Source organism: Aulostomus chinensis, chromosome 2, assembly GCF_037954235.1.
Source record: "Aulostomus chinensis isolate RoL2024-O1b breed Wild chromosome 2, RoL_Achi_v1.0, whole genome shotgun sequence".
In the NCBI taxonomy this organism is placed as follows: domain Eukaryota; kingdom Metazoa; phylum Chordata; class Actinopteri; order Syngnathiformes; family Aulostomidae; genus Aulostomus; species Aulostomus chinensis.
The window spans coordinates 16,527,498-16,777,618 of NC_141321.1; the positions used below are offsets into that span (position 1 = coordinate 16,527,498).

The 250,121-nt window shown below is 39.7% G+C and overlaps 1 protein-coding gene across 2 annotated transcripts; it reads right to left on the reverse strand.

The window, feature by feature from the left end:
- Positions 1 to 11,991: 11,991 nt before the first annotated feature.
- Positions 11,992 to 157,428, reverse strand: gpc6a (glypican 6a). 2 transcript variants are annotated; one of them, XM_086181303.1, is made up of 10 exons: positions 156,822 to 157,428; positions 124,412 to 124,570; positions 84,144 to 84,535; positions 68,025 to 68,190; positions 43,712 to 43,842; positions 41,481 to 41,624; positions 39,322 to 39,351; positions 18,765 to 18,895; positions 16,962 to 17,137; positions 11,992 to 16,017 (listed from the first exon to the last, which is right to left on the reverse strand). In XM_086181303.1, exons 1-10 carry the CDS (start codon positions 156,979 to 156,981, stop codon positions 15,800 to 15,802), a joined length of 1,707 nt encoding a protein of 568 aa, XP_086037429.1. In that variant the 5' UTR covers positions 156,982 to 157,428; the 3' UTR covers positions 11,992 to 15,799. The 2 variants fall into 2 exon arrangements, with proteins under 2 accessions (XP_086037429.1, XP_086037436.1); XM_086181310.1 differs by lacking the exon at positions 39,322 to 39,351.
- Positions 157,429 to 250,121: the final 92,693 nt, after the last annotated feature.

The following is a 250,121-nucleotide window of genomic DNA, read 5'->3' on the forward strand; positions in this document are numbered from 1 at the left end:
CACACACACACACACACACACACACACACACACACACACACACACACACACACACACACACACACACCTCCTAGAGAATGCAGCCTGTGACTTCTCATTCTCTCAATTCTGTGTTCAAGCACATCTTTCCCCTCAGAGGAAGAGGTAAACAGTCCCATCAATATAGTGTTTTCCTTCTGTATATCCACCACCAACTGCTCTCAGATTATCAGGCAAGAGTACTGCACAGGTTTCACAATAAATCCTCTCATCCCTTCCCACTGTGGCTTTCCTCCTTGCTCATCTCCTGTTTTCATCACCCTGACTTGCCTCCTCTCTCTCTTGCATCCTCCTACTATGCTGAAATTCAGCCTCACAATACATTGCTTTATCATTTTTTTGGGGCTTTTTTATGGGTCGCTGACTTTTGTTTTTTAGAAGATTACAGACGCACCAAAAAATGCCCCCAAGTGAGAAAAGACCACAGGTGATTTTTATTTTATTTATCTGCCAACTTGACTTAAAAGGCATTTGACAGATTTGTTGGTATATGAGTCATGAGTGCTGGTTTTATTGGCCATGGGTTGAAAACTGGGATCAGCTGTGAGGATAAGTAACCATAAATAAAAGACATGTGTGCAGGAGTCAACACATTTATGAAAATATTATTTGATGTACTGCAATGGTGTCACATGGACCTGCTGCCTGCAAAAGAAAACCTAGGACAGTTAAATGGGAGCCGAGAAACACCAGCGAGGGATATGAAATAAAAACATTGACGAGGTGAAAAAATAAGATATGTATCTCCAGACTGGTGACAACTCAAAGGGAAAAACAACATAGAGTATCTTTGTAAGTTGTTGGGCCACCACAAACCATCAAAACATCTTCAATATGCCTTGACATATATTCTGCATGTCTCTGGAACTCAACTGGAAGGATGATTGCCAAAAAAGATTCCCTCATTTAGTGTTTGATGATGGTAAAGAGCGCTGAGAACACGCCGGCCCCAAATCTCCCTCAGGTGTTGAGTTGAGTCTGATCACTCTGAAGGTCAAAACACAGTTTCACTCTTATCACAGTAGGAATGTTTCATTAAAAAGGTTGATAATGTTTCATAAAGGTTATCGCTCACAATAACTCCGGGCAAGCAAAATACTCTGCAAAGCTTAACAGCACCAGCACAATCACTGCTGAGGTCAGACACTGAGGACTCAACCCTAAACCGTGATCTAAAGGCAAAGGCAAACTTATTTGTACAGCACCATTCATACACAGGGCAATTCATAGTGCTTTACAGAGGGAAAGAGAGAAAGGAAAGTTAAAAACAGTTTAAAATTGATTAAGTGAATTAAAATATTCAAAAGTCATTTAAAAATCAATAAAACAGTTTAAGATCAATTTGACAGCAGACAAATCAATATTAAATCAATCCATCAATCCCAAATCAATACTATAAGAAGGCTGCAGTAAACAGCAGTGTTTTCAGCCCTGATTTAAATGAGCTGACAGTTTGTGCCCCCCTCAGAGGTTCAGGGAGTTTGTTCCACAGGTGTGGACCACAGAAGCTGAAAGCAGCTTCACCCTGCTTGGTTCTGACCCCGGGGACGCTGAGTAGACCCGTCCCTGATGACCTGAGGGGTCTGGATGCTTCATACCCAGCCAGCAGCTCTGACATGTATTGAGGCCCAAGCCCGTTCAGTGACTTATAGACCAGTAACAGGATTTTGAACTCAGTCCTTTGACACACAGGGAGCCAGTGCAGTGATTTAAGGACAGGTGTAATGTGGTCCATGGTTCTTACTGCTGGTCAGGACTCTGGCAGCAGCATTTTGGTTGAGCTGCAGGTGCTTGATTGATTTTTTACTGAGACCTGGAAAGACACCATTACAATAATCGAGCCTACTAAGAATAAATGCAGGGACGAGTTTTTCCATGTCTTGTTTAGTGAGAAATCCTTTGATTCGTGCAATGTTTTTGAGATGATAATAGGCTGATTTAGTGATCTACTCCACTCATGCACTCAAATCTCAAATTCACCTAACCTTGAGGAAGGAAGCTGGCGGATGTGGAGGGAACACTCAGACTCCACACAGAAGGCCTTACCTGGCCAGAACCTTCTCACTGTGCTAACCACAACACCAACACATAGAGACAGACAACCATTCACACTCATAGACACACCTACAGTCAATTTAGAGTATCAATCAGCCTCGTCCTCTTTATGTCTTTGGACTGTGGAAGGAAGCTCCCATGCTGGAGCCGGGGCTTGAACCCAGAACCTTCTTGCTGTGAGGCGACAGTGCTAACCACTGCACCACTGTGCCGCCATGCAAGTAGTTCATTAACTCCCTAAATCCAGTGCTGAAGGTCACTTAGCTCTTTGCGTAGTGGTTATGTACCCATGCTTTGCCTCTGCACCGCCCCACTCTACAGCTGACCTTGCAGCAATGAAAGTGTTAAAATCTCTTATCATCTGAAGGCAGCTTTACTGGAACAAGAACAGGTTGAACATCTTTATGACTTTAAAATCTTTTGTTTTTGCCATCTTGAAGTCAGAGCTCAACCAGGTATGATGTGTCTATTTATGAACGCCACTCAGTGTTGTTAATCCGTTAATTTTAGCATGCAGCACATGTGTATAAGCATCTGCATTTGCTGTGTTTCGCGACTCATTTATTCAGGTTTTCATTTAAATTTGTTATTTGCATGTAAATATTTTATTTATCCATCCATTGAAAATCTGAGATATATGTAAATGGCACAGTGAGTTATTTGCCATTTTCAAAGAACTGAAAAACAGGACATTAACACATTCTGTATATCACTAAATATTCCTTCTTTGACTGCATTCCAGTAACATCAGGAAGCGGTCGTTTCTCCCTGATGAACATGTCTGCTGATGCAAGGTCAGCTGGCATTTGGCCACGCAAGGCAATATTGTGGAATGTCTCACACAACAGAAGGCTAATTTGGCACAGACAATCCGACATGCTGTTGCTTATTCTTGAAAAATCAAGAGAGCATAAAATGCTTTGTGGTGTTTGGTGGTGAGGGATTTAAATAATCTCCTCTTTGCTTATACCTTTCTGTGAAAATCTAAGTATTAGTGCCTTAATAGCTCATAATTAATAATAAAAGGTTCATGGCATAATAGTTTGGTCTTTCTTTGAGCCAAAGCCCATGTTTCTTTTCCTGCTACAGTCTTAGCAGCACCACCTATCAATGATGTTTCGGGGGAAGACTTCCATTTTATTTACTGACCTACTTATCACAGCTCACATACATGGCTGCCACTGTACCACACCATCCCCATGGCCACTGACCCATTTGCTCGACAAGCCAAGCTTATGCTTCCACATTTTAAATTTCCTGATCACATAAGTCATGCCTAAATCTCCTCTATTATATTCCTGCACTACCTACCATCCCACCCAAACCCCCATCCCCTAAAATCAGCATCCATTTTTTTCCCCATACTTCTCGAGTGCAAGGTGGGTGTCCCGTTTAACATCAGTTCCTGAGTGAGGTCTGACACATCCTCGCGTACTGCCAGTTCCATTTATGACACGAACGGATACATTATTCATGCTTCTTAATTAGGCAGTGAAGCAGCAGCTTATGTGAATGAGACTCTCAGTAGATCAGGATTTAGGATGGCACGTTCGACATGACTTTGCCACTGCATTCAACACCAAAAATGATCAAACTGATGTGAGAGGATAGAGAGGATGTGGTATTTTTAGCTTCAAGCATTGATATTGTGATTATTTTAAAGGCACAAATGAGCACGGAGTTCTCATAAAACTGACTTATGAATATAGGGATTTTTGAATACTGCACAGACTTTTTGTACAAGCATGACAAGAGTGATTTGAGATGATTTAAAACATGACTGGAAACTTTCACACATTTAAGAGCAGATGATTTTGTTTTGTTCAAGACTGTACATGTGGAAGATATTATGAACAGTATATAGTTAAAGTTACCAGTTTCACAAGTCTTGAATGAACCCATTTACTCGACAAAATACAATTTATAAAGCAAGCACTGAACCAAATATGGCCTGTAAGAAATGTAGGACTTAGCTGCAAATAAAAACAGAGCTTTAAAGAGCTTTGGACTGAGGTTGAAGCATTTCACCACTATGATGATGTTACAGTCCCCTCCTGACCACGTGAATATGTAGTAATATTATTTATGAACATTTAGTTTTGAACTCCTTAGTTTGTGTTATTGACTATTTCCTGTTTTAGTTCTGATCTTGGTGGTGTTTCTTTATTTTACTTAGTGTGTGTGTAGTGTGTGGGCGGCACGGTGCTACCGTGGTCAGCACTGTCGCCGCAAGAAGGTTCTGTGTTTGAATCCCGGCTCCAGCACAGGATCTCTCTGTGTGGAGTTTTCATGTTCTCCTTGTGCCTGCGTGGGTGTCTTGTCACTTCCTGTTTTATTTTGAAATCATTTCCCCTCTTGTGTCCTCACTTGGTTAATAATTCTATCTTTGTTTCATGCATCTTCTTTGTCTTGTCAGTGCTTTAGTCTTCCTCAGTCACAGCCCTGTTCCTTGAGTCTCTTTGTCACCCTCCTGTTCTATTACCTGTTTCTTGTTGTGTCATTAGTTGAGCTGATTTTAGTTTGGATGTCTGCATCAGCTCTTGATGTTTCTTGCATCGTCCCATTTTGCATCCATACTTGCTTTTTTTTCTTCTTAACCTGCTTTGTTTTAGTTTTATTTAGATCAATAAAGAACTTCAGTTTCTTGTATCCTGCCTCCTCACAGTTCTCCCTCTTCACCCTAAACTGACGGTTTTATATTAGCATATGGAACTGTGGGTGTTTTTCCTGTCTGTCTACCTGGCATTCATTGCTCATTATGGTACTTGTGTGTCTCATCAGCTCGTTAAACTTTGCTAACAATCACTTCTAAAGGTCTGGGATTTTCACACTACTACTCCATCCAGGAACATATCCAACTAAAGGCTGAACACCAGTGGAGCATTCAGAGCCAACAAATCTGGGCTGCATTTGTTGGCTAAGGCTTTGTATTTTTCTCTTGTCAGTTGAAAAAGAGGGATCACGCTGTACCTGTTGGAACAGAAAGCAAATGCTTTTGACATGGCAATATGCGCAGCCCTTGTTGCTGTTTTTTTTTTTCTTCTCCATGGCACTGATGGTGTTGTGACAGCCCGAACATCCGCTGCATGGGTTCAGTTGCTTCCTCTGTCAAGTGGTGGGTCAAAAGGGATAAATCCGTGTTTTTTTCTCTCCTCTGATGCATGCTAATGTGCAGTCTGTCAGTATGGAGTTGGTGAGGCCCTCAGGAAGGGTTTTGCACTGAACTATTTTTTTGTCTGTAGAAAGATCAGGGAGGGTAATCTCTGTCTCCGCTATCGAGGACTGTTCTGCTGTGTAATTCAGTCTTTATCCTAAATCCAGAGAGAGAGAGAGGCAGTAGAGTGAGACAGGGAGAGGAATATAGCGGGAGAATTTGTTTTAAAGCCTCTAAAGCACCAAAGAGTACAAAAAAAGCGTCTTCGCATGAATAATTTGATTGTAAAAGGCTTAAAACCTTGACAAGAGTACACTTTTACTCTTGGGATTCAGATGAAAATAACACAGGATTATTTTTCATTTTGGCAAAACTACAAAGAAATGTAGTGTTTTAAAAAGACACTTTTATTTAATGCCTCCATCATCAGTGCACTATCTCAGGAATGACTTGAGATACTTTAATTTTGCACAAAGGTCCACTGGGACTGAAGGATGTAAGATTTTTATGGTCATAGGTCAACGTCACTGTCACCTCACTTGAAAGCAAAATCTCAGGAATGCTGTGACGAAATGTCCTTAAATTTTGGCACACACAGTATGATCAGACTTAAGGATGAAGTGAGAACACATGGGTGGTCAAAGGTCAAAGATCAAGGTGACAGCACAAATCACATTTCTGGTGTTTAATAGAAGTGTTGATATTTCATTGCTGAAAGATCAGAGGTCTAATTTATTGTGACAAAATATTCAGAAAATAAAAAAAAAAAAACTTTTCTGGCCATATTCAATGTCCTTTAAATAATTAGGGCCTGAGCCTGAAGGTACTTCAGGCGAAGACCCTATTATGCCTTAGCCATTAGCAGCACTAAAAACAGTAAAAACACACACTAAACAGTGACCCAGCCCCCCCAACACCCATGAGGCAGCTCGTTCTGTTTTCTTTTTCAAAGTCTGCATGACTGTATATTATGTGTCTGGAAAAACATGACTGTTAACAGCAACTGGAGTGGCAGAGACATACAACACATAGTTTGTGTTTATTTTAAGTTAAATTCAATGTCAAATAAACGCTGCTGACCAAGGTCACATCAATATCACAGCAACCAGAACCCAAGCTGATGTGCTCTGTGCTGGGTTTTTTTTTTATAGTTTAGTAGGAGAAAATGCAAAGTAGAACATAAAGAAGAATAAACTTTATTCAGACAGAAAATATGATACTTGGGACTCACTTTGAAACTTATTTATGTCTTATTACACAGTACGAGGTTAAATCCATTTAATTGCTTAACTCATGTGGGAGTGTAAATTGAAAACCAAGGTTTAATTTCATCGGTCTCTATTTTCAGGGGATTTTTTTTTTTTCTTCAAGGTCTCTAAAGCCCTCACACTATTACTTGTCATGTAAAAAGCAATTACAATCAGTGCCAAGATGAAATGTGTCATCAGAGAATCCATTAACAATGTCCTCAGACCTTCATATTTACAGTCAGCACCCTACTTTCAGAAGCAACATTCAGTTCCATGACTTGTGAAGGACAATTAAAAGGCATTTGTTCTCATCGGTTCCTGTGGTGTTTGATGAGGAAGTTCTTGTAATGCTACTGTATGTATATAACCACTGCTTGTGCCTGTCATGAAGACAAAACTCGAGCTCTCACACACCCTTCTTGATTATTCCCTCTGTCATGTTGTAATTCTCCAGACATAATAAAGATATCTTTAAAAATGAGTACAACTTTATATTATGAATGAATACAATTATGAATACAATTAACATATTTTATTGCCTGGAAACATTTAAGCGGCAATCCTTGTCTGCTGTTTTTGCCTGCTGTCAGTCTTCATCCAAGGACAAGCTGGTTGACCTCTGGCTTCCTATGTATTGTGCAGAAATGAACCCTTTCTTCCGTTTCTTTTATGTGACTTATTACTGCAGCCTGTCTCGAAACATGAATGTCCCATTTTACCAACAAATACAGGTGCAAACAAAGGAAAGACTCAAGTTTGAGTTGTTAACTGTACATTACTACAAAATGGTGCTTGGACTCAAAATGCAGGGCAAATTTTCTGCATTCCCTTGCTGATTGGTCATCTAAATTTGCCAAGAAAGTCATTAGGAATAAGTTCCAAAGGTCAACAAGTACATGCAGGACCTTTGTTTTGAAATTCCACGTAAGGAAGCTCATTACTGAAATCAAACTACACTAAAATTAAAACTAAAACTGTGGACCAAAGTCCATAATCCCTTTGTGCATCTGCAATCCTGAGAAAATTTGCATTCAAAAGGAAACTTTCCTGCCTCACATTTACATCAACATTCACATTCTGCTTCACCTCCAAGTTTGTTTCAAAATCTTGCTACTGTAAATACACATGAAGTTATTATTTGTGTGTTTTCAGTACAATTGTAAAATAAAAAGTAAAAAAAACCCAGTTAATCTTACAGTAATTATTTGGAACACAAACACATCATGTGTTTGGACTTGACAATTTTGCTTTGAAAGCAAAAATCATATCAGTCTTCCAAAGTTGCGAGTCAAGAGGCTTTGTTTATACATTTGTGAGTTCAACAGCATCATCTCCCGATTTCTTCTGTGTGCTTATTTACTTTATTTGATGGATATTTGAGCAAATAAGTGATTAAATCTAAAGCACCGACCACTTCTGAAGCAGCCAATCAGCGGTTGTGCTGCTTAAATATCAGCAGCTTGTTATTTCATGATAACAATGTCCGTAGTTCAGGCTGTTCCCCCCTTTTGTCTCAGATGTAACTTTAGCTGAAGAAGCTGAGCCATGCTAGCTTGCTCCCATTAGCAGGGAGCTGCCTCCCAAACCGTTGTTGTTCAGCAGCTTGATTGTGTTGAGAAAAATGCAGAGAGGCATCTCATAGATCAATATTAGGACCTTTATGCTTTAGCAGCTATTAGCTGAAACAGAATATACACATCTCAATGGTGGCATTCTTAACTGCTTAGTTGTGAGAAAGTTATTCAAATCCTAAGATTGCAAAAATAAACAGTCGAACAAATGAGTTCATTCAACTTTTCTGCAACTGTGCCAGCTGATCAGATGGTACAGCTGCAGTTCTCAGGCTTAATTTCAACAGCACTACAGCCAAGCAGAATTATTTCTTTTTACTGTCATGGGGGCTTTGCCAGGAGCAATCCAACATTATCAAGTCGATCCCATAGAAAAGCTCAGCTCTGTCTTTTTAACTTTTTGTATTTCATCTGGAGTTTGGCCCTTTCACACTACTTTATCCATTATTGAAGCACATAAATAATTGTACAGACAGAAAGAGAGATTATAATGAATAATTCTAGTTTAGATGTGAAGCAGTTTCGTGTTGTCCCCATTGATGTTGTCATGTGAAAATGAATAAATTGATGTTTGGGGGAGCTACTGAGATGTAATGGATGTGGCAATGCAATAAGATTTTTGTCTCTGCCTGCCAGGGATTCTGCTGCATCGCAGAATGTGATGGAGTTAAAAAACTGACAGGCAAGACAAGGTAAATGTGTTTATATAGCAGCTCAATCTGAACTGGGAAATCCAGAGTCTTTCATCGAAATCTAATTAAACAAGACAAGGATAAACATACCGCCGAAAAACAAGAAAACCAACGGGACCACAGACTCAGCTATAGGTTCTTTGTTCTAAGAATATTACATACAATATTGGTTTTAAAACCGCTTTACTTAGAAAACATTTCACCTTATAGGAACATTATTTGAAATGATTTAACTTCCCTAAACAATCTTTTAACTGTTAAACACATAAAATAAAATTTTTTGGATGAATTGTGGCCTATGTCAGCCGATATTGGGGAAACGCTGCTCACTAACGGGTGAACAGCTAAAGATTTTAAAACTGTATGGAAGCAATGAAGAAATAATGACTTAGAAAACTAGTTTATGTTTAAAAATGAATATTTCAAACCAAATTATTATTTGATACAGAAATCAACTGCAAATATGTGATCAGTTGATACGAAACGCAGGTCCTACCCAGTTAAGTTGATCATTGTCTACATTGTTGCCGCCAAATATTGAGCATCCACTGCAGCTACAAGCTGAACATTTACATCTGCAGCAACATGGTGAAAAGAACCAGCTGCTAAAGTTTCATCCTGATGCTGCTTTTCAGAGAATTTAATCAAACCCATTCATGTGTCTATACTGATGCATCTGGAGATGGTAGTATGCGCAGACAGGTGTGTATACTTATGAAGGCTTTGTATGAGATGTGGAAGGAAGTGTGTAAAGGAAGTGAATGTGAATTTTACACAGTGGAGTCTGTCTCAAAATGCACTGCAGCCCAAAAAGATGTATGGTCCCTAAACTGTGTTTCAGTAAAGGGATTTTGATGTTTGTTTTGCCCTTTTGTTTTCGTTTTTGCATTTTGTGGAGAAAAACAAAACAAAAACAAAAAAAACGTAATGCACTTAACAACCTAAAATTTTCAAAACAAGTTTTTACTCTCTTGAGGTGGTTTTTGCATTTTTAACCCATTAAAAGGAAACACCTAGTTCACATGAACTCCGACAAATCTTTTACTTGGGTGACTCACCACTTGTTTCTGTCTGTTTTCTACTTTCTGTTGTTGGAAATACAGAAAATGTAGCCTGCTTTAACTACTTCAGACCACTTAAATGAAAGCCGTAATTCATGAAATTTGTACAAATTTGCTTAAAATCCATTAAAAATGTATGGAAACATGACTACAAACTTATACTGTTAAAGAAGCAGCTGTAAAAAGGTGTTGTTTGTGGTCCACGTAGCAAACACAACTGGTGCATTCTTCCTGCACTGAAGCCTAACTGTTCAGCGTCATCAGAGAAATATTCATGATATTGAATGAGCTAGGCCCCGCCTCCAACGCTGGATCCACTTCTTTATACACGACAGCGATTGTACCGGGCACTGTTGTGTGTATAGGGCTCCATTTTCAGTTGTGTGACAGCTTTGCAACCTAGCTTGTTGTATAAGCTGGCAGACTTGTAGAGGAAAGCAATTAAATCGTGTTAAGATAATGCAGCTTTAACTGTAGGGTGCAAATGTTGATGCTGAACACAGATCAAATACAGAAATGTCCATCTGCTTCATTACTTGGGTTTTGCTGCACAGGGTGTTGGATACCTTTAAGAAACAGACTTTGGGGGTTTGATCACTTCTGATGTGACTGAGTTTCAGCGTCATTGAAAGAAAATTAACTGGTTTTATCTAATCTAACCTGAACCTTTTGTGTTTGTGTATTTGTCTGTTTTCCAGACACTTTGGTCCCACAGGTGGAGAACATGATGGACAATGAAAGAGATGCAGCTGGCAGAGGAGCTGTGAATGTTGATTTAATTCACTTGCAGTCAAATGATTGCACCTTCTATCACACTGAAAGACTCGCAGCTCTGCCCAGGATACAAGTGTTGTAACAAAAACAGACATCTACTGAGGGGGTATTATAATGACACCCCCATTGTGCACTCCCACTTCATGTTTGTATCGTTAGTGACAAGCTTGGAGTCGAGAAGAGTGGATTGCCACTGCGATTTGTTCAAGTCTGTGATGGCTGATGATGCCATCCCTTTGTAACAGCTGCCAATGGAGTCTTGGGATAGAAACACCTGCAGTCAGGCTGCTGACTGTTTGACCTCTTTTCACTTCTTAAGGTATAAATGTGTAAAAGTGGAGATGGTGAGAGAGTTATTGTGAAAGGCAATTTAAATGAAACCTCTTGAGTTTATTATGACAGAAAACTCAACTCAACTCAACTCAACTCAAGGACTCGTCGTCGTCGTAAAAAGCTAAAGTTAACGGTTTTATGTAAATTAGTTACATTTTTTAGCAGAGTTCAAACAGTGTCAAGTCACCTTAAACTCTGAATAATAATAATAATATCTTCCCATGTCCATTTTGCAGGACAATGCTACTATGACCGTACTTCAGAAGCTGAGAGCACCTGTGCTTGTAATTCTGTCGTTTTCTTAAAACGAATAAGTTAATTGTCACATAGATCTGAGATGTATAATTAAATTCATGGTGAGTGTCCTCAGGATATTTTAATTAATATAATCTCACAGTGAGCTGGCCTTCAGCACTTACAAGGTAAAATCATTTAGTCTTAAACACTTAGTACTGAAGTACTAAATATTCATACAGAAATACTGAAATTCAGAATTTCTTAAATGTCAAATGTATCTTTTTGGAAAAATACAATTTTAAAACACAGAACATTCCAACTGTTAAGGAATTTGATAAAAATGTAGAATTTTAACACAGAAGAGTGAAGTGCAGCACAAAGTGTTAAAATTCAGTTACCTCAGTGTCTTGGAGTGATATCATATTAGTACATAGTCCAAAAGTGTTTAAGACCTAAAAATAAAGTCAAATAACTTTTAAAAATATATATATACGTGAACACAAACCACTCATTCATTGCGTATAAATGATCCAAACATAAAAATGATAAATAACGTGATTTATTGGTGAAAACAAAGTATCTCCAAGTTTGATATTTGTCATGTAATAAAAAAAGTTGAATGTACTGAGAAACTTTTAGCTTACGGACATCTAATTAGCCCAGTGAATTATCTCACTATTGCATAAAGTAAATTCTGTCCTTATTTTCTGAAAAATTTGCATCTTGGAGGTAAACAGTTTTCACATGACAGTATTTAGAAATAAAGAGCATAAAACCAAGTCATGTTTTTTTTTTTATAATAAAATGTTTATTATTACCTTTGTATCCTTTTCTGTATACAAGAATGTGTAACAAAAGCCAAATGAGCAATCCATTTTAGTCTTTTAAAAAATGGTAAGGCATGTCTGCTTGTATAACCATCAACTTCAGTTCCCCCAAAACACTTAAAACAGCGTGCACTGGCAGCTCTAAAAATCTTAATGTGCTCCTTGGTCATCTGATTATGCAAATCACAACAGTACCACACTCACAGCATGTTTTAGCCACAGTGCAGCAAACAATTAACATCATAATGGAGAAGACCTTGCATAACACAGTTTGTTCTAAACATTCTGTAAAAACCCCACAAACCTCAAGCTAATCATGAATTTAGTCTTTTTTTTTTCTTTCACTTTTTTAATGCCAAAGAGAATGTACAACAAAAACATCAAATATGGCTCACGGGCAAATGAAGTTAAGCACTGAAGCGTCTCAGACAGTGATACGTTTTGTCTGACCACGGGACGATAAACTGTCAGTAGAGAGAGAAAAATACATGAGGCAGTCGGAAATGGCTAACAGCCCTCGAGAAGTTTGTACCGATACAAACTCTTTGGAAAAACTGGACCAACTTTGTCTAATTTCACCCTCCTGTATAGATCTTCCTTCCTCACTCATCTAAAACTCTCATTGCTTCAGCCACATCTCACTTTATGAGAGCATCAGACCTTCACATGCTAACGAAGCTCTTTGCTTTAAAACACAGTTATGAGGCCTCATGAGGTGGCAGCGGTGCCAGCGTCTTCCTGCCTTATGATCAAATAGACATTGTACTGATCAAAACTCAGAAAATGCCAGCCTTTACTGTGTTTGTCCAACACTTGACAGCTTTCTAACTCCCTTTATATTCTCTTTTGTTTTTTTACAGTATTTGCTAAATTTATTTCATTTTCAGTTGCTGACCTACCAAAGCACAAAGATCAACTGTTACTGCCCCAAATCCCACACTGCCCATCAATTCATAACAAGAGAGCTGAGCCATTAATGTCTTTTATTTGTTTATTATTATTTTTTTTATGAATGTCATAGTGCTCTGTACCAAGAGCCTTTCTGGAAAGCGTAACCAAGGCTTACATTGGATTATCAGAGCGAGCAGTATCTGTCATGGCTCCTCGTAACAGACAAGGATTTTTAAATCACACCACTTCCGATACGGTAGACTGGACTCCTGGGTGGCCAGACATCAGGCCTGATAGCGTGTTACTTTAGTCATTTATTCAATATTCAGAGGATTATAAATAGTTACTGCTGGATGTCTGCAGCCTATCTGACTCATTGGTCTGACCTGCTGAAGCAGCATGAGCTCCCCTAATGAAGTCAGTTTTACTTGAGGTTTTTGTTCATATTCACCTCTTGTACCAGTCCATGCTCTTGTGAACATACAATGATGGGCTGGAGGGAGGAGTTCTTTCAAATGTTTAAAGCTAAAAAATCAAAATCAAATCGATGGCTGAGTGAAGACTGTGATTTGTCTCCTCTGCATCATTGGGCGGATCTCAGAAAGGCTTTTTAGCCAACCAGGGTCGAGTCACTGAGCCTGATTAGCACAGGTCAATATACAAGAATCTTGTTTCGTAACCCAGCATCCACCACGCAAGTGATGATGTAATCACATGCAGTCAGACAAGCCCTTGCTCGCATCCTGCTCCGCAACCTTGGGGTGAAAAGTAAGTGGTCTCTGAGTTGGTCACTGATAGATGTTTTATGTGTTCTCCTCCCATTTCTCAGAACTTCTATTTAATATGAAGTAACTGGAAGTGTACAATGCAATATTACAATTCCATAATAAGATTTGTCATGTTTAACTTGTACTAGACCTTCTTAGTCTGTCCTCATAGCAGCCCATTGCACTGGACAGTTGGGGGAGGATCTCATATTGATCCTTTGAGTCTTGTTAGTTGTTTTGGGGGGAAGCTGCAACACACCTTCTATTGCAGCCTTGACAGGGAATGAGAAGACAGGGTTTAGCTGCTTCTTATGATGCTTGGTACGCTCACTCAGAAGCCATACAGAGCTTTTCCATGAGCTGTAAGTCTTTGCAATATAAATTTGATATATAGACACTTGATGTCAATTTCCCCTGTCATTGCTATAAAACAATGTATTTTTTCAGGTTGGGTACGGTGCAGTACAAGGGTTTTCCTCACTCCCTCATGCTGCGTACAGAGGTCCCATGCTGGCTTTATTATGCTACATGGAACATGCAATCTCTTTGAGATGCACACAGTAGCTGGTAATTATAGCAGTGCGCTGTGGGGAAAGCTCCGGTGGAGACAAGACTCTCTTTCAGGTGCTTATGAATTGAAACGTTTGGATCCTCCAGAGAACCCTCCGCAAAATGACCGCACGCTTTCTGGGAAGCGTGAACATTCGCCCCTTTAGTATTTTTGTACAATATCCCTGCAACGTTGTTATTTGTTGTGACCCAAAGCCACAGAAATCATGAGGTGTTGGTGGAGTACAAGCATCAGTTCGACCGCAGAGTCTCTGTATCCCATTAGAGGTCAAAGCCTGTATGCACCAGGCCAAGGTTTATGAGTCTATGTCAACACAGTCGCCTCCTTCCAACGTTTGTACCCTGATTTCTTTTCCCAGTCATTGACATGGTAAACGTTTAGCAAGACAGCACTACTACTTATGTGTTTGGAAGGTGTGACAAAAGGGCCCAACAAATAAAAGCATACATATCTATGATTAAACAGTGAATTTACAATGTTAAAGAATAATCAACACACATAAATAATGAATGCATGTGAGTAAAAAACAAAACATATACCTAATATCATCAATATGTTGTGTCCTCTGAGAAATAAAAATTTAATCTGAGTTGATTAAGTGCATATTAAGTATCCAAACAAAAAAAAACCCAAACTGAACATTGATAGCAGGCAATTGTAGTAAAATGGCTTACTGTTGTCCAGAAAAATTGATTTTTTTTTTTCTAATTTTTAAAGTGATCAAATAATCTGTAAAGGAATAATACATACATAAAAAAATAGCCATTAACTAAACCAATAAGATTACATTACAGTTCCTCCCAGAAAAATACACAACTGTTGACAGGTATATTACAATCTCTTGAATGAGCTGAAAATATAGCTATTCTGTCTATGTGGGGCCGATGTTTCCTGTTGCTTTATAAATTCATGAAGCCAACAAAAATAATCTGTGCAAAGTAGTTCTCTTTAGTGCAGTACATTAACACTTTCCTCAAGATAATCAAATGTGCAGCTATAAGGTGGCTGAGGGAACGTTACTTCCTGAAGCCACACTGATATGAACAGAAGGGAAACCAGGTGAACTGCTAACACTGTACAATCCTGCACCTGTCAATCCAAAACTGTGTAGCCTGCATTTGAAAAGAAGTAAAAATAAAACAATGTTTTGTCAGTTAACATTTCCTTGCATGCACACAGTAAGACTTTCTCCTTTTTGTCTGAGAGGGAGAAGACGAACAGGATAAAATGGTTGCTTCCTTTTCACAAATTTGTCATACAAAGGGAAAGAAAAATCAATTCCTTTTATTTGTAGAATCCTTAACACGACCAACTTTTTAAAAACCAACTCTTAGATAATGAGACAACATCACCATGTTTTGTTCAAAGATGTGAAAGCTGGTTCAATGACGGCACCGAGCATTCTTTGGGGGACGAGCAGGATGCAGCACTGCACTCACTTCCAGTCCTACCAAAACAGTAAGCCATCTCAACAGGTTTCCAGAAGGTTCTACATGTCCAGTGAGGGAACAGCAGTATAACGTGCTGTTAAACATACTGTACGCATACAAAGTCAGTGACCAGGCCACACTTGTGTATTATCTCCATCTAGGGTGCGTTGCCCAGAGTGACACTGTGAGGGCAGCCATCACCAGCAGTAGGGATGGTCCATGGGAAAGTGACTTGCCTGCTGCTGCAGCACGTTCATCGCTTCTGTCAGCTCCGATCACAGGAGCTTCAGATCCAACAAAAACAAACTCAGTTGTGCAGCCGTCGGAGCAGCCGCTGCCACTGCCAGAACTGCTGCCTTCATCACCTGCAGGTGGCGAAACCACACAAATCAAATGTTCATGAATGAAAAGAGACAGGTTTTACCTGTGGTGACGGTTTATGGAGAAGTGAGAAACCAAGGCCCTTCTGCTTTGTTGGACGACACAGTTAATAAGCTTTGAAAGGTTCCTTTATTTTCTGCTTTTCGGACCAAAAGGTCAGAACAACAGTTAACTATTGATTAGTGGAGCAAATTGCTGCAATTCAACGAAGATAACAGGGTTCCTTGAAAAGTGTCATCAATATACATGTTGGTGTAACGAAAATGGTGCGAATGAAACTCAGTCAGTCCAAAATGTGGTGCACCGATAACCAAGAATATAGTAGTTTTAATTGCCTTGCGTACTTGGGGACAAACAAATTAAATTGCTTCTGGACTTCTGGACTTTCTGAGGTTAAAGAAAGGACAAGGAAAGTAACCAAGCCAAACTAAAGTGCATATGTGAGCCCGAAAATTGAGTTGAGCCTCAAAATCTTGTGGCAGTAGACATATTTTATTTGCAGCAGAGAGGATCTACTATCTTGACAGCTCAAAAGAATCAAGAAGAAAGAATGATTTCTGTCACAGCAGAATTTGAGATGCACATCTTGCAGAACATAGGCCTGTCTGTTTATCATACTCCATGTAACCATAACAAATGTTGTCCTAATAATGTCAGTCTCGCCTCGGTGTGACACGGATGAGTCTGTGGAGCTGCATGATGAGCTGTTACATGAGCAACACCTGAGAACTTATTTTAAGTAATTACAGTTTATACTGTATATCTGCTGTAGTATTCCTGTGTGTATGTGTATGTGACCAAAAAACCCCCCGAAAAACCCCAACACATTTCCGACTCTTTTCTCTCTCTCGGTAGTTTCCTAAAATATCAATAATTATCTTGTCTTCACTTGCACCCAGAGGAACATGAGAGAAATTGAAAAACCTACTGGAGTCCTGGAAGTAGATATCATTTCCATTGTAGGCATTCTTCAGCTTGTTGGTCATGACACGCAGAGCCATGATTTGCTGTCGAATCAATGTGTCAGGCCGAGTGATATCAACATCCACCTCTGGGTTGTTCACCTGGTTGGTTAGACCCTCCCTCACCACCTCTGGAAAATATCTGGACAGGATAGCATAAAAAAAATTAGTCGCTTTAAGTCCTTATGTACTAATACTGCATAAAAACATTCGATTGAACATGCCCTTTTTTTGTTTTTGTGATATTTTCAAGATTTAACTTAATGTCTTGTTAGTTTTAAAATACTAAGATGTATTGTAGTTAGAAAAAAGAAGAAATAAAAGAAAAAAACAAAAAATATACAAAGAAATTGCAGGAATTTTTTTGGTTGGGCATATAAATTTGATTAGGGGAGTTAAAAAGACTTTTTTTTTCATTCCAGCACATCTTTAAGCCATGAGAGAGAGAGAGAGAGAGAGAGAGAGAGAGAGAGAGAGAGAGAGAGAGAGAGAGAGCTCAAAACACCGGAGGAAATCCAGACAAATAGTCAAAACACTGCAGACTTCCTCAACGTCTTCACTGCTTTGAACAAAGAGCTTCAAATAAACAAATAAAGGCTTCTTTATCTTTGGTTCACTCAACCTACCAGACATGCTGGCGGGTAAAAAGAAAACAAAGTAGCACATATGCTAATGGTACCAGAGGAAACTGTGACGTTCCACAATCCTGAATCACTCTTCTGCCTTGTTTAACAGCAATACTCTAATGAGAGGATGCGGGAGGTTACCGTGGCAACTTGAGCATAGAATTCCAGCTAGCTGACAACAGTTAAAAAGAATAATCCTCAGGTAGAAGAGCCTCCCCTCTCTCACTACTGTGTGTGTGTGTGTGTGTGTGTGTGTGTGTGTGTGTGTGTGTGTGTGTGTGTGTGTTAAATACGTCCCTCGGTTTGCTTTTGATTCAATTATCTATTTCAATGCAGCTTTGTGTAAGTGGTGAGACGTTGGCTTCAATGTTGTCATGGGGAGCTGTGTGTTGTCATCTAGTTTCTGAGTAGCTGCACCTCCTTACAGTTAAAGGTTAACATGTCTGAGGCCCAAAATACACTTAAATCATCAAAAAAAACCTGTGTTCATCATATAATGTATGAGACACAATAGGCTCAGCAAGAGCACCATTTATTGCCTAAGTTGTTATTTATGTTTTTGAATATGTTCTGCATGTGCGTTTATTAGTTGTGCATTGGTTAAATCTGATTTGTATTGCTGGTTTGTGCTTAAGTAACAGGAGACTCAGATGACCTGATAACATGCTCCTCACACATGACAAGACTCTTGATGATTTTTTAATATCTCAGGGCAATCAATTTAGCCACCAGATTTAAAGTGATGCTTGAAAAGCAGTGCTGGCACAAACAAGAGAATTAACATGTCTTTTATTGCACCATCTGTGATTTTGTTACACAGAGAGGGCCACAGTGATGGGGTGATATATTTTCCCTGCCAGTGTCTCTGGTTTGCTGTCAGAGAAAACAACTCACTGTCCAATCTACTGTACAGCTCGCTGATACGCTGCAGCGGGTGATAAGAGGTGCCAGGAACTCTTCAGTCCTCTGGGTATTAGAGCCTCAGCGCTTATAGGAGCTCCCCATATAAGCTTGAACCATTATACTTACAGACAGAGCGCTAATCTGGGAACACAGTGTGGTTATTATAATCCCTAGCAGGCAAAAATATGATAACCAGACAGCTGGCTGACTTAGCGGTGGTTATATTTTAAGAGTCCTTACCTGCCCTTGGTGTGGCTGTTCCAGCACTGGTCCTCATCAGGCTCTGTGAGCTTGCCCTCGGCACAGATGTCGTCTGGCAGGTTGGACCAGAACCTCTTGGACTCCTTCAGCTTCTCTTTGATCTCAATCACCTGCCACAGGCCAAAACAGAGGACAGAAATATATCAGGCTGATAATTTAATATTTTAAAAAGCTTAAGGGTGAGAAGTGAATAGATTGCCGAGGTGTCATGCAGAATAGTAACACTGTCGTGCACACAATTTATGTAGGAAAATACTCAGACAGGAAAGGTCTTAGAAAGGACATAGTATATTTGCTATAACAAAATAATATATATGAAAATAGATTTCATATAAATTGAATAAAAACATACACATCTACAGTACTGGTCCATGTGCTCTAGAAACTCGTAGTGAAATGAAACAAAGACGTAGCTCCATCTGTGTAACTCATTTAGTTGTGGAGTCACGTTCTTTCCATGTATCTTCTCGTCTGTGTCCCTCCATATTGTGCTCATCTCTGATTCACACAAGACAGACTCGGGGTTGGGTGTTTGATATTTGGCATGTGTGGTCATCCCCGACTGAGTCCATCTGGACTCAGTGAGAAGTTTGAGTGGGTGACCGGTGAACAGGAAAAAACAAAACATGAGGACTCATGAACAGAAGTACCTCGCATTGTAGTTTTGATGTTGCTGCTAACAATCATGCTGAGAGAACACATGTACAGTCACGTCGAGCTCTGGTGATATATGTATGAAGGTATTTATTTTTATGTCCGCAACTCTGCACATTATTTAGATTTGTCATTTGGATTTAATCATATTTGTATTGAGTTTCCATGTTATTGTTACAGCAGATACACAGCAGAAGTTGCCTGTTGTACTCAAAATTCCTATTTCCCAGAAGCCTGAATGCACAATTATTCCCCCGCAGGTTGTAAAATCCTTTTCAGTTTAATAGTTAAAGGAATTACAAGTCATTTCAAGAAGAACAGTTACTCATTTACTTGTTAGAAGTTAGAAAGCTTCAATTAAAATTGCTACCTGCCTTTTGTACTCCTGTTTTTAAGAAGATTAAATAAACAAGAAATCAAACAAAATTAGTTGACTTTAAAGGGGCATTAAAGGTCCTGGGAGGCCAAATTTGTATCACAACGTATGCAAGTGAACCATTCCAGAGTGTTGTTTTTAAATGTATTGCATATCAGAAATAGAGAACAGGAATCCATCCATCCATCCATCCATCCATTTTCTTCCGCTTGTTCCTATTAAGGGTCGCGGGGGGGCTGGAGCCTATCCCAGCGGTCTTCAGGTGAGAGGCAGCGTTCACCCTGGACAGGTCACCAGTCCATCACAGGACCAACACATAGAGACAGACAACCATTCACACTCACAGTCACACCTACAGTCAATTTAGAGTATCAATCAGCCTCGTCCCCTCTTGATGTCTTTGGACTGTGGGAGGAAGCTGGAGTACCAGAGAGAACCCACACAGGAACAGGGAGAACATGCAAACTCCACACAGAAAGATCCCGTGCCCGAGTCGGGACTCGAACCCAGAACCTTCTTGCTGTGAGGCGACAGTGCTGACCACTGCACCACCGTGCCACTGAGAACAGGAATATAATATTAAATTCAATTCAAAATATAACGTTAGCAAAATGTTATCGCCCCAAAAACACTTTTTTTTTCTTGGATTGTGGTCATGATTTACTGTATATGTGGCAAAATTTTGTCAGGCTTTTTACTGCTCCAGAAGGAGTTGTGTAAAATTTGATACATATCCTCAAGTGATATTTATTAATGACAAGTTTGAAAATGAAAAACATCAAACTTGGTGGAGTTGTATTGTGGGTAATTTACCCAGCAGATTTTGATGAGGAAGAAGAATGTTGATAAATCTGGCTTTGTCCGTTTGGAATCTGTTTTGGAAGTGAAAAGCTAAATCAGTGTAGAATTTTCTGAAGGACACATGCCTCCATTGGCTGAGAAACATTTCTACACTTTTCAGTGACGGTTGAGGTATTATTGTTTGCAGCAAACTCTTGGAAGTTTATTCCATCTGCCTGAATTACTTACAGGTAGATCTGTTAGGTCGCTCATAATGAAACACAAGTGCGATAATGTATAAACGTCAAATTCCTAGAGGCTGTTATGAACCTCTATTTTTTTCACCATTGATGAGAAGTACAAAAAGTGATGGAATCAAACAAACAGCTATTGAGTTTGAAGGTTAAGAGATACACCTCGAAGAAAAATAATCAAAATGACAATTAGTCCAGAACAACAAGCTATTTACTGTACCCTGGCTGTTATTTCAAGGGTCAAGGATGAACTATGAGGCTGAAAACTTACAATGTAATGTGTAATTCTTCCCAAAGACAAGTCTTGAAGCACACTTTAATGTTGTTATGTGTGTGTGTGTTGGTTTCTGAGGACTGTAAAAATGCAGCTGCTTTGCTAACCCGCTTTCTCGGCACATCCTGTAGAGATTGTTCAACACTGTCCCGTTGATCCAGTAACACATTTTTGCTCTACATTTGGTACATGGTGCCAGATGTATATTTCAAACAGTCCATGGATTAATAATTGTCATCATCCAGACACAGCGTTGGCACAGCTGGTTCAACCATTTTTCACCAGCAGAGACTGAGCATCTGTTTTATCCTTCTTTTAAATCAATGAGGTTGATATCTACCTATAATATCGTTGCAAAAACATTTTGAACTGCTGTGTTATTCCATGAACTATGTTAATTATTAAGATTTCTCATTTAAATTTGACCCTTTGCTAAATCCCCCTTAGCTGCTTTTGCTCTGCCTAATTTTCATTTCTTGCACAATTAAAGATGCATGTCCTGAGTCAGTCATAGACCAAATGGAAGACGCAAGTAAGCAGCATTATTCTGCACAATAACTGGTTCACCTAAGAATTATAGCACATTCATTTAAATAACATGATGAACACAAGTGTTATTTTGTTCAAAACCATTTTAGAATGCAAATGGAAAAGCAGGAAAGAAGCTATTTATCTTTAACCAATGTGTTGTAGAAATGGGGGCTGAAATAGCTCCCTCTCAGGTGGCTGCTGCTGTTTAACAAAGCAAACCTAATGCCAGGACAGAGCTGCTATCTTGAGCTCAATTACGGCTGCAAAGCTACGACTGATCAGACCTTGTTTGAGAGAGGGGTTTGATAAAACGTCACTTATGTTCTTTAAAAGGTAGTAAGACTTGACTGTTACATATCAGTTACTGGGTTCAAGAATTTATTTGACACAGAGTCGGAAGGGGTTGAATTGGTCATGTCAGTAGTCAATCATGGGTGCTCTATATGGCTGTTGGAGGCAGCTCGACTGCTGGTTAGCAAAAAGTGGAACAGACTGTTTCATTATTTGTGTCTGGCAGAAAGACAATAGAGAGAGAGAGAGAGAGAGAGAGAGAGAGAGAGAGAGAGAGAGAGAGGACAAGAACAGGAACCATCAGCATATAATCCAGTGAGCAGTAACATTTCTTAATCTTGGTTTTAGCCCACAGTTCATTCAGCAAAGCTCTTGCTGGGAAGAGACCCACCTCCTAAAGTATAAATTAATGATGCTATTCATGGGGAGGCTTCATTTTGACAACTTATTTAACCAACTCTCATTATGCTTAATATTTAACAGTGTTCCACATCTGCATGCACCAGCTGTTGTTTTGAGGATTATCCCTCTCTAAGATTAACATCTTTTATTTAGTACAGTAAAAGTTAGAAATTAAGAGTGGCGTGATCAAGTGGTTATGTTGTGAAAACGCTTGCATGGTGATAGAGGAGCATTCATCCTTTCACCAAACTATGTGAGAACCTGCACCCTCAATGAATCATTGTATTCTATTTGGACACATTTCATTGGATTTATTTCTCTGCACCAATTTCTTGCACTTAATACATTGGACTAAGACTGGATTTACAACATTAGACTTGTAACCGTTATAATCCTATTGTAGATTTATAATCCCAATGCTTTTATATTTCTAATAAGTGTTACAAGTTTTTGTTTGTGTTTTATAATTCTCCTGTTTACATGAACAGGTCCTATTACACACTGAGTCATCTGGGGAGGAGAAATCTTCCTTTGAATTACCTATGCAGAGTTCTAATTTTTCCCGCATGTGCTGAGGTTTTTATTTTCATAGCAACCTGAAACTGGAAGCTGTTACTGTTACAGGTCACGACAGTTTTTTTTGCAAAGTTATGTTATAATGATGTAAAGAAAACAGGACGCGACTGCAAATACACTGAGGTGTTTTTATTCTGTATCGTAGAGACAAAAAGGTATGTTGATAATTTTGTTTGTGTATGTGCAAGCTGGTGTCCTCTCCATCGCCAGTGATGACACTTCAGTGGTACCCTCTCAAACTGCCAGGAGCCTCAGGGTCACCCTGGACAACCAGCTGCTTACAATACAGCAACAAACCACTCTCTCCCCCCTTGACAACAATCACAATAGTCAGCCACACTTCCGTAACTTCTCCTCCCGGCACTTGTGATCTCCTGCCTGGATTACTGTAACTTTCCTTCGCAACACATCCTGAGCGAGTCCAACCATCACACAACCTAAATACTCTCATATTACTCCCCTCTTCTGATCCATCACAGGCTTCCCATCTCCATGCAACTCAAATTCAAGAAACAGTTGGTATTACATCTGACTGCCCCTCCCTACCTGCAACGGATGCTCAGACTCCAAACCTTTCACTCTTGCTGTCCGCCTTACCCCTCCATCACCATGGGGGGTGCAAATATGGCTCATCCTGGTTATGACTCTTCACATCTTTTTTGGACGGAGGTTCTTGAGTCTGTCAGACGTCAACTATTTGTCAGCTATCTTTAACTACTCACATATATGCTATTGTAAGTGGCTTTGGACAAAAGCGTCTGATAAATGACAAAATGTGATTGAATGATAGCTGGTTTCTTGATATGTAGCCCCCTTCATCACAAGTACAACAGATCCCTGCTTATAGAGCAGCTTTGTCTGTCTTTCTTTCAAAGTCTGGTTTTTAGACTGCAGCATCAGTTACCCTGACAGCTTAATGTAAGTCATTTGATAAGAACCCTTTGCCTCTCATTATGGAAGACACACTGACACCCGAACAGACCTTCTGTGCCTCCATCATACAATTTTAACATACTTCCTTGTTTTTGGACACATTATGTGCATTCTTAGTTAAATTCACTACTGTGTTGTTGTTGAGGAAATAAAATGAAATAAAATAACTAACTAATAACTCACAGTTGATATAAACACTTCAAAACGTTCTCATCCAAATGATGTATTCTTGACAGCCCCTTGTTTCAGAAAATTGTTTAAGTCCTCAACACAAACGCGCTCTTTATTTTGAGACCACTGGTGCTCATGAGCACCAACACACTGCCCTTATCGTGTCCTAGGGATTTGTGCAGTGCATTCAGGGAGGCCGTGGGTCTTAGTCGGACATGAAAGGCCGTGTACCGTCAGGATGCCACTGCAGGAGATGCCCCTCACATTTGATGTGGTAATCCTGTCATGGAGACACCAAAGCTGGTTAGGTTGAGCTCACGCTGGGATGGCTCTCATCCCCCCCTTAGAGCTGATGACCCTCGGCAAAAATATTAATAGCCACAGCTTTGTTGTGCATGTGAATTAGGAACTCAAATGGTATTATTACGAGGGTTATGAATTATTACTATCCATGAATCAAATAAGATGTAATCCATCCTCTTTAGAGAAGAGAAGAGAAGTAAGTAGTGACGATTACAATAAATAGACATTTTTCAAAGGGTTTATGTATCTGTGATTACGTTACATGACTGAAATGCATAAACAACCCACAAAAGGTTTTAATTACACAGTCATTTTAGTAGGGGTATTTCTAAAACCTCATGCATCGCAATACATGGTCCTTTTTGTACCTCATCTACTGCTGCCCATTACAGTTATGTAACCTACAAGACATACATGTATCTTTATAATATAATACAACAATTTATTCTTCTAATAGCTAATAACGGACAATTCATGAATGCAGCAAGGTTTACTCAGGTTCATGTTGATTTCTTTGTAGGGTTTCTTCCAGATTCTAACGTAGTTGTTCTCTGATTAAGAGACTGGAGTCTGGGTGGTTTGGAAGCAGGAGATGTGCTCGACCCCCCCATGCTTCAGTCATTTCCTTTATTTTTCTTCCCTGCAGCAGCAGCGGCAGCAGCCCTGGTTTATATCTCAGAGTTTTCTGTCTGCCTTCCAAGGAGAAGCATTCAACCCAATCAAAGAAAATGCAGAATTCCGGGCTTTTAATGCACAAATATAATGGAAATTGATACTGTTGTAATGATCCATTCATGTTTTATACAGCTTGTTAGGGTCGTGGGGGGTGGGGTGGGGGGGCTGGAGCCTATCCCAGCTGACATTGCGTGAGAGGCGGGGTTCACCCTGGATGGGTCGTCTAATGATCCAATGATTCATAATTCTGAAGTTTGACAGGTAGCATCAGAATTTTCAGACTGAACCCAGCAAATGATCATGGTGACATCAAAGATGGTGTTCCTGCTGCACTGGCTTCATGATTAGCACATACAAGGAAAATAAATAAGAGATAGATAATACGATAGACCCTGACACACAGGACTATCTTCAAGACACAACCATCCAGAATAGAACTACATTTAGTTTATAGTTTGCTTTTTCATTGTCTAACTTGGTCTTTGTCTGACTGCGGCTGGTCAGCCACACACACACACACACACACACACACACACACACACACACACACACACACAGGCATATATTATTGGATTGAATTACTTTTTTCTCTAACCCTAACCCTATATGTTAAACTGTGAATATAATGACAGCAATGTGATATTGATATTTTGTGACAATCAGATGTCTGTTAAGAGGAACATCCTGTGCGTCCAAAGAGACAAGAGTCAATACTCTTGACCAGTGGTTTTTGTGTAATCCTGCAAACAGACAGACAGACAGACAGACAGACAGACATCACAGAAAACAACCTCCTTCCTGGAGCAAATAAATCCATTTATGATTCAAATGAAAATGGATGCCCATGAAAATATAATGCAATGTTTTCCATCTGGACTGGCAACCTGTCCAGGGTGAACACCGCCTCTCGCCCGTAATCGCTGGGATAGGCTCCAGCCCCACCGCAACCCTGAACAGGAATAAGCGGAAGAAAATGGATGGATGGATAACATGATGCAGAGTCCACATGCTGTAAACAGTGTCAGTAGTTCAGAACCACTAACAGTATTAAGCTGCAGGACTGAACAACACTTTGAATAAATAAATACAAACACACACTGAGGGCAAAGTGCTGAGGGCAGTGAGTCTGACTCTAGCTAGAACAGTTGCAGTCTTCACTCCATTAGTGTTGCTGCTACAGCCGCAGGACAACATGCAGCATAACCCTCAGTGTCCCCTCCTGTCTGACCACTAACCAAGTGATCATTGCTGCATAGCATTACACAAACTTCTGAATAATGGAAACACAATAGGGTTAATGGTAAGATAGAAAAGTGCTATTATTCGGATAGTTATTCCAGTTTGAATCCTGTAAACTTGATATTAAGTATGAACTCAAACTATATATTCACCCTTTACTGTCAATGAAAGGGAAATGCGACTTATCACAGGACTACAACTAATGTTGAATGACCTGCATTAGTCGGTGTCAAATAATGGTTCAAGGCTACATGATCTGACACTGAAATACCATAACACATTATTTGCACACGTAACTAGAACGATATGCACTGGTGCTTTAGTGGCACATTTTATTATTAGGCACCAAAGCAAGTTGACCTATACAGGCACTTGTGTCTTTTGTTGTAGCTGACCTCAATATCTGAAGATGAAGCTCATGGTAACCTATGTAATAGTACGGGCTGTTCTCATTCACTTTTTATGTTCATACCAACAAGAACTAATGGTCTATGATTCCTATATATTCCACACACACATAAATGAGGAGGAGTTGGGAGCATATTCTTGCAATGAGCTCCGGTGTTTTTATTTGTAAGTGTATTTTGCATGTAAAATATCAGTGTATTTGTCACTGTTTATATATGCATTTGTTTTTTTGGGTTTTTTTTTTGTATCAGAGCCCAAACGCAGGAGGTCTTTGCACCTAAACTGAACCAGACCTCAACCACAGAGTAATCATAACTATCATTAAATACTGCATTATCATTAAGTACTGCATTATCCACCAGCAATGACAGAATTGTCCAGCATTTTGGTTGAGGCTCTCACTGCACAGGTGCACTGACTGAAGTCAGTCTTTGAAGATTTCATAGAAATGTTTCTGTGATGGGCTGACACAGTTGTGTTTAAAAGTTTTAAGAGCTAACAGTTAACACTGACATACAGAAAGTAACCTAAAAAAAAAAAACCCAACCAGTATACTCCTAAAAATCTCCCTTTCCATATCCATAACAGCGAAAAATTCACTGTCTCTTCTAATGTATTCCACTCTTTCATAATGCCTGAATAAACCAGCTCCTCCTGGGTTGGCTGAGTCTAGCAAGTGGTGTCAAGTGCTTGTTGATCTATCAGAGAATAAGCAGCACCCTTCACAAATTCAGGTTAATGTAGGTCCACTAATATTAATTAGGAGTTTTGCAGGTTATATCTACCTGCTTTCATTTCAGCAGTGCACAGTCCAGTTCTCATCTGAATTCATTAGCTCCACTACAGAGACATCAATCAGCCACTTTCTGGCCCTTTTCTCATTAAAATAAGCACATATTTTGTTAAGTTGGTGTTGCTTTCTTAAAATTGCAGATGAAGGCTTTCTGTATATCTTTAAGCTGCCTGGCTGTCTGAGGTGTAAACAGAGTGAGAGCACAGCCATACAGTATAGCTCGCTGGAGCGTGGATTAAATACTGGGATTGGCCCCTGCGTACATCTCTTTTAAGCCCCTAAACACACACGGGCTGTAAAAGAAGCATAACTTAATCAATTGCACAAAAACAATGCCATCCACAAGGAGTTGCTATGATTCAATACAACGCATTACCTGTAACCAACAGCATGTCAGCTGTGTCAAATTACTCGGGGGGGGGGGGGGGGGGTGAATAATAAGCAGGAAGAATACATTTTCTTTTACAGAAAAAAAAATGTTGGTGTAATAGAGGATATTGGGGAGCAAGTCTATGAATCCTGATAGATTAAGCCCATGATCCCCGATTGAGCTGCGTCAGTGGATGAACCACATTGGCCCTGCCAGATCTCTGGGAGTATTTACATTCATGTTGGTTTTAAAGCCCAGAATGCAGTTTGAATACCATCAATAGACATCGATAGAGATTTTCTTCGCCGGTGTCTGAGAGCCCAATGAAGATAAGATTTCCTCACGCAAGACCCGGCTGCATTTCCTGGACTCCAACTCCAGGCTAAAAATACTCCACCAGCTCAGAGCTATATAATAATCGAGATGGGGCAGTATGGGCGTGTCTGTACTTTCCTGATTGTTTGAAGGTACAAAAGGACAACTGCATCTTAATAAAAACTAAATTGACAAGCGTCTTAACTCAATGCAGTCTATGAGTCTATAGAACTACAGCTGGCTGTCAGTATTCCTGTCAGCGAGAAAGGTCGCGTGGCTGCTCTCTGCAGAATCTGCTGGAACAACGAAGAAAACAGCCTTCCATCAGATGAATTCCTTTTCACTGACTGTGTGACTGCAGTGATTAAATATGACTATTATACTTTTCTATTCCTATTCTGAGGCGTTATTAATGTTTGAAGGGTATGGGGCAGAAAATATCTTATTATATATGACAGCTATTTTAACCACCTCAATATTCATCAAAGATTTGTAGAGAACAAATTAACGTGCGGTGTAATTTGACCCACTGCTCGTGGCGACTCGGACAGTGCGTTTTTTTGAAACATCTATTTTAATTGTACGCATCTGCATCGTTATGTTTTGGATTTCATGATTGCTGGCAAATGACTGGAAACACACACTGATTGTTAAAGTTCCTAAATATTTTCAGGCTACATGATCTGACACTGAAAACATATCTGTGCTCTGGGAACAGATCTGCTTGTAAGGGTGCTGTAAGGACACTGCACATAAACAAATGATATATAAGAGCGATATAATGTTTATTATTCTAGAGTGTTTGATGACAGGAGCTGGTAGGTGTAAGAGAGGATTTTTATACCACTATGCTTAGAGGCAGTTTCCTAATTGGCTCATGCTATGACTAGCACAGGCTATCTTTTAGGGTCACACTAATATCTGAACAGAGAGCTCAGGAGCCAGCAAATCTCTTGACATTACAGTGAAAATATTAAATTTGTTCAAAAGTTGGACCCTAAAAGGAGAAAAGAGAAATACCAAGACAGTAAAACCCAGTTCTGCTGCATAGTGATGTACTATAGCCGAAGTCCAGAGGAAAAGCGATCCGTCAGTCTTTCTGTCAAAGTATTTCACGTTTTCCTATAAGCTAACATCAGCAACTAACTCGTCCTTTGAAGTATCTGTAACATGATATTTTTGCTCTAGCGCAAAGATAGTTAGAGTTGTGGGAAATCTAAAATGTATCTTTTTAGCCGATGTGATGCAAAAACAGTGTAATAGAATAAATAGAATATATGTATAAAAATAAAATCCTGAGTTAAAAAGTCCATATATATATTTCTAAGTAACTGTTCCTTTAAGAGCTGGTTTGGGAAGGTGTTGTTGCTTCGGCACTCCAAATCGGTCAGTGATTTATTATTCAGGCAGGAAATCGAAGATGGATAAAAGATGGGTCAACCCTGTGATAACCACTCGATTAAGTCCAAGGATGAAGGACAGGCAAATGAAATATGTAACATTATTTTGTAAAAGTCTTATGTCCTGATGACTTACACACACGCCAGGCATTAAAGACTTATATTTCTAAAACTTTTATGGGGAAGTCCCACTACAGAGACAAGAACCTCGACTGAAAAGTCGTTTCATTTCAGTTCTCTCTCCAGTGCACTGATGGGAAGTGACAGCTGTGAATTTACACTCCCAGCATAAAAAATACAAGTTTGTGGTTGAGAATACAGGCATGTTCAACTACTGAATATGCTCATATCAAAGAGACTTGTTTTATGAGTCATCTGCAAACCATGACAAGACAAATCAACTTGCAAAGAAGTTGCATTTGGAATAATGAACTCGTGTTCATATTTTGCAGGAAGAAGGAGGAACCTCAAATGGGGATACTGAGCAGTTTTAGCACAGCACATTCATGCTAAACAAACCGTGACCTGACTAATATAAGCACAGATGGAAGTTTCAAACACAACTGGTTTCATGTCCCATCCCAAGGGTAAACATACCATTTGGGGAAAGGGCTTTGCAAACAGATGCTTCCCAATAAGGTAAAGTTACGAAAGCAACTTGAGAACTTAGTTGGATGCAGTCTCTAATTTAATGGGGACACATGCATTACCATCTGGATTTACAGGTGAGAGGACTTAAAACAGTATATTTATTTAGTTGTTTTCGGCAAATGACTGCGGTATATGTACAGATCACTTTCAATATTGCACCAAGACATCAAGATAAAAATATTATATTCTACACTTCAATATTTTATGAGATAAAATATTAGGATTTCATTGGGTTCAGGGAGATAATGATAACCGAGCATCCACACTGATGAACGTTCTGTTTACGGTGATGCTGCTTCCCTTGTAGCTCAGCAAAATGAGGATGTGTATGCATGATGCCATATACTTGAACATGAATGAGAGTGAGTTCTCCAAATTTACAGTTGGATTTGAGTTTGCTACCGTTGTTTTCAGCAAATCACACTGAAAAATGATGCAGTGATATCATTTGCCACCATTGAATTCAAACAGTTTTAAAACAACATTTTTATAGTTATTGATCTTTGTGTGGACTGAATGTAAATGTAGTATTTTATTGCACTCAAAACATGTTAAATATATTTTTTTTTAGGTTATCAGTGAGAAGTAAACTGCATGGTGTAGTTTTATGTGAAGATGATAATCTCTTATGACTGTCAGTTTCTTTACTCTTGCCCAACCAAATCTTTACTAAGTCACACAGCACAAGACTCAAATCCTCTTAAATCTCTACCGAACTTGAAAACAGTTTCAGAGAGTAAATTTGGTCATCTAGAAACAGACTTAATGGAAAAACAATAAAAATTAAGAAAAAAAATTAGGCATGATATAAATATACCTTGATCAAAATGGGAGGATATACTGCCAGATCCCCAAAAATATTCCAGTTTCTGAGTCACGTGGGGCCCAAAAGGGACAAGTAAATGGTATCTTGGATTGAACCAGGCACAGGGTGATTGAAAGGTAAATGGTTTTGACATATTTTTAAAAAAGTAAGAAAATCCCAACATGAATGCTACTGAAAATGGTCAGTTGTTGTTCTGCTCAGAGCAACCGGGTTAGCTTACTTCACACACAATGGTCCTGCATTATGTGACTGAACGCTTTGAATAATGCGCTAAACAGGATTTCCTTGGACACACTGGTTTATTTCAGCTTGCCTGGCTACCTCTTCAGATGAGTTAAGCTCCATTGACAAGCTCCACAGGGGTAAAGTGGCCAGGTTTGACAGATCACTGGTTTGGGCTCCAATGGCTTGAATGGGAAATTACTCTCATTTACATGGAAACTGGTGATAATGTGATGATACGATTGCAGCAGCAGGCACAGACTAGCGTGATTTGGGTTTTGTGTTGTGGGGATAAAGTGAGTGGACTGTCTAGGAGTGAAGAGGCCTCTTTGTTTACTTCATGGACACACACTATAGCACAGGTTATTAATAATGGCACAGAATTTAATTGGGTCCCATCTGTTGGTGGTTTTTAAAATTTCATTTGTTGCTACATGACAGTGCAAAGATTTTTATTTTTTTGGCTGTTTCACTGACAGCACACTGGAAAATCGGATGTTTTCAGTCCTCATAATGCACACTGTCGGCGCTGTTTGTGCAGTGGTATGCTGATGACTGCTTTCCTCCAAAACTACATTTACCTGAGGTGCAGGGGAAAGATACATTGTGAAATTTATTGACTGTCACAAAACTAAACCCTGGTGGTCCATAAGAAATGAGACATCTCCATTATACCACAGTTTATTACTTGTCATTAAATTTATTTAGGAACACAGTTCTAGCACTGCCTTCTATTTCTGATGAAGTGTAAACAACACACACCTAAACTCTGTTATGCTCATAATAAATCTGTTGTCTTGTGGCAACAAATATGGACGTGATCAGAGTACATTCTGTCAATCGGACTGTCACTGATTCACATCAAATAAGGCTCCTCTGAGTAGTATATACTTTGTACACAGACAAGACAGTCTGAACAATAAAACAGCGTAAAATTATTTTCCCCGTCTCACTCAGTACATGAATATATAAAGCGTGTATGTCTCTGTGCAATAAAACTATCATCATTGTAGTAATTCAGCCAGTGAGATCAGCAGGATCTACTGCTTCTGATCGAAGTTCATAAACTACACAGATTCAGTGAAAAATGAAAAAAAAGCTACTTGGATTTTCCTGTTTGTGTTGCAGAACAGTGATGCAGATACACACTTCAACTATTCAAGCTTTTTATCCCAGGCAGGCTTTTGAAACCTGAGATAAAATCCACACATTTTAAATAACTTCAGCGGGTGTGAAAAACTGTCATTGACGGTCATTACGCATGAGCGGGTGAGACAGGGAATCTGTCAGGATGCGCCATTTCAGACTTTTTCAAACATCATTGATTTTTTTCTGTATAAAATCCTGCTGAGCTTTTGAGACATTAAACTGTAAAGATAGAAACAGCCTCATGACGGGAAACAAGGAGGAGGGAGAAGAAACCAGCAAACAACAAAAAAAAAACCTTTGTTTTTTTTGCCTTAACCTTTGTGTCTTTGTGCAGAACAAATGAGTAATATTGTGCTGATTTTCTGAGTAAACTGTGCACTACAATAGGTGTCTAGCTCTTTTTTTTTTTTTACTTTAACCAGGAAACACGCACAGTGATACTGTGAGCTGTTGCTCCGTTGAAGCTATGAAAGCCATTTTGTTCAATAGTGTGAGAGCGGAGCATTAAAATCTCAAACAACCACATAAATGTTTAACACACTGTGGTGCTCTAGTTGGTGAAAGCATAGCTGATTTACAAGACTCAAAACTATTGAAGAAAAGACTGATGGGAAAGGTAAAAACATCTCAGGGTGAGCGTGCAGACCGAGATCAAGATCAGCATTTAAATAGGAGCACAGGAAGGTCAACCTGCAAAGGATGCCCAAGAGTAAAGTACCTGAAATTAACTGTAAGTAATTTAATCAAGGGAAAAGTAAAGTGGTGAATCTGCCTTTCAACTTTGAGAAGTTAGAAGTCTGCCACATGGATTGCTGCTGTCTGTCCATGTACATTAATCCTAATTTATTTTCAAAGACAGGTCTCTGAGCAGTGCTGTCTGTCAGCCTGTCAGATTTCCTTCAGGTTTGGCTGACAGAATTATCCCTGATTTGACTGATTAATCCCCATCTGTAAAAGCATGGAGATGATACATGAGACAACAAAATCATCAACTTCCTATTATTTGAAACTCATCATTTGTAGGTCGTAGGTCCTGCTGTACTTTCAGTTTTCCCATTCTTGAACTATTTTAATGTCTTGGTCCACACCAAAGGGAGTTTTCTCTCTCTTGTAAAAAACAATGAATCTGAACTGCCTGAAAAAGATCTCATTTATCCTCTATCAATCCCGCGACAAAACTGTGATTCAGCAATAGACGGATGCAAAATCAATCAAATTTGACAGAATATGCGAAGGCTTGCAAATTTTCTGATGTCCAAAATTTTTCGTATCAAAGTCACTGGTTTCATGGCAAAAAGATAGAAAATGTTAGCGCAGGAGGTCTTGAAAAGAATAAATGTCCATGCATATAGTACCGCTAACGTGGGACGGTGACGTTTTGGGTTCAAAGATGATTACTGCGGTGATATTCATACTAAAAGTGCAGGAGAGCTGTGAACTTTGGATGTTACTTCCAATGAACTGACTAATCGGGACAGTTTTCAGAAAATTAAAGCACATCAACCTGTCCTAATAGACACCAAACAAAAGTATGAACCTGAGGCCAGCATTATATGGCCTGCTAAACTGGTGTGATTATTGCTCAGAATGTTTCATTGGAGCACATAATGAACACAGTAACAGACTTTACGGACATTTGGCCAGTTTGGGGAGGAAAGTGTGATTTTTCTTTTCCACAAGAAGGTTGACTTCTGATGGCAGAATACCAATCTATGGTTCTGAGTGCAAAGTGCTTCGGTTCAGTTTTATTGAAACAGTTCAAAAGGGTCTCAGTTTATAATAATAATAATGTCTGAAGTACACCCACACTGAGAATGTCTCACAGAGCTAAAATAGAGCATTAACCAGGAGAGCAGTGTTCCTCAGCACAATACGTGTTACATGTCTCTTACATCAACATCTCTTATTATCTTTTATGCCCAACTTTTCAAGTGGAATATCTTGTCTACCATCCTCCACCACCCAAAAGTGATTTTATTTAAATGTTGCAGTCACCATAAAGTGTTTCTTAATATAAGTCAGCAGAATGTTGAATTTAAAAAGCCCAACAGCTCTCACGCCCTGGGGTTGTTACGACTGCTTAAACATTATCTCAGCATGCCCAGTATACTGAATTAGCATGCGAGTGTGATGAAGTGGTCTTAGCACTTGTTCTGTTTTGCCTGCTGATCCACACACAAAGAAATGTGGCTATCAAGAGAGAAACGTGCAGCAGAGCGGATCTGCAGAACATGCCAGAATTTCATTAGAGATGAAGCTGGATCATTGAATGGCATGACTTGTGGTTTTAACCAATTAAGCCATGATTCCCTTTTTCACCTTTGGTCGTTTTGTCAACAGTTGGGATGAACAGGATGATTTCTCAATAACTAACAAAGAAGTAAGCTTTCATGTAACGATTTTGACTCCCATTCAGAGGCCACAGAAGTTGAAAGATGTTCCTCTCTGGGTTCCTTTCATGCAATTACAATCCCAGAATTTTCCCTTAAATCTTCATGAAATCCTTAAGCCCTCTCAATAATAAATAAAAAGAGCCGATGTACCATAAAGTACACATAGGCTGCCTATCAACACTGGTTTACCATGTTTAATTGAAGAAATATAATCATTTATTTCTCTGTATTTGCCTTGCTGAGAAAAATGGTCATTGCCAGATCGTTTCCTGGTCTTGGCACCTTGCTAAATCAATGTGAAATGGAGCGTGGAGAAAGACCTGCGGCCAGAGGCATAAAACTCTGTAGATTCACAACTGTGTGCAAAGCAGAAATGTGCACGTGTATTCTTTTCTTTAGATTTATAAGGCTGTGAGAACACACGGTTCACTGTCATAAATCTCAATCATTGTGAAATTGCATGCATGCACAAACTTGATTTACACACCCAAAATAACAATTTACATAGAAACACACACACAGTTGCTTTATTGGTCTCTGTCGTCCCAAACAGAGCAAAAACTACAGAAAGGAAAAAGTAATGGAGGTTATCAACTCCAGGTTCAGCTGTTTGAAGCCTACAGCAACGGACAAGCCAAATATCAAATGGAGCTAGAAAATCAGAACAATCTGTAAATACTTGTTCTTTCATGGTTGAATTTGCAAGGTCCTTAAAGAATGCTAGAATACATCTGCTGGGGTCACTAATAATGACTAGTTTACTTCCTTTCCCTGCAAACCCATTTCCACAAATGCCCCATTGAAAATATTTAGAAACTGGTCCAATAAATCAAATCTGACATTCCCTCAGGACATCCATCTCATGTTTTCTGCTTGCGCTTGCAGAGCGGTGAGAATGACGGTGACACGCTGTACATCAAACTGTCTGAGAACAAACTCATACCTGTCAGAATTGTCGAATCAGACATCTGCTAATGATTGGTAAAATGAATAAAGAAGATAAATAGAGTTGCACAGCATATAGTGGATTGATAACCAGTGCAACGCCCTAGAACAGAACCTTACCATGAATTCAAAGAGGAACTGAATACTGAATTATTATTGTTGTTGGCATGTTATTTTTGGTGGATTTGTTTTTGCCCAGAAAACATATTTCAAAGAATTACCTTTTTTTCACTCTAATGAGGGTAAATTTACCTTCCTTCACTTTAGCTTCATTTACTTTCACTGTCACTCTTCTGTGGTTGGATTTGTTTGGCCAGATCTAAGAGTTCAGAGACGGTGTAATAGTGCTTTCTCCCTATGACACCATTTACATTACTCCCACTCTTCCGGAAGTTCTTTTTGGCTGAGAAAAAAATATACATACATACACACACACAAACATATATATATATATATATATATATATATATATATATATATATATATATATATATATATATATATATATATATATATATGTGTGTGTGTATGTGTGTGTGTATATATATATGTATATATATGTATATATATATATATATATATATATATATATATAAATATATATTTGTGATATATATATATATATATATATATAGAGAGAGAGAGAGAGAGAGAGAGAGAGAGAGAGAGAGAGAGAGAGAGAGAGAGAGAGAGAGAGAGAACCCACACAGGAACAGGGAGAACATGCAGACTCCACACAGAAAGCTCCTGTGCTGGAGCCGGGACTCAACCCCAGAACCAACCACTGTGCCGCCAGCCATATATACTGTGTATATATATATATATATATATATATATATATATATATATATATATATATATATATATGAGTGTGTGTGTGTGTGTGTGTCTTTTCTTGGCCAAAAAAGAACTTCTGGAAGAGTGGGAGGACTGTGACAAGACTTAGTGTTCAGGAAAAAATGGTAGAAGATAAATAAATGAATCTGACTCAAGCACCAGTACAAGTTCAATTGTTCCAAAAGATTAGATTTAGAAGTATGAGTGGGTTGGTAATGAAAATGTTGTTGTTGTTGTTTTTTTTCAAATATTAAGTTACAGCCTGTGTGGGATTAGCTCCATTTTATGATTTAAAGGAACAAAACCAAAACAATTATGTATACAGGTGAACATTATATTGCAAAACTGAGTATCTGAAATCACAAATACTATTTAAATCAAATTGGAGAAAAGGAAAACATCTATAAACAAAGACTTAATTTTTAATTTGCTGAAAAAGGCTTGGTTTTAAGTGCAATCACTATTCATTACCTCAGGGAACGCTAACAAAAGGGAGTATTTTGTATAAATCAGCCAGCACTGTCTTTTAGTAAACCAAGCAATCCAAGAGAGACCAGCTTTTAACAGCTTTAAATCAGTCGGAGCAGTGAGCTGAGCACAAGTGCTTCACTGTTTTTTATCTAGCTCATGTAGTAGGTACTCTCAGGTGCAGTTGACAGGAACTTGAGAGAATCTTTGTTAATCACAAATAAAAATGTATCCCGTTTTTGTAAATTTCAATTGTAACAAACATAATAGAGCCCTAATAATATCCAAGTGTTATAGTCATTATTCGACCTGTATGTATGATTTGAGGTGTGACACCTGCAGCTGTTGACTTGTTTGTCACTGACTCTACTGCACAGGCTTGGAAACCCTCAGTGATTATGTGACTACTGGTTGTTTTGGACAATAATCCTAATTACAAGCAGATTTGCAAACACAAACTGAACCAAAGCCACACTGCTTTGATTTCATTTCCATCACTAAGGTGTGAAACAGTGGGAAGCTGTAAATTAAAATGAATATAATCACAAGAAGCACATCACATATGGGCTGCATGGAAAATCTGGAACTCTCAACATGTGTGATTGCAGCGACAAGCATCTTAATCCAGCACAATGCAAACAATTTACTTTAATCTGTGTTTGCAATCATTTAAAAAAAAAAGACTTAACTGATTAAATTGTTCAGAAGGTCTGCTCAACAACATCTCATGAATCATAATCAGTGAGGCAGAATTTTCTTTAGTCCATGTAAAACCATGTGTGGAATTCCAAACACACTCCTTGGACACACCTTCTGGGACTGTGATAGACACACCGGAGAGGATAGAAGCCTTAACATCCAAGTGTTCTGAAACCCCATGCTCACGGATCAATATTGCTGTTCTGCTCTCACTACCTACTAGAGCACCAGCTTGAGGTCATCAGAACCCTAAACTGCCAGGCCGAGAACGTACCCACGCAGACCGAGCAGAAGGAAAAAGATGAGAAACACATCAGGGAAACACTTAAAACCTGCTGGGCCTTTGTCAAGATCAAGAAGTGATCCAGAGCAGACAAAAGAAAAGAAACAAAAGAACATCATTGTCATTCCTCATGTAGCAGGAGTGTTCTTCTCAGGGGGTTCTTCAACAAACACCACGTTCACGTTCACTTCAAAAAGTGTCCACCCTATAGACAAAATACCTAGACACGAACTAAGCAACATAGTTCATGCTGCCCAATGCAACCAGGATTTTATGAATGTATAGATCAGGGGAACAAAACAACCTCTACACCAATGGATGGCACAACACAGGAGAGCCACCACCTCAGGTCAAGACTCTGCTGTCCACCTGAAGGAGAAGGGACATCCCTGTGAGGACAGTGAGGTATGCAACTTAGTTGGGGAAGACAAATGGTTTGAAAAACGAGCCATCTACATCAAACTGGAGTGAGTTTGAAGTAGATGAATTGAGGAGGGGGCCTTTACACTTGGACCCTCCTGGCCCTATGGACCCCTCTGAAACTCACAGCTCATATGTGACACATGAAATGACTTGGAAAAGACTCCCACACTCACAGAGATAAAAGCCTGCAACCACCCACTAGTTAGTCAGAGCTGAGGAAGCCTCTTGGATAAGAGGGCAAATATCTTCAAGAAAACTGAAAAAAAAAATAAAAAAATCCAGCGTCCATCAGCAATGCACTCAAGACTTCTTCGAAATTGATACATAACCTCAGTTATTATTTTCCTGAAGAGTTTATGGTCCCATTTAGAGTAAAATGAAAGATAAAGAAAGGTGTGTTTTCGAGTGGGGCTATCGCTTGTTTGATCTATCTATCATTCTAAATCAGGTTAAAAAAATAAGGAAATCTCTGCTTTCAAACCAATGCAAACATTTGAGATCTCAAAATAAACGATCCATGAAGTCCTGGGTAGTAAGATTGATAATCACATAGTCAAAATGTACTCATCACTATGCATGTCTGGGATTAAGAAAAACTTGAAGAAACCCAAACAGAACATCCAGAATTTATAACATGCACAACCTTCCAGCTGTGACAAATAAATAAGAAAGTCAGAGCGAAGGAAAGAACGATAGCTTGAAAGATTGACATCATGTTCATAGGTCACTTCTAAGAAAAAGCACCCAAATAATTCAACCAATGTAATTAAATAGCCGTGTCACAAACAAGCAATCAATATCAACTCAGACTAATGTGAGGAATTGGAATAGGTTGATTAAAACTCGACAAGACAGATGACTTAGTGAAAGTAAGAAGGAGGAATGGAAGGCTTACACTGTGTTGCATTGTCCGCCAGACAACCCTCTGGAGGCAGCAGAGAAATGAAGAAGACAGAGATTTAATTGGACATCGGAGAAATGGAGAAACTAAGAGAGACAGAACAGGAGCAAAAGAAAGTCTGTTTGTTAGTGAAGCAAAACGTTGAATGATAAATGGTGCTCCTGAAATATTCTGGCCTCATCTCACTTTTGAGATTCACCTAGCAACTCTAAACATTTTCAAGGTTATTATTTTTTTTTTTTTTAATTTTTATTGGGAAATCAGTTTCTGCTAACACCAAATGATCATTGCTTAGATAAATAGCTGCAGCTTTGTGTGAATGCCATTTTGGATGAAGCAAAAATATATTTTAGTATTCAAACATACTTTTCTCACAAAGGAAATGCAGAAACTAAAAAGTTTCAGTTGAAAAGACTAAAACAACTTGAAATACTTGTCACACACAAACAAACTAACTTTTCTGAGCGGATTTTTTTTCTTTTCTATTTATTTTTTTTTTTACAAGAGGTTTGACAGAAAGCATAAAAAATGTATTATTAAAGAGACAGAAATCTGTAAGTTTCTCCTTACCTTGGTTTCGCCTTACAGCACAACTTATTTTTTTAACTTTCACAGTCCCTTTTGTTGTGAGGCGAAGAGTGAGGTTTGGTACGTTCAGTTTTTCAAACTGAAAGAATCAGATTAAAGGATGTACACGGTGTAGGTATAAGGACATCCTCAATACCATCTTTAATCTGATTCTTTGCTTGTAACTTTCCATTGTAATCCCTTCAAACAATGTGTTAAGAGTGTGATTAATCAACCCTCTCTTTTATTGAAATGAACAGCACTGCATTTAGATAATTCCTCAATGGCAAAGGGAATTACACAAATAAACATTTGTTTAATAGTTGGCCACATGACAAACGGCTGATACAAAGATAGACGTTGTAGTTTTTATTCCACTGAAATCTATTAAAAGCTGTACAAGCTGTTAAGAGGATAATTCCCTATGTGGCTGCACAATTACAGTATGTATTATAATTAGAAGTAGTAGGATACATTCTATCATAAGTTGTTGTACTGTGATCATCTCCTCTCTCAATCTATGTGAAATTCCAGTCCCTCTTTTAACAAATTATAATGTGTGACAGTGCAGAAACACACATAAATAACACTGCTTATGGTATCACATGATACGGATGACACAATTTAATACAGTTAGAGGAGATCCTGAGATGTCAGTTACCTATGGGAAGATTTGAATTTGGGGTTCTGAGGCTATTAGCTGGATCCCACAACAGAAAACACACACACACACACACACACACACACACACACACACACACACACACACACACACACACACACACACACACACAGTGTGTTTCAGTGGCATGTGGGTGGTATAGTGGATGATTTACTCTTTTTTTTTAATCCAAGACTGATTTTTCTGTTTCGTATCAAATTTGGAAAATATGTTGGTTGAATTTTATGGTAACAATTTTAGAGCAAGAGGTCAAACTTTTGCACACCTGACAGAGAGAACTGCAGACGGGCTGCAAAAGAGAAGAAGCCCCCTCTTCTCAATGAAAGCTTTCTAATCGGGGTATACAGCCTTAATAATATGCGTAATACGGAATATGAGTGTATTGTGAATATCCCTGTGCCAGTGCAGGACACAAACCTGGGGTCTATAAGGACAACCTCCACGGGAACTATTTCTAACAACTCTTTGCAAGTTTTTTTTTCCTTGCCTTTGGACTTGAGCCCTGGTAAATCGGCCCGAAGCTCAGCATATCTTCATCGAGTCTGCCTCTGCCAAAAATATGTCAACGCTTCTGTTCTGTTCAGAAAATCTGTTGAGCTGTTAAAGTATTTAACACCGCTAGAATTTCCTTTTTCGATAAAGACATCATGTATTGACTGTTTCTGTCTTGTTTTGGCTTCAATGTGAAAGGAAACCCAACAATTAGAGATTTATTTTAGGGAAGTATTGACTGTTCAGTCACCTCTCCATGAGCTTTTCTTTTGATGTCTCTATAATGTCAATTATGGTTCATCTTTCACCACAGTTAATGCAAATCAGTCATAGTTTATTATAAATATGACTATGTATGTCTACGTGTCTCCTTACATGTATGTCCAATACGTCTACTACTCTCACTACATACCAGTCTGTCCAGGCTTGTCCCCGCTGCTGTGGTGGGCCTTTGCTCAGGGGTGTAGGGTCTGAAACGAGCACTGAACACATCTGAAATGCCACGAGTAGACCTGCCTATCCCTGAAGGTTTTGGTTGGCCACACCCTTGAAAAACCTAAAATGAGGGGAAGACGGAGAAAAAATGATGACAGAGAAGAGGAGACAGTGATTACAGCAGCGAATAAATAAAACAGCCCGGTCAATTTAAATGAAATTATCTTGAGGAAATTTCACTGGTTTGCACTATAAACACACAATTTCCTCATAATTGTAAGCTGGTAGATCTTTATTGCAGTGCTGAAGTGCTAAAACCAGCCTTGAAATCTGCACTAAATGGGCTTGCATCTATTACACTGTCAAATACACATTTATTTCGATCCCCAAAAATCCCCCTCGACAACTAACATTTTTCCCTTGAAAAGTCTCAGTCAATTTGTTCACGGCATCATTCAGCCTGGAACCAATGCTGAGAGTCAGGGCCTAAGTCACACTGATGGTTCATATAGGAGGCAAACAAAAAGAAGGAGCCCTGATATGCTGTACTGTGTGTGCAATTTAAAACAATTTTTGAAAACTGTCTGATTTCAAAAGGAAAATAACTTATTCTTTGAGCAGATTACAGGGCCAAAGCCTTTTTCTTTTTTTTGAAGGCTAAAACAAATTTGTCACAACACCATATTACAAATGAGCTTTTCACTAGAAAAGGAAATAGGATATTTATAACCACCAATATACTGTACATCTAATAGGTATGTGTTGCTCAATTAGAACTTGAGGATTATGGCATAAAAGACATCAAACTTTTGTAAGTGATGAGAAATATAAACTGGATCTTGCAAAGAGAAAGTTTTCAGCGCTAAACTATTACTGTTTGAACCTGGCATTAATCAGTTTGTAATTCGTGGAGCTTCATTGTGAGAATAGATTGTTTTCAGATGGCTTTGTCTCCACAGGCTATTAGGGTCCAAACAACACACCTCCAAACACCAGAGCTCATTAGCATTCCTCTCTGGTCGGCCCGCTAGCCCTCAGCCCAGTGTGTGATGGAGCACTCTAATGTGTTTCATGGCTATCGTGACAAGGGACTGTCTTTTGTCTAATATTTGTCAATCTGTCATCATGATTACAATTCTTATATCCTGTGCTTCACACAAGCAAACTGATTTTCAACAGGTCACTGCAGCTGCAAAGGATGTACAATGAAACGTGAATGTTTGGAAAGATTGTAATCTTGCAGCAATCTTTCAGCCAAGCACATAATTTCAGGGATGGAGCCTCAAGTGCATAGACTATTGGAAAAGTTGTAAATTGCAGCACACTGGCGATAAGAAAGAATGTGACATCTTATTCTCATGCTGACCTTTGTAACTCTAGCAGGGAGATACAACAAAGGAGCAAAATATGATAGATCAAATGTAACTAGATTTTTAAGAGCAGGATGTTGCATAAACAGGTTTATATAATCAAAAGAATGCTCAGTAATTTTAGAGTTCACTAAAGGGGCTAAAGAAGAAAGAAGAAGAAATTAGTTGTTTTGTTCTATTTTGCAATGAGTGGGTGTTTTCACAGTGTTCTTTTTAAAAAAAAAATCACGTCAGCTTATTTGCTTTGTTCGTATGAAAACATGATTGTGAATTAGAATTTGTGTTTGGCCTGCTCTTACTAGTCATTCCACCTTTTACATTTGAATATACGGTCCTGGACTAAAAATGGTTGATAAACTTGGTTGTAAAACCAAAACAAAACCAAAATCAATAAGATTTGATTTTGTAAAAATCAATAAACACAACGGCAATAGACTTCAGATCTGGCATTCCTCAAATGAAGCACTCTGTCATGTTGAACAATCATCTGAAGTATGAAGCAAATCCATTGAGATTTACAAGAGCTATTTAATGTAAACCATCAATTATCCAACGTGGCTGCAACAGGACAACCTCCAGCTTCTGTTTGTGTCTAGAATTGAATAATTCTTGATGTATTTTACACAAATGGCTTATTATTCAAAGGCTAAAGGATACATTCGCCCCCATCCCCAAAAAACTAACCTCACCAAAAGTCAGCTTACACCATACTGAAAAAAAAAAAAAATGCTTGTTCAGTTACAGTGCAAATGAAAAAAATGTATCCGCTCGATCGGACGTCACTCTCAAACAAAGCACTGATGAACAACTAAAGAAGAAAACAAATGATCAAATGTACCTTGGCAGACAACTGCATGCTGTTGTCCTGCAGCGTCATGATCGCCTCAGAGATCTTGATGTCGATTGGTTCAATAACGGTTTCAATGTTGAAGGGTCCCTCCAGTCTGTCTGCCACCAGCAACATAGCATCTGTCGTAACACAGAGGACACACGTGAGCTCCCAGCCTGACTCAAATGTTCCAACTTCTTCAATATGTTCTGATTATAATTGAATATTAGAAGCACATTTTCTATATGATATGGCATTAGCACGAATGGAGCGAGGAAGTCTCCACATGTGACGACAACCAAGTGTTGCGAAAGGAACATGCCTGAACTTTCATCTCAAACGCACAAAGAGGGGGAAAAGAGAGAGATATGGAGCTGGAGGAACTCCAAAGAAGGATGTGTGACACTGAGCAATTTCTTCTATATCTGCTAAACATAAAAATACTACCTACTAACTTATACTGTAATATTAATCTAACATTCTACTGTAATATTTATCTATAATTCAACAATTCATGTTTAATGCAAGTAACTACTTTCACATTACATCTCAGACATTCAGCACTTAAATCTTAGTTTCAACCACAAACCCATGAGACACCAAAAGCACACACAGACTTGTGACACTGTGAATTACCTGAAGAAATCCTTCCAAGTTTAAATCAGACACACGCTGAATTTGCTTTTCAAATACTATATTTAAGTGCATCCTCCGTGCTGAGCAAACAGCCTGTCATTCTCAGAAAATATGATCCAATCTTGGCATGAATCAATATTTAAAAAAACAGATCACCCAACCAACAACCATTTCATATTTTCATCAAAGCAATGTGAAATTAATCTGTTCATAGAGAGAGCGTGTGCTATTGATTGTGTCGGACGGGAAGATGCCAACTACAGAGACAGAGCATTGTACTTTAATTCAAAAATGGTCACATAAAAATGTCATTAATTAATGGTCTTATTTGATGGGTGAAGCCTGGTTAAGAGGGAGGACAGATAGCTGTTATAACAAGGCATCTTCCTTCTGAGGGGGGCTGCTCCCTCTAACAGCAGCAGTTACAATTCTACTCATCCACTGAGCCATCAGCAGTGGCACAATAGCAGTGTAAATTGCAGGTGATCATAACTAGCATCTTGAGGCATCACCCATTCCATTTCCACTCTATTTTCTTCCGCTTAAGGGTAACAGGGGGTGGAGCCTATCCCAGCAGCTTTTGGGCGAGGGGCGGGGTTCACCCCGGACAGGTCACCAGTCCATCACAGGACCAACACATAGAGACAGACAACCATTCACACTCACAGTCACACCTACGGTCAATTTAGAGTATCAATCAGCCTCGTCCCCTCTTGATGTCTTTGGACTGTGGGAGGAAGCTGGAGAACCAGAGAGAACCCACACAGGAACAGGGAGAACATGGAGACTCCACACAGAAAGATCCTGTGATGGAGCCAGGACTCGACCCCAGAACCTTCTGGCTGTGAGGAAAAAGAGCTAACCACTGCACCACTGTGCCACCATTGATGCATCACCATCCCGGGGAAAAACTTGATGATTGCACTTCCTGCTGGTACAAATACACAACTTCCACCACCCCCCACAAGCTTCAACAGATTCAAACTTTGGAAAAGAGAGTGCATTGAATATAAACTACCAGAAACATACTCATTTTCAGCAGGAGTCTTTCCCATGTTGATTAGTTTAACATGTTGGCCTGAGTTGGTTGGACAGCTAAAGCTACTGGTACTGGGACTACTTGTGCTGGTATTTGAACTTTGAAGTAATGGAGAAATTGACATTTTAACTGGATAGTAGAACTTGATGAAAGGCAAAGGTATCAAAGTCTTAATGCATCCTCTGTAGAGCATGAACCTTTACTCCAAACATCAAATCCACCCAAAAGTTACTGAGATAAAAATGTCAACCTCATGGTGGCACTAGTGTCAAACCGTCATAGCATCAGGGAACAATGAATATTTCTAGAAAATTCTGTGCCAATCCAGCCACTAAATACTGAGAGGCACACTGGAAAGGTAAGGGGACCACCAGAGTCTGAGAATTTATGCTCCAGCGACCCTGAGCTGTAGCAAATTTCATGTCAATCCATTTAATAGGTGTCAAGATATTTCACTCTGAACCACAGCTGTCAAACCCATGGCAGCAGAGGTCAAATCTGGGAGTCACTGGAGTCAGTAGCATTATGCTTGGTTCACAAGAGCATTTTGAAATCTCATCTAACAACAGCAGGACCCCACAATAAGAAACTCCAGTTTGCCCAAGGCAAGTAAAATGCCACATCACGCTGGAAGAGTTAGCAAGTCACTGCCAGATAAAAATGAAGTGAGATACAGCAGATAAAATGCTAAGTATTTCATGAATTTCTCAGTTTGGAGATTTTCTGCGAGTTTGCTTCCTTAACAGAATCTTCCTGGCCCGTTGTATGAGGGAACCAGGAAAACAATCTTTGGTCTTACTGTTTGGATTGATTAAACAAAACAAAACACTAGACTGTGTGTTTTTTCAGATGAAGGCTTTGTAAACAGTCTGGATAGGGAATCATATTTATGTTTCCATAGGCCAAAGATCTGTTTCTTTCATATGTTAGACAGACAGCTGATTGTAAATGAGTCGTGTTTGCGTCCATCCCTGGAACAGAGTGAACTTTTAAAATGAAACACAGAGTGGATCAGCAGCACTGTTCAGAAGGAGAGGAAACGTGTTAACAGAAAGCCAGGATGGAGAAGGAAGGATTAAAGGCGTAGAAATATTTTATCAAAAGAGACAAGACTGGATGTATTTGTTGTTTTTCAGATTTATGTTCTAGAAATGTAGGAAAATTGTACCTATTTAATTTGATAACACACAATTCACATCATGAAGCTTCACGGCGCCGACTGACTGACTCGCTACGAAATTCCTCTTCTCATCTTTGACGCGTTCCTTATTTTTGATTCAGTCACTATGAACTGAAAATATAGACAACTTTACAGTAACTCCTTTTATTCGATAACAGCTTAGAACAGAACTTACATGAGGGCCAGTAGTTTTCTGATCTCCTTCTCCTTGGTCAGCTCATTCATTGACTGTTGCATGTTTCTGTTCAATATTCCATGGTTGTTCCTTTCACACTTTTTTCATATTTCATATCAAACAACCTTGAGACTGAAACATGTGGGCCAGCACGATTCCCCCAGGCACTGCCTGCGCAACATCTTATACCAGTCCATACAGCAATTGCTATTATTCTGAGATATTTCTGTCTCGACCAAAGTGCACGGGGGCAGATGTTCCAACGCCTAATATTATAATTCCCATATTGAAATGTAAATGTGTTATTTGCTCAAAAAGGCTCTATAATCCAAATACTGACAATTATATTTTGGCCCATCTTCATTATTATAATCAATATAATTTGTTGAATTTAAGCACAATCTGTCATCTTCATTCTGATAAATACTGAGGCTTTAAGCCAGAAGAACCAACCAGTTAACACAAGCTGAACGTTCATAGTAGCTGCTTCAACACTGTGTATTAGAGGCTTGACTTCTTTAGTAAGAAAAGCTGGGGAGCCATGTAAAATTGACAAATAAGATCACGGGGGTAGGTCAGGTTTAGCTCTCAGAATTAGAGTGTAACAGCAGGCACTGAGGAAAGCCAATATCAGTCAAAGCTCTCCTGACTAGCCCTTGCAGAATGAGCTTGAGCTCGTGCCCTGCGGCAGGTATTTCAGGGAGCCTGTCATGAGACCTAAGGAACATAAAGTCTCCCTCCCTCTCAGTGGCTATTGACAGGGCAGGATATTAAGCTCACCCGTTAGACCGAAGGGAGTGATTTAGAGGACGTGTGAGTACAGACCAGACAGTGCTAGCCTGTTTGTAGAGTAGTGAATTAAGAGCATAAAGATTAATACTCAAAGCGGGTATAGCCAATTAATATTGAATTAAGCTTTCCAAGAGTTCTGTCTCAGCCTTGCAGAAGTGTGCAGCAGCTGCACTACAGCCAAACCTCGTCTGACAAGTAGAGCACATAGAGTAAAGTGAGACATCGATGACAACTCTCTGGTCATTGTGCTGATAATAACTGATGGACAGGCGATCATGAGTTGATAAGACTCCAGTGGATCTGGGATTGGAGCAGTCATCCATCCATCCATCCATCCATCCATCCATCCATCCATCCATCCATCCATCCATCCATCCATCCATTCATCCATTCATTTTCTATATCTTATCCTGTTGAGGGTTGGGGAGGGGGTGGAGCCTATCCCAGCAGCCTTCAGGTGAGAGGCAGGGTTCACCCTGGACAGGTCACCAGTCCATCACAGGACCAACACATAGAGACAGACAACCATTCACACTCACAGTCACACCTACAGTCAATTTAGAGTATTAATCAGCCTCGTCCCCTCTTGATGTCTCTTGACTGTGGAAGGATTCATGTGTGCAGTATTTACATATAGAATATCTCAAGCTAGTGTGATCCACAGACCTTGAGGCTTTGAGAAGAGGGAACCAGCGTTTAGGAGTGCTAACTTATTTCCAGGTTTTCTGGCCAGGCTGGGTATTACACACCATCTTATTATAATGGAAGTCTATGGGGCATTAAGTGACACTCAGAAGACAAAGAATGCATGTAATCCCATTAGATCAGGTTGTTCTGACCTATTCCTGCATCCTTCTGTTTGGCCAGTACAAAAATAAATAACCCCAATTGCTAGAAAGAGATGAAGATGACATGCTACAATGCCAGAATGGCTTTTGTGGTCAGTATGCTACATCTTGTTCTGAATTCTTGACAGAATACTCACTCCTCTCCCCAATCTTCAAAAATCAGTTCATTTTGCCAGATAATAGGGGCCAAATCAAGAGCAGAGTTCAGCTTAGTCAGCTTTCTTTGAATTACTGGGGCTCCGTCAACCCTGAATAACAGTGCGTTATTTCCTTTGTCACCAGTGATGAAAGAGGTGTGGTGGAAACAAAGAGCTAATCACATGCATCATCAGATCAGTGTCTTCTTATTGACGATGAGATAAGATGAAGCAGTTGATGAGGAAATAACTTTGATTAATCGTGGTGAAGGCAAACATTCAGCGATGTAAAAGATGCACAGATAGTATAATAGCATTACTCAAGTGACAGTTCTCAGTTTGTGGTCTGCACCGTGTGTGTTTGTGCAGAAATAAACTTCAGACTTAAATGCATTTAAGCCTCAATTCTGCTTGGGTTGTTATATTTATGTTTGACTTCATTTCACACATCTTCATTGCATGGTTAAGTGTTGAGTTAGAGATTATTGAGTTTAGGGTTGATCACCTCTGAAAATAGCCTAACATGTATATTAATATGCCATATTTTTGAAAAAAAATGACCTATGACTGAGGGGCAGCGCAGTGGTCAGCACTGTCGCCCCACAGCAAGAAGGTTCTGGGTTCGAGCCCTGGCTGGAGCATGGGATCTTTCTGTGTGAGTCTCCATGTTCTCCCTGTGCCTGTGTGGGTTCTCTCTGGTACTCCAACTTCTATGGCTGCTATGTGGGCTTGACTGAGCCCCTACCTGCATCATTTTAAAATGGGTCCCAAAGAAAGGATCTTTATAACATAGCAGGACAATGATTACTAAATACCATAGGAAACTTAAAAAAACAAAACATTAGAGAGGAGAGTATGCATTTCTAAAAAATGATAAAGGAAAACAAGGAATACACAACATCAAAGCTCAACAGTTCATGCAAACTGAAAGAATCCAATATTAAAATTCCATAACTAAAATACCCTGGCCTTTCTGTGAGGAGTGCATGTTCTCCCTGTGTCTGTGTGGGTTTGCTCCAGGTTCTCCAGCTTCCTCCCACACCAACACCATGGTCCTTAGATTAACTGGAGACTTGAAATTGCTTGTAGGTGTGAATGTGAGTGGTTGTCTGTCTCCATGTCCGGCACAGATTGTACCCCACCTCTTGCAATGACAGCTGGGATAGACGCAAGCCCCCCCCCCCCCCCCGCTCTAAAGCAGGATAATCCATTGACCATTGATGATGGATGGATGGAACAACAAAATCAATATGGTCCTGACTGAATGGTGACATAAAGGGATTGTTGGGGACATTACTTCATCATGCCAAACACATGAAGAGGGAAAGTTTCCGAAAGTTTAGTTGAGTTTATGTTGAGGTCATGTGCCTGTGGTGAGATTCCTTCATGGCCTAATGTACGCATTGTGTTTAAAAAAAAAGTATAAATCTTACTGGAAAAAAAAAATGTGTTCCTTAATTTTATATGCCACTGAGCTCATTTCAGGCAGTGACCCAAAATCAAATGTCAACATCCCATTGACTTTTTGTCGAGAAACCCATGGCGATGCTGACTTCCAGTCATCAAAAACACATTACACTAGTGATGCAACACACTTAATTACAACATCTCCTCTTCATCAAACCACAGTACATAGTACATCTTGCATATTCTCTTTGGATTGTCAGTCTTCTACCTCCTTTCATCTTACTTTAAGAAAGAAATAAGCACTTGCAGACAGAAAAGCTTATTCTTTGTGTATATTGAGAGCTAGGCCTGAGCTTTTAGTTGACAGACTGAAGAGAACTGCAGACAGGCTCTTCTCTTCTGCCTGTTAGTGGCTCTGTCTTTGAAGAGCACTCGTGTTTGTTTACTCTGGAGTCTCAAATTGGGCGTGATGCTTGGTTAGATTTCCATCAGGAGCTGGCTGGAGGTCATTGCACGGGGCAAACCTGAGTCCTGTGAAGTCTTCAGCTGCCTATGTTTAGCAGAGTGCTGCTCTAATGCTGCCGCCAAAAAAAAAGCCCAAGTAGGATTCAGACTCAGACCAGGCAATATCGGTAGCAATTCTGTTATTCATTCAATAAAAGACCTGAATGATATCCTCAGTTGAATTCCGACAACCTATTTTCCATATAACTTAATGAATATTTGATGGAGAGTGAAAAAGAGAGGCCATATGAATTGCTAAGAGGAAGGTTACCTCTACATGCTCAAATAACTTCCAAAATTATGTCACATTTGGATACACTTTTAAAGATGATGGGCTGCTGCTGCTTCTTTAAAAATGAAAAATGACCGAACATATCCTCTTTTTTTGTGTCACACATTTAAATTGTAATAAACATTGTCTTTTGTAAAATAAAAAAGTAACACATAAATAAAAATATATAGAGTCCCATAATTTTAAAGAGCTTTTTTATCACCGTCTTAAAATTCAAAATAGGAGCCAAAACGAAAAGTCTTTTCAGATGATGCACTGTGGCTTTCGGCTATTTGGTTTTAAAATGCCGCGAACTTCTGAGAGGTTTCTAATAGTTGTGACACTTTGTGTTTTTCTGTCTATATTAATATAATATAAATATATTAATATATATATATATAAATATTTCTATATATCCAATCAGGGAAATCAAATAAACTGAAATGATTTGAAGGAGAGTGGACAGAAAAACACAAAGTCTCACAACGGCATTCGGCTATTTGGTTTTAAAATGCCATGAACTTCTGAGAGGTTTCTAATAGTTGTGAGATGAATAGATGTGTGATAGATGTGTGATATATAGAAATATTTTTGGTATTTGGTGCTGCCTACTTAACCTCAAAATGCCTAAGAAAATATTCTAGATATAGGTGAATTAGGGAATGTTCTAGAAGACAAGTTAATTATAAGGGATTATGAATCTACTTTTTCTGTCCTTGGTTCCAATTATCCCAGTACCCTCTTGATGTCTTTGGACTGTGGGAGGAAGCCGGAGTACCAGAGAGAACCCACACAGGAACAGGGAGAACATGGAGACTCCACACAGAAAGATCCTGTGCTGGAGCCGGGACTCGACCCCAGAACCTTCTTGCTGTGAGGCAACAGTGCTGACCACTGCACCACCGTGCAGCCCTCAAATTTTCATTGTCTTTTTTAAAATTTAAGTTCCATTTAGTGCAACATTATTAATTGCTGTAGTAGCACACATTGCTCTCCCTCTTAATTAGGTTGACTATACATTGGTTCAGGGAATTTGCTACCATTTATTTATATTTGCCACCTAAATGCTATACAGTAAATACTTTCACCAGTTAACCCTGCTATTGATGTCATATGGCTCTCTTCAAAGCCTTATTCCCCTTTTACATAACAGTGATTTTTACCTCACAGATTACGGGAGGTGCTCTCCTCCCTCTGCTACTTGGTTGGTTAGTTTGGCTTATTTTTCTGACTCCACCTGTGTTCTGCAGCTTAAGCTCTCTGTTTTGTTGAAGGATTTAAGTAGAAGCTGACAAAGTCTCTCTTCTTTCTTGCTTTCTGCATAATCCAGCAATCCCTTGTCTAATTAAATCATTTGTCACTTTGTTCAGGTTTCTGGTCAAAGAATGTGGTATATATGACACCTTTATACTTTTTTTTACACAGCACCTCCATAATGGGATGTGGGGGAGTTTGGTGTCAGATGCTCAGTGCATCTTGGTACATGTAAATGCACATGGCTCCGCAAGGAATGGAGCAGGAGATGTTTCTCAGTCAATACAGCACACACTGAGGAATTTAGCACTTCTGTCAACTAAATTTACCATCAACACTGAGTAGTCAGACACTAACGTGCAGTGAAATGTCCCCGTACAGTATCACGTAACAAGAAATGAATTGCAAATTGAGATTTTTTTTTTGTTTAAAACTGGACAACACATGGTAATATTAACATGACATGCATTTTCTTAAATATGTTATGGTCATTACAAAGTCTTTTTATTTTTAAGGAGAGCGACCAGTGGCATCTTAACGCCCTGTAGGGGGCCACGGCCCACACTTTGGGAATCACTGCACTAAACAAACATAACGGGGACCCACTTTAAAAAAGAACACTTTAGAAGGATTTTGGCATCTAAAGGAGGTGAATGCAAGAACAAGATAGTTTGGCAGCACGGTGTGGGATATTTTTTGTTCCTTTTCTCCTCAGGCAGCATCCTTGTTATTTTCTAATGAAAAACTTTCCTTTTCCACCCAAAGGGATTTGGATCGACTCCAAAAAACTACCTGCAGAGTCTCTGGGAGAACAGCAGTCACTCGTGTGAATCTGTGACAAATCAACATTTTTTTATGTGAACACGTTGAGAAAGAAATGAAAAGTATTTCTAATTATCAGGAGCACATTCTTTACCCTCATAGTTTTAATTCCATTAGTGTTTTATTAACTTGATTCCCTGTGGCAAATCAAATTGGCTCCTCGTACTGTTGGCCACTGCGTAGTCAATGTAATTTTGTGTGGTGAGCGATGCTGGAGTATTCAATAAAAACAATTTTTACAGGATCATTTTCAGTCACACATTATAATATTCATCCTCAGCTATTGTACACGTTATCTGGTTCTGAGGGACAACAAATTATTTCAGGCGGGGCTTAGTAAATGTAAAAAAAGAATATTCTATTTGTTATCAAAAGGCCATTACATGGAATGGCCTAAATATGTATGATTTAGTCACAATCATAACATTGACAAATGTGGTCATATGTCAACACTGCATGTCTAATTGTACTCTATTTAATAATTCACCCACATGGTAGACACATACAACACCCAAAATGTGACTTTGTGTTTCTAGAGCTCACAAATAAGTTGCCCAGAGTTCACAAACATTGAAAAGGAATTTCATCTGGTATACTTTTTTTCAACTTTCTTGGTCTTATCCTCATAATTCATCTGTAAAGATAAGAGCTGATCTGACCCCAGGCCTTGACCTCGGGCTGGGATTGAACCTGTGGCATCTTCCATAAGTTCTTTTATAATCATAAATTCGTTGTCAGAGCACTTACTGACAGTAAAGCTGGTACTTACGACGCCAGTGCTATCCTGACGCATATCTGTGTTCAGACTGCGTGAAGGTCACATTGTGCCAGATGCTCACTATGAGGGATGCAAGATGTTTTGGGGGAGCTGACTCAACCTCATCTCACAGCGAACCTTGTACATCTGTTGTGGATCAAGTGTCCAGTGCGGCATGGCTCAGGGGTAGAGTGGCCGTCTAGCAACCGAAGGGTCGCTGGTTCGATCCTCGACCCCATGACCACGTAGAAGTGTCCTTGAGCAAGATACTGGACCCGTAATTGCTCCTGATAAGTAGGTTGGTGCCTTGCATGGCAGCCTCCACCATCAGTGTGTGTGTGAATGGGTGAATGACATGACACTGTAAAGTGCTTTGAGTGCCCCTAAGGTGGAAAAGCGCTATATAAAATTAAGTCCATTTACCAGTGTAAGGCATGTCTGAGTCTGTCAATTAATCAGACACAAAAAACAGTCCAGCCTGTCTGATTAATTCCTTCATTACACAAAATCCCTCTGCAAACATGATTTTTGACTGCTGCATCACCTCTTTGTGACTTAAATCCAGGGAGAGCCAGCCTGATATACTTAGCTTGAAGCTAATGGCAGCCAATGGATAACAACAGCAAAACAGTTCACAATACCCATTTACAAACTCTCAATTGCATCATCCACTCTTCTGTGTCCAGCCATAAGCTGAGCAGTCCACACATGCCTTGTTTAAACATTAGGACTGTTTGAAACCAATGTTTTTGGTCAGTTTTTCTGTTGCTAGCCGTTGCTTGCTATTAGCTTCAAGCTAAGCTACATGTTGGTGCCTCTCCTTGCAACAAAGACCCACAAAGAAAAAACATGTTTGTGAGTTCAAGACACCAATTTGTGAGAACTTGAAAGACAAAATGCGCAATGTCAAATGAATTATTACTGTTATCATGCCAAACTGTAATTGACCCAATTTTATGTCAGATGTTTTATGTGCCTTTAATTACTCTTTTTTCTTTTCATATATAATAAGTTAGCATGATGCTGCATAAATCCCTATCGTCATAGCTTTAGAAAGAATTAAAAAAGGAGAATCATCCATGTGCCCAGACACTGTCAGCTGTAAGAATTTTTCCTTTTTTCTACAGGCTGACATCCCATCACTTTCCTACTCCCAGAGTAGAAAATTGCACAGATAATTAAAATGATATATTTCTCACTATGAGAGTGGCTCAATTGAAATGAATCACATCAGAAAGAACATTTTTGGGTCCGCATGGCTACTCAAGAGTCAATGAGAGAACTTGATTGTTGAGTCCTGTGTAAATTGAAGACTTTGGAAATGGTGCAGTCAGGCTTTAAATGTGCTAATGCTCACCCCCCTTCCCCCCCCACCACCACACACACCTTCCCATTTAATCTAAACTAGTAGACTCATTGTCACATATTCTGTCATTCCCTTCTACAAAAAAGATGCCAGAGAAAAGAAGTAATACTGTTTTCAAAGGGTTAACATTTGCCTCCTTAAATTGAAGCAACAATTAGGTGTTAAACACTTTTTTTTCTTTTTGCCTCTGATGTACTCCAACTTCCTTGGCTTTATCAAAAAAAAAAACCAAACAAACAAAAAAACAAAACCTGCCTCAGCTGTCCTGCGGAACAAGCATCAGCAACTGTTTGTAATGGAAGATGTTACACGCCCAGAGTTGAGATGAAATAATTTCCAGATAATTCTGTTGTGTTGGAAATGACGAACGTAATGCAATAAACACTGACACAGAGTGCACACAAATAAAAGCCTGCAAAGTGATTCAGAGTTGCAGCAATGAAATCAGAAAGAATAATGTTCTTCATTTGCCAGGAAAGAAAATCTCTGCATGTGTATACACACACACACACACACACACACACACACACACACACACACACACACACACACACACACACACACACACACACAGCATCTGGAAACACAGAGTTTAAATGTTAATAGATGTTGTGTGAGATAAATTATTAGTTCCTTGGCTCGTGTTTCTCCACATGGTGACTTATACAATAGCTTATAGTTTACAGTGCATAAATTACATTAGTTTCTATTACATCTTTCTAAAATATCAGCTTAGTGAACAAAGCACCCAGGATATAACTTTAGATACGTTTAACAACAACCATCCTCCTCACCCAAAAAAACAGAGGAGAGTATTTATGAATAAAATATTATTAAACCTTAGAAAATGTGATACGGAGACTACTGGGTGGCATAATGGACATGGCCAGTGCAGTTTAATCTGGGGCTTTTTTACAACGTCCTTCTTCCTTGGCAGCCCTTGCTACACATGCAGGGACACGGTCTTTTGTCTCCATGCTTTGTTGGTTTGTCAAGCTGAGATGGAAACTACACTTGATTTGTTCTGAGAAAAATGTTATTTCTGGGTTCTGCTCCCAGAGCAAATTTAAAGGTGGTTCTTTTATCTGTACTTGAGGACCTGAGAGAGTGACATTAACAGATCTGAAAATGGGTTTTGTAATTTATGGTCAGACATGCTGCAGCTCCTCTGATCGCTATGTTTGTGTTTGACTAAGGGGCTGTGGAGACACACACACACACACACACACACGTACACACACATACACACACACGCACACACAGATCAGATACGCGGTGAAGAGAAGGATATGATTTCACTGAAGTAATACCACCTTGTTATCATACATGCAATAAACTTTATGCAGAAAATGCTCAGTTACAGTAATTCATTCACGTGTACCCATTTATAAAAGTTAAAGGCACTATTTCCAACTGTCAGTCTCCCATTCATAGCAAGTACTTTTAAGCTATTGCATGCTGATAACAGCATCATTAAACAGTTGGCTGACTACAATTTGCTGATCGCAATTAGCAAACTATCTTAAAAGTAGTCAAATTCTTCCTGACTTACAGACTTCTGTCTTTCTGCAGAGTAGTAAAAATTACCAGTAGGTGTATTAATAAAGTACCAGTATCATTATAGGCAGCAGTATCACTAAAATTCAGATGATATCCATTACACTCATCTGTGCTGATTGCCTTCATTGTTTCAAAAAGAAAAGGTTATTGAATTGAAGCATATTTTTTAGTAAATGAATTAACTGAACCAGTTATTTTTTCTGTTTAACAAAAACATGGAGGCATTTAGCCTCCATAAACCATGAAATGACCAATTCCGAAGTGGAATTACCTGCTTCATGTCTCTCAAAAGCAATATGGTTTGAGCTCCTACTGTAGATACTATTGACACAAGTGGATCACATGATATCAGAAAGTGTGTCATGTGATTATGTAAATGAAAAAGTCCAACTCTTTTTAAAGTAAATCAGTACAGATATACAGTGATAGTTTATCACCATGTTGCTGCAACATCAACTTTTAGTGCACTGATTGCTTTGCAACTTCCCTCCACTCGCTGAACCGCTAAAGTTAAAATCAGTTGATTGGGAGGATGGCTGAGTGAAACATGCTAGTCAAATAAAATGGGAAGCAAAATGTTTAGGAACTTCAGCTGTAGTTGTGGGACCATCCTTTCCCATTAGGCGACAGCAAAGCAACGTAGCCCCCCACAACAATCCCTCACCTCTGTCTGTGGTCCGCTTCCTGCCTTCCTCAGCACCACGGGAGATCATTATTCACTTGCTTCTCTTTATTTCTTAGAAGTTAGCTTAGTCAAGTCAACGAACTCGACCATCTCCCTGACATCACGGTTGTTGATGGGAACAACACCAAACAATCACTTCACGAGATGCGTTGTTTATACCAGATTATCTAAATCATTTCATTTTGATGTTTAAGTTTTCATTCATCGCTCCCAATTCTATATCATTTTTTAATTCTTCAAATTAACTCAACCACTTCTGATGACCAATAAAGAAACGGATCGTTGAGTCATCTTGAAAATGGTAACAGTGTTGATTAGTGATTACAATTCCCTCCCTTAAATACCAGTTATGTACTGCATTTGACAGGTCTCACTGAGGAAAGTAATATTTGCCTTATTGTATCGAAATAACTAAGCTGGTTTATCGATAAACTGAGCCGGGTCACCCATCAATCTTTGGAATGAGTCTTTGCACGTAAAGAGTTTTCATTTCTTTGCAGGAGCCTTAAAGGTCAAAAACTGAAACCAATGCAAAGCGCTATGATGGCGAAAACAGCTAGCAGTGGTGAAATGGCATAAACACATTAATAAAGCCACTGTTGACAAGGATCATGTAATGTATATTCCTATTAGCCTGGACAGAACCCATATCCTCTCAGACATGGTAACAAACAACTGCGTCTGGGTCAGACGTAACTTATGTGTGTATGTAAATGTGAATGAGATATTATATCCCTTATAAATGACCTTTTTCGAGTCTTTTTATACTGTAAGTACACATTAAGCATATAATTGGAATTTAAATTGAACCAATCCTTCCCTACATTCCTTTTCCGGTACATATTGTTGATGGATTGTTAAGAATGGAGATACACACCTCCAGAGGACTGCAATATGTATGTGTATGTGTGTGTGTGTGTTTGTGCGTGCGCGTGTGTCATTTTAAATAGGCGAATCGTACTTCAAACCTTAGTGTGTGTCAAGTTCAGTTTCAGTTTTATCTTTATCATCTGTTTCATGAACATTTTGAATTTCCAACTCAAGAGATTTCAGAAAGAGTTGCTCCGTAAAACAAAGACGTGATATGTTTCCATTTCCAGTGAAGACAGTTGGCAGTCATCTAATACTGGTGGACTTCCAGTGGTGGATGCTGAAAGAATGCCCTGCAGAGACTAACTGTGGTAAAGACATGGATTAAATGTTGTCCCCACAGTCCAGGAAGCTCTCTGACGACCTTTCTTTGAAGGGCTAAGAGGATGAACACACAACTGTGCAATAAGAGATTACAAACACACGCGCACACACTTTAGATGGTTGATATTTTAGATCTACTAAACAGTCTATGGGTCAAGACAAGGCCTTGTTTTTGTCATTTATCTTAATGTTAGACACTGACTGTTGGGATCTGCATTTTAGTACATCTAAGACTGTTTAATCCAAAATAAAATCCTCCATATTATAGACCGCTACTGAAGATTCCTCAGTCCAAAATGAAAACAGGGGTGACCAGGCTTTTGGTAATGGCGACTCCATCACTCTGGACAGACCACATCCCAGCACACATTAAAATCTCTTTGTTTCTTAACTGTAACAAAGTTCTCTTCCTGCATGAAACACACCAGTCTGAACAAAAAGAGCCTCAACTGCTCTGCTAAGATGTCAGATTCGGTTCACTGGAAAACGTTTTTACAGTTTGCAGCTGTGGGAGTTGAGTCAACTGGGAAAGAATTACTTGACAACATATCTGTCTGCCTTTGGGGAGTCACCAAATTTATTCTACCATGCAGCTGGATACTGGCAAATAAACATTTCTTTTTCGTGTAATGACTTTCTGTAGGGTTAAGAATCTTTTAGCACATACGAAATCTAAACCAGCACATGTGTTGTTCCTGATATTTTATGACATTTAAGTTGTTTACGTTCTGGGTTTCTGCAATGCTGAAATCTATTTTCCTGCCTTGCTGTTCTGGTTACTGTTAGACCATCAATATGCCTGGTATAAAACAATCAGAAATACAATAAGTCTTACATTTGAAATGTATAAAAGATTTTCACAATAAATCTAGGACTCCAGACGTCACCTCAGATGACTCCAGTGCTCTCATTCTCCACCTGCCTGTCAAGCTGCTGCCTCTGGGATTTTCCAGAAAAATGATAAACAACTTCATATTTAATGAATAAACTTGGGTGATTGTCTCACCTGTTTTTCACATTGTTTATTTTGTTTTTATGTATAGTATATAAAACATACATAAATATATAAAACATCAGTGCTCAACATACTAACAACATATAAATGCGTGCTCCTAGAGGCAACAATACTACAAAAATTAACTGTGCTACAACATGTTATTTGTATCATGTGGCTACAATTCTATTTATGCCAGACATACTGGCACCATCAGTGGAAGCATGAGAGAGAGAGAGCGGCAGAGCGAGAGAGCGAGCGAGAGAGAGAGAGATACTGGTTTCTTGTTTATGCTGAGGATCCTTCTCAAATCTGAGTGAGTCATCCAGTCAGCTCTCTGACAGGCAGGACCCCACCAGCATGCTTATTCTCCACATCTGTTATGAGACCACTAACCTCCATCGCCTGTGTGTGTTTTAAAATTAAAGATGCAACAATATTATGGCATTTTTGAGTACTAATACACGTGATACGAGGACTTGATGTGTTTTTTTAATCAACAATTAGTTGAGTTTTTTCTTCTGTTTATGTATTTGTACTTGTGAATTTGTACTCAGATTTCTTTAAAAAGATCAAAATCTCAGTAAGATTAGCAAGCAAAATAATAATAATGATAATTTTAAAAAGTGGGAGCTTGGTTTCTGCCTGGATATCCCATTTAAAATAAAGTGCTGGCAGGAAGTTGGTCCTCATAATTTCACATCTCCGTCACAGAGAGCTTTTTGGCAGGGGGAGGGGGGCGGGATTGGCTTGGATTTTCATGAACGAGGGGCTTGTGGGGAGGTCCAGTTACACTGGGACATAATCCATGCAATTAAAAAGAAATGAGCAAATGAAATCAATGAGGATCATTTACACTGTGGTGTCAAAGGACTCAACAGAGGACAACAGCAGCCTATATCTTAATCCGGCGAAAGAAAGCATACAGCATTGTGTGTGCTATAGGGGAATGAGATAGCATTAACAAATTACTTCTCATTTCTAACTGGAGAAGTTAATTAATTCTATCCATTCACACCTGAATTATTATATTAAAATGATTACATTTGCCTGTCAAAACTAGCACTTACGGTGGCGGGAGCAGTAGAGAGTGAATAACAGCGTGAGTCCTCTCTCCTTCTCTCTCTCTGAGGACATTTAAACAAGGTGCTGACAAGAAGAATGATAATGATGTGTCCGTCATGATGCAGAGCGCTCTAAATTTGTCATGATGGCAGATGACGGATGGTCTTGTATAATCCATTGGCCAAACCATGAATTCTTTTCAAGCAAACACACACACACATACACACAAATATAAGGAAGCAGGTACAGGTACAGGGAGGCAAATCACAGTCCTTCTCTCGTCCATGCTCATCGTTCATTGACAACCCACACCTTCTTTTTACACCCAGGATACATAGCGTTACTATGGTAACTGTAAACATCTGGACTGTGACTACAACATTAGAATGTGCGGCACAAACAGCTGTAATCACTCTTCTGCATGGTGATACGCTACGGTATGTAGGCCGCATCAAAGGTCACACAACCAAGGTGATTCTTGTCTCAGGTCCCAGTGCTGACATGTTGGTTTTCATCTCCCTGCAGCAACAGTGTTGGAATACATGCAGAAGGGGTTAACATGGCGCAGACTTTACTTGTAATCTCAATTTCTTTGTGTTCTTGATTTGTTTGATGCCTCATGAAAATTCTGCTTCTGTGCTGTACGTGTTCAGAGTTAAATGACATTTTAATGGATTAGTGCAACATTTAAGGAAATCTCATTTGTTATTTAAATGCACTTGAAAAACATTTTAACTTCACTGCCTTGATGCAAAGTAAACATTTTTATTACTATTGTTTTTTATTTCTACAGTGACACTTAAACTGTGGCACTTTTACTTATGATTACACAATTATCTGGCACTTAGTTCATCTAATATTTTGCATTGTATTGTAGAGGTTGTACTAAGGGAGACTATATTTTTCACATTACTGTATATCTGATTTGTATTTTGAGTATCTAAATTTGGTGCACAATTTTCATGCAGTGGGTGGCGCGGTGGTGCAGTGGTCAGCACTGTCACCTCACAGCAAGAAGGTTCCAGGTTCAAGTCCCAGCTCCATCACAGGATCTTTCTGTGTGAGTCTCCATGTTCTCCCTGTACCTGTGTGGGTTCTCTCTGGTACTCCAGCTTCCTCCTACAGTCCAAAGACATCAAGAGGGGACGAGGCTGATTGATACACCCTGTGTTTCCTGAAGTCGATGACAAGCTCCTTTGTCTTGCTGGTATTGAGGAGCAGGTCATTTTTCCAACACCAGAATGTGAGGGGCTGGACCTCCTCTCTGTAGGCTGCTTCATTGCTGTTGGTGATCACCCCCACTATGGGTGTGTCGTCTGCAAATTTGAATGTGTGTTTTGTTGAGTGAAGTCGTGGGTGAAGAGTGAATAGAGGAGGGGGCTAAGAGGCTGTGTGCCTTGGGGGTGCCAGTGTTGAGGATGGTGGTGGACGTGACGTCTCCCAATTTCACGTGCTGAGGTCTGTGGAAGAGGAAGTCCTTAATCCAACTACAGAGGTGGTAAACCAGGCCGAGTGATAGCAGCTTGTCGACAAGTTTGCTTGGGTTGATAGTGTTGAAAACAGAGCTGAAGTCAACAAACAGCATCCTCACGTAGGTGTTGGGGATCTCCAGGTGCGTGAGGGCGGTGTGGAGCAGGAGTGAGACGGCGTCGTCAGTGCACCTGTTGATCTTGTAGGCGAACTGGTACTGGTCCAGGTCAGCAGGGATGAAGGCCTTGATGCATCTCATCACCAGTCTCTTAAAGCATTTCATGATTATTGGTGTTAGAGCAACAGGCCAATAATCATTTAAGCATGTGACTGCTGAGCGCTTTGGGACAGGGATGATGGTCGTGGCTTTCAGGCAGGTGCAGACTGTGGCTTCCGTCAGTGACCTGTTGAAAATGTCAGTGAAGACTGCCGCAAGCTGGTGGGCGCATGCCTTTAGGACCTGACCTGAGACCCCATCCGGAATGGTCGCTCTCCTGCCTTTGATGTTAAGCAGTGCCTGCTTAACCTGGAACTGATGCAGGGTCATCAGCTGCCCCTCCTCCTGCTGGGGGGTTATGTGTGGGCGTTGGTGGCTGTAGATGGGGGGATTCGGAGGTGTCAGACTCCCACTGCAGGAATTGGTGTCAAAATACACTGAACTATTCATTTTCATCCTCTGTTCTCATCCAACTACTTCCTACAATAAAATTCAAAAACCTGTATGTGATATTGATAAGGATTTAAATTAATATTTAATTGTATACACTCATCTATTGTAGCCACGAATGCAACAATTTATCTATTTACGGGGAGTGGGATTAGAGCGATTTTCATGTACATATGAAAGAAACTGGTTGTTTTGCTACTGTGAAGATATTCAGTGCTTTTTTAAAACAAGACAAAATGTTGCAAACTGGGTTCCTTGTTTCACAGCTTCAACAGACACGTGCTGTCTTCTGTTTCATTTTATCAGATGGTTTTCTGTGGCAAAATGATGACAGACACACCCTGATCTTCAGTTTTACAGCAAAAAAGAATGTGACTTTCATGAATTGATGTGCTGTGAGTTTGTGTTTGAGTGTGTGTGTGCGTGTGTGTGTGTGTGTGTGTGAGAGAGAGAGAGAGAGAGAGAGAGAGAGAGAGAGAGACTAGAGAGAGAAGCATGCTCCATTTATTGTTTCACACTTGCCAAAAACTGTTGTCTTCAGACATGTCAACAGAGGTAGTTGATGTCATCATGTGTTTTGTGGTTTGGGAGCAAGTGAACATGCAGAATATTTCTATAAATATTTAAGAGAAGGCAGGAAAAGAAGTGCAGCTCACACAGAATTGTAATTATCAGTACACTGAAGTAAAGAGGAGTGATGTTACAGTCAGATCATCTTCTGTGATCAACACAGTCTCTCTCCCATCAGCAACCCTGATTTCTCTGACTCATGCCTCAACTTTCAACGCAGCAGGGATTATTTGTCATGACAGTCTCATGGCATCCATTTCAGACTCTGAGGGAGTTCTACAGAAGTCTATTGGACAACCCTGCATGTTGAAAGCTGATGCTGAAAGAGCCCCCAGAGTTAAGAAGGGACAGTAAGACATCCTGTCTAAGCATCCATATATTGAAGCAATGGTGGTATGAACCCCAGGGGGGCTGTGACGAAGAGACTCAGCACCAAGGAGCATGTGATGGAGATTTGAACTAATCAAACCTTTAATATGTCTTGAAATGAAAGTAACTTGATAAGAATATTTTAAAAAGAATGAAATACAGCAATTCTCCCATTTTCATATCTGTAACTGGCTCTTTAAATGGACAACATTAAATATTGAGCTAAAAGCTACAGGTTGTTGTGTTCAGTGATGGGAACATGATTAGATTATCAACTAAAGTTATCGTGAGTCTCACTGTGGATTTGCCTGTCTGTGCTGCAGCTTGATTGGCTGCAGTGATGTGAGTCATACCACAACCTTGATATGCAATGTCCCTGCATGCTTTGTACAGAGAATTAGTCACCTCCCATATAATGAGCGCTAATCACCAGTCAGTTAGTGCTCGGCGGAGCAGCACTGTTACAACTTAAAGGCAGCTGTGTCAGTGGTGTTCAGTTGTGTGTATTACATGTAAAATTGGCCCATGTGTCTTTGCTGGAGAAATACATCATCATATTTTCTGTGCTTTCCTTAATTCATATTGGGGTTCCGGCTCAGCATCAGCTAGGACAGAAACAGCTGTCAGCTATCACGGTGACGGCTGCTACATAGTCCTGTCATCTACATGGAAGCATTATACAACATTTGGAGGACAATATGTTTTCACTCATCTGTTTAGATGTCATTTATCACAGTGTTCCTGGAAGGAAAAAAAAACATTTTGCATAGCGATTTCATTAAAAAGATGGCAGATATTTAAATGTAATTTTTATTGAACTTGTAATTAAGCCAACTGCTGCATATGTGCACACGTCATCACCCGGGATGGGCTTCATGCTTGTCCCATTCAATATGAAGGAAATTTTTTTTTTTTTTTTAAAGGTAAGAGTACATTTGTTTTGCTCACAACAAGCAACTCTTGTTTGTGCACAGGCTGAAGTGGCCAGAAGTCCGATTACACCACATGGTGAATGTTAAGATCTTTTCATATGCTGAACATCACAGTGGGAGGAAGGAAGATTGGCTAATGATTGTAACATTCACTGAAAATGAATTTAATAGTTTTTAAAAAGTTGCACAGTGTGTTCAATGTTCTTAGCAGCTCATAACAAAAACTGGAAACAAGAGGACCGTAGGTTTGCTCTTGAAGGTACAGTAATGGATGCCCACACACTGGTAAAATTTGATCTCATTCTGGTCCCTCTGTGCTCTTAGAGAAATTCCTGTAATGCTAAAATAAGTAATGCGCGGTGGTGCGGTGGTTAGCATTGTTGCCTCACAGCAAGAAGGTTTCCGGGCACGGGATCTTTCTGTGTGGAGTCTGCATGTTCTCCCTGTGTGGGTTCTCTCCAGGTTCTCCAGCTTCCTCCCACAGTCCAAAGACATCAAGAGGGGACGAGGCTGATTGATACTCTAAATTGACCGTCGGTGTGACTGTGAGTGTGAATGGTTGTCTGTCTCTATGTGTTGGTCCAGTGATGGACTGGTGACCTGTCCAGGGTGAACTCCGCCTCTCGCCTGAAGGCTGCTGGGATAGGCTCCAGCCCCCCCGCGACCCTCAACAGAATAAGCCGTAGAAAATGGATGGATGGATGGAGTCTAATCTGACTGCTACATGCAAATCACTAGATTATTATCCCCATAGACACAAGCTCGAGACAGAAGCTTCCACTTCCTCTCATATTTCTGTCCGTCTCCAGAAATCTCTGTCCGTCATTGGTCATTGATGTCACCATTCAGTCAAAGTGATCTACTCATGCCAGTGAGTCAGTGTGCACGATAGCAGACACCTAGAACAGGCTGCCCTCAATTTATTGCAGCAAATATTCATGTTTTAAATACACATCCATTTTACTACTCTTGGGTTTACGTATGATTTTTTTTGGTTGTTTTTTTGTTTTTAATAATGCATTTCAGTAATCACTAATTGGAGAACATTAATAGTGTCAGAAACTTCTGGTTAAATATTTAAAGCCAAGAAAATTTTTAAAACCTGACTGTAAACTCTATAATTGATTTATAAAAACTTTTCAATTAACTCACTTTTGTTTAGTTCATTTACTGTAGTTTACTTACATATAAAACTATATTTACAATTACTTAAATTTGACATATTCCCCAATATGTTCAGTGTTCATCATGCTCAAAAGATCTGTTCAAAAGGAAATGCTGCAACAAAAGCATTAATAATTTATTGTCTCAAAAATGAGAATGGCATAAACACATCAATTTTAAAAGTTTAAGAATGATTCTGTAAAGCTTCTTGTTTTCTTTTTTTAAATTTTCAGTTTTTTTAAATTTAAAATTTCACAAATGTCTGTTATTATAGAGGATTCGATCGGAACCTCAACCGGTCACCAAGTGACAAAAATGTGAGAATAGACCAGAGAAAGAGACAGAGTACAGCCGACGGGTTTTATTCTCAATAGTCTCACAAGCTCTACAACACAGAGAAACAGAAGTTGCCCATGTTGAGAAAAGCCCCCCCTCTCACATCGCATCGACCCATCTTTATAGTCAAAGAGGCGTGTATTTTGATTACAGATGTGTGTGTGTGTGTGTGTGTGTGTGTGTGTGTGTGTGTGTGTGTGTGAGTGTGTGTGTTTGGATATGCATGTACAGTAGATGTGTGAGTGTGTGTCTGAGTCATTCCGACCAGTGCATTCCAAGATGCTCTTCCAACTCCAGAGAGCTGGACTGTCCAGGACTGATGTGTGTATGGTATGTGTGTGTGTTTGCGTGCGTGTCTTGGCTACTGACATTGTTGTGGTGCAACGAACTTCTCGGAACATTAACAACTTCTTGGTGACATTAACATCCTCTTGGTAACATTTCCAAACATGGGAGTAATTCCCGGGACATCAATATCTTCTCAATAACAACAAACAGGGAGATGATGATGTGTAATATTCCTTGATGTTTGCCAAAACCTGACCTTTCCCTTAGTGTTCTTCAACCTAACACAGAGAATCATAAATTTTGGATATATGGCCATACATTGCGCTACTACATTATTCATCTGGATCATAAGAATATAACACCATTTTCTTAATGCATCTCATATTCCTCTTTCATGTTGAGGGAGTTCGAAAATAAATGTTAAAGGTGCGAATGTCTTTTTCTCCTGTGGTCTTACTGATCAATGCTATTGATAGTGACATTTAAGCATGAACAAAGTCCACAGATGAATGTCATTGAGCGTTCTTAAAAAAAAAAAAAAGAAGTCTGTGCCTCTAATCTAACCTTCTCTAATAAGTGATGATTTGAACGGATGACAATGACAGACTGTGTCAGGGCTCAATCCATAAAATTCTATAACACAAAGTTGTGCTCCACTGGTGAGGACTGACCTGTGATACATTTAGAAGTTGTCTCTGAAAGGAAAATCAATATTTCTGGCAAGCTGCATGGTAAGCAAATCGAAGTTCTTTAGCAACAGATAATGAATACAAAATGTCAGAAGACATCACAAAGTGAGGCTTTCATGGTGAAAATAAACATCTCTTGGGTTTTACGTGTCAAATTATTAAACCCTCAGCAGCACTGGCTTTCCACAGCTAAGAAACATCTGCACAAAAAGTGGTTAAAATTAAAAATCCACATTTCCAACACCCCAAGGATGTTTTCCTCTTCTCAGATTCAACATTCTGTTCCAACAACAACTTTTTACATTACTGTCAAGAACAACGTCCCTTTGCGGCAATAGATTTGCTTCTTCCCAACCTGAACACGACACTAACTTTTTAACGGATGTCATAAAGCTGTGAGACATCTCATTCAGTACATATGGGACTCGTGCTGATGTAAGACTTTGGAGAGAAGAAGTGCCGCGTCATACGATGCTTTCTCAAAAAATGGGCCCATCACAAAACTGCCAATAGTTTAGAAGCGCACTGTAGTTCACTTGACACCCAGTCTTCAGGCATGTCACTCAAACAATAAAATGAATGTCGCTTCATTAAAGAAAAAGGGTAGCAGTTGTGGGAGGGTGGGATTGGGGTACATAACAAATAAAGCATTGTCCTACAAAAGATCCAGAGGGAGCACTCCATGTGCCTCCTTTGTATCCATTTAACAGGAGGTCTTTCAGCAGCCATCTACTTACAGCCTAACTGAAGTGCTACATTACTCAGCAAGCTCAGCTGGAAACTATAGAAAATGTGTTTGCCAAGGATCTGCGCTCCTTTATCAATCCCAAACAGCAGGGACCCAGAGCTTTAAGCACTATAAGCTCGGGTTCCAGCAATAGAAAGTAACATTTCAGACAGAAAAGTGGAAATGGTTGCAGAAATAAGATTTCATTTTTTTTTCTCTGTAAATCCTTTAGAGCTGCTCCAAACACAGCACATCCCGCTGAATTCCCGTGGAGACTATTCCAAGACACTGCCTTGAAAAGGTACAGTAACATGCAGACTAAAAAGTACAAGTGTGCACACTGACACATTAACAAAGAGAAACTGAGAAACAGGTGTGAGGGCAGCAGATTGGAATTAGAGTGTGGGATTTTTGCTTGTCCTACCAATGAATAGGTTCCATTCAGCATCTAGGTCGGCCTGGTTGGCGAGACAGCCCCTCATCACGTTGTGACAGTAGTTGTGGCAGGGTTTGAGCCCAGGCATGCTGCGGCAGTACGGACAGTACAGCATCTTGGTCAGAGCTCTGACACATGCAGGAACAACATTCACCTGCAGAGCAAAGACAGATGTAGTTATGATGAGTCTGTTCAAGCTCATTAAAGCTCAGTAACTGTTTTAAGACACGCTGTTTGATTCTAAACGAGAGCAAAGGGAAGTGATAAAACACAGCGACACAGGTGATGTATTTTACATAACATCATGAGGCTTCCTCGGGAAACACTGCATACCCCTGGCTGTGACGTGAAGGAATGCAATTCCTAATCGACATTTGTGCAGGGAATGTCATTTCACGCATTTTAACTTTTGACAAGACATCTATGCACTACATCACACCCACTGAACCCTGAAATGTGAAAGTGCAGCAGATAAAACCGTATGACAAGACGAGGTTTACAACTCTGTCCATCATGATTTTTTGTGAGGGCTGTGCCTTTTGTTGTTGGGCCATGTCACCGCAGCAGCTTGAGTGAAAGCGACAGGATTCTCACATCTGCTTCCCTTCAGAAGTGGGGATGCAGAACGAAGAGTACATCTGATAATTGACCTGTCAACTTCTGTATTCATGCTTGGCTTTAGATTTTGTCCAGCACAGTCTCCAGAGATTGCCGTGTGCATTTGCGTGTTTGGATTGGTCACCATCCAACGATGACCTGCATTTAAAGGGTTCTGCTTTTCCAGAGAAACTCAATTAAACTAAAAAAAAACACAGAAAATTAATGTTTGTTTGAGGGGGCGATAAATAAATGAATGTGCCCTTTGAAAATAACACCATTAGTTCAAGATGATGTTTTTAAATTTGACATATTTCTTCTCCCGCTTCAATTTCTTTCAAACCGAGTTGTCACAAGTTTTATTTATGACACAAATCTTTGTTCTAGCTATCTACTTATTAGTGCAAAATAACACAGGCAACCTAAGAAGAAAGCAGATGAAACATAAGAAAAGAAATAGAAAACAGAGATAGAGATAGAGAGAGAGAGAGAGAGAGAGAGAGATGAAATTGTAACCTCAGGCAAATCATGCTGAAACCATCAACAAGGGTGAGTTTTATTCTCAAGAAAACGAATTTCTAAGCACTCAAAGGTTTGAGGTAGACCAACCATAAAGTGAGCATGAATAAATAAGCAAAAATGCCAATTCTTCTACTTCTTTTCTCTGTTCGAAGTGAGCCTTCAATCGCTCCAAGATGTCAATCATCCATTAACAGACCAGAAGGGAACACACCCCTTTGGGAATGTAAGCAATACCATTTAAGGTAGATAATTTAATTAATTCAGCACTTCTGTAAAGACTATGCTTTCTACTGTCTATGTGTCTATGTGGTTTACTGTATCTTCGTAAAATGACTAAAAATAAAGTCAGTCGGGTCAATTAGGACCCTGTTGACATTCCTCTTCTTTGTCACATTGTAGATGGGTTAAAAAGATTTGTTTTAAAAATCCACAGACGTACCGGGGCCAAATAAAAACAAAGAACAACTTTATTTTAAAAAGTGCAGATGTAGGAAATAATGAGAGATGTGAATAAATATCAAGATATGGTAAAACTTTATTAGTCCCAACACTGGGAAAATAATGGTGTGTGTGTGTGTGTGTGTGTGAGAGAGAGAGAGAGAGAGAGAGAGAGAGAGAGAGAGAGAGAGAGAGAGAGAGAGAGAGAGAGAGAAGTGGGCGTGCCTCTTTTTTTTTGCGTAATCATCAATCACACAGCCTAACATGACACTAATGGTTTGTATTTTTGGCTTCTGCAATGCTGCTTTTAAACTGTCAGGTCAAAGTGCTCGATGAAAGAAAAAGAGACTGTAGGTAAACAGGCATCCAAAGTTAAATAATTACAGCGGAGGACAAAAGTGAGAAGAAGCTAGAAGAAAATAAGGCACACACACACACACACACACACACACACACACACACATATACACACACACACGCACACACACGCACACACACACACACACGCACACACACGCACACACACACACACCATCAGAGCACATCTGTAACACCATGGCAACTTTTGAGGCTTTGCTGTGACATGTCGTCCAGCTGCAGTCTTGCATCCAGTCTGACTTTATCGCAGCAGAAGGCCTTTGATTTTGGTACAATGACCAGACTACCTGCGTGTGTGTGTGTGTGTGTGTGGGGAAGTGTGAGAGAAAATAAGGGAGAGAAAGAGAGGCAAAGAGAGGCATGTAGGCTATTAGTGCATTTGCCTCCACGGCTGCCTGGCAGCTGGTAACAAGGATCAAATGAACCATCTTTGACATTTGCAATCTGCCGCTGACATCACGCGATGTCTTGTAAGAAGGCCATTAAATGAGGCTGCTCGCTGTCAGTTCCACTGCTCCATGTCATCAGCGGGTATGTGTTCTTGTAAATTGTTTATATCACTTTGGGAATGTAGTTAACATGGTGGATTTTTTTCACAAACAAGCTCCATCCGATTGAACACTTTTCACAGCTGCCACACTTGGAAACCATCATGTTAGTTGTCTGGGAATATGGCAGTTACAGGTAAAATAACCCTGATGAACTGAAGCCAGATTTCATTGTGGGATTCAATTTGCTTACCAGCCGTATTTTTCAACTGCCTGAATAAAAGAGTATTGCATTTTTAAACAGCAACAATAATTCCATCAAATCCAAACCATCTGGAAGAAAAAAACTAAACGATGAAAAAAGTTTATTTACTTTCACCTCATGTAGGTGTCTACTGTCAGCTTGATGGAACTTTTACAGCCCAGAGCAGTTACACAGCACAGAAACTTTTACATTTTCTGATTAGCAGTAACTTCTGGAGAAAAAACAAAAATCCATAAATAAATAAATAAAATAAAGCAAGAAAAAGAAGAGGAAACAGAGACAGAACAGGCTGTGGAGAAAGCCAAAGACGCTGCCAAACACACACACAAACAAACACCAAAGAAGACAGATACAGATGAAACAGACGGCAAGAAAACCTGACAAGACACGAACACAGAAGGGACAGGCAGGCGCTGTCATCGCATTTGGACAACACATCCAAGAACATGACAGTCAGTCAGTCACTTATTTCCAAAAAGTGGTGTTTGTAAAGCAAGTATCTGCTTAATGATTTGTAAAATTTTGCACTACATAATTTTTGTAAACTGTTTATAAAAAGAGCCAACAACGCTGGTGGTCCAGTATTTAGCAGTTCTCCAGTGGCCACCCACACATAGGTACAACGTTTAGATCACATTCTGGTCTTTTAGTACTTCCTGTAATGACAAAATAATGAATTAACCTCTAAAAAATCGGACTACTACATGCAGTTCACCAGCTTATTGTCTCTACAGAGATGAGGAGGAGATTAGACTTCCACTTCCACCCACATTTCAGTTCATCTCCAGCAATCTGTCGCCCTCTCCCTCCTCACAGCACGCAGATTAAATACAACATTTTCATATTAAGGTATTGGAATCGTTTTAATTCGCAAGCTAATTTGCATTTAAATATATTTGCAATAGCGAAAGAAGAAGAGATAGTCTCCAATTTATACCAGATATACAGTATAAAGCACACCTTGTTCACAGAAAGTATATAATACATTCTCGGTTTCACGTTGTAACACAAATACCTGCATCTTGGGTTGAACATCTTCATACAGAATACAATCTGTGTGATTTTATTCCTCATCAAACGCCTCATCATACGTTTTCATCCAGCTCTTACAGTAAAATATGTTCTTTTCATGGGAATATTAAATAATAAAAAGCTGAGGGATTAATCTGTTCCCATCATTTCAATTAAACTTGGCCCAGTTTCTTGACAGCCTATTTAAATGGAGAAAACACAGGGAGAATTTTATATAGTAAGTTTAATAAGTGGAGAGCAGTTTCAACTGATCTTTATACTTGCAGTTAATAAGTAATATTACATTTTTCATATTGAAAATTGTCTAAATATTTCCAGCTGCCCCTGAGCTTTCTGAGCCTTTGGGAGAAGTTGCATTAAAATGGTGCCTTCCAACTCAATTATTGCACCAAGGGTTTTGCATCATTGCAGTTTTGTGCCCAGCAGTTGCTGGGTGCCCTGGATGAAGGCTAATCTGATAATCTTGTTAGCACTTATTTACAGTCGAGTGAATGGAATATTTCACAGCAGGCTAAGGGTAGGACTAGGAGGAGAGATGAGTAAGATCCAGGGTGAGATTAACACATTAATCTACTCATCTGATGTTTAAGTGCTATAACACTGAATGGAGAGAGAGAGAGAGAGAGATAGAGAGAGAGAGAGTGTGTTCCGTGGAGAAATACTCAAACAAGAGTGGGTGTTAGGGCATAAACAGAGGGCCTACTGATTAGCCTGCTGCTTTAATAGAGCAGTCTGATATGCAAGCCTCCTGTAGAGAGCATTAATTTTGTTAAGGATTACAAATGTAATGCAAGATTATGCATGCGCTGAGTTTGAGCAACAATAAAAGAAGACAAGTTGAATTTAATTCCATAAATGCCACAGTCAGGGGGCTTTTACTCTCATGCGAATTCAGTATCAGTTGAGATAAAGGCCAACTGTTGTGATGAGCAATAACTCTGAAAGACTCTTAGAAGACATCACCTTGTCTACCCGACAGGGTGTTGTCATGCACATATGGTGTTAACTCCCATTAGCGGTAACAGAGTGAGGAGAGCACAGACGATGGAAATTGCTTCATGCCACCAACTAATGAAGTTGTGAGAAATGACAATGTCTTTGCAATCTACGATGGCCAATCAAGGGGAACACAAGTGGGACAGTGAGACCGTTGCCAAAATTGTCTCCATAGTTCTGTCATAATTTTTCTGACAGGGTACGTTGCTTCACAGTGATTGGACATGGATGTAAGACTGCATTGCTGCCCTGTGTCCCCACTCAATTACACAGCCATTAGTGTCAATGGCACTATGAGTGATCTGTCACTGTGCAAATCAGACTACCATCTGCTACCAAGAGAAACATGTGCCTGGATCCACCAAACATCTCTGAGAAAAAATCCACTTCAGGGTTTCATTTTATAAATGAAGCGTTTACACATTTAAAGATTCAGCAATAAAAATCTGAAATCTTAGATTAGAGAATTTACTGCCAAGTATCAAAAATCAGCAGGAATATGCTCACAGAAGGTAACAGTAAATCCTCAAATCCTCTTCAAATATTCGCCTTCTGCTGCATTGACAAGCGAGCGAATGCTTCTTTAATCTTACTGTCAGGTTTTTTTAAGGCAAAGTGGAGAAGTTGAGTTGTTAATTCTGCCTGAGAGAAATAATCCCAGTTCCCCCTTACATTTAAAGACCTTCCTACATCAGAAACACAGGTGTAGGATTTCACTCTTCTTTTGTTACACAAATGTAATTGTACATAGTTGGCAACTATGAATGATGGGACTGCTTTGTGTAGTGTTGTATGTTTGATAGAAATTACTCATAAAAGACACCTACCTGACCATTTATCAAAAAGTTTAAGTTAGTGTTTTCTTTTGTTTGACTAATCATCAGCGTTGCAGCCGTAATAATGTATCTGTTATCTGGTTCGTTTCATGCCAGCGGCAGTTATCTTTAGATTCATTCCTGCATGCAATAAACTCATCATATGCGATTGGTTGTTTAGAGTAGACGTGTACTTAGACCTGAAACATTCATGTGTTTATCTCTGGCCGGTTTTGCACACAGCTTAGCCGTGTTACATAACTCCTGGGTAAGTGTGGCGATTAGGAGTGTGACAGGCTGAAATCAACTTTAAACCAGCTCAACGTTTCTGGTAGGTGTTGTGTTTATGTGATGGACCAATAGTATGTGGCGTTATCATTTATGTCCCTGATTTGGGATGCTGATGGCATGATTGAGATTGTTCTCTCCATAAAAGTAAATATATATATATATAAATAAATAATAATTAGCTTTGCTTCCCTTAACCATGAAGGTGATCTTGCTTTAACCAAATAGTTCAAGCAGCCTAAACATAGCTGCACCTTCATCACAGAGGTGCCAGAGCAGAAAATGTTCTCATGCGTCCTTGTGGAAGGAACTAACAAACACCCTGTTTTGAAAATTCAACAGCAGAAATTTAAATACAACATATTCACACCTCCCACTGAGATGGAAGTTTTTATTAAAAAGATAAATTACTATGTAAACACTGTATTTGCGGGATCACATGTTTGTGTCAGACTGCTGTTATATCTCAAATACATGTGCAAGCATTTATTTTAAGAAAAAAAAGTATCTCTCTACGTCTTTGGTTCTACAAAAAAGAAATAAAGTATACAGTATAGGCTGTGCAGAAGAAAAATGATGACATAGATTTCATTGTGTGTTTTAAAACAGCTTCTGCAATACACTTGAGCAGTTCTTAGTAGCACAGTTGGTACAAGAGCAGTACAAATAGATGAGATTTGCAAATATATTTGCTTTTGTAAGCCAAAAATATACATTTAGACTAAATGGCAGATGTACTAACACAATTCATGTGTCTAAAAAAACAGTATGGCTTGTACAAACTAGCCACAGATTCTGCCTGCTGCTGCACAGATTAGCCTGCTGTCTCATGGGAGTTTGCTGGGGAATGTCAGTTTAACAGTGAAAGTTCTCCACCTACTAAAAGCAGGTGCAGATTGTTTCCTTTACATGTCAGTCAGAAGTTCCATGGCTCTATTCAAATATGTCCCTTAATGAATTATTCCGTTCAGTTGTAGGTGCCCCGCATTACAGTTAGGGGGTGCTGACATGTGCTGAAAGCAATCAGCCTCAGATTGAGCAGATCCAGTGAAAAGGTGCAGTCTTGCAGGATGTCCAAGTTGCTGTTGACACTGCACTCTCTCTATACCGCTCACCGGCCCCTATAAGAACTTAGCTAAGATGAGCAAACGGGTGACCTTGAGATGCGCACGCTGTAAGTCACACAGCCGCAGGTTACGTGGGCAGAATGGGACGATACGTGTGACATCAAACACTTTGAGTATACTTTTACTTTCACTTCTCATCATGTTTCTTGTTTCTCTGTGAACTTTAGGGTCTCACATTGCATTTTAGATGTACGATGGAGTCAAAGACAACTCCACTGATGCTGCAGTCAAATCTGCTGCTGCCACATCATGAGATGTCTGCAGCTGTCAGAGTAATCCACATGTGAGTTGCTACGAAACAACACAATGGTACTTGGTGAGCCCTTGTGACCAACACCAGTCAGCTCAAGTACGTGTTGTTGGTGAGGCGTTGGCTCACCCCTTAATTTACCCTGACATGTACCATGTTATATGGCATGTCTAGGGCAGCAGTTGGGACAGTCTCTTTAATTCACTAAGACAAGTGCAAACATGTTAAAAGCCTGCCCAATGCTCAGAGGCGACCAGGAATACAGCACCATGAGCTGTTCACCATCTCTTGCGGGTACATGACATGCACACACTATATTGTTGTCCATCTGCCTCAGTGCTTCATGGATTAAGGAGCAGCCTCGGTCCATCTGAAAGTGTGCAGCCTAGCCTGAATGTCAGAGGCAAAGAGGTGTGTTATAGCTGCCAAAAACCCCGGGACAAATGTTACGACATTGGGGCTGACAACCTTTTCTAAGTGCATGTAAAATAAAGATGTGGTGCCATACACTTTCAATCAAGGTGCAAAAATGCAGTCACAAGACGTGATCGAGACGAGGCTGATACAGTCACTCCATGTCATATACTGTCACTAGCAGTTGGATCAGACAGATGAAGAAAGGTTTTTTTCCTTAGACACATCAGCATTTGATGGATATTCCTGTAAATTTTTTTTTGTTAATTTACAATCCGATTGTGTTTTTAAATTGTCCACCCACTCAGTTAACAGCCTGGCCGAATTTATCTTTCAGATTTTTCAGAATACAAAGCAAAAGAGCGTATACCGTAGACAAGACTGTGACGTACATTTCTTTATATCCTCTGATATCATTTCCTTGTATTTCAGACCACATGCTGCGTGCCATTTTTTCCCCCTAACATTCTGCAGTTCACCACAGATCAAAATCTTTTAATTAAAAAGGACATCTTTGGTGCAGCACATTTCCCGATGATGTGCCAACCTTATGAGCCAGTTGCCATCTGCCGCTACAGCACTGTGTCTGAGGCCTTATCCCTAGCAAGCTGTGTGAGCTGTGGGCCAGCAAGGGAAGAGACAGACAGACAGCGCGGGAGGGTGAAAGGCATGTCTGTCAGGTACGTTTGTAGAAGTGGTCTTGAGTGGAGGCAACAACTAAGTGATAGGATGCTGGTGCATAATATTCTATGATATCTGAATAGCCAAGGTATTTGTAACAGAAGAGAAATGTTTTTCCAAAGGTTGGTGTCGCTAGCTTTTTGTCATTCGTAGACATGAGTCATTGAAGTGACCATCAGATCAGACTGGTACTGTGTTTTCCCAGACATTGATATCACTGTTTCAGTGCAAGGCCTTGTCAGGGTTAGGAACAAAATCACTTGGTTAAGTTGAGGGGAAATCAGTGGTCCGGGTCACCCGCACATGTACAACAATTCTCTCATGTGATTGTACTGCTAGATCAGGCATTCTTGCAGAGTTGGTGTGACAAAGTCACCATTCTCCCTGTTACAAATCACAAAGCATCAAAATGATTGTGAATCTGTTTTTTTTTTTTTTTAAAGCAATATTATTCACATTTTTAGCTCATACAAACAGTTTAAATATTTCATTGGCACACTGAGTTGTGAATAGGGGAACAGTGCCTCTTTCATTCCTCCTGCGAGCTTCCAGGGCCTCTCCAGCACTGCATAACTTGAGCTGACTGGGCAGGAATCTCCTTCCGCATATAGTTAGAGGATCCAAGTGCTGCTCTCAGGTACCAGAATTTGGCTCAGAATTTGTCCGTGGGGGCAACTAAAGAGAGAGGCGAAAACAAAACCTGTAGCTAAAGCGAGTCAGTCAGTGTAATGCTGCCTGTTACAACAGTATTTTTACAGGAACATTTTTAGCCAGGCAGATCTAGTGTACATTTTTAAGAACGGGCCCTGCTGTGATGTCAATATGCAGAATCAAAGGCGATTCCTCAGTTATAATATTGATGCTCTGATGGAATCTGGTCAAGCAGTTTTGGACATGAACATCAAGTAACTTTCTTTCTTATAAACAGTCTAAAGTTAATATGTGCTTACAGTTGAGAACTAGCATCTTGGTTCTATCTTCCCTCGCTAGCTAGTCCTGAAGAGAACAGGACATGTGATGTCTGTGACCCAAATTTTACTTTTTATTTTATCGTACATTATATAAGGATCCCTGGATTTCCCTATGTAATGAAATGCAAAAGCAAAAAATCTGAGTTATTCTCTGCAATTTAATTTCTAAGGCTCGGAGGACAAGGCAGTCTTAGATTCTTAAGAAGGACATGATGTGACATATAATTAGAATTCACCGGTGATACAAGCACTAAATTACTGAATTGATGTTAAGTAAATGTCATGTATATTGAATGCATGGATTTTAGAACGTGATTGGGTAGTGGGAGTGGTGTTGTATTTAGCACTGAGGATACCTTGTGCATGCTCTTACTGTATTTCTGTTGTTTCCCAACTTATATTTGTTTTGCTGCAGCTTATTAGGTTTGTTTACATTTCATGTAATTGTAAGATAAGTGTTGTGTAAGCCCATATGGACTTACGCTGGAAGAATGACACTTAAAATCAGTATTCATTCTCTCTGTACACAAAGGCAGTCACAGTTTAAAAAAAAATCAACCATGGGCTGGTGCGATGTCCTGGCCCCCCACATCAGCTACAGCCAGCTACGCACAGCATCCAAGACAAACCGTAGCACACACACATACACATACACATACACATACACATACACATACACACGCGTATACACACATACACGCATGGAGCGCACAACTGACCCATAAACACACACTCTGACATTTATCTTAAAATTATATTAAACCAAATGGTAAGCCTGCACCGGAAATTCTGCAACCAATGTTTTTTCTTTCTTTTTCTTTTGTTGTTGTTACTTTTTGTTTGTTTGTTTATTTGGTTTTTGTTTGTTTGTTTTTGTGTGTGTTTTTTATTGTTGTTGTTGTTTTTTCTGCTATTGCTGTTGTTGTTTTTGTCTCCCCCCTCCCCCTTGTCTTCGCTATCCTGTCCTTGTTCTCTCTTCCTGTCCACTCCTGAGCCTCAGTCCGGTCGCTTCATCAATGAACCAATACCATTCCTAATAAAATTAAACATAAATGGCTATAGGAGTTTATCAGATTCCTCCTATGCAGAATAAAACTGCTTCAGTACAACAAGGCACCAGGAACATATATGCTGCTTGCCCCAGCTACTGAACAGGACAGGTTTATAAAAAAAAAAAAAAATCAACCATATGGTGTTGAAACATGTTTCTGTCACAGTGTTGTTGCCTCAACTAACAGTTTCACTTCATTGCATATTGTAATAGTGCAGTTATCTGCCAGTTCACAAATTTAAATAATGTTGCTTTAGGTAAACTAATAACATGATGTTACTTAATATCCTGTTGGTGTGAAAGAGTAAATATTTGGTAAATGGTGCATTGATTTTGTTTAATTGTAACATGGTTTAGCAATCAGTATATAGGACAAAATGTGTATTTACAGTGCAAGATTGTGTCAGAGGTCGGCACTCAAACAGTCATGATTTCAGTATATTGCTCTGTGGAAAAAAATATTCTGATTAAAGACATACATTTCTGAAAAGAAATAATTTTGAACAAGAGCTGGCTGTTATTCACTCATGTCATGGTAAAGTCCAATTTACAGTACTTGTACATTTCAAGTAGTGACTATGTATGACTTGAATAAGACTGTTGCCTAAGCCTGGAATATTGGATGCTGAAAGCATAATTTTGTTTTGCTTTGACAATGAGAGATAAAATTGGAGTTGGCAGCAAGTATAAACACCAGAAAAGGAAGAAATGAACAAGAAAATTCATCTTGAACTGATTACACTGTTTCTCACATGTCGGTAAAGGCTCAGTAAACTGGAAGAGCATTAATCTAAGATACATGTTGTGTGTAAAGATTAGAAACTGCCTTGGAGCTTAATGTTAAATTATCTGACAGTTCGTGGTAGACCATGAGTGTGTAATGAGATCAACATGACAGTATAAGCCATCAGGAAAAACAAATCCCTCGGTACAAAATACCCTACTTCCTTCCATCATCACGGTTAAATATGCACCATGCATCAGGCCAGCTTCCCATGCTTGTGCCGAGTGAGTGATAAGTGCTCTAAATGCCTAAACTTTAAACCATTCAGAAGGTTCAAATCCCTGCAATCTTCTCTGAGCAGGTCTTAGTGTGGTTGGACTGTGTTTTAAGCACCCCGCAGGATAAAACTCTTAATGGTCATCATAAACTGTAATCCAAAGAGATTCTGCTCTAATCCAGAAACGAGGTCTGGGAGGATGTTCAGTGCAAGTCAAGTGCAATCCCATTTTATGGAGCGATATCTCTCCTGTTCTGACTCCATTGCATAAAGAGCTGTCTGTTAGCTGTAATTATGTATGGCTCATCATTGTCAGCATATCAGCCTTTGCCTAAAAGTAACATGGAAAATTAAACAGGCAGACGGTTGAAAGCAGCCATTTCATTTAAAAGGCATTTTTTTTAAAATTGTAAACCCCTCTCATTGGAGTTAAAACCACAGTGGCTCGTTGGAATCTCCAGAGGACATGTGCTAATTTTACATTTTACAAAAACCATTTGTTCAAAAGGCCTGTGGTGAAGACTCAATCAATATTTTTATACAAAGTCTAATTTTGAGATAGTAATTCTCTCATTCTAACACTGCTACGACGTGTCACGTGTCCTGGAATATAAAACCTACCTTCCACCATCTTGAGGCAAGAGCTATATTTATACTCCTTATATTTATTTACTACATGTAGAACGCATATTTTAAATACCGCAGACCTGATAATATCTCCCTGCTACTGATGGTTTTGAACACCATGTATACCACCAGAAGTGTTTACTGCACTGCAGCACCCACAAACTCATTTTCAGAACACTTCTTTCAAGCATTTATAGTTGCTAGGTTACAAAAAAAAAAAAAAGTCTAACACTTCAACATTCGTCTGTGATGACTGTCAGGTCTCATCAAGGTTTCTACTCTGATATGGTTGATATCATAAGTTCCACCCCCTTTTTTGACTGATTCAGGAGAGACAGAAGGGCACTGATGAGTTTGATGATGTTCTAAACCTGGAACTATTTTCAACTGACAGTGTTGTGCAGGTGGCACCAAGACATGCCAACTCTAACCTTAATGGAATTTCCACTGAAAATAGACTTTGCTAGCACATGAAACAGTCCCTTAATCTACTGAGTGCTCACCTTTGTTAGGCTCCTCCCACTCCTCTCTAAAGACCAACGCTGCTGTTTTATAACACATAAATTCGTGACAGTAGACATGTCCTCTTTTGTCTGTTAAAGAAGGAGATGGAAATCAATTCGTTCTCAGCCGTTATTCTAAGGTGCTACGCTGTAGTGATTATTTCAAAATCCTGCATAAAACACAAACCACATGTAGAGTTTAATGACAATTGCCTTGCTGTGTATCCACACGTGCTGACATTAAAGAAGGATACTGAACCCCAGTGTGCTCCTGATGGCCCTGCGACGGACTGGCGACCCATCCAGGGTGAACCCCGCCTCTCTTCCAATGTCGGCTGGGATAGGCACCGGCCCCCTGCCCCCCCGACCCTTGACAGATAAACAGTATAGAAAATGGATGGACGGATAAACCTGCAATACTTCAGCACAGGCTCAATTTCACTGAAACACCAAACCAGTATATTTTTATGTTTACACTCTGGAGTCTGTATTGGAAAGGAAATTGCAGTATTTTAGACTGGACAGAAGGTGCAAACAGATAACTAAAATGTGTTTACACGCTCTAGGACCTACGTTGAGTTTAATCACAATAAATGTGCATCCACAAAAGCCAACCTCTGAACAGGAGTACAAATGATCCATGCAAAATAGGTTCTGACTAATTTTTCATATGCATAATTTCATCCAAAGCATATGATTATGTCTTCATACTACACCAAAGTAAACAAAGTATATGCAAGAGGTGGAGAGACAGGAGAATCAGCCACCTGGTCAAAGGTTAAAAAAAAACAAGAACAAAAGAAAACCTGTCATTCTCAATTTTGAAGCAAATACTGATAAGAAGCTCAGAGAAAAATGAATTAATCCATCAGCCAGCATTTTTTCAGAACTGATGTCCTTGTATAACATGTACTGCTGGATAAGCAAACACAGAGATTAATTTCTGAAGATCTAACTAGCCACAGAAGCCCTTTACCACGGTTCTCAACACCTATTGATATGATACGCATCCTTGTGCAACCATAAGTTAAAGGCTCTGTGTTCTTCAAGACTGCGAGGGAATGCAAGTGGCTCTTTGTCACTGGAAGCAGCAAACACTGAGGGTGAGTCTGAGGTCAAGGTGATTTGTCATGTCGAGCAACTTTTCACCTCCAGTTTTATGGTTGTTCACCAGCCTGACAGCCTTCAGCAACGCCACACAGTGTTTCCTGCCTTCACTTCATAATTGATGAGGAAGTGGGGAATATGGGACTTGATCCAGACTGAGGGTGCCTTTTATGCCCCGGACAGATGTATTGCTCATTTTAACTCTTCATCTATGCCACTGTGGACAGGTGGGAGGGTAGCTATGTGGCATGCTAAAAGACAAATGGGAGATGATTGACTCTTCAGAGCTGGCTCATGGCAGCAGGGTAAGGCAGGGATGACACCACTCTTTTACAAATCACTGTGATTCAAAATACAGCATTTGCCATTAATTATGTGAGCAAATCCTATACCTTTTTTCACTTCAGCTATTGTTCTCATTTTAGCACGTGGGAATTAATAAAACTGATGGCTCATACCAGAGAGATAGAGAGACAGCAGGCAGATATCAGGGTTAGGCCACGTTTTTGTGTCATAAATCATAAAATATTAGCAGATCATTCTCTTGTGTGTGTATGAGCAGTAAGGGTGGATTGCCTTTTTGTTTTAACCAGTTTTCTCCTGTTTTTTTTTTTTTTGGTTAGTTTGAGAAAGGTAAGAAGATTGTATTTTTGTTCGAGTTCACGGGTAGGTAAGATATTTAAGACTTGTTTTGTTTGTTGTTTTCAGCCTCGGTCCAACCCGAAGCCCTAGTGCTCGCTTTTCGTTATTACCCTTATATATAATGTAAATAGACAATTTGTAAATAAATCACATTCATTATTTGTGTTCACCAAAAAAAAATCGTTAGCTGTGGCTACTTGGGACACGGGGAAGATGGGTCAAATTCACGTTGCGCTCCAGAACCCCGAGACTGGGGCATAACATAACCACTTCTTTTTATGAGGTTATCAAAAAGTATAATTTCTAAAAGTACAGACACGGTGTTCCCAATGTCACAACTCCTATGTTTGGCCTGCGGCGTTCAGGGAGTTGTGTTAAGCCTCCAACACAAGAATTATGAAAGTTCTTTCTCAAACGGAGCATGTGTCCTTTATTTCTGCCCCTGTCCCTGCTCCTTTTCGTCTTCTTATTCATCTTTCTGCATTTGTGCCTCTTGTTCCACTGAAGGTGACACAATACTACAAGATAAAAAAAAAATAGATAAAAGTGAATTGTGTCACGCACAATAGCCTTTCAAGACGTATTTCAAGAAATGTTTGTTGATGTTTTGTGTGAAAAAGTTTACGAGTACATCATATTTGCCTAATTCCATTTAGGTTGGGTCACCAACTGTCATTTTTCATCTGTAACTCAGTGACATGACTGGTTGAATAAAGGCTGCAGAATATTTGTTACAGTTTCTATTTTTATCACAGCTAATGACAACACTTTCCCTGGAGTCGCTATGCTCAATGTTTCTCAGCAAAATTCCTAAAAATGGGTTAAATGTAAACTATTGTACTGAATCAAACTATGATAGTTAAACGCTGATATTAGAATGTTTTAAGTGTGTATAAATGCCTGGTTTATATAGCTCATGATTATTTTAAACTACCAACATTTTCTTTCACTATATCATTTAACGGAGTCCATAGGAGTTCACTACATATCATACATCACATTACATAACATAACATACATGACATTTTAAAGTGAATACAATATATAAGTAGTAAAACAGATAAGGCTATACTGTACACAACAGTTAAGGTATTTAAAAAAAAAAAAACATTGAATGACTTCCGATGTTTAACAAGGAATTCGAAAACACTAAGGCTTCAGTGACATTTCTTATCTATCGTGTTTTATAATATCCAAAAAGCTTTTTAATATATTGAATCTAATCAACCGAATTCCCAAATCCAACCATACACAACCAGGACATCAGCAGGAAAATCAACTTTATTAATGTCCCAAAATTAGCTGTCAAGACAGAAAATGCCACGAATTAATATCTAAAAAGGAGCAAAATGAGAATTGCAAAGTCCAATCAGACATCTCTGGGGAAATTCTCTTTAATCTTTTCTGTTTTGCAAAGCTTTGCTCTCTGCAGGTGAGCAACTGAAATGTGGGACATTCAGCGATGTGTGTTCTTCTCCAGTCGGATGAAATGACCCCTACACGCACACACACACGCACACACACGCACACACACACACACACACACACACACACACACACACACACATATACATGCACACACAAAGCTGCACAGCAGTTACATTGTTAAAAAAAAAGAAGCCAAATGGAGTGCACCAGTTCATCACACACAGACAGACCTGCTGTATCAAATCAAACATATTTCGTCAGTCATATTTTGCTTGTGTATAAAAATAACCACAATCAGAATAATCACAATATATGGCCTGGAATAATTAATGATCCCATGAGAACAACAGGATCCTCCTTATCAATCGCGATATATTCCTTTATATCTAAGCTCCACCTCTCGACAGTGCAGGGTTCCGCAATAACCCCCCAACATACACCCCCCTGCCCCAGTGAAAATAGCAAAAGACAGAAAATTAAACTCACCTTTGCAACCCTGTTGGCAACTTCCCGGCCCACCATTAGCCCCTGGACAAATGTTCTTGCAGCAATGAATGCTCTGGTGACCTGCGCCTTCAGTTTCCTGGGCACGTCCCCAAAGGGCTTTAGTTGATCTGTGTATTTACTGACACACTCCAGGTAATCGTCTGAGAAGTGGTACTGGGAGTTGAGTAACTGGAACATACGCTCCAGGAGCCTGGCCCAGAAGTCATTCAGCATCTCCTCCAGATTGACGTTGCCTCCAGTGTAGTAGCGCTTTAACTCTGTGAACAGGTCCTGGAACACCTCTGAGTTCTGCATATACAGCTTCCCATATGTCCGCGTGAACATACTGTTGAGAGACTTCTCAGAATTGTCCAGCAGCTCCAAGAAAAACTCTAAATGGATAGATGTGAGAGAAGATGACAAAGAGTTAATAAAGACAAAGGGCTGCTGCATCATTATGCAGTTACTGACAGTACTGAAGTCTTTACAAGACTTCAAAAGCAAGGTAATCTAGTCAAGACTACCGATGTTGTCAAATTGTGTCTCAAATGTAGGCTCTGTCTGCATTTACAGGACCACGAATAACAGTCAACAAAAGGTACTTGATTATGTGAAGAAAGTCAGTCCAAAGCATTAATAATTTAATAGCAGAAATAATGGGCCACAAGACCTCTGAATGATTCATGTAAGGGTTCTGATTGCATACTGTAACAAAATATTCATAAGTTTTAGACACAGACACTCGTATACATTATCGTCCTGAGCACCCCCATCATTCCCAGACGCATTTGTTTCTCCCTGAAACTATTTATTTGTCCACTGAGTCAGCTGCTGGCCTATGAGACCATAATTGAATATTGTGTTACTGCACACTGACAGAGACTTGATTCACTTCAAATTATTTGAAAAGAATGTATAATGTGAGAAGTACATTTATTTTCTTGCAGTTATTTTTCCTTGCCTACCTGACATTGTTGCACAATGTCAGGTAGGCAAGGTAGCCTTGTGTCCAGGGAATACATGATCCTCATTGGATTTTAGAGAGGATATTATAGCAAATTATTTAAAGGTTAAAGGGTATTTAAGGGCCCATGCTCCAGGAGCTGGGGCGGTAAAACTGGTGACACCCTCATGTCATTGGTCCTGGAGGGATCATACGGTAGTGCATGAAGCAAGGAAATCAGTGTCATCTTAAATGCAAACAATACGTTGATGTATGATGCCAAAGCTACCTTTTTTCTGCTACACAGGAAATCTGGCCTCATACCATCTCAACATAATTTGTTGCTAGCTTAAACTAGAGTGTGTAACACTTTTCCACGTTGTAGAACTTAATATTTCCTCTTCTGTGGTTATTTTTTTAAGCAATCTGTGATGCAAGAATAGAACTAGAGTCAACTAAGGACATCTTCGACTTGATTGTCATATATGCATGCGGTACAAATTTTTAAAAAATTGTAAATTTCCCTTGAAGATTGTCTCTTGATTCTCAATTAATATGCATAAAGAGCCAGCATTTAATCTTTGAGCGCTGTTGACAAAATGTAGTTTTTCCTCCAAATTTAATTTTTTTCTTTTTCTTTGTGCCATGATTTGTTATGACATATCAAAAAAGGTTTGTTAGCTTTAGGAACAAACCCCCCCCCCCCCACAACATCCTGAGTGAAAGTTGTGGAACAGATGAACTTTTTTGTATGCAGGATTCATTTGGTTGACTCAGATCAGGTTGTGACAGTTTTATATCATCCATCATTCAAGAGACATTATTCGAATCACAAATGAGAAAAGCATTTAAGAGATCCTTGACTGACTGCGTGGCCACGAAAGCAGCAACTGCTAAGATTCAGGTTGTGGTGACTCCAGGCAGCACTCACATCAGGCACATGCTCTTCTTTTGGATGTGGCGAATAAAACAAGTAATGTAGTTGTTTTTTTCTGGATGAGGAGAATAGTGTTGATGCAAAGTATATGACTTGTGACTTGTAAAGATAAATTAATAACATGATGATAGTGTAACGTACAATCTTGCAGCTAGGAAACTGTAAAAATCACTAAGTACAATCTAGGATTGCGAGGAGGATGACAGCTGAGCTGTTGTTCATGAATAATAATGTTGATTTTGAAAAGAATCTAACTATAACAAGGGCTTATAGCAGCAGTAAAAAGAAAAGGTGAATGTGCCAGATGATTACCTTTCGAGGTCATATAGAGGAACTGGAATGAAACTGGCATAGTGTCACAAACAGAGAAGTTCTACTAGCTGCTTCAAAATGAACTTGCGCAAATTAAATCATTAACAATATAAACTGGAGCCCAAATTTCACATTCTCCTGAGGACAATAATACAGATGGCAATTTCACTGAAGAAAAATAGAACACAGACATTACATCAAATAATAATTGATGTTTACGTAATTATGAACAGTTATAGTTTGTTATTATATATTTGTATATTCTAATTACTTCAAAAAGGATCTAAATCCAAAAGAGCAAACGTATTTATAAATGTAATATTTTCAGCTAATGTATTAAAGTATTGTGATTTCTTTCTCATCTGCTCAAGTGTCTTCATCTTGAACATCAACACAGACAAAGGAAAGACAGAGAGAAGTAGAGAGAGAGAGACAGAGATTGAGAGAAAAGCATAATTAGCAGGGGAGTCCCACTGAAGCCTGGCTAATAGGATCCCATGTTCCCGAATGCACAAGCGGAAATGTTGGGAAGATCATAATACATTCACTCCAAGCACAAATGTCAAATACTCCTCCTCCCTTCTTTGTAAACAAACAAGTGACACGTGAAACTACATCTCACGTGTCAAGTTGCTAATAAACCAACCGTGGCTTGACTCCCAGTTAGCAGGTTTTGGCTGGTGGGATGAAATGCAAACAAATATACGGAGGCCATCATAACACACTTCCCTTCCTGAGATTAGTAACTAAAGCAATAAGCACAATGCATCAGGAAACATGTTGTTAAACTCATGTAAGTATTGAAAAACAGAAACCTAGCAAATCTGGACTAAAACCATCCTCTTACAACCACATTCCAAGGACAAAATCTCAGCCCACAGGAGCTAAAATTCATGAGAAGACTTTAATCTAAGATCTAATTTTGATTGAAATAATTTAGAAGCTGAACAATGTGAGTTATTTAATAGTATATAAATTTAAAAAAAAACATTCATGGAAATCAAGTTTATTGGATATAATGACACACAATGAAAGTTATCTGGAATTAAATGAGTCAGTGCAACATAAATCTGGGTGCAGTTGTGAAGGAATGAAAGCTGTACAATCAACCTTCAACATGTACAGTAAATGGTTCCACAGGTTTGATTACCCACCACTTAAGTGTACCACTCCGCACCTATGACTTTGCGAGCATCGGTATTCACAGCTCACATCTTTAGAACTCTTTGGGCAGCCTTGTTTTTTATCACACTTTATCACTGCACTCTTTATGCAGGAAGAGAACCCAGTCCCAAGTCACTTATTCTATTTCTTTCAGCTGAATGACCTGCCATTACACCTACATTTGTTTAAATATTGAAAGCCTGCAGGGTCTTTTTCAAATAAGACCCAAATCAAGGACATGTAACCCCCCTGTGTATTGAGCATGAAATGTAGTGTCTGTACAACACTTTAAACTCCTCTAAAGACGGGAATATATGAAATCACTATGGAGACGCTTCATTTATGTAACTGAAGTCAATTGTATACTGCTGATTATTTTGGCAGCGATCATGAAGCATATGATTTAATCCAAGTATATCTACTTGTATATATGAAGATCAGTGTGTTTCTGATGATCTGTGCATATAATAATAATAATAATAATAATAATAATAATAATGATGATAATAAAACTTTATAAAGCCCTTTTCATACAATTAAAATGTAGCACTATGTGCTTAACAAGTTTAAAAGAAACTCCACCCCACCCTACCCAAACAACCCACCCATATGCATACACACACATGCACGCACATACACACACACACACACACACACACACACACACACACACACACATAAACATGCACACACACACACACACAAACATGCAAGCACACATGCACATGAGATCTAAGAAATGTGAAACGTGTGGCTGAATACAGAGGAGCCAGGTCAGGAAACACCATCACAGGAAGCCAACTGCACTGGGTGCTGCTCACATCCCAAGGCCAGGATGCCTCCCCCCGGGTGCCCACCTAACTACAGGCCAGCAAGGGGCCCACAGCAGTGAAGCACTGGCATGGACCTCCACCGGGCCAAGCAGATGTTCAACATGAGTCAGAGACATCCCAGCCAGGGCCGATAACAGCCCCCAGCTCAGACGGCCCCGCTGAGGAAACACTGGAGACATTGAATAAAATCATTAAACTGCTAGAGATATGGAATAAAGACATAAAACTACAGAGATTAAGAACATACAAATAAATAAATAAAATAAAATACTACTCATGAAATTAGCTTAGGTGAACTCTGTCATAAAGGGAAATTAAAAAAAATAAAAAGGCTTAAATATAAATTGATAAAGAAAGTAAGACATAAGTTAAAAGCTAAATTAAATAGGTGGGTCTTGAACCTGCTTTTAAAAATTTTAACATTCTCTGCGGCCCTCAGGTCCTCCGGCAGGCTATTCCACAGACAGGAGCTATAGTGCCGGAAAGATGCCTCACTGTAAGTTTATGTTCTTCTAGCTTTTGGGGTTATCAAAAGGCCAGTGCCAGAGGATCTCAAGGTCATAGAGTTCATAGGGTAAAAGTAATTCTGAATAATAAGAAGGTCCAAGACCCCTAAGACATCTTAAAATCAGTCCTTAAACTGACAGGGAGCCAATGCAGTGATTTTAAAACAGTGTTATATGTGCCCACCCTCTGGTCTTCATCAGCACACGTGCTGCTGAGTTCCATAAGTGTTGTAAACCTGAGATGTTTCTTTTTGGAAAACCAGACAGCAGGGTATTATAGTAGTCAATACAATTGGAGATAAAAGCATGCATTACCATCTCTGTGTTAGCACGACAGAGAAAGGGGCGGACTCTGGCTATGGTCTTTAAGTGAAAAAATTCTGTTTTTGTTATGTGTTTCATGTGTGGACTGAAATTGAGGTCGGAAGCAAAGACGATGCCCAGATCCTTTACTTTATTAGATGGATTTAAAAACAGTTTTTGCATTTGATGTCTTAAATACATTTAAGAAGGGTGTCCGGAGACATGGATATATATCATCTGCTTAGTTGTGGAAATTGACACCATGCCTCCTGATTACATTTCCCAGTGGGAGCATGTATAAGTTAAAAAGTACAGGGCCTAAAATTGAACCTTGGGGCACACCCCATTTGATTTCATGGATCCTTAGGGAGTATGTGTCCAAACTTATGAGAAATGTTCTATCCATGAGATGAGAACTAAATCATTGAAGGGCAGTACCAGAGAGGCCAACCAGGTATTTTAGTCAGTTCAAAAGTATTGGGGGATCGACTGTACCAAAACAAGCGCTTAGATCCGAAAGCACAAGAACTGCAAGCTTGTTTAAGTCCAAGTTGCACTGAAGATCATTAGCAATTTTCAATAGCACAGTCTCTGTACTTTGCTTTGTCCTAAATCCAGATTGAAATTTCTCAAAAATATATATATATTTTTTTAAATCATTCAAGTGAATAAGAACGAGTTTTTTCTAAAATTTTGCTTAAAAATGGTAAGTTGGACACTGGTCTGTAGTTATTAAGAACATTAGGATCCAAATTGTTCTTCTGCTGAAGGGGTCTTACCACTGCCATTTTAAGGGCAGCAGGGAACGCATGCGTCTGAAGAGAACAATTCACAATATTCAAGAGCTCACTTTCAAAGAATCCATAAAACGTCTCAATTAGTGATGTTGGAATTGGGTCTAAAAGGTAAATTGTTGGTTTTACTTGGGAGAAAACTCTACAAAGCATCTAAGCATCAACCGGGGCAAAAATGTCCAGTGTTTCCTCAGGTAAAAACAAGCTTTCTAATCTATTAAGAACAGTATTTTGATTACATTACATAGAAGATTTTATAAAATCAATTTTACCCCTGAAGTGGTCTGCAGGAGTGTTTTGATATCTGTTAAAAACAGGGTTGACTAAAAGATCAATAGTATCAAAGATAAGTACTATTTTTGGATTACTTTTATGATCAGTGATTATGTTGATAAAATAGATATTTCTTGCGTGCCTGAGAGCATTATTGTAAGCTTTTAATTGCTCATAGTATATTTGATGATTAACACTTATCCAAACAAACTTACACATCCATCGTCATCACATTGTTTTCATATTTATAAATTTCAAGGGTACAATTACAGAACTCACATATTAAAAATCTACACATTCCCATGAAGAACCCGAAAGCTGTCCATTATTATAAAACGCTTTATTTCATGTTCAGTGAATTGCTGTTGAGTAGGTGGAAAAAGAGATTTGGCCAGCTTTTCATGCCACGTGTAGTTACTGTAAAAAAAAAAAAAAAAGAAGAAAAAGAAGAAGAAGAAGAAGATCATTTCCTAAACCCTCTGAAATGGATGAACTGGACCCCCTGAGTAACTGATAATGTTTCCTTCAGGAAAATTAAGCCCAGTTCTTTCTGACTGTGGATTTTATGAACCTAACTGAATAAAACAACACTTTGAGTTTCCATCCAAATGACTTGAATTGAAAGCAATCAGTTGTCATGTGTTATTTAGGCCTTTATGGACTTCTAAAAAGGTGAAGAGTGGCAGGATATAGACAAGAGTGACAATGATTGTTTAATATTGACTGTGTCTGAGCTCTAACCAGGAAATTGTCCCTGATGGATTTGAGGAGTAAAACTTCTAGGGGCCACTTGGAGGACTTTCTTTTTTGCACCAGTGACTGTGTCCAATTAAATGTTTACAGTTCTGTGTGTGTTTAAAAAAACAGCACAGTTTTGACTTGAGCATTTTGATACCATTTTCAGCAGACTTTATACTTTTACAAGAGATTCTGCTTTAAGAAGAAAAACAGTTGCCTAAAATCTCAAATCCTATTTTCAAATTAGCAAAACATATCAGTTTATTCAATCTACAGATTTAAAGAGCGCTTGACCTAACGAGTTGGTATTTTTGAACTGAATTTGAAATAAACATTACTGCTGTCAAAGTAAGTTTTTATGTGATTGCAGGGCCTGTTTGGAATTTCCTGATAGCCCCTACAGCCTACAAACTCAGGGCAGTGATTACGTTCACTGGGAGTAATTCCCTCTCTACTGGACAATATTCAGACCTGGCCATGGAATTGGGAATTGCTGACCTTGAATAACATTCAGTTATCCAGCTAAGTGCTTGGATATGCCCACCATCACTAATTTAATGAATATATCTATGTGTATAATCTCAGCTATACCATTTCCGTATTCAGACATTCATACAGAAGAATTTTAGAATTTCCGGTTCTGGTTAATCCCATGTTGGCGTTACATCACTCCCACTCGAGAAGACAGCCTGTGAAAGGTAAATCAAAAACATCTCTGTGTCCCATAGTTTCCAACCTTCATAGAAAAATTGAATACACACATGGAGTTATTTCTTTCAGTGCGTGTTGTCTGCATTGTGACAGGAAACAGCCTCCAAGAGCTGAGTGGGATCACCCAGAGCTCCACTGACTCCCTTCTACATGGTCTACTTTTAAAAGTTTTCTTTCTACATATTTCTGTTTATTTAAACAGCTCACAGCTTCAAACCCACATTGCATTTTCTACAGGAGATGCTTGTGTAGATCCATTTGTGTGTTTCAGTTGAATTTTCATCAAATCAACAGTTAAAGGTTCACTTTGTCGCCACCTCCTTAACATGCAACGATGTGATTTGTGGAGAGCACTTTGGATTATGATGAAACAGCACAGCGTGTCATCAGAGGAAAGAGGTGACTAAAGCACAGGACAATCCAGGCTGTCATGTCACTGACATTGTTATGTAATCATAACAATATCATGACATTGTAATACAGTTAGCAAATCAAACATGTTGAATCCAGAGAAATCAAATTAAAGAAAAATGTGTTGTAGAGGAGACATATTCAGTGATGGTAAAGTTTAAGCTTATATTAACGTTGTAATAGAATAATTCAGCACTAGTATACTTATTAGATATCTCCCAAACTTAATGTTGTATAATGCATGGTGGAGATTGACTTTGTGCTAAAACAAAATGGCCATGTCAAAAAAAAAAAAAATCATTTAGAACTGAATATGCTGTGATTGGACATGCAGTTTCTCATCTTTTACTCTGTGTTCATTAAATTCAAAAGGTAAGTGGACTGAATTTATATAGCATCTTTCTACCTCAGCAGTGCTCAAAGCACTTTAAAATTGTTGTCAAACTCACACTCACACACACACACACACACACACACACACACACACACACACACACACACACACAGATGATGGAAACTGCTGTTCATGCCAATCTGCCGACTTTCTCATCAGAAGCAGTTAAGGATACATTATCTTGCTTAAAGACAGTTGTGATTGACAATCTCAGTTATGGTCAGACTTGAAATTACATGTCTAACCTGCAAACAGATATTCACAGCAAAGAGCTTGACAGAAGCAGCCCATTTAACAAGCCTGACTGACCATAAGAGCTACGGACACACAAAGTGGCATATACAGTACGAGCCCAGGTGAAAATCTATCTGGGTGTTTTCTTAAATGCAATTTACTTGTTTTTTTTTCTTTCTTGGAATCGTGTTCCTGTTTGGAAACAGTTGGACTAAAGACTGGAGGAAACTGTGTATAAACAATAATCATTTTCTAGATTACATCAGAAGACAATGGAACACTGATACTGGACATCGTAGAGATGGTGGTCAATCAGTCTTAAGGAACACGATTCTTAGCGGTAAATTTGATAAAGAGTCACAGCTATTACACCCACGCTGAACCCCCTTGACCTCTCACACCACATGACTGGACAGCCGAAGGAAGCAGCAGCCATATGAAGGAGAGCCAGTTCATATTCTGTTCCAGGGCGAGGACGGCTCAGGCTCTGCAGCAATTGTTTTTGCGTCTGCTCTGTTTTTCAGTGAGTAAACGTCTCATTTCATGCAGGAAGTCAGATGTAGGAATGAAGCAGAGCCTGGGGTCAATTATCAAAATAAGAATCACTGTGATTGATGATGCCGTTAGCTGTCCAGTACATTTACATGCATATTTGTCAGTTTTGGTGAAATAGAGTGTGAGAGAGATGTGCAGGCAGACACACAAACAGAGAGAGTGGTGGGAGTTAGTTAAATGTGCGAGGAGGAGGTTGGGTGGCCAAACACACTGGGAGAGTGGAGAGGAGCAGAATTGCTTGTCGACCACAGAAAAATCAGGATAAATGTTCTTTGTTGTGTCCCCTGCTGTCAAGCCACAATCTGAGTCAACGCAAAAAAATGTCTGGATGCGGTGGAGGAGGTGTGCTGTCTTCAACAACCTCCCCTCAGCCTCCACTGGAATTCCTCACAGCTATAAAACAAAACTGAACATGATGATGTGCATGGAGGGAGGAGTGACAGCACAACTGTTGTCTAAACCTGCATTGGTGTTATCCAGGTGCTCCTCTAGATCACTTGTGCTGTGATCAGACATTAACTTGCTGCCACATGGAACATCTGTTCTATTCACATGAAACGACACTTTATAATCTATGACAGGCTACTGGACGACTTGATTTAGACAGGGTGGGGGAGTGAGGGAATGACTTCCCACAGAGGCAGACCCTCTCTTGGGCATTCAGACTCATGCATTAATTAAGTCAGTCATTAAGTCAGATTTGTAAGGTAATACCCAGTGTTATGATGGGGTGTGGTGTTTTAAAATTAAAATCCAACACCATGGAATCAATGCGAGTGGAGAAATATTGAAGGGATTTTTGTATTCATTTGGTGGGGGACCCAGATTCTTTTTTTTTTATCATGGTATAGAAACACAAAATTCCCAAATTAACAATGGCGGGGTGTTTTTACTTGAGAAACTTCAACACATTGCATCCACCAACTCTTACTCTGGTGGTTAGAGGTTGATTTTCTGTATAAACAACATGGTTGAGCACCAATCTGTGTGTAAAGCCTCTACAAAGTATCAACCACGAACATGTAGGACTTTTTCATTCTGACAGATTAAGTCGCCACATGGGTTTCATCTTGTCTGAGGCAGCCAAAGTGTAGAGGGGAGAAATATATTATATACTTCTTATACTTAATTTAAGACAATCTTAAATGTTTGTATCGGTTTTGTAAATGACGTCATGCTCATTGTCATCAAGTCATTGTCACAATTTGGGGGTCCTCGTCAGCTCAGGCCACACTCTCCTAAATCCTCTCCTTCCCCATTTTCATTTACAGCTGCCAAGGTCACATCTCCTCCTTCCATGTCAAAACCCTTGACGCTATTCTGGTGAGTGAACATTTCACTGATACACCATTTCAAGACTGCACTCCTCCACAACACAGCACTCAAGTCTTCATTCACGCCCTGGTCACATCCAGTCTTAACTACTGCAGCACCACCCAAACCTGTTTACCCAGTAAACTACTACAACATCAAAGGTTTCAAAACGCTCCTGCTCAGATCATCACCCACTTCAAACCCTCCGAGCACATCACACCACTCCTCATGCAGCACCACTGGCTTCTGGTTCAGCACAGGATCCAACATAAGAATGTCCCTCTCATCTTTGAAGCTGAACACAACCTGACTCCCACACACCCATCAGACCTCCCCCATCCCTGCACTCCATCTCGTGCCCTTCATTCCTCTCTAGCTCCTCTACTGTCCATGTACGAACCTCACATCTGCCAGCTCAACTATCACGCCGTTCATCCCAGCTGAAGACACGTCTGTTTTGATCAGTTTAGCCACCATGATCACACTTTATTCTGTCAGTTTCTTCCCTCGACTTGAACCTTTCATTCTTTATTCTACTTTTATCCTCGGATTTTTATATTTGTGATGTAAGGTAATCTTGATGCTTTGGGTGCCTATAATCAAATTATTACATCCCTCTTGATAATAATTTTACACAAGTATTTTGTTTTTGGTTGACTTCACTTCTAAAAAATGGAAAATATGTAGCGTAGGAAAACATCTCCAGTTTGTTTTATTTTTTTCGTGATATAATTTGTTGTCGTTTGACTTAATTGTGATAGGTAAACCTCTTACCAAACAAAATTGTGATCTCTTCCTGAGTTTAAGAAAATTTCATTCAGCACAGGGAATGAATTTATAATAGTTTTTCGTCATAAAGGCTTACAAAGAGTAAAGCTTCTTAAAAGTCATTTACTGTAAGGATTATCCTTGTTTTATGATCAATTGCTGTATGCTTTTCTTATTTAATATATTCTTCTAATCTAACAGTAGTGTTAAGCTCTAAAGGTTTGTTGCATAAAGTATGCCATAAAAAATATTTATTTATCTATCATTTTCTACCCCTTTGTCATAGGGAAAAAAAAGTACCATTTCACAGATATACAAAAATTAAGGTGAACCACCACAACAATTATACTGAAGGTTGAGCTTCGTAAAATCCATACAAATATATTTTACATTATGTAAGAACCCTTTAAGTCATTGTGAGTGTGAAGAATCCATTTTCTCTGAGAACAGCGAGTCTTCCTTGGATATCTGGCCTAATGACTGTAAATAATTGTGAGGATTAATAAAGGTGACCTTACTGTTGCTGTGTAATACCACTTGATTCACAGGGAAATGCATCGTCCCAGTATCTTTACTTCACACAGTTGGAAAATGACTCCTTTTTCCAGCTCAAACAATGAAATCTGAAATGTTAAGTATCATTCATTAAAACCAAATTTCAATTCATGGCTGCACAGGCTTAAATGACCAAAGGGTAGTAATATTGAAATGGTTGACATAGTTGTTGTTGTTTTTGCCTTGGAGTGTAACCAAATTACATGGAGGAACTGTCTAATGAGCAGAAAAAGCTCAATATTTGACTGTTCCTCTGTAAAAGAAACACGATTATGCAAATATGTGGAATAAGAACTAATTGATTAAACTTCTTTAGATTCATTCACACTTTGAATATTGTCAAAGTACATGAGTAAACACAAGGTCACAATAAATGATGAAAGGCTAAGAACTTTGAGAGGACTCTTTATCGTTGTTGCCGTTCATCAACTATGATGTGATTTTGACCACAACTTGTCAATCACTGCTAATTGACAGCAGCAGACAAAATTACATGACTGTAGGGGGTTAGGGTAAATTCTTCTACCAGCATCAAGTGAGCCACTTCCGTTACGAGGTAACAGCGTAAAGTATCTGTGCTGCCTCTTACCACTTGAGTACTTATAGGCTGTCAGAAAATGGTGTAAATGCAGAAGTTGCAGCAGTATCCTGTGATAAAACTGGATTTTCACAATCCAGGAACACAAAAAAATGCTGAAAATATATTTTTTTAAAAAGTTTAAAAGAAGTTAAAGAGCAACAGTAACCAGATGCAGACTTGGACTATTCACACAATAGACAGCGATGACCCACTCCCAGTCACTGGTATCTGACCTTTTCCTTCAGAGCCATAAGGTGTAAAACTTAAAAAAAATTGTATGTATGTAAGCATGCTGTTGTTAGCATTTCGCTAAAATCACCACTGTAACTCAATACAGCACCAAAATGCTGTCAATGTAGCCGAGTTGTAAGTAAATCTTATTAATTTATAGCAAAAAAACCTCTCCTTACTCTTGTTTCTGTTCCGTATTTGATCCGATAAGACAGCAACACTGATGCTGGGAGTTTACTGGTCACCCTCAGTGCCCAGCAGTAAATTGTCCTGGACTACCATTCGACCACATCTGTGACCTTGTCAGCCCCTGTGATCTAGATCATCTTACAGACCTGGTTCATGTTCCAGAGTCCAGGTTTATGGCAAAGGTTCATATTTCATTGACTGTTGCATTCAGTGTGTTTCTGTCCTTGAGAGAATAATTCAACAAAGTTATTTTAACGCTGTAAATTGGTTCATCTTTGTTCTTGAAAATACGATACTGTATGTTAAACTAGATTGGCTTTATACATAGGAATTTGATTTATGTTTGTTTTTCAATAAATTCTGAACTGAAAGTTAAGTGAGGTTAGAGTCAAGTCATTGTGACACTACATCGTGGGATTGAATGGGTTTATCTGATATCACTATGTTAGTATTTTTCCTGTATAATTATAATGGTTGTGACATCTAGAGGTGATGGTCAGGGATTCATTCTGAAATTGTTCACACTGACACTGACACTGTTTTATCAGATCACGCACGCTGCATCACAGTCAACAACAAGCACTTTCCTTTTGAACTGTGAGAGGCTGACACCGATGTTTATCACAACAAATATCATGTCAAATGCAATATGTAATGCATCAATATAGCAATATAAGAGATTTTCATAATATCTTATATTTATCATAATAATGATAAAAATGGGCGGCACGGTGGTGCAGTGGTCAGCACTGTCGCCTCACAGCAAGAAGGTTCTGGGTTCAAGTCCCGGCTCCATCACAGGATCTTTCTGTGTGGAGTCTGCATGTTCTCCCTGTTCCTGTGTGGGTTCTCTCTGGTACTCCAGCTTCCTCCCACAGTCCAAAGACATCAAGAGAGGACGAGGCTGATTGATACTCTAAATTGACTGTAGGTGTGACTGTGAGTGTGAATGGTTGTCTGTCTCTATGTGTTGGTCCTGTGATGGACTGGTGACCTGTCCAGGGTGAACCCTGCCTCTCACCTGAAGGCTGCTGGGATAGGCTCCACCCCCCCATGACCCTTAACAGGATAAGATGAAGAAGATGGATGGATGGATGGATAATAAAAATAATAATAATAATAATGGTCTCTATATTTCCAATACTTAGACATTCATTTTGATTCATTGTATACCCATATTCCACCAGAACATGACGTGCACTGTGTTCTTAGTGGGCTGACAAACAGACCAATTATTTTCATCTCATTGTAATTCACAATTTTAAGCCAGCTCTGTGGCTGCATGGTTTACTTTAGTACCAATATGCATTACCTGAAAACACACACACACACACACACACTCTCTCACACACACACACATCAGAGGGAGAGTCTTCAGGCAATATGCAGATATTGTTTTAATTCTGTTTGTTTCAGAGAACACAAACAACCCTTAAGTATGCTTTGTTTTGTCTGCCCTGACAACGAAAGCTAATCAAGTATTTGGCAAACTAAACAATAATCAACATTCTCGATGTGTACTACTACATAAGGATACAGAAGTGTCTTTTTCCTTGTCTTTTTCTCCAAAGGGAGCGACTGATCAGAGAGACTGATCACTGTTGTCTGGTTTGGAGGTTATGCTGCAAAACACTGATGGTCACATGAGAACACGATATCTGCAGCTCGACAGCAATTTACCGTTAAGTTTCTACAGAATTTGAGGCTATAATTCCTTTTGCAAAATAAATATCAGTCCCACCGATTAAATCTAATAATTACATTCTTTTCAAGTTTTGTATGTTTTTTTTTTTTTCTTTTTCCCAGACAGCAACAGTGCTGCAAGGGTAAGGACAATGGTAGGACAATGGCTGTGATGCTCTTATTATATGATGGAATGATATATAATGATATGAAATGGAAAAAGATTCTCCGGTCAAAAAGATAAAACGTGATTGAGCTGTCTGGAAACAATTTGGTTTGCTGTGACAAAGAAGAACATTTACATTCTGGCTGTTATCAAGCAGTCCTAATATACAGCATGTAAGAAGTGTGTCTATACAGCCTTCAGCCAAAAACAAGGACTTCACAATATTTGCAAGAGCAACACATACGGGCAGAATAGATGTCAATTACATGGCAGATCACTTCATGTGTGACTATTCATCAATCATAATCAAATTCCTTTTAAATAAGAGTGAGGGTAAATAGATGAGTGAATACATGAATACCTAAGGCCCTGATCCAAGGGTTGTATTCACCCCACTTTGATGACAAAGCATTTTAAACAGATGACAGTTGTGTGCAGTGATATAAAATGGGCGACCAGGTGGTAAAATCCATTCTCCTCACATACTTGCTGCATATCACAGTGGAGCTGACAACATCAATACGGGGTCTCGTAATTAAAGGCCCCTGTTGGAGGATATAGGGGAACTGGAGGCCAGTTTCTCACAGCCCATCAATCACAGCATGGCAGCTCATTTAAAACATCTTTAAAATTAAAGTTGCACCAGCCTCTGCCTTTTACAGAGAGCAATTGTTTTTTGACAACTCAGTGAATCTCTGCTGAAATCCCTGGGAGAAAGGTTGAGTGTACCAGACTTGTATGCAGAGAGCTGACAGACTGAATTGAGAAGGAGCCTGTTTTCTGATCTCAAAGAAATAACTTTGGCTCTACTTGATGCTTTCTGATAGCAGCCGAGAGGGGGGTCACATATTTGCCTTGAATAATGGCCTTTTAGACACAGTGGCGTTTGGCCAACCAGCCAAAACTGAGAAATTTCGCAATATAGCATCTGTTACATTAAAAGAAGCTCAGTGGTGTCCAAACACACCATCTGGCACTGTAAATAAAGAATGAGAGAATTTTTATTGCAGTTTCTATTACAGATTTGTACATTTGTTGCAAAATAGTACATGTTTCATATCATACAAATATTTCATATTCATTATTTTTTCCCCAAAAAATACACCTGGGTTATAGAACTGTAATTCAGTTCATTCATTCATTCACTTAGTGCACTTTTACAGTTACAGGATAGCTCTGGTTTACGATCATACAAAGTCACAGGAAAAATGGATAAAAACCAGGTCACATGAAGTAAATGGTCAGCTGTATCCAACATATTTAGGGACATTGATTCGTGTGTGAAGATGAGTAAATCTGCTCATATTAAACTGATTTCTATAGCCAGAGTAGAAGTGCATATGAAGATTTATACTCTAGTTTAATCATTGAGGATGCAGGCAACACTGTCATTTCTCTCTGCTGTCATTTAAATCCAAGAGCTTGTACACTGATTTTGTATTCTGGGGTGCAGCTGTAATATACCCACACTGGAGCAGAAGAAGAAATAACTGCAGTGTGCATCAGTGACAGGAGAAATCCTTGAGAGGAATTAATAGGGCTCCGTTTGCTTTACTGCATCCGTATGTTACGAGCGATGCAGAGAAGCACTGCTGGATTTGCTCGACATTATAATCTGCTCTCTGCTTGTGGGCTGTAGTTGATGTCCTGCACCGGTCATAGCACAGGTGTCACTGCTATTTTATTTAGAACCTGTGTTTTATCTTTCCCTGCGCCCATGTTTTTTTGACTAGTAACTACAAATGTGACTAACAACTAAACGTCTCCTTGGACATGTTGGGTCAGTTTTGTTTTCATCTTTTTCCTCATTTTTTTCCCCCTCCCAAGTTGTGTTATTTCACTCAAGCTACCATTGCTCCACGCGCCGCTGGTCTGGGCAGCTGATTTCTACCAAAACTGATCTGATGTATTTCTTCCATTCCTTTTTTTTTTTGGACACAAATCAAAACAAACTTATGTTGGGAGACACATACAAGTTTCTTTGACGTAAACTATTGTATGACAACATGTGTTTGGTGGATATTAAGATTAAAAAAAAGCTGTGCTCTGGCACACAACAATGTTTTGACTTTTGACAGCTGGACTGCTGTCTTGCATGAAATTGTTTTCACTGGGTTATACCATTCTTTTACAATGCTGCCGTCTGATGCATGTGTAACCAGTGATGAAGATGGAAGCTCCATACTTTCAAACCTCCCTTTCATATAATGACTGGCAGATCCAAGAAGCATATTTCTAAAACATTTAGCTCTGGCAGCTTCTTTTACCGAACCGATGGGGCAGTAGGCAGGATGATAAAAGAGCAATTAAATCAATTCAAGAGAGCGCTGGTTTGTGATTATTGCTTCCAGCATGAAAACGATGGAGTAATAATAGTTAAAGATGTGCAGAATGACAGGTGGAAGTTGCCTTTTGAATTAAACGTGGTAATAAATTATGGGAGGACTGCGGTCATATAATGACATAAAATATGAGGGAAGAGTGAAACAAAAAAAAAACAAGATACTCCTGATAGATTTTTTTTCCTATCACCTCTTATCTTAAGAAATCCAGAAAAAAATAAAACTCATTGAAAATGATAATAGTAATAACTTTGTTTATGGGGCACTTTTCTAACAACATCTCCAAAAATAGTCAATTTTTTGCCTGTGGCAGCATGATCATGAGAACCGTTGCTGAGAACATTAAACCAGTGTAACATGGATAAGGAAAAAGCTGCAGTCTAATCTTGGCAAATTTATCCAAGTCAATGTGTTTCCTCCTCTGCACATGATTGCATCATTACTAAAGCCAACACCCAAACAGACGCATTTACTGAAATCAGCAGTACACCAGATTAGCGATAATAATGTTAGCCTGACATTATTAGGAGAAACAAGAGCGCAGGAAGAATGACACAGGGTGTAATGAATGTGAGTGGTTTGGATGGATGCAAGCGGGCTTGTCTGCTAGTTTCAATCTTTCCCTGATTTGATTCAAAGCTAACAAGTAAAGTCAGACTAATCTTTTCCTCCAGTGTGACAGATACGCAGGGAGAAGAGTGCATTTGGGACTGAACCTCACAAATGCTTGGATCTTAAGACAAGATGACCAGCAGTGTCATCAATTACTCATTTTACACACAGAATGATGTTTCTTTATTATTTATATTCCGTTGACTTCAATGCAGCCTGACTGAAACATATTCCAACATTGTTAGTTTGTAATTGCAAAAAAAAAAAGGAAATATAAAACAAAACTCTGTCTGTCTCTACGTGTTGGTCCTGTGATGGACTGGTGACCTGTCCAGGGTGAACCCCGCCTCTCGCCAGAAGGCTGCTGGGATAGGATCCAGCCCCCCCAGGACCCTTAACAGGATAAGAAGAAGAAAATGGATGGATGGATGGATGGAAACAAAACTCCAAACGAATATATAAAACATTATATTGCCTGCTAACCATATGCTCACCATATCAAATTTCAAGGTCAGGGTTCAGTAATACCTCTCCTCTTCCAGCATAATGGAAATGTAACTTTTTCATGTTTGAGCTAATTTGAGTTTTTGGTACTGATCAATTTAAGTTCTGTTTATGTAATATATGCAAACGTGCATTTAACAACCTCATGACAGCTTCCTGCCATATGAGGAACGTTATAGAGAACACACAGTGTTGATTCAAAGTATCCAAATCCCCTCACGTCCTCACACACTTTTTCAAAACTGTAATATCTTTTGGTGCCTTTAAGAAGAGAAATTATCAGTATAGCAGATGAGAGGTTGCTTGTTTTTTAATAAAAACATAAAACAAATCATTTGAGACTTCTGAAAAAAAAAACCTAATTGTTGTGATCCACTGCTGCATCCTTTCATTCTGACATCGCATTAATAGTATTTCAGGAAAGTGAATTCACCTAAAATGGGACATAGCCTGCCCTTGGCGGTGAATTTGAGGTGCCATATAGAGTATTTATGCCTCGAAATGCTGAGCCTCCCAGGCAAGGACATCTGTTTTCTCTTGAGAAAAGCCAGGATTACCTCTACTCTCCCTTTCAAAAGTGATGGCACCGTGTGGAGTAGTCGGGGTCCTGCGAGAGCAGACGAATTGATTTGATGAATTATGATCAATTCGATATTGCAGCACATTAAGAATGAATTCTATAACATCCAGCACACTCACTGTGAGATGTCCGCATAAGAGCAATCTAAAGAAATCATGAAATATACGTATATACATGTGTACCTCTCAATGCAATACAGTAAAAAATGATTATTAAAACAAATCAAAAAGGTTCTATAAAAAATGTCTATCAGATGAAATACAATCATAATTCTACAAAATATAATCCTGATGAGGGAGGGATGGCTAAGCTTGGTTGAAACTAACCGTATCTGATAAACTGGCAAGTCAGAGAATATTTACCCAGTCAGTACAATCATGATCAATTATTATAAGTGAGTAGTCCATTTCAAATTATCACAAGACACAGGAAGTAGTTTGGAGCATCTCAATGGGCAACTAAAACTTAACAAGCATTTTGTCCAACTAGTTCCCTTTGAAACTCTCGCCGGGAGCATTGTGTGTTCCTGAAGAGTTATTGTGTTGTAATGTACATTAAGAATATAAATTGCTCTTCCAATTGTGTTTTTCTACACTGCCCAAATAGAGCAGGGTTAGAGTATTTCATCACCAGGGGATATCACAATTCCAACTCCGAATGGAGTCCTGTGTATTATTTCCTAAGGAACTAACTATAACATCTTCTAAGATTGAACTTCCAGGAGTTCTCGGCATTATCGCCCAGAGCTAGGATAATTGTCCTTGAGGAAATGAATTACCTTTTTGCATTGCCGCGCTCTGTGAGGATGGCGATGTTGAGTTACTGAAAGCAGAAAAACTGTCTGCTCTTCCATTGTCCCTAATTTTCCACTTGAGTTGTTGGGCAGCTGAGTTTCTCAAAGTGCACCGTGTTTGTGCGCATTAAACTTGAGCAGATTTAGCAGATGTGTGGGCTATTTGCAAAACAAGCAGCAGTTTCACTGTGCTGCAACCTACAGTAATTTGAAAAGATGAATGTGTGATTTCTTCCAAGATTAAGATAAAATCATGAGGAATGTGAAAATTCAAAGCTATTTTTTCCTGAGGTAACTGTCAAAGCAATTAAAAACTTGTGTTCTTATCATGTTTCGAGGCTTCTATTGAACTCTGAGAACTCCGTCAGCGTAAACAGGCTGATTAGAGTTAAGACCATTTGATGTTGAAATCAGCGTGAGACATTTTTTGGCTGATAAGATTATCATTCAGCTTATTCTAAAATATCTGCACTGACTCTCATTAACTTAAATCAGTAACCTGATATAATCGTAGTGTAAGTGTCCATCAACTGAGACAATTATCGGGACACTTCAGATATACCAAAAGAGGTGAAAATAAACATCTGCTATTTTTGACGCACTGAAACTCAACTGCTTCGAGAAATTCTACTCAACCTGAGAGATAACAGGCTTATAGACACTGTCCCTTTCCCCTCTAATGCACTGAGTGACAGCACTGCACCGCACCTATTGCACGTTGATCCTCTTCTCTGCTGAGAATAGGGCCCATCAGCCTGAGGCTCAAGCATGCAGGGATGAAATCCTCCACTTTCACTGGCTGTTGTGTCTGGTATCTGAGCGGAAATGAAGGCGAGGCAGCCAAGGAGGCTGCAGGCTGGGGTGGACCGGCAGGCATAAACTATTTAGTATGGGCTGTGTTGGCGCAGACAACATAAATGCATTTGAAGTTAGCAACAGCTACAGTGGCAACTGTGGCAAGAGGACTGAACCGTGTGTTTGGCTCCAAATATGGTGATTATTGGGTCTACCCTGTGCATGTATTTTCAAAAAAGCATGTAGTTAATATTTGCTTTTAAACAAAATGATTTTTCATCAACCAAAGCCTGTAAAGCACAGAACTTAAACTAATAAAAATGGAATAATATCGGTTCCCAAATGAATTCGGTTTCTGTCAGTTTGTTTTCTGTCAAACATTAATTATGAATTTTTCTGTACAAAACACTTCTAATAGTACCAGTAATTGCTTATTCTGTTCTAAAATGCCAGTCCCTACAGAATATAAAGAAGAATAGAAAACAAGAGCTGGCAAGAGAGCGGGCAGCAGCATAATCCCATGAACATTCAATTGAACTGTCATTTGACTGCCTCTCAGTTGCCTGGATGCAAGGGGCAAGCTCTCTCCGGTAGCACCTCTTATGTAGTGTTTTAGTTATCATTACGATATAGATAACCTTGAAGATTGCTTGTCCAGGTAACACCCCTCCCAGTGCACACACTTTAAAGTCTGGCTTCTCATGCTGAGACAGATCTTGATCACCCTTTAAGAAGGTAACGCTGCATTTGGACTCATACTGAAGCCACGTTGCTGACATAAAGTCTGATGTGATGAAAGAATCCAAAAGGCCAAATCATTTTTAAGTGGCATTTGGATGACATTTCTTTGGCCTGTTTAACCTTTGCTGGATTTAATTTTTCTTGTGCATGCAGCCCTGTTTTTCATTCCCCACACCACAAACGTTATATTCATGAGCTCTCACCAATCTCTCAACAGAAGTGAATAATAGTGCCAGCAATCGCAAATGCATCAATCCTGCTGCACAGAAACCAAATCCTGCATGTGAAGTGAATTGCCAGTCGTGATTTTTTAAACGTTTAGGGGGTTTGAGAAAAAGAACATCGACTGTGTTGGAATTATATGCATTTCAGCGTCTCAAACGATGGAAACATCCTTAAATACGTTCTACTGCGATGCATGAGAAACGGGGATGACAATTCTGGCATTGTTAGATCTTAAGATATCAGAAAGTTGTTTTTTTTCCAAACTTTATTTTAAATACGTAGTTTTAGTATTTTATAAAGAACATAACATAGAAATCAAACAATAAGGAACATTCAGGACATCAGAAAGTTTGAATGTTTAAATCTGTTTTCCAGTGATCATCACTGAGATATCCTGCTTTCAGCATTAACAGATAAGCGGAATAGGAAATGGACGGATGGATGACAATCATTGCTCTGTATTTCTTCACTTCTAAAAGCCTGACAAGACTGCTCCAACTGCTTCCAAACTGACAGCAAAAAGAAGACTCATAATGCAGAACTCTAAATAAATATTCCCCAAAAAATAGATTAAAGAAAATATATTCTACATCACAATATCATATAAAAGCATGTCCCTTAAGGTGCAGCATCTAGATATCACACAGTGCTTGTTTTATTTGTTTATGAGGGGCTGATTTGATTGACTACAGCTGAAAAGACAGAAGTTCGTGAGAGGTTGAATTCTTTTAAAAGGTGTTCTCGTCAACCAAGTACAGCTGCATGTTCATTAAATCCATACTTTTTGCCTGGTGAGAATTCTTTACAAGAGTTCTCAGATGTTCACTCAATTTTTGAATCCATAAAATGTGGGAGATGTGTTGCGAAATAACTGCTGGTTTGTCTCAAAACATGAACATGCCTGACATTTGTCTGTTCCATCAGGAATTGTCGTTCATCACTGATGTTATCAGCGCTCCAGAGCAGCAGACTTTAATGATAATAGATCTTCAAGCTCTGATTTATCTCGGTTTGCGGATGCTTAGCGGGGTGGCGGAACCACAACCCTTTCTTAGTTACAAAGAACCACTGATACCTGGTGGGGTAGTCTGCTGAGGTAAAGATTTGATGAGCTTGGTGTGTGCATGCGTACGAAATTAGCAGGGCACAATTCTTATTCATAAATATCATACATTTTCAGGAGTCAGGACCAAAGTTCTGAAATCGAGGCATGATGTAGCCTACAGATGAAAAAAGTGCCTAATATATTAGGGGTGGTACGAAATTTGACGCTGATGATTTTTGACCCTCTCGCCTACTGTATACATATATTACAAGAAGAAGAAGAAGAACACTGTAGCAACTATGGTAGCAACGCTGAAGAAGAAGAAGTTGCGAAACAACTGTTTCAAAATGTAGGAAGATGAGGTCGAACAAGTAGCGGACGCTCCTTCATCAAACAAATCGGTTGTGTGGACTTATATTGGCTGTAAAAGACCAGGCAACGGTGAGACGGTGGTGGATAAAACAAAAACCACGTGCAAACTATGTGGGTACACAACCCCGTACACTGCGGCGAGCACTGCTAGCATGATAGAAGGATTAGCACGCGTTGAAGGCTAAATGTTAAAGTTCGCTGAGGTCAGACATTCTAGATCTAGATTGGACTGCAGCCCTGAGGATTGTTGAATATTTGTTTTCCTTTTCATTCAAGATTGTATTTTCATTGTAGTCTAAATAAGGGAAAATACAAACATTTTGTTTTTAAAAGAAAAGAGCATTTTATTTTGTACTGATGCAGCAAAAACTGGCATGTCTGCATATTAAAGAAGAAAATAAAGAATGTTTGATTTTTGCATTCCTGATTTTTGATTTTCTTTAATCTTTATTTTGTATTGCGAACATTTGGTTTCATGAGCCCTGTTTCGTATTTCGTATCGTTTCATGAGTTGACGATTTCGTTGCACCCCTAATATATACATAAATGGAATTTAATCAAAAGTGCATACACCATAATCCTCCACTGCTATGTCAACTACAAAGTTTACCACTCATTGCAACAGACATCACATCAAACATGAAATTTGTCCCATTATGGTCTGCCTCAGTGATTGCCTGTGCCAGTGGGGACTCCGTCTCCCCCGGTGGGATAGAGAGCCTTTTCTTGGCTCAAGAAAATGCTATCAACCATTCACAGCAGCTAGTTGGCGTGTTTTTTTCTTGTTAAGGGAGCTTGACAACGTTTAGAAATGGTAAAAGTAGAACACATTCTTGCACTTCACTTTTGCGGTGAGAAATTGACAAAGTTGTGTTTCTGCATAAGGTCAAATTTTCTTTCATTTTTAACAAGCGTGTGAGGGATACCTCTTGTCTGTTGCACGCAGCGAGAGCCTGCCACAACATGACAAGCAGACAGAGACATGAACAGAGGGATGGGTGGGAGATAAGGAGAGCAGTCTGGTCGAGATGGAGACATTTAAAGGCTGAATAACACGCTAATTGTTTCAGCTCAGCCAAACTCTTGCATACATTGTATGTCATAAAGGCTGGCTGCATTAGTCTTAATGTACAAATCGTTATCTCGTGACCTGTAATAGGACTCAATAACAGGTGTAACTAGAGAGTGATCAGAGTAGAAACCTCCGCCAGCCCAGAGTGAGACAAGCAGGGGTAAGCGGGCCCTCACACCTGGAGAGTGTGGTTGTTGCATTCAGTGAGCGGGAGGTGGAACCTGACAACATTTGGATTTTGCATGAACGGTTTCATGCATATAATTTAAAGGATTGTGCAATGGAAAGGATTTTGATGTGGATTCTCATTTATGAACATGTTTAAAGCTATATTTTGTCATCCTTATTATCAAACAGGATTATATTGAAATGTGCTCTTGTTTCTTTTTCGCGATGGACAACATTGTAACGAAGAGCAAAGCAGTGACCCATCAAGGTCCACTTCTGGCTCTGGATCATTGCTCAAACCTATACTCGGATCCGTTTCTTCTTTCCTCCCCCCTCACCATCTCATTCAACTGCACCTTGCCTCCTGACCTAAAGTCCTCCACCTGAACTCCGATCGGAACAAGAACATAAAACCTCTTATTGTTCCCCATTGAATTCTAATGCTTGCTTCTGCCATTGTGAACTGGAATAATTTGCTCTGTTCATGTTTGAAGAATGTTTATTACCTCAGCCAAGGAGGTTAAGCTTTCACTCATGTCTCTTGGAATGCCTGCCAGCAGGATTACAAAAAAAATGGCTGATTTTCACAAAGCTTGGTATTTGTACTGGTGGGTTAGTATTGGCCAAGAAAGAGCATTTTACATTTTAGGGCAGATTTGTTTAACATAGCAAAATAAAAATGATGGTATTTTTACAATGTCCTTGATGGAGGTATGCACTCACAGTTTCAAAGCAGTACGGATCAGAGGACACTGACAAAGCCAACAAGATGTCCAACCATATTATCTTTAATGCTATCAACACTCTATAGGTCTGATTAGATCTAAGCACAAAAGCACTCGGGGTGACAATGGAAACATCTCTAAATGAGTTACACTACAACATAAGCTGCAAACATTAGGGAAAGATCATGGTTTGGGTTGAAATAAGTTGAGTAAGGAGGCGTTTTAATGGCACTGTCACTCACGCTGAGAGATGTAAACATTAGGCTCCCACTGCATTGTCACAAAAGAACAGCCTTGAGTCACAGTTGAAGGCAGAAAATGAACAGCAGTATCCTGAGTCTGGTGTTAGCTTGACACATCCACCACCCGACCTGCCACCATCACCTTGTTTCTCACTCTAGTGTACACTGACATCATCTGATTTACTATGTTCCTCATACTCATTCAACTTGAACGTCAGTGTACTGTAGGTTGTTTTTGGCGCTTTTTCCCTGAGAGGACGGTCCAGCTGGCCAAGAAACTAAGCGGCACACAAGGTGGGATGAAGAGATTCAGAGCCCAGTGAGTTGCCCTTCTTGACAGAATTATTCTATACCAACTGACCTACTGTATCAAACCAGAGCTGAGAACAAGCTGCGACACTGAGGGATAACATAAATCAGTAGATACAACCACTCAAAAATGTGCTAAATGGAATATTAGTTAAAGGCATGTGGCTAAAGAAGGAAATAAATCCCTATAGAGAGAGTTTCATCATACAAATACTGAATAGATGACAAACTCTCTTTTAAAATACATGTTGCTGAAGTTGTCATTAACAGTATACTCACAGAGCCACTCATAATGCAGTTTGCCATCGTGCACTGACATTCATTACAGGGAATAGAGCTCATCAGTGCTACTGCGCTGGTTGGCTGTTGTTGGCTTTGAGAAGATAGCAAAGTTGCTCTCTGCATTTGCTCAATAAGCTACCTGGTTATCTCACAAGTATTGATTTTCAAAATATGCATGTAGCACATTGATACACAAGATTTGTTGCTTTTGAATGTTCTGTGTGGTAAGAAAGATACAGGAGGCATAGCTGTCCAATTATGACCCACACAAATAGAAGTCTGCAGAACCTGCTGAAATGAAATGATCATGAGTTCAACAAGGTTCAAGAGCAATGATTTTTCACTTTCGCATTGTGTTTTAACATCATTGTCAACAGCATCATTGCACAAGGTCTGTGAGCTGGAAATCAAACACTGACTTTACACTGAGAGAAAAAAAAATATCTCGAGTGAATTTAGCTCAACCTTTTATTGTCCAATTATTTAATAATACGTGATGAGAACATGATAAAAGGTATGGGAGCTTTAGTTAATTGAATTATCAAAACAATGCAGATAAACTAATTGTAAAAGTGACTTTTTTACACTGCTTATTTCACTTCCCACTGATGCTGCCTATCAAACGTGTCCCCCAACGTTTATTCTATCAAATGAGCACTCATATGTTGCATTTCTTCACACTATACTTAACAGCAGCAATATACAAAAAATATTAAATTATTAAAGAACAGTAATACATCAACTTAACTGTATTGTGAATAAAGGCCTTTAAATAACAATTAAAAAGCAATTAAACTGACATTTTGTCAAATTAGCAGCAAATGTTAAGTTTAATTGTGTATATTAATTTGTTCCACTACAATAGAGAGTAATCATTGAATAATAAGTACACAATAGGGACTAGTAAACAATGGTTTAATTGCACAACACTTCAAGTTAGGATAATCTCAAGCATATCATTGCCTTGAGGTACATAAAACATGAACTTGCACTTTGATCATTCTGCTCCGAAGACACAACTGACTGTTTAGAGTTGATGAGCCTGTATAATTTTAAGCCCTAACTTAAATGGTGCATTTGATGGCTCCATACAATGAAAACTATTTATGAACACTTTGAAATCACTTCATATTCACATGTAAATTAACGGGTTTCTCATGAGAAGGAAGAGCAATATATTGTTCCGTCTTCATATATTGAACAGGATTGATGTGCTCCGTGTCTTCATATATTACAAAACCTTTCACAATGTTTTGCTGTCTTCAAACGTGACACTGCTACTGCTACTGGATTTCCTAGAACTAAAACCTTATGTTAGCATGTTTATTTTCCTCTCTCTCCCAATCGGATGTTTTACTTCAAATCCTTTTAATGATAAGGTTTAAAATGAAACAAATCTAAACTCTGTAGATTTAGGATTAGGGATTACCTCTGCATATGTGATAGAACTTTTCACAGTTCACAGTTCACTATCTTTGTTTGTCCCCGAGGGATGAATTAGGTTTCACACCCAATTACCTCATACAGATATCAAAAATAATCACGATTATTACTGGTTGAACATACTAATGGCATACGTCGGAATTATACAAAGCTCATATACATTTGATTGGGTATGTATGCTAAACTTGAGCAGTCCGTTGTCCAAATAGAGGCAGAGTGAGTGGGAGGCTTTGCAGCGTGTGCTGTGCCACCAATGTTTTTTTTTCAGTTCAGTTTTCAGGTACTGTACTTTAAAATGTTTGTAAAAAAAAAGGAAGACATTAACAAGATTCCCTGCTGGCCAAGAAGGGTCCCTATAGCCTTGTGGTGTACCTTTGAGATGCAAGTGTGCTAAACCAGGGTTTTTTCTGTCTCCACCACTTTCTCCAGCTGCTGGAAGTGTTGCTGAATCCTGACTGCGAAGGTGGGGATGCACTGTTTTAGCTTGAGCCATCTTCATTGCTAATGTACTACCTTTCCACCTAAGAACAGCGGGTAATTATTTTAAAGAGTGTGTATTTCTGCAGCTGTTGAATGTCTTCCCTATGTACCTCTTGTTAACCACATCCACTGTTTTGAACACGTGCACCTGCAAGTCGAGGCGGTAATATGCAGTATGGTAACTCCCCACTAAGCAGTGTTGCCTGTGGCAAAATGATTCGTCCTTGCAATCCTGTGACACTTTTGTGAAACATTATTCAAATAACATAGGTAGTTGAATTGATTATATTAAATTATGCACTTCTTATCAGTTTAACTACATTCACACTTGGCTCCATACCAAAACTTGGGGGCAAAGCAACAGTTCTCCCCGCCTGTTGAGTTAATCATGATGTCAAAAGCCACCTTTGCTGAGGGCATCTCTGTGTCTTCCAAGATCTGACACGCAGTTCAATGTTGAGAGGCATTGGGGAAGTCAATTAGCAAGGCTCAGAAAATCAAAGTGATTTCCTCCCATGGATTATATTCACACCCGTTGAATAGAAAGGAGCAAATTGGCTGCACACACCATTACTTTAACGTGACCCTGTGGATAAGCAGCTTTGTCTCAACCTGGCGGTTTGGAGTGCCTCTTCCCATGAAAGCCTCCATGCAGAGCTTTGTTAGACTAATCCATCCCACAGAGGTTTCCTGTGTCTGAGTGAGGATCCTGAGGTTGTCAGAAGAAAACCACAGAGTATGTATTGTTAATTTTTGTCCTTGCTACTATGTCCTTTTCAAATAAATGCAAGCTTTTAACCAGGCCGTAGGAGGACTCAAGTCATGGTCAAACACACTTGCTATGGTCTCCTGTTCACTCAGATGGGAGATGAACATTGTGTGGAGGCCTGCAAGAGGAATCAAAATGGATCTGAAATTCTCAAATGGCAGGAAGGTGAAATATTTGTTAAAGGTTAATTGCAAGTAAAAATACCATATTAAATCTGATGTAGCAGTGCTGTAAAGATGCATATTTACAATCTTCCACAGTCATTTTTGTTTGATACAGATCACCAAAGAAATGTAACCATCGTCATTTAAATGGTTGTCAACAATAACGAGAGTAATGGTTTAAAAACTGGCAAATATCGCAAATCACGATTTTATTTTTACAGTTTAAATTTGCATTTTGGAGGTAAAGACTGTGTCTGTCTGTCAATGGATTTTTTTTTACCAAACTTTCAGAGAAATTTTTAATCATCTTTGTATGTTATCTTCATTTCATTTGCCATGAAAATAATATATTGTGCAAAATCCTTTTACACGGATAAGTATATTTTGAAATATTTTTACTATTTTTGAGTTCAATGGAGAAAGGGTTATAGGGCAGAGGTCAAGCTGATTAGCAACAATCAATGTCATGGTAACAAATGAGCAAACCTTAGAAGGGCAAATAGGGTTAGATACATGTGTAGCCAAGCAAAAGCAGTCACCATCTTTGATGTGCTTGATCCAGCAAAACTCAAAATGCTGATATTAAATGAGTCTCCTTTGTCCTCGGGCATTGCAATAGGAAGTGGACATGTAATAGGCTGATTACTGATGCTGTTTCAATCAACAACAAGAGAGACGGCCACTAATGTTACACTGGATAATGTAAAGACAGAATATTAACTTGTTCATAGTGATTAGCTTTGATATCAGTGTGTTGATCAGGATTTTTTGTCCCTGCGGCTGCATTCAGGATATTCAGAACTTTTCTGACAATGATCATAATTGAATGGCAATTTTTTTTAAGTGGAAAGTGAACAATCACAATCCCTGCCTCATGTTCCACGTCTCGTGTTTCCTGTTTTACTTTGTAGTAGTGTCCTGTCTTCCTGTGCACCCTCCTGTGATTAACTGATGTGTCTAACCTGTGTGTTTGCACCACCTGTGTCTCCTTTTTGTGTATTTAACCTCTGTGTTTCCCTTTGTCCGCGTCGGACCATTGTCGTTCATTGGCAGTCATTGTCGAATGTTTGTCACTCATGTTGTCGTCGCTGTGTGCCTCAAGTCTCCTGTCTCAAGTCACCAGTCTCCGTGCTAGTCTCCACTTTCCCTCTCGTGTTCCTCACTTTCCCGTGTAAATTTGGGGTTTTGTTGATACTTTGGTTGGCGTCCCGGACTTAGGCCCGTTGACCCCCTTTTGTTGCTACTTTGTTTTTTTCCTTTGTTGTACTTTGTCTTTGGATTTTTAAACAACACTTTCTTGTGAACACTCCTTGCCTCGGTCTGCAATTGGGTCTTATTCCTCGCCCTCGTCACGTGACACAAAGGCATTTGCACTTGATTGGATTTCTTGAAGACGTTTCATCTCTCGTCGATGTGGCTGGGGGGGGGTGGCTTAATCCTTACAGGGCCACTGAGGTCACACGTAACCCTTCCATTTGTCAGTTAGAGTTGAGGCCTCTTAGATGAGAGGTGGAACTTCCTCAAATTCAATCAACACCAGTTAGTTCTTTGATGGCAGATGGCAGAACCGGCATGACCAGCTGAACCTACACAAACTGGAAAACACAGCTTCAATGCATGTCTGGTATATCCTAACAGAGTTCTGCATCAGCGTCAATCATGCTCACATTGGGCCCAACAATGGCAGGCAATCGTAAAATCTGCCTTGAAATGAGGAATATTGACTTCTGTCTCTCTTCTGTTTTTAAAACACATTGACATGTTCACTGCAAGGACATACTGTATACTGAGGAATGAACACAGATAAACAGCATAAATTATGACATATTCAATAAATTAATGATATGCCAGGAGAATATGAATGCAGCTTAGACTCTAGTGTTTCAAGCGAGGACAAACGGCAATGCAATAACAATCACTGGCCTTCCTTTTCACACTCCTGATGTTTCCTGCTGCAATTCATACATGGCATGACATTCCAATTAGTCACTGTCACAAAATTATGCCAACCTCGCGGTCACCACATTCAGTTAATTTTAAATGGTGCATGTAAAATCAAAAGGAAATGAAACTGTGGGGATCTTTGAGGGTACAATATCACCTTTTTTTTGCGGGAGGCGGTGACATTTTTTCATCTGTCTCAATACACGGCTTGATCTCAGCTGTAGCTTGAGCAAACTCAATATCCTAAGGGTAGTATTTTTTTTTGTAAGTGAGTTTTCACAGTGTATATGTTTCAATATGTGACACAAGGTTCAAATTCAATAGATACATTAGAGAGAAGAATCACATTGCACCCTGCCCATGGCTTCTCTCCTCATTTCTGCTATAGCACTTGGTGGAAAGGTATTCCTCTTCCAACCTATCCTTGACGCTCACCAGTGGGACACAGCGAGTGTGTCCAGGCCCTGCAGAGCCATCCATCCTGAAGTACGAAAGTGACACGAGGCTGCAGTGTGTGCCAGATGATGGAGGCTGCCACCAACTCTCAGACCCCATTCCCTCTTTCCTCAGAGAGTTACAGACTTCCTGACATTCACTTAGTATAACACACGGACACCAAAACAGAGGTTATTTATTCATGAACACTTCCAGGAACTGTGTGTCTACATGGTTTTAGATTTCATTAGAAATGGACGTGAGATTGTCACAGAGGTTTCGTCTTCATCACTGGACATCACTGGAAATCAATGTACAGGCTGTCCTCACCAGTGTCCTGCTCTCGTGTGATTTATTGTCATCTCCTGTGTAATGAAGGTCTCGTTCCATTAGATGGTTACCGTGTCCGGGCCTGCCCTTTGTCCCCCGCTCATCTGTTTTATGTGTTGTATTCCTGCAGGTGTCTGCGTAAGTGCTATGTATGTTATTAGAAAACAAAGTTGGCCTCATTATGGACACACAGATGGACACAGATGTCTGTCAATTATAGACATGTAACACGGATGCCACCTCTGCTTTTCTCCAATGCTGAAGACAATATAGGCTTATTTCACCTTGTGTCCATCAATAAAACCAAAAAACTTGTATTTGGTATAGTGGTACAGTTGCAATGAGTACTAACATCACTCATTAACATGAGCACTCGCATAATTGATGTCCAGCTGGTCGTGGTAATCAAACATTCAACCAGCATCACGGAAACAAATGTGTGATGACTGAAATGGAGCCAAATCTTGTCAGAATCATGAACTGTGTATCAAGTGTGACCTCGTTATTCAATGTATTCACGATATAAATTAATAATGGTGGCTATTATATAATGCACAAAGGGTGATGTGAATTGTAAGTTTGTCCACAAACTCAACCGAAAAAAGATGCACACCTCTCGTATTAGCATTATTATATCTATACCACCCGATAATGCACTTGCAAATTTGCGGGAATTAAGAATAATACGACGGATATTTATAGCAGCTTATCAAAATAAAAAGTGAACAAATCGTTTTGCTATTCTCATTATGAAAAAAACCCCATATAATTACATTCCAGTTCATAGCTTCAGAGTTGAAAGAGGGGAGTAAAGCATAATGAGGACCTTTGAGATTTGCTTGTTATGTAACCATTTGATGTCAGCTAAGAATTGTTGGCATTTTCTAAACTTCACTAGCTGAGGACTTCAATGAACGTCAAACATGAATAATAAATGTTAAGACTGAGAATTTGGTGGTGTTGTCTGGGGAATCTAGTAGATTACCAGATAATTTATACCGTATACATGCAGAATACTGCTGGCTGCTTTAAATTAAGAATTTTAAGAACCTCATGTTTTGTTACGTAATTCGATGACACCTGCATTAAACGACAGGTTTCACATTGATGAACCTCGGGAGAAAAATCAACTCTCTCTTAATGTTCAGCATTAAATTTATACAATTTGTGAAAGTGCCATTCCTTAAATGAAAACAATTCACAGTGGGATGACAACAGCGCTGTCTCCCTTTGAAACAGAGCGAAGGACTTCCTTTATAAAGGACACACTAAAAGACTTCATAATGAAACCGTCCATGCAATATGTGATAGGAGTCAATCTTTTAAGTTTGACTTGTCAGTCTCCTAAATAGCATTAAGAAGTCAGTGCACAAATAAATAAATAAATTGTGGTTGCATGCTATGGTAGTTTGGTGTTCAGTTTTTGGTATACGGTATCAGTCTGGAGTTAGATTTGGCTCGGCTCTTTGAAGATCCTCCGAAAGAATTCAGATTAGAGAGCTAATCTGCCTTCATTAACATATACAAACACAAATCTTAGTTGAATCAACAATAAGAAATGCCACACAAGAGGAAGATTCTGGTTGACCGGGGCTTTGGCAGCAAAAGATATTGGCACAAGTGCAATCAGCTGAGTAACAAACATTGGCTTATAATGTCCATGTTGTACACCTGCATGAATATGATTGGATTTCACTGGCCACACACACAGCTGTGGACGAGCCAGCCGTGTGAGACAATTTTAGGTCCACTTTCAGTTCACGAGAAAAAAGGCTGGACATTTTAGTCTCATCTACTTGAGGGAAATCTGAACCTGCCAGGCTACTTATCACCAGCAAAGAAAACACTTACTTTTCAAGACATCATTACATTACTTGATCAAACATGTTTTGAACATTTTACAGCTTGAGTTTGCTTTGGTCCTGATTAGTGGATGATTTGATGATTTGTCACATTTTGTGTCAGGTTGAGTTAGTGTTCACACTATCCTGTGTTAAGTGAACCAACATTTGAAACCACATGACACACAGGTCATTCATCTATTGGGCGGATTACATTGGAAGATTGTTGTCAGATGCATTGACATACACAACAACTGCAGCATTCAGAGTGTAGTTGTAGCAGATAAAAGATACATTTACACAAATAAATTATATAGTCAAAGACTGCAGCATTGATTATAACAAATATTTCACAGACTTTTTTATCAGTTCTTTGATGTTTGTGTAATTAATCATCACGTGGGAGCCAAGCATGGCAGTACCTCAGTCTCATTTAGTCCAGACAAACAATGAGCCATTCAAAAAAATCTAAATATCCAGCGATCCATTTACTGTGCCTACATTTTGTTTTAATATATTAGCTTGGGACAGGACTTCATCAAATGGAAGGAAGGTGACAAATTATCATTAGAAGAGGTCAGATTCGTTATTTACTTTAACCTCAAACTAATTGGCAAATGCAATACAACCACGTAGGGCTGTGAGCGGTAGCTGCGCTAGTGGACATCATTGCTGATCCATTGCAGACTGACAGCTGCGTCGGTGTAACTCATTAGCCATATTTTATCTGAGAGTAAAGGCCATGCTTACTTGCTGAACTGTGACTTAATTTGATAGTTCTGTCAGTCAGTCTCAAAGGTGTACAATATGGTATACATGGCTTACCTTTATTTCTGAATAGTTTAGGAAGTATTTAAGATTATGTACACCTGTCTAGTAGTAGTAGTCCCACTTGGATCCGGAGTCATCCATTGTCTGTTCTTCAAAACTAGACTGTACCATTTTATGATTCAGCGCCCTGTAGTGCACAAACAATTTTGGAATACTAAATACTTAATGGAAACACTGTCAAATGTATAATTGAATTCTAATCCTTGGAAAAATTGCGCCAGTTGTTCAGCTCATCTGGATTCTTGGAATGAAAAGCTATCAATAGTAATAACACAAAATGTCACATTTCTGACAGACTTCACCTGAAAATACAAAGAGCAAATAAACTTGTGAGGTGTGATAGCTGGCATGCTGTGTTTTTGGCCCCTGCATCTCTGCTGGCTTATATGGTCCACTGGGAGCTTGTGAATTTGAGAGACCACAGATTAGAGAGAACGGGATGTTGTGTCTGAGTCAGTCTCCGTTTAAGTCGGGTGTGAATAAGGGATTTTTGAAGTGGATGAGGGACACAGCAGCTCTCAATGTTGAGCAGAGAAGCTCTACTGGGGCAGGATCAAAGAATTCAATCAACCAGTACTGCTGCTCAACCCGGACTTTAGTCAACCAAGCACACACGCTAATCTCTAGCCTGGGTCTTGAGAGGGGACAGAATGGCAGGGCATCAACAAACTGAACCAAAAAAGCATCCACAATACAAGTGACAAACTGGAGGGGCAATACCAATGACACAGCTATCTCAAATTTCCATGAATTCTCTGTAAACAGCAGCATTGTTAAACTTTTTCAAACTGTTAAATGATGAATCGTTCATCAAAGATTCCCCCCCAAAAATGTACTCTATTGTATATAGGCTCCAAATGACTTTGGAGTCAGTGGATCAAAAGAAATCAGACCATCTGTTGGATAATGGTATGACACCTTTTCTGGCCAATGACACAGGATAGAGAAAGACAATTCAACTGCAGCAAATGATATTCAATCATAACACGGCCATACTAGACCTTGAACAAGAGGATCGTATGATGTCACAAGAATTCAATTTCAACTCACTTATCAATTACGACATGATTAGCAACGAAACCTCACTGGATCATCCTGCCAAATTTAATCACACAACATCCACAATTTTCTTTGAGTTGTCCTGTTAACAAGAATACAAACCAATGCCACTGTTTCCTCGGCATAGCCTGATATATCCGTTTAAACACCACAGTCACAATGTAACAGGAATAGGATTTGACTTGCAGATCACAATATGACTTAGCAGCAGTCCCCTGCTGCAAAGTTCAGTGTTCATTGGCCCAAACCACAGCCCTTCACATCGACTTTCTCACTCTGTGTGAGTCACCACTGTTATGTGCTCGTGAGCAAAGGTGCTGATGACACAGATCTCAATACAAAAGATGTTGGAAAGCACAACATTTCTTTCTGTAACATGGCTGAGTCAAACCGATGCTTCTGACGCTTCAGTACCAAGGCGGAGGTCGATGGTGTTGGGAAAGAACAATACATGTGAGAAGGACAAAACTGTGATTCTTGTGCTCCAGTTTTGTCCCTGTCACCTCAATAATTCACTCGAAATATTCTAGCATCAAGATGAATGCAGAAACAAACAATTATCATAAACACCTCGAATTTATCTATTGGGTGTCAAAGTAAGTAGGAGAAAACAGGACCCAAATGCAGAAGGTAGGCAACTGGAGTTCAAATGAAAGTCTTTAATCTCAAAAAAAAAAAAGGCAAAGTATAAACACAGGAGGGTTCAAAGTACAACAGAAGGAAAAAACAAAGTTGCAAACAAAGGGGTAAACAGGCCTAAGTCCTGGATGAGTACAAAGTAACGACGAAACCAAGTTCTAAACTAAAATCTTACTGGGGAACACAGAAGAGCAGGGAACACGAGAGTGTGAACAATGGCAGAAACAGAACCAATGAACTGACACAAGATAATGGGTAACACAGAGGTTAAATACAGAAGGAAAAGAGACGCAGGTGGTGCAATAATCACAGGTGAGACACATGAGGTAATCCTGGAAAGGAGCACACAGGAAGGGCGGCACAGTGGTGCAGTGGTTAGCACTGTCACCTCACAGCAAGAAGGTTCCGGGTTCAAGTCCAAGCTCCAGCACAGGATCTTTCTGTGTGAGTCTCCATGTTCTCCCTGTACCTGTGTGGGTTCTCTCTGGTACTCCAGCTTCCTCCCACAGTCCAAAGACATCAAGAGGGGACGAGGCTGATTGATACTCTAAATTGACTGTAGGTGTGAATGGATGTCTGTCTCTATGTGTTGGTCCTGAGATGGACCCCCATCCAGGGTGAACCCTGCCTCTCAGCTGAAGGCTATGAAAATGCATGAATGGATGGATAGAGCACAGAGGAAAACAGGACATGAACTACAAAATAAAACAGGAACTCGAGATGAGGATCATGCTACTGGGAAGAGTCAGTATTTCAGGTTATTCATCTGACTGGAAAGCAAGATGACATTCAATGAATTCAAGCTTTTTTTGGAATTGATTAACTCAAGAAATAATTTGCTAAGCATCGTGAAACTGACATCCATCCTGACACAGTGGGTTAGTGGGTGAGAGGTGGGGACAGTACATACAGGGCAGGTCACCACTCACTCAGCTGGTGCAATAGATGCAAAAAAACATTCCCATACAGTGGATTTAGGGTCTTAAACTAACTAACTTGGATATTGGGAGAACCAAATGCATCAGAAAAGGATCCATGCAGGACTTCTGATCCAGTCAGAATCAGACATTAAAATGTGCTGCTGATTGTCGCCCAATATTTCCAACTGGCTAGTTTGTTATTTCCTTGCCGTTTGTATTAGTTCATCCAGTAGCCCTGCAATCATCGAAAATGTCACCAAGCCTAATACACACAGATTCCTTCCGGCTTTGTTATGCCGCGGTGCATTTCTTTCCTCTGATAATTATGCCAGCACTACAAATACATAAGGTTACATTAATATCAAATATATTTTTGCTAGCATCATAATACCATTTTTCATTCATCATTTTTGACTGATTTATTTTTGATTTTCCAGTAAATCATGTGTGAAATGTAATTTTGCCTGCATTAGTGACATTTTTCAAGAAATGAAACCAGACTAGAAAGCAAAGAGATCTTACAAAAATGACAGCATTCTAGCAGTGGCTACAAACCTCTCGCTACAGTGGTTTCAATCTCACTTCACTCCGCATGAGGCACCTTTTATCATGGTTCATCCACTGCAATCAATCTTTAACAGATGTGATGCAACTCTCCCTCTCTCTTCCTCTTTAGCACATCCATCCCCACATCTCTCCTCTCTTTCTGTCTTTGTTCCATCTCAATCTTTCTCTCTCTCCACGTCTCACACACACACACACGCGCACACGCACACACACACACACACATTATATATATTTATCTCCCTAATTCATGCTACCTTATATCAACTGAGCCACAGCAGCGAACACTAATGCGCTCAGGGACAAATAAAAACAAACCTTGCTGGAGCGTAACCATGCTGAGCCGGAAGAAATGCAGAGCTATACAACACAGTAAAGTTTGCTCAAGTTTCTTTCTACACAGAGCATCAATTGGACTGCAATATGACTGGACTCCAAGTCTCTATGGGGGAGTAAGGAACACTGAGATAGGGGAAAAGATTCCTCAGCCAGATGGTTGGGCATTTGGAATGCCCGAACTTTAAGTCTTGTGTGCAACAGTCATTTGTGGCTCCAGGATTACTCAATAATGCATCAAAACCCACAAGCCTCAAGGGGAAGCAGTCAGTAATCAAAAAGTAAGTTAAGGTTTTCATAATAGGGTCCTATAAATAACTAGGGACAGAAATGAGGGCTTGTAAAATTGATGAGGGATGATTCAAATCCCACGAGGTGGAAGGAGCTTAATGCTAGAAGAAGAAATGTGGTGTTGAGTGCCTGAAAATATAGACATGGAGAAAATTGAATTCAATTATTTTACCAGTGTTTCTTTATAAAAGCAGTGTATGGCTGCAGAGGTCTAGAGGCATTGTTTTGAGAGGTGACATTTATTTAAAGCTGCCCTTTATAGTTTTTCATTTTACTTTTCAAACAAGCTGGAAATGCATGCGCAACCTGTGGCTACTAATTAAAAGTCTATCAGAAGAGGCAATGAACCGATTTTACGTTGTAATTACCGGTTCCTTCTTCAGCTACATTTACCACACCAATTTCACAGCCTTGAAGTTTTTTTGTGCATCAGTATCACTATTACATGGATATAATGTCAGGGAGGTTGACGAATTATGTGCATTTTAAATTAAATCCCTTTCATTGATTTGTCCTTTTTTTTTAACAATATGCATGACAGATACTCAGAAAGAAATGCCTTTCATAACTTAAAGAATATGTATTAATGAGACGCCAAAACAAAACTCGCCCCATATTCTTTCAAAAATGAAAAAGAGAGAATAACAAGATTTTGCTTTTTGGCATTTCCTGAGTTCTCGGGTACTAATGACGCTCCTCTGTAAAATAGTATTTTATTTAACATCATCTCTCAACATGGAGGATATAATTAGGCTTTGCTCAGCATAACCTTTAGATTAGCCTATTTCCTCTGTTACAAATAGATTGATTCTTGTAATCTTTTACTGTGAGTTGAAATGAGGAACCATTGGCTGGAGGAAATACTGGTTGTGGAATTGTCATTAATGGGGGGAAGTGATAAGTGAAGAAAGAAGTTCTACAATTACAAGAACAGAAGTTGGTCTCTAAGACAGTATAGAAGGACCGCTATTACCAGGATAATCATGTTCAAGGAGCGCGGTCTATCTTGGTCATTCATTTTAGCAACACTTATTCACACAGATGTTTCACATGTAGCTCAAACAATTTACATTTTATCATATGAATAAAAATGAAGAGTCAAGTTGATCCACAATGTTAAGGAAAGACAGTATAAGAAACAGTGGAGAATCTCCAATCTTGTTCAAAACCCAGTCTTCAACATTCTAGCCTACTTTCAATTTCAGTAATCTTGCAAATGAAAATAGAAGAAAAATAGAAATGAAATCAAAATTTTAGTCATGCTGTTTTCTTTTCTTTCTTTTTTTTTTACGAAACTGATTGACAGCTAATTTAAAACTCATAAGTGGGGAAAACTAAAATAATTAGTTTTGATATATTTTGGCAGACGGAAACATCTATCAGATCCTCTTATGGATTTTTCTACTTCTTTACCACTGCCAGTAGTTTGCTATTACATGAAGAATAAAATTATCATAGAAACTGTCTGTATTCAAGATTCATCAGGGCCTCTGTTGTACTGAAGGGAATTCATTCCCAATTTCAGTCGTCTTTTGTTTTGTTCAATATATATATATATATATATATATATATATATATATATATTCATAACAAAGAAGAGGAGTGAAGACAGTTGGCATGTCCCCATCAGTGTATTTTGAAGTAACACTACAGTTCCCATTATTTGAGAAGCCTGGTTGTATCACATTAATCTCAGTGCTGTGGCTTTGATCAATTTACACTCACCTGAAAAAGTTGGTTTGGTAACATTAGCACGATAGAGAAAATTTCAGTCATGTGACTGGCAAGCTGTTTTCTGTTGACATCGTCTTCATAGATACTCCTTGAGCAAAGCGCTGAACCTTTTAGTCAGTGTATGAATGAGGGACTGTGTCAGCAAGTTGGCACCATGCTACTGTGGCAGCCTCCCACATTAATGTATTAAATGGCTGTGTGGGCAATGAATGCTTTGTAAAACTTGAAAAGATGTCAGTATGGACAAGTACTTCTTAAATTCAGTCCATTTACCACATCCTTACTTTTACAGACAGGTGAGACTTCAAGCAGACTGAAAGCCAAGAATTTTTTTCATGCTTTGTTGAGTGGCTATGTGAATAACTTCACACTGACTCAATTCAGACAGAACAGCACAAAAAAACCTGCCCAGAAAGCACTGATCCCTCAATCATAACATATAATAGAGTTTGGAGGAGCAGAAGTGATACTATTTAGACAAACCTATGGCCAGATTTGACATACCAATCTATCTACCTACCTACCTATCTATCTATCTATCTATCTATCTATCTATCTATCTATCTATCTATCTATCTATCTATCTATCTATCTATCTATCTATCTATCTATCTATCTATCTATCTATCTGTATTATCTGTCCATCTCTATCCATCCATCCAACCATTCACACTCACAGTCACACCTACAGTCAATTTAGAGTATCAATCAGCTTCGTCCTCTCTTGATGTCTTTGGACTGTGGGAGGAAGCTGGAGTACCAGAGAGAACCCACACAGGTACAAGGAGAAGCCGGAGCTGGAGCCGGCTTGCGGTGAGGGGACAGTGCTAACTATATATATATATGTTTTATGAAAGGAGATGCTTTAGCTTTATGTCAGTTACCAGTCTGCCCATATCTTATTAGTAACAGTCGTACTAATTATTCATCACTGTATCAGAAGTCTGCATTTACAACTTTGACATGTGATTTGGCAGGGCTTGCCTGGAATAAATTTACTAGAAGGGGCAGAGTCTGAGAGACGGCTCCATAGTTTCTAAATCTCTGTACACCAACAGATACAGTAAAACAAAGCAATCCGGCTTACCATCAAACTTTTTATGCCTTGAGACAAACGTCGTCCTCATATTGTGGCTGCTTTCCTCAACCAAGTTCTCGAACTCCAGTTTGCTCTGCTGGCTGAGTTTGTCTTCCATGTCTGATGTGCAGCAGGTGTATCCCTGAGGACAGACTCGCAGGTGCTCACCTAAGGGAGACAGAGACACAGCGCTCAGTTTTTACACACTTCACTGCCACAAGTTTTGGTTTTTCAAAAGGCTGAGCTGAGTCTTTGATCACAGCTGTCTGTAATTTTGTGACTCTCATCCTTGATGCTATCAAAGGGGGACAGACTGTAACAAATGGCTGAGGATAATATTTGTTGGTAGCCTGCTTTCATTTCAAACAGTGCAATAGAGCAGTTCATACACCTCGTGCAGGATTTTACTGTCCAGAACAGCAGTAATGCCAGCTGAGTTTGTGTTTGTGTGACAGTGGTAAAATATTAAATGCAAAATCACATAGAATCACATCTATAGGCTGGGTTCAGACCAAATCAGCAGCCACAATGCAGGTTTTCGCATGAATTTGAAAATCGGTAATGACTTTCCTTTTGGGTAAACAGATTCAACGCAGTGCAAACTGATGTCATCCTTCAGGGGCCAGTCATCTGCGCTGGAGATCAGACCAGAAGAAGAAAAATGATGATTCTCTCCTTGAATGGTTTATTCCATATAACATTGCCCAGTTTCGATGTCTGGGTCCGGCGAGCAAAACTGCGTTAGCATAACCTTCCTTCAGTTTGTGGCCATTTGTTTTGAGTTAGAGGAGAGGAAATTGTTTGCTCTGGTGTTAAGAAACTTCACAACATACGTCACTCTAACAGGCCACATAGTGTAGTGACATACCTCCTACATACGCTGTTATTATGATCAGTTATTCAAAATTTCAGAATAAACTTTTTACAGCACAACTATTCTGCTTCAAATATTATCCTACACAATAAAAGTTTCGTCAAAACAAAAATCCCATCCAGAATCTAATCACATTGTCGAAGTGAAGTTTTTGGTATCAGGCCACATAGAGAGGCTGTTTGTTATAGCTATGATTCCACTACAGTTAATTCTGATTCATTACAATTACAAGAACAGCAAAGCCACTGTCTTAAAAAACAAAAAACAAAAAAAACAAAACCTTGATATTTTTGCATCATTTATTCAACATTTGAGAGCTCTCCCATGAGGACAATTAAACTAATATCTGGTCCTAAAAAGTGTGCAAGTTAGATGTTAAACTTGAACAAGTGTACAAAAGTATTGGTGGCAGGTAGTTAATAATTTCAGACCCTTCTGAAGAGTTCTCCAGAGTGTTGTGGGCATCATTGGACATTGTGAGAATATGGAAATAGATTTCTCCTTCACCTTGAGGAGTTTTATGTTGGCTTATTGGATTATTTTCAGTGTGAAAGTGTGTAAAAAATGATAGGTGACTCAGAAATCATGGGGGAAATTATTCAGAAGAGGAAAAGAAAATTGAACTCTTCAGCTATAATGCAAAACACTACCCAACCGAGAGCAGGCTAAACCCATCCTGCACGGACTCGAGAGCACGGTGATGGCAGCATCAGCAGGCAGCAGAGCTTTCAGGGATGTTGCAGTGACATGTAAGATTAGAGGCAATGATTAATACTTTTATTTGTGCATGACTGGACTACTGTGATGGTCTTTCGGCAGACTCAATTCAATGGAATCAGACTCTGTAGCAACAAGATTAAAAACAAAGCAAAACAAAACAAACCAAAAAGAGAACACCTTAGCCAAATTGTAATGACCTTAATATAAACTGGCTGCCAATATATTTTAGGATCGATTCTAAGATTTTACTGATAACTTTTAAAGCCATTGAGGCCTTGGCCCCTGCTCTCCTAACCAGTGTGCAGCCTGAGATCCTCAGGCAGGAACCTACTGAATGTTCCCTCCTCTCCATTAAAGACTAAAGGGGACTGAGCGCCTGCTGTTCAGGCTCCTCAGCAGTGGAACGAGCTGCCTGAGGAGCTCTGGCAGGCCACAGTCACGTTGTCCTTTAACTCACTTTTGAAGACCCACTTCTATCAAAAATATACTTGATGTTTTATTAATGACTTTCAATCACCAACTGTTACAAGTTGATTTTCCTCTTTTTTGCTCTTTTTTTGTTTCTCATTTGTTGTTTTCTATGTGTTAAGCACTTTGTGACACTGTGTGCCATACAAAGGAACTTTGCTATTATATATACATATAAATATACTGTACATATATATATATATATATATATATATATACTGTACATACACACAAACACACACACACACACACATATATATATATATATATATATATATATATATATATATATATACTGTACATACACACACAAACACACACACACATATATATATATATATATATATATATATATGCATGCTAATGGCAGGAGCTAGAGAGTCAGACTTGTGGAACCGACCTGTAGGTTGTCTAGAACGAGCTGACACCACAAAGGGTTTGAGTCCATTAGTCTGTGACAGGGCATCATAATGGGGTTGGGATTCAGAGGGGCACGTTTTTTTTTAGTCTCTTCATCAAATCTGGCACTTTTTCCCTCTTAGTCAGCTAAATTGTATAGAAACCAATTGTTTTGAAAAGAATAGTCCAAATGAATAACTGATTGTTGTTTACAATGTCCATTGGCATTAATGTACAGAGTCTGGTTACAAAATATCAGTGTTTATCACTTTGGAAATGTATCACATTAAAGTGGACAGCACCAAGTATTTACAAGGGATTATGAAACACGAGAAACAGCAGAGTTAGTTAGAAAGCAAGTCAGAGGATATGAAAATACATCGGATCACCATACTGGTCAAGCAGCCACCTGACAGGGCTGGTCTGCTCTGACACTGCTGCTACTGTCAGGGATTCTTCATGGTCACAAATGTTCTCGAGCTCCACTGTTTTATTTCTGATGGTAAATAAACTGGTTTTGTCTTTGACGTTGTGTTGAAATACCGAACAAGTCATCAGCACAGCGTCACAGCCAGCCATGTACTGCTCGATTACAGTCTATTATCCCTGACTCGTCATTCTTCTTTCACTGTCCTTGCGCAGCTGCTCAGTCCTCTTTTATCTCAGAGGCCTTTCTTTTCAATGTCTGCATAATTGTAAATATCACTTTTAATTAGCCTGATGGGAGCTTGCAGCATAGATACTCACCCTTGCTCTGCCTCTAACTGGTTATATCTCATTGTTTGGGTGTTGTTATGGTCAGATGGTAGGTTAAATATTTTTATATGTAGTCAGGGTCACAGAGCCAATTACAGGCAGAGTAAGGGAAGATAGTCAGAGAATAGTTTTTAATCAACTCTAATGACTAAACTATACATCCTGATTCTTTTACCAGCTAAAGAAAAATATTTCTAGAAACAACTTGCTCATATTTGCTGGATGTGTCAGAATGGCAGTGTTTGCAACAAGTTCTTCGTAAAAAAATCTGAATGAGATTCAGCTTGGTTTATGGCGGAATTAAGTCCATAAATCTTCCACTGAAGGCCACCACCTGCCATCATCCACAGACATGCCTCTGAAGCCTGGAAAGATACCTGGAGTATTTTTACATGCAACAGAAAATTAGCCTATTGACAACTGGACCAGATATAAATTAAATAAACATCCAAACTTAAAGACAGTCAGACCTGTTGCAACTATTGTTTTGCGAAGCAAAACGTAGCAATCCATTTTTAAAGTGCTCTGCTTCTGAATATTGAAGGCATTGTGTGTTTATTTTAGAGGAAATGCACTTCAGCATGTTCTATCAATAATTTTCAACTTAGCAGCAGGAGCTTAAAAGAAGGTCTTGAAGGGTTCCATCCTCGACTAGATGTCACTCAAAGGATAAGCCAGTGACTGGTGCTAAATAGATTCAGATCCAGAGACTTTTTGATGGATGCTGTAATGCAATACAGACACTGGCAGGCACACTGGCACACTCTGCATGCATATACAGTAAGCTATAGATGAAGGAGCTGTGCATGGGTAATGAAACATAGAGGAAGCAGCATGTACTTGTACGTGCTGGCACTCTCAAATGTGGTTAATCCTTAATCAGTCCTTTGAGAGACACCAAGCTACAGTAATGAGGTGCACCATCAACAGTTCAACACCAAGCCAGCGTCTCCAGAGAAATGCACATGCCTGATAGCCACTGAGACCAAACTCTCTAAAACAACAAAATAAGTCGCTAACGCCGGTTTGGGGACTGTTAAAGTTTTTTTTTGTTGTTGTTGTTGTTGTTTTTTGCCAGACACTTACAGATACAGTATGGGATATTTTAGCAGCACAAGAGCATTCTTTCATACGTCACACATTATTTCCGCTACGTGGAGCTGCAACACTGAAAATCTTGAAGACGGCACATGCCTGCTGAGAAAACAATGGTGGAATGCAGATCATGAGGTGAATGTTTTTCAGCATCTTGTTTTCAGTTTCTTGTGAAATAAAAAATACCTGCTTTTCAAAAAGAAACACACCCGCAACTGTTGGCTTCTTAAGTTCGGCATTACTTTTAGTTCATGGAAGAAATTATGTAATTAGAGTCTGTCACATTTTGTTTTTTTGAGGTTGTATATATTAGGAAGCACTGTGATCATTGAGGCGAGCGCGGATCATCATCTGGTGGCAGGCCTCAGCCGGCTGATAAATGTCAAAGACAACACCTCCATTCAGCTTTTTGGACTGTGTTTTTCTATGCATCTACATTTGCTGTCATATGAAAAAAAATGTAAGGGTTTGGAACACAATATAGTTTATTGGTGTGATGATGGATAACTTAAGAAAAATTTAATTTTCTCAAAGCATTAGGGAGCTGTGAAACTCAGAGGTAATTCCGTTCCAGTTCTAAGTTTCCATTGATGCAATAAATTGACCTAACCTGTCAAAGTAGGTGGAGTACTACTGGCCATGAAAGGTTGGAGGAAGAAGGAATCAATAAAAGCAGAAGTGTCCTTAAATGTAAATGACAGTGGAAAGGAAAGCCTGGAGCTTTTATTTGTCATAGGTTGTGCACCACTATTCAACTTTCAATCTTGGTTTGTATTAATATGACATATCAGCTACATTTACCATGTGTATTACAGCAGGACGACTGCAATAGAGCGAGTGAAAACTTAAAGCAGGTGAGTTTAATGGACTCTATTTTTTATGTGGCGCTTTTCTACCTTAGCGGCACTCAAAGCGCTTCACAGTGTCATCTCATTCACCCATTCACACACACACACTCACACACTGATGGCGGAGGCTGCCGTCCAAGGCACCAACCTACTCATCAGGAGCAATTATGGTTCAGTATCTTGCTCAAGGACACTTCGACGTGGTCACCGGGGTCGAGAATCGAACCAGCGACCCTTCGGTTGCTAGACGGCCACTCTACCCCTGAGCCACGCCGACCAGATTTATTACGATGTGACTGAATTTATCATGCAAAATCGTCTTCAGTTTTCAGGCTGCTTTCTTAAACAAAGAAGTCATCAGTTTTATTAAAATATTTGAATGAGGCCTGTCAATATATGAAATAAAAATGTAAAAAATTGCTTTGCTTCAACAGGAATCCATGCAACGCTGTCATAATAAACATTCCTCAGGAATAGAGAAAATGTGTCATCAATGTTAACCCCACAGAGGAGATATTCTAGAATTTTGCCTGCAGTATTTCATGTCCCCCCCCCCCCCCAAGTGGTTTTGCTGTAGGCTACCAGAAAACGCTATTTGCTTGACTGCTGTAAATTTGTAGCCTAGATAAGGACTAATAAAGTTAAATAAGAGACAGGAAATGTAAGTTAATCAACCACATTTTTACAGTTCAAGCATTGAGTGGTATAAACTGATTCAGCAAAAACAAACAAACAAACAACACAACAAGCTCAAGATCACTGCTGTTTGATTTCAGCCACAAAGAATAACAGAGATCCTCAGTGAAGCATTGAACAGCCCATGTATAAATTCTAATTATTCTGATCTTGTTGTCATGGAGTAATGGAAAATATCGGTCACTTATATTCAATTGTTCTTCCTTTTTAAACCAGCAAACGGCAACAGCAAGGCACTTTTTTTGCTTTTCCTTTTCATCAGAACAAATTCTCACAGAAAAAATGAAATTCCATTCTCAAATGTGTGAAGGGAAAATTACATATATATAATCTTAGAATGTTAAACAGAGGCACTTGGACTTCAAAGTAAAAGTTGAGCAGTTAAACAGTTGTGTCGCATGTTGCGGTAGGGGCCAATTTACAGAGCGCTAATACTGAAACACTGTGGCGAGACGCAGGTTTGCAGCACGTGCGGGTAACTGGACCACAAAAAAGCATTTTGCAAAAAAGCTGTAATGTGACGGAACACTGGCACTTTTATTGAATGAAGACATGCATGGAATTGTTTTTCTAACATCAATGTGTCCTTTTGTATTGGAATTAAAGAATTTGGGTGATTGAAATGCTAACATTCCATAGCTGTCATAGTTGAGTTACCTGGAGAAATGAGTGGCCACACATTCATGCTGCAAACAATTGTGTGTGCGTTTAACCATGCAAATATTTTCATTATATTTGCCAGAAAGCCCAAAGGAAGTCTGCATGAGGTGTCAATCATTAATGTTGTGCAGCACAGGTGATTTATGTCAACACGTAGCTTACAGTCACTATAAATATGAATAAATAAATTCTCAGCCCATGTGTCATTGAATTTTTTAATATTTTAGACGGGCACAAAAAGTAGGGGTACCTGATTCCATGACTAGGGCTTTGTACAGATACTTTCCTAAACAGCAGAAATGTCAAAATTACCCGAAAAAGGTTCGCTAGTTAATTTTTCAAAAGAAAAACAGTGCCTGCCTTTGTGAGCTTGGGAAGAATTGTCTCCTAGTCTAAATGTGATTTTGACTCACTAGACCATATTTGTCCAGTTCTACTTGGTTGATCTGCACTCAAGATGGAATTTGAAACCCAGCTGTCAATACACTGCATGCTTGCAAGCTCACTGTTGTCTTCAAACTCTGTCAGGCTGAGTTAAACGTACAAGATTCAATACCAACAGGACCATAAAAGATGGAGACATCGATGACTACACAGTGGATAGCTGTCGATTCCTTTCTGGATAGTAACCACAATCCTGCTCAAATATATAGCCAAAGATTCACTAATATGAATCCTATGAGTTGTGAGTCTATCTGTGACAAATGCTTCAACGGATGTTAAAGCAGTAAAGTTGTTAAAGTGAAAGATGAGGGGTCTTATTCTTATGGCAGCGTAATGGACAGCTCAAGCATTGCTCCGGCAGTTTGGATTTTACTGATCTTGATATACGCTCTGCACATTCACAAGGATCTTATCAACAAGATCAAACCAACAACAAAAGCACATTCAGTTAATGTCTGTATCCAGAGCTGCTTCACACGCTGTAAAAAGCTGCTCTGCTGGTTCATTAAGACGAAGCAGCCGTCTGAGGGCAGCGAGACAGATATGTTGGCAAATCAGCTTCTGATTAGAAGAAGTGATGTGTCATTTCATGTAGCTGTCCATTATGCTCATTAAATCAGGTGCAACTGACAAACTGGCTATGACAAAACAATCTCACACAAACATATGCACACACTCACATAAACGCGCGCGCGCGCACACACACACACACACACACAGATGGGACAGGTACGTTATGACTCGTTATTCCCCGTTTTACGCCACAGACGTTGGGTAACCACTGCTCATCATAGCCTCCTCTGTCTTTGGAGCAAAGTATTTTATATTTAAGTTTTACATTTCTTAGAAGTTCAGTCCATAAATTGCTAAACATTTTCATGATTTATGCAGGTCTATTCTCAGTGTACTGTTAACATCGAGAATCTTTTTGTCCTCTGGGTGCATGTGTGTGGTGCTGTGAGTTACCACAGTCTACACTGTAAAATGAGATTCCAGGGGAAGCATCTATCCAACCACAGAGTTTGTACAAGCCACACCAAGGTTGTTGCACGATTAAAACAGTAAATATATTAAAATGTATAAAATGTAACCTTTGTCACACCCAGCTGCTCTACATGATTCAGTCTAATTCTACCTGTCTGATTGGAGTACAAATGTGAGAGAATTCACTGTGAAGCTTTCCAAAATGGTCTTGTTTGTGCTGTATGATGAGGCCAAGTTGCACAGTTCTCCCACTGATCCAATCAACATATCTGTAATGAACTGTGAGGTTTGAGAAATTTCTCTTCTTCCCAGTTCGTTTCCTACAGAGGGACTTCGATTCCCTGCTCTGATCTGCTTGACCTTTAAAGTTATGTGCGTCCACTTTCAAATACATTATAAAACAGATTGGCTCCAAACAAGGTTTCCAAGTCAAAGTGTCATTAATTGGGAATTGTTGTTCCCAAATGGTGGAATGAACTACTCAACTTCATACGATCTACAGAGTTCCTTTCTACTTTGAAGAGACATTTGAAGACTCAACTGCTCAGGGAACACTTGAATCTGACCCTTCTCCTCTGTGTCCTCAGGGGTAGAATGAGTCAGAGGTTTTAAGACCCAGCTCTTAGTGAATACTTAGCACTGACAATGTTGAATATTGAATGTGTTGAATGTTGACAGATATTGTTGATGCTGAATTTTTGGTTGTGGTCAGTTGTGGTTAAATTATATTCAGAAAAAAACAACAACAACTGCCACTTCTGCCACTAGAAGGCAGCACCTGCGACCAATCAAACTTGAAGCACTTTGTTGTACTTAATAAGACTTGACTCCAGTCTAAATTCTTGTTGGTGTTGGACAATTTTGTGTCCGCCAAATGAAATTGTATAATTGTAGAAGTGTAAATTGTAGACAGGCCCTCCCTGATTGGCTGCAGCAGGCAACAGCAAACCACTTTAACCACACCCCTTTTCTTTTGTAGATTTTAGTAATTCTTCAAAAAAAAAACTGATGTGATGAAATAGGAGGGTTTTTTTTGCTGCACCCTCCCACTCACACCAGTACCCATCATCAAGAACAACAATTCCATCCTATTAATTAATGAGAAGTTCTATCTTGTAGCCCCTGTAAGCTTACACTAAATGATTTGACCAGTTATAGTTAAACTGTTACATAAATATATTATACTTCACTATACTATACTAAGGATTTAAACAAATATGTCCCCCTTCCTTACTTCGACAATATGAGGATGTTTATTTTAAAATTCTCAGCCTGTAGCATCGTTTGTCGAGACTGAAAAGTGATTTTTCAGCTCTGCAAAGCAAGTTTAAATACACCTTTGCTAATTAGTAGAGCCTTCCTGTTGCTGTATGTTTGCATAAATGTGAGAAGTGGTAATGGATTTCGACAAAGCAGACAGATAAGTGGAGCATGGGGGGGGGGGTGTACTGTTTTTGTCACTACCATTACTGATGGCTGCAGGTGAAGAGGGGCAGTGGGAAGTTGGTCACATTCCCAAAGCACATCCATGGCATCTGCTAAAATGGCTTGCCAAATCAGTGCGCGGCCACATTTTTCACTGTTGCTGAACATTTGCACATTTATTCAACAACCCAGAGTGGGTCTGCATGTTTGAGTTATACCAGTCTGCGGTGTGAAATGTGTTCTGTCAGCTTATATTTCTAACGATACTACAGGCAAAAGATAAGTGAGAGTTTGTTTTACCTGAGTGAAGGGGAAACAAATACTGCATGTAAGCCTTTACCAGGGTGACGACACTGACAGAAGAGCTAATATACTGAAGGAAGATAAGTCATATCAGGTATTTCACACACAAAAAAGTTTGCTTGCCTTCAGATGTTAGACAACACAGATTTATCTTCAGCACTGGGTCTGGCACCCACATTCATGATTCATTAAATTCCTCTCCTGATCACACGTTCATGGATTTACAAACACACACCACAACAGAAAAGCATACCTGCAAATATCTGAGATCATTTACCTTCCAGTTTATCTATAAATAGGGGATGTTCCTTAAAAGCATAGGTAAAGAGCTTAATTTGATACACTTATACGAGTCCATCTGGCTAATGTAGCACTGTCCTCGCAGCTGCCTCGACCACAGCTGTCAGACAGGACTGCATCACATCTTTCAGAATGAGCTCATCACAGATTTAAGAAGGCACAGTAATCAGGGACAAATCGAAATCTTCTTTTGGGATTTTACAGTGAAATGTTTTGCTTGTATTATCTGGGTCCTAATCAAAAGGGCATTCGAAAAATTGTTCGCCTTTCAAATGCAATCACACCATTGATTTTTTTTCTGTTTCTTTGATGTGCAGATGTGCTTGGCTCCTCTGGATTAGCGTCTTCACAAGCTGAAAATCATGATTGAAGCCAATAGCATTGTAATTAGATAAAATTGCTGACTACAGTTCAACTCTGAGAGCGCCAACATAGGCCAGATCAGCACTGATGAATGACCGCCAAAATGATGACCATGCCCATTGGGTACATGCAATCAGCCATATAAACACAGAATAACAAATTCTACATTAATGGATTAATGTGAAACTTATTTTTTGAACCAGCCGGACGCTCTGATCTGCAAAATAAAAAAGAAACTCAGGGGATACATGGGACACTGGAGGCAAAAGGATGGACACGGAGATTAAAGAACTGACATCATGTGATTTATTCCAGAGATGCCACGCATTTGGCCTCTGTTGCCTTTGGTTTCAGGTCCCTTGATGTTTAAGAGCCGTGTACGCTGCATATTTGAGGTTTCTTATGCTTCCTTTCTAATAGTGGCTCATTAAAATTGGCAGTGCAGTTTATTAGGATCCATGTGATGTTAATGGTCAAGCATTGAAGCACACACCCCACTAGCATGTAACAGAAACACATCGAACAAGACAGATGTTCAGCTTGTGATTTGATGATACATTGGTCTGTAGGCGGATCATTTCCGAATCATTACCAAATGTTGCAAACATACAATATTACATTCATAAAATGTATTTTATTTAATATATATTTAATACTTCAGAAAAAGTAAAAAACTAGAAACACTGTATCGTATAACACGTGCCTGTTTACACTGACCTTAACCTTTGACCACCTGGGTCTTTACCACCAGATTTTTGCACCAAATTTAAAGAAATATTCCTAAACAGTGGGAGAGGAGACAAGGGGGACCACCATCCCCAACTGTAGCATGGTTTGCCACATGCCAGTCAGAGTCCCAGTTAAGAAGCAATGAGCAGCTGCCGTGTGGATTGGAGAGATTGGGAATCTGGTGGTGCATTGGAGCCCTGACAGAGTTTTTGAATGGACAGCCATGTTACAGCTGGACTAAAACCTTCACTTGGAGAGGCTCTCCTGGTATGTGTTGCTATTATTGTTATTATTATTATTATTATTATTATTATTAGTAGTAGTAGTAGTAGTAGTAGTAGTGAGTGGTAGCAGCTCTGCTTAAGTCATGGTTAACATGCCTCATGCCTCAACATCATTCACTTCATTTACTCTGATATGGTAATTAGAAGCTGATATACACAAATAATTATGCAGGAAGACATTCAAAGATATAAAGTCAAATGTATTTAAGAATAGTACAGTTATATGTCAATATCAAAATAGTTACCTGCTAAAAATGAAATATATCAGTGTCACATTAAGGGGAAAATAGCCTGATAATAATGAGGTAATGCCATTTTTTTTAAGCAATATGATAGAATTTTATCAGTATAATACCATGAATATGACTAAATTCTTATCTCTTTTGAGCTGCCTGTTACACAACTGTTATCATGTTATTACCAACCTATAAAGTTCAACCACTCCCCCCATTCTCCCCCGGTTACACATAATAAAGTATGTACTTTAGCAAAGAAAAAGAAAAAGCACTGCATGAGAATAATATACCAAATAGTGTCTGTGATTGAGAGTAAAGCACAAAAAGCTACCCTGAGTTGAGCCCTTTCTAATTTTTTAATTCTTTGTGTTATCGAAGAAATGTTCTGCCAAAACCAAATGTGATGCCTCAAGCATAACTAACATCTGGGGTTGAGAGCACCAAGTGGTACGCTAGCATGCTTACTACATTGAAGCAACTAACATGCTTTTTTCCCCTTTTGAAAGAAATGAAATAACATTATGGGTGGAATCAAAAATGTAATTTTAATCAAAAGCAAAAATCCTTTTTTAAATAAGAATATTAATTTTACAGTGGACAGTATATTGACATGAAGTCCGAATGCGTGTTTTGCACCAGAGAGCTGCCTGAGCCTCTGCTAAATAGCAACCAGCAGGTGGGTCTTTATATGGTGTTGAAGGTAAAGGATCTCGATAGTCGAAGGTTGCCGAGTTGATTGGTCTCGGTCACTTTGCCAACTCACGATAAGCCTTCAAAGGGGGAGGATAAGGCTTCAAAGCTGAGGTTGATGCCCTGAGGCTTCCCCTTCAACATGGCAGAGCTGGTAAAGTCAGGATTAAATGCAATAATCATTATGAAACAAAGAGTGTAAACCCATATTCCTCACCATATGACTAACTGCTCCATCTCTGACATGTTGGCTTAATGCACTATAGCTAAACAGCAAGGAAACTGAAATCCTTTTGAAGGTGGAATGAATAAAAAAAAAAATGAAACAAACAAAAGTGTTCCAGTCCGATAACAGCACCACTGCTCAAGACAAAAACGGACTCAGATTTGTCTTTTGTCCACGGACGCATAAAATAAGTACGACTGCGATATCATCTTGTGCATAGTTTGAATTCTAACTCTTTAATGCCAGATTTCTTTTAATATTTATAAATATAAACATAAATGACAAATGTCAAACACGTATAAGTGCAGCTGTGTTAAAAAAAAAAAAGAGTATATGAGCATATGATGCCAGACAATGTGATTATCTCCCAAAAGGATTCATTAGTCTACCTGGCCAAAGGGCAAACTGCATACGGACCATGCCATCTGGTACATCCCTTGACCACTCTTGGCAGCTTTTATAAAGTGAGGACATTCTCTCCAAAACAGCATGCCAAATAAGCCAACAGTTCGTCGAGCCAGGAGAGGAAAATTTGTCACTCACCCACACTGAAATTCTTTAAAAATTTGTTGTTATACGCTCATTGAAATGAATTTCTAAGTTTTATCAAGTTGTCTTTTCATTTAAAAGAGCAGTTGAGTTTACTACAAGTATACGTCCTTCAAGTCTTGCTGAAAGGTTTTCACTTTACCCTCACATTAAAAAGGTTGTTAAAGTTTTTTGTTTTGGTTTTTTGCCGGAGGACCTCCCAGTTTGATACTCTGGAAGGGAATTAGAAATTTTCCAAATTCTTCAGAAGATCAGATACCATGAGGGTTATAAGTTTAGCAACACACACACACACACACACACACACACACACACACACACACACACACACACACACACCTTTTCACAAATGCAACTATTGTTATTTCATAAAGATTGACTGAGCAGTCAACCTATCAATCGGGGCCACCAGGCCAGGAGAAATGATAGCAGTAGGCTGATGTTACCGGTAGACATTCAGAAATGGAGCATCTGACACTCATTGTAAGAACCGATAAAGCAACAACAGATCAGAGGTATAAGGAGGCTGTTAAACACCCCCAGGTTTTCCTCCTGCACCAGCATTTTGACAAAACTAACTCATCTTTCAACAACCCCAAAATATTCAGTTGTATGAATACATAAGCAGGGGAAATGCCAAAAAAAAAGAACATGGCAAAAAAAGAAAATAAAAAACTGTGCTTTTTTTTTTTTTTAAAAAAGCAGCACTTCAATGTTGGGCATTTTCATCAAAACACTTTTTTCCAACAAATAAGCTGAGGAAACTGTTTTTTTTTTTTTTGACAAACATTTTCAAGCAGAACATCAACTTGCTGGTTTTGGCTTGGGGCCCTGCAGCACACAGTGAGGTCTCCTCACTTACATACAGGTGGCCCTCGTTGAAGTGATCTTTTTCTGTGCCCACACAAATTGTTCAATGGCTTAAATAGGTTTCCTCTTTGTTCATTGATTCATCAGTGCTCATGTCCCGCCTCACAAACTTCACACTTTCAGTCAGTGCTACTCCCCCAGTGAGAGCCTGGGGGAAAAAATAGAAATAACAGGCGTGGAGTGATGATGACGACAGTCTTATACTGTATTTGGGCTTTTCCAGTATGAAGGGCCTGTAAGGAGTGTGACATAATGTCCATCTACAGCACTCAGAAGTTTTTCCTCCAAGTGTACAGTAAACAGTGTTGGGCACGTTACTTTGAAAGTTATAATTAGTAGTATAGTAGTTACAAGTTACTTCTCCCAAAAAGTAACCGAGTTAGTAACTGAGTTACTCCACTATGAAAGGAATTAATTACCATGGAAAGTAAGTATTGCGTTACTCTTTTTTTCTTTTAAGTTTAAAAATGTTAAAGAATTTGTTTTATGTATTTAGAAAATGTCTTTCAGCACAGTGGAGCTGCTGCTCCTCTCCTCTGTATTTTGCCTACGAAGGCTCTGAAGGAGTCTGAATCAACTGCTGACAACAGCAGCATGTTTTCATCAACCTAACAGCCCCTCAGTTGTTAAGTTCTGTCTGTGTCACAAGTTTTTGTAGAAATCCTGCTGTGGCTGCTTGGACGGTGTGGCTCCGTGTCCTTCTATGTTAGCGGAGCTCACGTTAACAGCGCCTGCTTGCTACCACCATCAGCGGTGTCAACTGTGTTTCTGGCCACTAGTTTAGTAGAAGAAGAGTAGGGGCGTCGAGAAGCGCTTCATTGAATTGGAGTTGCTGACATTGGACGTTGACAGCCTCTTCACTCTCGCTCTGGGACGACATAACGTACACTCAACATGTACATTTTGACCTTTAACCTCCATGAAGTTACAATAGTGCCTAGAGTTCCATCTTGAAAATACTTTCTTTCCCTGCGACTCGCCGTCTCTGATAGTTTGTGTGTGTGCTGCTACGTGCTGGGTTCGTGAGTAAACACCCCCCCACCTGATGTCTCTGGTTGGCTCAACGTGAAATCTTTACTCTATCTTAGCCAATCATCATTAGGCGGTTATCTCGCCCCTCCCCTCCCCCCGCACCAAAGGAGAAAAAAAACACACATTTTCGGCTCCTGTATCTGTGTGAGCCGAGCCGGATGACAGCTTCAATGAGTTGCTTCAGTAACGCAGAGTAACGATGTGTTGGTAATGGTAACAGCGTTGTAACGATAGACAAAGTAATTAGTTAGATTACCCGTTACTGACAAAAGTAACGCTGTTAGCAGCGCTCGATCCTACATGTGTTGAAGCTGGTGAGATGGTGGTTTGTTACACCAAGTATCCCATGTTGCTGATGAAGAAAGGAAATGCTTCAGCTTTTTTTGGATGGGTTGTGTTGTGTTGTCTTTTCTCTATTTGACATGCAAACAATGGCGATTAGCTTCGTCTGACATGGATGTGATTCAAGGGGAAATATTTTACTGTGGAAGTTCAGCATGTCAAAATAGGAACATAAATATTTAGTGGGATTACAGGACAAGAAAATACTTCTGCTTTGAAGATGAAAAACCTAACCAGATACTCTGTAGCTGCATCTGTATGCTTTAAGAGACCATTCAAGTATTTTAGACCCCCTTTAGAGGAAAATGCCCTCCTTACCTGGGCGGCATGGCTCAGGGGTAGAGTGGCCGTCTAGCAACCGAAGGGTTGCTGGTTCGATCCTCGACCCCGTTGACCATGTCAAAGTGTCCTTGAGCAAGATACTGAACCCATAATTGCTCCTGATGAGCAGGTTGGCGCCTTGCATGGCAGCCTCCACCATCAGTGTGTGTGGTACCTGTTTTACCTGCGTGCGACTGCGGGCTTAAAGGTGTGAAAACATGATGCCAGCGGATAAAAATTTAGATGAGAATTTATTCTTCCACTATATTAGATCTTTCAACATTAAAATGAGAAGGTTTCCTGGGTTTCTCTATACCTGTTTTCAAAGGAGCTTTGGCTGACTTTAGAGTTTTATGTTAAACAATAGAACAAGTAAAAAAAAAGTTAAACTCTAATAAACTCTAAGTAAGAAGGGGAAACGAAGGGGCCGAGAACCGAAGCATGCAAAATTCAGAGGCCCTTCAGGTTGAAGGGGTTTGTTTAACGGTCTCTCAGTGTCAGGCTCTTCTTAGATGTGAGCGTGAACCACAAACAAATATGCCAGAACAGCTAAATGATAGTAGGCTACCTTCAATAAACATCCTGTAGTTGACAACCAGGAGATATGCATCAACTCAGATGTTTTTCTTGCGCCTGAACAAAAAATAAAATTATTATTGGAGGCACAAAATCAAAAATTATTAAAAAAAAGACTGCTTTACCATTTCAGCATTGCTCGTTTAAATGTCCATTTTTACCACAACAAAACACTTATACTGTAATTCAGAGATAATTTCTCACTCACTATCAAATGATAGTGAGCCAGTGACTTTGACAGCACATGTAGCGAAGGGTTGATGCATGTTTGAGGCTTGTGTAGTGTTTATGTGAGTACGGGAGAGATTAATAGCTTTTGGCTTCTCCTGTTGCAGAGATTTGTTTATTGCAAGGGTTTTCATGATAGAAAAGGGAAGTTCTAGGTCAGTTGTTGGGTACCTTATTTTGTGTTTTTCTCAAGTTCTGTCAGGATATAACACAGCAGTGAACAGTTATATTATCAAGCATTCCACAAATGTAACATTTATGATGGCATTTAAGTCTTGGCTCATTGTCAGTATCAAAGGATGCAGTGGTGTTGAGAATCATTTTGTGAAGGAACACAGTGCCGTGGCATCTTCCTCCTGTTCCCTCGGGATCTCGGGGGGGGGGGGGGGGGTAGAGAGGATATTGCCTCCTCTCTCCTCAAGAGTTCAGCTGCCACAAAGTACCAATGTGCAGAGACTCATTGCTATCGAATGAAGGCACAAGCAGAAACAGGTCCATGTTCTTGACCTTTAAATTCATCAAGTGTGCTGAAGGCAAGTCTTGTTTCGTTTGTGAGTCACCCGGTTTTCTTGATTTACCCCAAAATCTTTTACATACATCATTGTGCATGTTTTCATTCCAGCAAAATAATGTAACTAAAAGCTTTAGTCATTTTCTTGTTCGTTAGTGAAAATGTACCATTTTGTGATAGCTATAATCTAAAAGAATGAAATTGCTTCACATTTGTCTTCCCTTTTCTGCTTGGACAAAATGCTAAAATCAGCTACCCAGCATGCTAACCCTCGACTGTCTTTGGAAAGTTGATATCACCCCCCCCCCCCCCCCACACACACACACACACACACACACACACATCTCATTTGGACCATGACAATCTGTTCTTTATTTGGCCCCTCACATAAGGGGCCTTTTATCTAGCTGACATGACCCAGTTTAAAAGAGTTCAAACCAATCAAGTCACACAGAAAATTACATGTTGTTGAATGATGAAATACAGTATGAATGTTTTATGAAAGGGAAAAGTACCGTACAGTAAAAGCAAGAACTAATACATTTTATACAGGGATTATGTTCTTCTTAACCCAGTCATTGCTGACCTCACCTGACTGGCTGCATATGATGAGAAACCCATTGATATTAGTCTGAATTGATGATGTAAAAATTATATATATGAATTCTTAAGTTTTTTTGGTCTCAAATTTAGTGACACCAAAAACATCATTAAGTTACATTTTGTGCTGTGGAGAATGTGTTGACAGCGTGAGGAGGCACCAGAGAAGAGGAGGTACAGGGAAGCAGGTCGATAAAGATATAAAATATTTAGTGGTTCTGTGTGTAATAAGAACTTGGTTTTCATCATGCGCATACATTCTATACAGTTTTGTAGATATGTGTGTGTTTGTTTAGGCCTCCTTAAGATTTATTCTTACTGTATTTCAGCCCGAAGGCTGCTGGGATAGGCTCCAGCCCCCCCCCCCCCCCCCCCAAGACCCTTAACAGGATAAGTGGAAGAAAATGGATGGATGGAAGGATGGATGGATGGTTTGTGATGGTGGTGACTGTTTAAAAAGAAAGCCTGAACGGTACATTTAGTATACTGTAATTAAGTCTGACTTTTGATTAAGTTCCATCAATCCTGACTCGGTTTCATTACTTTTATCATCATAACTTAACATTTTAGCTTAGGTTCTACATCGCGTTAAAGTACCAATGTGGTTTTCCTTACACATTTGTATTACACTTCAGGGTCAATTGAAAATTCACACAAGTTTGTGTCTGATCAAAGGCTTTCTGAATATAGAGAGCCATCTCCAGCCAAACCTAAATCTAAGCTGTCTTTATAAGTAGGTTGTCATTTGATTCTTTTTAATCAATTTCTTTATACTCTCATAACCTGCAAACATTTCTTGGGAAGATTTATATCAGCGGTTTAAAATGCTGGACAAGAGAACATTACTTCTAAATGCAGAAGGAGTACTGCATTATTACAACTGTGTTCATTATCAATAAGTGCAAGTAATTTAGGAGTTTGAGTTGAGGGTCAAATTGTGGTGTTGTGGAAAATTATATCTTACACTGAGCAAAATGTATCGTTTCTTTTGCTCCAGTATATTTCAAGTGTTAACTTCCTATTGGTGCACATACAAAAAAACAAAACAAAACAAAACAAAACAAAACTAGGTGAAACACAAAAAAAGTGTTACAAATATCATGCAAGTTGATGCTTAATTGTTGACATGATGGTGTGAGCGAGCTCTAAGGACAAAAACCATGCGCAGACTCAACCCTTCATCTTAAATATTGAGGAAGGAATCTTGACAACACTGATAAGTATGCTCTATAAACCAGCAGAGTTTGGAGGCTACCTTGATTTCTCTAGATTACACAGAGGATGACAATTGCTAATTAACCATAGGGATGAAGTAATACATGAAATATGAAGTGTTTCCCAAGTATATTTGGATATGCTTCATGAAGTGTTATGACTTGTCAACAGAAATCCACAAACTGGAAGTAAACCCAATTACTGCATTAAATCACATCTGTCTGCATGTTGAAGTGGGAAAAATGCATCAAGCTCGATTGATCTTACTGCTGCTTCGCCATCTGGATCTCCTCTCCATCACCCAAATCACCCACTTTCAACTATTTCCACTGGGGCTTGAGACCCAAATTGAATATGTCCAAATAAGATGACACAGATAATTCCCATGATCATTTGGACCATATGTTACCGTACTTGGAGACTGCTAAGGGATTTTCCAACTTTCAGAAAACTTCCAGAGTTGGAATATGCTGTGACAGTGATGGATGGATAACTATATGGTGTGAATCAGTGAGGTACACCTTAATGAGCCCAATAAAACAATTTATTTAAGTTAATAATTGTGTGACACGCTTGCTTGTTTTAATCTAATGAGCAACCTGGGTGGTTGAAACACAGGAGCAGTGTAGGCATAAACAGATATTTTTTTCATGCAAGATGTGCAGTCTTCTTTATCAACAATTACGAAGTCCAACTTCCAGTGTAAAGTGGCAGGCAGATAATCAGAGCGATGTAATTACCACTGTAATGTAGGAGGTGTTTTTAATTGCCTATTTTTGTGTTGTCATCCAGAGCATGAAATACAAATTTTTCATTTGGATTAGAAATTATATATATATATATATATATATATATATATATATATATATATATATATATATATATATATATATATATATATATACACATATATATATGTATGTATGTATGTATGTATGTATGTATGTATGTATGTATGTATGTATGTATGTATATGTATATATACACACATACACTGTATATATACTGTATATGATGTGTTTACATGTCAAAAGTCCGTGCAGATCTGGAGTCAGTAGCCTGATTTGCTGCCTTGAGGCCTAAAAGATGCCGAACACTCAAGCATCAAAACTGCCTTTGCTACTGACAAGTGCAGGCTCTCATTTCTATTGGATATAGCCCAGTTATTCTTCGATACAAAAAGCAAAAACAACCTCCAATGTGCATCTCCACCTCAAAGCCAGAGATGAGATCACACTACATTGGGTCATGAACTCATGTAATGGGAATACATGACATTTATTACAGGAGCATTCTTTTCTTGCTTGTTCATTTTCCAGCTGCTGACTAATCCTACAAGGTTCACACATACAGTCAAGCTTGTGCAGTCTAATTATTGAAATGGAATAGAGTAGAAATATTGCATGATTCTTTATTGTTGTGTTTGTGTTTCAGTGCAGTTTACCACACATGCTTGTTGCTGGCAGGGAAGGAAAAGGAAGAGGCATGCAGCGAGGTTAAAGCCTGGCTCTCACGCTCTGGATTCATCATACTGACTGGTGCATGACCTGGGCCTAAACACAACAGCTGGTGGTCTGAGGAGCCTGAGGTAGAGCTCCAGGGTGTGAGATGACCAGCCCACTCATTTACTGTTAGTTTACACTGGGGACAGGAAACAGCAGGGCTCTGGGAGCAGGAGATGAGCCTGGCTCCTTTTCAAATTCTGGCACTCTCCAGAAGCCAAAGAATGAGGTTGCGCCAAGAAGCATCACAATGGCAGATGTTTCATTTGACACACAGAGAAAGTCAAGGTTCCAAAAGATGTAAACACTGGACATAGGCTTGTCATGCTATTAATCTCAATAAAATGTTTACAGCCCTTTTCCACCAGGCCTAGATTAATGAAATCTAAGCTATTCAGGCCGTGGATAGTCTTCGTCAAGCCTCATCAACATTTTCCAGACAGAGACTTCAAGCTGGTCCTTCTCTGACATTAAGGTTATATGAGCTTGTCACATTTGTCATGACTACAAGTCTCCCTGGAGATACACTGTCTGTGGAGCCTCATTCAAATCCATGGTGTGAGCTGAGATATCTTTGCCAGGATCTTAAATTTACTGTTGGTTCGCCCCTGCTGTACTTTAGTTCCAGATGATTTCTGATGTTGCTTTTTAGCACTTCACAAGTTATTAATCCAACCTGCTTCATTACAATCAAATTTCATGAAATACATTACACACTGCCATCATACAGGGGAAAAAAAACAGCAGTTATATACGAAAATAAAATACTAACACAAATTTCAGAGCAAACCAAGCAGTTATAGTATTTTTTTTTTTAAATCACAACTCATTTGTTACCCTCTCTCTCTCACACCGGTTAGCCCAAGGTTTGATGTACACTTCTTCATTTCTAAAGAATTGATCATCATAAAATCAGTGCATCACGACAGTTTGCAGTGTCACAGAATGAGTGCTAAGAAGGAAATGAGGCAACCCAGGGTGAAAGAAGACAGGCCCGACCTTTGACACATTCATCATATCCTCTGAGGAATTTTACAGCAAAGCCTGTTATTTAAAGTCATAATTAAAGTGCAGAAGTCTGACCCGAGGTTAACAGCAGACCTCTACTTCTTTTGCATCAATATAAAATAATAATGATCTCTGATGTGTGTCTCAACCTCATCGCCACAAATGGGATCACACTAAATTGGGTTCTAAACTGCTGAAATTGGTACAAATGTCCTGATTTATTACAGGAACAACATGCTTTTCTTGCATGCCTTGTCCAAGTTAACAACTAATGGTCATTTATGAAATATTCTGTATATTCTGGAGTGTTGGAAGGACAACACTTTGGTTTTCTACTCTGCAGCGATGCATTTGGGAGCTGCTGCAATGCTGCTGACATGAAAAATAATAATTGACTTGAATAGCCTTCTGGTTTACTGACTGCACAATTTAAGTGTACCACATTGCCAAAGAGCAATTTGTTCCTGTTGTGGTGATCAAGTGCATTCAACTGATAACCCATTTATTAGAAATGAGAGCAGCATAAGCAACACCCAACTTAACACAATCATATTTCAAGCCCATTTTTTCTTCGTCACCCCTTCCTCTATAATTTCATGGAGAAACGGCATGAGTACAAAAGCTTCCACTTAGCATTAGAAATAAAATGTAGCCATTAGCAGTCATTTTGTACATCACATGTAGAAAATGATGCGATTAAGATTGCATTTTAGTGGCTCCTCTGTTCATAATGAATTTGTACATCCTATTAACATACAATTAATTGTAATGTCTCAAAAATGAGGAGTATGTTAAAGAGCACCTTAACATCATTTGTTTGGTTTCAGACATGCAGATCCCAGAGACCTACTGCATCCAATTAATAAGACATGAACTAAATGTTCTCTGGAAACACTCAAACTAGTTTGAAATTGTGACCAAAAAAAAAATCAATTTTTCAAAAAACGTCTTTCATGTTATGATATTTCCTATCGTTATGTTTCACTTGTTTCATTCACTTTAACAATGAACCTCCAAAGTACATGGAAAATTAAGCAGTAAAGTCATTAAAATGACTTAAGTGGAGAATTAGCAGAGTAGTGCACTACTAAAACATGACGTGAGGTAAAGATTCTTTTCGGGAGCAAAAGTGCGACAGAGAGGAACAGAAACATTTTTAAGCCAGAGTTTCTATTGTGTTCATAATGGTGGGCTCATGTACATCTTAAAATACAGTTACTGTGGATAGCATTACACCCACTGAGTAACAAGCTCTACCAAGTTGTTGTTTTTTTCCCTGAAGATGCTTCATAAACTTCCTCTTCTGTTTGCTATTGATATAATTTCTGCACTGAGAATTCTGAATTACCAAGAGATAATGAAAGCACTAGAACCCTACAGAAGTTTTGTACACATGCCAGGTGAAAATACATCAAGAATGCCACAACGTGGTTTTAAAAAGCTTCTCTTTAGCACACCAGCTTCAGTGGTTTGAAAGCGTTCATTTTGTTTTAATTGTTTTGAAGGTTAACCAGTAAGGTATGAGGTTAGGAGATGTCTACAGACGTTGGCCAGAACTGAACCATGTTTCTGTATTATATATTTAAAGGGCTGATGTGTGAGATTTGCACCAGGTTATACCGCCCCTGGCGATTGTAACTGATTTTTAAAAATTCCTGACGTAAGCATGAACAACCTGACAGACACGCAGAGGAAGGTGGAAACCACTGAGAGAGACGATGAATAGGTTCATGGGTTATTTTCATGGGATCTTTACCAGCCCGATCGTATGAGTTACATCTTCAAAGGCAAAGTAGCTCACCCACACGTTTTACTTTATATAGAAGTTTACAATAAGTTTTGAATTCTTGTGTGTTTGAGCGTAAGCAGTTATTGTTGTAGTACTCAAATATTTTATATCCAGCTTCTGCAATTCATTGACTAAAAGCATCCCTATATTTAGAGTCATGAATGACGTTCACAGGCCTGAATGTTGCCCACTGCTTCCCTGCTGTTTGTACTAAAACACTTATCTATTTTGGAGAGTCTGGACTATTGATTTTGATACATCAAAAGCCCCCCCACAGCTTTACTATACCCCAACCCCGACAGAGAAGTTTCAGTGGTAAAACATGTTTGTTTCTTCAGGGAAACACCAATGTCATTGTCAAGTCTGTGACAACAGTGTCACGACTGTTTTCTGCATTTGTTGACTCCTTCCAATGTTTCCATGACAATTTTGGCACACCATGTTTATTTGTATTTAATGCTTGTTTTCTTCCAAGTCACTGAGGAGCTGCAGATCACCTCAGTCATGTGCACTTGTCTGTGTCTGAAAAACAAAAATAAAATGTCCCTGGTGTGAAATGTATTTGCATCCTTGACACATGTGTGTGATACACCCATACGGGTTTTCCCTCAGCGCTCGGTGGCTCTCATCTCTGCAAGTCTCATCATTGGTGTCAAGCTTGGGACTTCTATTTAAAAAAAAAATGACCCCAGAGGTAGAAATCTCTATGGCTAAAGGCAAGACCATCAACAAAACAAAACATCCAGTTGAGTAACACACAATAAATAATGGTAGGAAAGCCATAAACACCCACTTGGCCAGAGGGTAAAAATAGAAGTCATTAGTGTTGTCTCAGAAGTAAACACTATTATACATGTCTGTAGGTCAATCCTCAGGGTCTGCCCTGCATAAACATCAGCAGGTAGACCATCCAATAATCCTGAAATGTCTGCACACTGTTCCCTTATACCAACAAATGTGTCAAACTGAAGCCCACTTTAATCAGGAGAGGAACCCCAGGGGGACATACCCGCAGTGATGGAATACCACTTTTCTAGTTATCTCCTCTTGTCATCCAGGTATTTATAGGAGTCCAATGTGTCTTCCATTTTTGTACAGACATGTATGAAAAGGTTTCATGCATCTAACACAGGCAAGTCAGTTCACTAATCCTTCAAATTCACAGGACTATATCCTACCTGACGGCTCCATTGTATCCCAGAGGCCCCCCCCCCCCCACCTCACACAGCTGCCACTTAAGTCATGATTTCGCTGCATGATCAGTCAAGGACACGAGTACATGCTTCTTCTACAGAGTCAATTCATTTCCTAACTTGCTGTCTCTCTCACCATGCTAATCTAAGAACAGACAATCACGTCTTTCCTTTAACTTATCACTGTTATTTTCTGGTTCCTCTTGAGGTTTGAGAGGGTAGAGATCCTTAATCCCCCCTCTATTACTGATTTAGGCCAGCACTTGATTGAAAAGTGGAAAAAGTGCTGTAGTAGTCCCCTTCAGTAGCTGGAGGCTTTTCACACTACTTAGAAAACACCATACATGGTGCTGAGGAAGGCTTCCAGGAAGACCATATGCATTTCAGGCATGAATGCCTGAGGAGGGCTGACACATTCTGCAGGTCAGGACAACTGTCAGACATTCTCATTCACCGAATCTAACAAAGGCGGAAAAGTACAGCTGGAAGATTCGTAATCAAACTCATTTGAATGTATCATGCAGACAATCTGTCTTTCTCAATGAAAAACAAAACACATTTCTCATTTTCTACCACAATAGAGATGCAAAGCAAAAGAAAAGTGAGGCTAAACTGCTGCGTGCACACACACACACACACACACACACACACACACACACACACACACACACACACACACACACACACACACACACACACACGGCCTAATCTCCCTCACATCTCATTAACCGTTCTCTCTGAAGATGTATACAGGCTGGCAAGAGACGTATTTCCAATTTGGCAGAGCCAGGAGCATCTTAATGAGCTTTGGAAAAGATGCCCTACAGAATTTGTATAGGAATATTTGCGAAGCAAGGGTTTTTTTAGAGTGGTATTCCCACACACTCATTTAAGGTCTCATGTCATTCCATTATTTAATGATTAAGCATCTGGCTGAGCATACATCTTAAATAAACCCCAAATTTATTTGCATACCTGCACTGCATAATAAGTAAATAAAACAATAGATTGAAGCAACAGATAGAAAGTCGATTAGGTGCTCCTACAACAACATGCAGTGACGTGACACCAGGAAATCAACTGTAACTGTGTCAAATCCTACGTGTTGTAGTATCGTTCAGAATACCCAAAACATCACCCAAAACACAACAAAAGATCATGAGATGGTTCATGATGAAGATGCTGCTTAAAATCTTTAAAGCTAAAATTTTAGCAATGGAAGGGTTTTCATGTCTATTTGTGTAACCCCACACTGATCCAACTGATTTACTCCAATTTTGAATAAATTTATACAGATAATCAAGTTAAATCTGAAAATCAAATATGTGTCTAATATAAAAAACAACCCATTAACACAAAAGGATGACCCTTATGCATTGCATCAAACTGTGATGCACAGAATAAATTAAATTAAATAAAAACAATGAATAAAGTGCGCATTAAACAGGGGGCAGTGCAACACAGAGCAGGACTCAAATGATATGGTGGGGATACTGCGGGTGGTGGACGCCTCCAATGGTCTCCGTCGTGCCAAACAATCCAGCGTGGTTTGTTTTATGGCAGAAGGTAGCGGAGGGCTCCCTGCATCAGCTGTGTGCTTCGCAGACAAGTGACACTTAAGACTGCTCGTACTCCAGTGGAAACTAAATTCAGCTTTACAGTGTATGCATGCCACTTTTTTCCTGTGGAGTCTGCCATCTGGCAGGGCTTTGAAGTTGAGCTTTCCATTTAAAACTGACCTATTCTTTTCCATGTTAGTCCTACCTTAACATTCATCTGCCTCGTTTTTCTTTTGTTTTTGTTTTTTTTGTTTACAAGCAGCAACCGGCTGCATCTCGCGTGTGTGACGAGTGGTGCGTTCACATCTGGTTTTCCTTGAACTACAGCATGGTCAAAGGGTCTAAAAGCACCGTGAGCGTTAATCACGATAAAAAATGTATCAGCAATAAAGGGACGTTGGGTTAACTAGTTAATGACGCGTTAACACTGACACCTATAGTATATATATATATATATATATATATATATATATATATATATACACACATACATATATATATACACACACACATATATACATATACACATACATATATAGACATATATACATATATACATACACATATATATACACACACACAAATATATATATACATATATACATAAATATACATACATATTTATATACACACACACACATATATAAATACACATATATATACATACATACATACATATATACACATATATACATATATACACACATATATATACATATATACACACATATATACACATATATACACATATATACATATATATACACATATATATACATACATATACACATATATACATACATATACACATATATACATACATATATACATATATACATACATATACATACATATATATATACATACATATATATATATACATATATACATACATATATATACATATATATATACATATATACATATATACATACATATATATATACATACATATATATACATACATATATATATATATATACATATATATATATATATATATATACACACACACATATTTACTAGGGCTGTAATCTCCCAGTCGACTGGTCGATTTATTAGTCAATAAGTTCTGGCTCGACCAAAATTCTGATTGGTTGATTTTTGCCACGTTAATTTCATCAGGAGGAAAGTACCGAAAGCACCCCTGTTTCACAAATAACAATCTATCTTTTAACACCCCCTTGTTTTTGCTATTTTGGACTCGCCCGACCCGTTAGAGACAGACAGACGGAAGAGTACTAGAAGGCCAACGTCTGTTGGTTTGATGAATGTATATTTAATTTTGACCGCTTCATTTAAAGTCAGTCCCTGTCCACCATGTCAAAGACATCTGCAGTGTGGCAGCTTTTCATGAAAATAATAATGGAAAAAAAGTTGAATGCAAAGTTTTTCAAACAACAGTTTGTGTATCACAGCTCCACTACAAACACGACGTATATCCTAGAAACGGAAAGCTAACTTGTCCACCTTAGGTTGCCCTGTCAGTTTTGAGTATATGAACATATCAGAATTGACAGTTTAATGTTTTAGTCTAATAATTGTTTTGTTTTAATTGTAAAAATTCTTACCGTGGACTTGCCCTTTTGTGTTTAAGTGTAAAGTTTTAAGTTAAAAGTCTATTTGTGTCTCAGCCGCGGTGCTGAGCTCCTCTGGTCAGTCTCGCTCTGTGCGCAGGACAAATGATGGTCAATTATAATAACGTGACAAAAACAATTGTCTAAATATTCCTCAACAGGTTTTGTGCTGATAGTTGACACAGTATAGTTTTCATATATAAAATTAGTCGATTTTTAGTCGAAATTTGAGGGCTTCAGTCGACCAAGAATTTCTTTGGTTGATTGCAGCCCTAATATACACACACACACACACACGCATATATGTGTGTACATATATATATATATATATATATATATATATATATATATATATATATATATATATATATATATATGTGTGTGTGTGTGTGTGTGTGTGTGATTTTCAGATCCCTAAGGCTGGTCCTGTGTTTTTCACTCAGTATTCACAAGGGTTTTTACAATCATGTAAGTGTTGAGCAAAGATCTGCTGACAGTCATGTTGGAGGGAAATGAGGAACAACATGCATTTAACACACCCATGTCGAGAGTGATGAACAGATTTGACAGCAAGGGATTTACATGACGAACAATTATGTGCCACTTCATAAAAGCTAACAACTGATCTGTTAAGAGAAATCAAATATTATTATTTAAAGTTTCAAAGGATAAACCCCAAAGGTAATTGTTTTTTCTACAGAAAGGAAACAGAAGACTTGGGCACTGCATTAATAGCAACTGCGGCACATCAAGTGATTTAGTTTCAAAGTTGTAGCAAACAGCCAAGTCTGCCCAAGAGAGTCCCAACTGCTCTGTCTAAGTAGATGTTGATATTAACTGCAAAGCCTCAGAGCAAAAGCTCCATGGCAAGGCCTGACTGAAGCCCTCAGAGCCGGTGTTCATGAACAAAGGGCTGATGATCAAGCAGCGTTTGTGAGTCAGAATGAACATCTGACACATGTACACACAGGGATGCATGTAAGCAAGTTATGCTGTTGGTTGATGCTATGCAGCACGGGAGCGTAATGGTACCCTAACAACAGAGGAGAGTTATCACAAGATGAAGCTGCCGTCTAAATAGGCTGCCAGTTTCAGACACTGCTCATTAACCTAACGTAGTGGATTCCACTGGCACTCAGTACGAGCTCTTAGAAGAAGCATACTGGCAAGCATCTGTGACACCTCCTAATGTATAAAGAGTCTAAAGGCAGCACAACTGCAGTCCAATTCACCTACTTCTCAGTTACCTCATGTCTACATCAGGCACTTCAAAGAAGTGCAGTAAGTCAAGTAGTATGAAGAAAACATGACATCCCTTCATGAGGCAACAAGATGCAGTGCGCCAAAGGTTTCTGCTTTATGTAACAGTTGTTGTCGTCGTATTTTCCTTGAAAATACTGCTTATATATCAAATGACATACATACAACCTTTAATAGATTGAGATAAAGGATGGCAAAAACGCACCAATAAATGACTTGACCTGACGGTGCAAGCCTTGAAAAATCGATTTGGGGTTTCAGCTCTGATGGTTTACCAGGTTCTTTATGTCCTGGATAAGTTTTATGACTCTGGGGCCCGTGAGACTCATCCACCACTGCTGTAATATTTCAATAATGGATGGCTGCAGAATTTAGATAGTAGCTGTGTAAATGTGCTTATTCAAAAGTGCCTGACAAAAATGCCTTGGAGAAGAATGCAACCTTAATTTTAGAACCCCACCAACAAACACACTGACATGCCTACATTTATTCGTTTTAGAATTTAAATATTTGAATTCAATTGACATTTAAATTACACAGCATTTACATTTAATTAAAAGGTAAATCATGGAGTCTGTAATTAGCCTTTTGTATGTTTGCAAAAGCTTACATCTGTGTAAATATGTGTGTTTAATTTGTCACCTTTTAAATCAAGTAACTTTGGTGACAGAGAACTGTCAAAATAATTATCATATGCAAATTAGAGCATGCAACTTGAGGAGGCCACCTCTTCAGAAGTATTAAACCTGCATGTTCTGTATCTAGAGGCACAGCAGTTGCATGACACGGCAAATGATGGAGGGATAAACACTAATGCTGCTCATGCAGCTTACTACACGTTTGTATTAGCATAGCTAATTAGGCATAATTGAAGGCTTTCTACTATTCCATCTCCTGGGGCCTATATCTAACCTCTGTTGTATTTATGCAGAGGTTACTTGGAGACAACAAAATCCAATTACACACAGCGCATAGGCTGTAAATGGATTGCTATTAGGATTTGATCAAAGCTCCAAACACATTGATGTACAGTGTTGTCAAAAGACCCGCATCGCAAACAGCTAAAGGTTCACAGAAGATGAGACACTGAAAACTCCACATGATCTGATAAAAACCTGTCGATGTTTATCTCACTCATTTCCAGCAAGTAATTTGTCAAACTCTGGAACCTTCCTTGAGCTGTCTTAAGAAACAACTGCACATGATGTCCCTGAATGCAGAAAATATTCTAATACTGTTGAATGTATAATCCAGATATAAAATGACATGAAATGAATCCCCTGTATGCTTCAGTCAGTTGCCTCTACTTTACATTAAGAACTGACCTGCATTCATTCATCCAAACTAAAACCTCTTGTTGCACATATTGGTCTACAAAGCTATTCAAAATTACTTTCCAGCCTGATGTCAAACAATCAATGGAAACCAATGTGTTCATTTTGGTTTTATCAGTTTATTGTGGATTTAAAGAGTAAATTTATACGTAGGAGGTTAAGTTGACTATATCGCACAACGTTCTTTTTTATTTCTCTGTTGATTTCACAGATTGGCACACTTGGTTTCTTGGGTATTGTCAACATCTATATTTTCAGCACCTATGCTTCTTTGTATGTTTAAATGTAAACACAATAGACTATAACACACAAACACATGTACCCTCATCTACTCAGCATAAAAAAAAAATCATTGTGCCTTCCATCCAGTGAGGCTCTATTTTGTTAAGCTCCAACACTCAAACAGGTCTCATTTCTCTACGCTATCATCAAGGACAACAGAGAAGTAATCATTTTTCTAATCATTAAATTAGCATTTCTTGTATAAGTTTATATAAAAATAAAGTTTACAGTTATTTTCAATTTTCTTTCCACCCTCTGATATTCATTAGGACATTAGTGTCATACTACTATGTCCTCCTCCTGCCTTCTTTCAAGTTGAAATGTAGGGAAGAGTGGACTAAATGTACCCAAGCGGGGAAAAACCACAACATAGCTAAAGACATAAATCACTGTGCAACAGTGAGAAAAGCTGGCAAACTAATATGATAAACATCCTATATTCATGATGAATGGTTCCCCCCATGATAATCAAAAGATGAAAAAGTAAACAATTCTGACATTCAGAAAGTATTAGCAAAGTCAAACCTCATATGGCTTTGTTGGCACTCTTTAATGATGCTGCCATTAAACTGAGATTTTGACCTTTTTAATTGTATCAAGCATATTAACTCCTAGTATAGAGTCACGGCTGTTAACACACAAGCCTCCGTGGCTGCTCGGGAGTACATCCAGCTCAATATGTCAGACCACATTTAATGAACTCTTCCCATATCATGCTGCTCATCTCAGTTCCAGGTTGTAAGGTGAGGTGAACAATAATGAGGCTACCTCTTTATGCTTTGATGGTTCTGCCTGCAAAAGGTGATTAGACGTCATTTGGTTGGTCGTTATTTAGTTGACGGGGAAAACTGATGAGATTCAGTCAAGGAACTTCAGTGGATTTTAATTCAATAAAATGCTATTGAACCCTATCCTTTCCTATGATCACCTGTGCCTGACATTGCCAGTTATCAATAGAGTCTCTATGTTATCTGTAAATAGGAAACAGATTAACTTAAGGCCTCCCCGGTCCCCTCTTTCCTCTCATGAAGCACACTACTGTATGTTTACTGACTAATCTCCTCTCCTGCTTTGACCATAGATGTGATTACTGCCACACAAGAGATAATAAAAACCACATATCTCTGCTGTACCGAGGATCGTGATTCAAAACCTAAACTGCTGCCTTGAGAAATATCAAAAAAGAAAGACAAAAATTTAAATTAAAAAAAAAAATCCACAGTAATGGGATTGCTTGGAGCTGAGTGCATAGAGCCCCCTACTGGTAAACAGTATTCACTCTATAACAAAACAGAAGACAAGCTCCAGCCAGGAACGTCTGTTGAATGTGAGCAACAGGTTTGTCTTCTGGTGTTGCAAAGTCTGTCTTTAACTTGGCCGGCTCTTTGTGCTAAAGACTGAGCGAGCTGTGAGGGCCTTCATACTTCCATCTTCACGTCACTTATTTTGGTGTTACCACTGGTTTTGTGTGATATGTGTAACCTATGGGGGAAGTTATCTTTCTGGGGGGGGGGGGGGGTGACAAGGGTGCAGCTAGAGATTTTGTGTCTCATTAATGCACATAACATTGGGCCTCATGAACCATTTAATATTTTCTTCCTGCCCTTGAGGCACTCAAGGAGTGATGAGTGGATTTTAAACAATTCCGGGTCAAAATTTAATTTTGAGTACAAATGTGGTGACTGTGCAATTTATACTTAAATATTACTAACAATGTTGTTAAATCTAATATTGGCATTATTTATCATTTTATCAAAAGGTAAAATCATAACTAATACACTCAGCATCTTTTTCATTACCAATGAGCAATAACGGCCTTTAATAAGACAATAAGCTCCACTCTACCACAATGGCATGCCTTTATATCAACATAGTAACGTTCGAGGCTGCACTGATGACGTCTATCACGTAACATTTTGCAATAACATACTCATATCTCACATGTATCCTCTGATGGAATGAAAAGATGACAGCAAGTAGTGACGCTCAACTGTTTGAGGGGATCAGACAGGTCAGCGTGTGTGTGTGTGTGTGTGTGAGTGAGAGAGAGAGAGAGAGAGAATGAATGTGTGCGTGGCAGCATCCTCTCATTGTTTGATCTGAGGGCAAAGCAAGCCATGACACGTGGGGAAGGAGGCGAGATGCTGCGGTGTTTGCCAATATTCGCCTACCTGATATTTCCTGATGAGGTACATTGACAAGGCTGAGTCCTTTCGCGTTATATGCTTGTCTAACTTCGCTACAGCTCCGCGCTTTGCTCTCGCCAGCGAACGACAGGGACAGCACCGACAGAGTACATAAGGCGACTTGCAGCCTCCACATCGCATACATCAGTGAAATCCTTGATGAGCGTTCACACAAATACAGCTCCGGGAGAAATAATTTTAAAAAAAGAAATCCAAGAAGGCAGCTTGCAAGATTTCTCCAGTGAGTGTCAGATGTTCATTCAAAAAGAATAAAAAAAAATAAAAATTAAACTCCTCACTTTATATTCTGGTACGTCCACCTCATTTCAAAAGCGTCCAATCTTCCCCTCGACAAGAGGCTCCAGGTGAGTCCCAGCTTGAGGAGGCAGACGGTGATCTCGGAGAACTTCTCCCGCACACGCTGCAGCCTTGCGTGTCTGTGTGTGTGCGTGTGCCAGTGTGAGGAAAGCAAAATGAATCGGAGACACACGCCGCACGACGAGCGGAGCGCAAGGGCAGGGCAAAACATAGAGTGGAGTGGCTCTGACTTCAGCAGCTCGCTCGCATCCAGGGGCTCCGACTGTCCTCCGTTCCCCCCCCCCCCCCCCCCCCCCCACACACACACACACACACAGCTCAGCTGTATCTTCCACACACACATTGGCAACGACGGATGTAGGTCGTGTAGGCGACGTAATTTACTTTCTGCATCCCTTTGCGTTGCGTGTCCACAAAGATGGTGAAATAAATCATTTCCTTCAGATTAGGAAACAATTTTAACCACCGACATAAAATATCACAATATTGAAAATGTCATGTACTACACGTGCTTCATTTTTTAAAGCAGGGATGCATGATAATGGATTCAATCAATATTTACTCGTGTTGATTTTAACTTAAAAAAAACAAGTTTAAATACTCGATAGCAAGCATTCAAAAAATGGCTTTTCAAAACATCCGGTGAAGCTGTACATTTTCCAGTTTCCTCATCTGTTGGGCAAAGAGGAGACTTGAGCAAAACCAGGCCAGTATCTCTCAATGCCAATGACATTACAGGCAGGTTTATACCAGCATGCATTCCATGCTTTGTCTTTTTAAAACATCTCTTTTTCTAATTTTTCGGTCAGATGTCTTGACAGAGCTGTTTTTGTCTTCAATGACCCCTCTCCAGGCCTCTTTTGTCTGTTGCTGGAAATTAGACTCCAGGCACATAAAGGCTGAATCCCAGACTGCCTGATCTGCTCAGCCTCAGTGTGGAGGGCTTAACAGCTGAAGTCTCCCAAATGAAGGAGGGGAGTGGACAATAAAACCCTTCATCTTCATGAAACTGACTTCACCAACATGATTAGGTCTCAGTGCAACAGTTGATTGAGAATGGAATAAACGACCAACAAATAAGGTTCCCTCTAACTTGTTTGTTGAATACTAGTTGTGGTTACATGAACAAGTTGTATTACCTTGTGCTGCCTTAATGTGAAGTGATTGTAAAACAAAGCAAAAATAAAAGTCACTTTTTCGCTGTGAATTACTTGACTAGGAACCGTACCTACATTCTCAAAAACAGCCTTTGTTTTAAAGTGGGGCTCGTGCTCATCAGTTGATGACCAAGTATGTAAGTGTTCAGAAAAACGAGAAACACAGCCAAACAAGATGGACCTGACCATGGTGTCAACGGCTGAAAATGGTGGATAAAATGTGCTGAGCGTGACATAACCTCCGCAAAATGACCTGTGGCTGTTGTGTGTTACATTTGAGAAACAAAGCGTTGAATTATTACTTCTTTTTTTAATCCACAGTGAAGTTAGTGCAGGGCTAACCTGATGAGGTCATCTGGGCACTGGTCTACTCCACTGCTACCATTTCGATTGGTTTGCTAACGTTTGGGAAGCCTACAAGTGGTGTCAAATTATGACATCCATAGTCAAACAAACTCCACAGCGCAGTAATGTCACATCATGCACAAACACCGTAATAAGAAATGCAGAAATATTTATCTGATGATGACTATAATGAGCATTGTGTGAAAACATTTGTCCAGGACTTGAATGTAGAGAGTTTTTTTTTTAATATATGTATGTAAAGAATGACCTTTTCTTCAACTACATAAGTGCTCTTTCTGCAAGACTATTTCTTTCTACAACAGCCTCTAAGCTAATTCAGCCCCTGCCTCTCCCCTTTGACTACTATTACTACCAGTAAATTAAGCACCCTGTACAGCCACATCCACGCTGGCTGACATGCTAAATTGGTGACAGCCAGGTAACAATAGTACTGGTAAAGACAAGTTAGTTAAAAGTGTGCTGCTTTTCATACATATGCCAAAAATGTGCTGTGTTTCTAGGAAATGGAAGAGATTTACCAAGTAATAACCTCAAAGTGAGTGAGTGTTCATGAGTTTGTGTGCGCAAGGGTATAATGCGACATGCTTGTGTTTTAAACTCTTGTCTCAGTATAGCTGAGCAGCCCTCAGCAGGTTCTGCAGAAATCTTGTTTCTCAGCTGAAAATGACAGAACAAACCTGTAGAAGGAGAGTGGCTCTCTGACCTGTGGGTCATAGCCAGAGCACCGAGGACGATTCACCTGTGGAGGGATCCTTCTCCCTTCACAGGACAACAAAGCCTGTTTGCTGAAAATAAGCATGAGCTTCCTTTGCAGCTTGGAAAGTAGATTTATTTTAGAAAACAGACCTTTTTCCAAATTTTGTTGATTTTTAATTAATTCTGCAGACTACAAAAGAATACTAAACATTGCATTGTTTTGTGGAAAAAGTACTTTCGAGGCAAGTGGCTACAACTAAGCATGAGTTTATGGGTGGTGAGATAAATCCCATACAAGACCTACAAAATATACACTTGCGCCCCCCCCAGCCTTGCCTTCATGGAGTCCATTTGATACCACTTGCCACAAACTAACTTATCAGATGACAACATCAAAGTACGTCATTGTTTTAAAAACCCCGTCTAGTCTCAATGAGATTATTGTATGAACAGTAATGAGTAAAGCATGGGTATCTTTTTGTGTGAAACATTTTCTCAAGAGCATAAAAATTGACTGCATCTCATAATATTAAGCGAAAATAACACAAACTCTGGGTTATTGGAGGCACCAGTTGGCCTTTTAAAAACAACTGTATAACGTAGAGTGAAACTGAAATGAGCCATGGTACAGTGTTGTGAAATACGAAGAGAAAATCAGAAAGCAGTATTATCTCTGCTGGGCTGTGGAAATGTAAGAGATAATTTGAATAAAATGATCAAGTTTTAATTTCATTACAGGCTACTTACGGCAATAATGGCATTTTTTGCTGATGTATAAGTGGATTGTCGATTTGTGGGCACAGTGAAGCAACAAAGTTGCAGAGAAGGTGACAAAGTTATTGAAGTAGGCTAATAGGGGAACCAGTTCAGAATATGAAGTATCTGCCCCATAAGAAAAAGGAATAGTCAATACCTCATTAAAAGTATTCAAACATTTTCCCTTCTGACAGGAAATAAGTAGAGAGATAAAAAAGAGCAGGAATTAAGTGCAACAACGGTCCCAGTCTGCATACAGACTGAGGACAGAGTCATCTTTAACAAGGTTGACCCGTGGGCCCCCAGAATACTGCAGTATCTCACTCTGACAGAAGTTGTTTCATTCTGGATGTTCTGTTACTGCAGGCCCTTACAGAAAAAAAATGACCAAAAAAACCCCCAAACAAACATGCAATTCCCATGTTTACACAAGCGTGTACATGAGGAGACAGACAATGAAATCATGGTATGAGTGCTGCTGTATGAGTCCTGCTTTATGGGCGGATTCATGTTTGGTCTGCTCTCAATCCCATAGACTTTCAACCGTAATCTCATGGGTAAATCCATTTGTTTGGAATTCATTTGGCTTTCCCATGTAATGCTGATGGTTGCACATGTATTCCAGTAGGTGTCAGATGTAATCCCATTGGTTTTACATATACTGTATAATCCCATCAATATCACATATTGGCCCCATCAGTTTCTCTTGCACTTTAATCCCATCAGGCTCACATGTAATTCCGCAGGAACACACCACCACTGGTTTTACATCTAATCCTATATTTTTCAACAAAGTATGCATTCCACATGGGCTGCACGGTGGTGCAGTGGTTAGCCCTGTGGCCTCACAGCAAGAAGGTTGCGGGTTCGAGTCCCGGCTCGGGCGCGGGATCTTTCTGTGTTGTGTGTTTAACTCTGTGTGGAGTTTGCATGTTCTCCCCGTGCCTGTGTGGGTTCTCTCTGGTACTCCAGCTTCCTCCCACAGTCCAAAGACATCAAGAGGGGACGAGGCTGATTGATACTCTAAATTGACTGTAGGTGTGACTGTGAGTGTGAATGGTTGTCTGTCTCTATGTGTTGGCCCTGCGATGGACTGGTGACCTGTCCAGGGTGAACCCCGCCTTTCGCCTGTAGATGCTGGGATAGGCTCCAGCCCCCCCGCAACCCTTACTAGTAAGGAATAAGCGGAAGACGACGACGATGCTTTCCACATGGAAATTTTCCTTGTTCTTCGCATGCTCGTGTTCAAACACATCAAAAGTGCAGATGTCTAGATTGCTCAAGTTTTAAACAATAAATTGCATGATTTTTCCATGCATGATATTTAACTCAACTGATGATCTGTTCAAGTGGTGGTAAAGCTGGTGGAATTTGTTCTGAAAAAGCCCAAACGTAGTAGTGTAGAAGTGGTTTGATCATGTAAACCTAAGGGAAAAAGAGCAGAGGCTCTCAACACATAGCAAAGACAGCACAGTGAGTTATGTGGTTGCTACTGTATATTGGCAGGGAGATGAGTAAGGATCTGATTAGTTGTTCAACACATTGTATTTTGGTTTTACATCAAAGAATCAAACTGAGTGGCAACCTTAAAAAGAAAAGATGTGATTCTGATGATTCTGAGCTACAGAAAAGGGGAGGCTGAGGGAAAAGTTAGAACTAGGTGGAAAGTTTTGAGTAAAACAGCAGACTGAGGTTTGTTTGATAATCACCAGCAACACAAATATTTTATCTAATACAATTTTCATAGAGTTGAAGTTTACTTCTTGACTTTATTGATCAGAAAGTCTCTGCTGACAGCTTCTTTATAGCGAGTCTGTTTACATCAATTACTTGGCTCGAAGAGCTATTCTAAAGAAAAGAAACAGCCTTTGTCTGCCCCTTCAAAACATCCCGCCAAGAATCTGACTGCTGATGATCAGATGTGAAAAAGTGCAGAACAAGCGAGCAAGTAGAAATAGATGTAGTCCTCCAGTAAATGCGTCGTTGCTTCACCCAACCCAACAAAGACGAGTTGCTTAATTAGTTAGTTTCAGTACTTTTTGGCTATACGGATACAAACACCACCACCAGCCAGATAAAAGAAATAAAAGGACAACACTGAAGGAGCTGAGCACTTTCCTCTTATAAGAATTAAAACAAAATATATAGTTTTTCAAAAAGTAAAGTGGTATCAATTAAGAATTTGGCTTCAGAAGATAAATCATATCACCGCCAACCCTTCGGTGGCCTCGGTGGAAACATTACTCTGACGCGCAGATTCAAAATGATCAAGTTAGAAAATAGGCAACAATTCAGCCTCACCTGCTTTATATCAGGAAAATGAAAACGCTGAGATGTAGAAGCCGGAGTCCTGTGGTGACAGAGAATCCCTGGTTAGTAACTGGTGACCTGGGAGTGTTCATCTTTCTTATCAAGACAATAAGAGAGGAGCAGGAGCCCAACTTCATGATAAGACACTTTCATTTTTCTTTCAACCAGAATAATCAAATATCTGCTGTTCACAACACTGCCAGAGCTGCTCAGAGCTCACAGATTGTAGGAGCCTAGCCTTGGTGAGATCTCCCTCTAACTTGCGGTTAGGATTTCAAAACAATAAACTAATAGAAATAATGCCAAAATATTAATGATACACATTTGAACTGGGAATTCATGTTTTGTCAGGTTGATCCATAGGAAGACAAACAGTCTTAAAAATGTTAGGTTTTTTTCTGAATGGAGTCGGATATGGGACGTGGTGGAAATCTCTTCCATCTGTCCCTGTCATCATGACCTGGCTCTCTTCCCCTCATGTTTTTGTCCTTCATGTTCATTGCCTGTGTGTCCTCAAATTCTCCAGCAAAGTTCAATGCTGACTTCACCAACTTCACTGATCATCCACTCTTCTAATGCATTCAGCAACAAAAGTAGTTGTATAAAAAAGTAATATAATGAAAACAGAGCAGAACGGTCGCTGCTAGCATGGTCATAGAAAACGTAGCTGAAACAGGTAAAAAATAATCATGCATAAGAAACAAGGAAACAACAGGAACACACTGAAAACACTAAAGTGTTGGTTCGCCCATTCTATGCTGCTACAATACGTCACACTCAGTGGAGAAAGACTTGATTCCTTTGTAGATATGGAAGGCTCATTGTGAGCCAACAAAAAAATAGATAAGTGTTAGCGTAAGGTGGTTTTTCACCAATGAAAATAGTTTCCAAAATTCTAATCCACCCCGCGAGAGGACCCATCTAAATCCTACTCACTGCTCCATGCAACTGTTGCCAAGGTCTCCAGCACACTGCACATCACATCAATAAAATGCTTGCTAAAATACAAATTAGATTATTAGTCTTTTGGTTTGTGTAAAATTATTGCATTGCGTTTTAGACTTACACTGCAGCAACATCGTTCTGCTCTCCAAGCAGTTAATTTGGCATCGCTGTCACTCCCTGGTGTTTGTAGGTGTATGACCTCAGTTCCTGTTGCATTTTGTAAATATGCGCTGTAGTTGCGGTGTTGGTGGCATTATTACACCATTCATAGAAATACGTACACATTATTTTCATGAGATTTAATAGTGTTATTAACATTAAAGCCTGGTTAACCCCTCCAATCAATGATGCGGTTTCCTATATCTGGCTTTTCAAGGAAATCGATATATGCAACTGAGGCTAGTTGAGGACCTCAGATACAAGTTCTGCAACTTGTACTTTCAGGACTTCACACATGTATGCAGCAGATCAGTGTTTACTTGGAACGGCTGTACTACTCGTTCTCCAGCATCCACAGTCAAAGCAGTTGATGGTGATAAAAGATTTTATAATTCACAGAGCAGAATGTTCTGAAACAAAAACAAACAAAGAAAAAAAAAACAACCCTGATGATCCATTGTGATCAATCTAATGGTAAATATATTTGGACAGTTTAAAAAGCAGCCTGCTGACAGGCCTCTCATACAAGGCTTGTGCAGCATGTGCAGTTAGAGCCCTGGTTAGTGAATGTTCTCGCCGACGCTCCATATACACCCTCTGATGATGAAATATGTGTCATAAGGACCCATCGCATACCCTCTTGCACTCAGACGTGGAAGGTATAACACTAGCTTCATAAGACTGAGGAACCATTTTGACTTTTTTTTTTATTACTCATTTACTTGGACATCAAGGATGTTTCGCATTTAATATTCGAGTCACTGAAACCAGATATCAAAATACCAAGTATTGATGGTTTTGCTTTTATAGAACCAAAAGTGCATGCCTTTTTTCTGCCAGTGAGGCATCCAGAAACACATACACACACGGCATGAAAATCCACACCCAAATACATTTTCCCTTTTCACTGCCAGTTGCATTTGCACAGCTCTTAACAGCCCTACTCAGTTAATAAGCCCTTGCTAATGAGGCCTAGAGATGATGGCCAGAAGGTGATCCCTGTAGTGGATCGATAGCTCACCAGGAGGAGTCAGCACAGGGCTCATCATGACTCGTAGTCAGTGCACCACAGGGAAAACTGAGCCCTCAGTAACTAAGCCTGTTACTTCCCAAAACAATGTTAATTGTCAGACATTTTCATTTGATATGAATGCGCCCATTGTTTTATTCTAGATTTCTAACTGAATTCATCCCAGGAAAGACACACTGCTATCAACAGACTGACTGATCAATTGAAATGGTCAGTTTGACACACATTACTACATAAATGGATGGAGACATCCACAGTTCCAGTGATTCTATACATTTTTCACGTTCTTATTTGACATTTTTTGGTATCTCAGTTGCATCACACATCGTTTTAAAAAGTTACGAGCTGGACCAGTGTTTCCTGTTATACACTCATAAATCAGTTTTGTTGTATTTCACAGTTTGAAATCACAGCAAGGTGTAAACAGTATGGTATTCTGCGTCACAGCCTGTATGCGAGGCACACTGTAAGCAGATAAAGAATAAGGTCACTTTGTTCACATTAGCACAGCAAGCAAGCGGATGAATAATTAATGATATATTTATAATTCATGGATCTTTAAGACAAATATGTGCAATTATAGTAAGAGCTAAAACACTTCTGCATGCGAGACATCGGCTTCGTGATGCCTTAATCTAAAAACAGAAAATGTCCAAACGTACGAAAGAATAGTATGAAAGAAGTTTCAGCAAACCACTTTTACTATCATTCACACACAGTTAACACTTGCACAAACAATAGCATTTTATTCATTTTATTCTGCGGTTCGATAGTGAATCATGCCAGCCAATGTGAATTCCTAAGTTTTGAATTGTGAATCAACTGCATTTAAAAAAGGAAAACATCGGACTAAGTTGGTATTATTTTGTATTTGATATTGACAGGATTTAGTGTTACTTTTTGGATCAATATTTGTGTTTGCATGGCTATCAAGACCATGCTGATGTTACTTGCGGCCATAAATAAAGTCTTTTATGGTACAATTTTCATATTGCTATTAAAATTAAATTCTGTGAAGCAGGCTTGGATTTATATGACTCACCTGGATGCATGTATGAATCAAAATCAACTCTTTGGCATGTCATTGTCAGGAGACAAGGAGGACAGTGGACCCAAAATACTGAGACCAACAGAGGCAGGCTGGAACTGGAGTGCGTATGTTTATCATAAACAAAATTAAATAACTACAGTTGCAAAATTACCAGATTAAATTGAGAAAGTAACTATGGAAATTATCTGGAAAAGCATATGGAAGACAAGGCGGCAAAACACAACCAGTTAACACAGAAAGAGCTGGTGAGACACTGAGGGGAAGAAAGCTGAGGGGACACAGGTGTGCCAGTCACTGCAGGTGGAACCCGTTAGGGAGGGGAAGGTGATCAGGCTGGAGGGAAGCTTGACAGGAAGTAGAATAACCAGAACACAAGCAATATAACAGCAAATACAATACCACAAGGAACACAAAGTACAAACCTAAAAATGTAAACCAAACAACAACAAATACAGCAGTTCAAATGGGACCTTGGAATTTATGTAAATGTGTATTGTGTCAAAAATGAACCTCTGCTCTTTCATTTTAAGCCTCATCCTTCTATTCTAGCCTTCCAGGAACAATTCTTGGTGGCTTCACATTAAATCTTGCGATACTATTATTACCAAACCATGTAATGATGAATATAAGATAATGACAACATGTGCCAGGGCCTCATTCCCACTGGATGAGTCTGAATCACATCCATATGGAGGTACTCTCACCACCAGGCTCATTTTAAAGTGACGAAACAGCAATTACACTTCAGGCTCCACAATGTACTTCAGGTTTGAACCAATACACTCTGTGGCAGAAATCAGACTCCTTCATTCCAAAGATGAACAGTCACATTCACAAAAAAAAAAACATAAAAAAGAAACAAATGACCTGCAGCTTTCCTGACTTTTATAATACATCAACAGACGAAGTTCGGTGAGGGGTTTTCTGTTTGTAAATGTGATGCAAGAGGACTAACAACTGAATTTAAAGATGGATCTCAAGTTGCCAAAAATGCACGCGTTTACATACTGTATATAAAAGAAAACCTCAAGGCACGTCGCATGTCTGTGGGACTGTGGGACAAATTCCCATTGAATCATAATGCTACGTAGTAAACAAGAAATCCACTCGTATCATCCATAATCATCAATCTTATGGTTTTAAATTGCTGTGAACAAATAACCTTTGGCCATAGTCATGGTGTATAGCAGAGCTCTCATAAGACACCCAGAGTGCTACATCCACGCTTGTCCAATGAAGCAATTTGCACTGAAGAAGGAAAGGTGATTTTAAGATAATCAAATGTATTTCAAAAGACTGAGCTTGCTAATGATTTCAGATGTGAAGAGACGATCGATAAAGTGCACGCTGGCTCAAATGTTGGATCACAGTATGCCTGGTCCTTAATCATTTTCACATAACATGGAAAAGGTCATGCCAGACAAGTGTCAATCCATTGCTGACAGGCGTTATTTACATCCGCCCAACAACCAGACCTGGATCATTTTTTCTTCTTTCTTCTTTGGTGTGAGAGGCTGCAGCAATCCCCTTAAACTACTGAATAAGACGTGGTGTTTTCCCTGCAAATGCCCAGCCATTTATGTTTGTATTTAAACTGAATGTGCCAGTTTAATATACAACGATGAGCAAGTGTAAGTTTGTTTCCTTTGATTCTTTACTGCATTTTTCTGATATCCATTTAAGCCTTGATAATTTATTCAAATGAGTGCAGTGTGAACCACTTTTATGTATCATACATAATTCAAAATAGTTTCAGGTGCTTGTCTTCCTGGGATGAAAACTGTTTTGAGCTAATTAATGATGTCCTAAGGCTTAGTAATTAAGGATCTGAATCTAATTGTAAATAGGGGTTGTCAACTTACAGGGAGTGTGGTTGAGGATAAAAAGTAATCATCATAACACCAACATGAGTTGCTTAAAAATATGAGCTATCGCGGTGGCACGGTGGTGCAGTGGTTCGCACTGTCGCCTCACAGCAAGAAGGTTCCAGGTTCCAGTCCCAGCTCCAGCACAGGATCTTTCTGTGTGAATCTGCATGTTCTCCCCATTCCTGTGTGGGTTCTCTCTGGTACTCCAGCTTCCTCCCACAGTCCAAAGACATCAAGAGGGAACGAGGCTGATTGATACTCTAAATTGACTGTAGGTGTGACTGTGAGTGTGAATGGTTGTCTGTCTCTATGTGTTGGTCCTGAGATGGACCCCCATCCAGGGTGAACCCTGCCTCTCAGCTGAAGGCTGCTGGGATAGGCTCCAGCCCCCCCACAAACCTTATACAGAATAAGCGGAAGACAATGGATGGGTCGATGAGATATTGCTCAACTGTCCGAGATTTTAGATGTACGCTGGATTGATCGGACTGATTCTTAAATGGTGCTTTTTGAGGGCCCTGAGGTCCACAAGCATCACTTCAAAACTCATTTCACACATGTAATCCTTATGTTGATTTACAAACAGGAGAAATAGGTAAGCCTCATTAGATAGGTAGCGATATGGTCGCAAATCGGGATGAATGATTCTGAAAAAATAATAAAATCTGATAATACAATAAAAAACTGTTAATCCTGTTCAGGGTCGCGGGGGGGGGGGGGGTGGCTGGAGCCTATCCCAGCAGCCTTCAGGCGAGAGGCGGGGTTCACCCTGGACAGGTCACCAGTCCATCACAGGACCAACACATAGAGACAGACAAACATTCACACTCACAGTCACACCTACGGTCAATTTAGAGTATCAATCAGCCTCGTCCCCTCTTGATGTCTTTGGACTGTGGGAGGAAGCTGGAGTACCAGAGAGAACCCACACAGGAACAGGGAGAACATGGAGACTCACACAGAAAGATCCTGTGATGGAGCCGGGACTGGAACCTGGAACCTTCTTGCTGTGAGGTGACAGCGCTGACCACTGCACCACCATGGCGCCCCTCCAATTGTGACTAATATCATATGATTGGGTTCGATCGAATATAATTATTGTGTCATTATTCACATTTTAATAGAAAAACATTAGGTCTGTTTCTTTCTGGTAAATCTGCTGATCCGTGCCTTCATATGATTTGCTGGATGGGATATCTTTGCAGCACCTAAATTTCTTCTTCAAAAGTTAGTTTGACGCATATTTAGTCTTTAAAAAAATGTGGATATTGCATATTTCAGTACATGGTTCAGCCCTTTAGTTGCATCGTAGCTGATGACCATTCAGTGCATTCTTTATGCTTGACTCAAGTGCTGTCATAAGTGCTCTGACCTTCTTGGGATTAAATGTATTTGAGTCAGCAATATAAAGTCTAGGTTTAACCCCAAACATAAACATCAGAGGTAAGTGCAGACTGTTATATATTATTACCATGGAAACCGCTGTGCAGACATTACTGTCCGTTATGTCACATTCAAGTACATGGACAATTGGACAATTTTCCTTCCATAAACGGCAGAGATACATCAGTGTCAGTCCACCTTTGCAGAAATGTTACTGCTGAGAACTTTAACACAAAGGTCTCAACAATAGATAACAAATGAAAGACACTGGCACACCTTGTGAATGCATGTCAACAATTTGGTTGCTTCCTCCTGCTCATATTGCCCTGAAACAGTACCGGTTTTCTGATTTTTTTTGTTTTTGTTTTGTTTTTGTGTGTGTTTGTTTGTTTCTTTTTTAAAAAGAAATGGGCTGGAATTCAAGAATTTTGGGATGTGTCTTCTAAGTTGCTCAACATTTGTTTCTTCATATACTGTGGAAGTAATTGTGAAAGCAAACAACACAATTACATTACCCTGATTAGCAAGACCTTGGTGGACAAATACTACCAGGAGAAGGTAAGCAGATTCTGCTGTGTTCTTCTGTTCCGGTACAGTAGCCTCTGATGCCAGCGCCTCAGCCTCAAGGTAGCTGATGTTCCAAAGACGGCAGCTCATCAAGATGAGTGACAAGTGTTGGTTGGACCAGCTGAGAGAGATGGGGGGGGGGGGGGGAGTAACAACACACTTCCAGCCCCCAGAGGTTTTGATATAAAATAAAATAATAAAATATTCAGTGACAGTTTTCCTGCTTTCACAAAATCTGGAATATCAGCATGGGCATAGGACAAGAGATGCAACAGCGCAATCAGAAAAGACAGTGAGAGTGATTGTAAAACACACTCACACACAGACAGAGTGAGAGAGAATCCCACTAAACAGGACCCCTACATAAGCCTGTAACCTTTACATTTGAGGCAGAGCATTAAAATTCATAGGCCATTCTACCGAGTCTCCGCTGGTAATCTCCCTTGTAGGAAAAGCATATGAATTTCCCTTTTTTCCCCTCGTAGATCCACACGTGGATACATTACATGTAGGAAACATTTTATCGCATGTGGAAATTGGGCCACTATTTTGCAATGAGGAGCACATTTGAGCACATAGATGTCACTACAGGTTTTAACATTAGACAAACAATGGAAATATACCCAGATCCCAGCCAGTCCTGATTCCTCCTGGCAACAACTGCAGTTTAAAATTTGAAGAAGACAAACAACAACTAGCAATAAAAACCTTTTAATGTAATGTCCAAAGAACATTTGATCGTTTTTGATAATGTTTCTATAAGATTTTACGCGGGGTGTCTTCATGGCTCCAGATGATGCAGCATAGAACAAACATTTTAGAAACTGATCTCAGGATGTTCCGGAGGCCTGAGATTAAATACCTTTAAATGATTAATTTCTGAATTTATTTATTCTTTTTCATCAAACATTCCTGCAATTTTTATAACAAATGTAGATACTTTAGCTTGCAACATCCTGAGGTAACAAAATAACTTTTTCACTGCTTTATGAAGAAAATGTTGTCTTGTTCTGTTTGCAGCCTGAGATTACAACCCACAATCTCAGCTGGAACACAACCAGTTTTTTATAAGAATAAATATCCGATATACTGCACATTTTCAAAGTTTCACCATAACATAACCATTGAAACTATTGCTTTATAAATGAATAAAGGAAAACCTTCCAAGAACCTTTGGCAGAAGAGGCCATCAGCAATTGTCCAGCTGTGACATATGGTAAAACCAGCTACACACGCAAACATGAACAAAACTATTTGTGCCTGTTAACCTGTCAGACAGATTAATGAGTTTATACTGTAAAAGCTGGCCTCATAGAGTCGTTCTGGGTGTTTTCTTATGCAGTGTAAATGTTCATGAATGCTACAGATCTTAACTGTGGTTATTCATCAAAAAATGATTTTCTGTCTGCACGTTTATTTATGTGTTTTAATAATGGATAAAGGAAAATGTGTCAAGTTGAGATATGGACCTCAGCGCTAAATCTTTAAGCTGCAGTTCATACACTCTGGGCTTGATTCAGACCTTCAGTTAAGCCAGGAAAGACTAATAAAGTTTGCATGTACAGTACGTAAACACACACACACACACACACACACACACACACACACACACACACACATATATATATATATATATATGACACACAGCCTTCCATTATATCCATCACTTAATCACTTAATCACTTGAGGTGATGAATATGATGTATCTGATGTACTCTGCTCGTTAATGACATGCTTGGAGGGTGACACTGATCAAAGTTACAATCTGAGAATAAAGTGATCGCTTGCTAAACCATTTCTCCAGTGAACTGAATGAGTCAGGTGTGGAATTGTCTCGTGGGATTCTCAGCATAATCAGGTTTCAAGGCGCCCCAGGGTCGTGAAATTTCTCATAGACCAAGCAACGGGTTGGGCATAGGCAGACTCTGTTGGATTTGATATATTTTCATATTTTTTGAGACAGACAAAGATGTGCAGTAACCTTTCATAATATCTTGCTTGGGGAATCCTGTCCTTTTAAAACATCTCCCAACACTGATGCACTTGGCCTGTACAAGTTTCTTTGCAAGATGAGGAGGCAGTGTCAGATCTAGTTGATGCTTTAGCTGTTGATTTGTCTCTCCTGCATCCTGATAAAATCTCCTCGGGATGTTAGAATGAACCATATCCAAACATCCCCATGTAACTGCAGAGATAGCTTTCTATCTCACTTGAGACATGTTGCCTGTGACTCATCAGTGTCCAAGCTCTGCTACAGCGTCCTGACTTCCCCCTTATTGGTCTGAGGCACTTTCAATCTAATCTAAGTGGTGCAGAGTTCTTCTTCATACAATAAACGGTATTTTCCACCTAACTGTAACCTCTTTAGTTGATCTGCTATCCAGATTTATAGAGCTCAAAGGGCATATTAATCATGTGGCTCCCATGTACCAGTGAAGCTACGTTACATCGGTATCTGCTTTACAATGAGGGAGCAACTCATTTATGAAAACCAACTTCCAACATTCAATGAACTTAAAAGGTGCCGTTAGAACTGAAGATTCATCAACAGCAACGTGGAGGAATACTTGGTTCACCACCAGTATCACCTGCAATTTAAAGCAACAATGTGTAGGATTGAGAGAGCACTTTTGGCAGAACTAAAATATAACATTTACTGTACTGTGTATCGTGAGTTTATGATCAGCTGAACTGATAATGGCTTTTGTAACCTTAGGGAGAATCTTTATATCTTCAAAGGTCTCCATCCCCAGCCAACCATGTTGCATCTACAGTAGCCACTTGTCCTTTAAAGTAGCAGTTAGCAGTGCGTTCCCTGGAAGCAGGGACTCACAGGACAAAAAAGCCTTCAAACATCCATTTTTGTCTTTTGTATTTTACATGTACAAAATAATGCTTACTTTTATTTTACCTGCGTGTAGTATATGAAAGCTGTGTTTCTTCTCTTGTCTTGCATCTCTACAGATATTTGTTTTGTGTGTGTGATGTTGAAGCTCACTTCTTTCATAAATCATGTCTCTTAAATAAAATATTAAGGATGACGGCAGTGTTGAAATCTCACATCTGTCATTATTAGGACAAGAAGGACTTTTTATTGGAAAAACTTTGACTTATCTTTTATCCTACCAGTCAGGCTTCATAATTCTTTCTTTTCACTCTTTTTGTGACTGCAACCTCATCCCTCACCCTTCTTGGAAGAAGTTGTTTTTTTTGAGCAGACTGCTCATCATTTCCATTCTTTTTTGTCTTTCCCCTCTTCTTTATTTCAGTGTTCTGCTCTCTACGATTTCTTTGTTTCTCCTCACTTTGTTTTAGCCCTGACGTGAATCCACGGCAAATTCCAGAGAAGATGATTTATAATAAAAATGTTTTCAAACTTTTTCTTGTCTCAGATGAACATCTGACACCCAAGTCCCTCTCTATGGCAACATATGGATAAGAGATTTACTTTGACATAATTAAAAATAATTTCTTCTGTGTGATGTGAAAGACAAATGTCTTATTCAACGTAAAATTAATCAGAAGCATTTGATAATGTCACACTCATCAAAGAAGTTTCTTAAACTGTTTGAAAAACAGCCACAAATGGACAATGTGGCAAAAGCAGGCATATTTTAATGAACTGATGCACCGACATCAAGAAAAACTGAGTGTAGAAGAATACATTTTGAAGAATAAACTTGATTTTAACAGCCAGGTTACGAAGAAGTTGTTAAAATAATTAAAAAAACAAAAACAAATCCTTAACCCCCCCAATTGTAGTGAGCCCCCTCCCAGGGTTTTGAAAGGGCCTTATTTTCAAGATTTCTAACATTCATTTTGGCAAAATAAATTACACAGTTCATGGCTTCACAGTGTCTGAGCTCCGTTCATTGTTACAGAGCAAAAAATCAAATTACATAACACATTTCAAAAGTTCTCCCTTCGGTTTCTAATTTTAGGGAAGAGTGCACAAATATTGACCAAATTGTTCTGGAGCACAGGCATAAATTCTTATTGGGATTTATTTTTTGCCCACTCCATGATTATAATTCCATCTTGAAAACAGCAGAGAAAATCAAAGGCCTTGTGTGTCAGGATGTTGCTTTTTCACTGTTGCACACAATTGGACATGAAGGTGACGCATTTTTATGACATTTTGGAACAAAGGTTCCACATTTTAAAACACACGTCTGACATTCAAATACCGTCATGACATATGAGCCTCAGAAAAACACCAAAACCACTTTTATGGCATTGTTCAATTAAATAAAAATAAGAATAAGAAGCAAGCAACAGTACAAAACATTTCACAGTCATAACAGTCTATGGGGCAGCATGTATTTGTGTATGGTCAAGCTCCTGAGCACTTTCTGCTGCTTAGTCACCAGTCATGTTGATGTATGTTAGTGTTACAGCAGGAGAATCAGAGAGCTTTTTACAGTAATGAAGCCCTAGCCTTCCCATTTTTATTTGCCATTTTTACCAGCAGAAACCAGAAAATTACTGCAAGGCTGCCTTCTGCAGAGCTTCCCAAACACACAAAACCAGTGGATACAGGAGACACTTGATAAAATTTGGCTCCTTGGATTTTCCACCAATAAAGGCTAATGTTGATTTTAATAATGACTTTCAACCTGTCCAATACTGGCTTAACTTTTCTTTAAAGTCATGGTGAAAAATGTAGACTACTCTCTTTCCTCTGGCCATCTTCACTTGAAAATGGTACCACTGACTGTCATAGTGGTATAGATATGCAGAGCATAGTTCTGTGCACACTTGTTTGATTCATTTTGCTTGTCATTGAAGACATGAACAACTCAATGTGCATGATGTACAAAATCTTTTCAATCGAGTGAGAATATTTTATTTATTTTTTATATGTAATGTCGGTGATGATTTGGTGTTTTCATCCAGCGTTCAAGTTTTTCAAGTCGTTCTTTGGAAGGCCAAAGTTCTGCATGCATATTATTTATCAATATTGTCCCAAGTCTTTTCATGGCTTTTCTAGATGTGGGTCATGTGGTCTGAGTATCCTACCTCCATCTGTAACCCTCAAGACTATTTATTTATTTGTGGCAAGTTAAAATTATTAATATTATAATATCATGATATTGTATTACAGTGCAACAATGCTGTTTTGTTTTTTTTTCCAGCAAAAATTCCAAATAGTTGGAATGTGAGTGGATTTGCTTTGGATTTGGATTTGTAACAGGACAATGAAAAATTTCAGGTTTTAGCTGGATGGAAAAAGCAGTTAGGCTATTGTGAAAGGCAGCAATATCCTCTGATAAACTACAGAAGTGTTCAAATCAAACAGGAAAATATACTCTGTCCACTTTGTGGCCTGCAACAACATCATGATCCTCCCACTTTTGCTTATGAGAAAAACAAACATTAATAACTGGACCAAAGCAAAGACATCCTTTGTCCCGAAAATGGAAACAAAATGTAAGTCGCTGATGCTTGTCAAGTATGTTTGCGTGCAGCTGTTCACATGCATAGTTTCACCACAAAAGCTGCTCAAAAGGTAATATTAGTATGATAGAAGATGAAGTCAGAAGCAAAAACAAAAATACACAACTCATAAACCCTTAAAAATCCTGTCATCTAAGGACATACCACCTCTTCTTCTGTGACAGGACGAGCAGGGATCATATTTCAGTACCTTGCAAAGCTCCAGTTCTTTATTTAGGCTCACTTGAAAAGGATTCATTCTTGTACCTCCTCTCCAATGACAAGGTTGGCCTTTCATACTCTATGAATGAAAAAAATGCAATCCTCAGATCAGCTTCTGAACTCCAGAGATTTCACTGACCTTTAAAAATGCAACAGGGGAAGAAAGAAACCCGCCTTGAACTTCAAATGCATCATTTTGAGCTCTTAAAGAATCTCCAGCAGATAGATTGGTTAACTGCTTCAATAACATTGATGATGAAATATTATATAGCTATACACTGTGACCATTACTTCAATTGTGGAAATAATAGGGGTGCCAATCAAAAGTATTATGCTCATTATTTTTTATCTTGAATAAAATGGAAGCAGAATTCTCCAGATGAATCCCCTTCAAAGCGATATAATTACTGATCAATAGTGACCTTTTGATTCTGGCTTCACCCTCTTGGGCTGTCACTCTGCGTCCTTAACACCCATGTGCAGTTGTTCTTTTATTTTTTTTTTTCACCATCCTGTATGCTGCATGGGTCAATGATCACTACTCGAGTTTTTTCATCTCTGTCAACATGTGAGGGCAAAAGATTTGCCACTTCTCAAGCGCATCATGATGCGAGCCCAACGTCAGCCACTGGGAGGTTTCCAGAGCTGACAATCTTTCTCCCAGTTACACCAGACAGGCTTCCCTGTGCTCTGCTTAAGGGAAGAATCATGTCACCCATATCTGTCTACAGAAGTCTCATCTGAGTGTTCCAGCCTGGAGTATAGTGATGCAGAACTGCACCTGTGGACAAGATGTCTTGCTGAAGTCATAATGCAATTTTTCACCCAGATCTCGATTATTCTTTTTTTCACACACACAAGAAAAGAGATTTCCCCGTTTTCTCTGTCCATGTGCTTGTGCACGCTGTTGGATCTGACTGTGATGCGTTTGCTGGAGAGATGTGATATTTCAGTGATGCAGGGATTCAGTGGCACAGCTGGATGGCTTCATTTACCACTTCCCTGTGTTACGCGAGGAGCTGTTGGCTTGCTAACAGGATTTCATGAGTAGTCATGCCAGTGTCCACTGCATGGGATCTTCTTCTACTGTACAGTACACTTTCAGCACTGGTGTGTGGAGACAGCTTCTCCTTGTGCTGCTCACCTTGTCCTGACATGTGTCTCCATGACCCTTGAGAGCAAGATAAATGTGGGCCTAGTCCTCAGCAGGTTCAACCCTATCTGGACAGGTTCAAGGGAAAACACCTGTGCAAAATCAGCACTTGGTCCTCCAGGTTTGGGGTCTGTCAGAAGGACAGACTCAAGCCCAAAGCTCAGATCCACTGGGAGCATGGAGTGTCCACCACCATGTTCAAGAAATCTGAAAGATGAGCCTAACATGGATGCACAGCATGCTGCTCTGGACAGATCCAAATGGAGGCAGGTTGTCAAAACTTTATGTCCAATGAAGGACAGAGAGGACAGTGTAAGTAAGTAAATGTGGAGACATGTCATGTTCGTTCCACCCTAGCAGATAATTCCCCTTTGTCTGCAGCTTATGCTCTTGCCTTTTTTATGTTGCCATGACGTATGGTGCTGCCTGGTAAAGAGATTTACCTCCTGCACGCTCCAGCCCATGTTTCTTATTTACTTCTCAACACTTTCCTGTAAGGCTTTGCCATTACTGCTGACTCCTGCCATGGCTGTGTGGCTTCCTGAGTGTTCTCAGTTCTGCTGTCCTCTGTATTGGACAGGAGTGCTTATGGTTTTTACAGTTCAGTTTTTCTTTCACACCTAAAACTCTTTTTTGGTTCTGTTTATCAAGTGTTATTTTTCTTCTTCCCTAACAGAGGCAGCAGCTTCTTGTGTCTTTCTCTGATGCTCTTCGTCTTTGTCACTAGTTAGGTCGGGCTATTCTTCCATCTCCCCATCATCGATGCACCAGTGCAGCACCAATGGAGCCTAATCCTAATCCATAAATTCATCTGTGTGTGTGTGTGTGTGTGTGTGTGTGTGTGTGGGGGGGGGGGGGGGGGGTCTTGGGCATCCCTCATACACTGTCATCATCATCATCATCATCATCATCATCATCATCATCATCTCTATATGTGGGAAGTTTTTGAGACCCCACGAGTCATTCAGTTTTATATGTGATAAAAACAGGTGATGTGTTGGTCAGGCTTCACATTTAATCCACACACCAAATGGGATGCTCATAATCCTATTTTTATTGGTTAGGGGCCACGCAGGAGACTTTTATATGCGTGACTTCCATTTCTTCTCACAGTGAAAAGCTATGTGTGGATGCGTGTCATTTCTTGACTCTGGTTTCTGTGGCTCAGATTCTGGTCCCATGTTTACGCTGATGCAGTGATGCCTCCCTGCACCTAAGCACTTGAGGCATGAATCCAGAAGGTCTCACCCAATACTCACAGAACCTGGAGTTACAATATGTGATCAATATATGTATCGTTGCTTATTGTATGATTAGTTTCTGTGTTTATTTACCTCATCAGTCAATATTTGCATTAATTCTGGCCTTTAGATAAACAGTTGGCTGCCCTGAGCTTCACCTTTTGTCATAAATCATTTGTTGCCCTGATTGGTAAAATATAGTAAAGACACTTTAATTCAAGAAACTAAGGTTATGGATGAGATTGGCTATTACTGAGATTGTAGCCGTAGGCTGGAAGGATAAAGGTTTAACTGCTTTGCAAGAATTACCCATTTTGGTAATAAGGGTCACTAGAATTCTTAAAAATTCTGGTTAAATTTCACTTCAAGGTTTAAACAAGAGTTATATTCCTTTTCCAGGGTAAAAGGTTGCAAAAAAAGACAGGCATTGCATCAGACCAATACCATGGCTGCGAACATCTCTGTGGTCTACTGAGAAATGTAACCATGAGAAATGAAAACTGAGGAGATTGATTAAATAAGTCATGTCTCCACCAAGATGACCATCTCCTTCACGAGTGAAAATATCCTGAGGAAGTTGCTTCTTACCACACATGATAATAAAAAGTAAATCACAGCTCACGGGTCATACTCTTAAGTGTGTCAGTAATCCATAGTAACATGTTCCAGGACCCGGATAGAAGAAATTAGGCTCATAAATCTGCAGTACCATCAACATTGTACATCATTCACTGGCCAGCTATTTTTTTCTGTGCTGGATGGTCGACATCATCCCCTCTACTCAGCTGCATTTAGGCCAGTGGTTCTCAAACTTTTTCTGTCATTCCCCCCTATGGAGGAAAAAAAAATGTATCCCCCCCCCACGCCAATTTTTTTTGACAAAATAGGCCATGTTTAACTTTATTGACATATTAAAAATTACAAACATTCCTTTAGTTTTTCAGAACTAGAAAAAATGAAATAAAATATGTTTCATCCCTGTCAAATATCTCTCCATTTTAAAAACAGACCTGACAACAGTTGCCATGAAAGAGGTTTAAAGCGCACTTTGGTTCCGCCATGAAAAAAATTCTGACGTCCAAACATTAGTCCCCCCCTCACGGGGGAAGGGAAGTGGGGGGACTAATGTTTGGACGTCGGAATTTTTTTCGCAGCGGAACCATAAACAAAGCGAAAGGTGAGGGGGAACTAATGTTTGGACGTAGGGTGACTCACGCCCCCCCCTGGGACGCCTCCATGCCCCCCTGGGGGGGCGCGCCACACACTTTGAGAAATGCTGATTTAGGCAGACACATGTAAACAAACACCGAGCTTAGTCTAATGATTTTTTCCCTCCAGTTAACAGGCAGGGGGTGGTGATTTTGACAAGCATTAGAGAGCTCCATCAAATGGGGGGCGGGGTGGGGGGTATCCTCCAGGGCTGATTTTCAAGAACCGTTTTGACATATTGCCAGTGGTGGCAACAGGTACCATTTTTAACAAATGATGAGATGTGGGGGTCATATAAAATCCAGACATTAATATGCATAGGTTGCATGTACAGTGAATGTTTTGATCTCTGACAGTGTCAAATTGTGGATTGCAATTTGCAGTTGGCATACTAGTAGGTTAATTAAACCGGCCTCAGGTCCCCACTACTGAACTAATGTTCGGTCCAGAAAATGTGATGCATGCCAATTTTAAAAAGCATCTTTCAGAATCTGTAAAATGTATTGTAGATAGTTGGAACCACTAGTGTTTCAAAAAGAAAATACACACTTCAGTCACATACACCACAAACCTGAAACGGCATATTGAACTGAAGCACCCAGGTAGCCTTTCGAGCTATGTGCAAGAAAATAAAGGATGTAGAAGGATACAAAGTTGAAAATGAAGATGCAATCTGACACATTGTTTCATTGTTAGAACTGATAAAATAACTGCTGTCTGTGGTACTACATGGGCTGGAGCAATGATTTAAAAAAACAATAGCTCAAAGCAGCATATGGGGAAAAAAAGAACTGAACAAGTTCATTTTAAGAACTGTGAATTTAGTTCAAAATTTTGAATTATGAACTTTGAACTGCACTAGTTCATTTTAAAATCTGTCAACTGAACTTTGAACTAGTTCATGTAGAAAATGAACTTTCCCAACACTGGCACTGGCTCACTTTTTTAAGTCCTGGAGAACAAAGCTCCAACAGTACATGTCTTTGAAAGAACTTCCCGTCATCTGGGTCTGTAATCTTGTAAAAAGTCTGAATGAGTTCAAGTAGATCAAAGTCCTTGTCTGAAGCTGCAAGAAGCCTAAGAGCAACCAAGGCCACCCCATCGGTCAGAAACTAGAACACTGCTGCCTTTCGCAGTCAAAGACCGATGACAACATGAGTGATGTGTGATGTTTATTTACATCTGTGACCAAATTACATTATGGAATATTTTTTGTTATTTATAACATTTGGACATTTTTATAACTGTATTTTGAACTTTGAGTCAGTTTGATGGAGCAAATATTAAACATTTGGTTATATTTGGCTGCTTTGCTTGGATTCTATAACGCCTTTATTCATCTGGAACCATATTTGATGACATTAGTGAGAGGAGGAGTGGTCATAATTATGCCCCCCTTTGTCTGGAGGTGTGTGTTGCTCGTTGGGAGAGTACAGGAAGGTCAACGCATCAGAGGAGGACGGCTCCTGACCTGGATCAGATACAGTCTCCTCTATGTCACTTTCATTATCAAAGCTATGACAAAACCAGGGGAAACCTTTGCTTAGAGGACATTCTCAACTGAGAGAGCATAAACATCACAGTGAGCGCCAGTGATACTGTTTAGAAGACTGCTGTGCAAGCGTTTATGTTCGCCTCTTCCCTGCATTGTGTGAATCACTATCAGTAGTCTTCCCTTAGTACAGTTATGTCCGGTTTAGGTCTTCGGGTGGAGGGGAGTTTGTCAAGATCATAAAATTGCATGGTATCAATAAAAAGCAAACAAATGAGAATATATTCGTATATCATCCTCTGGCAAGGAGGTTACATTTTCACCCTGTCAGCAAAACTACCACAATGAACCCTGTAAAGGTGGAGTAAGACGTGTCATGACAGTTGTGAATCCCAGCGCTCATACAGTTAACATTTTTGTCTTTCGTTGTCATTATGAGAGTAGATAGATATTTGATGGAACATACAGAAATGTGTTTTCAAAAATTTCTGTTTAAAGGTAAAGTCTGCAGCATTTCCTGAAAAAAAAAAAAAAAAACAATAAAAAAATTGTAGACTTAAGCAAAACGATTCTGGCTCAATCATCTAGGCGTGAATAAAACACAGCAGACTACTAGATGAAATTCCTTCCTGAGCAAATGGCGGACGAACACGGAGCAGCAAAGACAGCACAGTCCAAATGAGACGAAACTTCAAGTGGGTAAAGCTCGTCCCTGAACGAGACTGAACCTCAGTTTGGTTTTCACCCACTTTCACTACACTAAAGGAGAGGCTGGTTGTGAAGAGCAGCATACATATACTCTGGTGCTGCTGCGTCTGGGAGGAGGGGCTCAATTTGAGTAAATGTTGCACCAAACATGCCACGGACTAATTATCTTCCATGACCTCCCAAATGGCAGAAAGAAACCCCGGTAATAAACTCCCACTGCCGCTCAAGCTTAAGGGACAAAGATTCTAGAAACTAAGACAAAATCTTAGTCACAGCTGCATCTTCTATTAAACTTAGCAATAACAAATAGGAAAACTTCTTCTGGCTTTTGTCAAATGCTAGTTTCTCTGACAAATAAAGACTAGGTTTCATGACAAACCAGCTTGAAAGTCATGATGAAACTGTCAGGACTCAAGAAAGCCTTTGTTTCACTTCCAATTTTCTCATCTTGCCATAGACAGGTCTTATTATTATTTAAACTGAATGGAGCTGTAAGTCAGGGTGGCCTGCTAGCTCACGGTTCTCTCCAGAGACAAATCTGAAAGAGGAATAACACCATAATATATAGTTATGTGGAGGTACAGTAGAGGAGAGAATAGCAGAGAGATTTATTGAAGAATGTGTGTATCTGCTCTCACTGCTATCATAAAGGTCCATGTATAGATTAAAGCAGTTATTTCAGTTGAGAGAAAATATACAGTAAGATACTCTTAAGATACAGCTTGACAAATTGAAATTCCTTCTTTTCTATCATCATAATTGCAGTTAACAAGACAAAATACAAAGGAAAATACAATATACAAAGAAACAAACATGAAAAGTCATAAAAAATTAACTTGTGTATCATTGGCATAATTAATTTTGTAATTTAAATGTCAGTCTCATTTAATAGAAATATCATAGCCCTGCAATGCAAAGAGCCCTACAAAATCAGTTAATACTGCAATATAGTTAGAAGAGCCTTCAATGGCTGTGACCTCTTTGAGTTTGGATTATTTTGGGAGATTGTTGATAGGTCTGTGGTGGATTTTATAGTTCTTAGAGAATAGATTAAAGTAGCAGTTTTGATCAGCTAAAAGACAAGATGGGATCCTTTATTAGTTACAACTACTGGGGAAAGGGATGGAAACTATAGATTAAGGAACTGCACAAAAACTTTGTACCAGTATAAATGTTTCTAAATATAAATAATGGAAGTAATATCTAAAAAAAATTATCAACAATATGTACAAGTAAACATGAACAATAACAATAAATAGAGGAACAACAAAAACAGATTTAGCGTTGGGTGATTATTGCACAGTTAAAATGAAAAATTACCCTCAGTGAATGATTTCTAATTGCACAATCACTCCAGTAAATTACTGCAATGGATTGTGGGTGGCCTACAGGGAACAGTGCTGATTGTAGAGTCTAACAGTCGCAGGAAGGAAAGACCAGGCGTACCGTTCATTCACACTTTGGATGACGCACTCTGTCCCTGAAGGAGCTGCCCAGCACTGTGAAGGCGTCCTGCAGGGGGTGGTACTCACTCTCCATCGGAGCTGATAGCTTAGCGACCAATCTCTTCTCCCCCACCACATCCACTGAGGCGAGGGGGCGTCTCAGGACAGACAGACCCTGCCTTCTTAATGATGTTGTTCAGTTTTTTCTCTCTGCGGTTGAGATACTGCTGCACCAGCAGACCATAAAAAATGGCTGATGCCACAACAGAGTCGCGGCAAGAGCGTCCCAGATCTCAGTTCTTATGAAGTGCAGTTGTTTTGTCAGTTTGTCAGGTGAACACCCAGGTACTTGTGAGAAGTAACTATGTCAGAGAGCGGCTGTTTCATGTGTATGTGCAGGTATTGAAGTAAATGAATATTAAAAGAAGTGATAGATGTGAAATTGCGTGCAAACATATTTTTTAAGAGGGCGCACCCACCTCTGTACAAGTCACTAACAAAAAGTAGTTGCTATTATGTTGATTGACACCACAGCCACAGTTATTAATGTTAAAATTTAGTAAGACATCCTCACTCAGCACTCTCATCGGAGGTCCCCAGTGGGTTAACGCTGATACACCAGTGTTTCTGGTCAAATGCAAGGGACTAGCTGATAGCTTCAGGGGGAAACTGTGCTGGAACCATAAGAACTGCTTACTTCTTGCTGACATGGATGGACAGAATTTTTATTTTTGGGCTGCAACATAATCCCTAAGGCACATTAACCCTATGAACTCTTGGTTATTCTCAAGGAAATTTAATGACTTTTGCTGCTTCACTGGTCATGATAAAGGCTTGCCATATATGCTGCATTTTGTCTTTGTTATAATACCTGCAAAATATTCTTTTGACAGCCTTTAAATTAAGGAAAATAACCAAAGAAATGACATTGAAGTTAGTAATATATCAGATCCAGGCTGATGGGGTGCGCAATAAAAAATTTTGCTAGCTGACAAATGATAAATGTCACGTTTTATTCACTGAAATCTTGTCAGCGAATGTTTATTTAATCCTCCACGTGGTGTGGTTGCTGGGTTCATAAATGCACCAATGAAAACCAGTACACCTAAATCTGATTCAGCTTAACAAGTCAGGTGTGTGAGTGTCTTTAGTCTCCCCGTCTTTAGTCTCCCTGGGTTGTTGTGTCGGTGTGTGACGCGTGTGTGTGCATCTGCTTCTCTCCCTCTGCATCCTCACCTGCCACCAGTCACCTCAAGGTCCACTGTGTGAGCTCAGCTCTTCATTCGTTGCATCCTCGGTTACACTCCTGTGGTAGTGGAGGCCATACTTTTTTTATGACACACACTTTTGCGCCTGATACTCTTGTCTCCTTGTGCTCTGGGATTCCACCACTGACCGTCTACCTTCTGTCTGCATCTGTCTTCAGCCCGAGCCACCTACCTGTTGGATTCCATCTTCACCTGGCCTCCTCATCCATTATCCATGACCTTGTGATAATAAATTGTTGTGTTTACTGCCTAACTCTGCCTCAGCTGCCTGCATTTGTTTGACCTCCAGAGTGAATCGTAACAGCTCTAGAATAATATAACCTAATAAGTGAAAGTTTTATTCGACCACAATGAAAACTTTTTAAGCCCTTTCCAACAAAATTAAAGTTTTTATTCATACTGTAAGTGAATAAGTTATTTCCCCCAACTTGCTCCAAAAACACCTCACTGGAGGTTTTTCCACAACAGCTCATAATAGACAAAATGTTGTAGTCAACACAAGTGTACTCTGAATGTAGAACTGGATGGAATATTCCTTATCAACGTATACCTGAGTGTGTGCACTCAGCGTGACAGGGCCAAACTAGTTGAGAGACACACTGCTAAAGCGGTGGTAATATTTGACGATCCATGTGAAATTAATGGAAATGGCTGCAAACACTTTCATTTCGTGAGGTCTTTAGCTGATGATGATGAGTGAGTGATTTCCTGTTGTTGTCATAAATAACACTCAGCTCTCCTGGATGACATCCAAGCCAACTTCATATCAGCGCTTGTTCCAGAAGCTCCTGCATTGGGAAACAGCTGGCCTATTCATCATTTTATATTACACTTTCATTCCATCCGGCTTTTTCCCTGCATTGGTTCCTCAGCTTCCCTCACACCATGTGTTAATTGGAGGATTATTATGTAAAAATGATTTCTTCAAAATGGAAGTCGTTTGGATGCGGCAGATGTTGTTATTGTGGCATAAGAATTGGTTTTAGAATGCAAAATCTGTGGGGAAAAACTTTATATTATCATCAATAACTTTATTACCACTATGTTCCGACAATGTAAGAATATCACATCCCTGGTCGTCTGTCACAGTGAACGATATGGAATGTTTTGACTTAGATGATGTCAAATCTTATTTATGAAAGATAAAATAGTATTTTCTCCTACAAGCTGATGAGATACTGAGAATCATAAACCCGGTGATTACAGCTGTTGACCTGAAGATGCTGAAATGGCGACGTGTGTTTGCATTGTGTTTTGAAAGAATCCATTCAAATAAAGTTGTTTATCAATACATTTCCTAAATATGGTCTTTTCCTGTTGAGATCATTAAATTATAATAATATACGCTATATGGTAAGTGCATGGCTCCCTACCAACTAATAAAGCAACGTACAAATATTGCAATACACATGCATAATTTACACATATCTGTAGAGATAGTGTAATGCATAAAAATAACAATACACACTCTTGTGTATACATCCACACACGCTCAAATCATGAACTTTCTGAGGTCTCTGAATGGAATTATAGAAGAGTAAACAACATGTAACAAAAGGGATATCTATAGTAAAAACTGGCTGCACTCTGAAATCATGCACTTGTGCTCAGGTGACAGGATGAGCAGAGCTTGATCTGGTTTCAGATCAGTGACAAAATTTTAAACGGTCCTCAACCCAATTTCTTTGATCCGACCAAATCTGACCAAAATCTATCGACAATTTGTTGAGTTTATCCCCTGACAGAAAATAAACACCAGAATATTTATCTATGAATTTATAAATTTGACTGTTTTTTTGTATCTTGTGGTCAAAACAACATCACTTGCCACAAGATCCAGCCTTTCTCTTGTTGGTTGGCCTATTTCTGTCAAATAGTGTGTAATAGCACTGGATCACTGGAAAGTCTAGACAGTGGCAGGAAAAGGTTGTTACATTTTTACTGCGATTGTATGTGAAGGAAAGAAAATCTTTTCAATGGTGAAGAGCCATTATCTCATTAAAAAAAAAAAAAAAAAAAAACTTCCATGGCAGGGAAGGGGTTAAAATCTGAGCTTTAGGAATGAAACTGTGACACTGTTTTTGCGAATCAAACCAAATAATGGATTTCACTAATTATGGTGACGGGAACCTAATTGCTTGAGTGCTTCCTTTCAGGGGAGTTCCTTGAGAGACGCTGATCTGGGATCCTTATTGATTCAAATATTGAAAAGTGTTGCACACATAACGGAGAATGAAGCCTAAATTATCCTCTTGGCGATAGAGGTTTTTTGATCTAGTTTACACTTCACATATTTCTCTCCTCTGCAAGGAAAAAAATAAATAACTACTGAACCACAGCAGATCAGATGCAACGCGCATCCTTATGGTCTTCCTGTACACAAAAATTATTTTGATATCTAACAATTCAATTAAACTATTGCACAGAAATAGCTAATATTAAAACAATAGAATAAATTCTGGTTATTGATTTTAAAAAAGTCTGTCCTGCACCATGATCTGTTCCCAAAGCTGCAGAACGTGTTCTCCTCATTGACAGTTTTCCTCCCAGGACCAGGTCTGAATGAAGGTCTGAGGGATCAGAGTGTGGCCTGGAATTAACTGGATATTGATTGTGCAGAGCAGTCGCCTGTAAACAGGCTATCAGAAGGTGGAGCCCGCTCCTCTGAATTCAGACTATAGAAGGAATGAAATACTCAATTAAAACAATACAGATTCCTAATGACACAAGAAAGTGTCACACAACTGTTTTTACAGTAGGATCATACAACTCTGCGAAGTTAATGGGCTAAACCCTTTGATATTTGGTTTGAGATAAATACAGTTTTAACGAGCAAACATAATAGGGTCTTCACCTGAACTACCTTCAGGCTCAGGCCCTAATTACAAAGCAATTGGCCAAATGGTATGATTTAGTCCTTGGGTTTATTCCTGTTGAATTGTCCACGTTAGCGCTTACAATTTGTTGCTTGCCTGCCCCATTCAAATAGATGAGAGAGCTGCTTTTTACAGACAGGGCTAAAGACAACCTGAATGCTACCTTCAAGACTTTTCTCCTGGTCAGAGAGCCTGAAGTCACTGTACAAGATGAGAATGAATCACTCAAACCAAATCACATCAACACAGATGAGAGCTGAATAACATAAAAGGGGGTTCTCAGCACCGCCTGGTTGAAAGCAACTTTTGTTTGAAAGAAAGCGATATTGCAGCAAAGGGCTCAGGTCAATGAAACTGCTGAGCCTTGATATGTTGCTACCAGGTGAGCTATCGGGGCTGCTCCTGTAAAAAATATATTTTCAAACCTGTTCCAAAGGTGTTTTATAACTGTGTCCTCCCCTTGTGCTGCCTGGCAGTACTGAGACAACTGGTCATGGCTATTAAAAAGACAGGTAATGGACAACAGAGGGTCAGCCACTCCATGTAGTGACCCCAGAATTTGATAGTGGGTGAATGTTCCTGATCTGGCTTTGGACGAGCAGTGATTAGAAGAGGTAATTTGATGTTTCTGTTACATATTTTCTTTTGTAAAGTTTGGTGGAGAGGCTATCGTCACATATTTATATTTTCCCTGTTATTTTAACTGACAGTTAATGGGAGTTACTGTTGTCATTTGATGTTAGCTTCAAGCTTAATATAAGCGGACGACAGTATTGCTGGACGGAAAAAAAACCCCAAACATCTTTCTTGACACCTATTTGAGAGCACCCAAAAGACAAAATACCCTTTTAAGTGAAGCACTGCTGCTTGTCACATGCATGACTATGGTTGAATTGTATTAGGTAGTGACAGTGTCCTTGCTATTAAAGGTAAAATATTGTTCCTCCAAAACACCACTGGACTAAGTGCAAGTCTTATTCATTCCAAAAACCCCATCCCAGGGTCTACTGTTTTGGGTTTGACTGAGGTACGCACACAAGGAGAGAGCCCTCCTTTAATATAATAGCTTAGCTGCTAGCTGTCAGACTACATCCTGGGCATACATTTTTGATTCTGCAGAACCCAACATCACAAAATCAATGATGTTTATGTATTTATGTAATTTGCCACTTTGAAGTCTAAGATTTTAAGGGCCTGCCAGGCATCCTGATCCGAGACCTACAGTATGAAACAGGTGCCAGAACAAGAACACAGTACTTACATTGCTGGAACATAATCCAGGAATCTCTCCTTCAAAACAAGTATGGAAAAACAACATATGACATGCAACTGTGAGACAGGACAATCTTCAAACACAGCATGTGAGAAAACACTGGCATTTACTGTGTAAAACTGCTAAAATGTAACATGTATATCAAAGCTGTCACCAAAAACTGGTAATTGCATTGCTGCTGAGCGGGCTATGGATGAGTTGTGCAGTGACAGCAGCCATTAAGTTGTGTATAGAGAGCACCAGGCTGGCTGTGGGCCTCCAGGGAGACATGTCAGAGCCTTTTAGTGCAAGAGGAGAGGCGTGATGAAGTACCCCACCCTCATGTAGCTCCCCCACTCAGTGAGAAGCAAGACTGCTGAAAGAATACCAATGATTGACAGCACAAAATCTACAAACTGCTTATTGTGCTGCTAAAATTTATGAATAATACATGCACAGCAAAGGGTAAGTTGCAGTATTTTAAAATTAACCCATGTATCAATATCTACTGTATATACCTTTGAGGTATGAAATATTTTGTTGGCACTGCTTTTATAGTTTTTTTATGGATCTGTGGGTTGTGTTTTTGTGGTTGGCCACTTTTGTTTGTGTTCATAATAAAGTGGAAGCAGCTGCACTTGCAGGGAGATGACTTGCCAAATGCTGAAGAAACAACATATTGAGCTGCATACAGTAAATTTAACACAAGGAAAAGAAGCAATTTGCTGAATTTCAGTGTCCATTATTGCAACTGTTTTTTGTTGTTGTTGTTGTTGTTTTTGGTTTTTTTTGTGTGCAAAGAATTCAGTCCATTTGCCGTTTATGGGCAAAAAACAGATATTGGATAGAAAAAGGCGAATCATGAAAATTGTTTTTGCTTCAGCTTCTGTCAGTGCACTAAAATAGGAAATACAGATTATAGTCATAATCCCATAATGGTTGTCTTCATAACTGCAGCTATTTTTTGATGTTAGATTTCATCATAATAGAAGTTAAATCTGTTGTGCATGTAGCAGCAGCCCAGTCACACTACAGTATATGCTGTGTATGGGTCTTATTTTTGTCACCCGAATGATGTGAGTGGAATGGAGTCATGACATTCTAATTGCAGAAAATCACTGTTTTGCCTTCATATATGTTCTGCCTTACTATACCCTTGGAATGCAAAACAGCAGTCGGGCACACGCGCAGACACACACACACACACATACACACACACACACACACACATAAACTTGATTGGTATGCTGGTAATATCCATACTCTTAAGGTCATTAGAGCAGATAAACACATGCAGCACATTTGCAGAATGCCTTATGCTAAATTGTCAGCTTCCTCTCAGGGTAGAGACAGCTGTGAAATGTTTCTCAACAGGCCTAAGTCTCATATTTCCATTTAAATTCCAGGACAAAGAATACCAAAGTGCAGTGTTATTCAGAAAGAGGAGCAAGCTTTAGGCTGACATGATTAGCTGCTTTATCCTCTGCCTCCTACTTCACTCTCTGTGTCATAGTGCCTGAGTAAGCCTTCCCCCAAGCTTTTTCAGGAGACTCACTAAACTGTGGATTCTGTTCAACGCCCCAGAGCAACAGCCAATCCCCCCTCTAACTGCATGACATCAAACACATTTTCCCAACGTGAATCATCACTGCTGTTATTAATTACCTGGATGGGATCCTCTACTGAAGAGGTTCAGACACAATGAGAGTGTGAGTGAGTGAGTCTACAGTACACTCCAAGTACTGGAGGTCCCCATGTTAAAAGTAACTTCATTCTTGACCATAACAAGTGACACTTGTAGAATCTTGAGGCTGAGTCCACTCAGCAATTATCTTTGGCTTAGTTCAGGGGACTTTCAACCATGCACAATAGGAACTAGGAACAAACATGATGTGAGACATCATGCAAATCCTAATGCATCAAATCTTTTGAGTTTGCATTTAGACAAACACCAATCAGCCATAACATTTAGACCACTGACAGGGGACATGAATAACATTGAATATTTCATGACAAAAGCAGCTGTCATGGGGGGATATTGAGCAGCAAGACAACATGTAGTCCTTGAAGTTAATGTGTTAGAAGCAGAAAAGAGGGCGAAGTGCAAGGATCAGATAACTTTGATTACTTTGACAACTGGGTCAGTAAAGTCCTTAACTGTAATTCTTGCTGGGGGGTCCGGGTTGTTGCATAGAGAGTACACCAACGTGGTCTAAGGAAGAACAAACACTGAACCAGTGACAGGGTCATGGGTGTTTAAGGTTCACTGATGTGTGTGGGAAGCAAAAGCATGTTGTCTGAGCCCACAGAGGAGCTACTGTAGCAAAACTGCTGAAAATGTTCACACTGATTCTGACAGAAAGGTGTCAGAACACACACAGGTTACTGATTATAGGGCTGTGTAGCAACAGGCTGGTCCTGTGCTGATCCTGCCCCATGTGACAGGGGTAGCTTGTGGTCGTCTGTGGCAGAGGGGGTGGAGCAACAACAAGAACAGTTTGTTTTGGTACATTGTCAATGAGGAGGAAACAAATGTACATTAGCATAATAATACATCAAAAATCCAAAAATGTAACTAAACTAAGGGATATAGCCGTGGGTGCAAATAATCTATGCAGGAAATAGTAATGTAACATGAACCTAAAGCTTTCTTACCAGTCACGCTGTGTTATCGACACTGCCTAAAGGGAAAAAAAGCGCCTCTAAGTGCTCTGATTTTATTCCCGCAGCCCAACACTCAACATTGAAGGCTATTTGGAAACTATAAATTGCCTATAAATATGAATATAATTCTGTCACTGTAAATCTACTTTAACAACTGGCGATCTACACAGGATGTTTTCTTGTCTTTCACTTGATGCATGCTGGAATCTGAGATCAGGGTGTAGACGCACATCTCTTGGTTACATTGGGCTCAATCTAACCACCAGAAGGTCTTATGGAGTGTAGATGAGTGGGCATTCAGCTGGGGATGGGAATCATTTGGTGCTGAATTAACAATGTTTCAAAAATGCTTACGATGCATATTCTAAAAATACATTTAAACTACATCTCCCCTTTACTGAAAGGGCCTAGTGTTTCTTGTGCAATATTCAAAACGATCAATGCAAAAGGTTGGCTTCATTGTCATTTTCAACTCACGCACAACTGACAGCATTTCAGGAGTAAATGAAATGCTACATGATATTTACTTCCTGGTAGATACCTTGATACTGAATATAGTGTGAATGCTTTTGTCCTGTGCTTTCCTACTAAAGCAGTTATTCTTGTGATGAATACTTGTGCATGCCAAGAGGCGGCTGACTAATCTGACACTTAACTGGTCATTTCTTCTTTAGAAAAGTCCACATGAATGCTGGAGGAAAATCTGGAGAGCTTGTGCTAGAGGGCATGATTTTGTATATGGTGGTATGACTTGTCATAGTCACAAAATCACACCTCAAAGTACAAAAATCACCAAACATATTAGCAATTGCCCTGTCCCAGGATATCTACTCTTTTCAGCTCGGCTGGACAGACCACACATCAACTCCACTGACCTACCTGGGAAATGTATTAACCTCTGTCTGGGGGTACAAAGCGTCACAAAAACTTGGTCTTCAAAAATGACACAAAAAGAGAAAACATGTTTTCTCACAATTTGCTATTTACTGCAGCTCAAGTTTGGGTGGAAGTTACAGTGAGGGTTCATTTCCTTGATCCCATCGCTATTTTTACAACCACATCTTAAAATGTGTTCTGACCTCCAGTCACTCTCAAGCACACAGTCAGATAACCAGCAGAGGCATATGTGTGTGTATGTGTGTTTGTATGTGTGTGTGTGTGTGTGTGTGTGTGTGCGTGTGTGTGCGTGCGCGTTATCACAGCAGTTAAGAGCTAATGTGTGGAGAATGACAGAGGAGCTGCATTGATTTTATTTGCACCATCCTTGATTAGCCTGACTCTGCAGTCAATGGAATGGGTAGCCTGAGAGACTGGTTAAATTAGTCAACACAACACAACTGAGTTGTTCTTCTTAAAGCAATATTAGGAGGATGATGTCCAGGCATGTCATTAATTTGTAAAGATATGACTGCATATTAGTCAACAACTGCCTAATTATAAACCTGAAATTCAGCTTTTTCTGATATTTTCCTCTGCTTTGGGCTCTACATTTAGAAAAATAGAGACTACATCTAAAATAGGGGTGCAAACAGCCTTTGCATCACATATGGACACAACAACTATAACATGAAAATATGATGTTACCACACCTGTCTAAAATGTCTCCACTGACAACTGTATATGGTGAAATGACCATTTTTGACAATGCTGAATTATAATGATAAGTACTCAGCACTGAAAAATATTTTATTTATTTTTACCACGAGAGAGAGAGAGAGAGAGAGAGAGAGAGAGAGAGAGTCTCACAATGTGAAAACAACACCAGCCTTGCAGTGACAGCTGGTTTTAAAGTTCAAAAGAAATGTTTGGCTTTTATTTGAATACAGGCAATTATCTTGTGGTGGACATTCTGTAACGGGCTTACTTAGCCCCATCGTTTAATTGGTAATTCTGTGTCTGACACCCAGTGTCATGCATTTGCATGAGTGTGTGATGAGCATTGGTTCCTTTCACCCTTCGACAGGAAATCTGTCAACACACATTGCTCCAGTTCCTCTCAGTCCCAGGCCTGCCACTCTGATCTGAAATTGGTTTGTAGTCTCCCACTCTTCCATCTAGTTTTTGAAAACGTGACAATAATTATTCAACACCTGTAATGTTGGGGTCACCAAATGAAGGTCACAGAAGAATGGAGAAAAAAATTGCTGCCAGTTTGTTGTTTTTCTTGATTACAAAAAAAAACATGATTTCATTACTCAAAAGTATAAGACAATATAAAAGTATAGACAATATCTAGAATTTCAGGTCTCTAAGAACATGTATGATGAACACAGTATGACGTGTAATAATTATGTAATATCCATGTAACCAAAGTTATAATAAATGTTAGAGGTTAATACTGTTCGGAAAACAAATTTAAAAATGTCAATAATGAAAAAACAAAATTTGGTAGCAATGATATGATGTTACAATATGGTAATAATCTGTTGACATAAATTGATTATATTGGAGAAATACTTAAAAAAAACAGGTCATATAATGACAATGATGAGGTAAAAACTTGATAATAATGATATAATATAGGTGATGCCTTCATGATGTCATAGGCCACTTGGAAAACTTGGAAAATAATTAAGTCAGTATTGGTTACTATCATAAGATAATGCTGAAATGTATCAGTGTGTTTAGACTGCACGGTGGTGCAGTGGTCAGCACTGTGGCCTCACAGCAAGAAGGTTCCGGGTTCAAGTCCCGGCTCCAGCACGGGATCTTTCTGTGTGAGTCTCCATGTTCTCCCTGTTCCTGTGTGGGTTCTCTCTGGTACTCCAGCTTCCTCCCACAGTCCAAAGACATCAAGAGAGGACGGGGCTGATTGATACTCTATCAGGGGTGTCAAACTGATCCAGTAAAGGGCCTGTGTGTCTGCAGGTTTTCATTCCAACCAAGCAAAAGCAACACCTGATCCAACAAATGAGCTGTGTGGACACAGCTTGATTGATCGACCGTAGGTGTGACTGTGAGTGTGAATGGTTGTCTGTCTCTATGTGTTGGCCCTACGATGGATTGGTGACCTGTCCAGGGTGAACCCTGACTCTCACCTGAAGACTGCTGGGATAGGCTCCGGCCCCCCTGCGACACTTAACAGGAATAAATGGAAGACAATGGATGGATGGATGGATGGATGGGGATGGTATCAGTGTGTTTATTTACTGTTGATTATTAAAGCTGAAAAAAACAAGTTGAGTATGGCAATCCTAGTGAAGTTAATTGACTTATTTCCAGATTTTCAATTCAAGAAGTTCAATGTGAGATATGTCACCCTTCCTATCAGGCCCATTAGAAACTATGTTTGTTTTTTTCACCTTTAGTTTTGATATTACACTGGTACTATGAAAAAAAACCCAGTAAAATATATTAAATTAAATTATATAAAATCAAATAAAATTAAATTAAATTAAATTTTTGGGAGGTAACTTCCTGTCTCAATTTCTTGTGGAAAATGACTCATAGCACATCTGATGTGTTCAGATGCACCTTTTTTTAGATTCTCTTTGGCAGTAAGTAATGGTGACTGCATAACTTTCCCTACCCATGCGTCTGTACCTGCTCTGGAGGTCTTTCTGGAGAAACTTGTAACACAAATAAATAAAATCAAACATTGACTGCTGTGTTTCAGGAGAGGATAGACCATAGGCATCGTATCCTAATCGTCGGGAGAGATGCAGAGATGCCATCTGGTGGTCCAGTTTCAGCCAAGTTGTTAAGAGAATTGTGTTCTCTCAGCAAGAAGCACAGACTCTGTGAGCACCAGGAGCCTCCAAACACAACAATCATAGACATGATAAAAGCTGGCAAGCTGCTTTGATGACTGAAAACTTGTCTACAGTTCAAGCTGCATCACTTTCAAAACTTTTCCAGTTCACTATGTGTTTGATGCAGTGACTTGAAGGTCATGAAACAGCTTCCTCTGAGGGTGGCATTAGCATACCGTTGTTTTAGTGTTCAGACTTTACAGAATGCAGTGACTAACTTGAAGGGTCTAAAGCTAATGTCTGTACAAATTATATTCAGCATGTTTATTTCTTGTTCCATTCCATTTCAGTGAATATACAGTAATTTAAAGTAGTCAAGACGGAATAGACCCACTAACAACCAGTGTGACCACAGTTAATGTGTTAATGCGAACAGCACAGGCACCGTTATGACCCCGTGACCTACTGTCTCCGGACCCAGTTAGATCTCAGGGATGCCTTGATGAAGAACTGAGTCTTCTGCACAGATTCCTCTCAGATTGTGCTCCTTCAATGTAATTTTCTTGAAAAGTGTGAAGACACCAGGTTTTTGTCCGGGGATGGGGAGCTGCTGTTTTGCTGATGAGTTACTTTGTAGTTTTTTGCACAGGGCAATCGCCCTCAGTTTCCCTCTGTGCTTGAAACTCTCTGGCTCTCACATGCCGAACATCTGTGAATTAGAGGATCAGGCTCATTTCCAAATAATGTTCTGTTGTTAAAAACCAATGGCAATTGTTGCTCTTTTAATAACACTGAGTTCCAATATTGCCCAATTACCAATTTGATTAGGTTTTCCAAGTCTGTTTTATCCGGAAAAGATACAATTTATTATCATGGTATTTAGACATACTGTATATGCATTTATACAGTGAGACTATAATAAACCAGCATGTTAAACGGTGGTGGTCTTGTCGTGTGTAGACCACTAAGGACAGAATGATTACCGCCCAGCTTTCAGTTAGCCAGCTTTCAGTTAGTCAGAGAATTAGCCAGTTTGCTGATAGACTGGGTTGGAAGTAAATCAGGCTGGCAAAAACTCACACACATTATGATTATGCTGCCAAATTATCAGTCGAACCAAGAATGCTACTGCAGTTACCACTACTATCCTAAATAAAAATATCAATGTGCGGTTCTGTGTGAAGCATTTTGCTTCTATAGAATCTTATGAGTCAAAAAGAAAAAGGTTACAGTTCTAAAAAGGTTTAAAAAGTTTGGAATCTGAGTAACAGCGTTTGGAGTCTGAACTTCTCTGGATTTTTGTTCCACTGCTAAGCATCAAAAGAGATGATCCAATTTCAGAAGCAGCCAGCTCCCAGAGCAGCTGACCTGAGGGCTCTGTCAGCTCACCTGCTGGTCATTAGGTAAATCATGGATCCTCAGGATATTCTAGTGCTTTAATCAGAGTTTTAGTCTATATGCTTCCACCCCAGTATTTGGTGTTAACGTGAACACTATTTTCTCCTGCTAAGACATTAACTCTTGTTCTCCTCTGCCTCAGTGTCATCACCTCATCTGCCCTCTCCCTCCTGGTTCTTCTCCAGCCTGGATGCAAGTCTTTACATGCTCTGGTGTTAAATGCATACAATTCTTTTCCTATCTCCTTCCCAAGAGTCCTGGATTTTGATCCTCTGGAGTACTTAAAACCTGAGCTGTTCAGATTTGATGCCCCTTAAAGCATCTCAAGAGGCTTCGCTAAAATAATGATTGCCCCTGCGTCTTTCTTTTTGCTTACCCCGCCTTTGTGGGTGTTTTCGTTTCAGGCTGCTATGGGAGACAAAGTCCAGTTTGGGTGAAAGTTGGGACGTTTCAGACACATTCAAAGCAGCTTGCTAATCACAACAAAGACAGCTTTGTGGAGGCTGAGCAAGAGCCTCAAACAGCCTGTATCAGACAGAAGGACAAAGGGCCTTTATAGTTTTAACAAGAAGTTTTTTCACCATCAACACATGTCAATGGTGCTATATACCACTCGAAAAACAAAATAATAAACTGGGAAAGGGTCATAATATTGCCCCTTTAATATTCAAAAGGTATACATAACTATATTAAGTCCACCTACAGTTTAAGAGACAACACAATTACATGGTGCATTTAGAACATGTCAAAATAGAGACGAGCAGCTTTATGACAAGACACGAGACAACCTTCTTTTCTTTTGCAGACTGATGAAGGCAATGACAGTATAGACAGAGACCGTTTATATATATATATATATATATATAAAACATACGTCTCAATTTTGTCTGGATTCTGCAAGAGAATGGTTTGCAGTCACACAGCTGTTCTGTCACAGTGAGTCCTGATGGCTGTCACATCGGAGGGATTCATGCAGGATGTTTGAATTGCCGGATGAGATCGCATACCTCAGTGACAAGTTTGGAAACCCAGTGAAAAATCTGTAGATTCACAGCAGAAGCGCACAACCTCCAGTGCTGGCAGATTCAATAGACATCAAGAGCAGTGAGGGAAAAAAAAGACTAATATAAGAGTCTGAAATTATTTATCGAGAACAACGGGTAGCATATGTGATCTATTGTATGCAAACTCATATTTGTGCCCTTCAAAAACATTTTTGGAATATTTCCACTGTAGGATCCTGAAAAATTGTACTGAATCCTTCATTGTAACACCAACTGCAAAGTTCAGAACTGCAGAGGATGAACAGTTCACTGTTGTCACCTCTGATTGAACAGTGAATCTGATAGTTGGATTGGAATGAAAAAAGATAACTCTCTTCTAGCCAGGCGAGCCTCAGCAGCTCTTCTTTCTTTTGCCTCATTCCACCTTGCGAGATATGTTTTTCTGCAGTTGTCTCAATCGAGACAAAATCCTCATCGAAAAGACCTGAGAGAGACAGTCTCAAAGGCGCATCCCTGATTTCAGAAGTTGTAGTTGTAAATTCAGGTATTTTTCTAATGAGATAGAAATGTGTGAACATTGCATTGTGGGTAGTTGCCTCCCAAAAAATCAAGTCCCCCTGATATAAATGTTTTTTTTGGGCTGGTCATTTGGAGCCTTGAGGAGCTGATCCGCTAGTCCGTTGGCAGATACAAAATACAAAAGTACAAAACTCTGAATGTCAGATGGAACATTTTATATCACCCGGTGGACATGATCTGAAGCTTTGGGTGAAGGCAACTTAGACAGGAGTTCATTTGCATGCATTATAGACACTGATGATACAAAGCTAGTTTGAGATCATAAACTTTAAGGCAAGGTTCCGTTTAGCTCAAAGTTTAAGGCAGGGGCTCACAAACTTTTCACATCGGGACTGTCAAGATAAAGCTGCCATAGACTTCCATCTCAGTGGATGTTTAAAGCATACAAATGCTGTGCACATACAAACTAATTGGGCTGTCCACACACAACCAAATTCAAAAAGATTTCATATTCAACTGCTGTTTTTTATAATAGTTATCGTACTCGTGTTTTGAAACTATCAAGGGTCTTTTAATAACCCTTTCAACTTTTTTCCTAATCATTCCCCGTCCAGGGCTGCACGGTGGTGCAGTGGTTAGCACTGTGGCCTCACAGCAAGAAGGTTCCGGGTTCGAGTCCCGGCTCGGGCACGGGATCTTTCTGTGTGGAGTTTGCATGTTCTCCCCGTGTCTGTGTGGGTTCTCTCTGGTACTCCAGCTTCCTCCCACAGTCCAAAGACATCAAGAGGGGACGAGGCTGATTGATACTCTAAATTGACCGTAGGTGTGACTGTGAGTGTGAATGGTTGTTCGTCTCTCTATGTTGGCCCTGCGATGGACTGGTGACCTGTCCAGGGTGAACCCCGCCTCTCGCCCGTTGACGCTGGGATAGGCTCCAGCCCCCCCGCGACCCTTAATGTGTAGGAATAAGCGGAAGATGACGATGGATGGATGGATTCCCCATCCATCTGTGTCCAACACTTCCCCAACAGTTCCAACCCTTACTTCGGAAGGCCCTGGTTTAAGGTAAGGCAAGTGGTGGGTTATTCTCTCGGAAATTAGGAATTACAACCAATTGAATGTATTTTGAAGCGATGGAAACATTGTATGTGTGCTTGTGACAAATGGTATTTCGCTTCTACTCCTATGTCATTCCAAATTGGTGGTCCATGAAATCAGTGTGAAATACGTAATTGTCATAAGTTCCAGTAATATATGGATCCATATTCATGAGGATTTACTTTCATGAATGTAAATGCATCCCATGCTGCAAAGAGTGTGAACAAGTGTGAATTGAGAATAATTCTATAGATAGACAGACAGACAGACAGATAGATAATCAGACAGATGATAGATAAATAGACAGACAGACAGACAGACAGACAGACAGACAGATAGATAGATAGATAGATAGATAGATAGATAGATAGATAGACAGATAGACAGATAGATAGATAGATAGATAGATAGATAGATAGATAGATAGATAGATAGATAGATATTCTTTCGTCTTGGCTATTTCCATAAGAGAGACCCACCGTGCAGTGTGATTTTGTTAAACCTCCTGAGAGGTCAAGTACAGCTGATAAATGGTGAGTGAGGTGGAAGAGTGAAGGCAGCATTATAGAGGAGTGCTTCATATTGAGCCAGTAAAAGTGGGAATCTGCCATGAAATGAGTTTCTGCGCAAGGCGATAGGTTTAATTTTATGCAAAGCGAGCAGGAGGCCAAATCTCACGAAGAACTCCTCTTTCATAGGGGGAATCCAGCTAAACAGTTTTGTTCGGTGTTTGTCATTTTCCCTATCGATTCATTATTCAGAAATCAAAAGGACTTTTTCTTTAATTCAGATATTTAAGGGCAATCCATGTAATATATGTAAGATACAAATTATGCCTACTGCAAAATGTTTTTTTCAACACATTATCGGCATGCAAGAATTATTTAGGCAGATTTTGCTGAATGCATTGTATAATCTAAATGTCAAACCTTCCCTATAATGAGTAGGAGCTGTATTTTAAAAAAAAAAGAAAAAAACAAAAAACAGATTTCATTTTCTCATTAGAAATGAGAAATATTTATATTGTGGCCGTCTGATATGATAAAAAAAAAAACTAAGCTAAGTTAAAACAAGACAGGCTTTACTGTCATGAGTCACTGGCTTCATCATATTAAAGTACAATAACGTGAATACAGGACACACACAGACTTCATCGCTCACTGCTAGTTGAGTACATGCACGCTTCCTACACTGATTGCACAGACTTCTATCCTCCAAACAATAAATTGGACTTTAATGATCATTGTGCAACGCATAATATTGTAGTATATAATAATGCAGCCTCATCAGTATTGGATAATAGGATTCACATGTTCATTGTTTGTATTCATTCATTCATTCATTACAAGCAGTGTTGCATGAGTTTGCCTCTGGCTAACTGGCCGTTTGGGACACAAATGAGTTCATCCACTGGTTGATCCTGCACTGGAGGACTCTGAGGGATATGCCTGAGGGAATTAGCTGGTTCTCAGGAAGGAGGACATGAATGGGGTCAGAACTCAATTTTTGTCTGATGATTGTTTCATCTAAGACAGCCTAGAGTGACGAGTGCTGCCTGACTCCTGTGATTTGCATGGCTCCCTCAGATAGAGCTGATGTGATCTGGATTTTCAGGCATACCCTCACGTTGCCAAACCAGCTTTAGATGTGGGTCACTACCAGTCCGTCAGGAGAGCACAGCACTTTCTGGTTGACACAAAAGACCCAACAAAAGATGTGTAGCTGAAATTGGACTATCATACAAACACTTTCTTTTTTAAAAACTCTATGACAACCAAGATTCTTTGGACGATTTGAGATCCAACACCATATCCGATGTATTTCTACTGATGATGCTCTGGATTTCATGTTTGTATACTGTCACAGCCCGTAGGTCATAAGTGATGAGACTGAACAGGACCCTTTTGGTAGCTTTTCTCACCCGGACCTGCTGGTTGTGATTGGCCTGAAATAAGTTGTGTGGTATGTGAATTTGCAAATCAGAAAGCACTTGATGCAACACACGTAAAATGTTAGCAAAATCATCTGAAACTTACTTAGCATGCTAGATTATTTTTACTGGTTGTTCATCTTGTTCAAGGAATACAACAAGGCAAAAAAGGGTTAGGTTTACTACTTGATGAAGGGGAATGATGATCTCGTACATGCTTTGAATTCTTTAAATGTCGCTTCTTTGTTTGAAGCAGACCAAGAACAGATGCAGCGGACGATCACTCAGCTGTTTGCTCAGCATGAGATTTCCCGTTGAAATCATCACTTAACAGATGTCTAAAATCGTGTTGCTGAACAGGGTTTCTCCATGACAGGTGTGATTGCAACCTTTGAGTTTGTATGTTAGGAAGTATGTGTCAATCATTTGAATGTCTTTAATAGAAAATCAGAGATACTACCTGGCCATGTGTCCTCTTTTGATATTGATTTTCTTGAGGACTTCCATTACAGATTTAAGATCAGTCTCTATATCTACATCAGCATAGCCATTCTACAAAAAAACTAAAAACACTAAAAAAAAAACCAGGTTATAAAAACCACAAAGCTGATTTAAGTTGGCCAGTTCATCTCATATGAAGATTTCTTTGTGGGTTTCAAGTCGTTAGCTGTTTTCCATCAATCCCATCATTTTTGAGGGGATCTGTCTTCCTGGTAATCTCCAGTCTTTTCCAGCCTCTGGTTCAACTCACTTTGTAAGGTTGCACAAGGTCAGTGGTCTTAAATGTCTGCTCTGTCAATACAGTCCTTCACCTCCCTCACGGTGCAGGGTTTGTCCACTTATTGGAGGGGTTGTTTATTGTCCGTTATGGGACCACAGTGTGTACATAGAGAGGATCTGCACACAACCCCTGTCAGTGTTTCAGTGGTCATCTTGCCAGTTTTGTGTTGTTCCATGCTGCTCTCTTGTGTTGTGGTGAGCAGTATTGTGGTCGGAAGTGTCAGGTTTATATACATATGCCGTGTGTACATGCCTGAAGCATGAGCAAAAAGAGGTTTATACAAGAATAACAGTTCTACATCAGGGTTGGGATGCTTCTCTGGACCGTCTGCACCGGCAGAGCCGCCCCTTTGCTTATCATCAGTCGCTTATTTCTGTCAGTGAATGTTTGAGAACCCTTATTTCAACAAGACAGTCTCAGATCTCTGTTTAACCAAGACCTGATGAAGAGCACGATATGATGCAGCCTGTTAAAATAAAACTCCCTGATGGATGATCATCTTTTATGATGTGCCAATACATTTACATGTTGGTAGGTTTAGACATCACGAGGACAACCTTGTGATTTGAATTGATGTTGTGAAACACAGTTACCTAAACAGCCAAACTTAAAAAGTGTCATCTACTGCAAAACCATTCCACCACCATCTAATGAAGGCTTTCTTACTGTGACCCCAGTCGCCACCACCCAGATGTTGAAACAGGTACAAGGTGCAGGCTGGAAAGATAGAACTTCCTCCATGAACGAAGGATGCACACTTTTTATGGGACCTGATTTACAGACAATCAAAGAATTGTTATTTTTTGTGGTACTTTCTCATTCGTCGCCATTGAAATGCTTATTTTGATTTTGAGTGAGCGATAAATTTGATGCAAATCCTGTTCAAAACATCTCTGTGGCTACACTGAAATGATACCTCAGCAAAACGTCGAAAGCATCAGGAAAAGTAAAAGAATGATTTATCTTACAGTTGTTTTATTCCTTGATAAAAGTTGCTGTGACAACAAATTAGCGCATTCATAACATTAATGTCTGTGTCATTGGTACTATTTCGATCAAGGTCATACAAAATGTACTGTAAAAGGACACAGTGGAGCAGAACGACGTTCTCCGTGGTGCTGAAACCACCTGATAACACTCAACAGAGATAAGTAACATAAAACATCCGAAGAGTCAGGCTTTGTCACGTAGTTTTTTCAGCCTCTGTTATTTGTCTCTGTCACAGATAAAATACGTCCCTATTAAGTCTTAAAAGCCCTTAAAAGGTTGTTTGAACAACTCAGTGAGTATGAAAACAGAGACATACTGGATGAAGCTTAAAACTAAAGATACGTAACTCAAGGGGACCACTTATCCTTTCCAGCATAACACCTCTCATATATCCTGTGTTATGAGCATGACAATTATACATGAGCAGGTATCTAAGTCATGTGAGGATCCAGAATTTTGGCGTGTTTTTCAAGTTTTTTCAAGTGAAAGTTGTTGACAGTGCAACTTGGCAGTGACAGGAATAAGATAAGACATAAACAAACACATATGGCAGAAGTACGAGGCAGAGATATATTTGTATGGCTCCTACTTTTCCTTGCAGGGTGACTGTTTGTGCAGGTGACACTCCGATGAAGGAGGAGGGACATGAAAAATACTGGGAGGGGCCACACATCAAGAACCTCAATTAGTGTGGAATTGCTCTGACAGATCAATGGCTAACTAATCAGCTCGAAGGAACACATTCAGATTTCAGCATCTCTAATCGACGATGAGACATTTTCAGCAACATTCACATTTCCTGAGTAATTCTGTGTAATTAGATAATTACCTGTCTCGATTTGAGATGATGTGCAGGTGGCTTGACTGTCAGTTAGAGGTTGGTGTTGATTTGACATTTATCGTTGACATGTATCACATCCTGCGGTCAAAGACTCTGAATGATTACACTTGCATCAATTGCAAAAGGTAAAACTGAGGACACGCGAGGAATCAAACGATCAGTGATTAATCTTAACTAGTGAATAACTTATGGGTTACTCATCAAAAGTAACACTGTTACAGTCATGCAATACTCTTAGCTGTGCTATGAATTTCAGTAATGTTGTTACAATTACTATTTAGTAAAGTGTTTTACACTTCTTTATCTAAATTAAGCAATGGTGTTTTTGTTATCCAAACATACTGCAGGAATAAATTCACTTGGTGAGGAAGGAGTGGTCACGCTCTGTTTGGGGACTGTTCGGTGAGTCTAAATCCTAGTAGGCCTGGTATCAGGTTAAGTTTATAAATATTGTTAGCAACTTTAAACCAATTAGCTCTGACAGATCAAACCACCAATGGTGTAAGCAAGTAAATTAAATCGAAGCGAAGTAAAATCTGGTCAACTGGACGTAAGTTTATCTTGAAGACGTTTCCAGTTGACCAGATTTTACTTCGCTTCGATCTACGATGACCTGGATGAATGAGAAGCTACACAGACAAGTAAATTAAACTTTTCCCAAACCCTGCTGGCAGTACAGCAACCACAGCTTTACCCAACATTAATAGTTTTAGGCATTTTCCCTTTTCATCCTTCAATATCTCTATATGGGATGGTTTCAATGGCTGCTCATATCGCTTCATCCAGCTGTAACACGGCTGCCATGAGTGAACTACCATAAACGAGTTCTTTACTTCAACATAATCAATATATCCACTCCCACTAGTCGCTGATTGGTCAGTCAAGCCAGAAGTTTGGCTCTTGGTTCTTAAAATGAGCTCAATTAGCACTGAATTTCAGTTAAATCTGAGCTTAGTGAAAGGAGGACGAGCCAGGCTAAGTCCCAGGCTTGGGCTTTGTTACCAGATCATAATAATAGTGATTGGTGTGCACTTCCCTGTAAACAAGAGAAATGAATGTTTTCTGACAACAGGTCTATAAGGGTCTGACGAGAGGTTCACACTGACAACAGTGGAATTGAAGGTTGGAGCTGTGCCCTCTCATATAATGAAAGATTAAAGAGCAAACTCTACCAGTTTTTATAGGATACTTCACCACTGGAATGTGACCTTATGTGTTTAAAAACAAGTGACAATACTCTCTGCTCATATTAAGAGATATGTTTGATTAATTCTGTTTTTCTAACAAGCAATGAGATTTCCCTTCTGACTTTTCTCCATTTTGACATTTCATGAGACGTTAAAGAGAGAGCACAGCTGTTTATTGGTGGCTGCATTTATGCGTTTTGTGAATTACACAGCTGATGTTGTGCACTCCAATAAAACTGCTATCAGCTGTGCACAAGGTAAGGCCAATAAATATACATCACACCGGAGCCTGTCCAGCATGGATCTTTGCTAAATACTTGTCTGAATCCACAGCTGTGATTGAGGTTACCCCCAGAAAATCATACAACATATAAACTGGACAGACTGGTCAAATATATATATATATTTTTTTTTTAATTGTGTGTAGTGTGGTGGAAGAATTGATTTATGACAGTCTACACTTTTAAAAATGTACTTACAGGTATTTATGTCTACTTTAATGGATTGAGCAAAAGCTTTCTGATGAGCTAATGTTTCACTGGTGGGAGTGAGTTATGTAAACGTAGCATGCTAAAACATAACCTTAGAGAGATTATCAGACTTGAAGTTCTCAGTATGAATAGAAATCCATGATAGAGGTCTCATGATGCTCATGACGAGGCTGTATAATGTTACACGTCAGGTGGAGGTGTGTTATGGAGAGAGCTTCCTCAGATATCATGAGCTGCTGTGTGGTGATGAGGAAGCAGGAATCATATCATGCCATCCCCTCCTGAGACACTTAATTAACAAGAGCTTTGCAAGAGAAGTCCTCCTCCACTTAGGCTCCCTGTGCTTTCCTGTAGGAAATCGATGTGTGTCTCTCCTGCTGACAATGTGTCTGGCGAACATATTTTACAGCACGACCCTCACACAATGAGCAGCCTGTATGTCTGCGCTAAAACATGCAGGGCCAGATGACACCTTCAGAGTGAGGATCACATTTCATGTGTGATGTTTTCTTTTTGTTGATGTTGCAAGGCAGATGTGAGTATAGGACTGACAATGAGGGCTTAACCTTTAGGACTTTTGTGGTACACAAGGATGTTATTTGTTTCCTTTTTAATGCAACACAGCTGATGTTGAAATCAGTTGAACAAAAGGTTATCCAGGACCTGAGATTTAGGACCAGAAACCTTAGAGTGAAAACAATACAGACAGACAAATGTCAGGAGTATCAGGACAGTTCCCTGGGGGACACTCTGACCAGCGTTAATATCAAGCATCTGTTAGTTAGCTGAGAGACAGACACAATCCTCGCGCACAAGCTAGAGCTCCTTTTAACCCAACACATCTCACATCGCTTGTTGTAATTGGCTGATTACAACACACACAGCAATAAATATGTCAATAACATTTTAGGCAAGTTATCAGGTGAAATGGATGGTCTGAAGAGGTCAGAGGAGTGGGAGTGAATAGAAAGAGAAATGCCGCAGAAGCAACTACTGCATTGTCACTTACATGCTCACCACCGACAATCAGTAAAGGTCAGTAAAAGGTCAGATCAATGAAAACCACATCTAACTCACACTCACACCTTTCTTCCTTTTATATTACTTGTTGGGGGGTCAGTCATTGATAGAATGCCTTTCCTAGCCCCTGTGGTGACGATCACAACTTCATTCACAACCCAAGCAACAACCCGCTCAGGCCATAACAATTTAAGAGTGCATCACTGGCTTTTTGAAGTGAAGCTAACCTTAACTACTAATTTTCAAAGCAGTGAGCTGATTGTTTTGAATAATTACTGTGATCCAGTCCCAATCCTGAACATCTTATTTTGGACACTCAGCCACTGAAATATATTCCAGTTGAAACCTATAAGCTTGAAAACAAGCAAACATTAACAATGCACTTATTTATTTATTTATTTATTACAGTGAGCTCTTAATGTTCACATTTTATATGGGTTAGTTTATACTCCACTGCCCAACATTATGGCTGTCTGCTGAACAGATTCACTCTGTAAAAGGCAGAATATTTCCATAATTAACCTAAAGCATGAAAAGTGGTTGCAATTTAATAAGCTATCAGTGACAATTTTGTTGAAATATGGAAGATAATATAAAAAAAAAATAGGAGCTGGACGGGATATTAAGCTGAAAGAAGACAGGCTTGACTGTTTCTCAGGAAATATAATGTGCCTCATTTAGGAAAACATATGTTACATATATGTTCTCTAGAGTTGCTAGGAGATTACATCTGTCAGTTTACCTGACACCTCTCGCTCTGTTGACATTTACCATTTTTAGATAGAAATGAAATATCCCCTATATAATGCAGGGATGGAGTGCAGATAAAAACTGGCAGTACATGACAGCTGCACTTCAGTCAACACTGTGATTGAAGGGTAAAGACCTTGTTGTCTCTGTGTTGAAAACAAACAGTTGTCTCAGTTATCATTAATCTAATGTCAATCGACAAAACTTGGAGGAATCAGGAATCTTTGCAGTTTTTATGACACATTTTGCATCATATCTTTGTACGACTGCATTGGACTTGCTATATTTTCCCTTAATCGTCATATTTGCTATATACTGACTCAGTTTGTGGCTTTATTAATGTGAATTGTCCTGTTACGTAAGCATGATTTCCTGGATATCTTGATGTTTTAGCAAGAATTATTTCAGCCGTGTGTAGTTTCACTCATGCCCAAAGGGGTAAAACCATTTTCTTTAAGCTCCCATCTTCGACTTACTGTAGACGCAGCACACGCAATAAGCTGAAATAGGAAATTACAGCTAAAAAAATCTAAATGTCACATTTTATTTTCCCCTCTATCACATATACAGAGATTTTAGAATACCTGCATTAAATATCTTAACCATATGCATCCTAGCGACACCGGATGAATCCTTGATAATCCTCTGAGAAGACCTTTTTTTCTTTTTCATTTTTTCTGTACTATTATGCTGTCCTCCACTGCATCTCCTCAGTGGATAATTGTACGGTTTTGTTGTCCCATTAAGACTATTTCATTTTTAATAGCACTATTATGTACAGCACAGGTCAGAGGGGACCATCCGACTCTTCAAACTAATCTGCAACAAAGAGTTTTCTTCAAAACATTCCATGGTGGACATTCAAATATCACACATCTTATGAGGGGCAAAAGGGAATCAATGAGATAATGATCTCTAAACGGATTATGTGGGATGAAATAATCTAACTGCACTCTGACACTGTGCACTTTGATTTGAGCCATCACCATCATTAGGTTCATACAAATGTTCCAACGTGATCAATAATCCCATTATTAGAGGTAAAGCAAAACACTCTCTTCATTGCAGCTTCAGGGTGCTGTGTGAATGTGAATGTTAAGTGCGTCTACTTTAGGGTGAATTTACACATTTACATGGTTTTGTGTATTATGGTTTACAGGTTACTGAAACAATGCATGTTGGACATTGGAGGTTGGCTCAACAGTTTGCTCTCTGCCAGCCTTTTCTGCCTCTGCTGTCTCTTCTTACCAGGTCAACTTCTATGTATGGAGCCCCAAATCACAATAAACATCATCTCATGATGCTGGACAACAAGTCAAGTCAAGTCAAGTCAGTTTTATTTCTATAGCTCCAAATCACAACAAAAGTTATCTCATGACTCTTTACAGGTAGAGCAGGTCCAGCACCACACTCCTTCAATGAACTTACACCCAACAGTTCTCCATCAGCAAGCACATCCTGCAACAGTGGCGACGAAAACCTTCCTTTTAACAGGCAGGAACGTCGAGCAGATCCAGGCTCAATGGGGACGGCCCTCTGCTTTGACTGGTTGAGGGGAAAGAGAGCCGGAGAGCGGGGCAGAGACAAAGACAGATAATGGAGGAAGACAGATATGCAGAAGGAAAGAGCGGGACAGAGATAAAGAGAGAGAAAGGAAGAGACTGATGGACAGACGGGGACGTGAGCAGGTGGAGCTACGGGTGGCAGCTTGAGCCTCTTCAGGTCTGCAGCCTCCTCTAGACCCAAACTCAAATTCAATTTAATGAAAATAAAAAAAAAAACTCATGAGCAGGTAGTGACAGTGCCAATAGAAAACCGCCCTTTAACAAAACATCAGAGCAGGCCTGGGCTCTATAGGGCGGCCTTCTGCCTTGACCAGTTTGGGCGTACAGTTAACTTTCAAAAGATACATTCAATTTGTGCCCTATCAGATACTCACAGGTATTGTTTCGGTGTATCTATTGTATCTGTGAGGTGATTGTTTGAATAGTGGGATATAGACAACTATTACTTAAAATGGTTCCAATATTTTTCTTCTTAGACGTTGTCATTTTTGAGTTGCATCACACACATGCACTTTATTTATTTATCTATTCATTTTTAGAAAAAAGCGTCTACAAAATACAATCCATGTTCCTTGATCCATGACGTCTCTGTGGAATAGCAATGTCTCCCTTCCTGCTGCAATAAAATGTGAGCACAATACAGAGAGCAGTTGCTACTCCCCAAAATGCATTTAACAACGCAAATTACAACCATTTAATATGTATAATGTGATGAATATATAATACAGTTTTTCACATACACACACACATCAGAACTTAATCCCAGTCTCGCCTCAACCTCCACAAATAATGTGTAGGAGACTTTATCCAGCATAAGTAAGAGTTAAATTATGGGATCATTAGGGGTTTATTCGGTAATGTAGTGTTGTATTAATATAAAAGTGTACAACAATGTGCCTCAGGTTTACTCCATTCATGGGGCGAAGAGGAGCCACATCTGTCAAAACAGAGTTTGCTCATTAGAAGGTACAACAGAGGATAAAAGCTTTTCATTTAAATGTAAATCAGAAGGGTAACAAATCCATTATAGTCATTTGAAAAAGATTGCTCTTTTTGCCTCCTATGGCACATCTTTGACTCCAGTCATGGTGTTTTCACCGTTTCTTATTCTGGCTGAGGAGATAACAACGTCTAACAGCTTCACTGACGACAAATTACATCTGGACACCAGTGGACAAAGACTGATTCATTTGAAATTCATATTTTAATAAGTATATTTGTAGGTGGATGCAGACCTGTTATTAATCAGTTGTGGACCGACAACCCTGCTCTTTCAAATTATCAATCAATGAGAAATCCATTCATCTGCCCTGCTGCACAGGATAATAATATTTCCTGTCAGTTGCAGCTGGCTTTCAAATTGGGATAATTGTTTATTTTAGCCTGCCTTCTTGTTATTTTTAATGAATCAGGTTTTTTTTTTAATGTATAATTAATTAGTGCCCACAATAATGCCAATCAAATTCTTCAAGAGCCCACAACTGTTTGTTAAAAAAGCTTGTTTTTGGTGTCTGAGGTAATGGTGTGAGAATATATTGACAGATAGCAGACAGAAATGTCTGCCCATCACCAATTTACCAATTTGTTCCCTCTGTTTGTTTGATAAGTAAGAACGCAAATTGCTCATAATATCACGAATGTTCCAGTGAGCATTTAACTAAATACGATGTGGTGCTGGTGCCACTGCGTCTGTGCCTGGATTCACACAGTGCTAAATTTCCACAGACTACGATAATCATTTGCAGTCAATTTCTGCTGGAGAGTCGTTGCTGTCATGACAATGTGACCAAGAAAAAAGGAAAATTGGTAAGGAAACAAAAATTGAAAGTGAAACAAACAAGGGAGAAAACATTCATTTTCCCAGTCATTTGCTTTGTATTCATTCTTAGCTGTTGGCTATTGCTTTTCTCCAGAATGATCAATTAGCTTGTAATGGAAGCCACTGAGCTAGTAAAAGATAAACTTGTAGACTGCTGTTTGTGTGGCCTCCAGTCAGTATTTTAACGCTTCTTCATCTCTATAACTTAGACTGTGATTTTGTCTCTGCTATATTTGTGTGTGTGTGTGTGTGTGTGTGTGTGTGTGTGTGTGTGTGTGTGTGTGTGTGTGGTGGTGGTTGGGGTGGGGGGTGGGGCGGCAAATAGAAGACTTCATGCTGGCTCAAATTAGTAATCCAGCCCAACAACTGGGACACGAGGCCGCTGCCACAAGAAACTAGGTGATGCAGCCCATTTGAATGGGCTTTACTTGGTTGCAAAATCTGACACAAATTGACATGGCTGAATCCTGTTGCCACCCTGTCTATATATTTTAAAATTCCAAACCATTCTAATTCTGATATGATTGCCCTGATCTTTTACCATCATTAACATTATCCTCTGTTTTGTTTTTTGTTTGTTTCATTCACCATCCTTCTCCTCAGTTTTAACTGCACTCCAACTCTCCAGAGGAGGTGCTAGTGCAGTGCAGTGACCAATGACTTTCCTTCATCCAGCACCAAAAAGACATGGGGGACTTGGGGACCAAGTAGTGACCCCTGTGTCAGTAGGAACCACAATAGACAACTGTGCTACCTAAATGCCGGGTCAATGGCCGGTATCTGAAGTGCTTTTGACACATCGGAGCATTAGGTGCCGTGACCTGATAGTAGCTCCAGGAGATGTACAACACCTGGGGTCACTATCCAGCTGAGAGCAGTCCTAGATACTGAGCAACACCCTCAAACTCTCAGGCCTGGTACAGGAGCTGAGGAACCTACACTGTTGGGATGAGAGAGAGATTTTCCTGAATCAGTGTCTGAAAGGGATGATGATGGAAAACCTTTGTTGTAATTAGGAGTTTGTCTTTTGACTCAATTTTTAAAAATATCTGTGCTAAATAAACACTGCAGTGCTACAAGCCTACTCTCTAATACAGTTCGAATTTTTCCAGCTCTGTAATTAGGATGAAATCCCACTCCTCTTAACAAAATCACTCATGACACTTCTTATAGTTATAGGATAATTACAGAGGTGAGTAAAAAAAACCTCTGCTATTGCTCTAAACCTGTAAGGAATGGTGATGAAATTGATTTGATGAAAAAAAAAAAAACACGGTACAAAAACTGAAGAAATTAAGCTGCTTTTCATAAAAAAAATTGCTGTCAATAGGAAATAATGATTTAGCTGATATAAACTAGTGAAGCAGAGATTTATCTGGCAGTAGAAGAGGGTCTCAACAAATATTAAATTGTGTAGGTGGATGAAAATTAATTAATAACATTGGAAAACTTTTATTCATCGGATGAAAATAGAAACATGAGCCCTTTCGCTCCTTTTTACAGAATTTATTGAATTGCTACAGATTATACAGCGTCAGTTTGTAAAAGATGTGCCTGATCTACCATTTGTTCAACATGCAGCAAATAATAGTGTTACAAAAATAGAATCCAGTGTCTGTTATCCATCCATCCATTTTCTTCTGCTTATCCTTTTAAGGGTCACGGGGGCTGGAGCCTATCCCAGCAGCCTTCAGGTGAGAGGCAGGGTTCACCCTGGACAGGTCACCAGTCCATCACAGGACCAACACATAGAGACAGACAACCATTCACACTCACAGTCACACCTACGGTCAATTTAGAGTATCAATCAGCCTCGTCCCCTCTTGATGTCTTTGGACTGTGGGAGGAAGCTGGAGTACCAGAGAGAACCCACACAGGAACAGGGAGAACATGGAGACTCCACACAGACAGATCCTGTGCTGGAGCCGGGGCTCAAACCTGGAACCTTCTTGCTGAGAGGGGACAATGCTAACCACTGCACCACTGTGCTGCTCAGAGTCTGTTATATACACACTGAAAATCACTTTTTACACATCTGCCACATAGAAAGCGCCATATACAATCTGTTCCTTCTGTAAAGAGTAATTCTGTATGCCATGCATGTGATTGTCTTTGTGGGTGATCTGCTGAAGTGGCCTCACACACCTTTCTTTATGATTATAGCCGAGGGGCCTTCATCCAGGTACATGGAGTGTGACTTCCAATTAGTTTTCAGGAGATTTATTCATGGAACTGTTGAAAAGTGTTAAAATGTTAACCGAGTAATGGTTTTTAAATGACACTTGCACATTGCAACTCTACATAATTTGAGCTCTGATGCATTTTGTGTCAGTTCTAATGTGAATGGTAAGCTTCAAAGCTTCATTTGGCTGATGTTTTCGTTTTAATGAAGAGAAACAATGCGTTTGGATGTTTTAAGTACGCCCACTCATCTGCTTTGATTTATTCCTAATAATTACATTTTGTCATGTGCCATCTTACGCTTTCAGACTGACTTTTCCGAGAAGTTGAGATTTAACAAAAAAAATAAGTCATGGGTTTGGTGAAGGACACAGATAACTCTGTTTCATCAGTCGCTGGTCTACATTTATCCAATTGGGTGTTTTAAGAGATAAATGCTATAAGGTCAATTTAACCGGACAGGCAGGAAGAGGAGTGGAAGGAGAGGTAGCAGCTAGAAACTTCACACTCCAGCGTGATGTTAAATGACTCGCAAAAGCGTTGCATATGAACACCCAACAGCTCGTAACTTTTCACAGCCCTTACATTTGTGGCAGGCTGTTGTGAACTGCCATATATAACTATTGGGTTGCCATACACAAAATACATTAGAGGAGTTTCATGTCACTATATAAACAAAAAAGTGAACATACAGTGAAAATGGATGTTTTGTGTAACATGCATATTGCAACAATCAAAAACTCACAACCTCAGATGTGGGAGGTGTAGTTTGGTGGCCCTGAGACGTGCATCAGAAGCAGCTTTCTCCAATTCCCTATTGAATATATGGGACAGCACTCCATGTTGCCAGAGCATGTTACATTTATCTTCTTATGTGTATGATTGCAAACAGTCACACATTCATCGCTCTCCATTTATATTGCTCTAGTTTTCACTTGAACATTAACTTTAAGTGCACCTGTGGCAGCAAGTCCTTTTTTCTTAGCAGGAGTCCTACCTTTCTTATCCATGCAATGTGACTAGAACTTAATGTGAAGTCTCTTATAAATGGATCTATTTAGAAACTTCTAAATTAACCTCTTCAGTGCATTGCTACTTTAAAAATGCCATTTGTGTGTCTCTGAGTGCGTTTAGGCAAGTGCGTGGGAGAAAAAGACTGAAGGTGCATTGGTGGAGGAGTATGTTGAGGTTGTTTGAGAATCTGATAGCTTAAGGTTGTTGATCTTTCACCATGTGGTGGTAAATATTTATAGGAATGGTAACTGGCTGGTATGTAACTAATGATACTGACGGAGGCGGCACGGTGGTGCAGTGGTCAGCACTATCACCTCACAGCAAGAAGGTTCCAGGTTCAAGTCCCGGCTCCAGCACGGGATCTTTCTGTGTGTGTCTGCATGTTCTCCCTGTACCTGTGTGGGTTCTCTCTGGTACTCCAGCTTCCTACCACAGTCCAAAGACATCAAGAGGGGACGAGGCTGATTGATACTCTAAATTGACTGTAGGTGTGAATGGTTGTCTGTCTCTGTGTGTTGGCCCTGTGATGGACTGGTGACCTGTCCAGGGTGAACCCCGCCTCTCGCCCGTAGCTGCTGGGATAGACTCCACCCCCTGCAACCCTTAACAGGAATAACCGGAAGACAATGGATGGAGGGATACTGACAGAAATAACTTTGAAAAGCTAATTTATGCCATTGCAATTGGTTTAATAATGTGTACTATTTGGATGAAATCTCAATATTTTGCTTAAAAATACAAAGTAAGACAAGAATTGGCTTTTTTTCCATCTCTGCTTGAGCCGTTATGATCTGATTTTATTCCTCTCACTGTGCGAGTCTGTATGCATTAAATCAGCAGGTCACAGTGGAAACGGTTTGTTACTTCACTGAGAAGTTGGTGTGCAGCCTGTTGCCTGCAGCTCCTCAACTCATAGCCCACTGCGGATGTTCTTTCTTCTTCAATTCCTCCACGCAATTACTCCTCGCAATACTTCACACTGTCAAAAAACACCTAAAATTGACTGTTTTGTAGATGCTATTTTGATAAAAAAATAACGGCCCCTGTTTGATTCACTGAAAAACACAGTACATATCCGTGACTGACAACTGAAAGGTCCTATGAAGGGAAAAATACATTTTATCAGTTCAATTCCTTTTTTTTAAATTTATCTTTTGGTAAATGCCAACTATGGGTCAAACAAATCACAAGCGAAGTTTTTTTTTTTTATTTCCCACTTTTTTTTGTTACAGCAAGTCACCCTACCATTTTGTAACTCCCCTACACTCAGGGAGGATGTGTAGCACAAATTCTGTAACCTACAGTATATATAACCAGTGTCTATGATCCTTAAATGGTGTGTATAACTCAGATTTCACATCCAATACTGAAAGTGCATGTATTCACATTTGTAAAAACAAATATTTTAAAAGCCTTAAAATTGGAAGTAATTTGTTTGGAAAAGTTTGATTATATATTTCTTTGCACCCCTTCAGGTGTCTCACATTTGAAGTGGTGACGGTCCTGCTCACTGGAGAAAGTGGAAACCAGGATCCCAACCATTACCTTGTTTTCTGGGACTGTTTCATTACCAAAAACTATCAGCACGGAAACATCACTTAAGTGTGAAGTGATGTGAATACTGGCTGAGCAGGAATAAATCTTTAATGAGGATATTGTTAGTGAATGGTTAAAAAAAAGTGAGCGACTTCCACCTCTCTGTATTGGCTTTGGTCATCTGCTGACACCACCCCTTTTACTGCTTATCCTGATTGCAGTTGTCAGGGTTTGTCATCCAAGCAGATACGCAGCGTAAGTTGAACTTGCTTCAATCCCTAGGTGACCTACAGTATTACACTAGCAGGGTGTAATACAGTATTTATCACAAATTGCAACCGAAGGGCACCCGTGTAAATGATGCCAATGTCCACTTTGACATCTGATGTAGAAGGGACACAAATAACGGTCTTAATGATTATCAAGCAGATGAAAATACTCATAAAATAGCAACATGAGGGTGATATTACCTGTTCAGAAAGCTGAAAGTTGTTGATATGCTTACTTTTTTGTCTAAATCATTTTATCAAAAATGGTGCTGCTGCTGCCTGGGAAATTTTTTAACAGACGCTGGTGGGGAAGAGCTCAAATGGAGGTTACATTTTTTTCTCATTTGATTGTAAAACAACATTGAACTTTCTCAAAACCATTTCCAAGAACTGCCTATTAAATATAATTTTGCAATTTGTTTGCAAGTTTATCAGTCACTCGAAATAAGAGCTTATGTCTCAGCATCAACTTGAAATTGGGAATCAATTCTGAATCATTACACAGAGAATAAAAGTATAGTTGTTCCTGAAGTTTATCAACACTCAGAAAAGTTAAGTTGTGGTTTAATTGAGGGTTCTGGGCAAAAACCTGAGTTGACTATGGTGTGATTATCCTGGGGGATTTCCCTCAGTATTCCTGTGTTCCTGCTCTCTAGCAGAAATGATGCAGGCAGGAAGACTATATATGTGGCACGCAGGTGTCTGGCTTACGTCTCACTCCCTTTCTGTTGCTCTCTCTTCTCAAGCATGCTCAGTTACTTCCTAGCTGTCAGATGTCTGATTGGGGCTGTGGTGGAGTTCTATCTCACAGCTGCTCTTAGATGATGTCCCTGTGGAGTCTTAGCACCAAATATTCAAACCATCATTCTCATGAGTAATTAACATCACATTTTTCTATAAATGTATCTAATGATTGAAATGAAATTGTTAAAGGTTGACACAGCATTCGGTAACAATGTTGCAGATATTACTTTCAAACACAGGCTTCAATTACTTGCTGAAGGGGGTTGAACTCCTTTGAATCAACACCCACATCTACAGCTCAACAAAGCTTTTAGCCACATCCTGATAATTGTATGAAAATGGCCTGAGTGCTTCAAATCAGGTGCTGCTGACAGTGTCTGTCATTAGTCTTTGAGCTGAAACTTTGTTGACTCACAGTTGAGACTTGCACAACTGTCTCGCGTCAACTCTCAAGAATACATTTTCACTGTCCTTGTGCAAACACATTCAAAGATACTCCTTTAGTACTCGTCACTTTGCATGGTTTGATCAGCTATTGACTTGAAGGATCTCTGGCTTATTTAACGTCATGCATAAAAATAAAAAAGCGTGCCTTATTTGTAGCAGTCCTTCACTTTTTCATCGAATCTGTTTGAGAGAGGTATTTAATAATCTTAACAGGCATTTTTGGTTCTGTTGAACTGCTCTATATTGATTTTCAATATTTTGTCCCTCCACATGAAACCAATTCAGTCATATTGCTGATTAACTTAAAGGTCTCTTGTTACGAATGCAATTACCAGTTCAATGCACATGATTATGATGCCTTTCAAAGACAAGGAGAATAAAAATCACATTTTTATTTTGCAAGAAAAAATACAATCGTACCCAAAATAATATGGTAATGGTACATAGTGGATAACACAGGACAGAGGCAGGGCTTTAAAACCTGTTGGAGTGCAGAGGCGGAGAATTTTAAATGTTTGCATAACTTATACCACATTGTGAAAGTAATTGATGGCTGACTGGGCCTCTGTGTGTACACCCATGACTTTGGCAATTTTTTGCTGAAAGCATTACATAATAATGTTCATACTGTCTCCTTGCAGATTGCAGTATATGTGGTTCAGATTCAAAAATTACATCCTTCATAATTGCGGGAGAAAAAGTCAATACAAATAGGAAATATCACCATCACAATCATTCAGCCCTAAAAGATATAGGATGTAATGATCAATTAGAGCCAATTGCTATTTTTAACAAAAGGCTAAACTGTAAGCTCAATAACATGTGTCATTTATGCTGTGAATCTGCTGTTGTTCACTTAAATTTGCTCTAACGCAATACATGACTGACATTTAGTCTACTTTCAAAGGAAAACAGCTCATCTCTGCTGATGCTATTATTTTCAATCATCTATCATTACAGTAAGAACATATGATTAAGATAAATGATTATAATTAGATAAACAAAAGTGAGGCGTTACGCTATTCTCTTAAGTTTCCTCCTGCTACAGCTTTTTAAGATAAACTTTAATGGCCTCATTAAAACTAAATCTGTCATTGGATTTAATTGCAAAAAATAAATGGAGAATACTATAAACCTTCATGGAGCTTCTCCTCTCCATAAATTTTAGAGACATCAGTTGATGTTTCTTTCTGACTTGTATTGCTTAAATGAGATTTTAAGTAGTGCTATCAATAATAAGCTATAAAATGTAACCTTGTGTAAAATAAAATTTCATTCTGCCAGTCACTTTTCACATTCAATTACACCTGAAACTGCACAATGAATCAGTGACATCAAAGATGTTTGTATTACATAGATTAGATACAGAGAAGAGTCAGATCCTGTATGATACAAATCCAGTAAACATACAAATAAACAGACAAATTTAATTTTGTGTAGACTTTAATTTTTGTTATCAATGTCTGGTTAATCAATGCCACCCAGCATTTATCATTTTAAATTACCTTAAGTCGTCGTCGTCCTCCTCCTCCACTTTATCCGGTTGGACCGGGACGTGGGGGCAGCAGCCTCAGCAAGGAAGCCCAGACGGTCCTCACCCCAGCCACTTCTACCAGCTCCTCCGGGGGAATCCCGAGGCATTCCCAGGCCAGCCGAGAGATATAATCCCTCCAGCGTGTCCTGGGATGGCCCCGAGGCCTCCTCCCAGTTGGGCGTGCCTGGAACACCTCACAAGGGAGGCGTCCAGGAGGCATCCTCACCAGATGCCCAAACCACCTCAACTGACTCCTCTCGACATGGAGGAGCAGCAGCTCTACTCTGAGCACCTCCCGAATGACTGAGCTTCAAACCCTATCTCTAAGGGAGAGCCCAGCCACTCTGCGGAGGAAACTCATTTCGGCCGTTTGTATTCGCAATCTCATTCTTTCTGTCATTCCCCAAAGCTCATGACCATAGGTGAGGTTTGGTACGTCTGATTGACCAGTAAATCGAGAGCCTCGCCTTTAGGCTAAGCTCCTTCTTCACCTCAACGGACTGGTTTAGCACCCGCATCACTGCGGATGCCGCCCCAGTCTGCCTGTCAACCTCCCACTCCATCCTACCCTCACTCGTGAACAAGACCCCGAGAAACTTAAACTCCTCCACCTGACGTAGGACACCCCCCCCCCCCCGACCTGGAGTTGGCAAACCACCCTTTTCCGGCTGAGGACCATGGCCTCAGACTTGTAGGTGCTGATTCTCATCCCAGCCCCTTCACATTCGGCTGCAAACTGTCCCAGCAAGAGTTGGAGGTCATGGCCTGGTGGAGCTAAGAGGACCACGTCATCCGCAAAAAACAGAGACGACATCCTGCTGCCACCAAACTCGACCCCCCTCCACACCCGGCTGCGCCTAGAAATCCAGTCCATAAAGGTTATGAACAGAACCGGTGACAAAGGGCAGCCTTGGTGGAGTGCAATCCTCACCGGGAACATGTCCAACTTACTGCCGGCAATGCGGACCAGACTCTCACTCCTCTGGTAGAAAGACGGAACGGCCCTTAGTAAGGGGCCATCCACCCCATACTCCCGGAGTACCCCCCACAGGGTGCTCCTGGGAACACGGTCATAAGCCTTCTCCAGCTCTACAAAACACATGTGGACTGGTTGGGCAAACTCCCATCCCCCCTCCAGCACCCTAGCGAGGGTGAAGAGCTGATCCACAGTTCCACGGTCGGGACGAAAACCACACTGCTCCTCCTCAATCTGAGGTTTGATTATCGCCCTGACCCTCCAGTACCCTGGCGTAGACCTTACCAGGGAGGCTGAGGAGTGTGATCCCCTGATAGTTGGAACACACCCTCTGGTCCCCTTTCTTGAAGATGGGGACCACCTCCCCAGTCTGTCACTCCAAAGACACTGCCCCCGATGTCCACGCAATGTTGCAGAGACGTGTCAACCACAACATCCAGAGCCTTGAGATACCCAGGGCGGATCTCATTCACCCCCGGAGCTCTACCACCGCAGAGTTGCTTAACTACCTCGGTGACTTCCAAAGATTGGACGACCCCTCCCAAAGCACTCCCCAAACTCTTGCTGTGTTCCAAATCGCGTACTTCCACACCATGTACTTCAAATTTTAAGTGCACTCAACTCAAAATGGAAAAGAAGTATGGATAGTGTGCAAAAGTACCCAGATGACGTACCCAAATCGGTCAAGTGCGTCCCGAATCGCATACTTCCATACTACATTCTTGCAAGTTTGAGTATACTCAACTCAAAATGGAAAAAGGTATGGATAGTATGCGAAAATTGAGTATGCAATAGTACCCGGATGATGTACGCAAATCGGCCAAGATTTTTAGAATGCGACTGTGGACACTCAACGCACTCATTTCATGGATACAAATGGTGGTGGACAGCGGTGAGGGTCAGTCGACCAACGTGTCAGCCCTGTGTAAATGTAAGTATTAAGATGTCCATTACAAATACTCTTTCCACCAAGCACCGCCAATGCTTGTCGTTAAGAGTATATTTGTGGTGCAACTTGTATTTTGTTTGTCATTTACCGCAAACGGTATCGCGAATGCTAATACGAGTTAGCTAATAGCTGCGGGTTACCAAAGCGTTACCTGTGGCAAGTATAAATAACCAGCGGGCCAGCAGAGCCTGCTCAGGGACTATGCGACCAGAAGCACCTACTCCAACATTTTAATTTATCTGTGTATTTTAACTGCAGCAGTGCACTGCAGTTCTTTCTCAGGTGCCTCAGTCCCCTGCACCAATATTAGCAAGTCCTTCACTTCATCGTAAATATTTACAAAATACAGCAGTTATTGTTGGCTAGCTAGGCTAGATAGCCTATGAATAGAGGCAGTATCAGCTACGGAGGTTTGTCAGCCGCATATCATGTCATTATTTGTATGTTTACTTTTTGTTCATCTGTAACATTACATGTTTTGCTCTTATTAGGGACAGCTGGAGTTGGGGGCGAAAGAGAGGGAGGCGAGGCGAGAAGAGACAGAGGAAAGGAGAAGGCAAGAGGACATGAAGAGAGAGGAAAGAAGAAGGCAGGAGGACTTGGAGAGAGAGGAAAGAAGAAGGCAGGAGGACCTGGAGAGAGAGGAAAGGAGAAGAGAGGATCTAGAGAGGGAAGAAAGAAGACACAGAGAAGAGGTTGGAAGGGAGGAGAGGATGTGGAGGGAGATGAGAGGAGGGACAGAGAGATGGCTGCAAGGGAGGAACGGTTTTTAACAGTAATACAAAAGTTTTTGAAAAAGTAGTTGTGTAAACAGTTTCTTTAGTTATCTAGTTCCACTTGTTGAATATGTATATAGGTCAACTTTAGTTATCTAGTTCTACTTGTTAAATATGTAAATTGGCCATCTTTAGTTATCTAGTTCTACTTGTTGAATATGTAAATTGGCCATCTTTAGTTATCTAGTTATAATTGTTTAATATGTAAATAGTTTAATGATTCTGTTCTGCACAATAAAGTTCAGACATGAGAACGCAAGTGTAAGTGAAGTTTTAAAGCAGATTGAAAACTGAATGCATTACAACAATGCATAGGAACATAACAAAATGAAATTTAAAAACAAAAAGACAACAATAAGAGTAATTGCACAATGTGAGTTCTGTGCCATATACACTGAACTATGAACATCAGTTTTGGTCGATGTACAATGAACTATTTACATTACATTAGTTTTGGGGATTTTACAGATACTATTTACATTCAAACATAAGAATTCACTTCACATTTTCCAATTACAGCACGCTGGTGCAGTGGTTAGCATTGTCACCTCACAGCAAGAAGGTTCCAGGTCTGAGTCCTGCCTCCAGCACGGGATCTTTCTGTGTGGAGTCTGCATGTTCTCCCTGTGCCTTTGTGGGTTCTCTCCGGTACTCCGGCTTCTTCCCACCATCCAAAAACAGGCAATTGGGGACTAGGCCGATTGATACTCTAAATTGACCGTAGGTGTGACTGTGAGTGTGAATGGTTGTCTGTCTATATGTGTTGGCCCTGCAATGGACTGGCGACCTGTCCAGGGTGAACCTCGCCTCTCGCCCGTGGCCGCTGGGATAGGCTCCAGCCCCCCCATGACCCTAAATAGGAATAAGTGGATGGAAATGGATTGATGGATGGATGGATTTTCCAATTATTTATTGGTGTCACACTGCACAGTCATCCTGTGCCTGTCCTCTGCTCCACAGACAGCGCCCGGAGATGCTGGCTCTGGGGGGAGGGGGTCCCCGGGGGGGGGGGTCCCCTTCTGCTTCTTCCATGTTATCTGCCTCTGGCTCCAGCATGTCCCCATTGCTGAGGCAAATGTTGTGGATGACTACGCAGCAGGCGATGACCTCCAGCACTAAAGTCACATCCACATCCAGTGCCTTGAAGAAGATGGACCTCCACCTGGTCTTTAAAATCCCAAATGCTCTCTCCACCACGCATCTGGCTCTTGACAGAAGGCCATTGAAATGCACCTGGAACTGGCTCTGAGAGGCTGCCGATAGGGGGTGATGAGGGCCATGGGCTGGCTGAGGCAGGGATAGCCACCATCACCCAGGATGCAGAAGCCCGGCGTAGGACATGGCTGTTGCACGTCAATAGGGCTGTGCTTCAGCACCTTGGCGTCATGTGCTGACCCAGGGAAGCCCACAAAAATGTCAATGAACTTGGCTGTGTGATCACACACAGCCTGCAACTGAACTCAATAGTTTTCTGTTCAGGTAACAGGCTGCATGCTGGGATGGTGGCTTCACCCGCACATGGCAGCAATCAGTGCTGCCAACAGCCTTATTGAAGGCTGCTGACCAAGCCAGCCTGGCAAAACCAGCACCAAGGTGAGGATGGTCCTCCAGCGAGGGAAGGCAGACAACCTGCAGGAGGAGCGCCACGACCTTCTGGCAGGTTTTATGCACTATGCGGTGCACAGTGGTCACGGTAAGAGGTCCCACTGGCCAGCCAGAATAAGAGGACCAGGGCCTCGATGGTAGGCCCCAGCCATGGCCATCAGACCCCTGAGGGACTACCTCATGAAGCATAAGTCTGGACGCAGGTCACTTTCCCCATCAAGGAACATTGCCAGGAGTGGCACTGTGGCATTGACCTGGTAGTACAACCTGGGGGGTGGAGGCTGAGGAAAAAACAAAAAAGTTTGAAATAAAATCAGTTTGATTTATATTAATGGTGGTGTGTTATTTATATTTTTTTGTTGTACTCTGAGTCTAACTGCCTCAACCCTCGCAGCTACAACAGTAACACGCTGATCAAACACTCATGCTTCAATATTCGTGAAGTAATTGGTGTAACAATGGGCCAGTCAGTCAAACTACTGCAATAAATAAGTCATACTTTTAATACTTATGTATTTTTACCGTTTAGTAGTTTGACTTGCATAGACTCATCTTTACAATAACAGGGACAGGTTGGAAATTCTGTGTGGACACTGGTTACAGAAAATAAAATGACTTGTCACCAAAATGTTTTGCTAAATAGATCACACAAATAAACTACACATACTGTACCGTTGCATCTTCAGCAAATAGAAGGAGGACATGGCATTGTCGGCGACGATTGTGGTGTAACAATGCACGATGATCTTTCATTCTGCTGTCTTATTTCATCAATCGACAAGTACGCGATTTGGAACACAGCATCTGTCTCCTCCATGGAGTACGTGTATTACTTCCACCAACCAATTATCACCCCAGTTGACATCAGCAGCCTCCCATCCCCACTGTAAACAGTGTGGGCAAGCTGCCGCCTTCTCCCCCGCAAGGCGACGGACGGTTTGCCAGAACCTTTTCAGAGCCTACCGATAGTCATTCTCCATGGTCTCGCCGAACTCCTCCCATGCCCGAGTTTTTGCCTTGGCGACCGCCATGGCTGCATACCGCTTGGCTTGCCAGTACCAGTCGGCTGCGTCTGGAGACTCAATGTCCCCCACCGCTCCCGGAATGTGGTCAAAGCTCTGCCGGAGGTGGGAGTTAAAGATCATTCTGACAGGTTCTTCCGCCAGGCGTTCCCAACAAATCCTCACTACTCGTTTGGGCCTGCCGGGCCTGCCGGGTCTGCGTGGCGTCTTCCCCTGCCACCTGATCCAACTCACCACCAGATGGTGATCGGTTGACAGCTCAGCTTCTCTCTTCCCCCAAGTGTCCAGAACATGCAGTCACAGGTCAGATGATATGACTATAAAATCGATCACAGATCTGCGACCTAGGCTGTCCTGGTGCCACATGCACTGGTGGGCATCCTTATGTTCGAACATGGTGTTAGTTATGGACAAACTGCGACTTGCACAGAAGTCCACTAACTGCACACCACTCGGGTTCAGGTCGGGCCTGCCGTTCCTCCCAATCATGCCCTTCCAGGTCATGCTGTCATTGTCATTGCCATGTCTCCCAGTAGGACAATGGAGTCCCCAGTCAGGGCAACATCCAAGACCCTTCCCAAGGACTCCAAAAAGGGTGGGTACTCTGAACTGGTATTTGGCGCATAAGCGCAGACCACAGTCAGAACCCATTCCCCGACCCGAAGGCGCAGGGAAGAAACCCTTTCGTCCACCGGGGTAAACCCCAGCTTACAGACAGAGACTGGCGGCGATCAAAAATCCCACCCCGGCCCTCCGCCTCTCACCCGGAACAACTCCAGCGAAATAGAGAGTCCAACCCCTCTCAAGGACTTGGGTTCTGGATCCAGAGCTATGTGTCGAGGTGAGGCCAACTATATCTAGCTGGTAACGGTCAACCTCTTCCACCAGCTCCAGCTCCTTCCCCGCCAGAGAGGTGACATTCCATATCCCAAAAGCCAGCTTCCATGCCTGGGGATCCGACAGCCAAGGCCCCCGCCTTGAACTGCCAACCAAGCCACAAAGCACCGGACCCTTCTGGTTCCTCCCACGGGTGGTGGGTCCATGGGAGAATGAGTTCATGTCTCCCCTTCAGGCAAGGCCTGGCCGACAGGCGCTCGCCATCGAGCCCCTACCCCAGGCCTGGTTCCAGGGCAGGGCCCCGGTGCCCCTCTGGGCTGGGTACACAATACACACTCATTGCTGTTGCTGCCATCAGGGGTCTGTTGAACCGTTCTTTGTCTGGCCCTTCGCCTAGGACCAGTCTGTCTTGGAAGACCCTACCAGGGGCGAAATGCCTTTAACAGCATAGCTCCTGGGGTCACTAGGGCACTCAAACTCCTCCACCACGATAAGGTGACAGTTCCAGGAGGAACAACCTTAAGTCTTTCTTGAATATTTCTTCAGAAAACTAGAATAAATTTTTCTCCCTTAAGTATTTTTCTTTGGGCTAAAAATGCTTTCAGGTACTACATCACATGAGCATTTTTGTGTGTGTATTTTTTTCCTTTCTCTTATTTATTCATTTAGTGATTTAACTAATTATTCATTTAATTTTCCTGTTTTTGCCCATTTTAAGTATGATTACTCTTAAAATGATGATTATGATATTATTACACCACTAACACTACATTAATATTAAAACCTCATCTTATGGCTAACCACCTCCACCAAATTCAGATCTCCAATGTGTTATAATGCCACATCACAGTTTTTGTTTTCAATGTTTTGTCTTGCGCTGTGATGGACTGGCGACCCGTCCAGGGTGAACCCCACCTCCTGCCAAATCAGCTGGGATAGGCTCCAGCCCCCCCGCAACCCTTAACGGATAAGCAGTATAGAAAATGGATGGATGTTTTTTTCCTGTGGCTGTTGCTTATATCAAATTTGTCTTGGGTATGTTTGTTTTTTGGCACAATAATAATAAAAAAAATTAATAAAAAATTATCCATGTCACAGGCAATAGTGGATGTTTTGTCCTTGAGACTAAAAGACAAAAGCAAGGCCCACAGCTACTGCTTGTGTTTTAAGCTCATGTTAACACGTTTCTGCTCCTCCTCAAGCAGGATTTTGTCTCCCTATGGGATTAGCAGTTTCTATTCCTGAAGTGTGTAAATCAAAAGGTGAGTTGTATCCTAACTGTTTAGAAGTGTGTCATGTGGTTCAAGTTATCTTCTGTTACAATGCGTTTTGTTAAATTATGCTGACATCATTATAGGTGCATTGAAATAATGCAACACTGCTCAGATTTGAATGCACCAGTGTTTTGTATGGACCTGCTTCAGGAGAGGCCGCTGTTGATCACCACAACTACATAAAGCTGCTTAAACAGCTGGAATGATGGTAAAATACAGTGCCAAACAACCGTGTGTTTTATCTTTTAGCTGTTAGGCTTGCTAAGGCTACATGGTTCACAGTTAAGATCTATAATAAACTTTTGTTCGGCTTTTCTTGTCCTGGAAGTGCAGAGGCTCACAGTGGCATTCTGTTGACATTGTTGATTCTGGGAGGGCCTCTTACTGGGCTCAAGGGGTGGACACGGTGCCAGCAGCAAGGCTGTGGGGCCTGTGTGGTGGCAGACATGATGGAGAGCCACATTTAGCTGAGGCGTTTTCTCTTTTTTTGAATGTGTGCATCCATGACTGTGTGTGTGTGTGTGAGAGAGAGAGAGAGAGAGAGAGAGCAGGGGGAGGGTGTGAAGGCGAGAGCGAATGTGAGCAAGAACTCAGAGGAATACTTAGTCATTATGGCTGTGTGAACGGGTGAGGGTGTGACAGGGATGAATATATCATTGCCTGCCCTTTGGTCAGCAGCCATCAGAAGTACAGCAGATGGAACTGATGAACTGTTTCCAGAGAGTTTGGGTACTTTACAAGCTGTGGTGCCCAATTAGGGCTTTCATCATGTCCTCACAGGAATGCAAATAATACACAGATCACATCAATCTGTATGAAAAGTTGATTTAAATAAGGAGCTCAATATACTCTACGTGAATTATGTCATTTAATGCAACTGTGATAACTCATTTCAGCATTCAAAAGAGCTTTCTTAGATATGTATTCATCACTAACAGAAGTTTGTTAGAATTTCACAAATACAGTAAATTTGGTATATAGACTTTCCAAATTGCAATTTAATGAAAACAAATCCAGGATTTAAAAGTACGAGACATTTTTTTTCTGTGTGTATTCTAGTTTGTTTAGGTTTTGGTTTCATTGTTATTATGTTGAATGTATAGTCTCAAAAGAAGGTAACGCCAGCTGGACGATTGCAGTAAGCATCATGTGCAGTGAGGGATGTCACTGGCTTTTAAAAGGAGCATGGCCATGTTAGCAGCTATTCTCGCTGCGGTTCAAGCACATTCCTGGCGCTCAGAAATCCCCCACGGCTTCAGTAGGCAGAGATCTCAAATGTCTCGTATCACAAGAATATTGAATGTAATCTCATTGTCCTGGTCACTACCCAAAGTTCAAGACCACATTTAACGGTCGAAATATAAATCAGCAGAGCTTTGCACTTCTGGCTGAGTTCCTACTTCAAAAGAGATGTGATTCCGAGTTTCAGGGGATATGATATTTTAGTTTCTTCAATCAATAGTTAATAAAGGTAGATAATTGCATTATGTTACAAAGTGCATATGTTGTCAAAATTGGCATTTCTTTTTTTGTCATATTAGACAATAAGCTTCCCCCCGTTTGGAGTTTGATTTCAACAGTTGGCCAGTGCTTGCTACACATAGCACCTTTATTTTTGTCCACATAAACAATTATTTTTGTGTTCCGAGTTCTTTATTGACTCTTTAAAAGTTAATGTCTCATTAGTTTCACGGGAGGAATAAGCCATCTTTCATGACCTTGACAACAGACAACATTTTTCCAGATGCTCTCAGGGAATTGCTAAGTGATTAAATATATTCATTTTTCTTCATAAAGATGACACACATAAACCTTCCCATTACAGGGATGTTTCTTGGGATTGCGCATTTTCTACAGCTATCCCTGATCTATTAATCACGGTTGCTTTAATGAGATGCACAATTTCTGAGTTAGGAGGTAAAAGGGAGAAAAAAAATCCCACAAAGACAAATATTGGCTCTCACAACGTGACACTATGTTGCACTTCATTGTATCATCTGTGTGAGATTGTTGCTTCAGTTAAATTATTCCTCACAAATATCTGGGACAGATACGGCCTGAGATGTCAAATTTAGGTCTCGAACTTGTGCTGTATTCTGTTTATGACAGCAGGATTTGTTAAAATCTTCAACGTTGGACCACTGCAGGAAACAACTGATCGTAAAAGTACATGTAAGAGCTGTTGAGTGTGAAGATAACTACCTAAATGCAGACATGTTCTATTTTTTCCTCATGTTTAGCTCAGATCATTGTGTTTTATGGAGCACTGGGCACACGTTTCAATAAAGAAGACTTGAATTGTACTGAATGATGCATTTGAGTTTGTAAACTGACATTTTGGGACAGTTTTAATGTTGCTAGTATTCCATCTCATGGAAATAATACATGACCGACTTTATCCTTAATTCTTGGGGCACAAAGTAAAGTAGAGGAAGAGAAAGTTCAAGACACCCAACAAAGAGAACTTGTGAGGGGTAAATTATATCAGCATCAAAGCAGGTGAACCCAAAATGCTTAAACTGAAGGCAGGCAAGACTGGACTTAATCATACACAAAAATAAAAATTTGACTCATGAACTAAAAAAAATTCACCAAACACAAAAAATGTACAAAACTGTGAGATGCAATCAGGCTAAAAAACACCACACATGAGCTGACAAAGACTGACATGAGAACTGAACTTAACTACAAAGTTTACTAATGACATAAGAAACACGAGGGAGATCACCGGGGGAGAAGCTGACACTAACGAAGACTAACGAGCTGACAAGACACAGGTGAGACTCAAAAAAGCCGGCAAAGAAATGGCTATAAGACGTAAGTAAGCCGGACACGAGAGGGAAAAGATTTCACAATAAAACAAAACTGACGACTGACTGAACCGCACAGAGAGAAACAAACCACAGACCGGCTGAAGAAAACCAAGAAACACCATCAGGATCAGAACTACAACACTAGAGTAAATAATGCAAACTTACAGCCCAATGCTAATCAATCACAGGGGCCAGAGATGTGAGGGTAAGTGGTAAGTTTAGGCACAAAAATATTTGGTTATGGCTGGCAAGACCATCATTGTTTGGGTGATAAAAGCAACGGTATTTACTAGACTTGAATGGGACTAAAACATGTACCTCCTGCTGAAAAGTACAGTCTTTTTTGGGGTCAGCATCACCCCAACTAGCAGATATTCTTATGTTTTACTGCCCATTGTGTGGCTTTGACCAAGGCACATGCTACAGTTACAAACCACATTTCCAGCTGAATTGTATTGGTTGTGATGATTGTCACAAAAATTGCAACATTGTGGATGCTAAGTGCTGTTGCAATTCAAGAAAACTGTCAAGGAAAAATGGCTGTGTGAACTTGCCTAACTATTACATTTTGTGACTTGCACAAATACACTCAGCTCTCAGGTTAGAAAAAGTAAAAGCGTGACTAATACAGGTCCTTAAATTGTCCAAATCTTGAGCACTCCCCATTAAAGCTAATATATAGGTGTATTAAGCTACATGAGACCAGCTGTCATGCTTTAATGGATCATGTACAGTAAACCACCAGCCTTCAGACCTGACCTCATCATTTCTAGGAGCAATGTCCCTACGAGGACAAAATTTCAGGCACAACATTGATTTCTGCAGTTGATTTAACCTGATACATGTCATAATCTTGTTCAGCTTTTATTTAACATAAAGATGAGACATCCAATACTTACACTCCTTGTGTTTCCTGCGTATTAAACGTATTGATTTTTGTTGAAATGCAAAAATAATAATCAATCAGAATAATGAGAGAATATTGATCATTTACTAAGCTTGTCCTCTTTCATGCCCAGTAGCTCGTAACACAGTCAACAATGTGATGGTAATTCTGTCAAAATTAATACAAATAATTCCAACAGCTACTGTTTGTCCACGTTGAAATTTTATATATGTTTTATATACACTTACTGGTCACATTATTGGATACACCTTTTCAATTTGCTGTTAACACAAATAGCTAATCTGCCAGTTACAAGGCGGCAACTCAATACATTTAGGTATGTAGATATGGTCAAGGAGACATGCTGAACTCCACATCAGCATCAGAATGGGGAAAGAAAGAAAGAAAGAAAGGGGATTCAAGTGACTTTGAACATGAAGTGGTGCCAGATGGGCTGGTCTGAGTATTTCAGAAACTGCTGATCTACTGGTATTTTTACACACAACCATCTCTAGGATTTACAGAAAAATGGTCCAAAACAGAGAAAGCATCCAGTGAGCAGCAGTTGTGTTGATTAAAATGCCTTGTTAATGTCAGAGGTAAGAGGAGAATGGGCAGACTGGTTCCAGGTGATAGAGAAGCAACAATAACTTAAATAACCACTCTTTACAACCACAGTAGGCAGAATGTTATCTCTGAATGCACAACACATGGAACCTTGTGTGATGCTCTCATGTCAATATGGAGCAAAATCGCTGAGGAATGTTTTCAGCACTTGTTGAAAGTATGCTACAAAGAATTAAGGCAGTTCTGAAGGCAAAAGGGGGTCCAACAAGGTACTAACACGGTATACCGAATAAAGTGAATGGTGAATGGAAGTTTTTTCAGATACACTCGGCCAAGACAAACAGCAGAAGTAAAAAAGGAAAGGAAACAACTGTCTTCCACTGTCTTGACATCATGTGAGCTGAAAACATGCTTCTCCAACACATAGACAGGCTCCAGTCACCACCGAAGGTTTAAATACAACCAGTGTGATGACCCTTCCCCACCACTAGGGTGAGTTGGGTTCTTTCCTGTGCTGTCTCTTTGTTTGCTTACAGGACTGGACTGGGTTCTCATCAGGGGATGTGCTGCACCTGGGCCCAGTGAAGCACACAGCCTTTAAACCCGCCCCTTACGAGGCTCTCTCCCCCTCACTCGCACCTCAGGCCTACGCTGACACTTCATCGTGTGGCTGCATCTCTGCTCTGGCAGCTATGACACTGTCTTCAGAGTTTTTCATCTTTCTATTTTTTGTAAAATAAATGAAGCGCTTCCCGATAACTCCTGCGTAACTCTGTGTTTGTGGTTGCGGCCTAGGAGCCGGGTTGTAACAGGTGGGGACTCGTCCAGGATTTGAACCCGACTCCTCTCGCACCCAAAGCGAGAATCATACCCCTAGACCTGTTACGACCCGGCTCCTAACCACAAACACAGAGTTACGCAGGAGTTATCGGGAAGCGCTTCATTTATTTTACAAAAAATAGAAAGATGAAAAACTCTGAAGACAATGTCATAGCTGCCAGAGCAGAGATGCAGCCACACGATGAAGTGTCAGCGTAGGTCTGAGGTGCGAGTGAGGGGGAGAGAGCCTCGTAAGGGGCGGGTTTAAAGGCTGTGTGCTTCACCGGGCCCAGGTGCAGCACATCCCCTGATGAGAACCCAGTCCAGTCCTGTAAGCAAACAAAGAGACAGCACAGGAAAGAACCCAACTCACCCTAGTGGTGGGGAAGGGTCGTCACACCAGACTCAAGGAAAATATCCTCAAACGACCTATGACTGTAACACAATAAGAAAAAAAAAAAGTACTTTGTCAAAGAGACCATAATGAGATCTCCCGAGTAAAACTGAAATCTTTTTGTAGTATTTTTGGGAAATAGTGAGCATGGCAAATCACATATAGTACTCATTAGTCCATTGTTGGACAGGTAACAAACTTAACCTAATAATAATGACTGAAATTTCTTATTACTATCCCTTTAAGACCGTATTAACCTGAACGAGTCTCCTGGTACACTGCGGACCAAATGTATTTAGTTAACCTGAGGACAGAAGCTGATGTTCCAATGACAGTAACAGCGAGTCCTGATGTCATCACTGTCATTACTGCCATGACTGTTGTCCTGTGGTGGGACATTTGGTGTTTTAATGTGATGCAGAAAAGCAGCACAGAAAATACTGAATATTATAGATATAGAGTTAGTATATATATATATATAGAGAGAGAGAGAGAGAGAGAGAGAGAGAGAGAGAGAGAGAGAGAGATACAGATATTATAGGTGTCAGTGTTAACGTGTTATTAACTAGTTAACCCAACGTCCCTTTATCGTCGATAAGTTTTTTTATCGTGATTAACGCGCACGGTGATGTTTGACCCTTTGACCATGCCGTAGTTCAAGGAAAACCAGATGTGAACGCACCACTCGTCACACACGCGAGATGCAGCCGGTTGCTGCTTGTAAACAAAAAAAAAACAAAAACAAAAGAAAAACAGAGCAGATGAACGTTAAGGTAGGACTAACATGGAAAAGAATAGGTCAGTTTTAAATGGAAAGCTCAACTTCAAAGCCCTGCCAGATGGCAGACTCCACAGGAAAAAAGTGGCATGCATACACTGTAAAGCTGAATTTAGTTTCCACTGGAGTACGAGCAGTCTTAAGTGTCACTTGTCTGCGAAGCACACAGCTGATGCAGAGAGCCCTCCGCTACCTTCTGCCATAAAACAAACCACGCTGGATTGTTTGGCACGACGGAGACCATTGGAGGCGTCCACCACCCGCAGTATCCCCACCATATCATTTGAGTCCTGTTCTGTGTTGCACTGCCCCCTGTTTAATGCGCACTTTATTCATTGTTTTTATTTAATTTAATTTATTCTGTGCATCACAGTTTGATGCAATGCATAAGGGTCATCCTTTTGTGTTAATGGCTTAATAGTTCAAGTTCTTCAGTTAGTACTAGTAATCATTACTATTATACTTGTTGGGCTTGAGTTTATAATTGTTATTTTTTTTTTAACCCTGTGCATCTTTTGTTTTGGGGCGGCACGGTGGTGCAGTGGTCAGCACTGTCGCCTCACAGCAAGAAGGTTCCGGGTTTGAGTTCCGGCTCGGGCACGGGGTCTTTCCATACATATATATATACATACACACACATTATATATATATATATATATATATATATATATATATATATACACATACATAAATACATACATACATACACATCACTTTTTCTGGTCATATTTCAGGCTGGCAACTATATTTGAGCAGTTACTGGAACATTTGACCACCCCATTGGAGTCTTGGAGGTTGCTGTGCAGTACAATACACTTTTGCAGCCACCAAGAAATCAACCATATAGGCTAGAAAATGTTCTCATCTATAAATAAAGAACTGAAAAAAAGAAACAAATCTACATGTTCAACAGCACCAAATTCTTTATCAAATTGTACTTCTAGCTTTCTGTCACGGTAGTGTTGATGACTCTTTCAGCTATAACTTGAGACGTTACTTTTCCTTATTTTTACATTTACCTCACATTTTTCAGAGTAAGATGGAACTAAATTTTGAACAGAACAGAAGAAGCAGCTGCATCTGACAAAATCTAATTATAATAACACTCCCTCACACACACACACACACACACACACACACACACACACCTACTCAAGAACAGATGGCATTCATCCAACTGAAATAAAGGTTTGGGTTAAGAATATGAAAAAGTAGTCCAGCATGAGGCTCATTGGCACAATGTGCCCTCTTTTAATTATTTACATGGTTGAGAAAAAAATGTTATACCATCCCAGGTCTGCAGGTACATTTGAACAGCAAATAAATGATGATATACTGTAAGTCAAGTGAGCAGAAATTTTCTCCTGAAAAAGAAAAAATAGACAAGAATATCTGCGGAACAATCATCCTCACACCCTTCTCACGGAAACACTCAAATGTAGTGAATGAAATCCATCAGGGCATATAGGGGAAATTTAATGCTGTGCAAAAAAGGATAATTCACAATGGAATACAGCTTATAAATCTCAAAAATACTGTAGGTGTAATGTTTCAAAGAATTCAGTTCTTGAGTTAGAGCAGAAGCCTATTTCAGGGAATACCTAGTTACTGATTACTCGCTGCAAAACAGTCAAAAATATAAAAAGGTTGCAACAGGCCGTTCTCATTCACTCATTATTACAATGAAAAATGATGCCCTGGAATTCATGTTTAACCCACACAATTGGGATCCGTGAGTGCGATGTTAGGACGTTTGCAGCCATGTTTATATATTTATTTGTATTTTTAACCCAAACCATGACATTTCTCCGAGTAAGTGTTTTTGTGCCTCACCAGACCTTACAGACCACAGCAGTCTGTCGAAAAGATAATCAATGTCAGTGTTAAGCCTATGGTTCACACTGTAGACGTGTCGATTGTCAGGTTGCCAGACATTTGCAGGATTATGCAAAAAAAATATGTCTTTTCTCACAATATCTTAATGTTTCATGAGTATGTTAAATATATCGTGAGTATTTGCTTGCGTGTAAACCCTACTGCAGCATTAACATCATCATATGCTGTATGTCCTGAATACTTAAAAAGTTTACTTTGCCACCAGCAGATTATTTGACTGTAAATAGACTGTAATGTTGGCTGCAAAGGAAACTTTCTTTAGGGAGAAGAAAATTCACAAAATGGTAAATAACAGCCAGAGACTATCACTTCTTGCTTGCTGATTGATTTTTAATCAATTCAAGTAACTATAATTACAGTGTTGACTGATTATACAATGGAAGGCTGAGTGGTAAGTGAAAAATAAGAGTCAATAATGAATGCACCAGTGGGCTTGTGGGAGTTCTGACCTTGTATCCTGGCAGTATGAGGCCAGAAGTAAACCTAAAACACTGCAGGATCACAATGTTCTGGAGACAATAGAAATATCCATCCAGCCTGATTACTGAATATCCGTCTTTGCTATTGTTCAGTTCTCTCATGATAACTAGCAGGGGTGGTAAAGCCTCATCCCCGATAGAGTTTATCACCAATACTAAATATATGCACATGACATTGCATCATGCTTCTTGAGCTGACGCCCATCAGCTTCAGCCATCACTGTTTCATTTGTGTCTTATCTCTGTCTCCCTTCCTAGAAAAGAGGGGCTCATTAACATTTTATAGCAGTGTCATGCCTCTTCAGTTTATAAAAAAATCAGTTTATTTTATCTCTAAAAGAAGATTCCTTACTTTTGAGACTTCGAAACCCATTTTCCCATAAATGATTTATGCAGTCCTTCTCAACTAATAAATCCTAGAATATTGTCTCCCAGGTGTGCCCATCTTAATCTATTCACATGAATTTAACCACTGGCAAGCTTTTTGTAGTGTGTTGTTATTGGCTGGAAGCATTAAATATGCCCACTGGCAGACCACTCTAGTCTTATTGTCTTTGTACTTTCTGAACTCATGCAGCCTGGGGATAACTGATAGATTTTCAACTTGCAAGGTCTTCATTTCTCTTGCACGCATATAGGTCTGCTTGCTTCCACTGGCAGGTTTACCATGACTTTACATAAAACTGTGCCATCTTTATAGTAACCGCAAAGAGGATGACGCAGAATGTGCCAGAAATGGCATCCTGCCTCAATCTATAACATGATTTCAGAAACAAGTCTATGGAAGGGCACGAGAAATGACAGAGACATTTCAGAATTCGGCAACACAGACGGCTTGATTCAATCATTGTGAGAGAATACAGCTAATGATGGCTTCAAAGAGGATACGGGCGTGTTGACTGCTGTCGCACCATCATTAATGTTTCAACATAAGTATCTGCCACTTTGGCACTTTCAGTTCATTGAGAGACGTGTGTCCTCCCTTATAAACTGTGACATTGTGCCCATTAAAGCACTGCCATTACAACAAAATCTTCTCATTTATTCATTACTGAATTTCTATTTGTTACGAATATAATTAGAATGAGGATTTAGGAATTAAATCCATACTAATTGCAGTGTACTTTAAATCTTATTGTAAAATATTGCATTCTTTGAAGACACTAATATCCTCTTATCAATTGGGTCATTAGTTTTGTTTGTTTTTTGTCTTCAAATGCTCTTTGTACTTTTACCCCTTCTGAGCCCACTGGTTGTCAGAAATACTCATCATTCATCTTCAAAACACTCAAGACTTGTGGACAAAAGTGTACCTGTAAAAAAAATAAAAAAAGTGAGGACTGTTTAGTTGAAACTGCTTTCATCTATACCGTTTTGCTCTTTTTGGAGTTAAAGAGATGCTGTCCAATTCTGCCCAAAGAAAATAGTCGCACTGCTCTCCATTATTGTAGTACAAGCTAGGAGGACACATTATACTCAATTATAGAAAGGGACTTGTGCTGACCCAACCTGGGTTTGGACCTGAGTACTGCAACCACAGACAGGACACCAGTGAAGCAAGATAATGCCCAAAGGCTATTTCTTGAAAATAGAGAACTAACCTACTCTGTACTAGGGAGGCTAGAAGGGGGGGGGTGCTTAAGCTTTATATGAATGGGATGTGTAAGTAACTGTGTGTGTGTATGTGCTGCGTGAAATGTTGAGTGTGCATGCAATAACCAGTCCAGGGTGAGGAATATCTAATACTGGGGGTCAGAGGTGCCAGACAAACTGAAGCTGGAGTGGGATGGAGACTTTTGAGGTCCAAGAGACAAACGAGGTTATAGCAGAGTGGTCGTGTGGTCACAGAGGAGGTCTTGGGAGGTGGAGGAATTGGGAGGCAGTGGCGTCATGGAGCGGTTCTGTACAGGCGTTTGCGACACAGAGGAACACACGTGGGTTTAATAAGTTCAAGCACTGTGTGCAGGTCCAGGCTTCCTCTTATAGCTGGGCTGGTAATTGGCGGCAGGTGTGGCAGATTGCCGAGTAGCAGCACCTGTGCAGCTGATCCTCCCAGCCAGAGGAGGAGGGCCATGGATAGCACTGGGAGTATCCCTACTCCCCTCCTCAAACTCCTCAAAGACACAGCAGTTAAATATGTCCACTATACCTCCATCACGTCAGTTGAGGATGGTGTTAATGCATTTTTCAAGGAAAACACCATCAAAAAGGGCATATTCAAGACTTGCGTTTGGTTATAATTTGACAATAGATAGAACAATATCTGACACTTCAAAGATGAATCACGGGGTTGAAAAGGATGGCATATTATGTCTTTGCACACATCACATTCTGTTAATGAATGATAATTATTGGAGGACTTGTTAGGAGAGTTAAATGTGTTTTTGCTGTCAGCTTCCAACTGTGATGCTTTCCCTAAACATGTACAACACCTCACATTTTTGTGACAGGTGAGAAAAAAAAATTGTACTTCCACTTATTTTCTAGGAGTGAAGCAACATTTTCAGTCAATCACACTGCAGAAAAATGACAAGCCTGTTGACCAGATTTTTGTCATATTTTCCATTTCTTTTTCATGTCTCATACAGTCTAAACATAGTCAAACCTGTGCTAATAATGCTAACGGAGACCATTTAAACCAAATGGACCCTCTGTCAGTTGAGAATGAGTCTTGTTTTTCATCGGCTAACTACAGCTGTCAGTGTCTTCTGATGAAGCCGACATCACCCAGGTTACAAGTATTTAAATCTGCTGCTGTATATTCTCTGAAATTACAGACTGCAGCTGCTTTACTCGAGCAGCCAAACATGCTGCTCTGTTTCAGCTCTATCAAGTCTTACTGTACATGTATGTTTCATGAGGTTGCTGGTGTTTACTGTCTCTCCTCGCAGCACCACGTGATGTCTCTGGAAACATCCTTGGAGACAGCACAACATTGGGGAGAGTACAAAAGAGCAGAGTTCCTGTGTTGGGTGTCCCAGAGAGGCCCAACACATCAGAGGACGTCTGAGATCATCAGACGAGGAGGAGGACTGATATAGAACCCGCAGCAGAACCAGGGTGACGGATGGATATGTATTAGCTCAGGGAGCAGCCAGTGTTCAGCCCAGTTAAAATCATAAGGCCAAATGTAACCAGCTTCTGGACGGAATGCAGTGTAAAATGTGACTAAAATGATCTGAAATGGTTTCCCCTCACATTGTGATGGTAGAGACCAGTGAGCAATTCTTCCACTTGTGCTGGGTTTGACTCTAGCCTGTAAGCAGGAAGGCTGCCAGCCAGATGGGCCCCTCTATGGCCAAATGGGCCGCTTGCTACCCAGATGGGATGACTAATCACTGGGCATTGTCACTATCAGTGGCAGCCTAAACCTCTGCTTCCTTTTCCAGTATTTACTCCACAGTTGAGGAATAAAAGTCTGGGTACTGCATTGCTTATTTTTTAGGCTAAACAAATTGTGGTTATCAACTCCAACACAGTAGAAGCCTGAGCTGTATAAGCCCCAGGCACAGAGAAGGGGAAAACTCACTTCAGTCAAACTCACTCCTGGTTCTTATATAACCCGCTATCATGACAGTCCTTCGATGGACAGGGGAGGAGGAGAGAAACCAGCTTGCTGCAGCAACCTTCTGTTTGTTGAATTAAATTCGTTTCTTGAAAAGAAATGTCATTGTTTTTCATTTTACAAGAGTAAATAGCTCTTTAATGTTAACAGCTAAATAATGATCATATTCTACTGCTTTTGCACTTAAAGTGTTATATATATTTTCATTGCAATGAGGTAATGGGAGCGTTAGTATACAGTTAGTAAATACAGTAGACTGACAACACGAAGTTACCAGTAAAATTATTGGAGTGACTTACCTTCGTTTATTTGATATAAATATGTGTTTTCTGAAGGCTGAGGCTAATCAGGTTATCACAGTTGAACTCTAGTCTCGGACATTTGAGTGACACCCACCTGGTTGTTGCTGTAGCGTTTTGGCTGTACGGAGGCTGCAGACCTCTTAAACTGCTGTGTGATTAACCTTTGTTTTTTAGTTGAAATTTTAATTGAAACTAATTTTCCAGTCCATCGTCGTCGTCATCTTCTGCTTATTCCTTACTAGCAAGGGTTGCGGGGGGGCTGGAGCCTATCCCAGCAGCTTTCAGGTGAGAGGCGGGGTTCACCCTGGACAGGTCACCAGTCCATCACAGGACCAACACATAGAGACAGACAACCATTCACACTCACAGTCACACCTACAGTCAATTTAGAGTATCAATCAGCCTCGTCCCCTCTTGATGTCTTTGGACTGTGGGAGGAAGCTGGAGTACCAGAGAGAACCCACACAGGGACAGGGAGAACATGCAGACTCACACAGAAAGATCCTGTGCTGGAGCCGGGACTGGAACCTGGAACCTTCTTGCTGTGAGGCCACAGTGCTAAACACTGCACCACCGTGCAGCCCACTAATTTTCCAGTAACAAATAAAAATAAAACACAACAGTCAATAACTGTAGATAGAGCAGCATTGGCAACACCAACTCCACAACCCTGCAGTCTCACAGGGTTGGGCTCACCATCACTGAGTCTAGTGGTGGATCAAAAAAACAGCAGCGGGCAGTGTTCTATTACTCTGTCCAACAAAGCTTTTATTAATTAATTAATTTATTTTTTAATTGTGTTTCTAGGAGTGTCACAAACAGCATCAGGGTGGTGAGGTGCTGAGTGTTGATTCTACACAGACATGAGTATTTAGTGCTTTTTCTCGAGTTGAGTAAAATGTCTAATTGGCCTGGACTGGTCGCAGGTTCTCCATGCTTTATTTTTATCCATGCAAGAACCGGAGGAAATACTCTACCTTTGCTTCCTCTGATACTCCAAATCATAACAAGCAAAGCCTCTCAGGTTAAAAATGCTGGACCTTTGCACCCTTAAACATTCCCAGCTGGGTGGTGGGCGCTTTCAGAGGAGAATCTGGGGGAAAAAAATGCTTTGATGTTGCTGTATTTGTCCATAACGCCTTGTCTGTTGTTGTACAAAACATGCCTGCAGAACAAACTCAAAATAAAGTGCAAACAACTCAAGGTGTTTAACTCATCTAACACAAGGTTACAGCTTTGACCAGTTTGTTCACTGTATCAGCATACAAACATAAAAAGTGGTTACATAGTTTCAAAAAAGCCAAAATACACTACAATGTCAATTATAAACCATGACAATATCATCACTGAGCAAACAGAGACATTTATTGATCCAAAAATACGGAAATTTCTTCGAATCGGTTTTATATACATTAGTTTGCCATCACCTGTCGATCAATCAGAACAGACCTGGGTAATAAAAAACGACTAATTTATAAGTCTCCTCCTCTGTGGCATTTATCCATGTGACTGCCTGATTATATTCTGTGTTGTCTTTGATGTTCCAGAAAATACCACTCGATATCCGTGCTTAAACCTCTTAAAGTGTCTGAGTGCAACATCATCCCAAATGTCAGCACCGACGGACAGTTTCATGAATTGCGTGTTATCTGTTCTGCCAGTTTTTCAAATTAACAGTCAAACACAAATCCTACGTAGACTTATACTGTCTCAGAAAATGTACACGTGGGTCTTTTATCCACTAGGAGAAACTTACAAGACAGTCTGGGTGGTCCAAAACAGACTAAATCCATTTGCTACATGTGTATGAAGCTCATAGACGATAAGGCCGTGATGGGATTCTGCTGTTGTTTGTTTTATGCATGCATGTTACCTGCATGACAGTGTTCACATGAGTGCCCTTTTACCCCTGTGAACTTTCTTTAACCTGCTCTGACTTCTGTTCCTTTTCCTGTTCACAGTGGTATCATCAAGCTGTTATCTTGATATGAAAACTGTGTGATGACTTGTTAAAGTTTCCATTATTCTTAAAAACACCTTATGTTTGTCAGCAATGAATCATGTCAGGTGTCATTGTGAAGCTGCTGCCCTTCCTCACTGAGAGGAGACATCTCAGTTCCCTGGATGGGGCCCTCAGGTCTGTCTTTTATAGTATTTGCAAGAGTGGTCGAATGGACAGAGATGCTAAGACAAACCCAGGATCTCATGGAAAAAAACATTTGAAGAGTTTTGTTTTTTTTTCTTTCTCTCAGAAAGGTTCCCAAAAGAGTAAAATGACCTAGAAGGATCTGCTGTTGCAGCCGTGATAAGAGCTGGTCAAGTTCTCTAAACGTTATCAAACGGGCTTTGATGCTTCACGTTGTCTTCTTTCGTATTTTATTCTATATCACTGCAAAGGAATCGAACTCGAGCGATTCCTCACTCAAATGGACACAGTATCTTCTTGGTAAGTGTCCTTCTGACACGACATAGCAGAATACTGAGCAAACACATCAAACCTAAACTTCCATGAAAGATTCATGCCACAACCAGCAAATTCCCCCACGCTTTGATGGATCACACCACTCCAGCAGGCTGGGACAGATTCTAACTGTGGATTCTTCTATTACAAGTCGAGCACTCGGGGGCATGTGAAAAACTATCTTCGGGGAATAGCTCTTCACCTTTACTCACCAATTAATTTTCAATTATAACTTGAGGCAGATTGAGCTCTTCGCTTTGGATTAGATTTAACACCTTCTTTTGTTTTTATTCAGACTTTTTCCCTACTTTGTGAATCCAGACCTGTGAAACAATGCTTGACACTTTCATTTGAGCACATTCTGCTCCTGCATTGGATTGTCCTTTGTGCTACAGCATCAATATTCCTGCTAATTAAGATTTAGGCCTGTGTTGTCCCCTGTCGAGTCTTTTGTCACCACAGTGTAAGTGATATGCATTGATTTTATTTCCTCTTTTCTTTTTAATTGAATGGATTGCATCCCATTGTAACTGAACCTCCCCACTGTTAACAGTTTGTGTGGGTGTTGGCACTAAAATACGCTGACATTGTTTTAATGTCTCGGTTTAGATGCTCTATGTCATGTGGTTGCTTTTATGTGACCCTGCCAGAGCACCTATGTTGGACAGGAGTTTTAAAACTGCCTTATATACTCTACATGGATCACATATGAATCTAAATCCATCGACTCTACCGCTCACCTTGGTCAGCTGTCTTCAGGTGAGAGATGGGCCAACACAGAGGGAGCTATCAAATTTAATTTGCATGTTATTGGTTTGTGGGAGGAAGCTGGCGCTCCTGCGGAGAACCAAGGCACGGGGAGAACATCTGAACTAGGCCCCAACCCGATAGAACCCGGAACTGTAAAGCTGTGAGACAACTGCGCTAACAACTGCACCACCACATAAATCTAAATATCTTTATCAATCAAACAGTCGCAAATAATCCTGACTTTTGTGCATACATAGGAAAATGCAAGTGCATGTGTCGTCATCTGTGTCACCATAAAGCACATGACAGGAGTGATAATGTATTCATTTAAAGTGATGCATCGCTCCGCTCTTTATCATCCATATGCACTGAGCCTTGCTCTCAGTCCATCAAGTAGTAAAACAAGGGGCACACGCTTTCAGATGTTGGAATGTTTTCATGAAGCATTCAAATGAAAAATAGATATCCTCTCACCATTAAAGAAAGAAAAAGTATTGAGAAATTAAATTTAAACCAAATTGAAAAGAAATAGAGTTTGACATAGCTGCCTATTGTACTAAGCCACAACATTTAAGAAAGGAAATATTTATATTTAATTTGAAATCTGAAAGGATTTAGACTTTATCTGTCGATTAAGACGAAGAACTTTTCTCACACATTTTTTATAAATTACAAAAATCCCTTCTATGTAAAACAAGGACATAAATACATTGGTGATTTATCTATATTACAGAACCATTTCTTGACACATTGCAGGGTTACTTCTTCATCAAGAAATGAGTGCGTCTCCTCCGAAAGTTCATGATTCCCACACCTCCTCTGTCAGGCTTTGATCAGCCCCTTTGTCCGGATACTTTTCCTACGAAGTGATGAAGGTGACGAAGGGCATTAAATCCAGACACACCGTCTTTGGAGACTTTTATGCTGGTAGACAATAAAAAGAAGGACACACACACACATGCTGTTCAGAGAGCAATTAAAAATGTGAAAAATCTACACACACACACACACACACACACACACACACACAAGCGTGTTGACTCAAAACCTCTTCCTTTCCTTTTACAAACCCCCTGTGGTTGAGATACGGTCCGTCCTGCAGGTCCCAGCACATCCCTCAGGTCTCAGCTGAAGGAGGAGAGAGAGAGAAATGGGTCAGAATTTCATCTGGTTTTCATTCAGTTGGGGATGTCGGTTTGAGATTCTTCTTTTTTTTTCAACGTTAAATTACCCTCTCAACTTTAAAGTGTTTTCGCTGCGCATCTTGTTTTAAGGGTAGTGTGACTGAATACAAATCACATATTCATCAGTGATAGCTCCATCACCAGCAGAGTTTTCAACCTGTGGTGATGGAGTAGGTAAATGCAGCCGTCCTCAGTGAGGGACCCCTGTCCACTCGCCCTTCTACTGTGCGGGGAGTTACTTGGTAAATGGCTTTATAATGATTCTTTGCCTCCACTGTGATCCCCCCTCGCTCTGCATCGAGATGCTGAGTGCTGCAAAGAACCGCGTGACTCACAAGTCTACCATTAACATCAGGCTGCTGTTTCACTTTTTCCCCTCCCATAAGAAGCCTTGCTCACAAGCGACTGCACGAACTCAATAACAAAATTAAAATGCCTTATTTCATTTTGGATACACACAACATTCAGCGTGGAGCAGACTCACTCTGCCCACGACGACCCCTCCCCCCACTCTCATTCTGAACTTATCTACCCACACAAGCGAGCCACTGATCCCCTGCACACCTCATCTGATGTAAATAATCTATCCAGGAATTACTCCAGGAATCACTGCCAGCTCTTTGCAAACCTTGTTATGAGGGTGCACTTTCAGCAGTCATGAAGACTTGAAATGATGAATTCTGAACACTTTAACTGCTCGCATAAAATAAACAGACAATTCAGCATTTACACAGTACACTCTATGATAAAGGTTATGACTCAGGAACATCGGGTCAGAGCGATGCACTATGTGCTCTCTCCCTCTGGAGAATGTTTTCTTCTCCGAACCTTTTCCAATCTCTTCATTTAATGTGAGGTGTTGAGGTGCTACGACTATTTACTCCTTTTTGTTGCTTATAATTAAGGTGATGCACATTGTTAGCATCAAAACAGCCTCATTATTCATTTGTGTGTCTTCGGTTTCATCATTCACTCTTTGTAAATGTGCGTTTGTAATCAGCAGTTTAAGATCTTTAAGCTTTCACACCACAAAGGGCTGTTTTAAGCAAAAATTGCTATTATCACGGTGATATTGCCTCTCTCAAAACTGATGTAATGATGCTCTTACTCATGAAGACAAAATGACAGCTTGACAGTAAAAGTGCATTTATTCATTATATAAAATTAAAAAAAAAACATTTCACTTAATTGGAGTGCATCTTTCGTCACATTTATTGAGTCCCCATCTTAAAAAATTATCCTTCCGATTTCATATTTTGCCCTACTTAATTCCATTCATAAAGCTGCTGGCATTTCAGCATTAACTCTAAATATATCAAAAGCTCTTAAAAAACACAATATCAATGATGAGTTGAATCCCTCCATGGTTTTTGTTATCATCTTTGTTTTCAGCAGCAGCCATGTTTCAGTCAGTCAATGAAATCATATGTGAATGTAGTGTAATTGTTAAGTAAGACCTTTCAGTGAAGCGCCACAGGGAGAGATACGATATTAGCCAACAGGAAAATTAAAAAAAAACAATATAGAAAAAGTATTGAGCCATGACACTTTTTTGCTGTAGCACTTATATATTTTAACAAAAAAAAAAAATACTAAAGAATGTGTAATATGAGAGTGAGCTTTGCTGGATTATTATTCAAGTATTGTTTCTATTTTTTTATCAAATCCTTATTTAAATGCATTTATTGGGACCTAATAATTACTATATACTGCAAATTCCTATACTTTTGCGCCCTGTATGTGTTTTCTATTCACAGCAAACTTTTTAAACAGTGGATGCGGTTGATATTTGAGTGATATACATCCATGAAGAAGATAAAAAGTTCATACAGAAATTCATATTGCCATGTCATGTTTCTCAGTTCTGGGCCCATCTTTTTGAAGCCCTGGGGGAAGGAAACTGTAATTATCATATGATCATGTTTTTGTTGTTGTTTACTCTAAACTCTATCAAATTCTGTCTTATTTGTAAGGGCAATATACATGTTAGGGCTTCCGGCTTTAACGTGTTCAGGATCAAGACTTTCATCTCTGAAACCTCCACCCCCATCAAACTTGAATAAGAGCTTGATTCAGTCTTCCTGGAATACAGTTTCAATGGATTGACCTGTTTATGGAACAAAAGAGCTCAGGAAGTGATGACATTTTTACTAGCAAAGGCTTCCGCTTGTAACCATGAAAATTTCGACATTTCCGAGAGCTTATAGCCCTTTAGAGACGTTGTCCACCATCAGCACATGATTGTAATGTGATTTGAGCAAAGAGCTTTTATACACCTGCATTGCAGGCGGTAATTCTTTCTCAGTCATTTCTAATCAAACGTTAGGACTTTACAGTGTTACATTTCTCATATGGCAGTTGTGACACCGTGTGCGAATAATGGATGATTGTAAATGCTGAGGCGTATATATATATATATATATATTGTATATATATATATATATATATATGTATATATATATATATATATATATATATATATATGTGTGTGTGTGTGTGTGTGTGTGTGTGTGTATATATACATATATATATACATATATATATATATATATATATATACATATATATATATATATATATATATATATAAACCTTTAGCCTCTCTACACCAGCAGCAATGAACCAATGAATTAATGTAATGTTTTGTTTTGTTTTGTTTTTTACAGCTAAAAAAAATGAATATAATGCCAAATGGCCACAAAAGCGTCTTACCTTGGCAGCACAGTAAAATAAAGTTGGAGCAACATGGCTGCCGGCTTAAAAGTACAGTGGCGTGCCAAGCACAAACAGTGCTAAAGGCTAGCTTACTTGTGCAGTTCAAGATTTACCAGATGTGAGATAAGAGACAAACAGATGGCAAAAGTCTTCCAACAAAAATGAAGAGACATCCAGTAAAAAGTCTCAAAAAAGCATTAAATATGGCAACTGGACTAGTCATTGGTTTCGGGTCGTACTACCAGTTGTTTTTTCGTTTTTTGCCACCACCCTCCTGGTAGATATATAGCTGATATTCCCCACCAGGATTCAAAACCGAAGAAGCCTCTTGGATGAGAGGCGAAACGTCTTCTACTCACACAAGATTAGTCCAGTTGCCATATTTTATGCTTTTTTGAGACTTACCATGACCTGGATGACTGAGAATATCCACAGATACATCCAGAAAAAAAAAAAGGTAAACATGAAGAGGCAGCACGGTGGTGCAGTGTTTAGCACTGTCACCTCACAGCAAGAAGGTTCTGGGTTTGAGCCCCGGCTCCAGCACGGGATCTTTCTGTGTGTGTCTCCATGTTCTCCCTGTTCCTGTGTGGGTTCTCTCTGGTACTCCAGCTTCCTCCCACAGTCCAAAGACGTCAAGAGGGGACGAGGCTGATTGATACTCTAAATTGACTGTAGGTGTGACTGTGAGTGTGAATGGTTGTCTGTCTCTATGGTCCTGTGATGGACTGGTGACCTGTCCAGGGTGAACCCCGCCTCTCACCTGAAGGCTGCTAGGATAGGCTCCAGCCCCCCCACGACCTTTAACAGGATAAGCGGAAGAAAATGGATGGATGGTCATCACAAGGAGCTCAGCTGCATTGCCCTCATCACATCAGCGCCCTCTCCTGGTACTGACTTGTAGTGTGTGATGATGTTGACTTTGTTTTTATTCCACTTTCTGTCATATCGAATGATTACGGTGATATAAAAGCATGATGAGGTCACAGGGAAGCATTAGCTGCTCCCGGTCCATGACGTCAGGTCTCCTGATCAAGCCAGTGTGCTGGGAGTTACTCTCTAACAGGTCGACCTGCGTTTACTCCTCAACCCACATTTCACTTTGAAAGTGACTTTGTTTTAATGGCTGTAAAGGGACCGAACCAAAAGTTTCCTGTTTCTCTCAGCTCTGCTGCCCTAATTACTCTCTTGGAAAGAAGTGAATTATATTTTCAGGAAGTTATAATATGGATGTGGTGAAATTTTTGGGTGACGCCTTCTATGTGATGATTTTAGAAGAAGTAGAAATGAGTGTACTGTATGTAATATGAGAGCAACACTTTCTACTGAATGTTTACCCTGAAGATGACAGCAAGATTTTGTCATCCTCATCCATGTTTTTTCCTTTTCCTCAAACTGCAGCCCCCTGTGCCTCTCACTGCCGTCTAGACAAAAATGGAAGAAAATGTCAAATATAGACACAGCTAAAGCCAATATCAACTATTCTGCTTCAGTTTCCACTTTCCTTTTACTGTAATAAAGTCAGAGCCTGGTTTTCTATCTGAAAGCTATCGCAAACTCATTTTGAAGATCTTGATTTATTCTACTGCTTTTTGTTTTTGTTATTTTTTTCCCCCACATGATCAATAGACCCTATCAGGTAAACAGATATTACTGGCATGTGTCTCAATTGAATTATAAGGGTTCTATGGCCCATTGATTTCAGACATATGGTATGGTGGATTTTTGAATAATGGTGAGGACATAAAATACTTATTTTTCTCCCTTTGACCACAAGTGTTTTGTGAAACGTTCAGGGAGGGTTCGGTCTGCAGTTTCATATTGATTGCTGGCGCTCAAAAAAAACAGGCACACACAAAACATCTAGCAATATACAGAGACTTGCAGCTGAGCTTTAAATATAACTTTCATAATGTCATTATGCTCATTTGACCGATAGCAAACCACATCTGCTGGTCACTGCCTTTCTCGTGTTACACTGAATCTTATTATCACATTTTACTGGATTTTCTCTTCTTTTTTTTAAACTTTACTACACTTTCCAGTCTAGGATGTTTCATCATGGCTCCTGCATTATGTGAGCATGTGTGAGTTGGTGAATGAGCCAACCTCTACTCTCTTGGTCAGCCTGAACAGTAAAGAGTGTGTCTTCTTTTGTTTGTATTTATGTGGAAACAAAAGCGGTTCCCGAGCCTTCGTAAGATTATGGGTTGTACAGTTGTTTGAGTCAACAGAATTTGTGAGGTTCAGTAAAATAAATCAAAGGACTTTTTTTTTCTTATTAAACTTTTATTAAAATGGAAGAACGGTGCTCCTTCCAACAACCTATACAGGCATAATAACTGTTTGTTATAGTCAGTCACAAACCCTCTGAAGGGGATGTAAAAAAGCAGTTGGAGCATCTCTCTGTATAACCCAGAACAGCATCACAAATTCAGGAGCTATTCAGTCTTGAGGGAAATGGGGTGGAAAAAACTGTCCATAAGAAGAAGAATTAAGATTCATGTTCAAATGTTCAGGCACATTCTGTGACAGGACAACAACAGGAATACACAGCATGACTGTGACCTCTTAACGCCTCATTACGGCGGCACATAATGCGTTAACATCATAAGCTGCACCGCGTAAACGATAAAAACGCGACGATGATGATGCTGTTTGCTGCAGAGCTCATCTTAACAAAGCCCATCACCCCTATAAGTATAAACAAAGTCCAGTCACAATCAAAGAATGCATGGCTTGTGAAGCATCTTTGTTAAATAATGGAATTGACAGGTTACTGATGCGTAACTCTTTCTTCAAGTCGTCAACACATTCAATATTCTGGTTGCACAGTTCAATTTCCCTTACTTGGTGAGTTGTATGGATTTATTTTGACCCCATTTTTAGATTTGCTGTGCATGCTTGTAGGCATCTCAACTGCAATATGGGCCAGACTTCTTGTTAGAGACAGAAGAACAAATTTTCCAATTTATGATGATTACATACTGATACATATCTTCATATAATACTGTCAGGCTGAAAAGTAGAGCGAGACAGCAGAAGATAATCCAGATTTATGCCACTAGGTGGTTTTAGTTTAGGGGAAAATACACATAGATACTGTTTACCTACCTCTGAAACATCCTAACATATCAACCCCAGAGCATTTATGCATTACAAGCAGGAACGCTGTCGCACCCTTTCTCGCATGAACTAGATTTGACTTTATTTATTTATTTATGTATTTTTCTGCACCTTTTCCACTGCCTTCACTGGATTAGTGTACACAGCAACCACCCACTCATGCCAATTGGAGATAAAGACAAATCCTACTCCGCACTTAAGTCATCAACAGGCCATGAAGGACTCTTAATTGTTATTTCATAGTGCATAGAACGTTCTCGGCTGGTTTCAGTAGACTGCCAATGCATTTTAATTTCATAGAATAATATTTGCTCCAATATTTTACCAACTACAATACATGAAAAACATTTTCCACTGACAAAAAGAAATGATGCAACAAAAAAACTGGTATCACATTTATTTAGAGGAGACTGAATTGGTTTCTGCTGAATATCCTTTTTTTTATTAAAAGCAGCGACATCTACCACCTGCAGTAGATCCCTGAGTCATGGGGGACAGCTTCTTACCTTCAACTTTCTCTTCATCTGACAGTGTGAATTATTTACTGCTATGAACGACACCTTCAAACAGAAGGTACATGAGGCTTAGAGCCATGTAGAATATGTTGCCATAATGAAGTTTTGCTACAGTTGATCACAAAATTGCCAGATATGGATAATCAACAGAAATGAATGCATCTACATAGGGATGGTTCATGGTAGCCTGTGCAGCATTCGTTTGTTCTGATCCCATGTGTGGGATGAGTTTTCAAAACTAAAGCTGCTTGTGGTCAGTCAGAAAGTTGAGAAGCAACAGCTTGGAAGCATGACATTTGACCCAGAAAGGCTGCTGTGATAAATGGATCAATACTGCAGCAGTTTATCATATTTAGAGGATTATTCTACTTTTTACGGTTACCCTGGAGTAATAATTGTACCTTTTAAAACCACCAACAAGAAAATATTAGCTAGCAAACATGATGAATAAGGGCACATCGTATTGATAATAATAATAAAAAAATGGAATAAAAGTGAGTTAACAAAGTAACTAAGTGCGTCTCAAAAAAAGTTTGACAATAGTAAAGTTGATTGCATGATGATAAAGTACCAAAGAAAGGAGGATAAGCTACGATACGTCTGTGGCACCAATAAAAACATTAAATATGAGTATGTGGTTTACAAAAAATGCTGGTGAAATTGTGCTCTTTCCTAGCGGTAGAGGATACATATATACGTATTTTATTAAACTGCCTTTTCATCCTGTTGCAAAATGTATACCCTGTCTGTGATGCACAGATGACTCTCTACATGTCTTTCATTTTGTATTACAGATCATGTCTAATAAAATGTATGAATACATTTCCTCTTTCTCAGCTAAATTTTAAGGAGACTGGAAGTTTCAGCCTGCCTCAAGATGAAATAACAAAAGAGCACGTTGTCAATTTTAAGACAATTCTATTATCTGCTGTTCCATCCGACTTAGTGCGCTAATCCTTTGCCTAAGAGGTCAGCTGCAGAACAATGCAGATGAGTTTTTATGAGATAACACATTGTGTTTTGTATATTTTGCATATTGCTTGATTGTTTATCTGACATGCAGTTAAAACATCTGCCTCTCTCAAAAATACATCAAGTGTTTGTAACAAATGAAGATTTAGCTCCTTCTCCCTCCATCTGTGGGATGGATACAAAGGTGCTGACGCATCGCTCTTCTTCCTCTGCCGCTTTTTCTCAAGTCCATCATATGGAATTTGCATCTGCTTCTCACCGTCCCAGAGCAGGAGCAGCACCTCTCTTACCATTCACAGCATGTTCTCACACAAGCAAATCCTTTTATTATTCTCTGCCCCAACAACGCAGAGGTGTTGTTACGTTTCTGTCTCTCTGTTTGAGGCGATGTAAGGCAATAGTAATGGAAAACTCGCTGTATAACACATCAGTTCAAAATCTGTCATAGGCTTTCTGTTGGGTTAAGGTTTGGTGACTGTGAAGGCTAGAGCTTATGAATCCCATCATTTTCATATTTATAAATCATACATTGACTCCTTGTGTACCCTGTGGATGCAGGCATAGTCATCCAGGAAGTGACCTTTACGTTTTTGTCATGCAGTTAATTACTCATCTGTACTTTTTGATTCAGCATAGAAAAAGTACTGTACTATCATGTGTACAATTTCTCATTATTCAAATTATAAATACATTGTATTGCATGTTGGTCTGTCTCACACACTTAACTTTACCTGACTAGCTTCAAGATCCTTGAGAGAAACCATTTCCCTTTTGAAGGCTTGTCTTATCATCAGATGAATTCAACTGTACTTTGAGTAGATATTTATCTTCCTAAACATACTCTCTTTTAAAAACAGAAATTTCTTTAACTAATTAAGAAAATTGTTGAGGAAATCTATGAAGATGTTTGTTCAAGGTGTCTCACACACACACACACACACACACACACACACACACACACACACGCATGCTCTCATACAGAGACATACAGAGCTCCTCCTGTGGGAAGAGTGGGGTCTGTTCAGTGCTGAGAGAGGAGGTCTCACCGGTCATTTCTCCGTTGATCCTCTTAAAGTTGCTCCTGATAGTCATTGCTTTGTTGATGTGGCCTTAATGAACAGAGCCTGGTGGGGATTTGAGACAAAACTCCAAAGCAATAGAAAACTTATTCTATTACTTACATAAGCCCTAAGTAATCTACAGCTAAACCTGGAAACATGTTATACAAATGAAGTTTTTCCA

Excerpts from the sequence above, each read along its gene's own strand:
- gpc6a (XM_086181303.1), bottom strand. The coding sequence starts at position 156,981 with ATGTATGCGATGTGGAGGCTGCAAGTCGCCTTATGTACTCTGTCGGTG. Across the intron at positions 68,191-84,143 it reads TTGCCAACAGGGTTGCAAAG|GTGAATGTTGTTCCTGCATG; the intron begins GTGAGTTTAATT and ends TTTGCTCTGCAG. Across the intron at positions 39,352-41,480 it reads GGACAAGCCTGGACAGACTG|AGGGTTGTCTGGCGGACAAT; the intron begins GTATGTAGTGAG and ends TGCTGCCTCCAG.